Here is a 239085-nt window from a genome sequence, read left to right on the forward strand (position 1 = left end):
CATGTCTAAAGTACATACCGTAAGGGATAACATACAAGTAGCCAGTCGCAAACTCTGACATGATATTTTGATCCCTGAACACAAAGTGACTCCTTCCTCTTCTGTTTCCTGTGCTATATGGGGAACTGTTGAGCCTCTAGCCAGGTATCAAAAGGCTAATGCTTTCTGAATCCCCAATACTGATTTGCTGGAGTGTGCCCGTACGCAGAGACGCTACCAAAAGGTAAAGGATTAGCAACTGGTTTGGAACGCTTAATCATAAAAATGTGTTACTTTTAGTCAGCCCTGTTGTGGAGTTGTCCAGACCTTCCAATGTAGCCTACCTCCATTATAACCAGGCTTTTGATTGAGTGCAGCATGTGTATGTGTGAACATGCACGTCATAAATGAAATAGAATGATTATATGTCTGTTTGTGTGTTATCAGTGCTCCTTATTTGCCTTTGTCACTTCTCAGCATGTATTGATCAATGCTCCTCTAATTCAAGAGGCAGAGAAAGAGCAATAAGCGAAGGGGAACAAAGGAGGCAGATAAAGAGGAGCAGACGGAGAGAGTGAGTGATGTCTGTTAAGTGTGTATGCGTGTGAGGTTGTTCCTCCACCTGCACTCATCCACATGTTGTTTTCCATCATTATCCCAGACGCAGACAGTGAGAAATCCTGACATCTATTCAATAAACTGTCAGCACAATCAGCATCAATATGTTTGGACTTTGACGAGCAACACAACAAACACAGCGGAGACAGAGGCAGCTGTTTCTCCGACACGGCCGTCGCTGAAATGTTCACTTGTAGTTCAGCGAAAGTCTGAGTGCAGCATGTTGAACTGGCAGCAGCTTTCCTGTTAGTGTAAAGGAATTTGACTGATCTCCCTCACTTGGTTTCTCTTGCCAGTGACAGCCATGGCTAGAGGCAATATGTTTTTAGGTTATCCGTACATCCATCCCATTCTCTTGGACACGATATTTTAGTCAAGCCTGGAGGGAATTTCTTCAAATATGTCACAAACGTCCACATGGACTCAAGGATGAACTGACTGACTGAATTTGGTGATCAAAGGTCAAAGGTCACCATGACCTCAAAAAACACATTAGACATTTTTGTACAAATGTTTAAAGGACAAAATAATTACTGTGGTGACATTTTATATTGAAAAAGTCAAAGGTCAACTTCACTGGGCGAAAAAACACTTTTCTGCCATTTCTCAGGAACACATATAAACTATACACTATACTTAATACCTTTTGTTAAATTCCTTCAAAGTATTCACACACAGACATGGATGTAAACTGAAACTTGACTGGTTAGCCAAGGCTTAAAGTTGGCAGTTGTATGCCGCCAACAAGATTTTAGCTTTTACTTTTTGTTTTGTGGAAAATAATTCCCATCATATTTTATTAACATTCTTGCAAACACTGCTGTTTTATCTAACATTTCCAAGCTACACTGGAGTAGTTGACAGTTCTGTGCCTTGCTGAATGGCACCCACTGAAGGGATTTAAGCCAAGTCACTCACACTCAAGTCAAATCCTTTAGTTACCTCCGCCAAGAAGGTAATGTTTTCATCTGTGTCAATTTCTTGGATGGATGGATGGATGGATGGATGGATGGATGGATGGATGGATGGATGGATGGTTGGTTGGTTGGTTGGTTGGTTGGACTGATGGATGGACAGATGGTTGGTTGGTTGGTTGGATGGTTTGTCAGCAGGATTACACAAAAACTACTGAACGGATTTTCAGGAAACTGGTATGGAGGATGGGTCTAAGCCTAGAATAGACCCCATTAACTTTTGTTAATTTCTCAGAGGATCATGCATGGATCTTGGTGAAAAAAATCAGGCGTATTTAGGTGGATGGTATACATGATGCTGATCCTAGACCTGGTGAGCTCAAATTATGGTTAAGCAGTTATGGGCAGTTCATAAATTAGAGTTATATCGGGCTATCAAGTTTTATATTGGGTTAGGCTTGGTTGAATTAAAGGGGACTGTTGGGCCCTGGTGGAGGTGGTACTACTTTGTCTGGACAAATTTAGTCTTTAGTCATACAGCATTCTGGTTAAATTACTGGGCTTTGAGAAATATTAACATCAACTTAAATGTGACTAAATCCATGTTTTGCTAATGTGACTGGTCAAAGTAACTGATACAAGCTGAAGACTTGGAGCGTCATTATTCCCAAGTTCTGAAAGGCACCCAAACACAACTTAGCCAGTCTCATAAATTTCTAAATTCAAATGAACAGATTCTCTAAAAACTGCAGAACACAAGTGAAAGGAAGCCACATAAATATGAGCCAACATAGGACTAAATCCAACCTCCCAATGGACAATCTGTGTAATCTCATTATTTCAGCCGGGGTGAAAATGTTAAGAGTCCATTTTTAGAAATTGGCGTGTCCCTGTATGCCTCCAGAAAGTCTCCCGCTCAGTAGGACCAAAGACACCATTTGAATAAACTCAAAGGGCAGCTTAACCCGGTTACCCCATGACCACCGACACCCACAGCTCTGACAGATCATTGCTCCATCGTCCCACTATCTTATCCCCTTTCTGCACCAGATGCATTTCAGCCATGTTTTCAGTCCACTATCTCTGTTTCTATCAATACAACTGCTAACAGCAGTGGTATAATAGCTCACATTTCACTCAGGTGTAACTGCAACTCAGTCACTGTCAGTTTTTGTCTGTAACTGTGGTTCTGTGAGTTCTGGATGACCTCCTGGTATTTCCACTCTCTGGCAATCAAGACAAATGAAATAGAAAGCTCCACATGCCTAATAGCTCTGTTCTGTTTTCATATATTTTGACAGGAGGGCCTTGCCCAAAGTGAACACAATATTGCTTTGTACTTTAGGTGCACAGAGTACAAGAAAATGTCAAATATTTTTCATACATTTTGTTAGATTTAGAGGACAGATTCATCAGAACATTGCCTTTGCAATGAACTTTAAATACTTTACAATCTTTATTGTTCAATGCATTGGCAAGTAAATTCTTTATGACTAATATGCTAAGTTTTGGGGGGTGGGGGAAATTTTGCAATTTTCAAGTTGCAGCAAATGTCCAAGATAACAATATATTTATGTTTGAGTGACAAGACCCTCTCGTGTCCATTGTAAGAATGTATGATACTAGTTCATTAGTCCATCAGTTAAGAGAGACAAAGTCTGCTTCAGGAAGAGGTTCGGGGTGGATGGATGAGACAAAAAAAAATATCCTAGCAATAATATGTAATATGGAACATCCAGTTAGATTTCAAAATAAAGCTTGCTGACAAACAGTTCATATATTATGACATACTATGGCATCGGCCTATTAACGTTGTCAAATGGTTGTTCTCTCTTATAACTTATGCAACTCAAGTTCCGCAACTGAAGTAACTCGCATCACATAATGTTAGTGACGTATGGTACATCATTTACGTACGTTAACTTTCTTACGTAACTTAAAAACATATCACTGTTGACTCTTGGTCACAGACTTCAGAAGGAAAGTTCAGTGTATGACTCATCCAATCACCCCATCCACCCTCTAACTTGGACTTTTCTCCATGGTTGAGGGGTGGCTACAGCATCAAATCTAGAAGCCTAGGGCCACTGACCAGGCTGCTGTATTTGATGTGTTGGGGGTGATAATGTAAAACTCAAAGGATTTAAATTGATGGTAATCTAGAACTATCATTTAACAAAAGTATTTTGTCCTGAGACACCATTCGTCTACACAGGATATAATTATATTTCTAGTAGAGACATAAAGAAATAAAAGATAGTTGATTGTTGAATCACATTTCCAATGCATCAGAAACTGATGCTTTCAGTTTCTGAACTCATCAAATACGCTTTAGGTTGGAAGGTTGAATAGGCCACCAATCCAGAATAGCCAGTATATGATGAGTTGGGAATGAGACTCAACAATCAACAACCTTACAAATTGGACCTTTAAAGGTGTGCAGATAATAAGCTGATCATTAATTAGCAATAATGAACAGTTGGCTGCAAAAATAGCCCACTGACAGTATGACATGTCTACTTACCAAATGCCTTTGGTAACGCTTGTTGTGACTTTTTCAGTGCTTCATTAGTCAAACATGGAGGTATTTCAGTAGTTGTGTTCACTTTATGAACTGTGTTAGATCAACATTTTTCTGTTATGCAGAAATTAAAGTTTGGAATGCATCAACTGGCCAATCAGACTTTATCCACTGCTGCAGTGTACTTATTAATTTAAAATGAATGTGGTTCCATACTGACTGGTATTCTGTGTTGTCAGTAGAATACTGCAGTATATAAAAATCTGACTTTAATGAGACACTGCATCAGTTATTCTGCTTGATGTAGTGCTCCTACACAAACTGATGATAAAATGCGTTGCTTCTTATAGTTCAAGACAGACACTCACAGAACATATTACTGCCATGAAGCAGCCGCACATTCATTCAGCATACATCAATGATACCATGAGTGTGTAGAGAGGCATATATATACCATATGGCCACACATTTAATTGACAGAACATGGCGATTTATTGCTTAATTTTACCCACTGGACTCATTTACAAAACAAGCACATTAAAATATTGAATAGAGGATGTGAGAGAGTAATGTTGAATGCAAACGAACACATTGTGTGACATCTGACATTTCACAAACTGGCCTTTCAGACTGTGTATGAATATACAAAGTGTCATGTGTATTTAGGAGTGTGCTAAATTCAGAGTAGTAATATATTGCTTTAATAAGTGTCAGTGTAAAGAGCTAGCGGAGCCTCTGGCTTGGTTTTACTATTCATTTTGAATGAGAAAACCGTCTTCAAAGGTTACAGTCAGACAGAGGGAGTCATATTGGTTTTATTAAGCACTTCCAGCCACATTAGTTAGTTTTTCAATGCGTGTGGGTAGGCAGCCTCACATGTTTGCATCTTTTTATTTTAATATAAATATTTTTGTAACTTCTTTGACAACTCAAACACAAGCTCATTTTCTAACTTTAGCGCAAACAGGCACAAGCAGATCTCTCCACAAGAACTTTTAGATCACATCAAAATGCCTTTTTAATCTGATAATTTTAAGGTTGAGGCGTACAAATAGTTATCTACAAACTCTTGTCCAATGTGTGCTAGCTTTTTTGTAGCTTTTGTAGGAATCATGTTAAAATTGGACAAATTTGCAGGGCACAATTTATGTCAGGGTCAAGTGACATAAGTCGAGTCAGTTTTATTTATTTAGTCCAAAATCACAAATTTGCCTCACCAATCATTAGACCTTTCTTTTAGAGGAAAAACTAAGAAACAAAAACTTTAAATCAGGAAGTTAACAGAAAGCTACAGGGGAGTGATCGTGCCCATAGGGGTTTTTTTCTTCTTTCACAAGCCAACAATTGAATTTGGGATTTTATAGCTGTCCTAATCGGAATGTTTATACAAAACAATCAGATTAAATGGCGTGTTTATGTTAAAGGCCACATCTACATCCACATCACCCAACTTTGGAGGGCCTCTGATTGTAAATGAATGCTAATGTTGCTCTGGCGCAGAGTGGGATGCATTACAAAGTGCACCTTTGGGTAAAAAACTGACTGACAACACATGATAACAACTTTTTTAAAGTCCAGTGTGAAGGATTTAGTGACGTCTATCTCAGTAGCGTAGCGATATATTTTAATTCAGGTGGGCCTGTGGGTGTTTTTTCACTCTTTATCTTAGATCTCATCAAAACATTATTGTGTGACTCTTGGTGATGCAACATGGCGGGCTCTGTGGAAGAGGGCCTACTGCCTCTGTCGATATAAAAAAGCTCAAAGTAGCAAAAACACGGGAATTCTTAGTTTCACTATGAATATTACTGTATATTCCACTTCTGCCGGTAGATCCTCCTTAATCCTACCCTTGTTTCACTGTTTCCAAGTCACCAAACAAATCCATTAATGCAGCTGTAAATATCTGAACATGTTAATGGTTAAATATGCGATGCTTTGGAGCTCTCGATAAAGTATACTTTTAGTTGCCTAACATAAACCCTAATGTAGAAGCAAATAACAGGTATGGTTGTTGAATGTAATGTGGGAATTTCTGGGTGACGTATTTTGTTTGGTTGGTTAGCCTATACTGTAACAGGCGCTGTGGTGTATTACTGTGTTTTGATCCCACAAAGGCAGATCAGAAGTCGAGCCTCACTGCTTCTCCACATCAATGGAGGGACAGGTGCTGACCAACTGCACACAAGTCCTCACATAGGCTGCTTTCCAGAAGTGGCTAAACCAATTATAGAACGTATGAACCAAAAGGGTAAGCCTCTGAGGGTAATCGGCTAAAATAAAGTGTGACGACAAACAAAAACACAAACAGACACACTTAATCCAGGAAAACTCATCCTCATTTGGAGTGCAGCTGTCTTCCCTTCTCAGGCAGTGTACCAACAATCCCACAATCCTTCTGTCCAAATAAGCTGTGTGAAATAGAGTTAGTTGTTGGCTGATTTAGTGTTGTGACTGGGCCCGTGTCTGCACCACAGACATGAAAACCGGGCGCTAATTATTTCTGTACATCACATTAGTAGTTTTCATGGCTTCTCCCTTAATCCTTCAAGTTGAGTTAGAGTACACTCGCCCATTAAAACTATGGACATAATGAGAAAAATGAGGCAAAACTGAGATGAAAAACTATAAACGAGTTAGTCTCCTGGAACATATTCTGGGTAATTTGTCCAGGAATAACAATGAAAAGCTTCTGTCCAAACTAGCAGAGCAGGAAATTCATTATTTGAGTTTTAAAATAAGGTCTTTATCCGAACTGGCAGCAAGAAGCTGTTTCTTGACCAAAACATCAGCTGCCTCCATTGTCTCTCTCTCTCTGTGTCCTTATCTCATCTTTGTTTCTGTGAAACCGCACTCCTCTTGTTTCTCTTTGTCTCTTCCCTTCATCGTCCTCCCATCCTTCCTCCTGTATCCTTTATCCATCCCTCCTCATTGTTCTCTTCCTTCCACTCCTCACCTCTTCCTGCCCTCTCACCCTTTCCTGGCTATTCCTCCTCCTCGTTGCCTCCCCCTCTGCATCACCCTCCTCTCTCTTTCTCTCTCTCCTCCTGCATCTCATCCATCTCTCGCTGAGAGGCTGCGTCAGGGCAGATGAATGTTGGACAGATGCTATGCAGAAGTCTCGCCTTGGGTGGCATAACTAAATAAGAGTGTGTATATTTGCCTCTGTGTGTGTCGCCTTGGGTGGGAACAACTAAATAAGAGCAGGCAAAAATGCCTCGAGTTGTTTCCAGTACATGCCCCCTGCCAGCCTCAGCTCTGTGTGTGTGTGTCATTCAGAGGCTGTTTTCCACTTAGTTGCTGCTCTTTAGCAGTGTGAGCTGAGAGTGTATAGATATGATTTCATGATGCCGGTACTGTACATGTACCTTTGAATGTATTGACTCTATCGTCATTTTGTAGCCTTCTTTACGGCCCACTATCGGTAACTCTGCAGCCAAATAATGGGAATGACAGACACAATTTAACATTTGCAGCTCTTTATTTTGCTAACAATCTGACAGCGAACTGGCCAGAGGCATGCAGTATTAGGAACAGCTGTTTCAATGAAAACAATACAACACAGGCTCTTACAGGGCTCTCTGACAAGCACCTTTCCTCCAGGCACAACTTGCATTTCACTGTGACGTTGTTCTTGTTCTTTTCACCCCAAAAATTCAAAATAATGTGAATATTACCACAAAGTTAATGCTGTCCTCTCTGCCATCTCGCTACATTGAATTAGCTAGCTACGCATGCGCACTGACACAACTGAAGGCTTACCTTCCGCTGGCACGCAGTCACCTGCTGAGCAGCAGGAGAGACAGAGCAAATGCTTCAGGGATTAGGCATTACGTTACTGGTTACAACAAAAAAGTAATCTGAGTACTCTAAGGGATAACTTTGTAACAAGTTACCCCAGACACTGGTGGTACGTAACACAGTTGTCAAGTAAGAGACCACTGTTCGAGGCATTTTGCAGCCATGTTTTTGCTGCCAAAACTGGGATATTTAAGCCAAAACATAATCTTTTCTGAACCCTAACGAAATGGTTTTAGTGTCTTAATCTAATCAGACCTAAAGCACAGCTTTGTCCATCCCAGTCACCAGGATAAAATGTTAGCAGTTAACGTTTTTGCAAACCACAGATACGTTCACTTTTGTACATGTCGTAAACCACGTATCATATTGACATGGCTACAAAATGTCTCATATCATGTTCACATTACATGTTTATTAGAGGACTTTCATGTTAGGGGTGGAAGGGATGGTGGTGGAGTTAAAAGGTGACACGACCGCCAAGCTACTGACCATGGTTCAAGCCTGCCTTTCTGCATTTGTGAGTGTGAAACCTCTTGATATTTTGATGAGGGACCATGGAAGTAAAACAACTGTAAGTGTGGCACCCATGGATATTTTTAAGGCGACCTCGGGACAATTTACAGCCATCTTATTTTTATTTATTTATTATTTTTGACGAGAAGACAGGCTATCTGCAGCCGGGGTTGTGGCAGCAAAATTTTGTGCCTAAGCCTAACCAGAGCATAGCTCTGTGGCAAGAGAAAAATGAAAACTTAAAAGAAATATAAAGTTGCACAATCAGGAAACAAAGTTTTAACTTATCTGAGGTTTTGCAGAAATGCACTCTGCCAACATTTATTCTGGCAATTGGGCTGCGTTGTCATAACATTTTGAAAATTGAACTCTTGAGATACGTAAAGTTGAGACATTTGCAGATATACAAAGTCAACATTTATTCCGTAGATTTGGTTGGTCCGTGACACATGCACAGCAGAACAGGAAAAAAAAGGAGTAATGGACAAAAACAGAGACCTCTTTCTGCCTCTGTTTCCCTCCCGGCTCTGTCTGTGCTGGTGTGTATTTTCAGACTCTGGTCAGTTATTAGCATTTGGCAGTCTCCCTAACTGTTCTATATTCAGCACATTAACATGATTAACACTGCTGAGGAGAAAACATTCATGTAGAATAATGAAAATGGATGCACTAAGTGGACTGGCTGGCTGACTAAACCTCACGGTCAATGACTGACTATAGCTGAGAGAATGGGAGGCTGTTAAATGACTGAATTGCTAAATCACTCAATGACCAACTGTATGTTGACTCACTCATTAAGTGACTGAATAACTGATAAACTGACTGACTCAGTTGACTGGTCAGTTTACTGACTGTGAAAGTTGGTTTAGCTCTCTGCAATCATAATTTACACTGGTTTTCAGAGTTATGTTTATACAGTCAGAGTTGAATGGATAAGTCTTGTGATATTCGGTCATTTTTTTCATAGTCAACAAATCATGATATGTTCACACCATATATCACCATACCCAAAACAACATGACCATTGCAGTGTAATAGTAACACGCGTACTGGATTTGGTCATATGGTCGAAGTTTGGTAAGGTTAAGGAAAACATTGTGGTTTTGGTTAAAATCACTAGGACAAGTTAAAAGATTCATGTTTCCTTAAGTTAAATTTTCCATTACCAGTGGTGCTAAGCTTACAAAATGTTTATCCGTTGTGGTCCCTGGTCAGAAATATCCAGTGGCACTCAAAAATGCCAAAAAGCACTGGTCATCAGTTTAGCAGCCTTGTCGCCTCTAACTCAACCACCGTCCCCTTCGCCTCTCGAAATAAAAGTCACGTAATGACAATGTAATGTGAAGATGATATGACATGTTTTGTACAATTGTCCATATAGTAAATACCCAATGACACATACATATGAATGTATCTGTGCTTTGCAGAAACATTTTATCCTGGCAACTGAGCTGAGTAATTTCGATGAAATGCCACTGTTTAAGCTAAGATTTGGTCATTTTCACTGCACATGATTCGTTCAAGGACTGTCTCGCTGGGTGGTTGTGTTGTGAACATAAGACATCTGGATATCTTATCTGACAAAGGAAAATGCATGTTAATATCATGTGGAAATGAATACAGAACGCAAGGAGATGAGAATACAATTGGATCAGCCAGATCACATCTGGAGGGGGTCTGGCTCACAGTAATCCATACAGCATGACCACATTCTGTAATCTGTCCAAGCCTGGCAAAAGCTACAAGTAGTAGCAGCAAAGGAAAGAGGCCTGGAACAATCCATGTTTGTTGACAAGTCAGTCTGTCCCATAGCACATTATGATCACAATATGGGCACATATTGAGATAACAATAGGAGATAACAAGGACCATTATTAATCTGAAAACTTCAGATGGATAAAACCTTTAATACCTTTCCATCTGTTTTGATTCAAACTGATTAAAGGGGATATAAGATGTCCAAACTGAGCATGTGAGAGTTAATAGAACTGTAAAGTTGCCAGACTTCTTAAGACACGAGTGGTGTCTTATATTCTTCTGAAATTATTCACCACTCTGTCAATACCTTTTTGAAATTCATTCCAGGACTATATTTTCATATAGCCTTCAGACAGCCTTGAAACTCAGCCAGTAATGCAAAACAGCACTGTTTGATTGATGAACTCTGGACAGTGTGTGTAAGCCTGCCTCTTTTCCCTGTCTCCACGTCTGCCATCGCTGCGGTGCACAGAAAAATAAGCTGTTGTGTTTCGGGAAAGTGACTGACAGCAGGCAGCAAGCAGCCAGACGGCAGCTGAGATCTGATTCAATGAGATCAACAAACTCTGCCTCTGCTGCTGTAATGTGCTCTGTTCCACACTGTCAGAGAGTGACAGCTTTACTGACAGAGTGCCTGACTGAATGACCATTTAACTTTCTTTTCTCGTCTTTCTTGATCTTTCTTTCTTTCTTTCTTTCTTGAAGCTACATTTAGCCTTAGTGCCCCATGCATACCACTGTATCAAGCTGTCTGTTCTGCCAACATTAAGTAATAATGTAAAAGGCCTTTAGGGCAATCACACTTAATTTTGTAAGTCTAATTTCCCAATACGCCCAGACTAAGAGAAAAAAATCAATTAATTTATCCACACACACCAGGAAGGATACTCACGCACACCCGCGCACACACAGAGAGAGAGAGAGAGAGAGAGAGAGACTGAGATAATTGTACTCCTACGCAAACATACTGTACATGAGTGGCATCAACATGTACAAACACAACATGTTACGTTCTTTAACCACTTAGGAAGGCACAATAACTTGTGTGTACATACACACACACACACATCATGTTAATTGGCAGTGTGGTCGGGGCTATTATGAGTTAATTACTTTTTTTAACCTGATTCAGTCTCTGGTAAAAGCAGAATTAACCACAGAGTGGTGTGTGCGTTTGTGTGTGTGTGTGTGTGTGTGTGTGTGTGTGTGTGTGTGTGTGTGTGTGTGTGTGTGTGTGTGTGTGTGTGTGTGTGTGTGTGTGTGTGTGTACGCCACAAAGTTATTGGATCTGAGAGCAGAGACCGCGAGCGTTTGCACATCTATGTGTGTACTTTCCCTCGACACAGTAGCATTGACCCCTATTAAAGTGTATTAATAGGCAAGCTAAATGTTCAGCATGAAAATGTAAGAGCTTGCAGTCAAGATAATACTCTATTAACATTGCATGTATGTGTGCGTGTGTGTGTGTACACAGTTGCACAGGGAGGGTTATCAGGGCTAGCTTGAGGCTGAAAGGGAGATTTCCTTGTGTAGAATATGCTGATCGTTTTCATTCACATTACCTGCACTATAATGCTGTTAATAGAGTTGTCCTCTGTATTACCTCCAATGTGGTATGCTGGCTTTATTGTATCTTATGAATCAGCATGTATTGAATCATCTGGTAATGTTGAAGACAGTAAGCTAACCTGTATGATAGGTTCACCATTTTTCATTATGTTACTTGAAGCTTACAAATTATAAGCTGTGCGATGCAGGATCAAACAGAAAGTTCTGTTCAGTGTCTTGAAGACGATGGCAGACATATTCTGTGTAAATCATATAAAACGTCTGCAAAATCTGTCAAATATGAATAAAAGTTAGTGGATCTTTTTTTTTTTTTTTTTTGCTAGCAGCATGGCTCTCTGGATGGTAGGTCTGTCCGTCAGTCAGCCATTTGGTCCACCACCTTGGTCCAGACTGAAATCTCTCGATGGGTATGGGATGAATTGTTTGATATTCACGGTTCCTCTAACCCTTAAAACGCTGAAGTTGGCAAGTTGCCCCGACCCTAATCTGGTTGTTAATGGTATGAATTTGAACAAGCTAGCAGCTCTTACTTTTTCTTTTGCTGTGATTTAGCTATTTCACTGCAACTTTACTGTTCTGGTTCTCTAGCACCATAGGCACGCTCAGAGCAACACTAGTACTGTATTCTACCGCAATACGCAAAAACTTGGTTAGGTTTAGGCAACAAAAATACTTGGTTAGGTTTAGGCAACAATCATACCTGCTTAGGTTTAGGAAAAGATTGTTTGGGTTAAAATATGCTCTTTCACAATGTTAAACACGAGTTTGATAGGATAACTTCTCCCATGTGCATATTTTTTTGTCTTTTCTTCTGAGTCACAAAGCAATGACATTACAAAAACATGATTGGTCAGTTGCAACGATGGTCCTGAAGCAACATTAACTGTGATGTGCCAGGAACAACACCAACTAGGTGATATAGTGTGCGTTTATAGTATATACCTGCTTGTTGCTTGAATATTTATGCTCTACAGAGAAATTCTGCACATACCTCTATTCTAGTCGCATGCATTTTGAGTTTCTCCCCATTCTGTCACAGTGTAAATATGGTAAATATATTCTTCCTGTTTCATTAAAATACTTCCCACCTTTAATCAAATTACTATGTGTGTGCTCTCTGAAACATTTTGCCATAGGATATTTCTCAAAAATATGAAAAGCAACAAGCACTCACACATGGAGCATGACACGACTAGTTAGAGGATGTGGAACAGGATGTCGACATGGAGGAGTGGAGGAGGTGACTGTGGACAAACTCACCCACATGCTGTTTTTGTTTATGCTGTAACCACCTAATCTTCCAGATGAATGCATTTCCGTACCTCATCAGAAAGTCTGTTTTCACAGTTTGTGTTGCATGCATACATAGATTTTTCTATGAAAACAAGTCACACTTGATTACAACCAGAAAATCTTGGAACTCTTCATCTGAATGACATCTGAATGACAAACAGCTTTGAGTTACACTGTGTCAATATTATCAGTACCATGGTGAGCAGGTAGACATGTCTTGCACTTTGGTAGCCTGTAACTCACCAGCACAGGTAGGTATTTATAAATATTCTATGATATGCTTTTGGATTCATTGTTGTGTTGTCTTCAAGTATGAAAAATATGGTACATTTGAGAATACAATATATACATTGTTTTCTACCTCAGCATCCACACCTTCACCTCAGCTAAAAGTTAAGAGCAGCTGCTGAACATAACTATCTATAGCAAATTAATGGCACAGAATGTTTTTCCACATTTTAAAAATAACAAAACAACAACAACAAAAAAGGTGATATGCAAAACAGAAACACAGCATCCCCAGGTGGAATTTATGCAGAATTCACACTGTTTTTTTACACTGCCAGGTCGCTTTCTTGTGACTGTTTTTCTTGTTTTGTTACAACCGAAGCTCAATGCTGTCTGGTGCACAGACTGGAGCAACTAGCCCACTATGTGTGGAGGTGAGGAGGTTAAAACAAATGGCATGCAGTGAGAAAGAAAGCTAATTCTGAGGACGGACAAGATTGAAATGTACAGTATCTGAAACATGACATACCATTAATAACAATTCTGAAATAAACACCACAAAACAACTTACTTTTGATTTCTGCCAGCATCATCTGGGCCTGTTTAAGATGTAAATATCCTTATGTGGATCGTATACTTTTACCAGCTGTGATATTGTTTACATGCATGTTTCGCATTTAGTAATTACTGAAATTATGAAACAGCTTCCCACCTCCCCAGTTTCCTCTGCACATGCCATAACTTATGTTAACATACTTGTTGTTCCTTTCTATGCTCATGAGAGCTAAATATTACTGTAATTAATGCCCAGAGATATCATCATTCTGAAGCTGAGAAACCAGGTCACTTGTCTTCAGTGCTGTGCATGAGTGCACTCACATTTTTGGCGAACGGTGAACTGAACATAGTGTTCATACCTAGTAGTCTAAGCACAGAAGCTCAAGTTTATTGCAATTTATTACAAATCCAGTGATCTGCCTGATAAAGGGTCTCAGTCAGATGCATGGCCTCTGATTGTTCAACAGACACAGCCCAAGGCATCACGAGACTGGCAGTGGATGGCTAACAATCATGCCGGCCACAACAATAACTGCTTTCAGTACAGAAAAGAGATAAAGAATCACAGAAGACATTCAGCGTCGGACTTATCATTGTGGATTTATTTTACAAAGTCTCCAAAAATACACTGCAGATCAAGGCTGTGTTACAAAGCTGCTCAAAGGGATACGATCACACCCGTGGCCTCATTGGGTATGGACAAAAAAGAGCTCTCTAACATGGAGCTTTCCTGACATATGGAGCAGTCATATATGACTTACTTTGGAATGGTAATGCATTTCTTGACATAGTAACTCCTTTCAGTAATACAAAAATATTACTTTTTTAGTGCTAAAAGTGCTACATTGCTGTAATGCATTACTCCCAAGGGGGCTGGAGATGGATGGGTAAGGTTGTATTGAAAAAGAATAGCTCGGAGCGGCTCATTTAAAAGAAAACAAACTGAAGAAATCCACATGAACTAGTTCATTTTAATCTGCGTGAACTAAACTTCAAACCATTTCTTGTGAAGTATTGTATTTATTTTAGTGATCTAATCTGCAATAAAATCCATGCAATTACGAGGGGCATTTCTTCACTGTATTAAGAATGTGAAACACCTTCAGATTTATGTGTTTTTGTGGTGTGTCATTTTAGCTTCAGGGTCTTTTCTGCAAAGAGGAAAATTGAGATTGGCTTGAGATAAAGACAAGATAGAAGATAAGAGATACAATTTTTAGACCAGGTAAATATTACTATAAGGAAGCATAAGAAGATTTAAATAACTGAAAGTTGAAGCCGCTTCATTTGTAATCCTAGGTATAAAAATGTGGTATCAAAACAAAAGTCGACCAAGTATGTCAAACTCTAGGAAGACAGGAGTGGGGTTATGTGCATGTGTATGTGTGTTGAAGGTTTTTTTTGTTTCCTTCTGAGTTGAACATCTTTGTTATCTGTTCCCCTGTTGGTGATGGAGACACACTGTTGCCAAGTGATCGCACAGGCCCCCTCCACCTCCCTAATCTACAATATGTTCACTTTGGCATGTCTGCTAATATTTGATACCTCTGGGGCACCTCAAAGGAACACACACACACACACGGAGAGAGACAAAAATGTGCAATGTGCTCCATTTGGCAGATTGCCACATAATTGGTACCTTTTGTACTTGTGCACAAACACATGCAGGCACACATTAGCATTGTGATGCTAATGAGGACCCCCATGCAATCCATTCATAAAATATCCCCAAATCCAAAGTGTTAAGATATTTTAACTTCAAAAGCTTAATTTAATGCAACTCTTTTATGTGACAGAATATGAGACGGACAATATCACACATGCACGCACACACACACACACACACACACACACACCTGGCAGTCTGTTTGTTGAGTGTGTGAGAGCCAGACAGACAGACAGGTGTAGTATGCCATATGTTGACTTGGTTAAAAGGTCAGCCCTCTTGTGGTCTCATTATAGTATGCAGGTAGATTTTCAAGTCTCGCTGTTGCAGGTTGAAAAGCTGAGTCCGTCACAATGACGTTTCACTCACACATTATTTATATCAGAACATTTCTCGACGAGTTTTGCATCTGGAGATTTTCTGATGCAGCTCGCCACTCAAAAAGAAAGCTGAACTTTTTGTTTTTAAAAGAGACGCACTGGGGAAAAGAGAGAATGCATTATTACAAGCAGAGGAGGAACAGACTTTAAGGGTTGTGGGTGTGTTGTATTTTTCAATGGCAGGATCTATAAAGTGGTGTCTCACCGCTGAGTCAGCGCGTCTGAACACACACATCATCACGCACTGCATTATAGGTAAAACAGACACTTGTGCACAAAAAACAACACCATTTAAAGTAATATCTATCTATCTACTAAACAAGATTTCCTAAATCTTGTCAGGAGGCCATAAACTGGAAAATAAAATCATTAATGTGCTCAACAGGAACTGCCAGGCTCCCACTATCTGAGTTTAGTCTGGCAGAAGTTAGCTGTGTTGTGGTGCAGTTTGGTTTGGATCTTCATTGATTGGCCAAACCAAACCAGCCGACAGCAGGATTTGGAAAATAATGAGCACATGTTGAGCAGAAGCAGCCAGACCAGTTTATCATTTTTTTTACCAGTATTTAGTTTAACATTTTAATATCCCAGAAGGTATACGGTCTGCATGCAGATAGACATGATATAAACACAATCAAATACATAAAACACATAGAAGATATAGTGTTTGGTCAGTTTAATCAGCTTGAAAATGCTGTTATAATACCCACATGTCGTTTAAATGATTTAAACATCAGTTTATCTTCAAATAGGAGGAGGAAGAGAATGACTATTATCTGCAGGGTCGTGATTGGCTTTGGACAGGTTGTGGATGAGTTTGGCTCAGCCACACTCCTGCCAGGTTTGGCCCGTCTCTAAAGACAAGAGACCCACGGGTTGTGAGCCAGTAGCTCAAAAGACTGTGTCTCTGTGCCACTGATATATTAGGCCATGGCAAAGTTTTCCCTCCACTCCTAGCCAGTAAAGTCAAGTCAAACTTTGTGTGGCACATTTACAAGTAAAATCACTGTGTAAAAGGTAAGGAACACGACATGGGACACAACATGGAGCCTGAAACACCCCCAACACGTTGGTAGTATTTTTGGAAATAGGCAAGAACGTCAGATGTAGAAACACAGTGTATGTGATGAAAAAAACAATGTGTGTTTTTAAAGCCAAGTATTTTTGCACTGTCGGTGCAAATACTGTTTCCTTTATGTGACTATTTTTATGCCAAAAAATGTAGGAGATGAAGAAATACAGCCTGGCCAAGAAAACCCTCCAGTTAAAAAACTCTAAAACCCATCTGACCTTTTCAGCACTACTCATTATCCAATCTAAGCAAAGCACCCCCAATAGAAATGTACGAGTCTTGCAATACAGCATCAATCAGACTACATCAAATGTATCAGAGAATATAGTGATGGGAATGAATCACATTTCTAAAGAAAGCAGCAGTATCTGCCTCACATATCGGTTTAACACGAACACACATGTACAACCACCATGCACCAGGCTACAGTATAAGTCCATAGTTTTTAGCAGAACAGTGCATTTACTATATATGTCGTGTGATCTTTGATGTCAATAAGCTCAGCGTAAAGTGATAAGAGGAACATCCTGTAGCTTATAATATCCTGTAATTATAGCTCTCATACTCTGATCTGTCTTAAGAGACCAAATGTCTGGTTGAATTTAAAGATCCCCTCAGGCATACAAAGAATTCCTCTAATGTGCTGTATGTTTGATATTGGTTGTGTAAGTATAATTATCACATTAAATCCCTAAAATAACACCTATTCCTTTTTCTTCATAAAAAAATCCAGAATAAATGCAAATACATGTCTTTTCTTCACTGTTAAGTCCATTTTTAGTCAACTGTATGTTCACTGGAGGCTTCTACTTTCCGAATCACACTTGTATATGCTGCAACACATCCTCATATCTGAACGACTGAATTTGGTTGATTATTAGTGTATCCACAACATAAAATCAAAATCCGGAATGTCCTGTGCTTGTTTAACCCAACTATCCACCCCGACCTCCCTATACAGAATTTTCACTTTTCACTTCACTTTATACTACTTCTCCTCACTTCCTCCTTTGCAGCTGTAATACAGCTAGGCGTTAGGCGTTGCTGCCTAACAACAAACGTAAATACTGGTTGTAATTAGCTGCTTCATATTTTCCACCTGTATGGTTGTTTTTCTGATGAGGAGCAGCACACGGTGATTATTGGACCAGGATTATCTTCCAAACTACTTGTGATGTTACAATCATGCTCATAAGCCCTTCTCTTAAATTCAGATTTTTAATGAGCACAGAGGAATTTTACACTTTTGACAATAATGTGAAAACTGTTTTCTAGTGTCAAACTCTGCAAACTCTATACCCAGTGAAGCTCAGCTTTTGGAACAAGAAAAACACGTTTTGACTGGAGGGGGACTTTAATGTTCAGACATAATAATGACATAATCAAATGCAGGTGGGTGGAAAACGTTATCACAGGAGGGCTCACTACAGGGGATTTAGCTCACATTCATCTACAAACGGACAACAGGAAATAGTAGAATTATAGTGCAGGACGTTTTTGACAAAGTAGGACCTGGTGACCCAAAACCGGCAAAAAGCTCTACAAATACAAGTACTATAACTCCCAGCAAGGCCCAGACAAACAAATAGCAGATCCCGTCTTAACATAAGTTATTACTGTAATTTTTCTGGTTGTGTTAAAGGTTCATTCCATAAAACTACCAGAAACTTATGTTGTTATAAACTTCTAGTTGGGCTTTTAAACATCCAGAACTCTGACTTGATTAATGGTATCACACTAGATGTAAATGCACTTCTTGGAAGACTTTTAAAGAGTTTTAGGAAACGCAAGGAATGTACCCTTGGTAATAAAAGACTATTCCTTGTTCTTGTTCTTATTCGGCAACAAAATGCGTATGGGGTCAAGCTTGTCACAGAAAGACTTGTCTTGCTTGGGGCCTGCTGGCTGGTGAACAGTGCAGCAGTCTTGAGGGCAGGAGACACAAAGCCTGAACACACAGTCTTGCCCCTCTTGCTAAGTACCACCATCTCTCTCAGACGTCACGATTGTCTCCAGACGTCCCGTCCTGGAGCTTTGGAGCAGCAGTGGGACTGATCCCCAGAGGTGAGGCTGACTTTAGAGCTGAGCTGTTCACTGTGAAAAGATCCAGTGTGGAGGTCCAGTAGGATGTTGATGCTGCTGGGATGTTGGAATGATCAACGCACAGCTGTCACTTCATTTCCTCAACATCATCATCAGCACTGTTCACCAGAGCGTGGTGAAAATTGGTACCCTAAAGGCGGTACATGGAGCTTGATACACAGCCATCCTTTGTCCTCCTCTTGCTGGGTACCAGTGTCTTTCTCTCAAGTCATTTAAGAGCACTGAGTGCTGAGAACTGGTACCCTCGGGACAGTTGATGGTGCTTGGTATGAAGCCTAAACACACAGTCCTTTTTTTATCAGATGCCTGCTTGTGTCTCTTAGTGTAAAGACAGACTGAATGTGTTATGACGTGAGAAAAAGAAAGTGCTTCTTGGCAGAGTCACATAATTTGTAGAAAAAGTTGCCATCAATGTATTAAGACAACAGAATACAAGCGTTGAGTGAGTACTCTGCTGAAATGAGAATCCACAACAGATGCAATATGCCAAAATTCGTACTCATGATGAAGAAAATATCCTCATTGGGTAACTGACTGAAGTATATTCATTCAACTTAATTATTTCTCTCGTGATCAAACACATTGCTCTGAAGCTTAATTTCTTAGGCCATATATGGTTGTAAATAGTTTTGAGTAGAAAACAGGTCAGTCTTAGCTGCTCTATCCATGTTACTTTGCTTTTATTAAGGAAAAAAATGAAAATAAATCTATTTTATAAAATGGAGGGTTGATGATGAAAGGGAATCTCAAAGCCTGAGGAAAGCTGCTCCATATTCTGGTGGTATGGCAGTTGATACTTCTGTATCTTTTGTCAGATGGCAGCAGGGTGAACAGACTGTGGCTGGGATAGGTGTTGTCTTTTAGTGTCCTTTGGGCTCTGTGCAGACATCTCACTTCATCAATGTCACTGATGCTCTGTAGATTGTACAGTAGATTGTATCACCCATTGAAGAGCCTTCCTGTCCTGGGTCGTGCACTCTCCATGCCAGTTTATGATGTTTCCAGTCAGGATGCTTTCTATTGCTCCTCTGTAAAAGCTGACCAGAGTCTGGCTCTGGAATTTAGCCTTTCTAAGTTTTAGTGAGAAGTAGAGCCTTTTCTGTGCTTTTTAAACTAGGGTGGTGATGTTTGATGACCAAGATAGGTTCTCAGTAATGGTGAACTTGTTCCACCTCAGCTCCACTGATGTAGACAGGGGTGTGTGTCTTTGATGTGCTGGAGAACCAGTTTCTCAAAGCACTTCATCAGTATCGGGGTGAGAGCCACGGGTGGTAGTCATTAAGATTAGACACAGCAGAGGTACAGGAACGATGGTGGCTGTCTTGAGGCAGGTGCGGACAGTCTCCTGTGAGTGTGAGATATTAAAAATGTCAGTGATGGTGTAGTTGCTCATTCCCTACAGAATACCATGGTCCAAATTTGTGCCCCATTCATTCCAGTAGAAGTTGCTAACCCTGCAGACATGTTAAAATAGTTTTTTCTGGCATCCTTAGGGCTTCCTCATTTTTGGGGCTATAGTGATAATCAAATGTTATTGAGCCTTTTGGCTCAAATTTAGGTGATAAAAAGATTTATTTCTAAGGGTGTGTGACATCAGGGGCTTTTGGATGTGATCTGCAATCAACTGTGGGCAAAATGGCAATTTTTCACTGAGTCACATTGTGATGGATGACATGTTCCTTCACTGAGACAAACATTAGCACTGTAGCTCATTTTGACCAAATGCCACATAGGCCATCCTGCTGCCAGAAATAGTCACGAGTGCAGCGAATCCATGGCTGAAACAGTCCACGGAAAAATCACCGTTTACTTCTGTTTGAGCAATGTTTGTTAAAAAGTCTCCTGCTGTTTAAGGAAAGTGTGGAACCTTTTAAAAAGTGAAAGTATGCATTTCAGACCCATTTAAAGATGTACATCTTCAGTAGGAACAAATTGGTTTGGAGACAGGGAACTGAAGTCCCATTACAATAAATATACAGTACAATATAGCTACAAATACATCCTTATACTGTGAAGAACACAGACACACTGTCGTCATACCTCCCTCTCTTTTTACTGGCATCTCAAACCATAAAAGTAATCTAATGAATATGCAATGTGATTTAAACAGCACATAAATAAATGGGTATGGCTATGATAGGAGTGTTCAGACATCCAGGTCATTCATAAAAATGGATCAGCTGTTGTTGCTGAGAGCTGAAGAGCTCCAGTATGGTTGCCAGAGTGTTATCTTACATCACCTTAGAGCTTTCCATTAAAGCACTTTCTTAATATCTGTCTGCCACTAATGGATTATTTTACATTTCTTTGCCTGTGTGTTACCTCTGTCTTTTTCATATAACTACTCTCTTCCTGTAGCTTCTTCCTGTCCCCCTGTATCATGCACAGAGCATACAGATAAGCCAAAATGAACCAGACATCATTATGTTTGCCAGTCTTTTACAAACACAAACCCGACACCCCTCAGCTCAGCAATGGATATTTTCTCAGCATATTTTACACTTCCCTAATGCAAGGGAAGACACACATATGCGCTCACTCTCTCTGCGGGCACAAACGTTTACACTGCACACACACCGTTCAATTCCATTGTGAACAGTAATCTTAGCATAGTCATCAGTTTCTCACTATTGATATTCTTTTAGGACATTAGATTAGTTTTTTTCTTCCTTCCTACCTCCTAACCAACACTATCAGTTTTGTTGGAGTTTTACAGAACTGCATTTTGGATGAAAAGCTTATTGTTTCTATTTTTTTCCCAAATCTTTAAAGGTATCTTATGTTAAAGTAGTAGACTGCTGACAGATATAATGAGTTGTATGAGATCTTTTCACAAACTCTGGATTCGATCAATGCTTGATTTTAGCCATGTTAGCAGTGTGGCTCAATGGAGAAAGTGTGGCTGTAGATAATTATTTTAACTTAATGAACAAATTTAGACAATTTTTTCACATATGTACTCACAGTACAAACCTCTGATACCTGGTGCTGAACAATGTTGTGCATGAATTCGGTAAAAGAGACTTTCATTGAACATGCTCATATTTTTGCTGAATGGTTATCTGAACGTATCCATTGGCAACTAATGAACGTGACCATCGCTATTTGTCTGGTTTTCCACCCTCATCTAATTGCAATTATTGTGGTTGATAAAATCATTAGATCATGTGTCAAGGATGTGAGGTTTCTCTTTTATTTTAACACTTGAGGAACATATACTTTCTGAACTGAAACTGAAGCAAGGCTGACGTATCATTGAATGTGCTTTGAAAGGTTGACTGTCAACTAAAATGGACTCTTGCTCCAGATACATGATGATGAAAATAATCCACTAATATTACATTATTTTTTGCCCATTTTGGCCTGTCAAGACAAATATTCGTATGCATGTACATTCATAACAATGGGAGATAAAATATTCAGAGACAGTTTCATCTCCACAAACACGCACACAAACACACACACTCACCGTCACACATGCTTAGGTATGCAGATACACACACGTCCACACAGTACGGACCAGATCCCTTCATAGTTTATACCTGCACATATTACACGTCTGACAGGCTACCTCGTCTGAATCTCAAGCATTCTCTGCTCAGGCTCAAAGGTCTGTTTGTGCTCCTTGAAAATAATTCAAAAACTAATTAGCCTGCCACTTCTAGTTTACAACAGTGACACATGGATTCCTTTGAGCCTATGCTGCAAGGATTTGACACATAAAGTTGTGCATGAGACAGATGCCTCTTTTGAAAAAATGCCAGTTTAGCCATTTCCACTCATATGTCCTCTATTTATTGAAAATACAGGTAGCAGCCTAACCTAGTTAGCACAAAGCACATATCTACACAGCTACACCAATAAGTAACTTTTGCTCTGGGTATCGTTATCAGAGGTTTGTCCATGACAGTTAATTTGCTTGTGTCTTTATGAATGTGGCATTTAATAGAGTTGTTCATTTATGGATTTATAAAACGTAGTCTAAGAGGGCTGAACGTATTGACCCAGCTGCTAACACATCTCCCAGCTGGTCAGCGAGAGCTACAAGGCTCTCGGTGTCTGTATAGTCAGGCGGTGGATTTTTTTCAGTTGGATACTTTCAAAATTACAATCTACAAAATATACAATCACTTCAACCCCAGCTTTTTAAGGTATACATGAAGCACACATATAACACGCACATTTTAAATTATTAAAGAAAACAGAAAAAGACAACCAGGAGATAGTCTTTTTTATTAGACTGTTCACAGTTCAATGAGACAAAAAAATGTGTTATGTAAGCAGCAATAAAGCCTCCACATCAAAACCCAAGAAGAGACTTGGGGTCCACTCATTTTGGAGTCTGTGCACAACGCTGCTCTGAATATTTCATACAGCACTTTTTGTACCTGTGTAAGCACTCCTGGAGATGTCTCTGAGTATGTGTGACTCATCTGTTGTATGATATGATGGAAAGCAAGAGGGCCATTCTTCGCTTTTCAGAAGCATCTTTTATAGTCTTGTAGTGTAATATAACCATATAACCATAAATAAGTAGTTAGTGGTTATTGACAACTGGTAACAAGTACTAAGATATTAAAGAATCTAATCAAAATGTGAATGAATCATAAATGAATGGTTAAAACATGTGTTACTCTGCACTAGTTGATTGAACATGCATGAATGAAATACAGCAAACCGAGTACAGAAAGGTTCAAGGTGGCTTCAAAAACACAATGCAAAAATAAAAACTTTGCATCATTTCCAAACCCTACAGCACTCTTACAGTGAAGCTGACAGTGACATGATGAGTGATGAAAAACAACTTTTTTCAGAACTCCAACCTGCTGTCATTTTGAATTTTCACAACACATATTGTAAGATGAAACAGACGTGACTGTCTTCCTGTGGGGAGTTGATGCTACTTCATGTGACAAGTTGATTTGTTGTAAATATAAAGAAGTCTGTTTCTGTCTTTTTTGAGCATTCTTGCTCATTTTGGATGTCACCAAAACATTTAAACCATGACCTTTGACCTCTTTACTTGTCGGTGTGATGACTTTTTGGACATCCATTCATCCGTTTGCACAAATTCATTTAGGCACATTTGGTCCAAACCAGTTAAAGCCTGTTTGTTGATGCTGCCGTGCTCATTTAAATCTGTACCCACAGTAACACACACACACACACAAATACACACCTTTTAATGAAATGTATCCAGACATCAACAGCAGTAAACACAGCTAGAGCCACTTGGACACAGTTCAAACCCCCCCTGCATTTTCAGCAGATGGAGACAACAGCAGGGTGTGTGTGTGCGTGTGCGTGTGTGTGTGTGTGTGTGTGTGTGTGTGTGTGTGTGTGTGTGTGTCCCTCAGTGCTCCAAAATGACCTCAGGAGTTGTGGGTGCAAACATTCTGGCGCCTCGCCAGCCTAACTGTTCCCGGTCTATACATTAGGGTATCACTCGAAAACGCATTCTAAGCTTGTAATGTATCACAGGGGAAAACACTGTGAGAGTTCGTCCCCCTTGAGGGCCTTGAGTACTTTAGAAAACTTTTTAAAACACTAGCTAGTCCGCACTAAATAGATATAACCTGCAGCCAGGGGCATTAACGGAGAATAAAAAGTGAAATGCATTCATCATTCTGACTAAACATTGATCGACTGTTTTTGTAGTTTTCAAGTAGATCAATTTATCTATACAAAGATATCTATTATATGTTTTTGAGGTGTCTTGAGACTGAACAGACAAAGATTTGCTGTGGGGAGCTCAGAACTAAGGCAAAGATGCATCTACGTGACTTGAGTGTTGAGATTTTCTGAAGATTTATCACTTTATTCAGAAATGTTTAAAGACAAGAGAGACAGAAACATAGGGAAAAATAAAAAGAAGACCTGCATTTCCTGGAGACTTTTAAGATCAATCAGACGCTCAAGTCTTAACCAGAGGTGCCAAAACTGAAACTCAATGGTAGAAAACTCACAGCTCACTTTCAGCCTAATCTTTTCTTTTTTTTTTTACCTAAAACTTTACTGATTTGATTCCTCTCACAGTGCATATTGACCTTGCTTGCAACAGTAAACAGTAACACTTATCACAATGAATGCTAATGCTGCTAAATGTCTGCTAGATTTGTAAAAGAGATTATTATTTCTAGGTTTGCCTGTAAAAGGTGATATGTCAGAAGAAGAAGAATGTAAGAATTTTCCTTTCCTCAGCCTTCCTAATATTAATACATGGTAGTTTGCATAACAGTTGATACCAGGAATAATATCCTCAAATTGCCCCTAACATGTGTGTCAGGTTTATCAAAACAAAGCAGTGGACATGTATTTCTCTCTTGCTGTCGAAAGAGTGTTTTTAATTCGGAGTTTCAATACACCAAACCCATTCGTAGAATTTCTAACATACATTATTTTAAGCAAGACTGCATCCCTGAACTAGATTTTTATATCTAATGGTATTTATTGTCTTTTTATGACCAGATGGCTTCAGTATCAATTACCAAAATCCAGCTTTTACATCCAGATCAATAGAACTTCATCTCCATCATTGATTTTCATGATGAATATGTATGCGATCACATTGTGTCCTGCGTCACTTTTATTTACTGTGTGTGTGTGTGTGTGTGTGTGTGTGTGTGTGTGTGTGTGTGTGTGTGTGTGTGTTCTTTTTGGTGTATGCAACACATATTTTCTGATGACAGATGAACACAGCATTGACCCGCAACAGTATTTAATGAAAGGAGTGTTGGAGTCATGTTTCTCGTTAAAACACAAAGGTTTGAATAATTACCCACCATGCATCACAGCGAGGTTGATACGGGGGCGAGCGGACAGAATCCATCGATCAGGAAGTGTGTGTGTGTGTACCTCTACGTGCGTGTTTGTGTGTGTGATATGCTTACCTTGTTCTTTGGCAGCCGCTTCTATCCTCATTAGGTGTGTGTGTGTGTGTGTGTGTGTGTGTGTGTGTGTGTGTGTGTGTGTGTGTGTGTGTGTCACACTGAAGGAATATGGATTCTGGTGTTATCTCCCAATTTGCCATGGTTCTTGTTTCAGGAAGTCAGCGGAAACAATGAAAATTTGTGTGCCAAACTTCAGGAAGAGGTTATTGAAGTAATGTCACTTTCCTTAAAGCCACAAATTGCAGCAGATTGCAGCAACATGCTTCATGAGCCACCAGCGTGAACATTCACTCTGGTTTGTTTTCACTTGAGAGATAAAAATGAAATCAATTGAGAGGTGCGTGTGGGAGAGAGAAAGACGTTTCCTGTGATTCATCCAATGACATGCTCTCCTCTCAGGAAATGAAGTGATTCAGACATTCACAGGCTAATGATGGAAGATGAAGGTGTGTGTGCACATGATAAAGGTGGTATGTAAATGTAGGGTTTAATGACTGAGTATGACCTCGCTACTGACAGAAAGTGCATGTGTGTGTGTGAGAGAGAGACTTTGTCACTGTCTAGACCCCGCTCAATCACTCTCAATGTTCATTTACTCGCTCTCTTTCCTTCCCTGTTAATGTCTGTGTGCAAATGAAAAATGTATTAATGATTGAATACGGTCGAGACAGTGACAGTGCATTGACTGATGACGGAATGAACAAGCTCATTATTAAAGGTCTTATCACCTCTCGGCAGACGCAGTTACACTCACACACACACAGACCTCACTTCTTGCTCAATGTCATATATGCATTTGTCATCATAATCAACAGTTTGGCCCCAACTCACCTTTTATTAAAGTTGTACAAAGATCTTTGTTCGTCAAGGTTACCTGACATACCAAAAACTCACAGACTCCTTTGTAGATATGGACATGAACAAGCTCCACACTCACAAATAACTGGTATTTTCTATTTATTGTGGGCAAATTACAAATGTGTATCAGCTGAAAGCCATCCTCAGCGTAATCCAAAACAGCAAAGATAACATTTTATAACAACAGAATTAGTAATAGAATTAGTATCTGCTTAAAATTGTCCAAACTGCACTAAATACATAGGCTCAATGCTCTATGTGAATAAAAGGCCCAAACTACAGAGCCCCTAAGGGGACAATATTATTGAGTTTCTGGTGAGCACGGGATAATATCACAAGAGCACGATATTATCTCGTGCTGACAAGGAACTCAATTATTTTGATTGCACTCATGTCCCCTTGGGGGCTCTGTACAAACCAACAACTTATTGAAAACAATCTGAAACATGACTAATAACTGAATGGCACTCAGTAGAGTGGATACCTCTGCCAAGGCAAAACATTCCCCATTAATTCAATCAAGCCTAATTCAATATCAAACTCGATAGCCCTGTACCACCCATAACTGCTTCACCATTATCCAATCTCACAGATCTAGGATCCGCATCAAATTGTACTCACTCATAAACACCAACCGCTTACAAATGCCAGACTTTTTCATCAAGAGCCATGTTTTATTCCCTGAGAAACGAAAATGTAAAATAAATAAATAAAAACGCCCAATCTTGCAAAGTTAAAGAAAGTGAGGGAAAAAAAATCCTGGATCCAGATTCTCACCAAAAGTTAATAGGGTCTATTCTGGGCCCAGACCCATCCTCCATCCAAGTTTAGTGGAAATCCAATCAGAATTTTTTGTTTAATCCTGCTCACAAACCAACAAACCAACAAACAGACATGGGCAAAAACATAACCGAAGGTAATAAGTGGGGACACATAGCATGTACAAGGAAATATATTAATAGCTAAATGTACATATATATACGTGCAAATAGTCTGAATTTATGGAACAGCAGAGTCATGTTGAAAAAATTTGCGAAAAGTATAAATACATCCAAAAAATCCCTATAGAATCTACAAATAGCAAACACAAATAACATGTCAAATTGAATCATCGCTATATGATTCCATTACATAGCTCGAACCCTTTAAAGAGTATTTCCAAAAAAAACATCACAGAAATATGTCACGAAAAAACACAAAATGCGGTGAAATGAACATGATACAAAATATATTGGAGATATTGTTGATATGATAAGTATGAAATGTATAAATTTAATGTAACTGTGGTTTCCGGAACTTAACCTGGCGGTAATAGCAATAAAAAGAGGTTTTGGCTGGTACTGTATAAATTATGGCTTGAATCGAATACTTTAATAAAAAAGCAACATTGTGTAGGATTGGCATTTTGTGTGATTTGGCACCACCCACAGTTTCTGTGCGCAACACCACTGTGATAAATACAAATCCCAGCTCTGTAACAGTTTGTCAAACGTAATGTAGGTACTAACTACAAACAAAACTCATTACATCATAACAATGTTATGTGTTGAAGTAAACTTGTATGTAACGCTGTGATCCTACCCTCTCACTGAAGTTACACAGTGCAGAAACAAGTGATAGGAGGGCGGAGTGGCTGACACAGAGACACCATTCACCGTGTTACAAGACACTGAACCATCAACATGATTTTGAAGCTGTGCTGATGGGCCTCCTTCCCAAATAACTCATTCCAGCACTGACTTTACTGTGTGTGTCTGTTACACAGGAAAGTATTTAAAAGTTGATGCATTTCTTGCCTCTTCAGTGTCATGACAGTTATCCCACCTGCTCAATGTGAGCCTTTGTAAAAGAGAAGGGAAGAGAGCGCTCTACAGCCTACAGATAGCAGAAATATAATTAGCTAAATCTCCATGGGTGGTTGAGCTGCCCCCAGCCCCTACACTGGAAATAGTGTGTGTTCCCATCCATGCTGTCGGTGGGACTGGCGGCAGTTAGGTAAGAGTCCCTAAACTGATTTAAATCAACTAATTAGAATTACTAACTATACACTCACACACAGCGTATGCAGAGGTGGTGGTGGCAGTGCCAGCTGTGCTTCTCAAGGATGTAGTTGGACCAGACTGCAACTGCACTTTTTTTACTTTTTTTTTTTTAACAAATTCTTTTGTTTTATTCATCTCATTCCTTTTTCCAGCTCTCACAGCTTTCTGGTGTCATTTTATATCCGCCTGTGGGGGTATGTCAGCTGGTGACATGGAGAGAGATCTCCAGGGTCACAGCCAAATGGATTTTTCATTGTAATCGTCTGAAGAGCATTTTACCTTCCATTGAGGCTCATCAGCAGGCTCAGATTGCAATTTCTGCCTGATTAAATTAAATGTTAAATCAGGGGGTCCTGATTTGGTCGCATTAAACCTTTTCATCGTGGTGGTGTTACACTTATCACACTATATTTATCTCTTTATCCATTTAAAAATCTGCTGAGGAAAACTGGCAGGTTTAGTCATTTATATCAAAACAATAAGTCTTTGACCTTCAAGTTACACCAATGACAAGAAATTTACCAGAGACACAGAAATGAATCCACCACACTGCTTTGTAAGTAGTTTGAAAATGCAGAAATGCTACCAAAACTGTCTACAGCAGGGCTGCCCAAGGAGGGGCCTGTGGGCTAAAGTTGGCCCGTCATAAGGTTCAAATTGGCCAATATGGGTACAATATGTCAGACTTTTAGTTGGAAACTTTAATTTTAATTATCAGCAGATTGTGAGGCATCGTGTTGAAGATAATCTACTGAAGTTAGCATGCTAACCATAACTAATTATAATATAAATCTCTGTTTATGAAGTTTTATTTTTGTAACAAAAATGCCCTTAAATAGGTAGATTCTAATTAATTTTTCAATTTCACGATCCGAGAATGGCTGGCGGAGTGACACCTTGAAGTCGTTAAGTTTCAGTTTTGTCCCCCTAAAGGAGAAAGTTTGGGGACCCCTGGTCTAGAGGTATAACAAAATAAGTCTGAGCCTGATAACCCATTCCCTCATACTAGAAAGACTTTTTAAGAATAAAGGCAACAAGATCATCATCATCTGTATTTTCTGCTAAAACACCACAGCTTCAGCATTATATTGTGATGTTCCAACCTTTCAGAACATTTCAAAGTGCTTGTCTGTACGCTTTAGCCAGTTGAATTTGTTCACCTGCTTCCTGTCACAGCCAAGCTCATCAAGTGTCGTTCTCTTTCCTCTGCAACCTCCTCCCCTCCCTACAGAGTCCCTCATTTTTAATTTATGTCTTTAATCATTCAGCTCTATGTGCAGAGTTAAGGGAGAGCGCTTGTTTCCACCATCAGGGTGTCCCTCCAGTGTGGCACCGCTCCGTAGCAGATGGTGTCGGTGATAATGAACGACAATGCATACGCCTGTGTGTGTGTGTGTGTGTGTGTGTGTGTGTGAGAGAGAGAGAGAGAGAGTGAGTGTGAAAAGGTTTTGGGTTAATGTTTTTCCCACCTCAGCTCTTGCACAAGGCTCACATTAAAGCCCATCGATCTCACACACACACGCTTTACACAGCATGTTTCGCCTTCAGGATCTGGCTCTCTCCAAAGACTCGTCATTGCATCAGAAATCTGCCTATGTCTATTTCACACACACCAGATTATCATGATGACATTAGTATGAAGCTGGACTTGCATCATCTCTGCTATGAGTCAGCTTCTTGTCAACAGGAAGATTTTGTTTGTCGCCCAGAGTGATTCACCCTTCACATATTCTGAGTAGATGGATTTACATCCAAGAATGGATATGTCAAGTCTATTTTGAATAATAATAGCAGACACCAAAATTATCCATATTTCTGGTAGGGCTGTTGCTTACACGTGAGTATACGTCAGTTCCTGATTGCAGGCTAAATTAGATAGATATTGTTTTGTGAGTCTCTGGCAATGACTTATTCAGTCATTAGAGTTTGAGGATGTGTTGCATAAAACAAGATGAGATGCAGGATACAGAGAGGAATGACAGAAATACAAGTATAGTGATGGTAGTAATAAATTGATTGTAGGCTGGCTGATAAGATTAACTCCATGTCAGAGTTTCACTCAGTATGAAAAGTAAGAATAGAAAAAACAACTTGTTGTGTGCTTTGCATCAAATCAATGAAATTATTTTATTTTCAGGACATGAGTCTTCCATCAGTTTAAAAAGGAAACATCTCAAATGAGAGTGGATTCAGACAGAAACAAATTAGCCTTACTTTGAATAGGGCATGACATACAAGTCTAAATGTATCAACACTAAACATTAATGTCTCCAGCTTCTCTGCTCCGCCAGACATTTCATATTTCCCAGAAAGGTCAAATCAATTTGATACACAGAATATAGTATCTAATTATGCACACTGAACAGCACTAAACGCACATTTTTCACTGTAGTGTTTAGAGAACAGGGCAGCTAACAGGGAGGACCAAAAGGCCGAAATATTGCAAACATTAAGGTAGGGTTATGGTTATGTTAGGTTTTTTTCATAAAGTGTCTGCTTTGCAAATGTGTTATGAGGATGGAAGTTCATTCAAGACTTTTGATGATCTTTAAGGTACAATGTCAAGTTTTCCTCTTGTATGTCATTTCTCATGTTACAAAAGAGGTTTGTGTGCATCTTAAACCATTTAAGGAACTAAGAAAGGTTTCATTCTTTTGACCAGTTCTTGCATCGTCTCATCTAAGTGCATGTCGTTCTGTAGCAGCCTGTATGATTTTATACTTTTACAAAACTTCTCTCAAATTAGATTGGAAACCTCTACCTCTGTGACAAAACAAGTCCAATGTGTCAAAGGTCAGATGAGACAGATAGTGTTTGGTGCTTTCACCGAACAGAAAGCAGCAAAGGTCAAAACTAAGTGATCCAGAAAATGCCGAGGCCATTCCTTTGCAGCACAAAACATTATAGGCCACAGAGCAGGAAGAATTAACATCATGCTGAGAAAATGGCAATATAATCATGACTGTTGTTTTAAATGTTACCAAATGTCTTCTTGTGTTATAATGTAAGAGGAAAGTTTCCTATGCTGTGATTCATACTGTCATCAGATTTCTACATGGTATGGAAGAAAAGGTCAGCAAACTGCTCATTCCATCTGTTAAGATAAAAGACAGTGTTTGTGTAAATCTACTTGAATCTAGCAGATCAGGACCATTCAGACAACGCCAAAGTGTTCTTAAATTGCAGAAAAGTTACTCAAGTGACTTTGAAATGTTCTGAACTTTCTGGCACTCAAATCACAAGTTTATATCTGATGACACACATGCACACACACTCAGACACATCTCTAGGTTCAAGAAAATGCTATATATATATATATATCTGCTGTAATTTTAGCACTGAACAAACTTTGACTACTCCGTCTAAGGTCTGCACTGCACTACCTAACTGGAAAAGGTCAAATCTCATTTGAAACCCAAAGAGCATATGAAGCAGCACTGCACTGAGACACCTGTAGTTTGAGTCTTTGTAATGTGGTGTTGGTAATTAGTATGTCTGTTCAGTTTACACAATTAGGATGTCGATCACTTGAGGTTTGAGTTGTTTCATATTAACAAAAACAGTGTATTTTGGCACATAGGGTATGTGTTGTGGGCAGTGGCTACAACCGATTACCACAATGTAAAACAAAAAAAACTGAAATTACCAGCCCATTCTCACTCCCAGCACATATGTAAATTGCAAAATTCAAGTTAGTAAATTAACCCAAAGTATGGTCTTTTTCTAAACCTAATCGTTTTTGTGCTTAAACCTTACCAAACTGTGACCATTTCACAACTTTAATCACAGTCCAAAAGTCTTAATATCTCATAAAACGTGAATTGTTTGTCAGCAAGCTTTTTTATGAATGTCTGACTGGGCGATGCATAATACGTATTATTTTTAAATTGACTGCAGAGCTCTTCACATCCAAAACTGACACTAGAGGGGTAGGTAGAGTGTCATAGATTGAAGGTTGAGGCCACTGACTAAGCTGCTGTATTTGACAAGTTGGGAGTGAGAACGTGTGGCAGTCGTGTTCCACTTTTGGTAATTGGGCCACAGTTCTTGGCCTCCAAAGAGTCCCTTATTCCAAGGTGGCCCTATGTAACACTGTACCCACTTCATTTATATATTTTCATATTATCCAAGAGTTTCCTGGGAAGTCACTAGGGAGGTTACTGGGGAAACGATTATGGGTGATACATCCGTTGCTCGACCGAAGTAACATAAATAAAAACCATATCATAATAATTGACCCAAAGGTGGCACATTCAAGGCTTTAGAAGTGTTAGAAATAATAAAGAAATAATAATAATGTTACTAGCATATACTAGTCCTAAAATCTCAGACATGTCAACATAGATTTTCATGAAGAATAATACGCTGCACCTATTGCTCGAAGAACAAGGATAAGTGTTCCGTTACCGTGGAAAACACTGGTTCCATTTAAGTGAAAGGACACGCTGGAAGTCGCACCCAAAATTCGAGCATGGTTTTTGTGGGGCCTCTGAATACGGACATGCTAGAAAATAGTTGCCTGTTTCCAAATCCAGCACAGCAACATTAGCATTTCTTCACAATGCTCATGAGCCAGCAGCTAACGTTCTCTACCTGCTGTTTGATGCTTGGCAGGTAGTTTACAATGGGTTTATCAAACCTTTTACGCTATTGCTGGAAATCACACTGATGAGATCACCACCACGGTCAAACAGTTGCACCCTGTAAAACAAAAACAATGAGCTGAAAGACGCTAAAAAAGCTACACAGAGCTGAGGAAAACTGCATAGTTTGGTGATAACTCTCTGTGAGCTCATCGATGTGTCATTCTTAGTTTGTTATTGTTACAACATTGATTACAGCAGCTTAACATTGATTCTGTAATTGTCTCATTTTAGTTAGTCAGGAGTACACAAAGAAATCAGCCTATTTTCTGTACTTTATTGAAAGGTACCTTGCTTTTTGTGGAATTTTCAATCTCCTTTTCCATCTGTACATATCTTCTTCCCAGCATCCATTCAATCATCACACAATCACACATTCAGTTGTTTTCAAATCAAGAGTTGTTGTCTTGTCGCATGCAGATGTTTTTGTCTCAAATCAAGCTGGGGTTTGCAGTGTTCAGTTCCTTGGATTTGATAGAAAACATGAAGACATGTAAAAGGGACATGATTTCATTCTTGTGCTACTTCCTGTGAATCATTACTTCCTGGAATTGTTTGGTTGAAATCACCCAATTCATATAACGGACCGGCACTGTCTTCACACACATGTAGGAGTTGACATGCACACACATTTCCACTTCAACAGTACACTGTAATTTTCAGAACAGGCATGCATTATGAAACGTTCAAAGAACTCAAATGCTCGTGTGTGTGCGTGCATCTGTGTAAGTGTCTGTGAGGCTGTGCGCTACAAGTAAACAGCAACCCCATCATTATCATCTATCCACCACAAACCTTTTGATATTCAGATTTTTATTCAGGTTAACACAGACCCCAAACACTCACATTTTCCTTCTCCTCCTCCTGGCTTTTGTGAGTCAATGGCATGTTGTTGGTTGGTGCATCTGGCTTTGTGACAGATCTTTGGTAAATTTGAAGCCAGTAGTGCTGTGTTTAACTACAAGACGGTTGGACAAAGTGTCCAATAAGGGCCAAATGATACAATATGGCGCTGTATACAGAAGTAATGGTATCATTAGAATGTTGCTGTAGAGATATTCTGAAAATCAGAATGAACAATTCACCACATGGTCCTGCAGACTTGAGAGTAGGCTTAGTTAGGTGTGTCGCTTGATAAAGACACAGACGCAAATAGGAGAGACGCATTGCACCACTACTTAATCACTACTGACATAGCTCCTACTGTGTCTCCTTCTCACTTTGACACAGGCAAGTTCACAATGACTTCACAGAATAGCAGGAAGGTGCAGGCAAATGCACGTGTGTGCACCCAATCAAAATTACAATCAACTGAACCGTGTTTGTTCTGTTATGTTGTTATTAGACATATAATGCTCATGATCAGGCTCATATTTTATTTTTGGGTTAAACTGGAAGAGGTTTGCATGCTTAAATGCTTATAAAAACACATTAGTTTTGTTTTTCAGTCATACTGCCTGCAGCACTGTATTCCCCCTCTGTCTGAAACGTTCTGTTTTAGTTTCTGTCTCTTTAAGGCCCCCCTACCTAAATACCCAGTCTGCTCTGATTGGTCAGATCACACACACCTGAGCCAACATCACTCGCCATGTCTCCAGGGGGCTCTGTCTTGTTTTGAGCTGCCAGGTAGCTTCACTTCTACTGTGAATATAGGCATATATCATGCAAATGTGTGACACGGTGACATAGTTTGATGTCACAAAGTCAGGGAATTAAAGGCGAGACTACTGAGGAGGCGTTTCAGGCACTTCAGGACCAGTGTTTTCAGTGGGAGAGAGGAGCTGCCGTTGGTGCAAACTTTGGGCTTTTTAAGACCTTTTACATGAGCAAGAACCTATTTTATACACTGAAGGAAAGTAAAAAAACGCATAGCATAGTAGCTCCTCCAAAGCACAGAATATATATTTTTTAATAAAATAAGCTTGAACTGGTTGAAAGCGAAGGAAATGACACATTTCCACATCTGCAGTATGGTTATCTTCTTAGTAGTCAAATCACATATCTTCACTTTTACTTTGAAAGACAGCAATAACTAAAGTCCTACTATACATAGTGACAGGAATACTATGACAAAGCAGAGAGCAAAAGGGTGGGAATAGAGGACAGAACAGGAGAGGAGTAGGTCTAGGTGAAGGGTTGTCTCATTAATCTCACATGGGTGCAGTGATCCAGATTCAGAATGCAAATGAAACTATCTGTCTTATCTGAGAGACCGTGATGGGATGGAATGATAGAGGGATTGACGGGGTTATTGGGAAAAAAAGCTGAAATGAAAGCTGGAAAAGAAAAAAAACTGTTTATCCACGGAAGTTCTGTTGAAAGTCAGAGTAATGAAACAGTTTTAGGTGTGGAAGAACCTCCGTACACTGTATTCACTTACCTTTGCAATGAACACTGAGCTTTGGTTGATAGTGTCAGACAAATATAGGGAATGTCATAACAAGTAGACCTTAATATTTTAAAAGAGAACTGTGGGGGATTCATCAATATCAGGACATAGAGTACCTTCCATGCGACGTATGTGTGTATTTTCACAAGCATTGTGCCCTTTATCTTGTTGCTTGAGCATGTCTCCCCTCCACACAACTGAAATTAAATTCACTTTCAAATGGACCTTCTTCACATATTGCAACTCTACAACCAATGTGACTAATCTCTGATGATTATGAAAGGATCATTTAGGCAAGCGGATTAAAAAGACCAAAGCTAAGTCAGCAGCTGTGCTATGAGCTAAATGCTCAACATCAGCATGCTAACATGCTCACAGTGACAAAACAGACACAATGATGCTTATCAAGTAGAAATATATACACTGGTCATAATCTTAGTTTAGCACATTGGCATGTTATACATGCTAATTGCCACTAAAGACAAAATATAGCCAAACCTGATGGGAATGTCATTAGTTCTGCAGGTATTTGGTCGTAAAGCCCCCCCAAATTTTTACTGAATCATGATCCAATCATCCGTTTTCTTGCCCTTATCTGGGGTTGGGACACTGTTGCAGCAGGCCAAAGCAGGGTATCCCAGACATCACTCTCCCCAGCAACACTTTCAAGCTCCTTCAGGGGCATCCCAAGGTGTTTGCAGGCCACATGAGATATGTTATTCCTCCAGCAAGTTCTTGGTCCACCCTGGGGTCTCCTCCCAGTTTGACTTGCCCGGAAAATGTCCAAAGGGAGGCAACCAGGAGGCATCCTTATCAGATGCCCAAACCATGTTTGCTAGCTCCTTTGGACACTGAGGAGCAGCAGCTCTACTCACAGCTCCCTCCAGACCAATCTCCAAGGTAGACCCAAGCTACCAAACAGGGGAAACTCATTTCGGTCATTTGTGTCCATGATCTCATTCCTTTGGTCACTACCCAAAGCTCATGACCATAGGCAAGAGTTGGAATGTAGATCCACTGTTCGATCGAAACGCTTTGCCTTTGGCTCAATTCTCTCTTGACAACAATGGTCAGCTTACTGCTAATGCCGCGCCAAAACGCCTGTTCATTTTCCCATTTCATACCTGATGATGATGCTAGATGAAAATCAAGAGGTCACTAAAGCTGCATATAATTGGCTGTACTACATGTCATGGCAATCTATGCAATAGATATTTCAACCAGGAACCAACTTGTGGACGAACTGACCAACACACCAACATTGCGGAGAATTCTAGAGCCACACTACTAACTAGTATGACTAAAATAAACACAGTAAATGTCTTGCTGTTGAAGTCAAAGCCCATTTTGTATCCATCCAATCACATTAGTTCTTTGACAGTGTCAGCTCATTGGTTAAAAGACTATTTTGTGTTGTTGGAATAGCAGGAATACTCATCTTCACTACTTCTTCCTTATAATAATGATCATCGGTTGATCCATAGAATTTGGTTGACACCAGAAATCAGCTTCTCAATTCTTATAGCACATATTGTAACACAGCCTGTAAAGAAGAATGGTTATACTGAAACATGTCAGAGGATTGTTAGACACGTGGAGGTGGTGAGGGGGATGTACAGCTGAGAGCCTTTGTGTTCAGTTTGAGTCCAGTGAGGTGAAATTAAGAGGTGCTCCAGGTTGAAGCAGATATTGTCAGGTGGTCATCAGTGTTGTAAGTCAGTCAACCTTGTCTGCAAAGAGACATGAGGTGAGATAAGCCATGCATTGAGCTGGCTGAAGCAGCACCTCAGAGTTGTGATGTAATTGAGCTCCATTCTCTTTATATTTGGCTTTGTGATGCTGCAGAGCAGTGTTCAATTGGTAGACCAAAGGCCAGCACTCTCCCTTGACCTTTCCTTACAAAATAATGTACTGTGGAGCTCTACAGCTACATCGCAACTGTTATTAAGGCTAACCTAAATGTCAGATCTAACTTCCTGTGTGTTTTCTGTTCTTTACATGCTTTATGTGTCAGCCTCCAACTCTCTCACCCTTCTCATTTTTTCTCTACCACTGTCTGTCTTTGCACTGCCTCTTCATGTGCTTTTGTCCAATTGACAGAAGTGCTGGTACATTAAACCTCCTTTATTGACAAACCGAGTATTGCTGCAGTGAATGAATTAAATATCCAATGTTCTTACTTTTGCCTCTCTTTTTCTCAGCTCTGCAGACCACTCAGCCTCCCAAGGTCCTTTATCCCCCAGAGAGACAAGACACAGTGATAGAAATCACGCCTGGTAAGGACCAACAGCTCTTCTCTATATCTTTATTCTCAGGTTAAAGTGGTAATCCTTAAGGTCTTTATAAATCATTTTATCAAGGCTGTTGCAAAGTGCTCATTTCTGTGGCGTTTCTTCATGGTGTGACATGTCTGTGCCCTATTGGGGCACTACTGCTGCCACTTCGCTATCTGCTTTGTCACAACAGAGATGGTCAGCTCAAGTGCTACTCCAGCGTGACCTTCAGGCATAAATGAAAACTGCAGCTGGAATTTTACTTGATGCATGTGATTAACGGGAGCCATGCTATATATGCCTTCAGTTTTGATTTATACCTCACTTGGATTTCACCTGCTGATCACACCACCTAAATAGATGTATTGTTTATGATCAGGTTGTATCATGCTTTGTACATTATTGTTCATGATATTCTTCAAGATGGCACCCTTTCTTTGTCTGTCACTGTGTATGCCAACTATACATGTGTCCCCCTAGTGCACACTTTAAACGCAACACTGACATCAGTTTGTAAAGCTGTTTGCAAACGTGTCAATGAACAAGTTGCCTATGTTGTACATCTAGCAATCATTTGAGGTTGTTTCCACCCGCCAGAAAACAATTTCAAATTTAAAATATTGTGGTTTACAGATGCTGTAGCTATAATATAAAGCTACAATATAAAACACTGGATAGCGTGTTTCAAGGTGTTGCCACATTCATTCCAACTCATCTTGAACATGCTGAAAATGTTTTTTTCACTTCAGCATTGTCAGGCCTTTAGATCAGGTTCATCAGAGTCCTTCTCTGGCTGAGCCAGCTGACTTCATTTACCTCCGCCAAGGAAGTTATATTTACACCTGTCTCAGTTTGTTTGTTGGTTGGGTGGGTGGCTGGTCATCAGGATTACACAAGAACTACAGAACAGATTTCCATGAAACTAGGATGTCTCAGCCCAGCATAGACCCAATTAACTTTTAGTGGATCCGGATAAAGGGACGGATCCAGGAATTGGTCTCACTTTCTTTAACATTGCAAGTCAGGGTAAGCTTAAATGATGGTCAAGCAGGTATAGGTGGTATAAATTTAGAGTCGTACAGGGCTGTTGAGTTTGATATTGGATTGGATTTAAGGGGACTTTTGGGCCTTGGCAAAGTACCATCTTTCTGACTTTTGTAATGATTATTTATAGAAAATGCCAGAATCACCTCACCACCTGTTGTTTCTGGGGGTTTGATAGTAATATTGTACTTTGTAGCCTTGTAGGGAAACGGTATCCGTCAGATCAGAGGCCCTGGAGCTGGTGAAAATCTGACAACTTGGGTCAAACCATTGAAAGATGGTGCCTCTGTAAGCACTAGACCACTCTGCTTGCTATCAGCCTGTGCACTACTCATTCCTGTCCAGCTGCGTTTTTGTTCTTTTATCTCCTCTAGTCAGCGATTAACAGTGACTCATACACTCAATCCAATTTACTTTTTGCTAAAACATTTACAGAGCCCGCTACAGCGCTCTCTTATCTACTGATGAGAACTGGCAGGAAAAAAGCATGACATTTTCAAATGTAGTCTTTTCACTTTGATTTGTCTTCACTGGGTGATTTTCAGATTGAGAGTACAGGATGTGTAGATTGGCAACTTACATCACCCTCAAAAATGTTATTTTAGCTGTGTTAGCACAGGCATGAAAGCAGGAGGAAATCAGGAATGTGAAAAAATGCCTATAAGCTTTTTTGATGAAGAAATCTGAGAAAGAAATGAGGAGATGGGAAGTTAAAAATTGAAGGCATCTCGTTAGGATTTCCTTGTGTACCCAAAGCGTGTGTTGTGTTGTGCTGCGGGTTGGTGCTGCTTTCTTGCCAGCTGTGTGTGTGTTCAAGTGCATACATGCGTGCTTACATGTGTGTCTCATGCTGTGCAGCGCTCTCTCTGACAATGTTAGTACTGTAGGCAGAAGATGTGTTTGGATGTGTGTACGAGTGTGTGTTTGTGCGTTGTGTGTTTCCATTAACTCCAGATTGATGTAGCAACAAATAGGCCCTAAGGCCTCTGTACACTGATTGCAGCAGGGACACCTTTTAATGCCCCCCCCCCCCCCCCCCCCCCTTTTTTTTTTTTGATGGCTGCACAGTAAGACACACATGCACACTGTATACACACTCTCTCTCTCACACACACACACAGTCAGTGTGACCCTGCAGTACATTTTTAATTATCATCTTGTTTTAACCTGGGGCAGATTTACATCAGCAACCACAGTTATGTTGTTCATTTTCCTCCTACATCCTTTCCCCCTCTCTCCTCGCCTCTCTTCCTCTTCTCTACATTCACTTGTTCTTTTTTCTTCTCCTCTCCATCCCTTCATCCTTCCTTTCTTTGTTAACTGTTGGTTCCTTTGCCTTCTCTTCCTTTTCTCTTTTCCTTTGTTTAATTCACATTTGTTTTTCTTTTCCTCTCTGCCTCCTGTCTTGTCCTTCCTCCCTCTCCTCTGCTTTTCTCATTATTCTGTAATGCTGTGGGTTATAAACACAATTCATTATGCCCGTCGTTATTATTATACTGATGTGGGCTACTGGCAATAGACAAACAAAATGAGTTATAATTAAAGATTGATTGATGATGGAAGTATAAAAATGTAAAAAAAAAAAAAAAAAAAGTAGATTATAATAGAAAGAGTAATGAGGTTTGAGGAGTTATTTGCACATCTCCTGATAAATAAAAGCCCTACGTTGTGAGTGTAGGTGTGTATAATATCAGTACCACGCACAGCCTGCAAATGGCTCTGAATGAATATATGATGTAAATGTCAGAAGCATTTATTGGAAGGCTTACTGTGTTTTTAACTAGGCAATAACTTAGTATTGGTGTCACAGGTCCGCTCTTGGGGTAACAGGAGTATATTGCTCATTCTGCATAAAAAAACATGGTCGGAGTTCATATCTCTTCAGACATTTTCTGATATTATTGTATTTGATTAAACTTATCCTGAGCATTCATATCCTGTCTTCAGTCAGGGTTATATATGAAGCCAACCCAATCGCCAGAATAAATGTCGGCAAAGTAAGTTTCTGCAAAACCACAGTTAAGTTAAAACTTTGAGTTTCTTTAGGTTCAGTTTAAACATTTTCTCTTGTCATAATACTGTGCCCATGCTCTGGTTAGGTTTAGGCACAAAAAGCACTTGGTTAGGATTCGGAAAGCATCATGTTTTGGCTTAAAATACCTGTTTTTGTTGCCACAAACACGGCTGGAAATTGTCCCAAGGTCTCCTTAAAAATATCCAGTGGTGTCACATTTACAAATGCTGAAACGCAAACTGTGGTCACTGGCTTGGCAACCTAATCGCTTCTAATTCCAAAACCGTCCCCTCCACTGCCCGACATGAGAGTCAAGTAACAAACATGTAATGTGAACATGATATGACACGTTTCCAGACAGGTCAATATGATACATAGCCTATGACAAATTTCTGTAAAAAATTCTTTTTTAAGAGTTGTAATATGAGTTAAATTATGAAAATATGAGTGTGGATTGAAAATAAAAGTGACCAGTAACGTTACTTGATTGATCCAAAGAAGAAAACTTTTTTTTTTGTCTGCCATATTTAACTCATTTATTAGTCAAATCTTAAACAATGAATTGCTATTTTTTCTTAATGTCAGCCACAAGAATAAAACTGACGGAAGAGAGTGAAAATTAATGTGAATATAAAACCAGTATGATGAAAATGCACATCATAAACTGGGGCATGTAAATTGTGAAATGGCTTGATAAATTACACACAATTTGATTTAATAACTGGTAAAGTAAAATGTTCCTTTCATTCATCACAAGCTCAACAAATTGCTAAGTTTCATCATTTACCATCAGTGATTTGTCTTCCCAATGATCTCAGGCCTAAATGTCTGTCATATTTAAAGCCAGTGAGGCTGAGCTAATGCTCGACTGTCGCTTGTTTCTCTCATTTATCCCTCCAATCCAAAAACTATTCCAATGTTTAACTCCAGGCTGCATCTACTCCCCAATTTGGACTCTATGTAGAAAACTTGAAAGAAATGGTTTGAAACTTTGACTAATGAGTCAAAAAAAAAAAGACAAAGTTGTGACTTTAAGCAAAACTCACATGTGATTCATGACTGCTGACTGCACTGACTCATAGGTGGACTGCAATCATGCCCTCAGTCAAGATCTGCTGATAGATCTGTTTAAAATTAGAAAGACTTTTGTAATAAGTGAATCTGTGGTTATATTCATGCTGGATTTATCATGTCATGAACCTTCTGATGTTGTAGAGGTAGTGTGGGTATAAGGACAGACCATCTGTTGACTCATCAGCATAGATATTGTACAGCGGGTCACTCTCTATGCTCCAATATTTCTTGGCTGGACGCAGGGACTTTGAGTAGTCTTGTAATCACTGCAAGGTTGCTAGGCAACAGCAATTGAAGTAAAGAAGAAATACAGTAGCAGATGTATTATCATCCAAATATACTAAAAGTATCAGAAGTAAGAGTGTGTATTCTGCAGAATAGCACATTTGAGAATAATGTATATTACTGGATTATGATTATTGATGCATTATGTGTAAACACATATTGCAGCTGGTAAGTGTGGGGCTGATTTCAATTGATTTATTCATATTTTATTTACAGTATATTACTTTACATATCGCTGGATGGCTTGTAAAAAATAAAAAAGTATAATATTTTCCTCTGAACCCTTGTGGAGTAGAAAATGAAGTGGCAGAAAGTGGACCTACTCAAGCAAACTAAGTCAGTAGCCAGTATGATTCAAAAAATGAACTAACATTATCAACAAAGTGTGAAGAAACAACAGTTTTGAAGTTACATCAAAGACGTCTATGTATTGTGTGCAGCGATGTCGTCTGAAGTTAGCATGCTAACCAGCTAGCCCTGACCGGAAGAGGCCAAGGTCTGCTCGCCCCCATAGTTTCAGCAGGCAGATATACAGTATGTGCTACATAGTCTAATAAGTAAACAAGATAAAATTCATAAAATGTCAAGAAAGGAGATATTTTTAAATGTTTGAATTTTCCTTACTAAACAGAAAAATACATTTGCGACTTCCTCATGGTCAGAGGTTGCAGTCCAGGCAGAGTGTCAGCTATAGGGCCTCTTAGCTCCACTGCTAACTGAGCTACTTGTTAACAGCTGTATAGGTAAGTATAGTAAGCAGCAGGTAGCGGTTATGCTGCCCCCTATTGTTTTGGAGCTACCTTTGAATTCTGTCCATTTCTCACAAATTACACTCTGAAAGGAACAAATAATGAATAAGCACATATGTAGTGGCTTTATACACTACAGCCATGATCCCCATATACACTGTGCAGGTGACCTTGTCGTGGAATAACTTTTTAATAGTAATAAAATAAAAAATAGGGAGACAAGTCTTCTTGCCCTTGATTCTTTATTTATTTATCTTTTATATTTTTGCTAGTTTTTTGGCTTATCCTTCCTCCTTAATTATATTCCACCAGTGAGGTCTTCCCCTAGTTCCCTAGTTTCGCTATCTCTGACATGTGTATGTGGTTTTATCAGTAATGAACATAACAAAAATAAAAGGAATGTATGTATGTGCATGTAATATAATGTAATGTGACCTGTGATCAATAAAGCTATGATATAGATTATGCACTACATAATTCCCCCTTTCGAGACATAATATGTCTTGAACAAATTAGATACCCAAAATCCAGAATATATATTTCTAGATCAGGGTGTACCCATGACCATACAAGGAAAGTATATAGTGAGAATATAGACATAATCGTGGTAAGCAGTAACGCCCAGCACACCCAAACTGACTAAACTACACTGATTCTGAGGTAGTGTGCGTGTGCATACTGTGTGACTGCGTGAACTCTACCTGGCAGGCGAAGCTATTAGACCTCAGCTGTCCGTGTTCACTGGCTGGCGACACGTTAGTCATCTGGGAGATTAAATAAATAGCCTTCATGGAAATCACCTCAGCACACACAGGTGCACACACACAAAGAGGCACGAGCACGTTGCAGATGTGGGCATTACACAGATTACGTAGCCTCATGGAAATCAAGGGCGCACACACACAGCAAGAAAAAAACTATGCAGCTAGCCGTTGTATTAGCTGGCTCTGCCTGGACTGCCTGGAGTAGTTGGAGATGCAATTTGTCTTGTACATGTTCAACCATAGCATTAAGTCTGCTGGGGGGAGTGATGTGCTGATCGATTACAGGCTCCTCGGTGTCCAAACTAGTGGAGAGTGCAGAGTTGACGCTCTCTGCAATGTCTTTGCCAACCAAATTGTCTGACAATTATTTTGAGCTGACAGACCGGACTGGGTCCGAAACGCCCAGAGCGTCAGCGAAAGTCTGAGTTAGTCCGTCGGTAACATTGTACATATCTGGAGTGGGACTGTCCAAAGTCACATCTTCATGTCTCTTAAGAACAGTATCGATGCCACATGGCTCCTGTGTATGAGTTGTGTCCTGTGTTTTTGTTGCACACACACACACACACACACACACACACAGCAGTATTAGGTGCCACAGTGAGAGGTGTGCTGTGAAAGGCAGAGTGAGATAAGGAGGCAGGCTTTCTGTCTTTTCCTCTTTCTCCCCTCTTGTCTTTCTTTCTCCGTCTGTCTTCTTCCCCCTTCACGTTTATCTCTCTATGTCTGTCTCCCCCGGCCCCTGCGTGGTGTCTGCCTCTATCTCACTTTCCTTCCATCTGTCCGTCTCCCCTCCGCCACTCTCTATATCTCTGTCCTTTTGTCTTTCTTCCTCAACTCATTCAGTCCCTTCATTCATGTGCCTTAAAATGGTGATGCGTCATGTTATTATTCCCTTTCAGACTGTCACAGAGCGATAACGTGAGGTGGGAGGGGTGCACCGTGCAACAAAGGTCTTTATATTTCAGATTTTCATTTCATTCGTGAGAGAGAGAGAGAGAGTGAGAGAGAGAGAGAGAGAGAGGTTGTGCCTGCAGTTGTTAGTCATCCTCCGCCATGTAATTCAGAAGCTGAATAATGTAGCACAATGGCACAAAAGTGTCAAATTATCTACAATAATATTACACAATGTAATAATTTATTTTTGCTTGCCCTGTTAAGGGTGATAAAAAGCTTGTCTCTGTAATAAAAGCTGAAAAGTGGTACTTAGAAATAAATGAAAATAAGTGAGAAGGTCAAACATGGATTAAAAAGGATAGAGAAACAGTGCAAAATAAGTGGGGAAGAAAAAGAAATAATGAGGATGGATGAGAGGAATACAGTGGAGTGGGAAAGGAGGGAAAGAGGTTTTTTTTTCAATTATACAAAATATTTAAAATGAAGAAGGAAGGAAAATTCAAGAGTGATGGATGGAGAGAACTGAGAGCAAAGAAGGGAAGGACAGAACAGGGAGGGAACTGAGGGATAAAGGAAGGACAGATGGAAGAATGACAAGAAAAAAGGGTGATCAGAACAGGAAACGGAAGTCTCACGTTGTCTCAGGTAGTATTGCTGCTGAGTGTGAACTCCTAGAGCAGAACTGCTAACATTAGCCTTAACTCTTAATAGCCGTGGTTCTCAAAGTTGAGTCAGAGACCCTAAGGGATCTCGAGGGGGTTTATGAGGGTATAACTATTTTAGTCATGGGTTTCATACACTTTCTTTAATAAAATATCTAAAAGCAAAATTTTCATCAGCTGGGGGACCTTGTGTAAGTAAAGGGGTCCTTCATTCAGAAAGACCCAATAATGTTAGCAACATTAGATAGCGTTAGCAACGTTAACTAGTGCACAAACTGGCAACCACTTGATTCGAACAACAGCGGTGGTATGAGGTGAATCCAATGGAAGGGGGAAGATGGAACGCCACATGTTTTTTTTAAAATATATCTATGACCCGACAAACTTAAATGACCTAGTTCCTAAAATAAATGATTCTTGGTCAGTTGAACATGGTCAGGTAGTTAGCTAGACATGCTGACATTTGCAGATTATGATGATTGTTTTGTAAAGGCTTGGGGAAAAAAAGACAACACCCTCCAGACTCTTTGAATGATGAGGATCACTCTTCAGCATGTGGACAAATCCAAAGCTCGACAGGTCTGCAGTGCTTGTTACAGTTACTGAAGTGTGAGTAGACATTGGTCTACTCACACGCTCTGGTGAGGGTTTTAGCAAATGGTTAATTAACAAGAAATAGACAAGAGGGTACAATCGAAAAGAATGAAAGACAGGAAGGAGGGAAGTGACTTGGTATAAGAAAAGAAGAGACAAGGAAGAAGTAAAAAAGGGCTGAATTAGGAGGGGAGGTAGAAAGTAAGGAGGGAGAGCGTTGTGGGAGTGTTTGAGTTGCCTCTTTATCACTGTCAACACACATACACAGTGTTTCTGTCTTCATCACTCTCCATTCACAAAACATCACACCGCATAAAGCAGTACAGGGTGTTTAGCCTTTCTGTCAGTGGAGTAATGTGCAAACTCACACACACACGCACACACACATGGCGATGCCTCATTATAAACAGGCTGTTGACAGACATGTGAGGGAGAGAATAGAAGGGCAATGAAAGCTGAAAGGAGAAAGAGCAACGGAGGAATTGAGAAAATAATTGCAGGTGAAAGGATGATCGATATGCGATGACAGCACGATAAAGAGTGGGTTTTTGTTCTTTCTTTTGCTCTCGCTTTCATTTGTCATCCGGCGGCCTCATGAATATGGTAAACAGCTTTTGTTTGCGACCTTGATGGAGAAGGAGGGCCTGATGGAGAGACAGACTGTAGAGGAGGCAGAGTACGAGGAAAAGCGTGAGAGAAGTGTTTGATGGAGGTGAGACGGTCACCTAAACACCTGTTTCACTGTTATCATAGGCAAAGATAACAGCAGCAAGAAAGAGTGAAATGGAGAAGTGGGCTTGAGACTGCAAGGTCAATGGTTTAAGTCCCTGCACAGGCCAGGAAGGTATTTGCAGGGAAATTGAACCATTCGTATTGTTGCCCCAGGTCAACTAGCCTACAGTTAAAGTGTGTGTGTGTGTGTGTGTGTGTGTGTGTGTGTGTGTGTGTGTGTGTGTGTGTGTGTGTGTGTGTGCGCGCGCGTGCGTGCGTGCGTGCGTGCGTGCGTGCGTGCGTGTGTGTGTGTTGTGGTAACGTTGATAACAACTGAAGTTGATACAATAGTTATAGTTGTTGTATGACACTCTGCTTTTTTAACTTGAATGATTCTCAATCCTCCGAAACACAAAATGCACACAAGCTATTTATCCTGTATCATTCTAATGATATGTGCAATAGGGTTAGGGCTGAGCAATGTACAGTATATGGAGATATTACTTGTCATGACTAGTCGTATTACTGGTCATACCTTGATTGGTCAGAAACCCATAGAACAAGAAATGCAAGATGTTAACTCTCAATTTTAAAGCAGCAGTAGTAGATTTGTTTGGTCACTTGGGGGAAGTATAACAAACAAAACACAACAAAGACATGTTATTGTTATTGTTAAATAAAGTTGTTGTGGCCCTTTATATGTGGCTGCTGAATACTCCATTTTGTTCACCAGCTGGTGGCTAACTTTGTCTGTTTGCCATTAGCTGCTTAGCACTTTTGTGAACTTAGAACTTAGACACTATGAATTTGAATTTACTTTCAAATTCATAGTGTGGGAAGAGCTGCTGTTCAGCTGCTCAGAGCCGACCAGCTCGAGAGAAGAGAGTTGGATGCAGAGTCAAATCTTCTGGAGGAATCAACACCCAGAATCACCTCAGATTCTGCTCTGATACAGAGTCTGAGAGTTTACTGACGGGGGAGAGTACAGAGAATGCTTTTAACTTTTAAGATTATTAATATCATAAAAACAAGTATTCATCTGTAACTTATTAATTGACACAGTTTTGAAGAGTGTCAATCTGTTATTGGATGACACAGATTTCATTTTATAGCTTTTCAGAATTTTTTTTTTTTTCCAGAAATGATTAACGTAGCTGCTGTCCTGAAAAAAAGGATTTCTCACTGTTTGGTACACTGTCATCTCTGTGTCTCCATCACTGTCTAATTATTTCTCCTGCTGTCTTTCCCCTCTCCCTCTCCCTTCTTCACGCTCTCCCTGTCTCTGTGGGATAAGAATCCTGTGGAGCCAGAATTGGATTTTTATTAAGTAGAAATCCCCTTTGAAAGTCTACCTTACCGTGTGTGTGTGTGTGTGTGTGTGTGTGTGTGTGTGTGTGTGTGTGTGTGTGTGTGTGTGTGTGTGTGTTTGACTGAAAGGATTAATGACTTCAGTGTGTGAAGTTACATTTCCACCATGCAGTACCTACAGTGCACTCCAGGTACTGTAGTCATTCACTGGTCATTTCTTCAGTTGCTGCTTAGAACAAGCGATGCACAGTGTTGTGTTACCTCTCAGTTTTAATGCAGCAGTAGTAGATTTTTTTGGGTGGGGCGCACAATAAACTGAATACACAACAAAGACATATTATTGTTAAATTAAGTTGTTGTGGCTCTTTAGCTCTTAAACGCTGAATGTTCACCAGCTACTCGCTAACTTTGTCTGTTTGCTATTTGGTACTGAGCAGACAGCACACACTGTCGCAGCACTTTTTTACTACTTCCGGGATCAACCTAGCAATGATAAATATGCAATGTGTGGTCACACTTCAAAATAAAGCACCAAAAGAACTTGGTTGTATTTAGGAATATTTTCATGCTTTGCTTTGAAATTTCCTTAAAGGAGACACAGGAAAACCCAGTCGTCTTTGATTGGTGAGCTCACACACGCCTGAGCCAGCACCGTTGACAACGACTGAGCAGCTGTGCTAAATCAATTCTTACGAGTCAAACTGGTCACTAAGCATAAATTATGCAAGTTTTTGACTCTGTGACATAGTGTGACGTCAAGAAGTCACAGAATTAAAGGTGGAGCTACTCATGAGGCATTTCAGAAGCAGTGTTTTCTGTGGGAGAAAGGAGCTCCAGTAAGTGCAGACCTTGACCTTTTTAATGTTCAACATCATTTACATGCACAAGAACCTATATTAAACACTGAAGGAAAGGAAAAAACTGAAAAAGCATAGTAGGTCTCCTTTAAAACAATCACCATTCACGATTGACTTCACATAGGATTCACCCCGGTCACATAGGATTCACTCCTAGTCCTATGACTGAGCCCACCTATGCATCACAACCTCCTTCTGTGGACTTTCTGGCTCTTTATACTAGGTTTGTCCTTTGCTCCTTTCATCTTAGCCCCCCTGGTACTGTACTTTTCACATATAGGCAAGGCAAACGGTTACACTCACACACTGTCCTCTGAGGGATCGGTAGATGTTTGGTGTGAGATTGGGCTGCAGTGGCATATACCATAGGTGAATCTAACAATACTTAGTCACTCTAAACCGTTCAACTCTAAACAGTTCAATCAGATAGAAATTGTCCAACCAAAATCCCTTGGGGGTTAGGGGGTGTTCTTGGTCTAGGATTCTAGGATTCTCAGCAGAACATTGCATTGTAGCCAGATGGTCAATGTTACTCATATCACCTGTCAGTGGTTTTAATGCTTTGGCTGGTTGGTGTATATTTTATATATTGAACTATAAATACATAAATAAATGCTAAACAATTTAACTAATGAACTGCCACGACTTCAGAGAGGATAAAACTCAGTCTGCAGACTGTTTTGCTGAGGTAATGTGCTGCTGCTGCTGCTGCTGCTGCTGCTGCTGCTGCTGCTGCTGCTGCTGCTGCTGCTGCTTTGTAAAAGGTGAGAGGATTGTGAGGGCTGGTAGGGCATCTATTCTTCTTCTTTTGAAAGGTGGCCATTGTGGAAAAGGCTAAGTACTTTCATTCAGATGTTATTCTAGGAGAATATTACCACCATAACTAGGTTTGAGAGTGCTTTTAGAACCCGATAATGTGCTTCTTTTCTTTTACGACTGCATGTAAGTTGGTTTCTACTGTGGTTTGGCTGCTCTGGGGAAAAACAACTCCAAATTTAATGAATGTAAAATAAAACATATTGGGATTTGTTTCTCATTTTTACAATCCCTATTGGCTGTAAGTTAATGCAGACCTCTAGCTACTGATTGTCATTAGGCATTAACTGAGACACAATTATTTATTCATTTAGAAAAGTATTAATTCACAATATAAGTTTTAAGCCCTAAACAGAACCTCATCCTTGTCTAATTTACGTTACTTTAATAATTTGTTCTTGTTCTTGATTATGCATTCAGCTCAGGAAATGGATGCTTGTGTAATTTAGGGAAAAAAAAGACTGTTTGAGAATAAGATGAAAGCGTTTCCGTTAAACATGCATACTTTCTCTCCCATTGTTCAGTCTCTGTGCCTGTGCATTCATTCATTAGACGTGTCTGGCTGTACATTTGTTGGCGTGTGTGTTTGGTCTCTAGGGGCAGCACCTTTTTTGCCCCTCTTAACATTTTCACACCTTGAACAGCTGTGGGAGCAGGAGCAGGAGGAGAGAAGCCAAAGAGGGATCTTAAGTGGAATAGTTTGTTTCTATCACTTTTAGATGTGTAATGGAGGTTAAGAGGCCTTGTACACTCACTCTGCTGCCACAATAGACAACGCTGCTCATCTTAGTTGACCCAAAAGAGGGTTTCATGACCTCAAGACAGTGAGACACAAGTTTGAAGGGCAATAAAGCTGTTGGATGAAGGAATCATTTAAAGAACATTTCAAGTACCTTGAACTCATTCTAAACAATGAACTCAATTTTGATCAACACAGCAATGTTCAAGATTCGTGTTTCATTTAATAGTTATTTCAAAGTGCAAGCTGTAGTCGCTTTATGCTACACAAGAAAAAAAAATGCATTGGAATGTTGAGGATGAGTTCAGAAGTCTTGAAGCCTGAGGAAAGAAGCTGCTCAGTGGTCTGGTGGTATGGAAGCAGATACTTCTGTATCTTTTGCCAGATGGCAGCAGGGTTTCCTCTCATTATGAACTCTCATCGTTGTTTGTAATGTGTCTGATGTTCTCTTGATGTCTGGGAGAGCAGTCATGGGTGTACAGTGTGAACAGGAGGGGGCTGAGCACACAGTCCTGGGGGGCTCCGGTGTTGAGCACTAACTTAGAGGTTGTGCAACTGACAATCAAAACTGTTGGGGTTTGTTAATGACAAGTCCAAATTGTACCAGTTCAGTTGAGGTCAAGATAAATATTCATGACACAAGTGTAATGGTCTCAAGACAGCCAGTGTCATAACCAAACACACAAGTTTAATGTAATGTTAACAAATGAAGCTAAATAGTTTCTTTAAGTTTAAAGATCCAATTTGTAAGACTTCCCAAATCCTCAAATACTGATGCTTTTGGAAGGCGGCTGACCCGACCTACAATCCCAAAGCATCACTATTTGACAAGTTGAGAATAAGACTGAAATATTCACTTTCTTACAAATTAGACTGTTAATAATTTTCCCTGACGTGTTGATGAAACATTATGTTGTCATCATTAGTGTCAAGTTGCCATAACAAAGATATTGATATTGACTTGGCTAATGTCAAGTTGTAACAGTGAAGACATCTCAAACAATGTCAACTTTTTAGTAAAAATGACATAATTGGCAGACTCCTTCATGTTAATGACAAGTGTCATGTCGTGGTTAGAATGGTTTCGTTTAGTTTTTCATACCACTTCAAAGAAAGTGTTAACAAACTTTAAAACAACTTTAAGTATTACTTTAAAGTCTACCTGCAGCTACCCAGCTAATATAAAATGAACAGCCTGAAACCACATTCAGAATTTAAATTGTCGAGTCATTTGTAGGCCTACAGCTGTTCAAACCACAGATGACTCAAGCAATTCAGGAACAGAATTTAATTTTCCATTTAATCCTTCTTTTAGTCGACTTTGTTAACTGTTGGCCCTGAGCTGGGAAGTAGAACACTGTTAGATGTTTTGGGACCCTTGGGTAACAGCTGTCAGTCAGACATCACCTGCCACCCAGATCTGTCATGAAACCTCCCTAACACACTCGCACACTACCACCACTGAGACCAAAACTATTAACACTCCTAATCTCATGTGGGCTCACTTGCTTTTTCTTTCCTCTATCCTTTATAATTCTTCTCCTGATTCTTGTTTCTTTATTCAGCTCACAGCCAACCACCCTCAAGGCAACAAATCTGCTTGTTCCTATTATCAATTGTATTCATCTTTTTGTCCTTATATCCATTGATGGCTGTGATTATTTACCTGGGTTACAGGTACCAAGGGCCTGTTTGTAGACATGTAGATGTCATGATTGTAAGACACAATATTTAATTCAGGATATTGACACACCTTGTTGGATGTGTAGAAATATGGCCATCTTAAGTGGGATTCATGAGACCTAGTCCCAACCATTAAGTTAAAGCTATAGTATTGTATGCACAATCGACCAAGTGACCATGTTTATTGTAAAATCCAACTCATGTGCATATCTCAACGACTGAATAAGTCAATTGTCAGCGTCTCTGAAAACGTACATATATCACCGTTCCCAAAATGACATGACCACTGCAGTGATACAGCGACACACATACCAGAGCTTCAAAAGTATGGTTGTAGTTTGGTTAGGTTCAGGTACTAAAACTACTTGGTTAGGTTTAGGTAATAATACTACTTGGTGGGTTAGGGTTATGTTGCTTCACAGCTCGTGACAAAATTGTATTTGTTTTTCTGTTATGATTCTGTTTTGTGCTGTGGAAAGAAAAGTCAGGAACCAAAGATAGCTTTGATTACAGCCAGTACGCATTTTGAAGTTAAATAGATGCTCAATGTAAAAACAAAAAAAGCATTTTTTTTATGTCAAGTCTGATCAACTGGCAGATCACCTGATAGCCAGTCGAGGCTAATGACCTCTGAGAGATAGTCTCATATGTTTATGGAAATCAAGTTAACATGTTCGAATTAACATGTTAATGAATTAACTGTTAAAGAGTCAGTCAAAGCTGTTTTGGAAAACTGGGAGCTGACAGAAGCTCCGGTGTGATAAAATATATCAGCTCTGAATCTGTCAGTGACGTCGGATTTAAAAAAAGCCCCTCGTGACTGGTCATTTAATTAACCTTGTCAAGCATATCTGCAGTAATCTCCAATCTAATTTAATCTGTTAATTTAAAACTGTCTTTAACGAGGCCAGCCCCCCAGCCAATCAAATGTCAGGTATAGAAGCATAAAGGACTTGGTTAATTAGAGCTGTCAGGAAATGACCAAATATGGACAAAGATACGGGCTGGATTTCCTTTTATTACTTTCCTGAGAGAGTTATTAATTCTGTGGGAATCACCTCAGGTGGTGTGTGTGTGTGTGTGTGTGTGTGTGTGTGTGTGTGTGTGTGTGTGTGTGTGTGTGTGTGTGTGTGTGTGTGTGTGTGTGTGTGTATGGTTCTGGGGATGAATGGAGAAGTGGAGGGGAAGTGAAGTCAGACATGGAGAGAGAGATAAAAGGAAAAATATTTATTTTATTGAGAATAATCAAATATGTCTCTTTCCAACTTTGTGGCAGCTTCATTTCCTGTTAGACAGGAAATTGAGCCTTAGTATTTCCAGAAGTGATTCTCCATCTCATATTTATCAAATAATATTCAGTCCGTCTGGTGGGATTGTAATGTCAAATTATATTGAAAATCTGCTCAGGGCTCTCTCAGGCTTTCATATCACTGTAAACATGTTAAATATGGCTGTGCATCAATGAAACAGAAGAAAGATTTATTATGAAACAATAATATTTAAATCAATAGTTTCTTTAACTTTTGAACTTTTACATTGATTTCCTTTTTGGTTGCGGTTGCAATGATGAAACAAAACAGACTGTTTCTATTAGACGTGCATGATTAAGGTATTAAGAGGCTCAAATCTCATCAGACCTTACCTGTAAATAGGAACAATGAAAAGGTTGCTGATGTACGGTTGTTAATGGTTTCTGTTCTCATACAGTCTGATGATGGTTTTTCAAACAGTGTTGCAAAGAAAACTCATCACCTGAGGTTTCTAGCAGAGAACAAAAGGGATCACCAGAAGGTGTGTTTGGCACTTTTCCTTCCCATCCAAAATGTAATTGCAAAGTCGTCTAAGTGTTATAAGACACCCAATATAATAACAATATTTTATTAACTGTGTAACTGTGATTCCTTTTAAAGTGCGTATTGCGTGATGAGAGTTTTAAGAAATCATTCTACTCATACATGCTGTTAATACACACCATCAAAAACAGACTGTTGAGGATCAAGTGAATACAGCCGAATCATATTAAGTAGCATAATCTTACTATTGTTAGAGACAATAATCGTTGAAGACACAATTCTTCAACGATTAACATTAATCTTTTAACCCTTATTACAATAAGGAGGAGGTGGAGCAGGGAGTTGATTCACTTTGTAACAAACAAACATCATTTTTGAAATTTTTGTCTGCCTACAAATTTAAGAAATGTGATACAAAATGTTGAATGTTGAAAGGTTGAATTTTAAACTGCGGACAGAGCCAAAGAAGCTGTTTCCCCATATGTCCAATCTGTATGTTAAGTTTAACCAATTGACACTGGCTCCATAGTAATGCAATTACATATAATTATATTAATAACAATTTCTGTTCTCACTTTCTGCAGTATCCATACACCAGTACCAACGGCGCTCTCTCTTCTCTCCGACAGGCTTGACACACACACATCAGGGTTTCTGACAATATATTGCAAGACCAGCGGCCGGCTGGGTCTAGGCATCATGGACTTTTTTTATTTTTACAATGTTTTTGAAACTAAAATGTGTTATACAAGAGACAAATGCCTTTCAGGAATAACTCAGTGCAGAGGTTGTGTTAGCGATCAAGAGGAAGAGACAGAGAGAAACATAGAGCATGTGTGCAACGCCGAGTGTCAGTGAATAAATGCTACGACTCCTCAAGACACAAGCCTAACCATGTCTTGGTTGAAACCTACTGAATAAAGTGAAGGGGTTAGCCACAGAGTTAGTGACCTTTAAGGTGGACCAGCTATTCTCATTTCTCTTTGACACTCCAACCCAGCCAGCAGGGCCTAACAACTTTTCTGGCAGAAACCCTGCACATTACTTTAAAAGGTTCCTCAATATAAGCATGATATTTAATGTTTACTGCAGTCATTAAGCTGTGTCATTGTTTCTCTGTAGCTTTGAAAATTGTAATATTGATATTGTTCAAGTTATTGTATAGAAATTAGAAAGTGACCACACTATTAAATTACATACGCAGACATGAGAATGTCATGGGTCTTCTCGTTAAATTGTCGAACAATTCCTTGAAGACTAGGCTAAAACTGCGAACAGTTAATCTGTTAACGTTAAGTTAACAAAAGGCATTGATACCCAGTGTTTATGTTGATGTACAGGCAGTGATGTGTTTTGTATTTACTAATTAATAAAAATGATGTCACAGCAGCAGACACACAACCTTGATTTACAAGGATTTGCAGCATGACGTCAACAACAATGACCAATTGGCCACAAAGATAGAAAACAAATAATTCCAAATACTCGAGGATTAGCATTGAAATCCTGGAAACTGTAATTGGCACACGGGATGGGATTTTTGGTGGAGCGTCACAGGCAAATACACAGTTCCCTAAAAATAGCAAGCAATCGAAATGAAAAAGGAATAATTTGTCAGGGGCAGGATGTCTGTAAATACACCAAATGAACGAGTGAACAGCTCCCAGGTTACAGCTGAGCTGCCCACTTACGAACATGTGTGCGTGTGTGTGTGTGTGTGAGAGAGAGAGAGAGAGAGAGAGAGAGAGTGTGTAAACAGCACGTCTGTATCTGAGTGTGTTTGTGTGTGTGTGGAGTGTGAGAGGCACCATCTGTGTTGCCATGTGCAGCTGCGCTCCCTTGGAGCCCAAGACCCAAAACTCAGCTGTTACCTAGACAACCCCCATACACCCCATACCTGATCCACACACAGTGTTCAAACCACCTAAAGGTCTTACACTGTGTGTGCTTTTAAATGAGCAGATGGACAAACGTACTCGATATGAGGTGTGTGTGTGTGTGTGTGTGTGTGTGTGTGTGTGTGTGTGTGTGTGTGTGTGTGTGTGTGTGTGTGTGTGGAAAAAGGGAGAGAAAAGCAGATGGACAGTCTATTTTTCAGATTTAGATTACTTTCTCCTCTGCTTGAGTGTGTGTGTGTGTGTGTGTGTGTGTGAAAGAGTGTGTGTGTGTGTGTGTGAAAGAGTGTGTGTGTGATGTGAAGATGATCTCAGTCTCTACTGAAAGATTAATTTGGTATATCTACATCTGTACTTTTTTCAGTCATTTATTCACACTCAGGATAAGCACAGAAGCACTTCAGGCTTTATATCAACAAGGGCCTAGGGATAACACTGATACTAGTCTATGCATGATTTTAGAAAAAAATGGAAATGCTATCAATGTAGTATTAATACATAAGATGGGGAGTTGTTTCAGGCATCAGGGGTTCTTGAAGTAACATTCCCATTTTCTGTATAGTTTTAGTGATTGGCAGTTTTAACACTTCGGTCGGACATAAAATCTTTTAAGTTTAACCGTCAGTGCAAAAGCAGTGCAAGTGTGCTTGAAAATATCAGAATGAAAAATAAACTTTTGCACATCAAAAATGTAAAAAGAAAGGTTAACTAAGACTCTCAAAGTGCATTTAAGCACATTTAAGAGCATGGGTGTACAATGCTGTATGGTGAACTTTATTTACTGTCCACATGTCCAAAATCTGAATGTGCCTTTTAAAAATCCAATGGAACACAAAGTATTGCTGACAGCATGTACGCGACTTTCTTCTCACAATCCCACAATGCAATGCATCACATTTGATACAACCTCCATTCCAAAAACTTTGGAATGCTGCGTAAAACATACATAAAAACAGAATGCAATCATCACAAGGTGGTGAACCTCGCCCCTTTGTTGCTTATGAATGACTGTGCCTTTTGAGGATGCCCCTTTATAGGCTACATATGGAGAAAAAAGTTATATTTTTGAAGGGAAGTCGGGCCATCTGCAGCCATGTTTGTGGCAACAAAACTGGGTATTTTTAACAAGATGGGACATCTCCAGCTGTGTTTGAGGCAACCAAAACAAGGATTTAAAGCCACCCCATGATGTGTTCCAAGTGATTTTTGTGCCTAAACCTAACCAGAGCATAAGCACAGCATTGTGACGAGAGAAAAAAATGAACCTAAAGAAATATTACTTACATTTTAACTTATCTGGGGTTTTGCAAGAGTATGTGCTTTGCCAACATTTATTTTGGCGATTGATTTGTACTAATAAACCCGTGGAATGTTCCAAACAGGTGTTTGTGGAGCATTCTGAACTTCCCCAGTCTTTTGTTGGCCCTGTCCAAACTTGTTTGAAATCCAATTCAGAATAAGCAGATATTTACAAAAATCAAGGAAGTTGAAGGGGTGAAACAGTAAAAATATCTTCTTTGGTTTCAAATGAGTATATTGTATGTCAGAAAAGATTAGGAATGATTGTATTCTGTTTTATTTATGTTTTACACAATGTCACAGCTTTTTTTGGAGTCGGGGTTGGAGTTGTGAAATACAATACAAAATGTTGCAAACTTACGGTGATTCATTCGTGGTGGGAAATATTAATTCACGGCTCATTATAAACCACTGAGTTTTACATTTTTTAAAGTATTTCATTATTTAAGCAATTAGGTGAAATTGGACGCAGCCATTTAATAGCTTTAGAAGCTTAACATACTGTTACATGCAATGTACTACCAATGAGCAGAAAAATATAATTCAGACATTCTCATGCCTGTAGAACCAGCAGTTTCTCTGACTGACTGTCTAAGTATTGTAGTGTCCAAATTTCCTCAGAGCTGCATTCAGTGAGGAGGTGCTGCTCTCCTGATGATAGTGCCCCCCTTTGGCAGGATGAGGCCAGTGAAATCTTCCTATGTTGGATATTCACATGGTGATGGCTTGTAGGGTTTTCTGGTGGGGAGGTCTGTGAGAACACCACTGTAATCTCTAGACTACCAATACATTATTGATGTTAATGTATGTGTTCCTTTGGGAAGTGATGGTGTTTGATTCTGATATAATACTATTAACCCACTGTACACCGATCAGCCACAACATTAAAACCCCCGACAGGTGATGTGAGTAATATTGAACATTCTTGTTACAATGCAACATTCTGCTGGGTAATCTTGGGTCCTGGCATTCATGTGGACGCCACTTGACACGCACCACCAGTCCAAACACCATTGCGGACCAAGTCCACTCCACAGTGCCACCCCCAGCAGGACAAGGAGCCCTGCCACACCACAAAAAAATGCTCAGGAATGGCTCAAGGAACGCAACAAAGAGCTCAAGATGTTGACCTGACATCCAAATTCCCCAGATCCCAGTCAGATCGAGCAGCCGTGGGACATGCCAAAACAAATCAGATCCATGGAGGCCCCACCCCCAGACATATAGGGCCACAAGGATCCACTACAAGCATCCCAGTGCCAGACATCACAGGACACCCCCAGAGGTCTTACGATCATGCCTTGATGGGTAAGAGTTGTTTTGGTTGCACAGGAGGAACCCACATAAAGAAGCAGGTGGATTTAATGTCGTGGCTGATCGGTGTATATATGTAAAAGAGATTAGAAATAGAATTCAACTGTGCGTCACCAATGGCCCCCACGCTGCAAAATGAAAAAAGCTTTTAGCTGCCTGTGTTATGCATTGTCCCTGTCAAAAGAGTAAATAAGAAAAATGTTCAAACAATTATGTCCTTTCTCACCTCAGTCTTCTCATCCCCTCTCCAACCTATCTAGTGAGCCCCTGAGTCTGTACCTTAATCCTGAGAAGCACTGGACTGTGACCAGAGTTTTAAGCAAAATTTGATAATTGGTGCCCCTAAATTAAAGCCTGAGTACACTCTGGCTGTCGAGGAGTTGTCTGGATTTATTAGGACCACTAGTGTTTTCCAGCCTTGTGCAGTTGCCCCTGCATGTTTGTAACTCTGCAGCACAGAAGAAAAGATTTAAGTGGAAAGGATCAGTGCGTTGGTTAGTCCATGTCACTGGTTTGTGTAAAGAACTTTCCCTCCAGTTCTTCATGTTAGGGCATTGTGTCAGTCAGTGGGCCTCCCATTTCATCCAGAAAAGTTTGCATATGCATTCCCAGTCAAAAAAACACTACTGCTCTTACAAATATGTTGTGAATAATATCAAATATGTGAATTGGCTGTTTTCACACATGAACAAAAATTTTAACGGGAAAATAAAATAATGTCACATGTTAACTGAAGATTTTCACAAGTGATTGGCTTTTTTTGTTTTTACAAAAGGATGAAAAATGTTACATTTGCATTTTTACATGTAAATTACATAAATTCACCAACCCAGTCGCCAGAATAAATGTTGGCAATGTACTTTTCTGCAAAAATGCAAATAAATTGAAACGTTAAGTTTCGTTTATGTTGCTACTTTGTTTCTTTAGGTTCAAATTTCATTTTTTTCTCTTGCTGTGCTCACAGTGCTGTGTTTCTGCTCTGGTTAGGTTTAGGCCCAAAAATAACTTGGTTAGAGTTAGCAAAAATTGGCTGTTTTTTGGTTGCTATTATCCCAGCTAGAGATGTCCAGAGGTCTTGTTATAAACACCCAGTTTTGTTGCCTGAGTACACTGTAGTCGGTCCTAATAAATCCAGACAACTCCTCGACAGCCAGAGTGTACTAATTTTCAAAAAGTTTTGGTCGCTACAAACACAGATGGAAATTGTCCTGAGGCCTATGAAACTTAAAAATATCTTGTGGTGTCATGTTTACAAATGTTGAAACTCAGACTTGAACTGCGGTCACTGGCCTGCCTGTAACTCCACTATCGTTGCCCTGACCTCCCAACAGGAAAGTCAATTTGTAAACATGTATAGTGAACGTGATATGAGACATTTTGTAGAAATGTTAATATGATACGTAGCGTATGTACAAATTTGAACTCTCTTTATCTGTGGCTTGCAGAAACGTTTACCGCTAACATTTTATCCTGGTAAGTGGGCTGACGTTCACGTGTGTTTGGTTTTTGTCGCATGTAGATTGTAATTTTCACATGTGGAAACAAAACATGGCACATGCAATCACATGAAATTTGCTTTCTCACATTCCACTTTTTTACACGCAATTGATTATTTTGGCATATGAATTGATCGTTTTACTGAGTGGGTTTGAATTTCCACACATGGAAACAATTATGACTGTCTCTGGTATTTTAACCACTCTAAGTGGAATCGAATTTTTTCTTGGTTTGATCCAGCAAGCTAATTAAAACTTATCCATCTGTATACTGGAACACACTGGTTCCACCGCTCCCCTGACAGCTCTCTGGATTTCCAGGGGAAAAGGGACAATTCAATTCAATAAGCTTTATTTAACGTGAATCTTGGCGGTAAGTAGGCCAAGGTTTAATGAAGGGGCTGACTCACAGATGACAGAAATATGAAAATATATCACAAAGGCGATAATTTCAAGTCTATTAACTTAGGTCCTTTCTTGTCATACGTACTTGTCAAGTCAACTGATGTGGGATTTGTAGTGTGTGTGTGTGTGTGTAAAACCAGTTTTCAGTGATTCATTTCCCTCATTAAGGGGTGTCCTACTTCTCTTCTACAATCCTTCACCTGACTGTTATCTGCTGCTTTCTTCTTTCCTTTACACACACGCTGGATGGTGTTTGTTCCCATGAAGTGTATTTCTCCCTAGGTTTAAGTTATTTGATGATTTTATCTGGTACCCCCTTTATGACACCCCCTTTATAAGTTTAATATGTGCATGTATTTAAGGTGGACAAGACCTAGGTTAACTGGGCATCCAAACAAACACATACATCTCGGGAGAGAGAGAGAGAGACGTCTCTCCGTATTGCAACGCTCAGGGTAAAAGGTTGCCATACCAGACAGAGAGGTAAGAAAGAGGCGGGGGTGATAAAGAGAACCAAAAAAGAACAAAAAGAGATTTACAGGGGGAGGGAGGGAAACCATGAGGAGGCACAGAGGGGGAATTATGGGGAAGGAAAAAATGCTGACACAGAGGGAAGAAGAGGAGAAGGAGACACAGAGAGACGGAGAATCCTTGTCAGTGATGAGAAAAAGTGAAAAGCAAGGAGAGAACAGGGAAACACGGAGCGACAAGTGAAATGGACTAATGATGTGAAAAGTAGCTACAGAGGAAGACGGAGAGAAGACAGACTCTGTTTCGATGAATTCTCTACTATATAAAACATCACCACCATCACTGATCAGTTTCCACAGGAATTTGGGATCTTGCAATTGTGGATGGTGGATGGAGGCTGATTTTGCGCTGAAGCGATAAATGTGAAATTCATTTCAGAAAACTCAATATGTGATAGTGATTTGGCATATCAGATAATTGTGCTACATTTATGTCTTAATTTCTGAGTTTTGGCTGCTAACTGCATTTTGATTTAAGAAATAGAGAAATGTTCATTAAAGTTTGTTTTTCTTCAGCTTTTGTTGGGTATCTGTTAGAATATCTAAAGGAAACTCTCTGAAGAATTGTCATTCAAACATCAGCTTTACTGTCACTACCTTTAAACTTAAAGGTGCAATGTGTAAGAACTGGCCAACTGTTAGCCTAGTTAGCCTTGCAGCTAGCAGTCTGGACTGGGAGCTCAGAGCAACGGGGAAGTGTTGGTGTTGTTTACACCATTAGCACAGGAGCTTTTGACCACCGGGAGGAGAAGATTTTAGGCCTGGGATGGGGGGACCCAGTGGGGAATGCTTACAGGAAGTGGGGGCATAATGGGTACCAGAACCAGAGCTGGGCGAGTGGGCAATGGAACTGGGCTCAACAGCGTCCCAGTGAACACAGGCGGGTCGGGAATATCTGACTAATATATATCTGTCTAAAAGTCGTACATAATAAACATCTTTAAATGCAAATGTGTTTGTTCCTTTAATTAAGACTCTGAAGGAAATGACATGTAATCAATATTTGACAAAATTATTGCTGCAAACATCTGCAAAAAATACAGTTTGGGACCCTTACAACACTGTAAATTACATCTTGACAATATCCTACCATACAATGAAAGGTCAGCCGAACAATAGGGCGCATAGTTGTTCCAAAAAAAGACAGAAGGCAACACAAAACTAATATTCACTTTCCTTTGAGCACTGGACATCTGGACCTTTAGCTGCTAAATGCTTCATTGTTTACCTGCTTTCTGCTGAAAACACTTGCTTGAGGTGCCTGAAAATGAAGTTAAAGAGAGCAAAGGGGAAGCAGAGAGCAGTCTGTTAAACCAAAGCAATGAGCTGAAAGAGGGAAGGGAACTGCAGAGTACAGTGATAATTCTCTGTGAGCTTGTCATTCTCAGCGATACCTTTCACATTACTGGATTATAGTCACTGAATCCATTGTTGTTAATAAATAACATAAGATTTTAGTGCATCTTTACCTCCTTAGAGACCACTGTTGATGTTTCTTGTAACCTTTTGTGATAGCTTTGGTTCTGACGCTTGTATCTTGTACTGCTCATCTGGTTGTGAGGACGATGAACCTAATCCAACATATTTTAATAAAACTGAATCAAACTCTAGAGACATCACAGTAGAGGCAGTACTTCATAAAGAAGCGATGATGGTTTCCTTTGGCTGCTGAGAACAAATGAAATATAGAGAAAACACATAAAAGGATAAAGATTTTTTCAGTGAAAATGTCTGAAGCAATGACAGGAAACAACCTCAAAACACAATCTTTACAGGCAGAAGAGAACAGATGTTAAAGTCTGGTAACCAGCATTTCCTCTTGCTTGGATTGCGGCATTAAAAAATGAACCAAGGGCAAACACAGTCTGGACTGATGCTCACATTCAGCTGCTTCTTTATTTCTTTATGTGATTCTACGTGCCTTAAATGTCAGAGAAGACAAGTCTGTCAGGCTGAGTTAAAGTTACAAAGACTGGAATCTTCTGTCGTCTGACTTCTGTTTGCAAACTCACTCGTAATTGGGCAGTGAGTTCTTTCAGCATGATTCACACCAAAGCAAACATGGTCTTCGTGTGATCGCACTCAGCAGCGGTGTGAAATGATGATTGAAAAAAGCGCCCATCAATCACTTGTACAAAGTCTATCTTTGACACTAATGACGACAACATAGCACCAACCTCTTTTTCAGTGTTCTTTTACACCCCCCGCTGCTTTGGCCTCAAATAGAAATGATGACTTTACTCGGCTATGTGAGGCTGGCAGTTCTGATTGAGGGAGACTGACACACAAACACACACACACACTCACACCAAGCACAGCCTGCACACACCCTTGTGCCACACATCAGCAAACAAAGTTGATGATTTTAATCACCATAACATGCTGAGAACACAAACATACCCTCAGGGTGCTAATCAATTACTGTGGAGCGCACACACACACACACACACACACACACATAATCAAACTAAACTAATTTCACTCTAATCCATTTTTTTTCCTAACCACTTCTGCAGTGTGTGTGTTTGTGTGTGTCTTTGGTACATGATGCTGCCTGCCTCAGCACAAAAGCAAGCTAACAAACCATGAGAGCCCACCAACACACGCCTCATACACACACTGATGTATGAAGCTTTGCAGACCACCTCACCTCTCGGCTTGTTAGAAATTATTTTGAGAGACCGACAAACGTCAAAGCTTTCTGTCTTCCTCCCCTCTTTTTCCTCAATCAGAATAAGTGATGCAATGGAAGCAAACATAAAGCAATCATCTGACATTTCCATATGAAAACAGTTCATCAGTTCAGCATTTTTCCATGACCAATTGATAAAACCTCATGTTTATTCAACCGATAACCAGTTCGTGGAAGTTTTTACCTTTGCTGCTGCCTTCGAAAATAGCAATTTCAGAGATTAACTTGCACAAGGACAAGAACAAAACTTGCAGAGAGCCACCACTTGCATTTCCTACACACTCTGCATAAAAGTATCAGCTACAGCTCAATGTCTAAAATGTAAATATTGGTGTTAACATTCAGATCGAGTGCTTGTCTGACAACAAACGCACAGATATACACACAGCGTTAGCATTCAGTGTTGGTTCTTGACTGTGCTGATAGAGCTATCATTATGATAATACTGAGGTCTACCATAATTATCTGCTAATTGACTGCCTAATGAGGTAGCGCTCATTAGAATGCTCATTAATACTCCATCATCACCATTGATAGCTGTAATCACAGAGTGCTGGTTTCAAGGTCTTAGAGGAGGGTGTGTGAGAGCAAGACTGGATACTGTCTGCTCACATATGTGTGCCTAAATGTGTATGTGTGTGTGTGTGTGTGTGTGCGTGTGTGTGTGTGTTTCAAGTATTGTTGATTCTTTCTTCCAGCAGTACCTGTTGCATTCATAATCTATAAAATAGCCCATTTTTTGCCTCCCTGTGCTGTTTTATCTGCTACCGGTTTCTATCATGTATTATGTCGCCCAAATCAAAAATACTTTTTTTTTTTTTACCCCCCAATTTTGTAATTTAACAATTCATACAGTTTGGGTTTGATTTGCAGTGTAGTTGAAATCTAAAAATCTGATCAGACTCTGCTTGGCTTGATATCCCTATGGGTTACTATGGGTTTTATTTTGTGACTTGTGTGTACTGATAATTTTACGCAGGAGCTTATTTCTGCGTTGCTGTTACTGTTGACTAAATTAAATGAATCTTTCATGATAAACCACTACATTCTCACTCCCAACCCATCAAATACAGCAGCTTGTTCAGTGGCCTTGAGCTTCAAACTGTGCTCTACCTACCACTCTAGTGTCAGTTTTGCACGTGAAGGGCTCTGCTGTCAAGTTATCAATTATACATAATATGCAACATCTGGTTAGACTTTCAAATGAAGTTCACATATTATTAGATACTATGACTGGACTGGCTGTGCTGTTATTAATATTGTCAAACGGTCACGGTTTGGTTGGGTTTAGGCACAAAAACTACTACTTGGTTAGGTCTGGGCTACAAAACTACGTGTTTAGGTTCAGGAACAAACAGTTCATGAAATGATCATACTTTGGGTTAAAATAACTGCATTCAGTCTCACAAGTTATGTAAGTTGCATAAAATATGTAAGTTACATATAACTCTTGACACTGTCACAAACGGGATGTATGACCCATCCAACCTCCCCCTGACTTGGCCTATTCTCACACTTCGTCAAATTTAGAAGCGCAGGGCCACTGACCAGGCTGCTGTATTTGACATGTTGGGAGTCACAACAGACTGGACACACATAGATTGGACACAAATGGCGCTAAAGTTAGCCTCCCTCTAAGCAGGCATCACTGCCACCAGCATCATCTATTGAGCCTTTTCATTATTTCAGTTCCCCCAATTTAGGGGGCTCCAAGCAGGCACCCTGCTGCACACCTCTCTGCAGTGGTTCCCTGGGGAGCAGCAGACTTCCAATCATCACCTGCAAGCTTCTGAACAGCTTCAATCACATAATAATAACCATGTCTAGAATATTACAGCATGTATGACATTTTCTTTGTGTGTGTTCCCCTCAGCCTGGACTGCAGTGCCCGATTCAGTATACAGTGGGAAAAATGTACTTGTCTTTCAGTATTCTATTGTTTGTATGTATTGTTTGTACAGAGTTGTATTTTGTTTTGCAGGTATGCCTCTCAGTCTGGACTGCAAAGCGTTTTTTGGCTACAGTGGAGAGAACAGGAGGCCCATCATCTACTGGATGAAAGGAGAAAAGTTTGTGGAAGAACTTGCAGGACATATTAAAGAAAGTGAAGTCAGGTAAATACACCAGCAACCAAACTGAATAATAAATCCACTTCTATTCATAAGAAGAGGAGAAAAAATACAGAAATGTCTGCAGCTGTAGAAAATGAACCACAGTTGGGTAAATAACAACATATGTAATTGTACATGATATTGTTTTTGTCACTTTCTCACCACTCCTGCAAGACAGTGCGACAGTATCAAATATAGTCCGTCAGGTGCGCGGGTTTCCATTGTTAATTAATTTCTGAAAAGGCTCGACCGCAGCTGCACTCCTCGCACTGTCAGTATCTAATTTGCTCTCTTATGATTTATGACTCATTGTGGGGTCTCTGACAGGTTTCTTCTCAAGTTTCCTAAAAAATTATGAATACTAATAATAAAGTTAAATTGAATTCATTTTCTCCCCTATTGGGACCAATTACACTGGGCTCTATTGGGAAAAGCCTCATTGTCTGCAGGGTGTCAAATATCATTAGAACAAGCAGCCAGATCACCATGGAAACCGTCAGCGTACACACAGTGTGACACTCACACACAGATTTAACCTGCTTAAAACAGGTAACACTTTATCAATGAACAGTTAAGCTCCAAAAAACAGTAGGCAAAAGGGACAATTCATCTGCTATTACAATATATTTTGGGCATCATAGATTACCAAAGTGAAAATGTCATCTCAGTGACTGTATGTCTATAGAGCAACATCACAGGACGCACCAGTAGGCATTCCTGGCACATGCACAGCTAGGGATTTAGTTCAACAACAACCTTAAACAAAAATGCAGCAAACTCATTGGCATTAGTAGTTTCTGTATTAACTTAGCCTCTGTGGGCCTTTGTGAGTGCTCGATGAGGGGGATAGAGATGAGATGAGGTATGCAGGATTAGAGCACATGGATGATAGGCTGACTTTATAACTCCACCTGTTAATGCTGCTGTGCTGCAGTGCTGCGGAATCACTGAATTAAATATTTGATCTATGCACCAACTTAGCTGATCCTATTGCAAAATCAAACAGCAACACTGTTACTGGGGTGTACAGTACACCATCTGTACTGCACATGGTAGCATTACATGTTAAAAGAAAACAAGGGTTCTTTGCATCCTGGGCTTTATTTTTGTAGCTCTCTCTATTGATTGTATTGGTTATTTAAATGGATGAATTGCATGATAGTAGTGTGCTCTCCAAAGTCATTTGCTAAGATTTTGCAGTGTGACAATATCACTAAAAGTAGGTCCAATTCAAATCAATGGGTCATTTTCAGGCGACCAGTTCATTAAAATCAGATGTGTTGGTTCAGGGAAACATCTAAAACATGCAGGAGGCCCAGACTACCAGGGTTGAAGAGCACTGTGATATCATATTCCTTCCTCTAGCAATACATTACTGATACACTGGCACCAAATATTGATATTATTACTAAAAAATGAAGGTTCTCTAAAATGATTACTGTGCATATCTGACTAGAGTCACTACTTCATGACTCCTTGTGGCGGTGCTTAGGGTATAGTGGACAATGTGGAGTTACACAGATTGAAAATATTTTAGTGAGGCAAAATTGTATCCTTCATTTGAACATTTTGACTCCAGAGCTCTTCTGCTTTCTGGTACATCAGGTTTTTGCCAGATTATGGATATTTCACATTGGAATAATGTTGCACATAAGCATAAATAACTTTTTTTCGTTGTTTCGTCTCAGTTGTCCAATTTCTGTGAAACTGACATTACAATGCAGTGAACACTTGATTCCTGCTTCTTGCCATAATCATAATCTCTCACCATACAGAAAAGCTGTGAGTGTGCATAACTACGAAAAAAGCGCAGTAGGTCAAATTTAATCCAGGAAGTCAGGCTCATGGTCGCGTCAACAAGGGGTGCTGAGGTTGTACCCCCTAAAAGGAGCCATTATAAAAACCATCAAATGATGAAAAAATGCAGAGAGACATGAGAGAAGTCCACAAGATAAGTGTATAAGATATTAATACTTTCTTTCACCATGAAGCCTGAAGTTTCTCTACAATTCTCTGGTTTATCAATCAAGTGTATGGGCTGATCCACGTTACATATGCCCCTCTCCTCTATGAAACGTCTGTAACTTCACTGCCCTGCATTATTATAAACTATGAGGCTGTTTAACCCAGCATTAACAAGCGTCTTTGGTGTCCCGATCACAAGGGGACAGCTCATCAGTTCTGACTGCTTGGGATCAGATCAATAACCTATGCAACTAAACACCTACATCACTGGGACAAATGGACACAATATTTTTTTACATAAAGAAAGACCTTAATGTATAACATATGCTGAATTTACAAGGAGGCCCAAATAACATAAACAGTGTTCTCAACTCAACAACTCACAAAATTGAGCAATTTTATAAGGGAGTCTGGGGAATTTCTCTCCCTCTACAGTTCCTTGCCATTTTTGACTGTAGTTGATGTGGCTGTTGATGTTGTTGTTCAAGTTTGCTGTCAGCTGTAGTGAACAAAGTTCTCAAATTGTTGTTAATAACTATTAGACATAAGTTGTCCAGGCCATTCAAATAATGCAAAATACATAAATGTCGTGCATCATTTACGATGACGTCATTAAATAGACTGACCCCTCAGCACCCCCAACTGTGACTGACTTTCCACGTCCCTGGTCAGACTGAGCTTACAATTGTTTGCAACAACCACTTTGGGTTGTGGTTTAACTGCTGGCCTTGGTTTACTCTACTTCACATAAATCTAACCTGGGAGTTTGTTTTCACCCTGACCATTAGATGCAGTTGCTTTAGACCTATTTTAGCGATATGTTCAGTTTTAATTAAGTAGTTTCCCTTTGAATGCAGCCATGACAGCACAGTTTAACTGCACTACTTTCCTACCTTTCTAAGCAATTGAGTTTGAGTGCACAAGTTACTCATTTGTGGAAACAAGTAATTACAAGGTACAAGATACTAACCTCCTGGGCTCTGTAAATAAACATGGTTTTAATGAGGAAATCACAGTGTACCAGTAAATAAACTGTTTAATCAATGCTTAAATTATCATTATCAACATTAATTATCATAAACTGCCTCCTCAGCTACTCACCTGCAACCTGAGGTTTTATTTCTTTTAAAGGCACACAGTGACTACATGATCTGGCAGAGAATAGCCTGTTTGTTTTCACTGCTTTTTCCATGTTATTGTTCAACTTGCCCACTTTTGAGAGAATATTCCTATACAATCACTTCTGGTACATTGTCCTGTAAAGAAATACTGCTTTAACATGGACATAATTACAATCCTGTACTGGTTATTTTCGCTATCAGCACCAGCTTCCTCACCCTGACCTGGAAGTTGTCAAAGCCCTTATCATTAAAACATATTTTTAAAGTAGAATCTAGACAAAATGTTCTTTTCTAACCGAAAGCCGCCATATTTTATGTTATCAACTCAACACACCAATAATAATGTTAATGTTCCTCCCTAAAGGGAAATCCTTTTGCCTTCCACACTCCCTCCACAGGGAGGTCAGAGGTCAGTGTTAGCTACAGAACAGCAGATTCAGTGTCTTGCTCCAGGACACTTCAGCAGGAGGGCCACTTGCTGACCTGCTGGGGCTTGAACCCATGTTCTCCATTTAAATGATGATGGTCTCTGGAGCAGCTAAGCCACTCAGTGGCCTCTGAAAGTGTTCACTCCCTGGAAAACAGTGTTGTAGATAAAAAGAACAGAAATGTGAATGAGTTTGAGTGTTCAAACTTCAAATTAATCATGCCCCGTGGTATTAAATTAACCTTTGCCTGATGAATTCTCCATCTTTCAGTCCAGTCCTCTGGCCACCTCTGATCCAATCACACCGCTACTCCAAATCCAACAATCACACCACAGCAGACAGACTCCTGCTGTGATGCACATTAATCTGTTCACGTTTCGCAGCCACCACCCATCCTGCTGCAGCACCAGCCACTGGACTGTGTGTGACCCTGTCTGTTTGCATGGGATCTATAATAATGTGAATAGCTATAATTACAAATTCTTGTTACCCAGCAGTATATGAGAGAACTCGCTCACCTCATTATTACTACACCACCTAGAGAAAGCAGCTTTGATTTGTGTGACGCACAGGAAGTTTGACTTTTTATCCATACTAAGCCTTCAAGAGCTCCCCTTCTGAAAATCTTGCATCTGTCTTTGGAAGATACACCACCAACATAATAAATATGAGCAGTATAATTATTTTTTACTGCAGTTGTTGGCATATAGCGTCAGTCCTGTCTAGCCACTCCACATTTCCACAACTCAGCTATCATAGTTCATGGTTCGTTCATGTGCAATGAATTCCTAATTGCAATATTTCCACTTGGGGCGGTGCTCCCTTCATTTTCACTTGAAGGCAGCACTGGCCCATATGTGTAGTGGTGTGGAGAGGCTTCTTTACCTGCTTGAAATTCACATCAGCTGTCCATTCCAACTGCTGTCAGAGCCTCACTGTTTTTCTAACTACAGCTTGTATCTGCACCAGTGTAAATTATTAGTTGCCACTCTGCAAGTCTTCAGTATCTAAAATTACCAGTGTTTTCCATGGAGCATTTTGGTCAACTAAAGGTTGTTTTAGAGTCAAATGAGGAACTACTTTTTGTATATGTTTTTGCTCGAGAACATGAACAGCCCATTCTCCAGGATATAATGTTAGCAGTTAACACTTCTGCAAACCACAGATACATCCAAGGTCGACAACTGTACCAAACATGGCATGTCACGTTCATATTACATGCTTATTAGCCACCTTTCACATCAGGAGGTGGATGGGATGGTGGTGACCTTACTTACACTTTAAAAACACATCAAACCTTGATGAACGAATTAAATCTTTACTGATGTACATTGTATAATTTGTTGAGAACAAAATGACGTTACAAGGGTCAATGGAAACCAAAATCATCAACCCACTGAGGGCTGGATTCAAACTGAAAATCAAAGTAAAAGATTGAAATCACAGGCTGATCCAACTTGCATGATTTTTTTCATGGCAACTCATAATGTGACTCAGTAGAGTGTATGGCCCATGCGTGCCTGTATACACTCCCCACAACGTCTGGGCATGCTCCTGATGACTCTGCAGATGGTGTCCTGGGGGATCTCCTCCCGGACCTGGATCAGGGAATCAGTGAACTCCTGGACAGCCTGTGGTGGTATATGGCACCGTTGGATGCACCGATACATAACGTCCCATAGGTGCTCAGTTGGATTTATGTAAGGGGAAAGAGATGGCCAGTCAATGGCATCAATGTCTTCGTCATCCAGGAACTGCCTATACACTCTGGCCACATGAGGTCGGGCATTGTCTTGCACCAGGAGGAAGCCAGGGCCCACTGCACCAGTGTAAGGTCTGACAGTTGCTGTGAGGATTTCATCCATCCCAGTACCTAACAGCAGTCAGGGTACAGTTGGCTATGACATGGAAGTCTGTGCAATCCTCGAAGGATATGCCTCCCCAGACCATCACTGACCCACTGCCAAACCGGTCATGCTGGATGATGTTATAGGCAGCACAATGTCCACCACCACCAGACTTATTCAGGCCTGTCAGGTGTTATCAGTGTGAAGCTGCTCTCATTTGTGAAGAGAACAGGGGGCCAGTGATGGACCTGCCAATTCTGGTGTTCTCTCGCAAATGCCAATCGAGCTGCATGGTGCTTGGCTGTGTGCACAGGTCCCCCTAGAGGGGCTGTTGGGCCCTCATGCCACCCTAATGAAGTCTGTTTCTGACAGTTTGGTCAGAAACATGCATACCAGTAGCCTGCCAGAGGTCATTTCGTAGGGCTCTGGCAGTGCTCCTCAGGTTCCACAAAGGAGCAGATGCTGGTCCTGCTGCTGGGTTGATGCCCTTCTACAGCCCTGTCCAGCTCTCCTTGTGTAATGGCTGGTCTCCTGGTATCTCCTCCATGCTCTTGAGACTGTGCTGGGAGACACAGCAAACTGTCTTACGATCGCACAGATGGATGTGCCATCCTGGAGGAGCTGGACTACCTGTGCAACCTGCTTGGGCTGCAGGTACCGCCTCATGCTACCTGTAGTGACAAGGACACTAGCAGAACACAAAACTAGAGTAGAATCAGTCAGGAAGGAAAAGGAGAGAGCAATTGTCTGTGGCCACCAAATGCAAAACCATTCCCTTTTTGGGGGTTGTCTTGTTTTTGCCTCTCCGTTGCACCTGTTGTCACTTTCATTTGCACCAAAGCAGGTGAAACTGATTCACAATCACTTGTGCTTCCTAAATGGGCAGATTGATATCCCTGAAGTTTAACTGACTTGGTGTTATACTGTGACAATTAAGTGTTCCCTAAGTGTATTTAGCGTACAACATTTATTCTTGTGAGTGGATTGACATGAATATGGTCAATTTAAGCGCTTAATTTTTTCTGTATTTTTTTATTGTCAACAAATCCAATGAAAAGACCTAAACGAACAGAGAATTGATCCTACTAACAAGTATTACCTGTGTGTCGCCTGATCCATGATTTACTTATGTAGTTGGTCAGGGTGGCGTGAGTTGTAGTCAAAGGATTTAGTGGTTAAGTAGAGCTGGACATGATCTGCGTATCAGTGGAGATCTTTAAAGTGGCTGGCAGCGTGACGAGGATGAACAGCAGAGGACTGGGTACTGAACCCTTGGGTACATCTTGGGACAGAGGTGTAGTAGCAGAGGTGAAGTTGAACTGCTGTCTTTCAGCGACAAACAGAATGACTTCAGCAAGGAGGAGGCAGTACCAGTGACATTGAGGATCTCCAGGCAGCAGAAAAGAATGAAGTTTTTCACGTCAAAAGCAGCAGTGAGGCAAAAGAGGATATGAATACAGAGATTACCAGAGTGTGACGAGAGGAGATTTTTGGTCACTTTTTTTGAATGAATTAGAATTGCATGGACATGTCATTGGGTGATCACATGTAAAAAAAAAAATCAAAGATTAGCTGAAGAAATAATTCGTCACTACTTAATGGAAGGAGTATTTAATATCAGATGTCAGGAAATCGTAGAGATCAGAGAGAAATAGAGAGCAGTGAGAAGAGGAGGAAAAGAGGTCTGAAATGGGTGAGGAGTGGGTGTGGAGAGATATTGGAGGGGAGGTGAGAAAAAGGAAGAGAGGAAGTGATGTGTTTTTAATTGAGGATTTTAGCAAGTCGCTGTTTTTGACAGTGACCTCTAATGCTCTGCCCTGGTAAACATCAGAGTGATGCACACACTCTAAACCACTAACACCCAGAGGAAGAGAGTACGAGAACGTCATTTGGTGCATTTCTTCAGGAACCTTTGACAGGATAGTATTTCAGTTCCCACAGAGATGACCCATGCTAAAATTGTGTGTGTCTCAAAATTCTTTGAGCACTTGAATAAAAGCCTTAAGTGTCAGATATTATTTTTCATGATTAATTACCAAGAGAACAACATTGAACTACTACATATTGCCTTATTTCTGCCTGCCATGGTTGCATTTGCTAGCCCCTGTGTGTGTTTTAGAATCAGTCAGTCTGGACTACTGTAGGTCAAATCTGAGTCGAATCAGCATATTATGTAAAGAAGAAGAAAAACTAACTTCTGTGTCCTGTCTGATCTGTTTTCCAACACTTTTGCTGTCTGCTGGTTTGATTTGAACTCTCTCTCTTAATTCAAACCAAGTCACCCCACTACACAGCTAACCTAAACCAGGCTGAACTCAGCTTGTGGACAGTGGGAATACTGTACAACCACTGTATCTTTTTCTTCTTTTTCAGTCATCTAAAAGTAAAAAGTATTTGTGTGAGCAAGGCTATTTCAACTGTGAATGGTTTTTCATTCACTTTGAATTCAGCCACTTCAGAATGCAAAGGAGGTGTGTACCTTTTGCCAGGTTTTTTTCCCCTGCCTGTTTCCAAATATTCAGTAATGCAATAAATATAAATTCTCATATTTAGCCTGTACTACTTTACTGTAATTATTGCTTGTGTTTGTTTTGACCCATTTATTCCATGGGTCTTATACCATGTCCTGCTCAGTGTTGTAAAAATCAAACTTCCCTGCACTACGGTTATAGTTTCATCAAAAATGTTGGCAGCAGACACAAGACCCTCTGTATTCAAACATTGCATTGTGTGTCATCGGCCGCACAACACTCCAAAAGCCTGTCCAGATTTGTCTCAGTTCACACTCCTCACACTCATTTTCTCTGGTCTTGTCGCAGTCTATGAGACAATTTCCTCCCAGGTTCGAGCTAGGATTACTCGGGTATTAGAAGCTGACATTGAGTTCACTTCACAAAACACCAGCTTTTAATATAATCTTCCCCTCTGAACCATTGGATGGGCTGTTTTTAATTGCAGGAGGACTGGAGTAAATTAAGTGGTCAACTGTTTTCCCTTCTGAAAAGTTTTTAGGTGAGAAAGCAACTGTGTGTGTTCAGAATACTGGCAGTTTTATTAATCGAATTTGAGAAGCTCCACATTTGACCCTTCCTTAGTCCTGCCCATTTTCACTTTTTTGGTCAAATAACATTAAGCTAGCTTGGTACCTGAATGAACCTCGGTCAACTTCCCTGTTTCCTGTTAGCCTTATATGTATGTGCTATGTGCACTGTCCATCTATAGTGAAAAGGCAACAAGTTAACAAGATGGCTAAAAGGTGGAAGGTGTTTATGCCATTACCCACTCTAAGGATGCCTTTTTTACGCTATAAAGAGTGGATTAGGACTGCGGTCAAGCCAGTCGCCTCTTGTTTTTATGTGGTCAAACTAGCCGCCTGTGTGGTAGACCTCACCATCAGCTGAACATCAAAACCATCACCAAAGAAACCTACATTTGTTGAAAGGTAACACTATGATGTAAAGTCTCATTATATTGATGCTTGAGTGATGAGATCTTAAAAGGACACAGTGTATACAGTTACGTCTTCAGTTAGTTAGTAGTTAATGTTAGCAAACTAGCTAAAGTATAACGATCAGCACCATGGTCTGTGGTCAAGAATAATACAAAGAGTACTTTATTAATCCCATAACCTCATACCGGAATAACTTCTGAATTCGTATAATTTTGCCGTGTTCATAAAACTTAACATCATAAATATATCCTTCCATCACACATTGTAGTCCTTGCCGACAGCTTCTTGAAGCTATATTGCCTGACTCACAGCACCTGTCTATTAAACATGCAGCACCTGACTAAACAGGACCAACGTGGCCATGTTTCTTATTTTCAAACTTGTCCAACCTAGCAACAGTAACTGAAGGGAGCAGGACTTCGAGTGGGTCAACTGGAGACCCTACTGCACAAGCACCTATGAGGGCAGCTAGTCCAACTTTCCTGACAGTTACACAGACCCCTGCAGCCAAAGCAGCAGTCGACATCATCAAAAAGACATTAACATGAAACAACATGAAATAATTATATTAATGTCAATAACTTAATATGAGCATAAATTGATGCAAGTTACAGTTTATGAAATAAAATTGCAATAGTTATTCAATTCCAATTTAAATTATAAATGTAAAAATGTAATGAATTAGAATTCATTAAATGAGATTGACTTGTTTGGTGTTCACTATCACAGACCTGATAGATGACAGATTTGACGGAATGGGAAAAAAAATCCCAACCTGTGATGCTACTCATCCATCTGTGCTTACTGCTCTGAATCTGCACTGTCAGTACACTGAGTCTGAGCTTAGATATCGGTGGTTATGGCTGAATCTGACCTCAAATCAGGCTTAAAGGTGCATGTTGTGACCCAAACATCAGTTCAGTCCCCCCCCCCCCCCCCCTTCTCTACCTCCTCTCTTCCTCCACCGCGCAGCCTTTTAGAGGAGTATGACCTCACCATAAGGAGAGAGGCTTTCTCCAGCTGTCGCCAATGTTTTCTACACATGCGTCCTTGCTCCCTCTGTCCTCCTTTTTCATCTGCTCTATGCTCCACGCCTCATTTCTACTCTCTCCTGTTTTCTTCATTCTCCTTTTGAAGCTTTTTGCCAGGGACATAGACCTCCAACTGTCTCTAAGATCTACATGTTTCCCTCCTTGTTCTCTCACTCCCTCTTCTCTTCTTCCCTCTTTCATTTCCACTCATAAGCTATTTTTTGACGAGTAGCCCATGAGAAAACTCCAACTCATCCTTATTATTTTTCAAACATGTTTGTGTGTCCTTTGTCTTTCTTAAAATATTTTTAAAAAGTGTAAATAGATGTTGCTGATATCTCTTACTATTGTCTTCTGTTTGTGTGTTTTTCCAGGATTTTAAGGGAGCATTTAGGGGAGAAGGAGGTGCAGCTGTCCTTAATGTTCGATGCTGTGGAGGAAGCAGACCTGGCCAACTACACCTGTTACGTGGAGAACCATATAGGGAAGCGCAGCGGGAGCGCTATACTGCAGAAGAAAGGTATATTACTCTTTTCACTTCCCTTCCTCGCATTTCACAGAGACAGAATCAAATAAGTGCCTCAAATGTGCCATCTTTTTATCATGTCATAACTGTCACTTCTCCTGGAACAATAAATCTGGTTGAGTGACAGAGAAAATGTGATCATCACAGACAGCTTGCAAGTTAATTGCTCATTTAAAAAAAAAAACAGCAGTAAGGTTCAAATTTGTTATTTTGACTGTACTGACAGACACCAACATCATCAACATCATCATTACCTGAAACTATATTTATGCAGCACTTAGGTAAAACAGACAGGACAGGGAATATTAGATGGGGCCTAGAACAGAGCTCCCCATAGCTGCTTTCTGCTTCCACATTATACAGTCAAATAGCAAATTCTGGCTCTCTCCAAGGTACACAAATGTTCCTACCATGATCCTTAAAGTGTTATGTTTTGTGGTAAGAAAAAAGGTGAGGACCCAAATGCAAAACACCCAGGAGGCAGGCAGGATTAAGAAACAAAAGGCAAGTTTTATTAACATAAACTGAAATAATCCAAAAACAAAGACTCCAACAGAGTACCAACTTAGAAGAGCAAAGTACAACTCAGTAAAAACATGAGGGACAAAAACCCAGGAACATACCATGGGGAGACACTGGAGGACACTGGAAAATACTGGCTTGAATACAAACAAAACTAATAAGGGGATGAGGTGCAGGTGGAGTGAGGTGGGGAAACACAGGTGAGGGAAATGAATGGAAAAACACTGCAAGGAGGGAGAGGCTGAAGAGGGACATGCAGAACAGGTGGGGAGGGAAAGCAGACTGGTGTGGACCACAAGAAAGCAGGGGGGAAAACTTTTATGGCACCGATCGAACTGCCTCGATACTATCGAGTGTTGAAAAATATCTTGTCATCCAATAACAAATTTCAATACCTAAGGAGTTAATCTCCTAATTACCGTCATGAGCCAGTAAGCATGCAGCATGCTTGTTGTGCCAAGATCTCATAGATCTGGTGACTGGCTGTAATGGAAGTCAGCCCAGAGAAGGGCGAAAACATCTTTTCCATCAAGAAAAGCCTTCAGTGCTGTTCTCTGCTCTTCTTTCAATGAAATAAACTCTCCAGTTCTGATTCACTTCATGCTGCTCCGCCCATTTTCCCTCTTCCGGTCCGAACGCAATTGTGTTTGTCCGTCCGGTTTAGTGCTCGTAAGGGGATGTTCAGCAGCCACACTGCAGTGATTGGACCAAGTTAGCTGCACTTCTACTGTAATTTTCACCACAAGAACTGTTTATAAACCAATAACTTCACAATCACATGTGGCACTTGTGACATACCAAAAGCACATAAATACAGTATTTATAACTGTGCAAAAAGCACAATTTGTGCGCCTTTGTGTTGGTTTGAATACAATGCGAGACTACAGCATGTGAGCAGGAGATGTTACCTGTTGACCTGCGTCAGTATTCAGTGTTAGTATTACAGTAACGTTAAGTGTAACATTATCTGTGGAGTAGTTGTATTAGCCTTAGTCTCATGCTAGTGATTGTTAATCATAGTTAGACAACTTTGTCAAGTTAATAAATCTTGCAGTTTGACAGTTTTTTTCACACAAAGCTATATCGTTACTTCCCATGCCTGTCTATCAAGTAAAATTACACACAGCATCATCAAACACACACTTACCGGCAATTATGTGCGGTGGCGAGGCTTCTTATGGTGAACAGAAACTTTTCAGGAAAAAGGTGTTTGTTTGTTGGCTTCCAATGATCTTCAAAACGCTCCTGATTTAAAAACTAATTTCTCTTCATCCAGTTGTCATGACATCCTTTCACATAGCAAGCTGTGCTATATGTGGTTAACTATTATCTGCCAGTCGCCAGAAAATGTTAGCGTATTGCTCATGTCTACATTTTTGTTTGTGTATGCAATCATCTGGCTTCAGCTGTGTAGATGTGTATTTGAACTTTAGACAGAGCTAGGCTAGCTGTTTCCCCCTGCTGCCAGTTGTTATGCTAACCTAAGCTAAGCCAATCCCGTCTTGACTATCGCTCAGACGTATGAGTTGTATAGATCTGTTTATCCAACTCTTGGCAAAAAGGCAAATAACCGAATTTCCCAAAATGTCGAACTATTCTTCTAAGCAGGTTAAATATTGACTTAAAGTTCCTGTTGGTAAACTAGTAAAACTGAGTCGGAACTGAGACTCACAAATCAACTATCTTACCAACAAGAGCTTGAAGGAATATCTATTCACAGACAATTCAGTGCCATATAGACAGTAAACAAGTAGCCTAGTCAAGCTCTGGATTTAAAGCTTCATCTGTGTATTGTCCCAAAGGCAGTGCTTTACTTGTTTACCCTGACTTGCTAAATATAAAACGGTATCTGCTCTAGTTACCTGGGACATATTCCATTTCTCTTCATGTTTCTGTTAGCAAGAAAAACCCCTACAGCTCAGGAGCTGATGCTACTTTTATGGCTCAGTAAATATTTGTGGATGTAAACGGCTTCCAAGATAATTAAGGCTTTAAACTGTGTGCTGTCATCAAGAAATGTGCGAGATGTAAAACGCTCCTCCAAAGCTTAATTTCAAACATTTGGCTAGCTGCTCTTAAACAACTGACAGGAAGAAAATAGTAGCACAAATATAGACAGACCAACAGAGAATCCAAGAGGAACAATGTTACAGAAGCTCTGATTGACAGGTGATCTCCAGAAAGTGTGGTGAGAGAACACATCAGCAACGAGTGCTGAGCACCACAGATGGAGACAAAAAAGAAAAAAAAGAAAAAAGGATCTTTATAGTTACCGCTTTAAATATTCAGCTGAAAAATGCACAAGGGCACAGTTCCCTTTGTAAACATTTGCAGCAGTCCTGCAGTATCTTGCTTTCCATCTGATGAGCAGAGAGAACGGGCCTGTTTGAGTCAGAGGCCACAACCTGGAGAAAGAGAGAGAAACCTAGAGAGACGAAGAGAAACAAAGAATAGCCAAACAGCGCTGGAGGAGGAGATGAATTGTCTCTGTTACCTCAAATCTCACTGGAAAAGGGGGCAGCATGAACGCCCGCTGTATGAAATAAATGTATGTAATGCAGGGAGGCAGGGACAGGGAGAATTGGGGGGGGTGGGATGTGGCAAGAGATAAACAGGCGCAGAAACGGCGGGAGACAGAACGAGGCAAGAAAACGGAGAACAAGGGAGAAATAATAGATGCGGACCGAGAGATAAAGATGGGGAAGGTGAGGGGTGTACGAGAAAATTGGGAGAGACAAAGTGAGGAGGAAAAAGAGAAAAGAAGAGACACGGGGAGGGGGGGGGAGAGGAGGACTAAAAACAGGTCTTTCTCTCTCCCCGTCTGACTCGCGCTGAATGCCTTGGGTGTCAAATCTATCTTACTATACTTAACTAGCACCCCGGGGACTCTCGCACACAGGCGCAAACACACACACGGGATCACAGAGACACACACACCTCCAGAGGGGGTCTGGAAGGGAAGTGCAGGGTCGTCATTATTTCACACTGTAATTACTTGGATGAATACAGGAAATATGTGTGTGTGAGTGTGTGTGTGTGTGTTTGTGTACAAAGCTTTACGCGAAAACAATAGGCAGCACATTCTGTATGTGTGTGTGATCAGACCGGATGCACACACGCAGAGACATATACCTTCCCCTCATGGGAGGCATCAACTGTTAAGGGGCTGTTGGAAAGCATGGTGCTGTGCTACACACACACAGTATGAAGGAACACACATGAATACTGTTGAAAGTATCCCTTCATGTGCGTCTCCTGTTGATGCTAAATGAAGTGGTGTGAAAGTCTCAAACACAGTCAGGCTTCCCTCTCCCTCCGTCTCCCTTCCCTCCCATTTATCTCTTAATTTAGCAATAGTTGTCTCAAAGCTTTAAACTCCCTCTTGCCTGCTTCTCTTTATCTACATCTCCTTCACTGTGATCAGTATAAATTTAGAAAAAATGAGCAAGAGATAATAGCTTTAACCTGGAAAAGAATCCCCCATTCACTGTAATTCACCCCCTACAGGGCAATTATCATTCCGTCGATGCAGAAAGTATTTTAGCTCATCAGTAGGCACCTCAATTTGAGATTTTTTTTGCTAAAGAGCCAGCTGAGGAGGATTTATTACAACTAAAACTACATTGCCCTTACATTAATTTGATTGGAAGTGTAAATGGGATTTTTTCAGATATATTTAAAACTTAATGACATTGTCTGAGGGATTAGAGACGGCAACATCAGAGCAGAAACCTCAACAACAGACAGGACAGCTGGGACAGGTTCTGGGGTGATGAGGGACAGAGGGACACGTTAACCCTCATGCAACTGTTGATACATTTTATGTTTTTTAACTTTCATTTTTGCATCATTTTGGCTGTATTAATGAATATTTTGCATACAGGCCAAATACATGCTGTTTCCCTTGTGTCCTATAGGGCGCTTTGCCTCATAATAAAACTTAACTCTTGTGCAACTGAAAAAAGACCACATTCAGTACAAAAAAATGTTCCATGTCAAAAAAGTTTTAAGTCTATGGAATATAAAAAATGTTTGTGTTTTTTTCCATTTAAAAAAACAGTGGCATCGTGTAAACAAACTGGTATTTAAAGGGTTAAAACCCTGAAAATGAATGAATATCTGGTTGTTATTATCAGGACTGATGTTGGTTGAAAAATGTAACCCAGTGAAAGTTTAAAATATTATTAATATATAGTATTTTTATGGCAGTTTTTCATATGGAAGTAAAAAAAAACCTCAGTTGCATGAGGGTTAACATCAGCTCAGATAATGCATCATATGACAAAAAATGACATGCAGTTTTCAATCAGAAATTGAAAGCTGTCAGTGAATACTTGTTGGACTTTTCCACAGGAACTTTTGGCCACGCTGGACCTGGGCTTGTTTAACCTGATCCTCCATCCCCGACCTCCTTCCTATACAGACTTTTCACTCTTTATAATACTTCTCCTCACTTCCTCCTTTGCAGCTGTAGTAATTATTATAGCCCAAGAGGTCGCCGCCTAACAACAAACGTAAATATGGATGGTAATAAGCTGCTTTCATAGTCGACCGATATGGAAATTTTTTTGATGAGGACTGGCTGATGAAACTGTTGAACCAGCAACAGATTGAACTTAAAGAAACTGAACTAAAAACAGTGACAATGTATTTTACAGTGATGTGTAGAAAAGACTTCATTGTCAGTGACCAAGTAACCTTAGAATTGAACTCCAGTAAACTATAGTCGGCTACTTTAGTAAAAGTTCACTAACCGGGCTAACTAGCCAGCAGTCTATCCCAGCACTTCCTGGCCTGAATGCCTTGAAGATAACAGGGTCACATTTGGGCGCCTGAACACAACATGACAGCCTAAACAAAGCACAAGTTGTCCTAAGTTAGCACAAGTTATCAAAGCTTGATTTCATGCACTGTGTGTGTGATTGAATTAGGGTGTGCTCTCACCCCGCAGTGACCCAATGTAATGGGCTGATGCGTCTATGTTGAGCGCATGCACTCACACACGCATGCACACACCTACAGTAGACACACCATACACATCCACTTATTGTAACTGACAGAGCAGAAAGAGCTGCCTTCAGCCACCATGACGAGAGGCTTACTAGAAAGACAAACGGAGGGAGAGAGACGGACGGAAAGAGATGACAGGAGAGAGGAGGGATTGAGAGAAGATGACAAACAGAAGGACAGACGGACGACATGATTTCGACAATGTCACTCAAAGGTTTCTGTTTTGGTTCACAACAGGTTCCTATCTTATCTGCTTCATCCAGAGGCAAAAAGTAGAGATTGATACACCCAAACATTCCCTTTGACCCCATTTGCACTTTGTCACTTCAAGTGTCTTGGACCGATCAGATAGCTGTGGAATAACAGCGCAAAAGTGCAGCTGCATCCAGGAAGCTTTGATCAATCACACTGATCAAACCCCACCCCAAGAGGAGGTTAAAGATGCATTCGAGCCCGATGTTGAAAGGTGTGAATGCATCAGTCTCTCTAAGGTGCGAACATCTATACATCACCTGAGTGGGCGCTCTGTACAGATACCCAATCACAGGTATCTCCCCTATGATAACAACAGCTAAAGTCAATGGAATTATTGTGAAATTAGCCCCTGCTCTCCCTGTCTCCGTTTGCTATTTCTGTAAATAAACTGCTAGTGTGCAAAGTTATTCTTCCTCCACTTGCTTTTTTGGCATTTACCAAACACCCTCTATACTTGTAGCCCGGGAGAAACAAGACAGATGGACTCAGATTTGTGATCTGCCATCAGAGATTTGGATAAGTGTATACGAAAGTGGCTTAAACCGCTTTTGGATTTTATTCAGGCACGAGACACTCGAATTTTGAAAGTGTAGACAGGCCATTGAGTGTGAATATCTACTTAGCGTTGCATGCTTGGCACTTCTCCAGTAAGCCTAACTTTTTCCAAGAAGAGTCACTTTTTCTTGTCTCTAACTTCTTGTGAAAAGCGTTTATCTGAATACAATGTCCATTCACCAGCTGGTTTGGAGCATTTGATCAGATCGCAAGACCTTCTTCAGCAGATGGAGTTGGCCATTTGTCATGGAACTGTAGATATTTACATTTTTTTTAAGGCCCTGCACATCCACACAGGTGTTTTGCACATTCTGGCCCAACACATCCTCATACCCAATCAAATGAATAGGTCGATTGTCAGCAACTCCCAAAATGACATATGTCACTGTTCCGGAAAAAAAAAAAAACATGACTGTTGCAGCTTAACAGTGACACATGTGCTGGACTTTTGTCGTATGGTCGCTGTTTGGTTAGGTTTAGGAACAAAAACTACTTTGTTAGGTTTAGGCAAGTAAATTACTTGGTTAGGTTTAGGAACAAAAACTACTTTGTTAGGTTTAGGCAAGTAAATTACTTGGTTAGGTTTAGGAAAACGTTGGGGTTTCTCTTAAAATTACTATGTTACTTATGTAACCTCCTAAATTACAAACAACCTTCATTACCTAAATAACTTACATTGGGTTTTGTACATGACGTAACTTCACGACATCAGTAAGTTAGAAGAACTCACTGTTGACTTCTGGTTTCACAGTGGACATGAACAGCGGTCTTCTGCAAAAAAGTCCAGTGCTTGTTTAACCTGACCGTCCATCCCTGACCTCTTCCCTCTGGACTTTTCACTCTTTATACTATTTTTCCTCACTTCCTCCTTTGAAGCTTTACCAATAACTACAGCTGTGAGATACTGCTGCCTAAAAACAAACATAAATATAGGTAATAATAGGCTGCTTTCATTTTTGACCCATATAGTCGGTTTTCTGGGGAGGACACGCTCTCCTGGGTGATCGGACCTCTGCTGAGGTTCAGGTTGGATGGAGCTATGTTGGCATCATGTGAGGTCACAGTTCTTCATGAACTAACAATAAAAACAAAGGTGTGAGTTTTCCCACCATAATGGGAGCAACAAAACCAAAGGGAGAATGAGGGAGGTGTCATCCAAGTGCAGTCTTTCTGAAAATGGGTCTAATCAGACACAATAACCTGTTGGTAGCACAGACCTGAAGGAAGGACTTCCTCTGTTCATCTTCATTGTTTCTGAGGACATTATTTCGACTCTACTGTATGCTGACTTAAGTTTAGAGGGAAGTTGAGTTTTTTCTGGTCACTTTAATAGTGTAGAGACAGCTTTTCTTTGGCTTCGAGTAACCTTAAAAGAAACTGCTTCTTGATGCATTTCAGCATCTCATGGTGGTTCCAAATTGAAATATGGGGCAGATGGGACGTTTGGGACACAAGCTTTAAGGCTATTTTTATTTCATAATTATTAATGTTGATTTTTCGACAGATTGCTTTGGCAACAGATGCTAATTGCACTTCTCATACAGCCAGTGGAAGCAAATGAAAACTAATAGAGAAAGACAGCAAAGGTTGTCAAAATAAACAAGGTGGTGTCACAACCAGGAGAAAAGTTCTGTAAAATCTCAAATTTTCCTTATCACATGCCGCCTCACACAGGCAGACACTCACACCACCATTATCGGTGGCGCTGACTACTCCTTCTGTGCCTAATAAGTAAAAAGCGTACTTAAGATTCAACGTTCAAATCCTGCTCCCATTTTCCTGTGCATTGATATCAGGAGACGGCGGCAAGTGACTCATTACTAATGGAAAATATCTGAGAAAGATGGATGAAGGAGCGAGTGGTGATAGAGCGAGTGGAGAAGAACAGAGAGAGGAAGAGAGGAACACTGGGGGAAGGACAGAGGGATGGATGGAGGCAGGGGGAGACGGAGAGAGAGGCGGAGGCTTCTAAATGGGCCTCATTACTAATGGAAGCAATCTGAGCTCACTTTACTGTAGAGCAAATATTTGGTAATTAGTTAAATTTTACTATTTTTCTTTTCCCTCGGATAGCCATTCCATCTCTCCCTCCCTATCCCCCTCCCTATCCCCCTCCCTTTCCCCCTCTCTGTCGCTGTCCCACCTCCTTCTACTATATAGTGACTCTGTGTGTGAGTAAAGATGGTGGAGCAGCTCAGAGTAGAGTTGGAGAGACGTCTACTGGTGAAACGTGGTAACTTCAGACAGATTGTATACCACGGTGGTAAATAAAAACAGGTGCATTTGGGAGAAAAACAAAAAACATTATACCTATTCTAACTATTTTTAAGAAGGCCTCAGATCTTAAGTTTTGTCCTTAAAATTCTACATCTTACGTCATTTAATTCGATACTACAACCAGCAGAAGGACTATTCTCGGGTTAAGTAATAAAAAAAGGGAAGAATAATAATTAAACATGGAAAAGTCTGTCTTTCTGTCTGTCTGTCTCACTCTGACACTCTTCAATAGACTGTTTTGACATTAATCTGTAACTTCAATGTTGTCATTCATAAAAAAAATTAATAGTTGTGAGATCATACAAACCAAACAGAAACAGAGGATAGTAAAGAGATTATATTCTCTGTGGATAATTACATGTGACTGCTCACCAGACCAGTAGGTGGCGCTGTTCTCCCAGGTGGCAACAAAAACCAGCCCATGATGACACACTGATACTGTGGGGGTCGGACCTCAGGCTCAGTTAGAACGCAGTCAAAAAAGAAATCATCATTTACTTACTTTACTGATGCAAATAAAATGTGACAATTACAAATTACAATTCCTCATCACACAGCATAAGGCAATGTGTGGTTACAGTGGTTACACTTGCCATGACTAAGACAAGCAATAAACACTGGTTTTCAAATGAAATAGTTCAAGGAAAGTCATAGGAACGAGACAAGTTGGTGTGTGTGTGTGTGTGTGTGGGAGAGAGAGAGAGAGAGAGAGAGTAATAGATCATATTTCCCATGGTGTCATTCACCAGCCATGTTCCATTAATCTCCTATCCACTCATATTGCCTATGATAGCACTATCATTCATACACACACAAACACACACACACACACATACATGATCTCTTTGTGTGTGTATGTGTTTTTGTGTGTCTAACACGCTGACATGAGGTCATTTGCGGTATACTTCGTGTTGAGGCTGACTTTGTGCTTTTTGCCAATTTATAATCGACAGGTCTTTGAAACACAGAATAACACGGGCGGGTCCTTCTTTTTCTGTCAATTCCATTTTGATACAGTGACTTTAACTTATACCATTAGACCAGCACCAAACACTCTCATCAAAATCATCAACATAGACCAGAAACACATAAATGCAAGCCATTAAAATGTCAGTCCCATCTGCAGATAGCTCATTCACTGCATTAGAGACAGTCCCACAAGCTTCCCATTTAAAAGCTAACAGAAGAAGCTGTGTGCTGCTCTTTATTGGAGGTGGGGCAATATGCTCTATGCAGATCTGCCAAACCAGTCTTAGTCATCTTCTTTGAAGCCTTTCCCCCTCATAAGTGAAACTCATAAGTTGCAAACACTTCATTACACTACACTAAATAAAAAAATAAAAAAAAAAGCTTAAAGGATGACGTGTAACTGAGCCGTTAGGTCAATGGAAACTGGGTTAACTTCACCACAGGCAGACAGGAAGTGAGACACCGAAGCAACAACATAACATCCGGTTAATTTTCATAATAAAACACTCTGTTGACGCCAGCACAAAAATCAGCTGAATTGTTGCGCCATGCTCCGGCATCCAGCAGAAACAGAAGCCCTGCGTATCTGGTACGGAAGGGTACGGACTGCCGGAGCTGCAGCGGAGCAGATACGCAACACAGTGGAGCCCGTGGAAGTAAACACATAGACTGGAGTGAAACCTATCAGATTGGATCGGAGTCAAACCGAACGCGGATCTGGTGGAATTTAGGGGTGAAGCCTTGAAAGTAACGCCGGTGCATTATGAGTTATAACGATTATAACGTTATTACTCACTCTAGTTCTACTGAGCACTTGAAGCATCACCAATAATTGTGTCCCTAGCAAACTGTATTGTTAAGTTAAATAAACTATAGCATTTAAGTACAACTGAATTAATATCATGTTTATTTGTTGTGATCATTACAAAATTACCTCAACTTGTTTTCTCGAATCAGTCAACTTAACATTTCAAGGCAGCCCAAACACAAACTTTATTATTTTAAGACTACTAAGTTGTAGTTGTAAGTAGTTATGGTTATGATGTTAGCTACTGTAAACATTAAACAGTTAACAGCTGTAAAGAAAGAAATTACTGTTATAACTGAATCAGTTTGATGACTTTCTGACGCTACTTGTCGTATTGTCTCTAGTCGAAGGTACATAGTCTCGATTCAGCAGAACTGCACAAAACCAGGAACTACTATAAACTAACTAACCAAAATAAAAATAATAAGTTCTAATGGCTAACAAGTTGGCAAACAATTTGCCTACTTTACTCACATATGAAGCAGAAACAGAGCAACACACGTATCTCAGGCCTCTATTTGCCTCCTGGTGAATGTAAGTCTTATATGTTCGACTTTGACTTTGGCTCAACCAGACAAGCCGATAAACCTCGGCAATGAGTGAGCCGCAGAGTGTTTTGTAAATTCAGTTTGCTCTCCTAATAATCATTTCATGTTACAGTGAGTCATTTCTTTCATTGTTGACAGCAGCATTGTGCCTAATGGTGCTTTGATTTTAGCCTGACTGTGATATTCATTCAGCCTCTGACCTCCCTGTAGAAGTCCAAAGTGAATTTATGAATGAGCAAATGAAGCAAAGGAACATTAATAATTAGCGCCCTTTGAATTAGCTCTTGACAGCAATCTTGTTTTTGTGGTTTTACACAAGCCATGTTAACATGTCTGACAGGCCTGACTCAGTGTGTGTGTGTGTGTGTGTGTGTGTGTGTGTGTGTGTGTGTCTTTTTGTGCCTCATTCAGTCAATTCAGTGTGTTTTATTGGCAAGAACGCTGGCAACAACCAATCCTGTTTGTCTGAACGTTTTATTTGTGCGAGCTCTGTGATGATTCCCTCAGTCATCGATTTAGAAAATTTGCCAATCTGAGGGTCATTGAAGTCTTTATTTTTTATATTTCCTGAAGTCAAATCGCAGTTGCAGATTGACTTCACATAACTCGGGGGTGAGCAAACCAGATTGTAAAAAGCACAAATAAAAATCAGCTCAACTGAGCTGCAGGAATACCTTGTTTTAAACAGGAAAAATGTGTGATAATTTTGTTTTTACCTTGCTGTCAGTGGTCTGTTGCACATTAACTGATATAAATCTCATTGATTTCTTTTCCACTCCTGCCTCTGCTGTATCTCTCTCACTGTAGATATGTATCGTCTGGAGTTGGCTGGTGGTCTGGGCGTCATATTGTTGCTGCTGGGGGTTCTGACGGCACTTTATAAGTGTTACAACCTGGAGATCATGCTCTGCTACAGGAGACACTTTGGGAGTGATGAAACTGAAGATGGTAAGCCTATTTGTGTGCTCGTTTCCCTTCAGGACAATCATAAAACAGCTGTGCTTAGACAGAGAGATTATATCAACATACATACTACACAAGAAAGAGCAAAGAACGACAAGCATGGAAGACGGCAGCACTCGCTTTCAATAAGGAAGTAAGTGTTGGTGAGGCAATGAAAAGCACAAATGATACAAATTCACTCATTCAAGTCAAATATGGCAGTTAGGAAAGGCAAGCACCAACGTGAAAAATGTGTTTTTCTCTGTTGATTGAGCAGATTTTTTTGTTTTTGTCATCCATTGAGGGGATAATGATGGGCTTCATTTTGCACAGTACCTGTCAAATGTAAAATTGTCATAGAAGCAAATACATTTCACATTTCAAACTCAAATTAAAGTCCTAAATCACTCTGCCTTCCTCAGCAGGGTATTCCCAAGATCTCGTGCCCCAAACTATTTTCCTCATTCCCTTTAGAGGGAATCCAGACCTGTTATTAACGTCTGTCCTGAGTGATCCGATCACAAGCGAACAGCTCTAAGTCTGTCAGTTCACACCGGATATTAATGTGTGCCTTGAGCAGCCACTTGTGATCAGATCTCACTTCAGATCTCGTTTCTCCTCATGCAACAACCCTTAAAAGCACGCGATTCGTAAGGGAGTCTGGGGTTAATGCGGTTGACAGTTCAATGGTTAGTTGAAACAGGCAGTGTGTTCACAAACATCTGCTGCCAACATTGGCAGGTTATGAGAGCCCAAACGAAAATCAGACAGTGTGTGATCCACTCGGCCTGTTGTTGTGGCTTCTCTCAAGTGTCTCCTCAATGCGTCTTGGGGGTGTTCACATCTGTACTTGGAGCTGTCCACTTGTGATCTGATCACTCAGGAAGCATGTCGATACCAAGTGTAAACAGCCTCTCGGTCTCATCAATTCCACACGTAGGAGTGATTAGAAACTATCACTCACTTACAAATAATGTAGATACATTCTTAACAGCAACAAAAATAAAATGTCATTTGTGTTTTGATCAGATCAGCACAGTGAAATGTTAGCTGAGAAGTTGAGCAGTGTTATTTACTTAAATGTAAATATAACCAGTGATGTGATACAAGAATGATTACATGATATGGTAAAAATAATAATATTGTGATTATTATAACAGACATTACGATTGTTATATTGTTGACAATCCTTTTTTCACATTTTTTTCAGAAAAAAATGTAAAAATAAATCATAATGATGTGACATTTGACCAAACTTATTTTCTGACATCTGGAGAAAAAGACTTAAATGCAAGAACATCACAGTCGTTGACTTTCATGCTGTTTTGTTCTGACTATTGACTAATTCTTACTAATTGTGCAGCCCCAGATGCAGAAGTGTTCAGAATAAGTCAAACTGAGTGGTTTTCAAAAAGACGTCTACCTGCCTTCTACTGATGTTCCGTCTGCATGTCTCTCTCTTCACAGATAATAAGGAGTATGACGCCTATCTGTCCTATACTAAAGTGGACCTAGACTCTTTGGGCAGGTCAGTTACTTTGTACATATGTATGCTTTCTTCTCCTGCTAACAACACTGGTTGTTGCACTCACGTGAGTCACAACAGCACTCATGTATGTTGTGACATTACAGGCTCGTTATGATTTAAAACAACTTCCATTGCTCCAACTATTTGGGAAATACAGTGATTTACTTTCTTTCTGAGAGAGTGATGAGAAGATTAATACTATCTAATTTTGGTGCAGTAAGTGTGGAGCTTGAGGTATGACGTGGCTAGTCTGGCTTAGCATCAAAACTGGAAGTTGGTGGAAAAAGTTAGCCTGGCTCTCTCTAAAGTGATAAACTGTGCTGAGCAGCACGAAGTGAGGTTGCCAGGTTTGGTAACATGTTGTCACACAGACTACTGTACACTGAAGTATAGGGGGCGGATGGATAACTGGTGTTTGTCAAGAAACAGTTACAACAGTTACTTCCCCTTACATCACACATTGTCTTTATTACACTTCTGTTGTGTTGACACATTGTGATAGTCTAAAGTCTTATAGATTTTTATTTAGACTTTTAGTCTGTATGCTAAGCTAAGCTAACCTCCTCTTTGCTCCAGCTCCATACTAAACGATATCACATCGGTATCGATCTTTACATCTCACCCTTGAACATACAGTGAATAAGGGTATTTCACTGTCACATAAAAAATCATCTTAAATGCCCAGAAATTGTGTAATGTGACATCATCTAGCTTGATGCACTGTTTGAGTGTTAACCCTTTAACTTTAGCATTAGCAGCCACTACCAGCTGCTCCTTTAACTGATAGTGTATTTGATTTTGAATCTGGAGCCATGATCATTTTTCTTTTCACTAGCAGGTCGAGCAGTGATGAGGAAACATTTGCTCTGGAGATCCTGCCGGACGTTTTAGAGAAACATTACGGATACAAGCTGTTCATACCAGACAGAGATCTAATACCCAGCAGTAGTAAGTATCCATCCATCCATCTTTCTATCTATCTGCCTATCTACCTTACCTACTTTCTCCCTCCTCCACACAGAGATACAAACATTCTGTCTCTCTCAATGGACCATTATAGCCCCCAATACCCAGAATTCATCACTCTGTCAGAATAAATAAGAATGTATGGGTATCTTCATCATAACACACTTACAAGCAGACACACATATGTCGGTGTATGCATCCTATGTACACTCAAACCATTCACACAGACACACACACACACACACATGTATACACAATGCTACACAATGTCACTCTTCAGACATTCATGTTATCATTTTATGAATCTAACACAGATACAATCTGCATCTTCCTCATTTTAGCTCTTGTCTCAATCTCACTTTCACAACAACAAATGCTGACACGCTGAACAGGATGCACAGAGTTCCTACAGTACGCACGCACAGATATACACACACAGTTTGTCATCATTTCTGGGGTTATGTGTCACTCTCTGTCCAACTGGAGGAGGAAATATGACCGTTACTGCCGTTATCTTTCAATGCTCTGACAAACTGTTCCATCACTGCCACACGCAGAAAGGTGGAAAACACCCTCATGGCTATACATACGTCTGTAGTCACACACCATGTATACTGGACACTGTATGTGGATAGCAGTACTGCACCTGTTGTCCACAAGATCAGATGTAATACTCTCAAAATATACACTGAGCACTGTGAAAAATTATTGTAGGGCAATATGGCTACGCGTGCAGTGAGAAGACTGTAATCTGTACACAGATGTGTCAGTATTCTCAGTACACACATACAAACACAAACACCCATCCATCATCTTAAGCTCATTTTTGGCCTTGCTAGCTGCAGGGATAGTGAATGGAGCATTTAGATTGAAATGTCTGGAGATTCATCTGCTTCAAACAACTGTTTTTCACATAAACATACATTTCAATTCTCCTAAACATGCAGACGCGTTCTTACACATGCATTAATAATGCATCATTAAAGCTGCACTTACCAATATTAGAATCTTAATTCAAAACATTCAAAAATTAACATTATCAAAGACAGAGAGTGAAAGACAGAGACAGAGAGAGAGAGAGCCCGTCATTCACAGAACACACAGTTTTCATATATTTTCTACTGACTACAATTTTGAAAAATAATGGCCAATTTCAGTGACGCATGTTCCGAATAAAACATTCAGAATGTCACGGACAAATAAATAGAAATGGGACTGTCTGGGAAGAGGAAACGTTTCCACTGGGTTCGTTATGAAGCAACAGCACCATAGGGACAAAAAAAGGGAAACATTTAAGACTGTGCTTTGGCACAGTCTGACTCATATATTGAGACATACAATAGTTCTGCCTCATTTTGCGCACTTTTCACATCTTATCACCTCCTCGATTTCACGTTCTCCTACCTAAGTTGGAAGTAAAAGTTGATGTGTCAGCATTCACCAAACATGTTCACACACTTTACAGAATATCCTACATGCAAATGCTGTCTCCCTCAAACTCAAATTAGCTTGTGGGGCGATTCTGGTATTGTCATCTCGTCGGAGGGCCACTTCAACTACTACAAGAAAGTGCAATATTTCTGAAAATGTAGTTTTTATTTCCATTATAAACATAATATTACAAAAATGCAAGTGCAGGTTGGGGCAAATCTTTCTTCCTACTCTTACTTATTCAAACCTTGTCCGAACTAACAAAGTAAATACATTTTTACTGACAAGCAAAATGCAATCAGAATTATACATCTGTATGAACATTAGTTTTTGACAGTGCAAATCTTTTTCCTTATAAATAAAATATCTCATTTAACCTTTGCAACAGGCTTGCCATGGTAGTCAGTGTTCCTGGTGTTATCTGTCCACCACCCCCATCACTGTTTTACTTAAAATCAGCAGTACGTCGACGGATGCTATGATTACAAACTGCCGGGTGTGTCTACTCCCTGCAACAGTGGGGCAGCATGAGAGTCGCAGCACAGAGTAACAGGAGTCACATTTAACTTTTAGCGTGGAGAGAGTTATGAGAGCTGACTGACGAGACAGTAGCGGAGGATTTGTTATCGAAGCGAAAAGCAAAAGTGCCTAATTGGCAATATGTCGAATTTAAACTCAGTCATAATAGACAACCTGATAACGTTAATGAGGGAAAGGGAGTTGTTACCTCACTGTGAAGTTGGAGGTGTGCATCCTATCATCTAGCAGCTCCTTATTGTTCAATACTCCAACAGACTGAATAAACCTACTCCCTGACATATAAAATAATGAATCTGCTGTCTACAAATGTCGAAAAAAAAATTGCATTTGTGATGAACGACAGCGATGGTAACTGAACACAGTGCATTTCCTGTGACTAGTCTCCTTCAAAATAAAAGGCAACTCGTGTTTTTCTTTTTTTTCTTTTTTTAAAGAACTGAAGTTCTTATTTCAATTGCATAGGTGTAGTTTAAATGGGTGTGAAACAACTAGAAATAAAAAATAATTTTGCTGGCCGGATTATATTATATTTTATCAGTTCGAGATACTGTGACACAAACATGGACAACTGACCAAACACAGCCATGCCATAAATAAGCCATTCAGTGTAGTTTTGGATATACTGGAACAAAATTCCATCACACAAACAGACCGCAGGACAACCCTGCAGGAAATTGCCACAATGCCTGATTCTGTCTGAATAAGGCCAGAGAAAACATGACTCTGTGCTTCAGGAGACTGAATATGTAATAAACCTGCTCGATGCTTTAAAAACACTGTAAAACACCTTCAGTAGTCTCTGAGGTACCTGGTTAATTCAACTGAAGCGTCAAACTAATGCATGGAGTAAAGCATTGGACCATTATCCCCCTGTGTATTAGCATATTGTAATCCAAATCACATTTCAATGTTTCAATGAATGTAGTCACTAAAATAACTTTATAATGTGTCCAAAACATAGCAAACTAATGTGTGTTCTTTGCCTTATTTAACATTTTCTCCTAAAATACACATTTTTAATTTATTTAAAAATGGCTCATAATGAATTGCCATGCTCTACATAGTCTGCCCTCGGCCAAAATTATGCCTCCACCAACCAACACACAGTCAAGACAAACACACACAACACCGCCTCCTGAAAACAGATGAGAAAGTCATATTTCATCTAAAAATGAGGCTTCCTCTCTGTGGCCTGAAAACATCCTCAAAACAAATGTCCACTGTGCATAACTACACACATACTAAGCTGCATATGAACTAAAGGTTACGTAGTGTGAAAAAACACACTGAATGAGTGAATCACAGCAGAGAGAGGTGCCTTCTCAGTGCTTACCAAAGCCATTGACAGAGCAACACGGCGATGCGACCTAAAATACACCATTCAATTACCCACACCATTAGCCCTCCGAAATTAACAAGAGAGCGAGAAATAAACAGCCGGGACAGAAAGGGGTGGGGACGGGGTCATTGGTTTGTGTTATTTCATTAATTGATTTACGTAATCCTCAAAAATGTGGAGCGGGAAGAGGAAGTGAAGGGCAGGAGAGAAGACGGGGGGTTAGGTGTAGAGGAAAAGAGAGCAAGAGATGAAGAGAGATGGGAAATTAAACCAGAGAAAGAAAGAAAGAAAGAAAGAAAGAAAGAAAAGACTGAAATGTGGGATGTTCTGTACTATTTGTGCCCCTCAAATTGAGCGTGAAATTGCAATGTGTTGCTGGAGAGTCTCTGTCATTAATTTAGTTAGCAAGTGAAGAGATGGCGGAGGGAGAGAGAGAGAGAGAGAGAGTCTGTTCACAGAACAGTTTTCATACATTGTCAGTAACTACAAATTTGAGAAATAATGGCCAATTTCAGTGACACATTGGAAAAAGAAAAAAAAAAACATTAAGGGTGTCACAAACAAGTAATTGGAAATGAGACTGGGAAGGTAAGTTTCAACGGGCTCATTATGAAGCAACAGCACCACAGTGAGGATATAAAAGTAGTGATTAAAACTGCTTTGCCACTGCCACTGCTTTTGGCTCTATAGTGACACATACAGTAGCTCTAACTCACATTTGCTCACTTTTCGCATCTCATCATATCCTCGACTTCACATTTTCCTCCCTAAGTTAGAAGTAAAGCTGATGGTGGTGCATCAGCACAACTCTGATCTCCAATTTGGAGCTGACTGCACTGTGCCGTGTCACAGCCAAAACTCTTGCACAAGCATTTCTGTCACTCTACTCTATACTCCTGTCAGTCACTCCAGTCATTTGTAGAAAAATGAGTTGAAGGATGCCACCAGCAGAAAGGAGGCAGACACTATATAGACAGCTTTTCCTAGATTATGTTGTGGGAATTCAATTTTTTACTGCTCCTTCTTCTGGAGCTCTTGTTTCTTTTCCTGCAATCCACAATAAATAAAACACTTTTATATGTTTTTGTTATTTTTGGGAAACAACTGACTATAGGGATAGTGCAACATTTTGAAAGATATATCTAGTCGCTTTCCTTCCAAGTCAGACGAAGAAATTGATTCCACTCTCATGTATCATATCTGAGGCAATTAGCCTAGCTTAGCCCAGTGACTTAAAAAAACAGGGGGGAACAGCCTGTTTTTCACCTGGAGTTCAAATATATGGCAACAAGCACCTCTAATGCTTAATAATTAATATGATCTGCCATATTTCCCATCATGTTAAGCCCCCAACCAAAGCTGGTCAAATATGCTACCTAGGTCCAATATTGTAGAAAGTGAGATTTCCTGTCTGTTTTTCATAAAGCAAGTGCCAACGGTGCCTTCAAACGAGGAATTCAGTCATTGTGATGTCACAACTATACAGTCACCGACCACAGCACGGCCTTAGTTGCAAAAACAAACCAGAGCTGATGCTGAAACAGAAGAGAGCTGACCAATCAGAGCAGGCTGGGCTTTTTGGGAGGGGGGGCCTTAAAGAGGCAGGCATTAAAACAGAGCTTTCAGACGGAGGATAAATAGAGGTGCGACAGCAATGGACAGTATTAAAAACTGTTTTGTTTCAGTTTTTTTTTTTTAAAGAATAAAGCAGTTGAAACATTTTCTTTTAGACACCCAAAATACAAGTACGAACCTGACAATTTAGTGTATCACAGAAAGTTAGATACAAAGGGGTTTTTTTTGGACCAAACTAAGGTTCGAGAAAGAGTTACATTTTGAGACATCTTTTCTTTTTTACCAAAATGTGTTGAGAAGATTGATATCAACTTCATGTGTGTGCATTTAATAAAGAGTTCAAGGTAAGATGTGTAAGGCAAGCTTATCAAATCCACCTCGCAACAACCCTAAAGCTGTCGTACTTGCACAAAGTACCAAACGTGGTAACTTCACAGTCCACTGCACCCAGCTGTTGCTTGCCAGGAAGTAGTTATAACACGTAACTCTGTCCATAACCACAAATTGTTATTTTTAATGACTCTGTACATACAGATTAAACAAATGAGACATGAGGTGTTGCTTAGTCACCTTTAAAGTGGTCTGTTCTTGCAGTTTAGACAAAGCTCGGCTAGCATTTGCCACCTTAGCTTTTATGCTAAGCTAGGCATCCACATTCGGACTCCAGCTCCTTGATTGACACACAGACATGAGGTTGATATCAATCTCATATGTTTATGAAGGGCTCATAAAAAAACAAAAAACAAATATGATATAAATGCCATAGCATGGATAAGCAGTTTTTTTGTTTGTTTGCCTCACACCAGTGACTGACACGTCTGGGTCATGCCATCTTGTTTGACATGCACTGTCAAACACTGCCAACACACTGCCCTCGTATGATCCACCATTCCCTCCCTGAAACTATATATAGATATATATACACATTTCTAACACGTAAATTGCAAGACACCAACCACATTTTGATCTTGACTTGACCATGTGTCCTTGTCTGTCTTTCCCAGCCTACATCGAGGACTTGGCTCGTAGCGTGGAACAGAGCAGACGTCTGATCATCGTTTTGACTCCTGAGTTTGTCGCCAAGAGAGGGTGGAGCATCTTCCAGATAGAGACACGCCTCCACTCCATGCTGGTTACCGGGGAGATCAAGGTAGGACTTGGGAAGTAAAAAGGAAATACTTAAATCTGACTGATTACATTACTACATGCTCAAGGAAGTTGTGAAGTACCTCTACAAACACTTCTACCTTTGTGTGTCCAGGTGATCATGATAGAGTGTGCAGACCTCAAGAATGTCATCAACTACCAAGAGGTGGAAGCACTTAAACATACAATCAAGGTACACAGAGGGAGGGGAACAAGGGTGTGATTAGACAGCAGGAGGGTGAAGCAATGCAACAACTTAAAAATCTCTTCTCTGCAGGTTTTATCCATCATCAAGTGGAGGGGTCCTAAGAGCAATGAGCTGTCATCTAAATTTTGGAAACAGGTGGTCTACGACATGCCTGCTAAACGCAGAGAGACATTGTCCAGACGCCAGGTATGCTGCCTTTAACATAGATCAAAAAAATTGTTTTTACCTCCTCCAAGGAGGTTATGTTTTCGTTAGTTTGTTGGTTTGTTGGTCGGTTGGGTGGTTTGTCAGCAGGATTACACAAAAACTACTGAATAGATTTCCGCAAAACTTGGATGGAGGATGGATCTCAGCCCAGAATAGACCCCATTAACTTTTGGTGCAGATCCGGATAAAGTGACAGATCCGGGATTTTTTTTATCACTCTATAACGTTGTGATACAGGGCGTTTTTCCGAAATTCCTGAATAAATTCAGGCCTATCTATGAGTGAGTCCACATTTATACAATTATAAGATTATGATTCTATCACCAGTGTTTAGTTGTCCTAGTGGTTGACTGTTACAGATCTGGTGAGCTTTAATTATTGTAGAGTTTGATGTTGGATTAGTTTCTGATGTTGATTAAAGGGGACACTTACAATAGCTGCCAAAAGAAATACTATAGTAGGAAAGTGCAATTTTACTTTACTGGCATAAAATAAAAAATAAAAAATTGAAACCCTTTTCCTTCAACTCATGCATCATACATCTTGTGTATAGCCACAGGTATAAGGGCAGACAACATTATCTTCATGGCATGTCCAGGAGACAAGGAAAAAATAGCAGCAGAAATGTAGTCTGCATATTTCTGTATGCTCCCCTGGGGTGCATACATTCACAACAGCCAGATGGCCTTTGAAATGTCGGCTAAATACAGGTAATGTATGAAAATTGGAGTCACAATGGGGAAGAATGCGTACGTGTTTACCATGTGTTAACACCTCAGGTGGTGTGTGCCCTGATTAGCAAGGAGACGTTGTCACGCTGCTTGCTACTGGAAAATAATCACGGAGAAACACACAGTGAACTATATAACTGCAACAGATGGGACAGAATCATCTTAATGTCCTCCAGTGTCTTAACAATTCATGTCGTAGGATTTGGACAGTGATAATAAGTATTATATGAGTATAATCACATGAAAAGTGATCGTTTAAGCATGTTTATTGAACAGTTCAAATTCTAAAATGTTTACTGCTTTAGTTTCATTCATTAGTCCAGCTGAGAATAGTACCAATCAAAGCCAAAAAATCAAGCCTTTATGAATTAAGGTAGAGATACGTTGACATCTGATAGTCTGCAGTTAACACGCTTAGACAGCCGGATATAATGAAGCACAATGACGCAGAGAAATGGTGAAATGCATCTTCAGTTTATGGGCTAAGAAACACGCGTCCTAACTTCTGCAAAACTTCTGCTTCATTGCACAAGAACGCTGCAGAATTAAAACCATCCATCATGCTCAGCAATATACACTGAATGGAAATCAGGTGTGTTTTGACCCCTGCACCACCACCATCTCCTCCAACATAAGGATGACATTTTATGGACTGCCTGAATCCATGTGGCTTTTCGTAACCTAATTCACTTGGAATTGGGACAGTGTCATCCCAAATGAGCCAAATACATAAATGCAACAAAGTGAACTTCTGCAAAATGTTTCAGGGGCCATAAGACATGTGGCAACAGTTGCACTTCAAGTGAAATGTGTATCTAGAATACCTGTCAAGAAATGCACACTATTAAAATAAAATCCTGCACCGGGAATTTAGACCTAACCTACATTATAGTAATTTAATCCAGTTGAAAGATGAGGCTATAAGGTGTATATAAATGTCCAGTAAGACAGCACAAATGTGCAATGTGCTAGTTTGTCATTATTTTTTGACTTGCCATATCTTGTTTGAGGTACACAGCCACAAAGCCCTTACTCCTACTGAATATATAATTTTATAAAAATGCATAGCTCAATTTTAATGTTTTATTTAAAGTGGCAATCTCGAAGATTTTCAGGAGCTGCAATTGCAGGTGTATTTTTGGACCTCACTGCTTCCCAGAGATCCAGTGTCGCCTGTGTGGCGTCAGTCAGTTGGCAGTTTGTAGCTTTGCCACGCCTCTATAACATTTAATTCCATTCATCCTCCATTTCATCGTCCGCTGTTCTCGGTCTTTTCTTTGTTTGTTCGCCCATGACCGTTAACTGTAATGTTAACCGTATACTCCCAACGCTAGCAGAGTCCAGGAAAAACAAAACTGTCATGTCGCGTCCAAACCACCTACTCTCTCTGGCCGACCAACCACTGCTGGGTGAACGCGTCACTAACTGTGCGCCGCTTGAGATGTTTTCCGGGAAAGTCGCCACCAACACCCAGTGTACATCTTTGGTATTATAGCAAATGCAAGGGCTTTCATCAGTGGGCCATAGACTCAATCATCATTGTGTTACCTCATTTGGCGATAGATGGTGACTTAACAGATATTTATTTACATGAAAATCTTCGAGATAATTACTTTAAATTAATGATCTCCTAAAATTCCTCAGCACTGTACTTTTTATCAAATGTTACTCAAGCAAGAGAAAGTTGTGTGTGTTTTTTGTTTGGGACTATTTTTAGCCATGGTTGATACACAAGCTGTGCTCTAGTAAGTTTTTACAGGATGGCAACTGCAGGGTGGTGTATGAGATTTTGTCTGAAGACAGATGTCACCCAGGGCAACAGTGTCAATAATTTGTGTTTTTAACAGCTTTTGGAGAATACTGGAGCTCTGTCGCACAGAGGTTTAAAAATATACAGTAAGGCTTTGGTAACAATGACTAGTTGTTGGGATAAAAAAAAAGTAAAGTAATAGTAAAGTTATAAATAAAATACAATATTACTATTATTTTTCAACAAAACATGTGTATTCTAATACTTTTCCTTATCGCTGGGATATTTTTTCCATTACGATCGAATGTCCTTGACTGCTCGAACATTTCTATAAATCTGCGCAGTGAAAGCTTTATATCTGTGTTTCTATGGTAACAGGTGATGGATTCCGGTGAACAGGGCCTCTTTGGTGACCTACAGACCACCGTCTCCACCATTGCCATGACAACCACCTCTGCCTCCCTGGCGCCCCCTAATGACAGTCGGCATGGACATCATCAGGTCAGCCGTTACATGTGACTTATTTTTAGACAGAATCATTTCAGTTCCTGACTGATCCAGAAATATTATAGGCTAACAAACTCTCCATAGGGCTGGTGTTTCACGTTAACAATTCATTGCAGTCAAACGTAGACTTGAGTCACGCAAGAAATTAAAATATGTCGGCAGCCAATGTAAAAAAAAAAAGTCACCTCATCTGCTGTGTATCCGAAAATGAAAAGAAAATGTAATGGCAAATAGGCAGGCTAGTGTCATGTAACCCGAAATATAAAGGTAACAATGAAACACGAGCTGGCTTTTAGTCCAACTACATTTTAAAGAGACCAATTAAGTGCCTCTGAATAGAAAAGACTGTCTGCTTAATTACTGTGATGGGCCAAGGTATGGGTCTCATCAGACAGGGGATCCTAGTGCAGCTACACTAGCAGTACTGCCTACATGTCTGCCTCTGTCTGAAACTAAAGAGATCCAGATTCGACTGGGACCAAATTTGAGGCAGTTTTTTTTTCTCACTCTGGGTCCCAGCTTCATTTATTTTTACCTTGAGTTCATGTTTTTGCAGTTGCATGTATTCACAGTTCATCCAGTAATTAAAGTAAAGTGCAAAAGTCTCCTCAGAATGTCGGCATTAAGAACTTTAGAATAAACTAGAATAATACTTTAGGTGATAAAAGTTAACAGGAAGTCATGTTATTTCACCGCAGGTTGCACTGGCCACAGAGATCCCTGACTACAACCAGATGACCTTGCCACTGGGAGGCGGTCACGGTGCTACAGCAGCCCAAATGAGGCATTTCTGCCGCAGCTACGAGTTCCAGCTTCCCACACAGCCTTCCTCCATGTCGCCTCCTCTCCCACCACCCTCCACCGTGCAGTTCTCTACTCTGGGCCCCGGTGGACGCCATGTTTATTGCAACATCCCTATGACACTGCTGAATGGACAGGTGGGAGAAAAGACAGGACCACTTATTACTATTTTCTTCTTTTATTTTGCAGTTTCTTGTTAGTTCCTAGCATCCAACATCTACACAGTGTATCCTTTTCTTGAATTTCCATGCTGGTGTTGATGTGCATGTTCTCAGAGTCTAAACACATTAAAAATAAAACCCCTCTTTTCTCCCCAGGGGTTCAGAGCAGTTCACTGGGGAACAAGAGGTCTGTTTGGATAAAAGAAAATGTAGAAAGAAAATAGTATTTTAATATTATCCTACCTATAATATTAATTTATTTTAACAGACTGGGAAAAAGCTGTCATATAGAGTAAAGTTGTCATATAAGGCATGCAGTAGTACTGTATAATCTATTGAAAGCAGCCCCTGTTGTCTCTTTTTAATGGTAGATTTTTTGTAGTTGTGGGCGAGATTCCTGCTCATCACTGTTGTGCTGGGTTTTTTCCAGGTGCCCCAGAGCAGTACACTTGGGAAGAAGCCAGAACTCCACCTGAACAGCACCTTCGTACCACTCACCAGCAGAGAACTAAGCTCTGACATCTGGTAGAAGGACTGCTCAACTGGTACTGGATTACAGACCGGTTTACAGACTGCTTTTACAATGGCTTTGGACATGGGGTAGACTGGTTGGTCGACTGGTTTTTCATTGGGTTTTTGGACTGTGTACAGCCTTGGTTTCCAGGACGGACTGCCTGCAGACTCGTTTTGGGCCAGTTCATCCTGTGCTGTGAACATAGGATTACTTAAAGACTGTAAAAGCCTTGGATTCAAAACGATCGGCTGCAGACTGACGGATTCAGACTACAAAACTGATTGTACACTGGTTTGGAACTACCATCTGATTACAGACTGATACAGAGGATGTGTAACCATGACCACTGGGGATGAGCCCAATTATACAACATGACTAGTCATCTGCATTTGACTGGTGCAGAGAGTTTGTAGACAGGTCTGGACATGCTGATGTAATGAACCTGAAAAATCAGTGAATAGGTCCAGGATACTTTACCAGTGAGTAGGTATCCACAGACAGGAGTACTCCATTTGCCACCAAGTTGGACCTCGGAGCACAAAGAAAAGCAAGTATCTTCTGATCGCAGTCTGCTCTCACACCAGCTGTGTGCCCGGAAACCCAGTTGATTCGCCAGCTTCTTAACCGCTCGGAAATATCGGTCGCCTGTAAAACAAAAGTAGCGTGATCTTAGAATGCCATTTGATCGTTCGCAGTATGTAGGTCTACCTGTCATCTAGGTGACCTGTCAGTAAACGAGGCAGACTTCAAGCAATGATTTTGGAATACCAGTTGACCTTAAAACAACAAGTCAACCTCTTGAAATACAATTCTTGGTTGGCTAGCTAGCTCCTGGCCAGCTCTTAGACGCAAAAATGGTTGACCTAAAAGGAATGGATTCCAGCAAGGATATCAAGACAAGAAGTGATGCATAAAGTAATTGGTAACCTGTATTACAGAGAAAGCACAGTTAGCTGGTGTATATGGAAACGTAGCTAGTTGTTAAAACTGGCTAACTAAATGGCTAGTTACCTCTTGAGCTAGGAGGTTGCTAAAAGGCCGCGTGAGACTGAAAACCAACCAGCTCTTCACCTTGTAACCCCGTAATCAGCAACTAGTCAACTCATCAAGAGGTGAACTGGCCAAGAGGTAACCTACCAACTTTTACCATCAAGCTAAAAGCATAAAGGACTTGGCTTTTTCTATTTGCATGACCACCCATTTAGATAAAAAAAAATAATCAAATAAATATAGATAAAAGAGTAAATGACACAATCATTTCTCGCAGCCTCCTTTAACATGGAGGAGAGTAAACGTCTTACGTTGATACAGTATGTTTGTTTTCTGTCCAGCCATGAAGTAATGATAAAAACTGATAAAGGGAAAAAAGGAGGCGTCCCCTCCAAAAAACATCTTGATTATTTATTTTATTTTGTTTTATTTAATAGTTTTATCCTTCTAAGGTTGGTGAGATGTTTTGCCAGGCTTCATTTTTAATGTTTGTTTGTTCCAATAATCTCTGTACAGCTTCCATAACTTATGCATAGACCTATAATGACAGTGATTTGTTTCCTACAGTTTCTGTTAACACACACATCAAGTATGTGAGACCCAGAGCCCTTTTTTGCTTTCATTCTGTTCCTCTTTTCATCTGGACGTATGGACGTATGGACGTATGGACGTATGGATGGATGGATGGATGGATGGATGAATGGATGCTCATACAACCCTGCTGACGGACTGATGTTTTGAGCCTGTTACTCTGGAATTGAGTCGAAGGGGGCTTCACTACATACAAAGCCAGACTCCAAGCTGAACCAGACCACATTCTTCTTTGTGAGCTTTAAGAAACCAACATTATTACCATAATATTTAAGCAAAGTGAATAATGTTTTGAATTTACACAAAGCTACTGTCATTGTCTTATTAGAACCAATGAATTCTGGATATTTGAGATTGTTTGATACAATAATTAATTATTTGAGTTGTTATATTCAATGGCAATATACAGTATAGTGGTTGTCTTTTGATTTCTGCTGATTTCTTTGACTATTCTTTGGATATATTGGTTGAAATAATTTAATTGAGAGCAAATAAAAATCATATGAGTTGTTTTATACATTTTGGATGCCTGTCGCCTGATCCAATGGTTATTTCTTCATTCCTCTGCTGCTTCCCCACTTTCCTCTTGTCTGTTTTAATTTTTTGATTTTTGCTTAAAACAGACACTCTACAAGCTGTTTCCTCATCCTCTCTTTTAACCGTCATCTTACTCAGGTTTCCTGCTCCTCTCACACACAAAACAATTATTCCTGACTCCCAGCCCACTTCCTCTTCTCCCACAGTCATTTGGTTTCTTAATAACTCTGCTGGGCTAATCTCATCTGAACGGAGCTGAGGTATAGTGAGTTGAACTGGATTTGAGCTATGCTGAGCTGGGATTGCCAAAGGCTTCAGTGAACTGGAACAAATTAAATAGGACATTCAAAATTGAGGCATTAACACTTACTATGAGTCTCAGTAAACCAAATTATTGGTTGTTTATTAAGTACTACACAGTGTGTAGCCGATAAAAACATTAAATAAACGGTGTGCCAAAAATAAATCAGAAATAGTAAGGGGAATAGTAAAAATAGAAGCTGAAACAGTTATTTGATCTTTTAACAATTAGCTAGCTTTAGTATAAAGACTAAAAACAGGACACTAGGTTAACTGTTGTCTCTAAAGCTCAAAAAAGGCCAACTCTTTTTGTATCTCACCAGTTTAACTCTTGCACAAAAACATTTTCATTTTCATTTTAGAGAGTTATATGGTCTAGTCATTTTTGTTTCCCCCTTCCTTTCAGTCTTTTGCTAAGCTAGGCTCGCCCCCCAGCTGTAGCTCCCTACTTAACATTCATGCATTAAAGTGGTATCGATCTTTCTTAAATACTGGAATTTAATGGGCAGTGTTTGTGGTGAAAAAATGGACATCGTCCTTGGTAAAACCCAAATACACTCAAATGTAACTGTGCCTGCAGACAGGTTAATTTACCTCCCGGCATTGTGTGTAAAATAAAATAAGTTAAGACAAATGTTAGAAGCCTGAAGTACTAGCCCTCATCACAGTACAAAGTAGAGTTCATCAAGGATATGTCCCCACTCCTTCAATTTTTCTCCCACTTGGTTATTTATATCACCAACGTAATTCTGTCTTATTATGCTGATGATGAATTGCTCTATTGTCGGGTCAGGCGTGCTGACAAATATGGCCTTATATAGACATACTGCTAGTATTTGTTTGGTGGCTGCTATTGTTTTTTACTTTTTGCTTTTGCCTTGTTACAGTTACAGTCTGTGACTGCACTGATACCAATGTTTAGATAGACAAAGTCATTTTGACATCTTTACGGTAATGGAGTCACTTTTAGATACTCAATACGTTCTCACTCTCAACTCATCAAATACAGCAGCTTGGTCAGTGGCCTTGAGCTTTAAACTATGACACTCTCTCCACCCCTGATGTTGGTGACGTAAGGCTCGTCACGTTGTGCATATAATGGAAAAGTTACGTGTGGTAAAGTCCAGTATATGACCCATCCAACCCCCCGACTCAGACTTTTCATACCCTTTATACTACTACAGAGGGCCGCTTCAACAAGTGACGCTATAGTGGTACCTACAGTGTCAAACTTAGAAGCTGCCGTATTTGAGACACTGGGAGTGAGAACGGGTTGTCTAAATTAGTATTTCTATTATTTAATTCTATTATTACTATTGTTTAACCGAAAACATATTAATGTGGTTAATAATTCACTTCAGTGTTGGCACGCAAACAAACCTTAAAGTAGCAGATGTTGATGAAGGTTCTCAGTCATCCAGGTCATGGTAAATCTAGGTGCTGTATCGTAGGCAACTGGACTTGTGTCAGTTTCTTGAAGACATTTCACCTCTCATCCAAGAGGCTTCTTCAGTTCTAACTAACTGGAACACATATGAGCTAGCCTTAGAAAACCACATGAAGGCCGGTTTGACCAACGACCCACAAGTGGCCCTAATGACTCTGAAACTCAGAGCTCACACGTGTCCTTAACGACTCTGTAAGATCACTCCTACACAGTTTAAAAGCCTGGTTAGTAAATGTTCTTGCAGAATTTTGTAGTTTATCATTTTCCTATGTGGTTTGTCTGTACTACTGCACAAGCACAGGAGCAAATATTCAACAATACCGTATAACTACTGACTGAATATGTTTTAAGACAGAGAACCTCATTGCGCACCACTGAATGAGCATCGTGATTTTACAACAACTCTACAGGCAGTAGCAGTAAACGTTGTATTTGTGGCAATATTCGATGGTTGCAGTTGGAGCAGTGGACTGTTGTCAAGAGCATTCTTGTGTATTTAGCCATAGCAGCGGCATGGCTCTATGGATGAAAATGCCTGAGAGTCTGTCCCACTGTTAGTCCAGACTGAAATATCTCAAAACCTATTGGATGCATTGACATTGATGAATTGATTTTGTACAGGCATGTGTGCCGAGGATGAATCCCACTGACTTTTCCTCTAGTGCCAGCAGCAGGTTAAAAGTCCTGTGAAATATCTCAACATCTACCAGATGGATTGGCATTTACAACCACATGCTGTCCTGTATGGTTGTCTGCCATTTATCTTTTATGCACTTCTGTTTTATTTTTTGTTTTGTCATGTTTGTTTGCTTGCTTGCAATTTCTAATCATTTTCAGCACTTTTTCCATTTTTTTTGTATTCTGTCATATTGCTTCATATCTGTTATCGTTTTTATGTACCCATTCTGTTTACTCTCTCTGTAGTTATGTTCATTGTTTCTGTTTTGTTATCACATTTTTGTACCTATTCTGTTTTTTTTATTTCTGCTTTTGACATCATTGAACATTTTTCAAGATTTAAATAAAGGTTGAATGAATGAATGAATTTATTCACCTATAAAGCAGAGTTAAACATTAGTTCAGAAATACTAATTTGCCTGTTGCATTTCCTCAACTAAGTGCTGAAGCTGTAATGAACTAAACAAAATTCTCCATTGTTTCAGAGTGGTCAGACAACATTTCTAAAATGAGATCATTACAGTGCATGACTGAAGATTTATTTGTAACAACTCCTGGCTATCAGAATTAAAGGCTGTGTCAGCCTATTAATAACTAACATAGAAACATGGTGGTGACAAATTTTAAACTGAGCTAGAAACTGAGAATGATAAAAATAACCTTATGCAACAAAATTCCACCTGTGGGTGTTTTGTCTGGACAGCACACGGTGGAGTTTTTCTGCATTTCAGGAAGTAAAAACTGTCACCACAGTTTAAAAGTCCATGTCTGCAGGTCACACAGATATGACGAACAATAAGCATATGTAGATTCTCATACAGAATAGTAAAGGATGTGGTTGATCGGTTTCTATTCCGCTGAAGTTAAAATGCAAATTCTGTAATCGTAACCATTGGATGACATCAGACGTCATAAAGTGGAAAATCCGCTTAGCTGTCTGGCTCTTCTAAATACACAATGAATAAACACATACAGTATGCTACAGTGTATAAAGACAATAAATACACATTGCAATAATTAAGACTATGCTCACTTAGAGTACTGTGTACTGAGAAGTACATAACTTTGTGCAATACTCAGCTTGTGAAATGTTTTATACCCTGCCAAGGTAAATACTTCATAGTCAGAGAAAATGTGTCACTTGGACATTAAATGAAAAGTCACATGTAGGTTTGTAACTACAGACAGAAGGGAGAACAATGCATTAAAGGGCATGGACTGGTGGTTCTGGGGTCTATAAAAGGCCTTGGCCGGCCAAGGGTCTAGAGTCTGTTACACCTGGATTCATATCCTGAAAATGAATTTGCTCTTAAGGTGTGTCTGAGGTTGGTATGTATGGGTGGCCCATACCTGCCTCCAATGGTGACTGGATGCAGAAATACAGAAATACAGGCACTGTTATGCTTTTAGTAATCCTGTGGTATTTCCTGAAGAGCAGAGGTATGCTGAGAACCCAAAACAGTTGACAGGTGCCAACTTCGTGCTTTTAATTTGAATGTACTGCAGACAAACAGCCCTGTCTCCTATAGAAATTATGTATATACAGTACTCATTTGTTTTTACTATTCAATTTTGTCAGGAAAAGTGGTCAGTTTCTTTCCACTGACGGAAAAATTGGACCTTGATGATAGAGACAGGTCAACAGAGCTTTAATTAAGATGAGGAAAAGATTGTAGTTTCCAATACAGATTGAACATGTGCTTTGCCTCATACATCAACTCAACGTTTTCTGACTTTTACCAGTATTCAACCATTACCACCATCTTTCCCTCACCTACCACCGAGTGCTGAGAGTGCCTACTGTGGCCTACAAGGGCAAGTGCATGAAATTCGACAAAACATGCAAATTAAGAATGAAGATTTGAATGAGTTCTTAATTTGCACGTTTTGTCTATTTGCATGTGCTTTCTTAAGTTGCAATGTGTTTGCCCCGTCTGCCACTGTACTAAACAGCACTAAGAGACAACAGTGCTTTGCAATCAATACAAATGTTGGCATGCTGACATGCTTATGACAAGAAAATGACAATTCTAACTTGCCAATGTTCAGCAGGTATAATGTTTACCATGTTAGTTTAGCCTGTAGTTATGGTAACATTTGTTTACCAGCACAAAACACAAAGAACAGCTGAGGCTAATAGATATTATGAGTATAGCACCGGTGTCCCCAGTAGTGGCCAACCTCTACATGGAAGAAGTTGAGAGCAGAGCCTTGATTACCTTCACAGGAACTGCTCCAAGCCACTGGTTCAGGTATGTGGACGACACCTGGGTCAAAATCAGAGCAAGGGAAGTGGAAGCCTTCACAGAACACATAAATGCTGTGGACAATAACATCAAGTTCACACGGGAAGATGTCGGAGGAGACAGTCTCTGTTCGACTCTCATCACCCACTGGAGCACAAGCTGAATCATCAGAACCCTAAACCATCGGGCTGAGACTGTCCACAAAGACAGAGGGGAAGGAGAAGGAACAGAAGCACATCAGGGGAGCACCTAAAACCTGTGAATACCCAAACTGGACCTTTGTCAAAACCTCTAAAAGATCCAGAGCAGACAGAGAGGAGGAGACGGAAAAACCTAACAACATCGTCATTCCTCATGTCGCGGGAATATCTGAAAACTCTTCAATAAACATCATATCCCCGTTCACTTCAAACCTACCAACACGTTGAGGTAGAAACTTGTCCATTCTAAGGACAAAACACCCAGGCATAAGCAGAGTAATGTAGTATTTGCTGTTGAATGCAGCCAGGACTGCACAGATTTGTACATTGGGGAGACAAAACAACCTCTCCGTAAACAAATGGCACAACACAGAAGGGGCCAACCTCAGGTCAAGACTCTGCTGTCCTCTTACACCTGAAGGAGAAAAATCATTCCTTTGAGGCCAACAATGTAAACACCGTGGCCAGAGAAGACAGATGGTTTGAAAGAGGAGTAAAAGAATCCATCTATGTCAACTGGAACGACCGTCTTTGAACATCGGAGATGGCCTCAGACATTACTTATCACCCACCTACAATGCAGTACTGAGTTCCCTCCCCAGACAGCTTAACAACCTTCACACCTGGGCTCACCTAGCCTTAGCAACCCACATGAAGGCCGGTTGGGCTAACGACCCACAAGTGGCCCTAACAACTCTGAAACTCAGAGCTCACACGTGTCCTTAATGACTCTGTAAAGGCACTCCCACACAGAGTTTAAAAGCCTGCAACTTCCCTCCAGTTAGTTAGAACTAAAGAAGCCTCTTGGATGAGAGGTGAAACATCTTCAAGAAACTGAAACACGTCCAGTTGCCTATGATACAGCACCTAGATTTACCATGACCCGGATGACTGAGAACCTTCATCAACAGTAATGGGTATAGTTAGGATTTTATCAGTAATAATGATACTCCCTATTGGTTCAGCGCTTTAGTCATGAAGCCAGAGCACAGCAGCCACGCTGGAGCAGTGTTTGCTGTTTATTCAAAATTTATTATTATTGAACATTTTCAAATTCAACACTGCACTTCCTTGGGTTCTCAGTGACAAACCTGCCAAGTGTAGAGTAAACAGAGATTCTTTGCTTTATGGTTAGATTTTCAGATAATTTCTATTAGGCAGAACTGTGACCGTAGATTCTCTTCTTCCCAAAGTCCTAAGCTACTAAGACAAAATTGCAGTTTATTCTTTTAACGTCTGTTTCAAAATCAAAAGACATGTTACAAACAAACAAAATATGCCATAATTGGAATCAAACTATGTGGTATTATGACAGAAGCGACAACAACAAGGGTAAAATAACTCGCCTGACACTAGTATTTCAACAAACAATAAGCCCTCACCTAAAGCATGGACGCCTTCAATCATATATATTTTATGTCATGAAATGTATAGCAAGAGAGAACTAACTGGCTGAACAAGATGTTTAAGATGACATATTCACATAGAGGGTCCCTTGTACACTGGACATTGTATGGAAGTTGCTAGAGGCTTTAGAAATGTTCTGTGACCATTACTCTCAAGGAAGATTTCATGTAACTTAACATCCAGTGAGTCACTAAGCAAGCAAATCTTGCCGGTAAACATGTTCCTTACTCCCACTCTGTTTGTCATGCGTATTACAAGAAAAAAATGTTGCTGACCACATTTTGTCTTTTTAGCAATGACATAATACTTCCCTGAATATAGATGTCACACCGATGTAACGGATTCCTTTGCAAAAATAAGGAAATGTTCAAAACAAAGATTTTGATCTTTTGTTTAGTATACTAGACCACAAATTAATCAAGTTAAGAAAAAATTCTCATGCTGTAAAAAGTACACTTGTTCCAGCTATGTTCGTAACACACATTATGAACTATGATTGCTCTAACATCTTCAATCATATAATATGATGTATGAAAACTTCCCGCTTCTCTCTACTGTTGATTTGCTGTTGCTAAAGCTTGCTGTGAACACAAACCCAGCACTCCCTCTGTATGTTTCACAATAAAAGCTTTCCACCAGTTCAGGGAACTGCCTTGCTAGGTTGCTTTTATTGTGAAATATTTGCAAGAAGTGTTGAATTTCATTCAAGTATGAAGCATTGGTTCAATGACTGGGTTAAAGTTGTTAATACAATAACTATGAGGAATTTACCTTGTGACTCAATGACCAGGAGCAGGAACAAGTAGTGGGTCTTTACCTTATTTATTAAGGCCTCTTTGTATGAATATTAACAATTGGTACTTTTTGAAACCTGGGATCTCAATATTTAAAGCAATCAGTGATTGGGGCAATGAAGACTGTGTAAATATATACATCAAATCACATAAAGTGAAAATGAAAATGTTTTAAATTTAGCTCCAATAAATGCAACAGTAGAGAAATTCAAACCATATTTTAAACTTGAAATTGCATGTACTTTATCTATGAGAGAAAGAGTTTAAACAGGAAAAAAAGAGGGTGTGTTGTGGTCTTCTCCTGCTAAATGTAACCATGTTGCAACACTGAGGTATGAATGCATGTTGAGTCATGCTGAATATTGTGACGTTAAACACCTTCAGCAGGCTCTTCAAATGTTGTGTCTTCTATTGTAATGCCATATCCGACACCAACATCCGTATTTGAATGCTGTACAGCTGATAAGTCTTCACATGTGTTTTTTTCAGAGCAGTGCGCTGTCTGCGTCTAAGAAGGCCCGGATCTGTCTGACACACACCACCACAAACCACATGCAGTCGGACAGTTGACAGCAACATCCTCATTTTTACCTGCTGGCTGTCTGTATGTTAGCGTGCTGTAGCTGCCACAGCAATTGACTTGGATGTCATTATTTTGCCTTTCCTTCTCTGAAAATGCTGGAGAGCTATGTTTCCAAATGGTAAGTGTTGATTTTCAATTTTTTTTATTTGAAATGTACTGACTTAAAAGGATTATACAGTCCAGTTCAAGGCTCACTGTGGTTTTTAATGAAAGCTTTTGTGAGAAATATGTCTGGCTATCAGTGAAACGATTCAGACTGATAGAGACTGCACTCCTCACAAACATTAGAGCAATTGTCTTGATTAGCAGTGTACAAATGTATCTGCATATGTGGCTGTAATGTTTAATCGAGTGTTCAGCAAGAGAAGAAAATATGATTTTGTAGCTGGTAATGCTGTAATATCAATGCAATCTTTTTTTCTGGTTTCCACAGTAAAGAGAAAAGCACAAAACAGTCATGTCAGTAGTACTAAGGACTAGTTTTTCCATGCAGTATAATATCTAAATTTCCAGTGAAAGTGAAAACTGAGTAAAACAGAAGGATTTATGTGTTTTATTTACATTCAGGTTTGTCTGTTTATGTGATCGCATGTCTCACACGGTATGAGTGAAAAACTCAATACATTTCTAAACTATTTTGTCTCAGTTAATCTTACAATCTTATTATATTTTGCTTTTGCAAACATTATTGGCTCATAAGTACAAAGTAATTTCCCCTTATATATGCTGTTAGACTCATGTGAACTCTCTTCATGTCAAAACATGTAGAGGCACAGCTTCAAAAATATATGGGAAAGCCAGTAACAGGTTTGGGTGCAAACTAATTGAAATGTGTTGGCAGTGCATTTGAGCTAAATGCATATATTGTATATATATATTTCTATTTATTTAACATAGGCATTATTTATGCCTCAGAAACTGTGTGAGACTTCATATTGTAAGAACATGCAGCTGCTACCACCTGTGAGTTTTAACACTGAGATCATTGTTGGTATTGGTCTTAGTAGTCAATTATCGCACGTCGACATTGAGATCAGTGGTAAGACGCAAAAAGCAGGCGTTGAAAAGTGAATACGTGACTCTTTGGATACTACAGACTAAGCTGACTCCATTTCTGAGCAACTCTTATATCAACACTATCTTACATAATGTGAAGAGTGTTATGCTGTTGAAAGACTTACCACAAGCTCAGTAGACCTTAACCAACACTCTGATAAGAGTCATGTGACAGGAAAAAGAGCACCAAGGTGCTCAAATATTCATATTCAGTTTAACAAAACACAGAATACCTTCCGTCCTACTTGAAATGTTGTAGTGTTTCCTACACTACAGCATTGATGAGTCACTCAACGAAGATGGAAATGTACAGAATTTAAAACTACAGGCTTGGGGGATGATGGATCTGTTGCTGAGAGTTGTCTGGGTTTCACATTCAGCCTGTCAGCGCTGTGCTTTTGAGCTTTCTTGATCATGTTGATGGATTGTGTATATATACCATGAAAGCTACATAGTAAATAGTATAATAGGCCGCATATCAATATGCAGAATGTGTTAACACATGTCCCACTTTCCCCTACAAATGTTTTAGTGCTTGCAGTAAGTCCAGTGGAGTTTGTGGTTGTGGAGGTTTGTAATGGATGAAGCTCCTAATGGAAACTCCATTTGCTTTCAACAGTTATCTCTAAACCCCAGCTAATGAGGAAAGACTACATTACTGGGCAAGGAAGAGAGTCAATGCCCGACGTTAACCTCAGATTTGAAACTCTCGCTAGATTTCTACGCATTGTTTCTTTATTGTGCACATTGTACACACTGATTATGTTTTATAATGTAGCAATGCTATGCTTATGATGTAATTAGGTTTAGGCACAAAAACAATTGGTTAAGTATTAGGGGAAGACCATGGTTTGAGGAGTTGGAGTTATTAGCAAAGTGCTTACTGATTCATATCCAGTAATGGATGGTAAAGTGCTACTGATATGCAGAAGGGGCAGTAAATATTTCCATTTTCTCTTTTGTCTTTGCAGTGAAAAGACTCCATGGCTAAGGGCTCGACGATGGTTGGGTTTTTTGATGCTGATCTTCATGATAGGAACTTTAATATTAATATTCTACAATTCGAGCACTCAAGTGTCGTGGTCTTTGAACGTTTGGACAATAAGGTCTCAAAGCAATATCACCACTTCAGTCAATGTAAGTATGTTTACTGGCCCCATTTGAAAAGAAAGGAACCTATCAAACTGCCCAACTGAAAAATCAATAGTACATCTGTGTTACTTTGCTGCTGTTACCTTTTACATATGTCAAAGTGAAGCAGCACTTTTTGATGTTTAACATTCAGCTGTAGAGTTTCACCTGTTTAAATTTCAGCTACTGAAATGAGATTTAGCTAATTAAACATAAATGCTTTGTTCCTTTTTAGTGAACCAAAGTTGACAATTTAGTATTTATTTAGTATACCAACAGATAGATGGGATTTGCTCTAGGACGAGTAAATTAAAATAACTGCTCATCCGCGTGAGTTGAAAAAAAAAAAAAAAAAAATCTTATCAATTACTACATATTAGTTAATGAATAGCCAAGCAAAGGTAAGAAATTACATTACTCGTTACTTTATTATCGTTACTCAGTACATCTACATCAAAGATGCCTATTATTAAACAACTCCAAATTCTCCATAGCCTGAAGTACTCACATGCCAGATTGTCCTACTCCACATTTATCACATATAGAAATACAAAACAAGATATTGTGGTTTAACGAACAGCCAGTTTGTCAGTACCAACCATTAAACCAGTTTAAAATTAGCAAGTCTAGCATTTAGCTAGCTGTTGTTCTGAACTCTGAACTCTGTTTCCTAAGTGTAGACTTATCAGAGGGTAATGTTAGCAGGGCAGTTAAGAACACTGAACCTATTAATATGACTACTTTGGAGTTGCCTAAGGGTACGTTTCTGCCTTTTTGGTAAAAGTTTGCCGCCTCGAGTCCTTGCACGGATCTTGCATGTACTATAACAGTCTGTCAAGTGAGTACATAGAGAGCAAATTCACAACCATCCATTGCACACATGGTGAGACAGTGAAAAAGCCAATCTCCAAATTGTTAAAGTTGCTGGGATTAGTAACTGTAATGTATTCACTGAATTTCAAATTGATCTCATGTACATTTTTAATACTGTAACACCTTTTTATTAACAATTAACATGGTAAGTGACGGAGAGGAAAATGAGAGACTGAATGAGAGAAAGAACCTGAGTTTGTTGTGAATTCTGAGACACAAACACCTCACACTAGCTAGCTAAATCTGTATCAGTCTGTACAGTAAGTAGGACAACACAGACTGCATGAATAGTCTGATATTCAAGTATGCACAAAAAAAGCTAAAATGGTCTAAAATGCCTTTTGTCTGAACACATCTTAAGAATATCTATATTTTTTGTCTTTTGATTTAAAGGGGCTCTGTGGAACATCTGTGTCGTGCTGTAGGCCGTTTGTTAGTTTATGTTAGTGGACTCCATCTCTAAACTAACATTAGCTACTGTTGCTCTCTTTTGGCCAAGTGTAGAGGCACAGAGACAAGACACTGGTGAACGTCCACAGGCTTATATAGGCAGCTGATGAGGAAAAAACCTTGTACTCTTTATCAGTCTTAAATCGGATAAATAGAGTAAACTCAGCTGAGAGCCTCAGGTATCCTTACTAGAAGATTTTGCTACGCAATGTACACATTGGAACAGTCACCTGAAAACCTTAGAGTAACAATACATTTCTCTTATTTAGACAGTTGTCAGATGTCATACAGATTCTTGTATCATCATGGAGGGCACCAGATAATATGTGTCTAATTCTTGGTCAATGTCACCCATTAGTTCACTATTACGTTGGGAGTCTGGAATCTCTTCAAGGATCATCTTTATCTACCTAAAGACACCCAGAGTCTGCTGACATAATTATGCCAAGTGCGAAGGACAGGGGGTAACCATATCAATGCACAAAATAAACAGAACAAAATTATCAGAGCGGATCAAACATGATCACAAACTTCTTCCACAGCAACCGAGTCATGTTCCGTTACAACCATTTACATAAGGTCAATAAATTAGTGACTTATACATGGAAATTGTTACACAGAGCCCTTTTATACAGACAAGTTAACTATAAAAAAGCAAAGATAAATCCTATGCTACTGGAGTGCCCCGCTCAAAAAATCCCAATCTCCTCTGCTTGCACAGATCTCACCAGCTGACCCCCCTTCATCAAAATACTTTGTGGCATACCCGCACCACTACAATTTTATATTGGATGAACCCAACAGATGTTGGCAGGAAAGCCCATTCTTGGTTCTTATGATCCCAGTCGCACCCCACAACAGAGAGGCTCGTGATACAATCCGCAACACATGGGGCAAAGAAGTCTCAGTGCTGGGCCGAGTGGTCAGCCACTACTTCCTGTTGGGACTGTCCAAAGAGGAAGACGATACAGAGCTCCTTAAAGAGCAAGTGAGTTGTTTCATTTTGATCTCTTTCAACCATCATAAAAGATGATGTTATCTATATACTATGTATAGCTACTGTGTATAGGGTAAATTATTCTGTTGTCGAAAGAGGGAAAATCCAAATGCATTTCTGTTCTTGCAGTTTCAAAATAAATAGGCCAACGAGAATGAGCTGCAGCAGATACTTAAGAGAAACTAAAACGCTCATGGTCATCAATCAGAGCAGAGAAAGAAAGAAAGAAAGAAAATGAGAAAGAATGTTGAGATCCGGTTAGGATCAGGATGTGTCCGACTGCTTCTGTCCTGTCTCTTCATGCACTCAAACCTTAAAGCTGCACTAATCTTTTATGGGACCAAATGTTGATGTGTAATGTGAAGTGGTCAATTGTAGTAACAAACTCAAAGAATTATCACCTACTTTTGCAGATCCCCTCAACTCTAAAGAGATTTTTAGTGTTTTTCTGCATCTTTGGACTTTGTTTCAGTGTAACCCCTCTTATCAATCGTGTTTGCAGCAATGGCAAGCTTCTGTTTTCATCAAAAAGGCTCTGATAATTGGCAGACTTGGCACACTTCCTTTTCTAGCAGACAAAGTTAGCAACTTGATGGTGAACATAGAGTAGGATTCAGCGTTAATGAGCCAAATATTTCCCTCATGAGTTGGCAGAGACCAGATCAGAAAAACAACCATAAAGCTTGACTAAGAAAGCAGCTTATTACGGCCCATATTTATGTTCGTTGTTAGGCTGCAACCTCTAGTGGCTGCAGTAATTATTACGGCTGCAACGGAGGAAGCAAGGAGAAGTAGTATAAGAAGTGAAAAGTCTGTATATGGAGAAGGATGGATTTAACAAGCACTTTCATTTAGGAGACTGCTGTTCGTGTCCGATGGGAAACCAGAAGTCAACGTTGACTTCTTGTAACTTAGTAACATTGTTTAACTGCGTTGCGAACATAACATAATGTGAGTTTTAACTGAGGCTACAGAGTAGGTAGTTATTTTAACCTAAACCAGAGTGTTTACCTAAACTTAACCGAGTAGTTCTCTTGCCTAAACCGAACCAAACTGTGGGCACACGATGAAGGTCCAGTATGTCCGCCACTGGAATGCTACAATGGTCATGTTATGTTGTTTTGGGAGTTGCTGGCAATTGACCTATTCAGTCATTTTGGTATAAGAATGTGTTGAAAAAGATAGTAAAAGTTGTACTTGCTGTCATAAGGTGGCCACGACCCCAAAGTGGTGCTACTGCTTTCAACCCCGTCTCCTCTCTCCCCTTCTGTAGGTGTCACAGGAAAGCCAGAGACATCATGATATTCTCCAGAGTAACTTCTTGGACAGCTACAATAACCTCACCATTAAAACCATGGTCATGTTTGAATGGCTCGACTCCCATTGCCCCAACACCTCCTATGCCATGAAGATCGACTCGGACATGTTCCTTAATGTCCGCAACCTCGTTGACATGCTTTCGACAGCCCGTCAGAATCTCTACATGACAGGATTGGTGGCAAGGGGTGCTGCTGTTCTTCGAGACCATAATTCAAAGTGGTTTCTGCCTGTTTCTGCCTTCTCTGAGTCTACATACCCACCGTATGCAATGGGGCTGGGCTACGTGTTCTCACTGGATTTAGCCAAGAAGATACTGGAGGCATCTAAACATGTCAAAGCTATTTACATTGAGGATGTGTACGTGGGACTGTGTATGAGACATTTGGGAATCGCACCGACAGATCCTCCTCATGGTGGTTTGTTTAGGACAACAGTCCCTGGTTGGACAACACAATGTTACTGGACCTCTGTCATTACAACAATATTACATAACTCTAACCAGCTTTCAGAGGTTTGGAAAAAATATCAGACTCAAGTACAAAGTGGCTGTTAAAATGTCACTCTGCTGACATGACCACCTTGATGACACGTTTTTACCTTTGAAATATGGTTTTGGCGATTGTGACACAGATACGCATTTTGCAACTGAGTAAAATGTGTTAATATTTTAGGTGTTTGCAAAGATTTCACAGATGATTGTGAAGATGCCAATCATGTAAAGTTTTTCAGAGGGAGAGCAATTTTTAAAACTGCTCTTGTGGCCGTGCAGTTTGCATGTCTACTACATGTAGAATGCAACAAACATGATTAAACTGTGCGATAAGAGCAAGTAAGCAGGCCTAGTATTTACCACATTGTAAAATGATGGACTTTTCTGCACCTTGAGGCCCTACATGTGAAACATTTACTTCAGTATTCTATTTACAAAGTAACTTTAATGGCACAAAGAGAATGATGATTTGTCTACAGAGATATGAGCACAAAATGGGGATGACTGACTTTCACCACAGAAACTCACAAGAGGAAGAGGCCAACCATACACTACCGCCGCATAGAAGAGTGCAGCTCACTGAACTGACAGTTCACACAGTGCGCTTCAAAACAGCAGTTGAAGGGACAAGACCCTGGGTATTAATGATATAATACAAGCACAACATTTAAGAAATGGTTCACCATGAAAACAAAAATATGTATTTATCCTCTTACCAAGTGCTGAGTTTTGGAGATACTATACATTTTCTTTTTGTATCACCGCACAGAGGAAGGGGTGTATCTACCCATGGACAAGAGGCTGGCTAGCTATCTCAGCTAACTACGTTAGCTAATGTTACAGCTCTGCCGAGGAGGACCACATTAATGTGATACGATTGGTGAATGTTTTTCTGTAAAAATAAAATGGTTCCAACATGAAACTAACTATTCAACTCACACCAAAACAATCTAGATGGATATATATATGTATATATATATATAGTGTTTGTATAATACATATATATTACTATTATAATAATAATTATTATTATTATTATTATTATTACTATTATTATTATTACACAAACACTACTGAATGGATTTCTACAAAACTTGCATGGAGGATGAACCCCAGAAAAGGCCCCATTAACTTTCAATGATTTTTTTCACACTTTCTTCAACATTTTCCTTTATTTCTCAGGGACTAATGCACAGATCCTGAGGGGGGGAACAAAACAGGTGTATTTAGGTGGCTGGTATCTATGTGTGAGTACAAAAGTGGGCTGTTGGGCCTTGACGGAGGTATGCAGTCTACTGAGTGCCATTCTGGTTTTGTACCTATTTTGTAAGAGTTGTTGCAACCAGAATTAGCACCTGCTACTTTTGTCGTACATAAAGTGGCACCCTCAGTGCCACAAAAAACTAACTAAAACTAACCCTAGCATCACTGAATATGATGTGAGCATGCATTATGTCATTATTTGGAGCAAAATATAATTTCAACACAGTATGTGCAATAATTTTAAAAAACATTTATGTGTTGCTCAGAATCTCTTGCACCCTTCTCAACTGTGAGTGAACATAGATCTGATAATAAAGTTAGATTGTTTTTTACATGTAAAGGGAAGTTACTGAATCAGAGTGAAAAATCTGCCACTTCTCTGAATGTAGCATGAATGTAGCTGTTATCTTAGATAACATGTTCTCTGTTTAATCTACAGTATTTCGCTTACCAAGGAATATAAGTATACAGTGCAGTAGCTATAATGCAAGTCATTATTTTTGAAGTAATTAAGTACAGTAGAATTTTTTGACATATCTTTATACAGTTGTCCACTGTACGCAAATATATTGATGCAAGCGGGCTTTGACAAAACTAATTGTCAATATGAAAGTTTGAAAAATGTACTGAACAGCTTATTTTTTCACCTGAGAATCAAAACCCAGGAATACTTCTGGAAGCCATTCATTTACATTTAGTTTTTAGCTGCAGGGTGGTAGCTTAATCTGTCTACAAAAATTCAAATGGTACAGTATGTGGTTCACAGAAATCAGCCAAGCCTGCAGCCAATACAGGCCTTTAACAGTAAATCAATCAACAAGCTTTCAAACTGTGATAGATGAAAATATTTATTGTATTTTATGCAGCTCACTTAACTTCACAATGGTGAGAAAATTGGTAAATAAATTATTAAGAAACACTGATATTCTATGTATGATTTTAAATCTATGTTTACTTATATATTAATATAGATGTGAAAAATATTTGTCTGTTTTTAGTTTTTGGTTTGTAGGAGAAAATACAGCTGAAACATTTGGGCCCTCAATTGTAAAGTCGATGACTTGGTCAAAGTATATCATATACAATATTTGTGAGATATTTTTAAACATGAGTACTTGCCCTCTTATGGCTGACTTCCTACCAAATTCTTTTTCTTGTTGGAGGTTCAGTACATTCTGTCCTATTTATATAATTTATGCAAATTGTTGTTGTGCTGTTGCTGTGTAACAAACTTGTTGATTCTCAAGAATCTTGAGTCACAGTGAGACACAACAAAGATGTTCTTTTTCTTCCTCTTCCTCTTCCTGTCTGCTCTATCAATAATACGTGTATATCTGTTTTGAAACTGGTTGTGACAAAGATCTGCTCTTCTCGAGAACAGACAGACAGGGGTGACATAATTGATACAGTAAATGTTGCGTTGCCTAATCTGAGTACGAGAAGATAATCAAATCTGAGTTTAGAAGAACTTGAAGGGTCTAAATCGACTTGATTTTTAAAGCTACAGGACTCCTTGTAGTTTGGAAAACATCATTAAACGTCATTTATATAATTTGCATAAACAGGAAGAAAAGACCACTAAACGCCTACACATACGTCTTAATAAAAGCCACATCTTGATATGACTGGCATCAAAGAGATCTGAAAGCAGCCTTGCTCTTTTTTCCATGCTGTGTAATGTCAGCTATGGTTTGAGTGACATGCAAACGTGAGCAACAGCCCCCTCTTGTGGTAGGCAGGCAAACGATAAAACAAAAGGGGCTAGGGGAAGGAAATTAGAGATTATGAGTGAAGCATATTAAATATTACCTGGGTATGAGACCCTGTATTCACGTTCCTTGACAGTGATGCTAAATATGAGTTAATGATGCTAAATATAAGACACAAATCACCAGCATCATGCATGTTGATCCGTTTGTATGAGACCATTTTGCCTCTGTTATAGACAGATGAACCACTCTACACTACATCCTGACTAAAAGTCCTGTCATATGGGGTTTTTTTTCAGTGTCAATGCATTTGTGTGTCTATAAAAGTTTTAAAAGCCCAGTCTGAGGCTCTACATGAGAGAAAAGCAGATAAAGAGACACTGAGTTAGACGGATAAAGAGATGTGCTCAGCCGGTCTGTCAGAATCACTTCAGCATGCCTCTGCAGGAAGGCAAGCAAAACTGTGCGTGCGTCTGGTTGTGTGTTTTTGATGTTTTATACTTACAAGGACCAAATATTCTCAAACGGCTAAAAAAGCATCAAAGAAATGTCATCTAATATGAGGACATGTTGCTCTAACAGCTGACTACTCATGCAGGTCCAAGGTTAAACTGTTGGTTCTTTAGTGACCTCAACTAACACATTCTGTATATATATATCATATACTCCCAATGCCTACAACTAGCTAGACTTGGTCTTCTCTCACGCCTGTTCTGCTTCTCTACTCCAGCCACTCTGTCACCCTGTGTTTCTAACTGTTGTGCCTTTTACAGCCACTCTCTTCACAAATCCCCTGTAAGACAGATGGCCTGAGGGTTCGAGAGGCTACCAGATTTGACTAAGTTTTGGACGGTGAGCAGTTTTGGTCTGAGAATCAGCTCCAGTCAGCCGAGCGATGGCTAACTCTGGCTCAATGTCAGCATCTGGAATCGAACTTCCAGTATGCTGGATTTAGACTGTTGAGCCAACACATTTAGGGTACCTGGTGTCAGAGTCCCTACCACTGACTGCGTACAATATGGACAGAATTTCCAGGTCTGATAAACAAAGCCGATGCAGAAGTGCTTTAAACCTGTTTTTCTTTTCCCCTAAAGGCCAGCAGGGGGCGACTCTACCAGTTTGAAAGAAAAGTCTTAGTTTATGAGAAAATGCGCCTAGTAGTATTTGGCTACCGTGGAATTAACAGGTGTGTCCTCTGGATCTTAGTAAGATCCAATCAGGACATCCTCCCATATGGTCAATTCCAGGCTTCAAACAGTAGTCCACAAACCAGTGGGTGATGTTACTGTGGGTTTATGCTTCCATCTTTTCTTCACTTTTCAATGAAATCATGGTTAATTCCACTTTCCTTGAACCTGTATAACTTTCCACAATGCTCATTTTTCAAGTATGTTGTGGGGTGTAGACTTGCTGATATCAGTACAGGCATCTGTTTTGATGTGACAAATTAAAAGAAAATGTTGGTAAGACTTCCAGGAAGACAATGCCCCCAGCCACAAGAAGTCACTGAATGCATTGATGGTTTGAATCATATGCTCTGGCTTTACCAGTCACCAGATCCTAACTTAATAACTCTCCACCACAATCATCAAAACACCAATTGAGGGAATATGTTTTGGAAGATTTAGAGTTGGAGAATCTATCACAATGAGCACTGGAGCTGCTCTGGCTGCACACAATATAGTTAGCTGACTTTTTTTTTTTACGAGCTGAGAACAAACACTTCTTTTCAACAACACTTTGCTTCACACTGACGACACACATTCACACTTGGAAGCTGTCCATCCCACAGTTTTCTCTATAACTGGTCGGTCGAGGGCATGTCAGCACTTGGTGTTGTATCTCTAAAGGAAAGTAACTCTGCCTATTGATCAGCTGGTGATAAGTCAATTTTAAACTCCATAAAAATACACGGCTGCTTTCAATGAAAGTCTTTCTTAACATCTAAAAAACTATGCTACGATCCATCAAGCATACTGATGACATTGGCTTGAAAGGTTTGAGGGTTCAAAGGTTCAACCTTTGAACCCTTAGAATTTTTGATTATTTTAAGTTTGAAGAAAACTTGAATAAAGAATGAAGTTAAGTTTACTTTGCCTCACAAAATAAGGCCCATCTGTTTGGTTCTGAGGAACTGTCCCTGATATCTTTACCTTGCAAAACAGCTGGATTCAAACCATCTTACATCTGACGCTCTTATCATTGCTGTATACATGTTTATTCCTGCATTTATGTGTGTGTGCATGCATGAACACAAGTGTCCTCAGGAAACGTTTTTTTTATATAAGTGGAATGTCAACTTCCTCTTGACACAGAATACGTACAAGGAAAAAGTCAAGAAGGGATGGAGATTTGGAGAGAGACGGACAGACAAACGGCCTCTATCACTCTGGAATTTTCTTATTCAATTGTTACTCAGAATGTTGTCTTGTTTAGGTTGGATATGAGTCCAGAAATGTGTGTTTGAGTGTGTGTGTGTGTGTGTGTGTGTGTGTGTGTGTGTGTGTGTGTGTGTGTGTGTGTGTGTGTGTGTGTGTGTGTGTGTGTGTGTAGGCAGCTGACCCTGATGTGAACAGGGCCACTGTGTGATACCACAGAGAGACCATTCTTCACTGCGACACAAACACACTCGAACACACACACAAACACACACAGGCAGTACACACTCACAGCCATACTCTCTCTCCCTCGCTCACTCTTAATTTGTCACATTCACTTACACACAAACACACATACAGAGGGTGCAAGAGAGTCACTTTCCATCGTCCTCTCATTCCCCTACACTCACACTAACACACAAACCTCACGCTTTCTGTTCTTCTCCGCAACACACACACACACACACACACACACACACACACACACACACACACACACACACACACACACACACAGTGACTGTGTCCCACCACATAATGACCCTTATTTTACCATGCTGACTGTGACTCACTGGTTCAGTCAGGAGACTGGATTGCCAAGCTCCATCTCCTCAATATATTTTACACTTAAAATTATAAGTAGGTAAAGTGAAAAAAAAAAAGATTAAAGAAAAAGGGAGATGGTGTAAATACATGTTGAAAATAACCTTTTAATTTGTAGTCAGGTGTTTGTGTTGTGTGACATGAATAATATCTGTCTAATATATACTGTCTACACTTCCACCTATGTCCACTTGTGATATCTGCCAGGCTCTTTCCTGTAAACGTGTTTAAAAATGTATGGGGGGCTGGGGGTGAGAGCTAATGTGTGTGCAGAGATGCTGCCATGTGAACTGAAACATGACAAGGCACGGAGTAGCCTACAAGCAATATTTTTCAAGTAACATATTTTTGCTCTCAAATTTTTTTTCTACGTTTCATGAGGTACCTCCAGCAGTAAATAAATCTCTTACTGGACCACTGCAATGAGGTTTCATTCACAAACACCGGTGTATTGCTATTATTAACCATTGTTTTCTCACATTCCAGATCATCTTTATAGTCCATCAAAATTTTTATTGTCTTATGTTTAGTGTTACATGGTACCATCACCATTATATGTGATAGTCTTAAGTGACACAACACAAAAAAGCTGACGGTAGCTAGCTTAGTAACTTCAAACTTCCACTCTATGAGTACCTTGTTGTTTCAATTTGTTTTGAATAAAAAATGTGTAGCAGTCATGAAGATTGTAATAATTAATTAGTTTGTTTCACTTAAAGGCGCAATATGTAAGAATTGGCCACCTGTCACTTCAAAACTGCAAATAGGGGGCAGCATAGACTTCTTTGACATAATGTCAAACTTCCCATTCTTATGATATTTTTTGTTTTTTTTCTGATGTTTTGAACTAAAATTCTTACATATTGCATCATTAATTAGCTTATTCATGTAAAGGTACTTGTGCACTAGCAATAACAAGCATCAGGGTTGGGCCATCGTCCATCGCCGATGACTGACAGCCATCGACTACTAATCCCGGACCATCGTAACATCGTGATTTAAAAGGCTCCCCACCAGAGAGCACAATGAAGTGGCGTGTCCCCTTAGAGTTGCCGTAGGACAAGAGTTGTTGTTGTTTGTGATATGTGGGGAGAGAAAATGAAAAGAAGTATGTTGCTGCTCAGTGCACTAACATTACGTCTCCATGTCCCGTTTATCATTTTCTTATTAAACCAGCTCAGTTAGGCGAACCCAAGACACTCGGTTACGACAACACTGAGGGGACACGCTGCCTCAAATTCATAAACGATGTCATCGTCCATCACAATGTTTCACTGTAGACATCGTCATATGCCAATTCAGCAGACATCGCCCAACCCTAACAAGCATAACTAACCCTTTTTATGGGAGACATTTTGACTTGAAAAGCACAAGTGGAATTTATATCATTAATGATGGCTCCATTCCATTTAGGTGTCCCAGGGCTCTGGTATTGTGCGTGCTCACTCGCTGACATGACTTATTGGGACACTTTATAGAATGGAGCAGTTACTGACAATATAGCTTTCACTGTCCAAGTATCTGACACATACGGTTGTTCAAATATTACGCATAATGGTGTGGGCTACTTACTCAAGTTTCAGTATCAGTCAAACCCTGTTAGCTGGCCCCGTGTCCACCTGCATGAAGTCTAGAGATGTCTTGCCCACACTTAGCTAACATGCTGCACCAGGACATTAACCTTCAGAGAGATGGGACATCAAGAACAACATGTCTTCTTTTTTCATTTAACGGTACACTTTTTCTACATTGCAAGACAATTCACTTTCTGGTTCTCTGATTTCTGTGCATCCTGGCAAAAATATCAATTCCAGTCATTAATTTTGCTGTGAATACAACGAGCCTGGATTTTACACATGGTCCTTTTGTGTTTTTGTAAGCAGGAAAGGCATTTATAATATAGAAGAACCAGGATTGTCTCTACTGTGGCCATCACTTGATGACACATGCATTTAATCCAGCAGTTATTGATATTATGGATAGTGCTATGATATCACAATCAAAATGTAGGCCTATGCTGTGAAAATGGTCGACTACTGATTAAAACTACTCCCTTCACTGGGTGAGCCGTGGTGCTTTCGAAATTTTATGTTGAATACATTCAAGGATAAGGTAAAATGTTAGCAAGTAGTCCAGGCTAACCTTACCCCCTAATGGGATGAAAAGTGTTGATGAGCAGGCCTTAATATGTAGACCAGTAAAATGTAGTCTCACCTACTTTTACTCACTCACTCACTTTACATTTACCGAAACAAATCAAAATGGAGGCAAATAGTTGAAATTGGGTCAGTAGGCTAAAGCAAAACTTCCTCCTCGTCGTTTTCCCGGGGTTTACTGGATGTCAACTTATTGAGTCACTTTATGAAAGAAAGAAAAAAAACTTCTCTGGAGTAAAACTAGGGTCAAGTGAAACAGAGTTAGATGATGCTAATTTCACAATTAAATACAGATGTTATAAGTGTGACATCTGGGCCTGAGACGGAGCAGAAAGAAAAAATATGAGAGAGAAATAAATCAACGTAAAGTGAAAAAGGAAGTGAAACTTTCAAAAGTCAGGCGCATCTCTCAAACACGCAAGTGTGATGAATTTCGATTTAAACAGATTTACATTCAGTAAAGTGTTCTCATACTTAACTTTGTATTATTTCTGACAATTCTGCTCTAATTCTCTTAAACGAAATGAAATAAAATCTCTCAAAATGTTCAGGTCTGCCCGTAAAGTCACTTATTTTGAAAGGACTGTCCGGATGTGGGGTGTTTGACGTCGACTCGCTTGACGCAGCGAGCTAAAGTTCAGAATGGACCCGACCGGAGGGGAGCCCGTTAGTTTGTAGAGGAGGAACCGCTGACCGTCCATGTCTTGTCCACAGACAGCGACCCGCTGACAAACTTACTGACAGCAATGTCGAGAGAAAACACCACGCGAAGTTTGGACAGCATAGACCTCGCTGCTTTGAGAGTGAGTAGAGCAGAGTTGTCTTGCCTTTTTTAATGAAGTGTTTGAGTAAACACTGGAGGGACGTGGTGGGTGTTGTTTGAAACCTAACGGTAGTTTCAACTTTTACTCGAGCAGCCAGCTTTGATTTGACTCGTCTGACGGTCGCCTCTCGCTGTGCGTGCTGTCAGAGAGACGTCTCGTCGCGTCCTAACTTTGTGTGTAACGTGTTAAAGGCTTTACACCCTGCAACTTTATGCTGTGTGTCCGCGCTGTGTCCTGTTCGGTGTAAGTTTACAGGCTGCAGTGTTTACACACAGGACTTTCCTTTGGCCGAGCTGCTGAAAAGTTGACATGCAACAAGTGAAAGCCCACTGAGCTCAACTTGGTGTAATAATTGGCAGAAATACATTATATGTTGTTTTAACCTAATTCACATAATTCTAACATATACCTAGTGTATAGTGGTGTTATGCTACTTTATGGATATTTCTTTTATCTTCACTGATAAATAATACTTCAGAAATGGTAGCACTACAGTAAATGACTATGTCCCTATGTGACTCAAGAATGTTTACAGTCATGAAATGGCATTTTATTTCTCTATAGTTGATAATATTCATGTAGTCAGTGGAATAATGTCTCGAAAATAGATTTTTATTTATTTTTTTTTTTAAAAAAAGCACATTTTCAATGATTTTCAAGTTGTATTTTCATTCCTTGTAGGCCACAATGCAATCAACAATTGCAGCCCCACTTCCTCAGTCCCCATCCCAGCATAACACCTCATTGTTCTTCCCATTCGCCTATAGTACCGAGTATATTGCATGCTGACAAATCTTGCTCTCCAGATGTAAGAAAACATGTTTGTTTGGTACAGACCCCCTACATCATTGTGATTTCAATTGTTTTTTTGTTGTTTTTTTCAGTAAAAATGAAGATTAGGGCAATTATCATGAATCATATTGCAATCGTAGTGCTGTATCTGTAAGATTAATCTTAAAATATAATTTCTTGACCAAACTGTGCAGCCTCAGTTAGTGCACAGTTCACCTGTACTGCCCAGCTTTGTGCTCTTTATTTGACTCAGCTCTTCTACTTGTTGCCCAACATCACTCCTATCCTGTCATCTTTTCTTTTCTTTGACCATGTTTTCTTTTTTTCTAGGACCCAGCAGGTATCTTTGAGTTGGTGGAGGTAGTTGGCAATGGAACCTACGGTCAGGTGTACAAGGTCAGTGCTCCCATGATGCTTTTCTGTCCATCTTTACCTGCATATAAGTATGTATTTGTTGCGTGCATGGCAGAACAGAAACACTGCTGTAAACTGTGATACTGATGCAAACGCATGTACAGTATATTGTCATGTCTCCATTTAAACATTGTTTACATGGCAGTAAGTTTGATCATAAAAGTTGCCTGTTGTAGTTATATAATAAACTTTATTTATAAAGCACTGTTCTTAACAAGTGCTCTACAGAAAAAAAACAGGAGATAAAATGATCATAAAACACAAAACACCAGGGGATCAAACCGTTAAAAAACTCAGAAGCTCCAGCAGCCATGACACAAACACTCACAGTATATTGCAGTGTCTGACGTGTCACTTCTGGTAAACCTTACTATAGCTACTTCCAGTTAGTTCGAAAGAAAAAGAAGAAATTCTCAGTTAACTGAAATATCCTGTATAGCTCTTACAAATAGCATACTGAGTCACAAACACGCACACACACACACCAGAATCTTTAGCATGTGCAGCATCTTTTAAAGGGCCTGGGTGGGGCTCACTTCCTTATCACAATATCTGTTTGTGTATATGTGAACTGGTGGTTTGTGGTTACAAGAGGTGTTCAGTCTTATTTAGGTCTGTGCAGCTGGCTGTTCCCTCTGTGCAAGTCATGTTCTCATGCCCCTGCAATACCACAAACTGTGTTGTGTGGTCCTATACCTATGTGGAACAGTTTCAGTTTTGAGCATTAAAAGATGTCCTCCTGGGTGAATGTGCAACAGATGGTTCAGACCCTTTATGAGTGGTCAATAGATTACAATTGTTTGTTTGTATTATCACCACAATTTAAGACCTCATTGCTGTTGGGCTACCTTTTTTAAGATATAAAGTAGTGCCAATTACATGACCGCAACTCTGCCTGCCACATGGCGAAGAAAAGACAAATAGATGATCCAAAATGATTTGTGGAAGAGGACTATCTCAAGAGATGCACAGGATAATGAGGCTTGTGTTTGCCTTTGCACAGGGTGCTTTTACACAGGGTTAGAACGTCACAATTTTTACAAGGAAAACCTCCAAATATGGATGAATGGTGAGCAGTCTTATCGTGGGTGGATTAGAGGAGTGATTCTGATGTTTTTCTTGTCGACACAATTTGGAAAGGTGTTATATCTCATAGCATTTTCATTTTGTAAATCCATGAATGAAATTACAGACATGAAAATACACCTCCTTCTCTAATGCTCCCTGGCCCCACTTTAAGCATTTAAAGTGTCAGCCACATAAGAGTAAACTTACAGGCAGCTAATAATAAGTGCTGGTTATGTCGCCTTTGAAGACTTCAGTGGCATGCTGGTTGTAATACTCATGTTGCATTCAATTGGACTTTAATGTGGACTATGCGGACCTGCTTCCTCGTGTCAACACACAGAAACCTTCACAAAGTGCGTGTGTGCATGTGTGTGTGTGTGTGTGTGTGAATCCCATCATGGGAAACCAGAACAGGAATAGGGCCTATAGAACAATGACACACAAACACATGGGCCTTTAAGAAAACACTTGGTTGTGGATTGAGTGCAGGAGATGCTGACAAAGCATCCTGGCTTTCTTCTGTTTATTTATATGTGTGTTGCCCTTGCATTACATTGCATTTTGTAGCGTGTAGGAATGTAACATGAAGGGAAAATCCAACAACAGATGCTCAGATCTTAATTTTAAGCTTAAAACTTTGTGTTACTCTTATGTAAATTAAGGATTGCGAGTTAGAAAATAAGAGAGTAGAACAGAGGAAAGTTAGTTACAGTTCCCATGGTGTCACTATCACAACTTAAGACAGTCTAGAGCTGCAGTGATTAATCAAATAGTTATCAACTATTAGAAGCCAACCAATATTTTGGTATATGTTGTCCGACGTGTGCCGGTTGGAAGACTTTTTTTTAGAGAGGTAATAACCAAGTCAAGTCAAATTTATTTCTATGGCACATTTAAATCAACATAAATTGACCAAAGTGCTTTATAAACAAAGGCAAGAGAAAATGAGGTCAGCGGAACAGACAATAACATATCATGCTTATACTGAGAGTTCAAGGTAAAATCCCTGAGCAATGTAAAAACTAGGTAAACAACTATTTTGAGACCCCATTTAGTGGAAGCAATTTGAATTTAAGCAAAAGCCAAAGAAAAGAGAGTTGGCAGAGCAGATGTGGTGGGGCTGTTTGTTCCACAGGTAGGGGTCTGCAACAGAGAAAGCACAGATGCCCTCGAGCTTCCAACCAAACCAAAGGACGACCAGAAGTGACTGGTCAGAGGACCTGAGTGGTCTTGGTGGGGTGTAGGGAATTAAAAGGTCAGTTAAGTAAGACGAAGCCAATAATGCAGAAAAACGATGCCTGATGTAATTTATGATTATGACATTACCAGTGACTGTCTCACTGTACTGGTGTCATTTTGGATAATGACATTTATTGTCTGCCTCCCTTATCTTTGTCACAAGTGTTTGATTTGAGGGACCATAGCAAAAAATGTGTATTGTCCGGTATATTGATATCAGAATTTTTTACTCCCCAATATTGCCATCAGCCCCAAGGCTCTTTACTTAAATGAATGGGTTGAGTGATTTTTTTCACTCAACCCAACCTCTTATATAGGAGAACATTTTGGCTTCTTTACTCTTCTCTGACAGTAACAGTGTTTAACTTTGGGGTATGGGAAACACTAGCCCAAACAATTAATCAGTTAATCATGAAACTAATTGACAGATTACTCTAGACTTAACTTAATCATGATTGCAATGTGTTTGTATTTATTCATTTGTTTTTTATTCTTGTATAAATGCTGGTAGAAGGCAATAGAATACATGACCCAAATGCCAAAACAGAGAAATGGCTTGCTCTGTGAAAAAGTAAAAGTAAGGTCTAAAGTCGATATACAGTCTTGCTGTTAGCAACAGGATGGGTTAGGTAAGGTCCCTCAAGTCAGGCAAAAAAATGGGAAGCAGGCAGCAGGTCAAAACATTTATAAACCACCTAACTAGAAATTCATAGGCAGCAGGTTCAGGTAGAAAGGAATGGCATGATAGCAACACTGACCTTCTGGACAATTCGCAGCAGTAAGCTGCCCTCTATATTATATGTTAAGGAATTCATGAAAGCAGGCAGATGATTTCCAGAGGAGGGAAACTAACGAACGAGAGAGGGCATTTTAGGCAGACAGCATGTAGAAAATTCACTTGCAGACCTTTGGACTTTAAGAAAGAGTTTCAGGATGAAGAAGTTGAGGAGGCAGATGGAGCAGGAGTCACCACGGCAGTGTTTATATGTGCACAGTAATGTGCAGTTTGTTGTAGTCCCTGTTTTAAACCAGACTGCATACTGTCTGTTGTTTGTTGAAATGGTTTATAGTTCAACTTATGTTGCCAATTAGTTCTGCTCTAAATTGAAGCCTTGCAGCTAACCTGTGTCTAGCCTCAGGGGCTGATTGCTTTGATTGCTGAATTTTACCATGACTCATGTTGCTCAGCAATGTGGTCTGATTTATGACCCACTAATTGGCAGTTAGTTAGTAGTCTGATATCATGTCAATCAAACCCACTGGCACTGGAGGGGAGTGAACCCCATTAGCCTCATTTTCATTTTAACTCAGCGGAACAACCTCATGGTCAGCAGACAGCGTTTTCTGACTTACCATGAAAGACAGCAATTAGAAGAGATGGAGAGTCATATGGAGACAAGAGGGCGGTGGAGAACACAATCAGGCCTTTTCAACAAAAATTCCCTGCAAACCGAAAAGTCAGGAACTACTGAGAAACTCAAAGAATCTTCAGTGCACTTGTGTTTGCGTGTCCACCACATCTGAAGAACTGTGATAATTAAAGACATTAGAGAGATAACAGATTGAAAAGCCACCATGTAGATTGAGACATTATTTTTGCACGAAACAAGACAACACAAAGTCATCACTGTTGTATATGAGTGCTGTTTGAGTAGGTGTTGGAAAAGAGAAGCGCATATGTGGAAACATTTGAAACACCTGAAAACGAAAGCCATGTAGAGAGGATATAATAGCCTGAGATTTTTTTTCTGGTCATTTATGTGCTTCAGTATCAGTAATGAAACGTGTTTGACCGGAGCGTGACATTTAGCACTGCAAACTCCACCCATATCGGTTTCGGTAGACTGTCAAGCGGTTATATGACGGAATCGAGATTTTGTGGAGAGAACTAAAACTGCACTGAGTATAAACAAGTTAAAGCTTCTTAGTCCTTCAAAAAGTTCCTGCACCAACAAGGAAAGTTGTCCGGCTTCGACAGTGACCCTTTTCCCTGAACAATTCCACTATTGTCCACTTTATACAGATTTTACAATTCAAATTTTACAAATCATGATGATGTGACATTTTTTGGAGTCTGTACCAAACAAAAAGTGTTTTCTGGAGAAACAAGATTTGTAGGCCAGGGCATCGATGCAGCATTACAGTACTTCACGTTAATGCTGTTCTGTCACACATTTTACCTTGTTCATAAAACTGCAGCTTTTGAGATTTGGGTATTGCACTTTTGCACAATTTGAATAATGTTTTGATTAATTGTGCAGCCTCTACTTTAACATAATTCTTCCTCTCTTCTCATCTCTTAAATGTTTGTCTTTGGCTTTTCCTTCATCATCATTTACAGCATTAATTTCACTTGACATTAACTGCTTTCTTTTTGATGTCCCAAGCACGTGCACAACAAGAACAAAATCACTTGTGTCCAACTGATAAAGAGCACACACACTTGCACATTTGTATTAAAGGATGTATTATGTGCAGTAGTGGTCACATGGTGGTACCATGCCTGCAGTAGTGTTGTTGCCGCAGGACAAAGAAATCCCTCCCTGACAATCTGAGAGTCTTTTTTTTAGAAAAATGGAGCAAAGAACAGAAATGTCTTATTTTGATTATTTGTTTTGTCATGAATTATATTATTACTGGTTGCCCTGTCCATATTTATCGATATCAAAGAAGTCACATTCAGATGTTTGTTTCGAACTAATCAGCAACAAGTGGATTTAGGTTCTGAAACAGTACAAAAGGTAACACTAATAGTAATTTTGCCTGTTAAACTGTCAGGCATCAAATAAACATAAAGTATTAAGTTGCTTTGTTAGACATTCTTGGTACTGGATCACCAGTACACACTGTGCATGCTCCTCATCATCATTCACAGACACACAGACACACACACACACACATACACACAGGGCGTTTCCCTGTTTGCAAAAGGAACTTCCCTTCCCTGCAAGCCACTGCTGTAGAGTCATCTGTGTGTGTGTGTGTGTGTGTGTGTGTGTGTGTGTGTGTGTGTGTGTGTGTGTGTGTGTGTGTTACAACGTGAAAATGTCAAACTCCACTTAAGCTAAACGCTATGATCACTGCTGATGCAATACAGAGTAAAAGCCTAAATTAGTGACTAGTTTCAGGACAGTGACTGAATTAAATTAACTGTTTGTGTCAGATAATAGACTGTGTGTAACTTACATGCAAGTTAAATCAGTTTTAGAGCTTGCATCATAAAAAAACAACATAATACCTTTAACATTTAAACATTTTAGTCAAGTTTGTGAAAGATCAAAGCCAGTCAGATTTGCTGTCTAGCACTGCTTCCATAGTTGACATGTCTCCATAAACCTCGGTGACACCATGTTGAAATGATGCGCAGCCATTAAAAAGCTGGCTGTAATAATTCCCAAAGTGAATCATGTAGACTTCCTTAAATCTTTCTAGTTTCAGTAGCGTCACTTCCCTTTCTTGTGACCCATAAAACATTATTCTTATCTTACTCATCTTAGCTGATCTGCTGACAAGAGTGTTAAAAATGCCCAAGTTACACCAAACCCATTCCTTTGACTGAATATTGCACAAACCACTGTGCATCTGCTTCAGAGCACAGGCGACCGGTAAGGTTGTATTTTGAAAAACACTTGCCCAACTTTAGATAAACTAGAGGGTTTCTGTGTTAAAATATATTCATTTTCCTCACATCATCTCTCATTCATATTAAGAGCTGGACTGCTCAGTTGTGCAAAGTATTTCCCTATTTCACGATTATTTGGAAGATTAAATTGAATAATATCTTATTTTGAAATAAAAGTCTTTGTTCCAATGCTAGGCAATGATGTGTGGGAGTTTCAGCTGGGAGAAAAGAGAAGAGAGGCAAGAAACATCGTCCAACATAGTGTAGAGTCGCTGTGTTTGTGCTTGTTAGAGGTGAAAAGGAAAAGACGGTGGGAAAGAGACAAAGGAAAACAAGAACGGAGAGAGAGGAAAGTGAGAGAGGCTGAAAGGAAGGAAGGCAGAGGTGAAAGGCAGAGAGACGGAGAGGAGGGGAGGAAGGAAAAGGCAGAGAGACAGATGAAAACTAGAGAGAGAAGAGGAAAGTTGCCCCCCATGAGGCTTAGAGCTTTGTGCTGATTACCCATGTGTGTCACAGAGCAGTGAGCATATGGGGGAAGTCCACTAGTTAGAATATCCTCAGAGGTAATTGGCGTCCTTACTGTACTTTCTAAAAGTCAAAACTGTAATTAAAAGTACACCAGCGATAAAGTCTTTTTAACTACAAGAAAATTATGATTTGCCATGATAATTAGTGAATCATACTATCTAAAATCTTATTGTAGAGGAGCAATTTGTAAGATACAGACAGAATTTTAGTTTAAAACATTTTTAAAAAATTAACTAACATAATTAGCAGTGTGTGTAGAAACAGCAGTTGACGTTATGTCAAAGAAGTCTATATGTTGTGTTTCAGAGTTATGTACTTAAAAAAATATATACCAATCCATCGTGTCTTGTCTGCCCCGCAGTCGTAGTCTTGGTCAGAGCTGCTGTAAATCACCTCCGTCCTTACTGTAACCTCTGTTTTCAAACTGACCTCCAGCAGTCTAGGAGGATGAATTCAGCCATGTTCACTGTCAGGCTGCCAAACCTGGTTCAGCAGCACCCTGTTACCCGTGGTGATTCCCCCTAAGGTCCCAGTCCAGGCAAACTCTAGGGCCACTGGCTCCCCGGCTACCTGAGCTTATTAGCTACCACTAGCTAGCTACAGCCAAGTCTAGCTAGCAAAGAGCAGCAGTTGTCAGTTAGCCCCTATGTTTTTGAAGCGACCTTGGAATTCTGGCCATATTCTACAGATTACACCTTTAATACTTGTTAAAACTGTTTTTAAAATGTTCTGGTTTATATTTTGTTCTAAATTCAAATCACCTGAAGTAAGTGATTGAAATTGTTTATTGATTAAGAAAACAAAAGAAGGTGGTTGCTCCATGGGTCATACTGGTAATTAAGTCTTTGTTGGCTGACGGTGCACACACGCACACACACATACACAGTGGGGGCCACTTCATTTTCTCAGTTCTTTTTTATATGATAGTAGCACAGAATGAGTTTTCATTTAGCTTCTAGCAGTATTCTGCCCAGTATAATGTCAAACCAGTCCAGCCCTGTTGACCCGACCCTGTAGTGCCAGCCAGGGAAGGCCATGTGAATGGAATGGGACAAAATGGGTTGTTTCTCTAGCAAAACACACACTCACACACACACATACACACAAACAGATACAGACATGAGGCCTTTAAATAGCACTAATCCTATGAATTTTAGATAGGAGAGCTGATCAGTGATGCAGTCCATCCAAGCACAAAGTACACATATGTAAGTAACAGACTGTACGAAACATATAGAAAGACACAGGAGAGGGAGTTGGGAGAGAGACAGAGAGACATACAGGAAGGACATCACAGAGAGAGGGGGGTGAGACAGAAAGTTGGAGATCAGCCGAGCGATACAGTGAAAGTGTTCCTCTCATTTGTCCCTGTTGCTCTCTGCATTCTAAACGTCTCTCTTGTGTCTAATTAGCATATGTATGAATATATTATGGTAACCTTTTCACTGACAGTATTTGTAGTGTTCCCTTATTGTGCCACTGTGTGTGTATGTGTGTGTGTCTGTGGACAAGCAACGGACAGAAATGGAGACGGCATTTGTATCAGGATTTATTTGTTTGATTCCTAGCTCTTCACAGCATCATAATGTGCGCGTGTGTGTGTACGAACCTGTGTGTGTGTGTGTGTGTGTGTGTTTCATTGGACTTTAATGTCAAAAAGTGCACAAGCTTTCTCTAATTAATTTTCTGTTAGAGAGCAGAGAGCCCGTTGTGTGTGTGTGTGTGTGTGTGTTTGTCAGAGCAGAGCATATTGTTAATAAGTAGCCCAGCTGCGAGTAGAACATTTCACATTTGTAAGTTGTGTTGGCAGCACAGGCAGCATACAGCATCGAGTCTGAGGGGACAGGAAGGCCATTTCCTTATTTATCACATTCAAGCCACTGGCTGTTAGTATGCCGCAATTCTTTGCAATTATGGAGACAATGTCCTCTACCTCTACTACAGAATAAATAGGGGCCAGTGAGCCTGACAGAGGGCGTCTTATATCCAATATAGAAGCATAATATGTATGAGAAGAATGTCAGCTAGGTTGTTATCTGACAATGAGTCTGTTTCATTGTTGCTGGTTCAGCAACACTTTCACTAACCTTCATTCCACTTGTTTTTTATGAGATTTTTTACCCTTATATTGTCGGGCTTAAACATTTAAACGCATGCTAAATCGGGATGAAACAAAATACACCCAGCCTGTTTTCACTCCCAATGTGCAAATACAGCAACCTGGTCAGTGACCCAATGCTTCTACGATTTGACAGTGAATGCTAACTAGTTAGCATTTATATGCTATATTTTGACAGTCTAACCGGCTGGTGTAAATTTATTGTTATTGCTAACTTGACCGTAGAGCCCTTCGCGTGCAAAACCGATTTTGGAGGGGTAGGTAGAGCATTGAGGTTTGAGTGAGAATGTGTTGACACACCGTGTAGACCTATTTACACATAACTTGGTCACAAAGAAGCTTTATGTTGTGTCCATCAACACCTGAAGTCATTCTACACATTGTTGTACACTTTACTACATTATTCTGTGATGTCCAGCAATTTCCAATGAAATTCTTTTCCCAGATCTCTCTGCCATAACATACTCTGGTTACTGCTGACCTGATGGACTGACAATGCAAAAATAGGTTGGGGACACAGTTCCCACTGCAAGTGAATGGTATTGATTATAACTGATTTAATGTAGGTTAAGAAAAGTGTTGAAAGAAATTAAAGAAACTTGTCTCCAGTAGCTTATCCTCACACTGAGGATTGACTGATGTTTCTGAGTTTATTTCTTGGAAACTTCTAGACTTCTCTGATGTTGAAATGACTTTATTTAGACACACAGTTTACAACACCATGCTATCTTCCATGGCCTACTATATCATGGCGAAATTGGTCCTGAGAGTAAACATTTCTTCGAAAGGGATGGAGAGTGTTTCTAAGATTAAGCTGCAGGAAAATAGAACATAAACGGGCAAGTATTAAAGTCACCCACCCATCATCACCCACTGGAGCACAAGCTGGGGGTCATCAGAACCCTAAACCATCGGGCTGAGACCGTGTCCACAAAGACAGAGGGGAAGGAGAAGGAACAGAGGCACATCAGGGGAGCACCTAAAACCTGTGAATACCCAAACTGGACCTTTGTCAAAACCTCTAAAAGATCCAGAGCAGACAGAGAGGAGGAGACGGAAAAACCTAACAACATCGTCATTCCTCATGTCGCGGGAATATCTGAAAACTCTTCAATAAACATCATATCCCCGTTCACTTCAAACCTACCAACACGTTGAGGTAGAAACTTGTCCATTCTAAGGACAAAACGCCCAGGCATAAGCAGAGTAATGTAGTATTTGCTGTTGAATGCAGCCAGGACTGCAGAGATTTGTACATTGGGGAGACAAAACAACCTCTCCGTAAACGAATGGCACAACAAATGAGGGCCAACTCCTCAGGTAAAGACTCTGCTGTCCACTTACATCTGAAGGGGAAAAATCATTCCTTTGAGGACAACAATGTAAACATCTTGGCCAGAGAAGACAGATGGTTTGAAAGAGGAGTAAAGGAATCCATCTATGTCAACTGAAACAACCGTCTTTGAACATCGGAGATGGCCTCAGACATTACTTATCACCCACCTACAATGCAGTACTGAGTTCCCTCCCCAGACAGCTTAACAACCTTCACACCTAGGCTCACCTAGCCTGAGCAACCCACATGAAGGCCGGTTGGGCTAACGACCCACAAGTGGCCCTAACCACTCTGAAACTCAGAGCTTACACGTGTCCTTAACGACTCTGTAAAGGCACTCCCACACAGGGTTTAAAAGCCTGCAACTTCCCTCCAGTTAGTTAGAACTGAAGAAGCCTCTTGGATGAGAGGTGAAACATCTTCAAGAAACTGAACTGGACGTGCCTACAGCACTTAGAAGTATTAAAAATGTAGTGTTTATTTTCAAGCTCTCCACCCATCTTTGTCTCCCAGTTATTCTCTGATTCTCTTTGTCTGTCTGTCTGTACCTGAATATTAGCTGACTGATTGAGTATAGTGGGATTTGTCATGCCCTCTGGTCTATTTCATACACACACAGGCTCAGAGCCCTGTCATACATCACAGCTTAAAGGCTTATAGAGTCGCTACTCTAGTATCTTGTCAGCTTTCTGACTCATGACAAGGTTTTCAATTTTCCCCTTTTCACCTGACTGCACTTTACAGCTCGGCCTCTCTCTGCTGCCTCCCCCTCTCTCTCCCTCATATTGTCTCCTGTCTTGTTCTTTCTGACTGTGCCTCTCTAGAGAAAATGAAATTATGTAGCTGTGTCCAGTATTGAAGATGATATCACAATCCGAGTATTTGCTCAAAAGAGGTTTTGTAATATGTGTTTGTAAGTGACAGACACACATTACAGTGGTTGGGTTGATTATAGTTGTGGTTTTAACACTTATCAAAACAAGTTGTGCACAAAACAATCCTTCTCTGGTAAAAAGTTGAAACATTTAAACAATGATATTTTTGACAATATGACAAAACTATTTTTGGTTTAGAACTCACAATGTTTTGGCCTTTCGGTTCTCCTCGTACTCAACCGAGTGCTTCTGCTTGAGGTGGTGAAATACGTTTGTTGTATTTTCCCCCTTTGTTGTTCACAGTCTTGTTGCACCTCTTACATATTACCATAGTTTATTGTACGTCTGATCTTTTGTAAACAAACCACTTCCACACTACTGGAGTCGCTCCCCTTTTTTGACCTATCACTAACACCTCCGTTGTGCTGCCAATAGCAGTGTTTCTTTCACTTTCAGCCATTCTTGTTGTTGCTGTGTGTAATGATGTGACGTCATTATGCCAACAAGAAGGAATATTGGCATTATCACAATATGAATGTTTTAATTATTAGATCATTTAAACTACTAAATTACTTTAAAAATCAAACCAGTATTTTCATGAACAAGAATGAGAGAATATTTTTGTAATATTTTTAGATTTTTTGGGCGCCTGTATTGCTCAGCTGGTAGAGCATGTGACCCATGCATCAAGGCTGAGTCCTCAGCAGCGGCCCTTTGCTGCATGTCGTCCACTCTCTCTCATCCCCCTTTCCTGTCTGAATCTAATCGCTGTCCTGTTTCTATGAAAAATAATCATACAGAATATTTTATGGCTCTGCGCCTGCGATAGACGTAGCCAGAGGCATTATGTTTTTTTCGGGTTGTCTGTCCGTCAGTCCATATGTCGGTACGTATGTCCATCGCATTTTTGTGAATGCAATATCTCAGAAATGTATTGAGGACATTTTTTCAAATTTAGCATAAAGCATCTACTTGGAACAGCAACTTGACTGGTGCACAGAGGAATACAGTTGCAAGGCAGTAATTGTACTTGTGTAAGCCAGTTCATCCAAGCTTCACTGCAGAGCCACAGGTCAGCACCATCTGCAGAGTTTAGTTTTTTGTTTTTCTTTAACTTTTTAGTTTTGTTTTGTTTTTTTGTTCTGCATTTTACAGGCAAACTGCAGCATAAAGTCATAGGCCAAATGCTTCTGGTAGACTTTGATTTCTTTTTTGGTAAAGTCATATGTGAGAACTTGTGGGATTTGGAGTTGTTGTAATCACAACTGTAGTCACAGTCTTCAGTACACTGTTGAATCTTTTTAGTCTGTTGAGATCTCTTTTTTCTTCTTTTGTTTTTCCAGGGTCGTCATGTCAAGACAGGCCAACTGGCAGCTATCAAAGTCATGGAAGTTACAGAGGTAAAGTGCACTACATTTGTTTCTCTCCATCTCTTCCCTCTGTGTCTTCATTCGTCTTCCCTCGTTTATCAATTGTGAATGAATTTGAATATTTAATGTTAAACATCAAGTGTAATTTATCATGACATTGCCAGAACTATCAGATAAACACGATGTCAATGCAAATTATACATGAAACTTACTTACACACGATTTCATAAATGAGAATACAGTTAGCTGACCTGGTTTTATTCCATGTCAGAGGAAATTTACTCACATCCTGGGCACTTCCCACGGGCTTCTTTAACATTCATAAAGGGTTCTCCATGATTGCTCAAAATGTCTGACACGAGGCTAAAATAGTGTGAATGTCTATCGATTGGCATCACACTGATTTTACACAGAAAGTTCAGTTTACTCATCATGAGTATAACTCGGCCTGTGGAAATAATGGTTGTATAATGTCTTTGGTGGCTCTGGAGGGAGCGTTCCAAAGTCTGAAAAATATAACCCTGATGATGCCTGAAATATGAACTGGAGTTGTGGCGTTTGAAAGAAGCGGGCATTCAGGAGAGTGCCCGCTTCGTTCAAATGCCACAGGAGGGGGTCCAATCAAACACGCTATTGAGTTGCGTTATGGGAAATGTAATGTAATGTAATGTTTTTGGAGTTAGGGACTAAAGCCTCTGCTGCAACGATTCTGACCTTTTTGCCCAAACTTAATGGAAGTGCAACAATACATTGTTATAGTACTCATTTTTTTATTACTGGTATAAGGCTTCCCTCAGTCTTGACGGACTGTCATGTATCTTCCCTTTGTGGAAAATAAAAGCACTGAAAAAGAACACATTTGTTAATTTAGATTTTCATGGAGGCAATAATGATGTTTTTTGTTGGCTCTGCTGGCTCAATACTGCAGTATGATGAAGCATATAACATATCAATTTAAGTTAAGGCTGAAGACAGAGCAGGAGAAACTGTTGCCAGCATCCAGAGAAACGTAGAGATGGGAATCAACAGAGGCATAAAAATCAGATGAAAAGAGAGGCAAAAAACACAACTGTCATGATCCACACAGGAATGAGTTTAATGAGTTAGTTTGTCTGAAGGCACAATGCTTACAGACGTGTTTGAGACTTTCCTCTCTAGTTGTCTTGCTGTTGTATTGCAGTTTTTTTCTTTTAAGTGACATTATCCCTAAAAAGCACAGAACACGTGAAATTATTTCAGAGAAGTATTTCTTTCAAACAATTTGCCTTAGAGACAAAAGAAACAATATCACAGTTGTTTGTGAAAAGATTTTAAAATGCATAATTGGACTTAATGAGTCATTTTTGCTGTTTGCCTTCCTTTTGTCTTTCCCCACTTCAATTGTCTCTCCACTCACGCAGGTAATTGAAGTGATGGAACTTTCAGAGTACATTTGACAGCATCTCTTAACTCCCCCAAAACACAGACACACAACAAGGATCAAGCAAAAATCTACTTTAATATGCCTCCAGCCTGACAGAATTAAATTACATGAAATGGTCTCTTCTTTCCTACAGTTCTCTCAGTGTCACCACATTTCTGTATTGACCCAGTCATAGTTTTTTAGATTCCAGCTGAATCTCCCTGATATTAAAGTTCTGTTCATTTTCGAGGTTTAAAACCACACTCTTGGATGGTTTGGATGATATAAAATATTAATAAAACTCAAACTGTAAATCAATTTGAGGATGAAAAAGTCTCTTCTTTGTCTTTTCATCTTTCAAATTCAGTAGTGGTGTTAGCCTTACTGTACTGTATATATAGTCGGGCTACAATCGCAATATGACTGAGTGCAATATCCAAATAGCTAGAAGTGCAATTATTTTATAAAGGTAAAATGTGTCACAAAACAGTGTTGTAGTGCTGCAGAGATGCTCTGGCCTACAAAGCTTGTTCTCCAGATGTAATAAAACATGTTTGTTTGGAGAGACCAGGAGAAATGCCACATTATCATGATTTAACTAGTTTTTCAATGGCAATGAAAATTGTGATGTATAATTTAATCATCTATGATAACTCTTTTTGACCATATCGTGCAGCCCTAATATATAGGTTACAGATTACATCTTTAACTCTTAGTTTGGGTCTAAAGAGCGTGTTGCTTTGACGCTGTGTGCTCTGCCTTGTGGTCTCACAGCTGTACGAGGGGACAAACAAGAGAGAGGTGGAGGTTTTATTGAATATTGCTTGTGGTTTAAAGATGTAGAGCAGTAGTGCGAGTAGAATGGGGTTAAATGGGGTTGTCCTAAAGAAATATTCTAACAGATACTGTAAATTCCAGTCAGAATGTCATTGGCATCTATTTTGATAATCATTAAGGTCATTTTTAGGCACAATTTCGGCATTGTTCTAGGAAAGGCAATGTTGGTCAGACGGTTGTGTCAGTCAATCCAGCATTTGCAGGACATGCAGGATGAATTGTAGTAATATTGGTTACTCTGTTACCTTTCATCTAGCACCATTATTAGGTTAAAATTGTGAAATTGTCTCTGGTTTATGATCAAGTTCTTGCAAAATCAGTGATATTCCAACAACCTCAGCTGTAAAAACATTAGTATGCTAACACTGTAAACGTAAATGGTGTCCATGGTAAATGTTATACTCTAACATGAGCCTTTTTAGAATTGTCATTGTGAGTGTGTTAGCTTGCTGATGTTAGCATTTAGCTCAAAGCACAGTCTCACAGAGCTCTTAGTGTTGTTTAAAGTGCTGTTAATGACAGAGTGCTGAGGATGAATTCAGGCGCCTCACAGCCTGAGGAAAAAGGCTGCTCTGTAGTCTGGTGGTGCGGCACTAAAACACGGTTAACTTTGTTTCACCATCGTTATATTACAGTAATTAATCTTACATAGCCACAAATAGTTACATGACCTCATCGCCATGCATCCTACAAACAGCTTTGTTTGAAAAAGAAAATAGTATTATAATATGCTGTGTCTTCCCTTCATTCGTTTTCAGAACAAATGCACGCACTAACCAGATCAAGATCGTAAGACACGAGGTAGTGGTTCTCATCCCACTTTTGTCCACACGGGCTGCCAGAATCAACGAAAACTAAAAGTCTCATGTAGAAATTTAAGAAAATAATGCCAGGATTGGCCTGCCTCCAATTGGTAGAAATTCTGTTTTTTTATGAGATAGGAAACACATTATCTTTGGGATCTGGACTGTTGTCAGACACAGCAAGCAATGTGAAAATGTCACTTTGGCCTTTTGGAAATTGTGGTAATTTTTAACCATTTCCTTCCATTTTATAGACCAAATAATTAATTGATTAATTGAAAAAAAATGACACTGGTTTAAGTAGGTTCAGTGCAGTTTCTGTTGTGTCCGAAAAAGAATATTCCAAACTGGCCACACTGCTTGTTTTCACTTATACTTCACCACAAATCTGCCTATTGCAAGATTGTACACACTGGTTTCTTTCCTGTTGATGGGACTTGTGAGTCTTCTGTGTTGCAGACAAGCTCTCTAGCAGGAAATACTCGCCTATTATCTCCCTTCTCTCTCTCACACACACACACAAACAGAGAGAGAGAGAGCCTGCAGACGCAGGCAGGAGGCTTTGTGTTTCAGATGGAGGTGAAGGTTCAAACCCTGCCTTGTCATTTTCTCCCCTCCTGTCCTGTGGAGATTTAAAGGAGGTCAGTGACAGGGAGAAGCTCTCTGTTGTTTCCTCTTTTCTGATTAACAGCCACATCCAGCTTCTCCACCTCTCGTCCAGTCCAGGGTAAATTTAGGGGTTCAGTGAATTGGAGAAGTCACAAGTCATTTCCAGGATTTATAGTGAGAAAACAAAAACTGGTGCACTCTGTTTCCTCTGCTCTCGCTATCTGTCCTCGTGTCTCACAACACTGACCAACCTCAGTTGTTCTGCTGAGAAACAGGGGTAGTTGAATTAAAGTCCAATAGTCAGGTGAAAGGTCATCAAGAGGTTACATGACAGTCTGATTGGAGATGCCATCTGTCTGGACGTGAGCTGGTTTGTGTAGTATGAACTGTGATAGGAAGTGATAAGGAAACATTTTAACAAGTGGGTCTAGTGTATAAAATACTCTGTTGTGAACCACATTTAAAAGGTGCACTATGTAGTTTAGGGGAATAAAATTTAATTTTAACTTCATTGACTGATTGATTTATGCCTAAACAAACTAAATAAACAAACTCTCTTTGTTTTCATGACTGAATAAATTGAATAGACAAACTGACCTGAAATGACAACACAATTTCATACTGTTTTACTTTGTTTATCCGAGAACACCTTGTTTATTCAGTTGTGGAAAAGATAAATATTTCTGAGTTTGTATTATTACCTCATTCATTTTGTAAATATTACAATTCTGAGTTTGATTTTATTCTCCAAAAACTACATAGTGCCCTCTTCAGCTGTTTCTAGGAATGAGATGAAGACTTACCCCAACAAAGAAACATATCTTTTTTCTACCAAACACAACTACTTTTAATGCCCATCAACCAGATGTTTTCATCATCTAAATATTCTCTACATGGGGTCTGATTTCTGTTGTATTTTTGTTATGTTTAGGAGGAAGAAGAGGAGATCAAACTGGAGATCAACATGTTGAAGAGCTATTCCCACCATAGAAACATCGCTACTTATTATGGAGCTTTTATTAAGAAAGGTCCTGCTGGACAGGACCACCAACTCTGGGTTTGTGAACTACTCTATCTGCCTTTTTCTGCCTATGTTATTGCTATGAGTCAAAGAAAATAAAGGAATGACTCATTTTTTATTAAGTAGCCACTACACTACTGGGTTATTCTGAAATCATTTGTTGTGTGTTCCTTCAAAATCATTCACGTTATGATCACAGTTGTTTTGGCTGCTAACGTGTGCGTGAATGTGTCCATTTAGTTGGTGATGGAGTACTGTGGAGCTGGCTCTGTGACAGACTTGGTCAAGAAGACCAAGGGGAACTGTCTGAAGGAGGACTGGATAGCTTACATCTGCAGAGAGGTGCTCAGGGTAAGGTTGACATAAAAAAAACCCACAGACACTCCCTACAGCACACATAGATACTGTTAACTGTAGACAAGTAGACACGTAGACACAACAAAGTCACTTGTTGAGTCTGGTGTCAAATAGGCAAAGGTTAAAGCTGGCTGGTCCCTGAAGACTTTTTTAGTCTCCCGGATATTATTATGATAATAATAATTTTTGTGTTTTAAGCTTCGTTTATAAGAGTCATCTTCATCAGTTTTGGATAGTGGCCTCAGGCTATGGAGAAGAATCCAGTCAATAGCTCAAATTAGAGCAGTAGTAAATGCAAAGTGCTTTGTTTTTGTCATTGGAAACAAGCTACTCTACCATGGTTGCCACATTCATCTAAAACTGACCCACAATCCAACATTTAAATGATTTAAGCTGCTGAAAGATTTGTTGAGGTTCCACAAAGCCAAGTTTCATCCAGCTGTAGCGGCAATGTGAATTTAAGGGTAGCTCCACCATTTTGACACATTAAAGTGTGTCAACGGGAATACGACTAGACTAGATATATGAAAAAAGTAGTAACAAACCTTTAGTGGGTCCAGATGAAGCTGCATGTCATCTGATAAAGCGCCTCCAGTGATGTCTGTCAATGTCTCAGTTGCATTGTGGTTAATGGAGGTTCAGTAAAAGCTGTCCACTGGTCTAGCATGAACAGTTTAGAAACAAATTATCAAAATCGATACAACACAACCAGAGAAATCGACTCTTTTTCCCACGCAGTTTTATTCCTTTTCAAAATCTGCCACCTACGTTACCCACAATGCAACTTTACTACTTTTTCACATACTCCCTTTAACACTTTAATATGTAAAATTGGTGGAGTTATCCTTTAATGCTTTTTCCATCTACTGCAATTTTTTTTGTGTGATATTTTTAGGTGTTTCCATTGAGGTTTTCTTCTGTCTTAAGTGAAAATGTACTTAAAAATAGGTAGTAGAAATGCACTTTGAGAAATTCAGTTTACTTGTCTCCTTAGGTTTCATGTTCACAAGCTTGTACCTTTGACTTTTTATTAAAGAACCAAAAATAAACTACCAGACACCTAATATTGCCTGTGCAGAAAATGAACCCTTTGCACTCAAAATAATCCCATTCACCGTGTATAGATGTAAAGTTGTACCTCCTGAGCACACTGACACAAATCGCTGTGGCTGTGCTGCTGAACCCTCAATCTTCAAACACACAGAAAAACATACACAAAGAATCCTGGGTGAACTGTGTTTGTGAGGTGTTGTTATGGCGGAGGCCCTTTTTAGTGCTGGTAAGAACAGAGGTAGTAATTTGTGTGTGGATGCAAACTAAAGGCTGTATGAGTTGCTGCTGTTGTTTAAGAAACATGATGCTACTTTTAGTGTTGGATTCTCTGCCAAATCAACAAACAGAAGAAGCCAAACTGACACTGATAGTTCTTTATGTTCAGGGATTATGTTTTCCCCTTATGGCTCTAGGGGATAATTGATTTATTTTATTTATATACTTGGAAAGCCAGTGTAGAACAAATGTCTGTAAGATGTTATGGTTATCATTATAAGAGATCACAAGGTCCTGAGAAAGATTCCGGGATGTTTGCACTGCTCACTGCATTGGTGTTTGTGGCTCGAGTAACAAACCTACTGTACACAAACATATACACACACACAGTCACTTCCAACATATCTGTCCTTGATGCTGACGTTATCGAGGACAAAATGAAAGTGAGATGATTTTTCAGGAGTTATAAACTTAACAGACAAAGGACTCTGGACTGTCGCCAGTGTTTTCCCTGCTGCTGTCAGCCATGCTGTCTCCCCATTGTTTCAACACCACAGCATACACACACAAACACACACACATACACTGAGCATAGCATGGTGAAGTCATTGTCTGAAATAAGACTCACTTCCTCTGTTTATTTAACCTCCTTTGAAGAAGCGAGAGTACAAACACACACACACACGAAACTGTGCCACTGATCACTTGTGCCACTAGGCCACTCTGCTACCTAAAGCAAAGCTATTAGAATTTACTTGTAAGGGAAAAGCAGTGCAACAAGCTTGAAATAATATCTACTCAATATTCAGTATTCCTTCAAAATAAACACATAATGCTACGGCTCTTTTGAAGTGAGTGTTTGTGACTTCATGTCTATGGTGATATAGGTCATTTGACTGTGTATGTTTGTATTTATTTGTGTGTGTGTATGTCTTCCAGGGTCTTTCCCATCTTCACTCCCATCATGTGATTCACAGAGACATTAAAGGACAAAATGTTTTGCTCACAGAGAATGCTGAAGTCAAACTGGGTATGACACATCGACACATGCACTGCGGTTTCATCCACATACCTCCAGGCGAAACTGTTGAACAATCACACAGTCATACATACATACATAAATCACACGGCCACAGGAGCACCACATAAAGAGACAGCAATTGTGTTTGTATTCAGCTGTGAAATTGCCCTACATTTTTTTTTATGTCTCAGTTGACTTTGGAGTGTCAGCACAGCTGGATAAGACGATCGGTCGAAGGAACACCTTCATCGGTACTCCCTATTGGATGGCTCCGGAGGTCATCGCCTGTGATGAGAACCCTGAGGCCACATATGACTACAGGGTACTTATTGACAGAAATAGTTGTGTTTCTTGTCACATTTTTGAAGATTTGTAGCAATCTTTTTTGAGACATTGCCAACATAATTCAGAGAATAAGGATAGCTCCCACCAACAAGGCTGTGGAGGACTGAACCTGCCAAAATCAGAAAAAAGATAAAGAAATATATAAATATAAATAAAGTGACATTAAATGCACCAAAAATGAAATTGAAAATAAATCTAGGCATGAATTGTCTCTGTATTAATTTAACTATTTACTTCCTTTCCCATTTAATTTTCCATTGTATTTATTTGTAAATTTTTAAATGTATTTATTTATTTACATATTTATTTCTGTACTATTTTCCATTTTATTTATTGAGCCATGTATATATTTCTTTATTTATTTCTGATTTGGGCAGTTTTGATCCATACAAGGCCAACTTAATCCTTTTTCTGAAAGTGAGGCATCCAACAAGAAATCAAACATTCTGTTGTACTGTGAAAGTTCTTGTCCCTTTAGTATGAGCTAATGTACTGTAGGTGATATGTGATGTTGTATGAAACTTAAAACTACAAAATATAAACTGTAATATTTAATAGCATTTAATCAGCCACATACAACAACACATATGAAAAAGAAACAGCAGAGATTGGGATGGAATGTAATTACCTCAACTGGACTGAACTAACTAAGGTGTGTCAATTCAAGTGTCTCATACTGGGTTAAAAATCAAATGTGACTTAATACACTTTGTTTACTCTTACACAATGTCTGCAAAGCCTGTGAATGTAGCATGTTAGCATCAGGCACAGTATTTAGTGTAGGTCAGCACGGTACAGTAAGGCAGTTACAAGACTCTGGCACAAGCAAAACGCAAGCCATTAAACATCCTAATGCTACAAACTGGCTTAAGAAATTCGACAAGGAGGGAATCAGTTCAATTGGAATTTATTGAAAGTCAAGGTTAACACACAACATGTGTGTAGATCATCATTATCAACAATGCAAAGAATTAGATGTGTTTCATGTGTGCTGTGGAGGTGTTGAAGGCAGCCTGCAAATGCTGGACGGCCTTCAAGACAGTGAGAAGGGCACAACACTGTGTAGACAGCTGTATTGATTAAAATAGAGGTGTAGCTGTCCAGCTGACGTACATTAGATGGACGACTGAAAATCAGAGCTGAGACGTCTCCTGTGTAGGCAAGCTGTTAGCCACATGTATGCGTCTCCATTGGTCTGACCACAAATCTGACTGCAATCCCTTTTGGTTTTCCCAGGCTATGTGCTGGTAACTTGTTCGGCCAGAACAATAATATATGCACTTTATCAGTTTAGTCACAGAAATAAAAGTACCCCGCAGGCTAGCTAGAGTAACAACTATAAATGTCAATCAGTGGTTGTACTGATCATGGATACATAAACAGTTCAGCTGTTTTGTGCACATTCTGTATGATTTTATGTGTTAAAATCACTGGAGCCGTTTTCTTTCTGTTGCTTTAATTAAAACATAGAGACTGATGACTGATTTAAGTGTAACTTCAGCTGACGTTACTGTATAAGCCTACGGAAATTTACATAGGGTGGTGTAAAGATAACATCGACAGTATTTGAAGTTCAGTCCGTCTGAAATGCTTCTTGGATGCAATTACTTAGGTTGTTTTTAATATGTGATAGCTGTCTGGTTCACTCAAGATGTATGACTGCTCAGCCTACATCATCTTGTATTCAGCAGAAGAGTTTTCATTACTTTTCATAACAGAATTTCATTACTGACAGAAAATCTTTCAAGCAAGCCTAATAACTCTTATTTCCCCAAAAAGCTGCCTGTTCACTCTTCCTGATCAGATGTATGATAATTCACAGAAACATCCTCAAAATGAATCTCAGCTAATTGTATATTTTTCTGGAGGTAATCAGACATTGAAAAATCCAGTACATAATAGAAAGGAAGCCACTTTGGATCCTTCGATTCTTTTATAAAATGCCTGAAGATTAGCTTGACATCTTGGAAACAGTAACTCTTACTCTTGTAACTCCTGGATCTATTCTCTCACACTGATCTACTGTTTGAATATAAAGAGGATGTCCAAGGTTTTCAGGAAATGAGCAGAACTTGAGTTAAGCTTTGTGTGTTTGCACCCGTCTTAACCTTTTCCTGTCTTTCTCTCATGTTCTCAGAGTGACCTCTGGTCTTTGGGCATCACTGCTCTAGAGATGGCTGAAGGAGCGCCTCGTAAGTTAGAAATATGCATGCACACATTGTTGATTGATCATTGAACAGTCTGTTTTGTCAGCATGTATAATATGTACACTGTTATTACTGTTCGTGTCCCCATTTGTTCCTCTCTCCTTCTCTTCCCTGCTTCGACTCTCTATCTTCGTTTGTAGCTCTGTGTGACATGCATCCCATGAGAGCCCTGTTTTTGATTCCGCGAAACCCTCCACCCAAACTCAAATCAAAGAAATGGTAAGCCTGTGAACACACTCACACACACATATTTACACACACAACAGGATGTAGAGGACAGTGTTTAGGTTTTCTCTTCTGAAAACTGGGCTTGAAAGTGGGCTTTGTTGTGGGTTTCATGCACCAGAAAATCAGGCCAAAGAAATCCTGAAAGCATTGGTATGATCAGCAGTCAACAAGATAAACTTTATGAAAATGGACACAAACATTATGTAAATATGTTGCTGCTGGCATGTTTAATCTTTATTAAAAACGCCTCCTCTCCTCCCCTCCTGTCATCCTGTCTCCTCCTCCATCTATAATGGATAAGCTCTCAAGATTGAACTGGCGGTTGAACTCGTGCTGTCTTTCATTCACTATTAATGTCATCAGAAACACTAGTTCATAGGACAGCTTTTAATAGCTCCTACAGTCTGGGGTGTGCTGCGCTTTCCAGTCTTTTTACCTCAGGGCCTCCCGAAGGCGTCAAGCACAACAAAAACTCAAGAAGCAACACATATTCCTCCTCCTGTTCTCTGTGAGACAACAACTCAACAATTTTGGGAGGGTTCCTCTAGACACATATCGTCTGAGTTAAACTTCAACATTTTTGACAGGAATTTTCTTGGTAATACTTCAACAAGTGATTACTAGTTTACTTTCTCTAGGTGAGTTTTTAACGAATATTTAAGAATGTTGTGATACTATGGAGGCTTTCATTGATTTAAACATGTTTGTTTCATGTTGGTCTGTTGCATTTCAATGTTGAAAACTTAAAGTTGTAAATGAAAAATGTAAAAGTGCATTTTGATTTACACTTTTTTTTGTTTGCTCCACATTTTTGTTTTCTGCGCTGTTATTTGCTTTTGGGTTGTTTTTTTCTTATTGAAAGGGCACCAATCTTGTTAGTTAGATATTTGAGTGTTTAAGTTAAGAACAAAGAGATTTTTTAACAGTGCATGAAATGTACTCTGACTCTTGTAATGACAACTCAATAAAATGGCCTCAAATGGAGGCTCGTGATCAAACCTATACCTAAATAGGGGTGTGGGAAAAAAATGTATTCTTAGATGTATCGCTATTGTCTCTTTAAAGGTTATGTCATGAAGCAGAAAAGTCATTATTCAGACATTTAAAACCCGATTGTCAACATTATGATGGCCTGTAAGGTTTTGTAAGACAGAGCTGTACGTTCCTTGCAACTGAACCAATTGGATGTTGAAACATAACAGACATGAATGTCATATTTATGTTCTGAGCTCTGTTACTTTTTAAGTTTTGGTGAAGATGAGTGAGTCTGAGCAAATATAATGGAAGTAAAATCATATGTTTATTTTAATTATGGACTGTGTTGTCATGCAGTAATAAATAGTAAATCATGTATAGAAATTAAAAAATGTGATGCTTCAATAACCCTTTTTTTAAATGAATCGTAGCCCTCGGGATCAGAATTCCTACTCCTATACCTGAATTAATTAAAAACATTCAATATTCCATTTGAGTTACGGGACAATCAAAAGATAACATTGTAAACAGTACATGTTTTTATAACATTCTCTAAGCTGTTTTTTTTTTTCATGCTAACCGCTTCCCTCTGCTGTCTTCCTTTGTCCGTCTCTTTCTGTCTTTCAAAGGTCGAAGCGTTTCCTGTCGTTCGTCGATCGTTGTCTGGTCAAGAACCACCTGCATCGGCCAGCCACGGACGCCCTGCTGAGACACGCTTTCATCAAAGATCTGGCTAATGAGAGACAAGTTCGCATCATGCTTAAAGATCACCTGGATAGAACCAGGAAGAAGAGAGAGAAAGGTGGGGAGAAATGTATGCAGTAGATATATCAGGCAATGATGTATGGAGAGATAAAGATATGAGGGAGAGATAGATGGATTTACTAACAGATACAGTAGATGGATAAATGCGCTCTGCTGTTATAGCTGCTGTTTTAGTTTCATTAGGACCATTGAAACAAAATAATAGTTTGAGGATGTTGTTAAGTAGTGTGGGATCATGGGAGTTGTTGTATCATTGTTAAAACCATTACAGATGAAAATATATCTGACATGACTCAGGCAGAAATGTTCACAAAATATAAGGGTAATGTTTTAAAGTTTTATTCAGATTACATTTAGTTCAACGACTTTGTTTCTTTACTCTCTGAAAACAGGCGACAAATTGAAAAGCAGTTACCTTAAATAAAATTCCAATTGTTGGAAACATTGGGGATTATATTCTATAAGGACACAACTCAATAAAATATATAACACAGGTCTAGGGTTTACTTGACATTTAAATGTTACATATTGTATCTTTAAATATTTTGGTGGCAGGTGACTTGAATGTTTTACCTGCCACAGACAACATTTGCCCTGTATTTGGCAGGTGGCCTGTGCTAATTTAATTCCCCACATACACACATAAATTGTAAAACAAAAACCAACAGGGCTAACGGTTTGACCCGTCAAAAAATACAGAGAAAGCAAAAGTGCTGTTAACTTGACAGGATTTAACACATAGTTTATTTTCGATTGAGCTCTCTGTCTTCTCTGTCTTTCATTGCTCGAATTATTTAGGTTTTTCGGAGCTGATTCTCAGACAGGGACAGCTGAGGAATTTAATCAACTCTTTGGATAACTAATGGAATTTCAAAACGTTTTACAAATAGGCCACTTTGTAGAATAGATTTTCCATTATGTTTCAAAAATTCATTGCATTAGGTGGGTTTCAGGCCACTTGTAGTGGAAAAAATATGAGCACACTTTAAGAGTAAGAGTGCACCAGCTGCACTGATGGCACAGCAGCTGGTTTGCTCAGGCTGTGAAATAACACTGTATTCCTGCTCATTAATAGCATGCTGTTTATGGAAATGTTTCATTAGGTTGTTGGTGTTATTCACAATTTACACGCATTTTCACAAATTTCTTTTGCATTTATCACACTTTGCTGTATTTTCACTTTTAGGGAAGGATGCACAGTTGGTGTATGATTATACCACTTAAAATGTAGTTCGTACACGACAGCAGGCTTCCCTAGCCGATAAAGCTTTTGAAATTGAATTTGAACTGTACCAGCTATGCCAGATATTTTAATTGAGTTGACTACGGAGAGCAGTGAGGAAGGGCGACAGTGAGACGGCCAGACAAAATGAAGGAGAGAGCCAAAGAGGAAGAGTGTTGGGTCGGGCCAAAAGGCTGTACACGGCTGACCTTTCCTTCTTGACGGTGTTCAGTTGGGACGATGTTTCACACAACAGACAGACACAGAAATTGAGAAGGAGGAAGCAGAGAGAAAGAGGAGGAGGGCTGGAGAGACAAATAAGCAAGAGGCAAATTTGGAATATGGAGGGCAGGGGGGTGGGAGAGTTTTATCCTCTGTTCTAAAAATGAATTATACTCTGGATGAGTTGCATGTGCAGTGAAACTGTGAGAGAAAGAGTAAGGGGAGGGGAAGAGAAGAGAAGACAGATATTTATGACTCTCTCTTCTTTTGTTTTTCCCACATTGGTATTCAAGCAGTCTTTAGTCCTTGTATTGTCCATTAGGTTTATTCATTTTCATTTGGAAAACTGACAGACAGGCAGGGTGGAGGGATGAGAGACAGAAAGAGACAGTGATAAAAACAGAGAGAAAGAGAGAGAGAGACACAGGAACAGACCAGAGAGAGAGAGAGAAGCTGAGAGGGGAAGGAAGGAGGAAACAGAATGGCCATCTGGTTCTAATCTTCTGTTAGCTTATAAAAACACACTAATGACTGGTGGACTTGGTGCATGCTGCATGTGTTTCGTGAGTGTGTGCATGTTAAGTGTTTCAGATCAGATTTGTATGTGTGTATTTGTATGTATGCGTGCCCCCATGCCCCTCCAGAGTAATGAAATGCCAGTAGTCTAAGTGTGCGTGTGGGAAAAAGGCTCTGCTGAATGAAAAAAAGAAAAGAAATGCTCCGGATATGATGCAAAAAGGATGTGTCATTTTCGGCATACCCAAGAGTGTCGTTTGGACAAAGACGGTCTATGTTTTGGAAGATGAATCACTCCCCCCCAAAAAAACATGGCCCACTTCTCGCTGAGCTAAAGTAGGCATTAACCCTCAGATTGCTCCTCTCTCCTGCAGCTTTGGCTCAGAACGACGAGACAGGAGCCAAAACGTTCAAGCATGACATCACAGCAGCAGAGCAGAGATTTCCTCCGTCCGTTGCAAAAGTAGAATTTGTCCGTCTTCTTCCTTCTTTCCACACCTGTATTGTGTTACCTCTCAGCGTGTTAACGGCAACATATGGCCCGTCAAGTAAATGTTCAAGTTAGCCTGAGCTACTTTCACACCATATGTCGGCCAAATGTTGTTATGCTAAGCTGGCTGGCCCATCTTTCTGGCCTGTGGACAGTAAGCGCCCTGGAACAGTGTTGGGCTGTGCAGTGCATTTTGTGTAGTGGTCATGTGACGGCCAGAGACTCAGAAAGTCCTACAATTTAAACCATTATGGCTGCAACTAACATTTACTTTCATTGTTGATTAATCTGTTTGTTTTATCAATCGACCAAATATTTGTTTGGTTTATAAAATGGCTGAAAAATAGGGAAAATGTTGATGAGTTTTTCCAAATGCCATAGAGGAGTAAACAAGCTAGAATATTAACATTTAAGAAGCTGGAATCAAAGAAAGTTGGACTTTATCTCTTTAGAATTAGAATGATAAATAGTTTGCAGTTATTTTAATGGTTAACAGCTGATCGATCAATTACCTTTGCCATGTCCGTTGGCTGGCTGACTGTTTGGTTGGTTGGTTGGTTGGTTGGTTGGTTGGTTGGTTGGTTGCTCGACAGAATTTTAAAAAACTATAGAACAGATTTCCATGAAACTTGGATGGATGATCCAGAACAGACATCATTAACTTTTGGTATAGGTTCTACTGAGAGCCATTCTAGTTGACTAATCGTTTTAGGTCCATGGCCTAATATACATTCCAAAACAGTAAAACCAAGATGGTATGTCCATAACATTGGTGTGTGTAAGCAGAGAAAAACACTAATTCACATGTGGTATGGGCCCCAGAGTAGGAGGTGCTTATCAAAGAGAAAGAAATGGTGATTCAGCATTACAGTTCTTAAGCTTCGGTACAGTATAACAACTCTGTCCCAGATGTCTTCCACTAAACAAGACACTCATTTATTTTCTTGTTGCCCAAGTTTGCCCACACTATACTTTTGTGTGGCTTTGATAATGACAAAATTGCTAGTCACAGTAGACGATGAAGGAAGGAGACGGCAGTCACGGAGGAATTTTTAATGAAACAGTGGCTGGTTCAAAAAGCCAGAGACACAGTGGTGTGTGCCAGAGAAGAATACCCACACCAGTGCAAATACATCAGAAAGCTTAACTCAAAGAACCACCCAGAAACATATCTCATGTCTGACTCACACTGACACATAATTTTACAGTAGAGAATGTGGTAGGTTCACATTCAGACTGATGTTAACATGAACACCAGAGTGAAGTGGGACAGATTCCACCAGTGCTCTGCAGCTGGTGTATGTCTACTGTTACATGGTCGCATACATAGATCCTCTCTGATACAGCGATTAGGGCTGCAACTTGGGTTGAGCAATATATCAATATTATATTATTATATGTATGAGACAATATATTGTCTTAGATTTTTGATATTGTCATATCCTGATATGACATAAGTGTCTTTTCCTGGTTTTAAAGGCTGCATTACAGGAAAGTGATGTCATTTTCTGAACTTACCACACTGTTGTACTTGTTCTATTTTTTGTCTGTACCCACTTAGTTATTATATTCACATTACTAATGATCATTTATCAAAAGTCTAATTGTGTTAAAGCAACATTATGTAGAAATTGCCAGTTTGTGTGATTTGGCGCCCCCTACAGTTTCTGAGTGCAACACCACTGTGGTAAATACAAATCCCAGGTCTGTAACAGTTTGTCAGATGTAATGTAGGTGCTAACTACAAACGAGACTCATTATATTATAACAATGTTATGTGTTGAAAACTTGTATGTTGAAGTAAACATGTATGTAACACTGTGATCCTGCCCTCTCACTGAAGTTACATAGTGCAGAAACAAATGATAGGGTGGTGGAGTGGCTGTGACAGAAACACCATTCACCCTGTTCACACTGTACCATCGACATGATTTGAAGCTGTTATTTAAAGATAAAAAAGTTACATAATGTTGCATTAATATTTTGTGAAAGTACCAGTAGTCATCTCTACAATATTGTGCCATTTGATTTTGTCACCCAGTTAACATTTATGCTAACTGAGTGCTTTTGAGGAGATTTGAAGATATTGAGATATATATTGTGTATCGCCATACAGCCTAAAAATAGGATTTATTTTAAGGCCATGATTCCCAGCCCTAGCCACAACAGGTATTATTTTCATCATCTCAATTTGTCTATAAAACATTAGAGAATAGTGGAAAACATGTAACAACTTCCCAAAATCCAAAGTGATGTCTTCAGATATCTTGTTCTGTCTCACCAGTCCAAAGATATTTAGTTTAAAACAATTTAAGATGAAGAAAAGTAGAAAATCCTTACACTGGAAAAGCTGGGCCAGAGAATTTATGGTGTTTTTGTTCAAATAAATGAATGTTATGATGAATCGATTATCAAAATATTTTCCGATTAATTTTCTTCCTTTCTTCTTGGCTGATAAACAGACATTTTTTGAATGACACCTTGAATGTAGTTACTCACTTGCGACAAAGATATGTAACAGCATATTTTACAGGCTAATTATATCGGCCAACCGATATGTCAGTCGGGCTCCACTTTTTATCACCTAATATGAAGCAAATGCGTGACTACTTTTGCCTCTTTGTCTCTCAGAGGGTCCAGAGTATGAATACAGTGGCAGTGAAGAAGAGGAGGATGAGGTGACAGAGGAGGAAGGAGAACCAAGGTAAAAGCCTTTTCATACGATGCATGAATATTGTTGGAGGAATTGATCACAGGGTGTGTAGTGAAACATTGCACACTTCTGCAGCAGAGAAATAATGTAGACTCACAGCAGCACACACAGTGAATGAATCAAGGTAAACATGCAAACAATGGCTCAAAAATTTGTATCACAACTGTCATCATTAGTGTTCATTATCTGTAGATTAACACTCGTGTCATTATGAACTCCCCCTGTGCTCACATACAGCACGTAGCTAATGAATCACCACAGGGCATGCATGTGTTTGCATGTCTATTAACAGATGCACAAGCCTCACTGTTGCCATCCCTGGACGTCAAAACAGCAGATGGCACTAAGAACTGAGCACTCTCTCCGCAGATGAGCTTTAAGTGTGTGAATGTGTGGAACTGTGCCCATAACCATCTCATTGGATGTCAAGTACATTACATACAGATAACAGTTATTATCACTTACGCTGCTGTCCTCCTCTCTGTCTCTCAGCTCCATCGTGAATGTTCCTGGCGAGTGGACATTAAGACGGGAGTTTCTACGTTTACAGACTGAAGATCGCGAAGGAGGCAGAGAGGGAGGCCACGCAGGAAGTGGGGCTCAACAACGACAACAAGTAGGTTTCAACTTCATGTGAAACCTACCTGCAGTAATCAAATAATTTGCAGTAAAATCAAAATCAGTAATGATAATGATAATAATAGTTGTTAGTTGCAGCCCTGATTATAAGTGGTAGTAATAGTAGAAATAATGGGAAAAATCCTCATGTTAGTTGGAAAAGTAAAGTCATTACCAAAATGTCCTCTCTGAACTCTAATCCTATTTCGCGCTCAGCAATTAGCCTTTAGTCTCTTTAAAGTTTTAGTTGTAACTGCTTCATATCACAGTTTGAACAGCAGGCCATTTGACCCTGGATCAAAGTCAAACATAACTAAGTTTGGGTTTTGCTAATGCAGAGTCTAGAGAAAAGTAATTTTATTTGAACAATGATCATATGATTATTCACGTGTAGGCATTACAGCAGCACAGGCAGCAGTTGGCGGAGCAGGAGCGATACAAGCAGCAGCTACTGGCTGACAGACAGAAGAGGATCCAACAGCAACATGAGCAACGGCAGAAGTTAGAGGATGTAAGTGCTGCATAAACACATTTTACCTCTGTGTTCACTCAGCAGAGGTCAGGTTTATAGGTCAGTACGTAGGGGTGCTGCTGGGAATAAAACATTTCGGAAGAGGAGAAGATTAGTTGAAATCCTCCATGTTTTATTAAGTCCATCTTAACAAGAAAGCACTTGAGTGTCACCTTTTACCTGCTGAGTCACAACCTCACTCTGCCCACCTTAACTGCTCTTACGGCATCTTCTACCATGGTAACTTTGAGTTGTATGTGTCGTGTTGATGATCTAAAACTTTCCAAAGAATTGTAGTTCATGTAGTAAAAAGTGTATTTGCTGTAGTGTGTACGATGTGGGCAGAATTTCAGTTTAAAAACTTTCAAAAAAGGAACCAGCATTTTCAACAGTGAGAAGATGTTATGTCAAAGACTTCTATGTATTTACTGAATTTAGCATGCTAACCAGCTAGCCCAGCCCATCCTGTCTCATAACACCACTTTGTACCACAAAAGGCGATAGTCTGACAGTAGTTTCAGTCTGGTTATGCTGCCCTCTATAGTTTTGGAGCTGCCTTCTAATTGTTTGTGTATGCTGTTGTGATTAGCTTTACTTTGTATGTGCTGTTTCCAGCAGCAGAGACGGCAGCTGTCAGACTGCGCCTTTCAGTGGGCGGAGCTTCAAGAGATCTTGCTTGGGGAGGAGTCTGATCTCCATGACAACAGAGTTTTTGTGGATGAGAGAAACAGGAGGAGTGACAGGAGACAGGTAAAATGAACTTTCGGTTTTGTACTCAACTCTAGAAATGAATCTGTGGTGCTCTCATTGACTTTTATTGAGCCCTGACATTTTTCAGTTAACCATCACAAGTCAAAATCTCCAGCTGTTCTACAATTCAGTTCATGAAGATACTTAATCGTTATCAAATGATAGCATGCCTAACATAATGTCAATGTCAAACAAATTGCCAAGCATAGCTAATTGCACAGTGTCTGATGGACATTTTCATGTCTAAAATCACTGCTTGTTCAGGGAAAGATGTTTTTTCGTCCACTTGGATGCAAGTTAACGATTTATACATCGAGGAGAAATGGAGCCACATTAACATTTATTTGGAGTCATGTGTCTGGCCAACTGACAAATTTAGTCTCCCTTCTTTTAGCTCTGTCCTATATTCAACAGCCTTTTAGAGGCTCTAAAGTGGCTCTTCAGGCTGCTTAATGTTCCACTATGATTACCAGCTAGTCTCTAACTGTGTCTGTCTGCTGATTGGTGCTGATCAGATGGTTGGTTTGTCAGAACTTTTTCACCAAAACACCAAAGTTTCAGGTTGTAAAACCAAAACAGTCATTTCAGCTTTAAGGTATTAAGTTCCATTGTCAGCAGTAGCTTGTTTGTGTTGCGTGTCCTTTACTGTTGCTTCTTAAAGGGTAACTCCCCCAATTCTACACATTCATTTTTGTGATTTTGTGAAGTATGTTAACAGGTCTTGAGGAGTACTACTGCATATGTGGAAAAAAGTAGTATTAAGCCTTTTGTGGCTCCAGACGAAGCTGCATGTAGTCTGGTTAATTGACCGGTGGACTGTCTTGAAGAACCTACATTACCCACAATGCAACATAGCCACTGAGTGACTTCACTGGAGGCACTTTATTAGATTTATCAGCAGTTTCCTCTGGAGCCACACAGGACTTTATACTTTAATTGGTGGACTTACCCTTTAAACACTTTATAAAAGCTGACTTAAGAAAGTATGATTGATGGGAAGCCTGTATAATCTTTTATAATGTGACTTTTTTGCCACTACTATCTCGGCCAGACAGCTTGGATACTAATGAATAAAATACTCTCAAGTCTAGATTTCTTGGAATGTATAGTTAATGTAAGACTAGAGTTACATCATGTGTATGTTCACCAACAACCCAAGTTAACTGTCAGAAGGAATACCTCATGTCAGGTGGGTGTGTGAAACACTCGGGTGTGTGTGTGTTGGGCTCCCTGAATATTTGGTGCCGCAGCGAGTTAACACATGAACTTGTTTTCCTCAGAAGCCCTGTAAGCTTGAGGTGTGTTTGATGCACGCTGCGCTGATGTAGTGGTTGCACCTGTCAGCCTTTGTCACCCAGGTGATAAAAACATCCGCTCCTCGAAGCGACGGACTAGAAGAGAGGTTTTTAAGGGCAGAGCTGTAAATTTTATAATTATCAAGTGTGGAAGACAAAACTTTATGAGATGGAGAGTGACCTATTGTACACATTTACATCAACTTTAATTCCATGATAATACTAGAAACGGCAGCCCTCTTCTCATTTTTAATCCATTTTACATCAAACGACTTGCAGTATTCAGGTGCAACTTGAATCAAAGCTTGAGGAATTACATTTATATAAAAGAAGAGGTTCATATACTGTATAGAAGAAATTGCCGTGCCATGGCACTTTAAAACGATTTTGTAAATTAGGTGGAGATTGAATACGTTTCGGAAATCCTTTGTTTTGCTTGTTATGCAAATTGCTGTGTGAAGGTCTTTAAAAAAGATCTTTTACCTTGTTAAAACTTCATTTATGACATCACACAAATCACCTTTGCTGTGAGGAATCGTACAAAGCACCAATTGTGTGCCCACGGTGTGTGTGTGTGTGTGTGTGTGTGTGTGTGTGTGTGTGTGTGTGTGTGTGTGCGTGTGCGTGCGTGTGTGTGAGTGTGTGCACTGTGTCTCAAGTGTCTCTGCCAATTCCAGTCATTTTTAAACAAAGACACATAGCTCTTTCTACTATTTCAGACTCATTTTTTAGTCATTAATTTCAACACATTCTTAATGAATCCATCCCACACACCAGTGAGTTTCAGTAGGCGATTATTAACACGGAGGAGCAGGTTAGCCACTGCGAATTCTTCATGTAGAAGACACTGTATTTCAATGCTATTAATATCTGTCTAGTTATATTATATGTCTGTTTGGTGTGCTTATGTGTGTGTGGCAGAGAGCTATCTGTATGTATTAGATTCTGATTACACAGATTGCCTCTAAGTCATTAAGTTCAGCATGCTTAATGGATCTATCTGATGCTTCATTAAGTTTTAATGCATCTGCATTTGATTATGTGACAGGTTCAGTGAGTGTGTGATGTGATGTCTTGTATTTTGTCAGATGAAGAACTCGTGCGGGTGCAGCGGTTTCAATCATTTCACACATTGATTGATTTGGCAGGCTTCACGTCACATATATCCAAGTGTAGGGTTTGAGTCGCCACACTGTGCAGGGAAAGTGAATGATCAAGGGTGCAATTACGCAGCTGTGTGTGGTCTTCCTTGGCTCAATGCATGCTGGGATACGGTCCTGACCCTGCGACCCTGATCAAGATAGGTATAGAAAATAGATGTGACCTGCAGTGTCACCTGAGCTGCTATTAGTCACAGTACTTGAACTAGAGTTTTAAAGGTGCCACTACTGTGAACAGGCAGCAAAGTTTCATCGTCAGGCTTTTTTTTTGCCTGGTTTGCATTGCTGTGGTGGTAAAACTATCCACCATTGACTGGCTTTAGCCAATGCAAAAATGCTGCTACTTCTTTACTATAAAACTGCATGCATTATTCCTTGAGAAATTAACAAAAATGTCTAAATCTAAAATTACAAATGTTCATGCCCCCATGATCCCATGACTGTCAAAATCAGCTAATTTTAGCATGCTAATGTGCAAAGCTAACATGGTGAATATGGTAACATTAAACCTTCTGCACATTAGCATTTTAACATGGTCATTGTGAGCATGTTAATATTTGGTTGTCTGCAAAGCACAGCTGTACCTAAGCACTACGTCACAGAGCCACTAGCATGGCTGTAGAGTCTTAACTCTCTTTGGGTGCTCTGAACCCCCAGTTACACCAGTGGCAAAGGGTAGCACAGTGCTTTTAGTGGGCAGCCCCAGATGGGAGTTTGTGTAAATGCTTGATTGTAGGAATTGCAGTGCTTTAAAATGTGCACACTTACAACTGTTTCCAGTAAAAAAATCATCAAAAGCAAAATGGCTCAAAAAAAAAGTATCTTCTCTGGCAAAAAGGTTCAAAAGCAAGTATTTCAGTGTGAAAAGCAATCTAAATAAAGGCTTTTTGACCTTTTTGCCAGACGAGTGCCTTGGATTTTTGTCTTCCTTCGTTTTTTTTTTTGAGCTTCAGTGTTTCGACCAAAGAGCACCTTGGCCACAATTTCTTTGAACATCCTGAGCACCCTCGACTCTTCTGTCTGAAGTAAAAAGGCTAACGTGTGTCTCTCTTTACCAAAGTTACTTATTTTATCACAAGGATGTCACACACATACACATTTCCCAAAAATACTTAGTACTTTCCTGCTGCAAAGGGGGTTTCGGTGCATGTTTGATCATTAGTGCTTGTTTGTTTCTTACCTACTAGCTGACATGCAGTCAGTGGCTTGTAGAACAACTACTGTATGGTCTCTGTACTCAGCCTGCACTGACAGGTAGCTGATGTCTGTACTGTCGTTCTTAAGACTAGATTGAACTTCTTTGTGGATGCTCACCTTGGATTTTATCTCGAAGGGCACTTTAGGTCCCCTTTGTCGATAACAAAGGGGACTTTGTTATCGACTGTACAAACTTCATCACAGAAGCTTTGTCATTCAGTTAAGTTGCCGTTTGAGCTTCAGCTATACTGAATGTGACCCTTCAGATCCAAGCCGAGTAAAAACGATCTAAAGGCAGCGGTGCCACCACTGCAAATATTTAAATCTAGTTGATTTAATTAAACATTGTTGATGTAAAAGTATCCAGTTTGGACTATCTGGACATGCAAGGATTTTTCCAGGAGAAATTCAAAAAAGAGGTCATAATGAAATATTTAGATTTGGGGGCGTTGGCTAAAAGCTCCGTGCCATCTTGCACACTCTGAATATTTCAGTTCCCACCTCTCAGAATTCTGCTCAGGACTGAAGTATACCCTAATTAAAGTTAGCCTCCATGTGTGCGTGCATGTGTGTGTGTGTGTGTGTGTGATGCCAGTGTATTGCTACTCTAATGAGGACCGTTATACAAATACAGTAATGTGTAACAAGATGATTTTGGAGTTTGAGTTGAGGTAAAATGTCATTGTTAGAGTTAGACAAAACATAATCGTGGAATCATGGAACATACTGACAGATATCTGAATTCAACCATGTGGGTATCTGTGTGTGTGTGTGTGTGTGTGTGTGTGTGTGTGTGTGTGTGTGTGTGTGTGTGTGTGTGTGTGTGTGTGTGTGTGTGTGTGTGTGTCTTCGTCTTCAACAGGAGCATGCAGGCAGACAGCGGAGTGCCGATGTGTCAGTAAGGCCTCTGGACTCCTCTGCAGAGCAGGTAACGAACCTTCACTTTATATTTTTTTCATTTACTTGTCATTCAGTCCTCCATTTTTCATCTGAGTGCAGGCAGGTGGAATTACAATATTCAGGATGTGGGCTCATTCTTAATGCCGCTAATGGTTTTGGTCGGTAACGACACATTGCAGGGGAGTTTACGATGTGTTAGGTGGGTTGTCTTAAGTGCTAACCTTTCAAGATGTCTTTCTTTCTTTCTTTCTTTCTTTCTTTTTTCTTTCTTTCTTTCTTTCTTTCTTTCTTTCTTTCTTTCTTTCTTTCTTTCTGTCTGTCTCTTTTTCTTTCTTGCTTTCCATTTTTCTTTCTCTCTTTCATTTCAATGTTTCTCTCTTTAATTACTTTGAGTGTTTCTCTAATTTCAGTGTTTTCTTCTGTCTTTCTTTCATTGATTTCTACGTTATTTGAAGGTTTCTATCTCTTATGTGATTATCTACTTGTTTTTGTTTTTCATTTATCTTTTTCATGTCTTAAACTATTTGTGTTTAATGAATGAAAGCTATATTATTTATGGTTAAATCTTCATGAGTGTGATGTTAGTTGTTAGGGTAAATGATTAGTTGATTGTCAGGAAATGAGTATGCAACCAGACTCTCTGTCTCTCATTATCGTAAAGGCAATATCTCTGGGTTTTGGATGATTTGGCAGACAAAATAAGACATTTAAAGTCATCACCTGGGGGCTTTAGCACAATTTCCTGTATTTTTTAAAACATTTTATAGACCAAATGGTTAATCAGAAATAACTGTCAGCTTTATCGATATTGAAAATAATGGCTGGTTGCAGAGCAACACAGATTTGGTGACTTCTGAAGTAGAGATTCTCTCACTTTGATGATATGAGGAGATTATCTTGTAAAGCTGAAGAGAGAAAATGCTTTGATTCAAAGACTGAATCCAAGAGCAGGTGTAAGGGTGAGAGAGACGAGTTTAATGGTGTTGTCTGTGTCACTGACTCAGAGTAAGATGACAGGAATTGAAAGAGTAAGGGGAGGTGAAGAGAAAAGGATTATCAGACACTGCACTGGAGTAGGGAGGAGGAGGGAAGGGGAAAGCAGAATAAATCATCTCTGAGTGTCTGTATGTTGTGCATGTATTAAAATACTGGAAGACTGAGTGTTTCAGTCATGCTTCGGATGCCTCACACCACTACTGAGGCTGGAGAAGTTTGTCATGTTTCACTCAAGGACACATTCAAAGATCGGGGTTTTAATTCTGTTTATGTGTGGGGCTGAACAGTGGCACACACTCAGCTGTACCAGTAGTGTCAGATCTTGACAAGCTTTTAAACCAGTGCTTATCACAGCATGCCATCACTTTTGTTTTAAAGCCTTCCCTCTCCATCTTTGCCTCTCTATCCTTCTGTCTCTGCTGAGCCCAGCATGCCTTCTCTCTCTTCTTTCCTCGCCTGTTTCCTCTATTCATCCCTCCCTTCGTCAGTCACAGCGTGTAACCTCTTCCATTTCTAGCATCTCTCGTTCCACTTGTCTGTCGTTTTTGTTTTTTTTTTCCTCTTCTAAAATGTTACTATCTCATCTCAGTGGGGGTTTCAGACATACAAATTCACCAAAGATTTCGTTTTCGCTGTCACTTCTCGATTTCTCAAACGCTTTCTCTTCTTCTCATGAGTGCCTCCCCAAGTCCCTCACCTCTCTGTTCCTCTCCTCTGTGCTACCTGTCTTCTGTCATGTTGTGATGAGTCTCTGGTCAAACGAGAGTTGCCTTTGATTTTTACTTTATAGTCTGTAGATTCAGGAAATTGAAGGAAAGGACTATCATTAACTCATGGAGGAAGATTTATTTTTGGACTTTATCTCTTCAGCCCCCTGCAACACTACACAGATGGGTAATGGATATATTTTGCATTACTGTTCACAAACAGTCAAGAATTTAATTTAAGGTTACTCTTTATTTGACTGACAGCTAATGTGCATCCATAGTATTATCACACATCCGACTTAACTTTAGATTTTGTAGCAGATACAATAGACTCTTTATAACAGATATTTTGACTTGTCACAGCAGGAGAAGCACAGGTGTGACCAATAACGTTAACAATGGCTCCATTCTCATTCTTAAAGTCTTCAGACTTTTATCATGACATATCAATACATTTATCATGTATCGTGATACAGCTTAAAAATACTGTGATGATAATTTAAGGCCATATCGCCCTATCCTACATAAGCTCATATTTTTGTTTGTCACCATTCTTATTCACTGTGGAAAAGAGCAGCTAGGCATTCTTATTCCAGTTACCATTCTTTCATTGGAATTTGGATGCCATGTTGCAGATGGCTGCCATGGAGTGATTTGTAATATTGTTGTGAAAATAGGCCTTGTTCTCAGGGACCAAGAAAGCTGATGTGTTACCATGGCTTAGTGTTATTAGCTGAACGTGGTTAGTACGGTATGTTGAGAATTCTTACTTTGTGCCCTCTCATTCTCAAGAAGCAGCATTATTTCTCATCTCATCTGGTTGGCATGTGGCCATGTTCATGTCTTGGGTTCAACACATTTTCTTTCTCTCTGTTCTCCTGAAGAGGAGGGAACTGTGTGTCTTGTTGTTGTGACCCTGAAACTACCTTTCACGGTCACTGGAGCAGAAGTGATGAATTGGAGTGTGTGTGCTTCCTGGATAACTGACAGTGTATAAGCCTGCAGTGTCATACATTTATATAGTCTTTTTTTATATATGGTTAACCTCAGTGCAAATCAAACCAAAAGCACTGCTGTGTGACTTCATATTCATCTTCTCTGGGCTGTTTAGGCAAAACTGGAGCTCAGTCTCAGTGCCGATCTGCAAAAATGTAAAACAACTTTACGACTAATGTACATAAATGCAATGTCTATGAAAAATCTGTCATCCTCTTTTGAAATTCATCCTTCTGGCATTATAAGATGGCGTTTGGTTCCATTTCAGAAAGCGATTTTAAGACAGCTGTAACCCTAAGAAAATCAGAGTTGTGGGACATAGTTGACTGGCGGGCTGCTTTATTTGTGCTTTTATTGCATTTCCTCTGGAGAAAGTTGTGCTTGCAAATCCATTTCACAAGCCAGAGAAGCAGCTGCCGTCGTATGTCCGAGCTTCACTGCCAGCATGAGGCTGAATCCCTTTTTTATGGATGTTTTCACATGTTGCTCTATGTTTTACACAAAAGAAGTGCATTAAACCAGCTGCTCTGAACGTGCTTGATGATCCAGTACATGCTTCATGAACAGTGGCTTGTCTTGTCAAACCTGGAAGTGTCTATTTTGTTTGGAGCTATCATGTATATGAAAACTTGTGAAAAGTTTTGTGTACATTTAATATGAATATATGTGAAGGGAAAGTCATACATAAACTCCAGCTCCAGCCTGCATATTCACCACAGAACAACCTTAAAGAGGAGATATGTAGGAGTTTTAGTTGAAAACATTCAAAAATTTACATATCAACAGAATGTGAAGAAATAATAGTATTGATGTTATTATGTCATGTCTGTGTTACCAACATATCTACTGAAGTTAGCAGTGTAGTTGCGGTTTAAACACTAACACTCCCCTGGTCCCCAAACTCCCAGTCTGGACTGCTAGCTGCATGGCTTATTGAGCTAACTAGTTAACTACAGCTTCAGTTAACAGCAGTTAGGAGTTACTCTAAGAATATGTTAATTAGTATGAATTTGAATAATTGGCAAATCCTATGTATCACACCTTTAAAGTGTCATCTTATATTATATTATATCAATTCTTTCCTAATCAGAAGCTGAAATTACATGATAACTTATGGCATTACAGTAAATTTGATTAGCAAATATTAAGCCGTTTTACCATATCAAAATAACAAAATGACAAAGTCATTTAACAAAACAATAGAAAATCTAATTAAATCTAATTAAGCGGATTGCGCTAATCTTGGCAAAAGGGGTTGAAATCAGTTGAAATGAAATTCTAGTTTTATAATAGGGCATGTCTTGATGATCTGTTTATATAAAACTAGCTAACAGAGGGTTCAAATGCAGTAAAGGGAAAATTCTGAGAAAGTCTAAAATGATCTAAATTTAACGACAAAAATTCCCACTTTGTATTAATATGGTAATTAGATGAATTATTTTCTTCACTTTGCAAACAGGTCTCAAGGTTCCCTCTGAAGAAGTCCTAAATCTTGATCTCTGAAATGTGCATGTATGTTATTTCATACAGTCGCTCCCAGGCTCCGTCAGTTTCTATGTGTGCTTTTCATGTTTGCTACATAGAGAGCTGTGGCTCCAAACCAGCTGCTTCAGCACAAGGCCCTGCTCTCCCAGCCTCAGCTACAGCTACAAGCCAAGCCCCAGCCTCTGGCTCAGCATCAGCAGCCCTCAGCGGGCAGGAGATCCCACCGCACCCTGCCCAAGGACCAAACCCAGCTCCTGTCGCTGCAGCACGACCACAGACACAGGGAGAGAGAGAGGCAGAGGCAGAGAGAGAAGTCTGTGGCAGCCGTCCAGAAGCTAACAGCTAATAGTGGGAACACAGCTGCTGCTGCTGCTGCCGCTGCTGCTGCTGCAGCTTCCTCGCCCAGCCGCCCTGCAAACAGCCAGCGCTCAGCGGTAAAATCCTGCCTCCCTCAGTTGTCTAGCACCTTTTATCACCTCGACAACCCACATCTTTCAGTCTGTCTCGCTCTGTCTCTTGCATTAAACTCAGTGGAAGTGAGGACACTTTCATTGAGTTTAATGATTCATTTCTGCTATTTTTTCTTGCCTCTGAATCCTTTTTTCTCTACTTTTGGTTTGTCGCTTCATCCTTATCTTGGTTGACAGACCTCTTTCACCTGAAGGTTAAAAAGGTCTGGAGAAAAGAAGCCAAATGTTAGGTAGAAAACCAAGAAATGCAACCAACTGACATGTGGTTGATTCGCTCTATTCTTAGCGTAGTAGCTGAACCACACGAGGAACTTGAACAGGAAACAGGACAGAGGTGCATATTTATAATAAGACAGTATTTTCAAACAGCTGAGAGTTGAAAGGCTGGTCATGAGTTTGAAAAAGTTTATTATCATATCCCCGGTAGCCTCTCTTCTAGCTTTCAGTTGATCAGTATCAAAATTGCACTAAACCATTATTTATTATGCTGAGAATTTGACAAATCTACGGTACATCTGGAACCAAAAGTTCTCAGAAATGATCTGAACAACACTCCTAAACTTTGGTTTAGTAGTAAAAAGTCAGACTGAAAAGCTTTGTATGAAGTAACTTTAGACATAGTTTTGAAGTGTGATTCTGAAGTGCTGACTACAATGAGTCCAGAGAAGTGTTCATGGACTGCAATCATGTCTACCCACCATGCCCTCCCTCAAGCTCTGAATCAGCCAATAGTAGGCCTCCAAAGTTGATTTGTCATGGCTGCATCACATCAGACATTGCAATTGCATGCACACCTCGTCATGATTCGGACATCATTCATTGCATGTCAACATTATATATGCATGGATATATAATGTAGCAAACCAGAGGAAAGCTTATATAAGATATGTCCTGTAAAGTTAGCTTGTGTTATCAGTATCTGCTATTTGGGATGTAAAAGGGGTTCTATGTAACAATTTGTAGCAATTTACGTGTATAAATCACTTTTTTATTGGCCATATGTGAGCAGATTGTAATGTGACATGTAAAATGAGACCTTCCCCATCTCTCTGTTGTTGATACAAGCCTCTGGAGGATTTGTTTAAGTTGTTTAATGCTGCTGGACTGTGATTTTCTATGTGAAGGACAGTCCAAAGGATTTGGCTACATGCACGATCGTGAGTGCCTCATCTCAGTGCCTCTGCCAGCAGAGAGCAACAGTAGCTAACGTTAGTTTAGAAATGGAGTCCTCTAACTAATGACCGGCTTTCAACACAACACAGAACTTCCGCAGAAAAAATGTAATAGGTTAAATGGAAAATGAAACATTTTTAAAAGGGTACTTTTTTTGTGAAAGTCAGTGTATTTAGAATCAGTCTAATTTTTTGATCAGTTTGTTTGTTATTCATCATCTTTCAAAATCACCAGAATTGATTTTATTTTATTTCACATATCAGCTAAAATAACAATTACTTCTTTTTTTAACAATAATATAAATGTTAACATGAAGAAAAATCTCATAAACATGTGAACATTGTATGAATCTTCTCATAATCCTTTTGGACTTGAAGTCACTTGAAGTCATTGTGAAGCTGATGCCTCTAATGGGCACTGCAAACTGACTGAAGAGACTTTTGGAGCCTTCCTAAATAATTTGAGAGCTGAGATCAAGTCATAACATCTACTATGCATGAATGCAAACTTATTACTCAGCTTTTTGCAGTACATACTAACCATCGTCACAGCATGGCTGTCCTCCTCAAAGAAGATTTCTTGGTCTCCTCTCTGTTTGCTCTGTTGTACTGTATGTGTGGAGAAAGAAACTTCAATCTCAGTGAAACGGCCTGGTTAAACGGAGGACTGAGTCAATCTTGTCATTCCAGATACACACACAAACACACAAACACACACACACACACACACACACACAACACACAGTCTTACATGTGTCTCATGTTTTAGATGGACTTCCAAGAATCAAACCTGGCCAGGCTGCTTCTGGCTGCTGGTCTGCCCAGCCAGGTGCACTCTAGGCTGGGCTCTGGGAGTAGCTCCAGTCCTTGTACTCCAGCCATGCAGAGAGCTCACCTCAGCCAGGTATACACAATGATATCACATCACACATATTTACTGTTTCGAAGAATGTATTGTATTTTTCTTGTACTTTCATATTCGTAATTTTTTGTATTTTTACCTAGTCTGCTCTATTTTTTTATTTTTTATTTCCCATGTTTTGTTTTGGTTTTGTTTTGTTTTGCTTTGTTTTTACATAATCCTTTTTTTGGGCACACTTAGATTTCTACAATTACACCTCAAAAATATAATAGTTTAATCTTTCCTGTGGTAAATCTTGCAGTAATCCTTTCTTGCAGTAATTTTGGTCATGTAGATAAAAGTGTTTATGAATTAATCAAATTCATAGTCACAAATCACAATGTGTGATCCCTTTTTTTTTCCAGAATGCCAATCTGCGCTCCAGTCGAGACGCCCCTCACAGCAGCTCTATGTCAGATATGGCCATCTCCCCCTTGTCTCCGTTTAGCCCCCTGACCCCGACTGATGATGTCTTCTGGGACTGCCTCGAGGCACCACCAAAAGTAAGCAAGAGCAAGGTTAAGTTGCATGCCAGCAGCTTAGACTACTTACCAAAATGGGAGAAAAATTTAACTTGTTTTTTGTTTGTTTTCCTGTCTGCCACCGAAAGAGGAAGTTGTTGTTACTGTCGTGCCGTGCACAGGATGCAGCCTATATCACATGAGATTGCATGGTGTGTTTGTGTGTGCTGTATTCTGGTCATACCATGCTAAGGAAGTGATGCAAACAGCATGAGGTTGGCACACTGCGGGTGTTCGTTTGTGATTTGGTGCAGGAGAGGGATAGTGCTTTACCTCGAGGCTTGTCGTGAAGTTCCCCAAACTAAAGCCATCTTTGTGATAAACACACTCAAAAACACACCCTTCACTCTCTCTTTCAACTTTCACTGCTCCCCCACAAGGTGTTTTACTAACAGAATATGCTGTTTGTTGTATTTACTAACAGAACACCATATGGAGTTAATAGAACAACTAATAACTACTACAGAGAGAGGAGGGGAGCCCAATAAAGCTGTCTGTTTGCGATGTTATGTTGTTGAGCTAACAGGAGGCCATATGGAGTCAGTAGAGCAGTTAATAACTCACTACTCTCTCCTGTGACTGCAGCGCAGTGACGGGAGCTGCTTTATAAAACACTGGAGTGACTTTAAAATGTTCTTTTTTGGTGTTAACACCGTGTGTGACAGTAATGTGCTGTAGCAAAGCCAGTCATTTGATTACTTGCTCAAGTTGAGGTTTTTCTCCAGAAGCTCTAATGTTCATTTCATGTTTGCGCCGCAGCAGTAGACAGGAAACAACAGACACCAAGTGCTGCATGTGTGGGTGTCTGTGAGCAGCCAGATGCGGGATGTGGGCAACTTGTCAGAAGGATGATAGGTATTCCCACAGCTCACTTCCTGCTCTTCTGGGTGTGTCTTCCTCTCTGTAACTGGGCCATGTGACCCAGGAGATGAGAGGTCGAAAAGTCACCAGCTGGGTGGTGAGACTGAGAGTTTGAGAAGAATGAAGTGTTGACAAATCCAGTTTGAAAGACACTGCTTTTCAACACAGATTGTTCTAGTAGTGATTTCCCAATGCTGTTCCTGTCATCGTTCAAAGGGGTTAAGAAATATCCCTGACTCAGATAATGTTTCCACATCATATGTACAATTTGGACACAGCTATGGGGAGTTTAAAGGAGCAATACTGAAATGTTAAGAAACAGCAAAGCCAAACGGTCTCATTAGATTCTCAGTAATAAATATCTCCCGGTGGGTTATTAAAGATTTTATTGCACTCTGCTCTACACCCTTACAGGCGCTGCAGAAGTTGTTGTACACAAAGGTTTCATAACCGCAGAAACCTTCCTATAATTAGCTGAAACCCTGCTTGGCTAGACTTCAGATCCTTATAAAGAGCCCTCTCAAGCTTATGAAAAGTGAATCAAGCAATCAGGACCACCAGGAGACTGCCATTTTTGCGTATTCACCAACCTTTGGTTTCTATCAAGTCTGTTAAATTGACTCACCTGCTTCCTTCTTTATTGTGTAAATTCCAGGTCCCAGAACGCACCACCTCAAAATTCTACTGTCGAGAGCTGGTGATGGGACACAAGAGGGCCGCTTCAAGGTAGAACACTGCACTGTGCATACTTAACATGCAAACAACACATAGATACATGTCGTTTATAAAGGTTGTCACTGTATGTCATGAATTTGAGGAGTTGCATATTTTTTCCTTAAAGGGGCACTTTTCGTTTTGGAGAAGAAATTTAATCTCAGAATTTTAATATTTACAATACTAATGAGGTAATAATAAAAACATTTTTTGCCATAACTGAATAAACAAGCTGTTCTCAGAGGAACATAAGGTCCACAGAACAATGTTTGAAGCTAGAAAGGTGGCAGGGTCCGCCAAATATAAACAAAAGCAAACAGTATGAAATTGTGTTGTCCTTTAAGGTCAGTTTGTTTATTCAGTTTATTCAGTCATGAAAACAAAGAGTTTTTTTATTTAGTTTGTTTCAAATAAAAAATCAGTCAATGAGGATCTTTCTCTTCTGACTAAAATGTCTTCCCTACACTACATGGTGCACCTTTAAAGCTGCACAAAATCTTGTGTGTGATGCAAATTCTAGGCAATTTCTTTAATTGATAATTGGCTGCCTTAACAATTGATTAATGGTTAATCATTAATAATATATGAAACATGCTGGATAGGTATTATGTAGGTTTTAGATTATTTAGAATTTAGATTAGAAAACTGTTTTAACCACCTTGATAAATGTAGACCACGTTAGGAGTTAAAAGAACCAACAATGTAAACACCAAGTTTCTTGAATGATAAACTAAATAACACAAAATCATGACTTAATTTTAATTGTGGAGCTCCCACCTGTCGCTATTCAACACCTGAACCAACAAATCCATCCAACCCACATTGAGGTTACAAACTGGCTAAAATCAGTTTGTATAGAATGTCTTTTTTCGTATTTTTCAAATTGAGAATATCTTGTATTTTGATGAAATACATTCTGTCCTATCTTTATTTTATTTGTATATATTTGATAAGCAAGTATTTGTAATTTGTAACAAGATATTTTGAGATGTATTTCTACCCATCTCTGGTTATTGGTACATTTTTAATCTGTTGAATTCTTAACAGCAGTTAATCAATACATCATTATTTATTAACATCGCTACAGCGGATGAAATAACTCAGTATGTGTAATGTGAAAGCTAACCCGCTCCCTAGAGATTAATAACCACCAGACTCTGTAGTCAAATTCAGCTCTACAGACCATTTTAGAATCTTTCAGGGTATTGTTTTGGTGTATCTCTATGTATCTCCATGTGTTAAGATGGTGATTAAATGTCAGTATTGTTTTTAGAGGTTGTTAAAATGACCCCAAGTGGAACAAAAAATAATTAATACTTCTTTGAACACTATAGTTTTGTTTCTCGCTTGCTATTCATTTCTTTTCTGCCAATGTTTATTGACTTTATGAGTACCCACAAGCTTGTTTTGTATCAACTGAGATGGTTGCATTAAGCAGCAAATATGTGGACATTGCTTAGCAGCAGAGATACAATGCATCTGTCTGTCTTTAAATAAGAATCAAGAGAAGCCTGAATAACATTAGTCTTAAATAGAATGTGTGTGTTGTATCCATGCTATGGGAAGAGATATCCATCCAGCTAGAATGAACCTTATTTACTGTGAGGGTTGAAATCACACCAGAATTCAGCTCACTGGCGTACACTATTAGAGAACAATCGGTCACGGGTAGATCAGATTAGTTTAGCTCGGATGATTATTTTCGATTAGATAAACTAATGGTGAGGAAATTGGGTCGTTGCAGCGGCAGCGTGAAGGATATACTCTAGATTAGAACTTATAGAAGTGCATAATGTTGATCAAAAATCCCCTCTCCATCTGTGTCGCTCTGTTTGTGTGTCTCTTTCTCCATCTAGTGGCAGTCCAGTGTCTGTAGCAGATAAGGGTGGACGGTCTGTGTCTCATGGAGTCCCCCCAACCAGCAGCAACCACCCAGGTATGTGATACCTTAACACAGCCCCTCACCAGGCTTAGTCACATGCTGTTTCAGACATAGAAGTTACCCCTGAAAAGCACATAGAGATGAACTGGTTAGGAGTAGACACTCATTTGTAAGTATGTACTCTGTATGTAAATGTTGTTTTTGTGATGATCAGTTCTGTGTATGGTTGTTTCGTTTTTGACCCAAATGACCACTGTGGTCATCTGCTACAGTTTTGTTTCAGTTCAGCTTTTGTTTTCACACAGTGTAGCCCTGGTGAGAACTGATGCTGTGTATTTGTGTGTGTGTGTGAGGTCTTGTGTGTGAACTTTTCCACACAACCGTTAAGTCACTGGTTTCTCAACTCAGATTCACATGATTATCCACCCCACACCCTAAACAACACCCTCCACCACAGCCCACCATGGAGGCAACATACAGATACTAAAAAGCAGCGACAGTGCACAACACAGAGTAATGCGTTCAAAGCTTGTCCTCTCCACTCGCGTGGCTAGAGAGAAAGAAATCCGTTTCAAAGCCGTGCTCTGTGTGTCGTCTGTGCGCGGCAGCAATCACACAACAGAGAGATGGAAAGAAGAGAGGAAGACGAGGGGAGATTCTGTTTAGTATTTCAAAGTTTCCCTTGGTGTCTAGTTGAGAGGAAACAACTTTTGATGCCTCCCACTCAGTTTGGCTGCTGGCCTCGACCTTTTTTGTTTTGAGCCACAGATCAGAGATTCTCCGAGAGGCTCATACAGCTTTACTGTGGTGAATAGCTTTTATCTGCTCACGATGAAACTGAGAAAGAGCTGTTTTCCTCTTTGAACTATACTATATATATTTGTAACAGTGATAAATGTAATGTACAGATAGATCGACAGCTTGTTTTAATAGCATAAAAAACAATGACAAATTAGGGATTCACAATGTGTATTTTTTTTCAGCCGATACCGATTATTACATGCTTTTCATAACCGATTAAATTCACATTTTTCTATTTTAAAAAGATATTCCTAACCTGTAGTTTATGCACACCTGGGAGTAAGAAAGACTAAGATGGATGATTTAATATTCCGTAGTTGTGATAAGATTTGTTTTCTTAAAACTCAAAGACTTCATCCCTCCTCTCAAAACCCTTTTGGAATATATAATATCTCATGCTGCACTTCTTCTTCTTCTTCTCCTCCTCCTTCTCCGTCTATTGGCAGATACCAAATCAACTGTAAAGTTGCATTCTGTCACCTACTGTATTACAGTGCGTAGATGCCGTGCTTGTTAAGTCCATGAAAGCCATTTGGCTTTGTTTTATTGTCGATATTTATGGGCTATCATTTTTCCGATAATATAAATTCCCCAATATCGGGCCGACATTGTGCATCTCTAGGACAAATAGCATTGGTGGAGCTATTGTATTCTAAATTAAGATGTGTTTCCTTTGTTGTGTGTAACTAGAGAAGGTGTCACTTCCTTTAAATGATTTTTTCAGCTTCTCACAGTCTGCCATTGTCATAAGATTTTGGTATGTGTTGGAAAAGCAGCGGCAATTTCCTGTTTTGTGCCATTAAACCAAATTTTTTTGCTCAAATGAAGCAGTAGCAAGATCTTGAAGCCAGTATTGTACACTGTAAATTTCAAAAGTTAACTTTACTCTAAAAAGTCAGGAAATTGATTACCTCAGAATTACCAAGTAGACTATTGATTTTAAGTTATACGTGCTAAAAAGATTTAGAACAACTTAAAAATTATTATTTTTTCAACTATTATTTACTATTTTTTTAAAATGTTATATATTTATTGTTAAAATCACTGCCAGATTTTACAGTGTAGCAGCTTAAGAGTAAATAATTCTGGTATCATGTTGTGGCCAGCCCCCAACAATTTGATACCCAACACAGATCCATCAATCTGACCACCATTTGTCAACACATTAAAACTGCTTTAACCAATATCCAACAAAGGATCCGGGGTTTTATAGAGACTTGCTGGTGAACTTTGTGGAGCATTTAGCAGCTAAAGAACCAGATATTTTTCTCAGGACTTCGTGGAAGAGCAAAGAACAGCCAAAAGAGTGTAAAGTGTACACACACACACATGCCAGATTGACTGTACAAGGTGATAAAATATCAATATTGCAGTTAGAGCTTGTTGCACTGCCAAAAGTTGTCAAAAAAATTTGCAGCAATTTGACTTTTTGAGTTCAGGCTTCTGTTAAATTCATACTAAAAATAAATAAAGGTCAGCATATGTCACCAGAGTAAAGGTAACTGCTGCTAACTATTGCTGTCGTTAGCCGATACACCAGAACATTTGGGCTGGGATGGGACAAGGCTAGCTGGTTAGCCTGCTGACTTTAGTAGATGTCTCTGCAACACAATACCTCAACATCAAACCTGTTACTTCACATTCTGTTGATAATTTCAGTCAACTTTTGTTTTTGATTTAAATTCTTACATACTGCACTTTTAATGAATAGCGAGTTCAAGTTTTACTTTTGACAGAGTGTTTTTTACGCTCCAAAATTACAGTTTATGGCTGTAAATCTGTCTAGTCCAGTGATGCACAACATTAGATCCCATCTAAAGGCCAACAACAACTGCCATTTTTTGACTATAGCCTCATTTGTCAGCAGTAATTAGACCTCTCATCACTAATATTAATCTGTGAGGGGTTCAGTGGTTTGCTCATCACCACCCTGCTACTGTTTCACACCGCATAACTGCTGCTAATGTAAGTAAACGTGTGTGTGTGTGTGTGTGTGTGTGTGTGTGTGTGTGTGTGTGTGTGTGTGTGTGTATTGTAGGTTTCTTCAAGCTGGAGAGTCCTCTTCTACAGCAGCGTCTGCAGCAGCACAGGAGGACACAAGAAAACTTAACCAGTGGACACACACAGGTAAATAAAGAGTCCTTTTTCTTGACATTTTCACAGCAGTGACCAAAGTCTGCTGTCCTGCCACATAACAATATACATATATAGGCCTGACATTTGTGAGCAGAAATGACACAAACATTATCTTTAAGATTCAGTTGAGTTTTATTGATCATGATAACAGTGATGGGCAGTATTATCAAAATGTCACCAAAATTCCCCATCTACATTTCATGTGAAATCAGCTCAGATTATCTCCAGGAAGTCCCTCTTCTTTAGATGTGCTGCAGATGTATTTTTGTATAATCTTCTTCATCTGTGCCACATTAAACAAAAGTCTATTTTTTCTTTCTTCTCCCTCCACTCTTCCTTTGATTTTATGACTCATCTCATCACATTGACTCAAATCACTCCTGACTTCCATGATGAAGGGCGTAAGATCGGGTCGGCTCAACAAGGCCACAGAATACTCCTCTTCCAGCGACGAGGTCGGCAGCAGTGATGATGAAGAGAGAAACAGGTGAAATCTTCATCATCAGTACACGGTGCATTTCACCCAGTTGTTCCTTTTAATAAAAAGAAACTGAATCTCAGAATGGCAGGCACAAAGAATTGCCTCATACTATCAGTGTTTCCAAACAACATGAACTGTTGCAAGATGTGACGCACAAGTTGTGAAACCAATGTTAAGAATCAGAGAAGAATTCTAGTTAAAAAGCGCTTTGCTTTCTGAGAATTCTGCTGCACCTACTGAGAGAAAGTCTGGATGTGGAAACGTCTCTGCTGACCACCAAGGCAAGAAAAGTTCAACTCAAAAAACTTTGACGGACACACTGCACATGTTAATAAGAAGGATTAAAATCTCATGGCTTCATTTAAGATTTATTAGACCATCTAAACCTTGAAAATCAAGCTGGAACCAGTTAGATTTGTAATTGTAATTTTACATTCCCACCTATGAGGCATGGAAGTGAATTGTGTTATTACTGTGATACAATGCTAATGGTGAGGGTAAATAGATTACATTGGTCATTATTTTTTACATAGATTATTTCTCCTCTGATCCCTCTTTTGATCCCAGGAACATGATCAGCCTGGTTGTCGTCACCATTGATCTTGAGGATGTATTGATCTTGTTTCTAGCTAATAAATGCAGAACCTGCAGTCGGACTCTGGTCTGAAATCTTGAACTGTCTCTGTGCTTCAAGGTCTGGCCTGTCTAATGGAAAGGGGAAATACTACAGAGGAATACCTGATGGCATCATACTGCAGCCTCACCACAATCTTAACCAGGTACCTTGCACACATACACACAAAATACACACACACACCTCTAAACTCCCCTCTGCATTTTCATGTTTAACAGCTAGAGGGTGCAATATCTGTACCCATGCATCGTAGATGGTGGGATAATAAACTTTACATATACTCCGTTCTACTCATACTTGGTGCTCGGTCTCTTTGCGTGTTCTGCAGATTTCTCGGATAGGTTCAGATGATACCTACCTGCTTCCAGACCTTCTCCAGAAAACCTCCTCCTCCAGTCCTACCCACAATGCACTTGGTCAGCAGCAGCGATCACATGAACTCAGCTACTCGCAGTCGCCCACAAGCCCTCGATCCCCCACACACCAGGAACTACATGTGAGTTTATTTGGAGGAATGTGCTGCCAGAAAGACAGACCGACTCGCAGGAACACTCGCACACATGAACCATGATGATTCCTATTTATGATTTATTTAATTTTCGTTTTCTTCCCAATTATCATTCACTTCATACAGACAATATGGTCTGAAAAAATTGATCTAATCAACACAATTAAAAAAGTTCCATGGTTGGATATCATCGAGATCCTGAGATTGCAGATAATTGATTGGCAGCTCATATGACTTGATCAGATCTTCTGTGCCCATCCCTTTGGCCTACAACAGCCAATAAGCGATCATGTAGACAATAGATCTACTCTTACTTACTCTCACTTAAAGCTTTCAGTTGATTGATGCATCATGTAGCCAATGAGATTTCAAATCTAGCAAGATATAGTTTTGCTCTTTGAATAGGCTGTTTATCCACTAAATGACTTGTTTTTGAATATGTTATACATATAAAGTTAATGTAAATAAGGAAATAAAAAAACATAATGAAAAAATGGCATTTTTGTGGCAGGCGGCTGCGTATTTCATCTGATCTAATTTGATCTTGAACCATGTGAGACTATATGATGTGGACCCATTGTGTTTTCCAGCTAATAGGGGCAGTTACAGGTCATCTTCAGGCTTATTTTTTCATTCAAAAATTTAGGAATAAATAACAAGGTCCAGGTCTGCATTCTAAATGGTTCAACAACAGCTTTGGGCTGGACTTGGATAGGTGTTTTAGTATCATTTTACAGACATTTTCAAGAATGTTATCAGGTAAAGAATTTTGTCTTGACGTTATCAAGACTTGTGATAATAGCGAGCTGAATGATATAAATAGAATAGAGAATATTCTTGAAGTAATAAGTATTGTTTATGAGCATTAGAGAGCATTGTCCATATCCAAGTGTGTTCTTCTAGCTGCATTAGTTGCATTTGTCCACCAGAGGGTGATGGTGGCACAGTTTAGGTGCAAAGGTATCAGTGGTGACGTGAACTGTCGAATGGAACTGTAGTAGTATCCATCCTCATTTAACATAAATGGATTATAGAGTTGTTGGTGATGTTGAGAGATTGCAGAGTTGATGTCACTGATCTATAAAGCTGTGATTAGAATGTATGCACCCAAAACCCACCAGAGCCAAAACCAACCAATAAAAAAGGTGTGGAATAATGTTTTTTTGTTGTTGCTCATCATCAGGCTGTCAGCAGTCCTATTGGCAAAAACACCTCCACATCTTCCTCTTCCTCCTTCCTGTCCTTCATCGATCCAAGATTGATCCCCATATCATCACCACCACAGAGCCCCAGTGAGTACATTTGCACACAAACATTTATATACACATATAGTACATTATCATTCAGTTCTGCATGTGTACTTAAGCATCACATAGTAAATTCAATTAATAAAGCAGTTGAGATGAGAGAACACAGTTTACTGTCAGTCATTGAACCACCCTGTGTCTTGTTAACATTGTCTTATTTTTTTCCCTGTAGCGGGCAGTAAGTGTGATCAGATCAAGAGAGAGAACCACAGGAAGGGCTCGGTGGTGAATGTGAACCCAACCAACATTCGACCACAGAGCGACACTCCAGAAATCCGCAAGTACAAGAAGAAATTCAACACCGAGGTTCTCTGTGCTGGATTGTGGGGTTAGTAGTTTTTTTACTTAAAATATACAACTGGATGAGTGTTTGCTTTTGCTAAGCAAACAAACTTTATTTACTCCTACAACCAGGCCAGAAGCTAGCATTGCATCAGTGGACAATGTCCTTTTTATGACAGTGTGCACACGCCATATATTGTTTATTCTGAAATTAACACAAATATACAGCTTTACTGATGTTTTACAGACGGATGGATGGGATGGCTCGAATACAGATCTTGTTGGTTGTGAGGTTTAAGCTTTGTGTCTGTTTTGTTCTGTAGGTGTGAATCTGTTGGTGGGGACAGAGAACGGCCTGTGGCTGCTGGATCGAAGTGGTCAAGGAAAGGTCTACTCTCTCATCAGCAGGCGAAGGTTTCAGCAGATGGATGTGTTGGAGGGACTCAATGTCCTGATCACTATATCAGGTACCTGTACTGAAGCTTCAAGTACAGAACAAAACACAGACACACGGATGAGTGTAGCTGTGGAAACACAAAGAACATTCAGCTGGCTGATTCACACAGTTACTATATTTGACTTGACCCGTACAGTGAAGCAGACAGAAACAGACTAAACAGAGTGTAATGTGGCCTCCAGCCATGCTCACATCTCCAAATATCTTACACTTGTATGTAACTGGGTGAACTGTGTCTGTAGGTAAAAAGAACAAGCTCCGACTCTACTACCTGTCCTGGTTAAGGAATAAAATCCTACACAACGACCCAGAGGTGGAGAAGAGACAGGGTTGGACTTCAGTAGGTGACCTGGAGGGTTGTGTGCACTATAAAGTTGGTAAGTACAGCAAAACCCATTGAATAATACAATTATGCAGTGTACAAACTATACAAAATTTAAAACCACAAGCATTGTTTTAATAGGGGTCTCTGAGAGCTACATGTCCAGAGTCAGAGCGATCAGGTTCTTATTGTCTCTCTGTCCACCTTGTTTCCTCAGTGCGTTACGAGAAGATCAAGTTCTTAGTGATTGCTTTGAAGAATGCAGTGGAGGTTTACGCCTGGGCCCCAAAACCATACCACAAATTCATGGCCTTCAAGGTTGGTAACATTTAAATAAGAAACTTCCGTGTCAACCATGTGGATAAATAGAGCTAGGAGCTCATTGGCAGCGTATACTGTAAATACTCCCGTATAAGTTATGCTATGATCTTTTTTTAGCCACATTAGCTGCATGGCTCAAGGGATGGCAACATTGATCGGCCTGTGGATTCGTCGGTCTGTCCACTCAACATGGTGGTCACTAGTGAATATCTGAAATACTCAATGGATTGCCAAGCTAACATGCTGTATTAAGCTTGCCAATTTACAGCAATGACAGAAAGAAAGAAAGAAAGAAAGAAAGAAAGAAAGAAAGAAAGACCTAACAGAGTCTGAGATGTCTAACAACACCATACAGAAGATAATAATGAATCTCAAGCTTGTGAAGTTAGGTGCAAAATTCAACCTGTGCAGCTCCTATTCTAATTTACTCAACATCATCCTTAATTGGGATCTCTGAAGCACTTAAACCACAGGTTATCAATACTGCCCTCCATTGTCTTTTCTTTCCTTATCATGTTTGCATCTAAAAAAAAAAATCTAATAGGGTCACTTTCACAGCCAGACACACAGACATGACACATCCAGGCTGTGAGAGTCAACACACAGATCCTCAAAAGAGCTGTGTCCCATTTCTTTCTGTCCTTTGTGGCCTGAGCTACTTTTCTTCCACACTACGTAGTTTAACCCTTTCTCCTCGGAAAAGGCCAATAATATACTACCTCATGGAAATAATAGCATGACTATATTAGGATGCCAATTTTTTATGCTCTTCAACTTGTCAAAGTCATTTGCTGATTAATTATTAATGGAACAGTTCCAGTTAAATGACTGGTGTCATGGTTTATTTTTAAAATGTGTCATTAAAGGTGATGATTGAGATTTATATGTTTGTCTTTGTTTCTCTTCAGTCATTCAGGTCTCTGCCTCAAAAGCCGATGTCTGTTGACCTGACGGTGGAAGAAGGTCAGAGGTTAAAGGTCATCTACGGCTCCTTGTCTGGGTTCCATGCCATTGATGTCGACTCTGGAACACCTTACGACCTCTACCTGCCTACACATGTAAGAGTCTACTTCGTATTCTTCATACTCGATGCGTTTGCTTGTTTCTCTGCTTGCCTGTCTGAAAAGTCCCTTTCAAGACAGAAAAGGAAGGACTAACGATATCTTGGGGAAACTTCACCAATAGGATTAGTCTGGTAAAATGTTTCTCATGTTAAAAATGTATTTTTTTCTGGAAACAGGTGTCAGAAAAGAAGTCATCTTACAGTAAAATATATTGTATAGTCATCAGTATAGATCAATATATCCACTAATGTAAGGGCTTCTTTGCTCTGCCAGTATGCCTCTGGAAGCAATTGGATAGACATACAATCAATCAGAGTAGTGAAACGTGATGTAACGCTGACAGACACATTCAGCCTAAAGACACCAGTCAACATGGTCACTCATTAAATCAAAACATCGGCAGTGATGTAGTGCCCTTGCCTTCATAAGTCGGAACTTACCTTTAAACTCCCCTTCAGTGTGTTTTGGTATTTTGATAATATTTCATATTTTTCTCAGTCCTTTTCTTACGCTTATTGCTTATCTCAAATTTGTTCAGAAACAGATTTTGGTGGACTGCTAAGGTGAAATAAGTGAAAGTATTGACCGCAAGTGTCCTTCATACAACAGAATCCACCTACTTGTGCTCAAACCCCACTGGCTCACAGAACATCTTAACAAACCACAAACCATATAAAAAGTCAAACCCACCCATATTAGATAAACAGTTTTGATTGGCCCAAAACCATTAGACCAAAATCTGATCTGTCTGAACTGGTGTCATCTGCATACTTCACTATAGAGTTCTCATAATGTCTGGGAGTGCAGTCATGGGTGTACAGTGTGAACGGGAGGGGGCTGAGCACACAGCCCTGGGGGGCTCCGGGGTTGAGCACTAACATGGAAGAGGTGTGACTGTCAAACCATACTGTCCGGGGTCTGCTTGAGAGGAAGTTTATATCCAATTGCTGAGTGTTGTACTACTAAGTTTTTAGTCAGCTTCATGGGTGAGATTGTATGAAATGCTAAACTGAAGTCAACAAACAGCATTCTGTTGTGGCTGTTGTTCTTATTCCCAAGATGTATGAAGACCGAGTGGAGGGCAGTGGATATGGCATCCTCTTTATACTTTAAAATAATTGCATTTGATATCATTTTGAACTCCTTGATATATGTAAAGATAAAAAGGATGAGATTTTTATTGTAAGTATATAAAAAGCCTATATAGATAGTGTCTTTTTACTGAAAATACTTTGGATAGCATTAAATATTTAAAGATCTTTGAGTAAAGAGATCTCTGATATAGATATTATTCTCACTGTAGTTGAAGCTCTCTATTATACCTGACTTTTACTTTGTCATTTTATCCATCTGCTGTTATCTCTCTATTCAACCACATCACCTCAGTCCTCTCAATCTCTCAGGATGCACTTCTCCTCCTCCTCCTTCTCCCACTCACAGTCTGCAGGTGTCAGTCATTGCTCTCTTGTATTTCTACCGTTTTCCTCTCCCCACCTCCCTCCACTCTCCTCCCACTCAGTCTATAGCTGTCAAACACTGTTCTCTTCCTCTTTCATCCTCTTTTCCTCCTCCCACTCTGTCATCCAGTGTGGCATTGTTCATTTGCTCATTTTCTCCTCATTTTTATCTTTTATCAAACTATCAGTGCTCTTTCACTCTCTCTCTCTGTTCAGTCCGTGGGCAGGTAGAGCTCCCAGGAGATTGTGACTCATGCTCACATTTCTATTCAGACATTCTCTCTTTTATGGGTTAAAATTATAGAAATTGATCAAGTGAAGCCTGGGTCAAAAGACGCTTTTGTGTGCCTTCCAATCTACAGTAGATATTATTGGATGTGTGATTTTGGAAAATACTTGATCCAGAGAGTGACATGTTCTCAACTCCCTAATGGTTTTAAATAGGCAACCATGTAAAACATAACAAACTAAACAATAACATATAGACATGACCTAGTTTGTTTGTTAGTTGATATTCTTAACCACAATACCGACATGGCTGGGATGGCAATGTCAGTCAGTCCACTACTCAGGTTCAGACTGAAATAATTCAACAGTTGTTTGGATTGCCATAAAATTTGCCAATCAGTTTAAATTTGTAGTTTCTCTAATTGGCTTCTGACTAAATATCTTCAAAAATAATGACATTGCGCGTTACTACAGCAAGCTGTTGCACCACGCTAATCTCCATTTTGTTTAAGTCTCCTTCCCCATGAGATCATGATAGAGGGATCACCTGTGAGCCCAGCTTTAGTCTGCAGAGCCATGAAGCCAGAGCGCTGAAGCCACGCCTCCACTGCTGCACAGAGCAGTGCAGAGCGATTGAATAATTTTTAATGTATCTGCGTGTCTAAATTGCACCAAATTCAACACTACACTTCCTTGGTGTGAAGTGTGAAGTAGATCGGATGAGCGGCTCTAGAGATATGCAAATAACTGACAGACTGATAGAGATTCCTTACTTTATAGTTCGATGAATATGTTAGTAAGCTAACGTATGAATTCTAAAAGCACTCCTGTCCCTAAGTCTTGTTAATTTTCAGGCTGTAAGGGTGCTGTATTTGAGAATCTTTCTCTGTGAATAGATGTTGTAGACATCAATCAGTATCTATGACAGACATACACAGTAATTTACCAATAGGCTTAATACCAGAGCTGCTTATACAGTAGAATGATGTACTACTGCTCACTTTGGTACATTTCGTCCATTGCTAGTTAAGTCTCAGAAATAATTAGGAAGTTCTTGAGTATGAGGGTGGCTGAAAGAAATTCCACAGCTAAGCAATGTTTTGGTAAAATTTGTGAAAATTATTTATAAGATGCAAACCTCCTTGAGTTATAATGACTCCAAAAGCTCTGTGCAAATGAACTTATGTGCTTAAATGTGAACAAATCGCCCACTGCTGGTACAATTAGAGACAGAGCAGGTCATTTTCTGCATTTGTATGTGGGCATGTAAATCTCAGCCTCCGGTGAATCATATTCACATTCAGATTTTGACACATCGTATTAAATATTTTTTGAACAAGAAATACGGAGTAAGTACAACTAAGTATTTCAACTTAAGATCTGAGACATTTAGCTTTAGCCTGTTTTCTTATCCAGTAGAAAGTGTAAGCAGCATCTCTGAAGTCCTAAGTTTGTTTGTTCATATACAGTAGGCCTGATTCGTTCACCTACTGTGCATATACTGTATATGGTGTTGAGTGGGTGGCTGGAGCAGGAAGCAAGGTTCCTCTGCTTTCTATGGTTTAATTATTTATAAAAGGGTTTCCTCATCTTTCAATCATTTTGTGATACTGTGGCAATGAGTCCAGTGTCTCATTTTAGCTGTAGGTCAAGACACAGAGGTCAACCTGTTGACTTTTGTGACTAGATAGTTGATATATTGCAAGATTGAAGTTTGGAGGTAATGTAGAATACTATGATCACATCAGTGTTTAAGGACTAATTGTGATATGTCAATATCTCTCTTTTTGAAATAACTTTCTTTTTGGTTTATTCCATAAAATTAATTGGATGAAGGAAATTTCTTTCTAGATTTATTCCTCTCTCTGTCTCTCATTCATGTTCTCATACCTCTCTCTCGCTCATTTACATACACACACACACAAACACACTGCCACAACCACCCTAACTGTGTGCTTCTTTCTATATGCACGGGGGAGTTGGAGCTGGAGAGGTAGACCAACGAAGATACGAAAAGAGAAATAAGCTCTAAAAATACATCTTTCCTGTCCTCCTTCTCTCGCGATCATTAACTCTGTGTGTCCTGACCTGTTCTTGCTCCTGTTGGGAGTGGGTTTTTTTAGTCAGTCCTCCTCCGGTATATTAAGCGAGTTTGCACATAGCTGCCTAATACACCGGTGCCTTATACTGCTACTGCTACTGCTGCTACTGCTGCTGCTGCGATATCATTTCAGCTCTCCAGCCTCGTTTCCTTTTTTCCTTTTCTCTCTTACATTTACAGTCAGGTTTTCACCACTCTTTCATACACACACACATACACACACACACACAGCTTCAGAGCACTTCTAAACCCCACTCACTTACACTTAGACATCATCATAGTTCACTGTCTTTGAGTGCTCTTGAGGACACTTCACACTCGGTAGGTTTTCTTTGTAGCTGTATATCCATACTCAGACCCACCTTCAATTAGGCACACACACGCACACACACACCTGAATCTACAGTAAACACATTCACTTAAACCACTGATTTCTATTTCATCATCACTGTTAAAAGCAATTCATTTATTCAAAATCACAAGCCTACACACGCTCACCCACTTAGAGAAACACACACACACACACACACTCTTTTTTCATTGTTGCCTGCGTAGTATGTAACAATGCTGATTCCAAGGCAGAGGATTAAGATTGCGTTGCGTCTGTGGATGCCTGTTCTGATGCTCAGGATTGTGGTGGCTCAACCTCTGGTAATGTATGAAACATAAACTACAAATAACCATTTTATGTAACATAGAAAAAAAAACTGCCTCACTTTTATGTCTTTTCTCCAGGAGGAGCTTTGTTTCTGAAGGGATTCCCTGTTTAGATCTGAGCTGTTGTCAGATGAATGTGTCTGATGTGTTCTGGTTAGATAAACGTGTTTAAACTGGGTAGATAAACGTGTTTGAACTGGGTAGATAAATGTCTTTGAACTGGTTAGATAAATGTCTTTGAACTGGTTAGATAAATGTCTTGAACTGGTTAGATAAATGTCTTTGAACTGGTTAGATAAATGTCTTTGAACTGGTTAGATAAATGTCTTTGAACTGGTTAGATAAATGTCTTTGAACTGGTTAGATAAATGTTTTTGAACTGGTTAGATAAATGTCTTTGAACTGGTTAGATAAATGTCTTGAACTGGTTAGATAAATGTCTTTGAACTGGTTAGATAAATGTCTTTGAACTGGTTAGATAAATGTCTTGAACTGGTTAGATAAATGTCTTTGAACTGGTTAGATAAATGTCTTGAACTGGTTAGATAAATGTCTTTGAACTGGTTAGATAAATGTCTTTGAACTGGTTAGATAAATGTCTTGAACTGGTTAGATAAATGTCTTGAACTGGTTAGATAAATGTCTTTGAACTGGTTAGATAAATGTCTTTGAACTGGCTAGATAAACATCTTTGAACTGGTCAGATAAACATCTTTGAACTGGTCTGATACATGTTTCTGACGTGGTAAAGTAAATGTGTCTGAACTCACTAAGGTTGGGCGATATGTTAAAAATTTCCAACCCACCACCGTCAGCCCATCAACCGGCAGTTAACGATATATTCGGCAGTTGTGTGTGTGGCGGAGAAAAAAAAAAAACGACTTTCAGAATGGGATAATTCACATGAATGCCACCTCATCTCAGAAAAACAACTCTTCCGACACCACATGAATGCAGCAAAAAAGTTTAGGTGAGGCTGCAGAAGGACGCATTAGCTCACAGCCTCTAAATGAGCAAACAGGTGGGAGATCAGGATAACATACCTGTCCTATTATAACGATCAGGGTGCACAACTGCACATCTTTTTTTGATGTAGTTCTCAAATATGGTTTATGAATTAACGTTACTTTCAGCTCCGCCATTTTGTGAAAGACTCGTCGGAAATCATGTGTGAAAACGGAAGCAGTTCCAATACGCGCACACTTTGAATTGTGCTCTACATAGTAATTATGAACTATATGTACCATGTTGAATTCTGTGGAGGCAGACCATTAATTAAGCAAAATAAAATGACAAAAATTGGCCAAAAAATCGCCGAAAATGAAACCAACCAACTGTGATGGACTCAGCCGATGGGCGATTGCCGATATATTCGTCCAATCGCCCAAGCCTAGAACTCACAAAAAGATACAATTCACAATACATTTCCCACCATAACAGTAGTCCCACAATACAGCAATTCTGTGATACCCAATATAAGACAATACAATTATCTAATGATACATCACATTATCTGTCCAACTGAAGACTACAAAATACCCCTAAAAAGTCAAAGTGTAGGGATGATGTATTTATTCACTGCATTGTGGTGTCAGTTGCACAGAATTTCACGAGACTGAGATCAAACAATGTAAGAAAAATTGCATAGAGTCTTAGTTTAGTGCTTTTTATCACAAACACTTGTCCAAGTCCATGCATGTCATCATTTCAACGTAAATAGTCATGAACTGGGAAAGGCTGAGCTGCCAGAAAGCAAGGAGTTATGAAGTTTAGAAGTTAGGAATGTTTCAACAGAAATATCATTTGGTGCCAGTGTATTGATAATCATATCGCCAGAGAAAGTGATACGATATATCGATATTGATTTTTTGTCCCTCCCCTAGTGAGACAAATATTTATCAAATGGTTAGCAAAATGTTCCTGAGTGCTTTGCTAAATGTCTCCAAACTTATTAGAGGACTTTCAATTCAGATAGAGGTTGCTGAATGAAATATCTGTTCGATGAGTGTTGCAGAAGTGCTTTCAAGCAAAATACTTGTTGCTTAGTATTTGCTGCACAATGCCACCGATATTCACATTGAAATCAAGTCAGTTAGTTACTGATTTTACGCATATCACTCTCTTTACTTACTCAGAAATTCTCACCTGTACCTCTCTGAAGTATTTTCTCCTGATATTTGCCTTTTGTAACATTCCCTCTTTCCACTTTCTTAACTTTGATTGCTTGTAATGTTGGTGATCAAATAAATTAATGCTGTTCTTTGTATCTGGGACTAAAAGACATTGTTAGATAACATCTGAATATCATAAAGTCAACTGACAGTTGGCAGGAAGCTGTTGCATCTCAAAGTTTGTTTCATTTATAGTCCAAACAAAGTGTGGTTTGTGTTTGTTTCGCAGATCCAGGGTTCCATTCATCCCCATGCGATCATCATTCTGCCAAACAGCGCTGGAACAGAGGTGCTGGTTTGTTATGAAGACGAGGGCGTCTACATCGACACCTACGGCCGCATCACCAAGGATACGGTGCTGCAGTGGGGGGAGATGCCGGCATCGGTCGGTAAGTTTCACTCATGCACACACGAGGGCCACACATGTTGCTAAATGCACATGAAATGACAACACACACACCAAAGCATTAAAATGTGTTTTATACATTAACACCAGCTACACAGTGGATGTGGAGTTGCCTATTCAACGATGATACATTTCAAATCATTTCAACAGTTGGATCAAACATGTAACTTACTGCTGAGAGTCATTCTGGTGGCTTGGTCTGTGACTTACTGATTGTAGATCAGCAGCTGTCCTGAGCACCGAGAACTTACCCTGAACCAGGTTCTGTGAAGACAGATTTGGGACAGGGTGGGCTAAAAATAAGAAGTGTGTGTTTGTGTGTGTGTGTGTGTGTGTGTGTGTGTGTGTGTGTGTTTGCATGCATGCGTGCGTGTTGGGTCCAGTAGTCATTATTGTAGCACAAGTACGGCCCGTATGGAATATATTAAACTCAGATAAACACACTCTGTTCGTCCCTTTCCTGCAGTAGATAACCATCTTTACTTTTCTGTCTCCTCGTGTCCATGCGCCTGCATCTCTCTCTCTTTCTCTCCAGCCTACCTTCAGTCTAACCAGGTGATGGGTTGGGGAGAAAAGGCCATAGAGCTGAGGTCGGCCAACACAGGGAACCTGGAGGGAGTTTTCATGCACAAAAAAGCGCAGAAACTCAAGTTCCTGTGTGAAAGGAATGACAAGGTAGTAGATCAACTTTTAACATTTGTGTTGTTTGGATTCATCCCGCATGTGGCTACTATCAGTTTTTGATAGTGAATCTGAATCAGCTGAAAGGAATAATAGTTTATTATATTACTTAAAGAAAACTGCCAAAAACTGCATTACTGCTTTGTGTCCAACAGTCTAACCTTGAACAAGTCAGCTGAATTGATGAATATTTTATAAACTAAACCTGCGTCCCTCTTGTTGCAGGTCTTCTTTGCCTCAGTGCAGTCAGGAGGCAGCAGTCAGATTTACTTCATGACTCTCGGACAGAACTCGCTGTTCAACTGGTAACGACTGGACCTGTTCCTCCTGGATCAACTGGTGGTGTTTGCCTGGTGATTTTTTATTTCTGTGCTGACTGACGTTCATCTCCATGGATACTGGACACCATACAAAGATAGACTAGTTGTTCCTGGATTCATCACTCTGTTTCGTCCTGTTTCTGTGTAAATGCACATGGATTCACAGTTGATTGGTCATAACTGCGGCTGCAGCCAAAACACTTGAATCCATCGCCTGCTTCCTTAGAGTACTGATGCCTGAATCATCCCTCCTTCAGCTGCCACGACACAAAAATATCGAGCTTTAGTTCGCTGCCACCTCACCGTCCGTGGAAGTGTTGACAAGGCACAACTAGCAGCGTCAGCATCTGTATTGTGACAAGCACACAGAGCTTTTTCTTTAAGTTAACTGGAGTGGTTCCCAGTAGGATTCAGCCTGAAAATCACCGCACCAGTGTGACAGATATCAAGACTCTTTTTGTGTCCTGTTCTATCCAAATCTACCTGGAAGGAAAACTGATAGATGGGGATTCCTAATGAACGTCAGATAATCCATCAACATCCGGCCTCAGCATCCTGTTCCTCCTCTAATCCGTGATCACTGGAGACCACAGTGGTCTATTCAGTTTGTTCCTGGACCACTTCTCCCTTCTTTTCTCTCTTTAAAGGACCCTGTTCCATCAGTTACTCAGCTAATTATCTGCATATGAGTTATACATTTATATTTACTTAAGCAATGCTTGGAGTGTGGATCAACTGCTTCATTTCCACCTTGATAAGTATCCTCAGAGTACAGACCAGGGGAGTAATGCTTTCTTCTACAAGAAGCTCCTCCGCTCCGTGGACATCATCTGGGCATTTCAAAGACTGGGTTGGGTAGGATAAATACTTTGTCATTCCACATTTTGCCGCTATTCTGTACAATTTTTTCCTTATGATTTTCTTTAATCACCTTCCAGATCCACAAACCATCTGTGTTGTCTGTCTCCAATACCTCAGCAGTGTTATTTATGAAGGAATAGTGCCGTTTAGTTTTCTTCTTCACTGCTACTGACGGATATCAGGGCCCAAGCAGATTAGTCAGTTACTGTAGTTTTATTTTGTTGGATTTCCATATAGCATTATTAGACAGCATTATATCAGATGTTATATTAATGAAGAAGACGTTTTTCCTCGACAGTTTTGTAGGGTGACAGCAAGTCAGTGTAACACCCTCCACATCGTAGGTTCAGTCAGTTATCAGTATCAAAATACTGCCTTGAAGACATTAACTTTAGTATTTTAGGTTAACTTTTGCAGTCAACTCTGTCTCCGTGTAAACTGATTTCAGTCGCCAATTAAGCAGAACTGAGCTCTCAGGATAGTTGCTGCGCTCCACATGTTGCATTAAGTAAGTTGAGTAGGTTTGAGAACCCTACCAGTCCTCTGAGGTCCCAGTTTGAGCAATCACTGCACCACAGATCTGGACCATGTAATTTAAGTCGTATTATTCCATAATAAGGAACGTAACACCATCGAACTTGCAGTTGTAATTTACAGAAAAAGTAGTACAGTATTGATACAAAACATCTCCATAGCAACAGGCTAGGAATGCTTTCCTGCATCTATTTTGTACAGCTTAGGATGTATATAGTCTTTTAAGATGCACTGTTTTCTAAATATTTTATAATTGACAAGCCATCTTTATGTTTGTGTACAGAATGAATGTGAAATGCCAGAACAGAACAGAGTTCCTACATGTTGCTTCCAGTGTTTGTGAACATGAGCACGAGCTACTGACAGTGAACTTGAAGGCTCCTGTTCAGGTTTACTGACCTGGTTGAAGTGTGAGATCAAATCACGTCTCATGTGAACTCTGTTTTGTGGTTGACTTTCTACTAACATGTATAAGTCGGGCGCTTTGCACAACGGCCACCTTGTACATGTTCTCTGTAACTTGTCCAACTTTGAAATGACTTTTTGCTTCGAAGTGGAAACATTTAAAGCCATCCTGTAGTCAGTGTTGAAGTTAGAACTGATCAGTATTTCTTACACTACCCAACATGGGATGCACATCTGTTTTAATGGGTCACATTGAGATTTTTTTTATTATTATTGAGCCTGGACCTGTCGAGATGCAGTGAGCTGGGCTGAAAGAAGTGAAGATGCCCTGTTGTACAGTATTTGTTCTGTTTCCTTGATATTGTTGTCATTTACACAATTAGCTTCAAAGCAAGAAACCAAAGATAAAGGCTTTGATATGTTGGCTTCTTTGAATCTGACTGTGTAAAATAATTCACAAATCACAACTTTTTCTTTTGAGAAGATGATAAAAATCATCCATATTTTTAAAATTCAAGGTATATTATTATATTCTATATAAACGAGGCCACATTAGACACACATTAGACACATGGAGGCCTGAAAAGTCTCCCAGTTATGATCTGTCTTGATAAATCGCAAAACAAACAAAATATATGCAATTTAATGTTGCTAGTGTTCATATATTTAATAGCTTACATGTATGTATGCTTTAGACAGTGTTAGTTTTGGTAAAAGTGAAGAAATAATTGGTTTTTACCTTCAAATGTGAATTTGCAATTTGTCTTATTTCTGATCCATTTTCATTACACCGGTTGCTTTTTATTTCATCAGCTCAAACTGCTAACTTGGTTATGTTTTGTGTTATCCTCTATATTATATTTACTCTTGAATGTTCAGGCTATCGAAATTTGCGCCAAATGTTTTATACTCAGTGATTCTTTGACTTTTAGATTTTTTTTATGGACGTATAATATGGAAATAATGCAGCTGGTTCTGTGAGAATATTTTAAACTGGAAAATTGTCTTATTGCTAAGTTGTTACCAAATTTCTTATAGTATTTGTTTCAGTGGGATGATTTTCCCTGAGACACCGGACCAGATAGCTAGTTGATGTGGCTACAGTGCATGGAAATACAGGATTGTAAACTAACAGGATAACTGACGTAGACTTGCTAGCAAACACGGGAAAATATTTCAGAACCAAGTGAGCTAGCTTTGTGATATAGTTTGTAGTTAACATTGCTAGCTAACTTATGGCTAAGGTAGTAGAGAGGCTTGGCTAGCTGCACCAAAATGTGTCACTTTTTCTCTTTACAGTTTCAACAACAGATAAAAAATATGACCCGACTATGTTTCGTGTATACATACATTTTGTATTTTAAGATGTAAATTGGCAAAAAGAAACATTGCTAGCTAGCTTACAGCTAAGGTAGTAGAGAGGCTTGGCTAGCTGCACCAAAATGTACTTTTTCGCTTTGTGCACTGTTTTTTAGCTGTGTACAGTTTCAAAATAAGATAAAAGTATGGCACAACTCTATTTCACATACATACTGTGCACACCGTATTTTAACATGTAAATTTGGCAAAACGAAGAAAAAAAACACATTGCTAGCTAGCTTACGCTTTGGATAGCAGGGAGGCTTAGTTAGCAGCACCAAAATGTGTCACTTTTTTTCTTTGTACACCGTTGTTTAGCTGTGTACAGTTTCCAAATAAGATAAAAGTATGACCCAAATACATTTTACATACTGTTTTAAAATGTAACATATTTTCTGCACTGGAAATACATTTATTCCAATGTACAGCTGACCTAAACTGCAATAAAGTTTGATTGAGAAGGATTTGTAGCAGTCAAAAAATACATACTTTTTTTTCAAAATCTTGACATAAATGCGGTCAGATGTAGGCCTACTGTATACATGTGAATTTCATTTCTTGGAGCAGGATTTGTCATATTTAGAATCAGGCACTGTGCTAGCTTGCAGACAGCTTTGATCTGGTCTGGTCAGCTGTTAAATCGAGGCCCGGCACATCAGCCGGCAGGTTTGGCCAGGCTCCTGAACAAGACCCTGGCCATCGGAGTCCAGACAGGACAGGAAACCAGATCAAAACTAGTCCTCAATTACCACAGCGGTCCAGTAGTTAGCCTGTGTTTGCTGCGCTCCTTAACCAATCAGTCCTTTCATTAATCAGCCTTTGGACTGGTCCGTTTGATTGATTTTATTCTTTTAATGCTCTCAAAATAAAATCAGAAATTGTAAGAATGTCATTACAGTTTGATTTCATGGAAGAAACAAGTTGTCGTCCTTTTTAGCGCATTTTCCATGTCATATGTTTGACAGTTAACATGTTTTTCTGCATCGATCTTCATCCTACTTGAAGCCGTATATTTGGGTTAGTGCCATCCGCAGTCCGTAGACACTGAGAACATTTCTGTGGGTTATTAGGAACAAACTTTTCTGTCTTCTCCTGCACTTTGTCTTCCTCTGTTCAACATTTGACTGTAGCTGTACCACTAATCAGAGAGAGATCAGTGCATTTCCACCCACACCTTCCACTGGTTAAGAAGATGATAGATTCTGTTTCAGGCCCGCGGTGACTCACATCTCCAACTCACCCACCAACTCTTCTCCTGACTCTCACTTTGTCAACACTTCTCTCACCGCTGCCTTTCATTCCCTCTGCTTCCTTTGCTCGACTCTCTACTCATCTACATCCGACCGGCTGTGTGTTCTGATGTCTTACTTCCTCTATAGCTCTCTCTTTTCTCCCATGTCGTCTCCATCCACCCCCAGCCCAGCTAAAGGTCTCTTCAGCCAATTTAGGCAAAGTTTTTTTTAAATGTAGTTTGAAGTTTTCATTAGATTGTCTTGGAGTGAGAAAATCTTCACTATTACATAAATGTATTTAGTTTATTTTGCCTACTTAGACGAACCTGGAGTCTTGAAAACAGACCATGGAATTTGCCAATCCCCATTTTCTGCCGACTGGTCGGATGAAGCACGATGCAGAGTAATGCTAACACAAAGCAGCTCAGGAAAAAAGAGATATAGAGTCAGTTACCGAGCAATATCTATCTAAAGTTTGCTAACGTTAGCTAACATTCCCCACTTTAGGGTCCAGTCATACCAGAGCAAGTAAGGCGGAATTGATCAAGGGTGTGTTATGTTGCTTTTTAGTTCAACTTTTAATTTACAAGAGGAATAATGAGTTATTTCTTTTTCAAAGTGACATAGTTTTGCTATAAGCACCAGCCTGTATGAGAAATGTCTGCGGTCTGTTGATGAGCTATAAAGGAAGTATGTGTCTGTGTGGGAGGGTGTGATGTAGATTTGGAGCAGGTGTCCAGAAAGCAGGAATTCAGTCTGTGAGGGAAAGAAGGGGAGAGTTGGAGGAGGTAGCTGGTGGCTCGAGTCAAGTGTCAGGCAATCGAAGGGACGTGGATGTTGCTTTAAAACAAATGCGCATTGAGTTTAAAGACATTAAAGGATAAGTTAAGGCAAAAATTAAAATTCAGTCAATTATCTGCTTACCCACAGGCTGATGGAAAGTCCGAGAAGTTTTGTAGTCCAAGAACATTTCTGGAGCTTCACAGCAAACCAGAGTTGCAGCATTCTCCTGAACAACTGAAGTAGATGGGACGTCCAAGGTAACCGAGTCTCCAGAAGTCCTGAGATCCCAAATTGATTTGAAAAAACGTTAGCTTTACAGAGCCATTTTATTTTTTGTTGCAACACTGTTTTGCTGTGGTGCTCCAGAAATGTTTTGTGGACTACAAAACTTGCCCTGACTTTCCATCAGCCTGAGGGTAAGCAGATAATGACTGATTTTTTTGAACTGTTCCTTTTTGCTGTAGCCTACAATAATAGTTGATGTCAAAATCTTAAGTTTGCCTTGTTGAGAGTTAAACGAGTTATTTAACATGCTAACAGAGTCAACAAATGGTGCCAAACTGCACATGTAGACTGATCATTTTGAAACATTGATGGTTATGATGAGGAGGAAAGGCAGAGGATGAGAGAGAATGACAGAGAGCGACAATAACTGCAGTGAAAAGCCTGTTTAGGCAGAGATTTCTACTCTTGTTCCCTCATCCATTGACCGTAATAATTTCTCCTTGTAAAGCACCAGTAGACCGATAGAGATCTACTTGAAGCCTAATGTTCCCCAAAGGTTAAGATTTATGCAATTACTGTCAGTATATAGAGTTTCTGATATTATCACACGCGGGACAGATGTTTTATAAGTTGTAAATTCTACAGAGAAGTTCTAATAATAAAAGACCAAAATATTATATAGATATATATTTTGAACAATACATATTCCCTTTATTCATTTCATGTCTGTACCATATAAAGTTGATCCTTTGTTGTATTTTTTGCACTGGACCTATGTTGGATGCATCATACTGTACCCCTCCTGCTTTGAGACGAACACAAGCTAACTTGTGTTTCCATGTAATGAGGCAAAAATGAGACAGCGAGACAACAATAAACATGATGAATTGAGCCGTGTGTTCTTGTTTGCTTTAAATAGTCGTACTGACTTCTTGTATCTGCCCACAGCTTTATTTCAACGCACTCATGACCAAGTTTTGATCCAGTCGACTTGACACGCACACTGTTTTGTCTGTTGAACACACTGCATCTGTCACTGTGACAAAACATGTTTCACTCGTCATTGTTGGTTCGACAAAAACATTGTTTATTTTGATTTCATAACGAAGTTGAGACCTCCTGAAGCCTTCGTGTTTTTAGTCACATAATCTGTTCAGATCTGCCCTTCATTGTGCAGCAGTACAAACAACAGACACTCACTCAGAGCAGGAAGGCACAGGTGTGACCGATAACATTAACGATGGCTCCATCCTATTAAGCGTCCCAGTGTCAGTGAGCACCTGCACAACACCAGACCGCCGGAAGTGGCTCACCTAAATGGAATGCAGCCATCATTAATGTTAGAAAGTCCACCTGTGCTTCTCCTGCTTTGACAAGTCAAAAGTCATTTTCAAAATAAAAGCACCAGATGGCCAGGACAGAGGTTACATGAGGGTCCTGGGGTATGATGGGTTTTCAAAATAAGAGTCACAAACAGTTACAGGCACTTGCTGGCTTCTTGAGTACTTTCAAAATAAAAAAAACTCAGTGAGTATCTTTCTTTCTTTCTTTCTTTCTTTCTTTCTTTCTTTCTTTCTTCTAAGGTCGGTGAAATAAAACAGTCCTCTGATAATTTCAGATACTGAATTTGCCATTAACACTACGACCTTCCCTCCACCCTCATTGCTGTGTTCTCTCAGTCTCTCTGCCTGCTTCTCTCTCTCTCTCTATCTGTCTCTCTATCTGTCTCTGTCTCACTCTCTCACTTCCAGGGGTCTCATCTCATGTGTCCACTGAAGCCTCACTGGCACCAGTCGCAGGTTTCCTGGCCGCTGTCTCACACGCTTGGATGAAGTTGGGTCATCGAGCCTCCAGCCCCGACACATCAGCCAACTTTTCCTCTTTTGAAATCGTCTGAACATGATCTTTGTTTTTGTTTTTTTGTGATCCCTGAAAGAATACAAAGTACAACAAATGATCTCTCTCTCTCTCAGCGCTGCTTTGGATTGTTGTTAGCTGCTCACGCTAGCTAATGAAGACGCTTGTTTGCTCCTGTTTCCTCTGCTCTGCACTGGGTTTGTCACTGTTGACGAACACTTTCCTCCGCTCTAAATTTGCACCTTTATTACCCCTCCAACTGAGCCCATGCTTCCCCTTCCCTCACCCCCCACCTCACCAGCCTCAGATTCCCTCCTAACCCCATTCCACCAACGTAACCCCCCCCACACACACACACACACACATGCCCCTGTCTGTGTGTTTGTGTGTAAATGTGTGTGTCAGCTCGCCCAGAGTTGGGAGCGTCCAGTGACCAAGCCATGACTGGCAGCCACACAGTCACAGAGCAGTTTTGGATTTAGCCTTTGGATCATTCACACTTCCTGTTGGATCAATACGTTTGTTGTTGTTGTGTTTTAGCCTGCTGGGGGAAAGACCAGACAGGTAAGGAAGAAGACAGATTGGTTCAGGTTTTCTACAGGTGGGATAAAGCACAGTGTTGAAGGCCCAGCTGGGCCTGTTTTGCATGCAGATGACTGGATCAGCACAAGACGCAGATCATTTCACTGCAGGATGAAGGAACCTGTCTGATCAAGCTCACACAACAGATACTTCAGTGAAGGGATGTTCTGTGTGACGGTTTTCACGTAGCTCTTTGTCGTGATCTTGCTTCTTGTTTTGATTGAGTAAGTAAAGATAATCAGTTCATCAGATGTTGTAATTCACTTGGTCAAGGGCCACCAGGTTCCTGCATGTTATTGATACTGCAGCCAGTGTTGGACTGAATGTGGTGAATGACTGAGCAGTCAGAAAGAAGAGGACAGCTGGGATCTGTCTCAGGCTAAATTTATGCTGTGTCATATGCCTATCTATCTATTTCGCTATCTATCTATCTATCTATCTATCTATCTATCTATCTATCTATCTATCTATCTATCTATCTATCTATCTAGGACCATCAGTATATTCCTGCCTCTGTCTCTATATGTTTGTCAGTGTGATGATGTAACTGTATATAAGTGGGTGTATGAACATGTAAATGTCTCCCTGGATGCAAACTGTTGCAGTGGATGAGAAATCTGTTACATCCGTTTGGGAGTTTAGACGGTAGAAGTGAAAAAAAGTGTGTCAGTTATATAGTGTGCGGGGTGAGGCAACACAAGACACAGCAGCCAAAGCTGAGTGGGTGGCAGAAAGAAGGGGGGGTTCACAGTGTGAGCCTGGCATGCCTGCATGACGCTGTGTTCAGCCGCTGAGCTGTGGTTGGCGCACGGAGAGATCAGGTGACCCAGTCGGGCTAAATCGGTCCCGCGAGCAGACAAGTTGAGGAGTTAGGAGAATTGGAGAGTGGAAGGTGGAGGTGGAGGGTTAAGAGGTTTTTCAGAATGATGCAACTGAGAAAAATCAAAATGGGTTCAAAGCAAGTAGAGGAAATCCACCAACAGTCCCTTTACAACCCCGGTGTGCCTCTGAAATCACCTTTAGAACCAAGAATTACAGCTGCGCCTCATCAGATTCCCATGTAATAATACAGAAATCTGAATCCTTCCATCAACATTGTTTGTGTGGCTGAGAATCGTTTGTTATGGACAGAAAATTGAGAACTGATGTTTTAGTATCCTCATCTATCAGCCATGCTAGTGGCTTGACTCCAGGTACGGTAATGTTGGTGCGTCCATCTGTCTTTAGTCCAGACTTAAGTCCTGTATGTCTCACCTGTGGTGTAATTCAACATTTTTGAATGAATCTACGGCTAATATAGAGTAATTGGCTTGAGTTAATTTGAAGTGTATCAATTGAAAAGTCTATTTACATGTGCAGAAGAAATGACCAATGAGTGAAAGTCCCATAGTAAGTATAGCACTGGGCAGGTTCCTCTAAGTAGTGGTGGGAAAGTTGCTTAATTTAAGAACTCCATTACCCAGTAATGATATAAATAGCAAACTCTACACCCCTCTAACAACAACACTAAGAGTGTACAGTCATGCTAGCAGTGCTTTGAGCAAAAGTTTAAAGTCATCATGCTAACGTGCTAATGTTTAGTGTGTGTTAGCGTGCTAACCTTTGCTAAGTAGCTCTAAAGCAGGAGTGCCCAAACTTTATTGCTTGGAGGGCCAAAACTAAGCCTTCGTGGTGACACATGAGCCAAAAGCAAACATGTTTCTTGTATTTTTAAAATGCTAAACGGTACTGTCACTCTGCCAGCCATGCCATAATTCATAATTTGGGATCCATCATATTTAAAGAGCATTTATAGCTCACAAAAATTAAACAGCATACACCAACTGATAATGTTTTATTTTTATTATATATATTTTCTCCTATTGAAAAATCTGGTCGGCCAAATCAAACCTTACAGCAGGCCAAATTCAACCTGTGGGCCTCACTTTGGGCTCTGAACACATAGTACAGCTGAGGATGACACAAATATTGCATGACTCTCTTGAAAGATTTTTGTCACGAAGCAGAGAAGTAAATCATAATTTTTAAAATCCAATTCTCAACGTTATGATCACGGGTAACAATTTTTGAAGAGCAGACTTGGCTGTGTGTACCCTGCAGCTGAACCAAGTGGATGGTGAAACGTAACAAACGTTAACAGGTGTGTTGTGTTTATGTTCTGAGCTGGGCTACGTCTTTAGTTTTGTTGAGGATGGCTAAATGTCTTAGCAAAGATAATGGAAGCAAAATCATCAGTTTATTTTAATTATGGATTTGCATTTTTAATTGACTTATAATCGCATCGTTGCCCTCTGACTTATAATAGAATCGTAGGTGCCTTGACATTCCCACGCCTATTGTTGTTGTTCTGCTACAGTTGTGTACGTGTTTGGATTACAGTGATGTATATGCACACATGTAGGGCACGCTGACTATACATAAGTCTAAAATCGTTGTTCCCGTGCTTTTAATGGTTGTTCGACCCATTGTTCGGAGATTTGATGTCTGTTGTCAATCACAACAGAGCCCACAGACTTATGTAAGGATTGCTAACTGATAAGTCTCAACACGGTCCTCTCATCCAGCTCTGCTGCTAGAATCTGCCTCTGCTGGGCTAAATCAGTCCACAGCTGAGAGCTGCTGGTGGTTGGAGGCTTCATGGTGTTGTGTGCAGGGCTGGAATTACACAGTGGGTGGTTTGTTTAAATTTAACAAGGTTTGTGGGAAGGTGTTGGCGTCTCCTCCTCTGTGCTACTGAAAGCTTAACTTCATCAAACTGGATCTTTGTTTAAAAACTGTCATTAGAAGTTGATTTTGCTTTAATGCACTTAACAATACTGAATATAGTGAGCTATATTAAGAAATTCATATTTTGTGTTGCAGTGTGTCGATTTAGAATACAGGGAATGATTAACATGCTAAGCTGATGCAGGAAAGAGGACATTTCTATGGCAACAGCTAAGAAATGAATCACCTCGCAGTGTTTCCCTCTATCTTCAGACATAACCACACATCTCTATCGCCAGATTCTGTGCCATGTCGCATAAGAAACTGTATGAGAAAGTCCGCACCATGACTCGTCTGAATGTCCTGTCCTCTCCTGTTAGGTGAGAATGTGTAGCTCGGTCTGAAGTCACGGTAATATACAGTAACTCTGCCATCTTCACTCTGTCCTGCTCGGAGCAGAACAGGTGGGATGATGAACATCGTCCCAGGAGGATACACAGTGTTAAAAATATCAGCGATTATTCTTCATTGACATATAAACCCCAGAGTTGTGTGCCAGAGGTCAAAATACTCCACTGTTATAGCAGAACATCTGTTTGTCATGTTATGTTGTGTATTTGCACAGGAATTTTTTACAGTCTACGTCTCTACAAGTAAGAAATATTGATTAAAAAACATGCGGCCCACAGACTAACGCACAGACAACAGCACAGACTTCCTGCTCATTAGGTCTAAAATTAGTCTATTCATATATAGAATGTATTTTAACAATTTACTGTAGCTGCTGTAACCACACAGACAAATATAAACCCAGCAGGCGGGTGTGCATGTGTGGTGTAAATCTGTAAGTACAGTGGGTTTTTAAATTATGGATGGGCGTCCAAAAGCAGCCTGCTGCTTCACACATGACTCGAGATCTCTCGTGCAGTTTATTGGGTCAGTCAGGGACGACAGTACTCTGATCCTCACGGGAGCAGAGTGGGCTCAGACTGATGCATTAACATGTGAAGGTAACAATACTAGTAAAACTGCCCTTTTCATTTTTGAAATGTCAGATCTGGTTCAGCTAATATCATCAACTTCCTCAGAATTGATCAACGTATTTGTTGTATTTTAAACTAAGATGGCACTCAATAGAGCACGTACCTCCGCCAAAGCCCAACAGTCTCCTTTTGTACTCACTCACAGGTACCAGCCAGCTAAATACGCCTGATTGTATTCATCAAGATCTCATGCATTATTCCTTGAGAAAGTAACAGAAAAAAACCCTATCTTACAGTTTTAAAGAAAGTGAGATAGAGTTACTGGATCCATTCTTTAATCTGGATCCGCTCCAGAAGTTAATGGGGTCTATTCTGGGCCGAGACCCATCCTCTATTCATGTTTCGTGGAAATCCGTTCTGTAGTTTTTGTGTAATCCGGCTCACAAACCAACAAACAAATGGGCACATGTGAAAACACAACCTCCTTGGTGGAGAGAATAAATTAAATCTAAATTGATATTATTTCTATGGTAAGTTGGCATTGGATTCCACACGTTCATGACACCACACAACAGATGTAGTGTTGCTTTTTGTATCACAAGGAATGTGATTCACCCTCCTGTGAAACATCATCAGTGAGCACACTGCCGTGTATGAGAAGCCCACAATTGATTTTTACTAATGACAGACTTGTGCATTTATTGTAGAGCCAGAATGAAATAATACGCGCTGGTACAATCAAGTGTTATGTGATGGGGTCAGACCTTGAGTTGCTACAAATCATTTTACACATGCAGTTCAGTTAACTCAGCATAAGGAGTCATACTTAGCTATTAAATACAGAAGTGTGTTTATAACCCTGATGATGTCATAGTGATGTCCACTGGGTGGTCTCAATTTGGGCTTGAGAATTAAAATTTTTAACAGAAAGCCTACATTACAAACTGAAGGTATGGTGTTCAAAAGACAAAAGTATTTATCAGGACACTGTCAAATTGTATCATGGGAAATGTAAGATCCAGTGTTTTTGACACATATTACAGACTGACAGACTGTCAGGATATCTGGTCCGCTGATGTTTCAATTTCGATGATTCTTTTTCAAATCTGTCGCTTGAGACCCCCGCAGTTTCATAGAAATGCAAAACCTAATTGCTTTGCATGTTGTATAAAGTGATCTTTCCATGTCATTTTTGATTATTCAGCAGTTCTCTCAAGCTGTACAAATGCTGTGAAAGTATATAAAATGCTCAATCCATGGAGGAATGCACAAGGTCTGTATTCAGAAACTGTGAAGTCACTTGACTTTCTTCAAGTAATTTGCTTTTCTATTTATGTTTTAGTTTTCAATTGCATAAAGCAGATAAAGTGTCAGATTAGACTCAGATTTACAAAGCCATTATGTGAAATGATTATTGTGAAAGTAGATTATGGTAAAACATATATGTATTACCTAGAAATGTGTTGTTTTGTTTGTCTTCAAACATATACCATATTTTTAACATCTTATTTCTGTAGAAATTAAGGTTTGATTGTGCTGAATGGTGAAAGGTTTTACACTGTAAATTTGAATGTACACATCAGCAAAATCTATAAATAAAAAATCAGTGTTTTTTGAACATTAAAGGACCTTTTTGTAAGAAAAAAAAATATTTTTGAGTCTCACTCCCACTCAAAAATCAACTTTTCTTACAAAAGGGCCTTTAAAGCATGTACACATTTTTTAGTAGACACCAAAATTAAACATCTGAACATGAAAATGAGCAAAACATCAGACCTTTAGCTGGAACATTTTCTCCTCCATAATTACGAAACTGTTTGTGCTTGTCTGGGTCATCAACTTGTCCATCACTTCCTGAATGCCTCTATCTATCTATGCTTGCCAGGCAACACATTAGTAGTGTTGTGTGAACGCAGCTTGTTGGCACTGCTATAAATCTTGATTATGTAACAGAGAGACAAGTGATACGAAGGGTTCAGCAGCAGCTGTTGTTTTATCGACAGGCACAAAAACATACCTGCTGGGGGTGATTATCTGAGGGGAAAACTGGATGTGCACATGGATGTTATACATGCTGCAGATATTTTCTCTTAAGCTGTGAGTTTAGACGGTGTTAAGTCTGTGTTGATCTGTGGTGCCGTGGTCCCTCCATTGAACTTCCACAGACACACAGACAGAAGTGATAAAACTGAAATAAAAGGTTATAGACGGTGCAGCGGAGAATATCTTGGTGTGAAGGAAAGCTTTTACCCTCCACTGTTTGTCTGTGTGAGTTTTGTCAGGGAAGACCCAGATTTTTCTCAGGTCAGAGAGTCTCTGCTGTGCTCAGGAGGCGGCAGAGTTTAATTTAGCCTGGAAACCTGAACCTCGGCCTCCTCTGTCAGCTCCTTCTCTGGGCGCAGGATACAGCCACAGAGGGCAGCAGGCTGGGATTTGTGGGTGTTCAACTAGAAAGGCTCCATAAACCTTCAATTAGCTGAATGAAATGAAATACCCCATGCTATTGATAAACAAAGGGAGTCTATGATGGGCACACTTGGTGATCCGGTACGTAGGAGGTGATGCATGTATTGGTCTGGTAATGACAGTGCATCGTTCAAGTGCACTCAACAGGCGCTATAGCTCCTGTCATAGGCACGAGGTTGGGTTGTCCGGAAATGCTGCAAATTCCAAATTTAGATTTGAATGGTTCACTTCAGTACTAAATAATAAATAATAATAAATAATGAAATCAAAGTTAAATTATCAACATTTGCAGTAAACAAACTCATTAGGAGAAGAATGGGTATAGGTAGCTTCACTTCAGTATATGGAAGTCCTCTCTTTCATAGGTAGACATCGCTTAAGAATGCAGGTCCCCTCTTGGCAATTTGTTTAAAAAACAAACACATTTGCAGTTATATCATAGGACAAGACATTTAAAGTAAATTCTCTATTCAATTTATGTTTTCTTCCTTTTGTTTTCCAAAATGTTCAGAAACAGAGGTCCACACATGGTCACTGTGGTCAGTCAAGGAGATGGGCAAATAGTAAATGTCTGTTCCATGTTAAAGCATCAGGCATGACAAAGGTGACCGACCAGCCTGTCTCAAAATAATAAGTAGATACATGCACCCTTCAGTGTATACATACGCTGTAGTGTTGCAGCACTACAAAGAGAAACCTCCGTGTTCATTATATTCTTGTAATCTTCACTCCAGTTGACACTTGAGCACAGACTTCTGGTGAAAAGTGAGGTCAATTTTAAGCAAAGTATATTCTTTATGTTACATGCTATTTATAGTTTGTTTTACTTTGTCTATAGTTTGCTCATCTTCGTTGGAGTGAATCTGTGATTTTTGTGTATGTGGTTTATGACAGGATCAAATTAAATCAACCATCTGGTGTTCCCTCTGTTGTTAGAATGTTTTTGCTCTCACTGGGATCTCCCACGGTATAAAACACTCAAGCATTTTTTTCTATTTTGCCTGTTCAGCCAAGCTTTGCAACGTTTAAGAAGGAATAAACTGTGGTGACAGCAGGATTTCTGGGTTTATCACAGCTGTTCTTGTATTTGGTGAATATTTTTAGTGCGGCACCCATTTTAATGATGGACAAATACAGAAAAAGTCTGCTGTAATTTGGCTTCAAATTTAAGATTTCTGGCAGTACAGCCATGCTGTAGTCTCTCCTAGTGCTTTTAGTTTGCAGTTAACCATAAAATCGTCAGGCAACATGCTTCACTAGCATTTTGCTAACAATGCAAATATCGCCAGACATTGCATCTCAGCTATAGTACAGGCCATGGCAAGCATATGGAGTGTGTGATGGGATAGAAAAAAATATTTTGTGCATGCACATCATTTTTTTTGTAAAGAAGTTATCGTCACACAAAGAAACTTACATTTTCAAACAAAAAAAATGTGCTATTTCTCAATTAAGTCTCTATTATTCACTTAAAAACACAATAATTACAACTCACTCCATTTTATTCTCGAGTTTTCTGCTCTGTAAGCTCTCAAGCCATTGGACACATAGTTTATAAAACTGCATAAAGTACCTACTTGTGGCCGTGGTACGCCATCCAAACAGCATTCTCCCAGTGCTCCTAATAACTGATACCCCTAACACTCGAAATGGAGACAAAACAACCAACAGGAATTGACCAACTCTGATCTTCCGATTGGATGAAATTATGACACACTATACATTTTTGTTTGCTCTAATCAAATTATTCTTTTTAATTTCTCTACTTCGTTTTAAAAAGTACAGTACGTGTGGGCAAAATAATTGGATCAGACCTTTATGAAAGTTAATATTCTTACTTTTTGTTTACACACTTTCAGAAAGGTGATGACTCAACCTGATGGCTGTGATGTTGTGGTGGTGGTTTACCAGACTGCTTTAAACTTAAAGCAACATTATGTAGAACATTTTTTTGTGATTTGGCGCCCCCCGCAGTTTCTGAGTGCAACACCACTGTTGTAAATACAAATCCTAGGTCTGTAACAATTTGTCAGAATTGAAAATTGAAAATTGAATGTAGGTGCTAACTACAAACAAAACTCATTATATCATAACAATGTTATATGTTGAAAACGTGTATGTTGAAGTGAACATGTGTGTAACGCTGTGATCCTACCCTCTCACTGAAGTTACATAGTGCATGTTGATGGTTGATGTACCACCCACATTATTTTGAAGCTGTTATTTTAAGGTAAAAAAAGTTGCTTTAAAGCCACACTGTAGATGTATTCACACAAAGTAGCTTTGTTTTGTTTACAGTAATCCTTTTCTTTTCTTTTCTTTTCTTCACTTCCACATTCACCCATCGAAATACAAGCCGTGCCATGTAATATTTTGAATGTTCCACAGGCAGGAAACTGAGATCTGAATCTCTTGCTCAAGAGCGCCTCAGCAGTATCGGAGAGAGCATTTTACTTCACCAATATATTACTCACAATAAATGCATGTAACTAAGCAAATGTCCTCCCTCACTGTGCAGTAAACACCTGGATTATTTCTACACTTCTGCAGTTACAAATACTTTTAGTATCCAAGGAGCAGTTTTCCTGACCATGCATGCCCGCAAAATCCTGCCTATTATTAATTTAGTGAAACACAAAACACACAAGTTTCTATAACTGTGAGAAAAGCTGATGTGTTATGAGAGAGTGTAACGTGTCTGCTTTTGTCTCTGTAGGGAGTTAAACAACGTATTGTCACTGCCTCCTGGAACGCCTGAAACATGGCAAAGTAAGTCAGACACACACACACAGAAAACAATAAAGAACAGACACATAATCACTGCTGATATATTTGCTGATATGTGACTGTGCAGCGTCCAGAGGGTGCAGAAGAAGACCAGCACCATGTCCCTGACCATCTCCTCTTCCTCCTCTGCATCCTCCTCTCGAGAGCTCTCCTCCAGCTCCTCCAGCACCACCTCCTCCTCCACCGCCGCCTCCACCTTCCTGGCACAGAGACACTCCAGCCTGGTGCAGCCGCTGTGTGTCAGCCCCCAGAGGGTAATCACATCCAAATCAAATGAGCCATCTTATTTGATAGACTTTTATGTTTCAGATTGAGCTCATATTTGTAAACGTAATTTCTGGAGAGGCGAGCATGAACGTGCAATTCACATTATGAAGTGGGTGAATAGACAGTATAAGTGATTGTGCATATGATTTACTGATTCAAATAGTGGATTTCGTAATTTACACTTTAAAAAACTCAACAAATAATTAAAACAATTATGAAACAAGTTCAGTTAAACACATGATTTTCCATCTCCAGACTCAGAGTCCCATCTACAATCAGCAGTACTCAGGGAATGGAGTGGCTCCTACTTTTGTAAAGGTAAAACACACTAATTATACTTCCACATATGTGTATATTCTGTAAATTAGTATAGATAGATTTGTGCATATATATTAGATTGGTAAAAACAATAAGTTCTTTCCATTTCTCCGACTCCTTATCCATCCTCACCTCCACCAGTGCCTCCACGACGTGTCCACAGTGAAGGGTCAGCTGGTGGTCCTGGAGTGCAGGCTGAGGGGGACTCCTCCCCTGCAGGTCATTTGGTACAGAGAGGACGAACAAGTGCTGGACTCTGATGATTTTAGGATACTGCGCAAGAGTGAGTGTATTGTTTGTCAGCGGGCTGCAGGTGTGTGACTGGTATGTGAGTCATCTGACTTCAGATTCCAGCCAAATTAAAAGCTTTGACTTTTATGCTAATGAACTATATGAAACACTGTCCTGTAGCCCACGACTGAAGAATCTAGTAGCAGAAAATATTATTCTGTAGATGACGATCCTCAGCCTGTAGCTACAATAAAATGCTAAATGTTTATGGCTGACACAGGGTCAGATTAGAGATGTTGTACAGATGCTGTTGTAAAAGTCCACCTTTTCTCGCCTGATAGACTGTTAAATATTAACTCAGGACTTTGAATATAGTGTTTATCCAGATTTATGAAGCTGCATGAACATATAACTTCATCATTAAATCACAGCTGACACTTGATCAGACTGTATTATTACATAAGAGTGAACTGAGCTGCTCAGTGATTTATTTCAGCTGTGATTTATATATGGCAAAAAAATGAATATCTTTTTGTTTTTCCCAGAGGCCAGCTCTGCATCAGTGCCAGGTATGTACAGAACACTGGTTATATAATAATGATTTTAAATAAGTGGGGGTGGGGAGTCCTGAAATAAATGTCAGGGTCATTAAAATGATAAGAAAGAAAAAGAAATCTGATACAGAAAGTTGTCTTTCTTTTCCTTTACTCTAGGATTTAGTTTGGTTTTAGTGAAATACTGGATACTGACACCTCTTCTGTCCTCCAGTAATCTTTATAATGACCCTGCCCCCTGTAGAGAAATGTAACATAACATAGATCCAAGACCAAACTGACAGAAAGCAGGGATTCAGAAAAAAAACGAGTTAGGGAAAAGGTCTGGAGTATTATTATGTCAAACTTGTTTTATAATTCAGTACCATATAAAGTATTGTTTTCTCTGCCCCCAGTTTATTAGTCATAGGTCCGGGTCTGTATAGGACAGCATCCTGGTCTGGACCTGGACTGCGGTCTGCCTATTTGTGACATGGGGGGGTGGAGAGAGATGGCAGGTTAAAAAAGGGGGTTTCATTTTGGTCATTTTGCTAACAAGGGGGAAGGTGTCCCCTCTCTCAAATCGCATACTGCCTGCATCAAAAACACTAAGGCCATGTCTGTGATGAAGCTTTAGATACTGCTTTATTGAAGGAGTCACGAGTCAAAGACGCTGGAGACCACATGTATAAAGCTATCGGTCTGCCATATGGTTTCATAATTCACATTTCACAATTCATATTTTAAGTTTAGTTCTCAGGACTGCTGTCCCAAATTGTTGAACATACTTATACATACATATGCTTACTTGACTGGTTGTTTCCTGCTACATTAGCTTAGTTTTACAGTGCATGTGTCGATATTGAGAACACTGCAAGTTGAGACCATCCACAAAGTGGGAGGGAACAGCTGTAAAATAGTTTGAACTTCAATTATCATGTAAGATTTTGTAACAGCCTTTTGGTGAGGTGTATCAAGGAATACTGGTCAAATTAAACCTTGGTAAATGTAACAGGCCCTTGTTCATTCTGTGCTTTCTGACTGATTTCAAGAGAGAATGAATATTTCAAGTACTTCACTTGGTTAAAAAATATGAGTGTATGTCCGTAAGCATGAGATGATCTTGTGTGGAAGATTTTTATTGAGTGGAAAACCGCATCTATGTCATTGTGTTACCTCTGCAGAGGAGCTGTGTACACTGGTGATCACAGAGGCCTTTCCTGAAGACTCTGGCCTGTTTAAATGTGTGGCCATCAACTCCTTCGGCACAGTGTCCTGCTCTGCAATCCTGGAAGTTTACGAAGGTTAGACGTTTATTCATATATTACTATATTATTTATAAACTACAAGTTCATCTGTTGGACTGTATTATACAATGAATATGATCAGTCTTGCTTGTTTTGCACCCCTCCGCGCAGACCTGGAGGAGCAGCTGGAGATCGAGGCCGCTCATCAGCAGGAAGCAGTTTCTTTCAGACAGGAAGAGGAGGCTCTGTTCCAACAGGAGACGGCCTCCTCCTTCAAGAGCAGCGAGGACTTTCCCTTTGAGCTGTCTGACTCCATGACCCTCCCCCCTCCTGAGTGGCCTGACAGCCCTCCAGAGGATAATGTCCCTCTGGCAGAGTGAGTAGATGGTGCACACACACAAGACACACATGTTAATCTCAGTCAGTGTCTGTTAACATTAAATAATGCTGATCTCTGTGTTGTTTAAACAATAAACAGTGATGCACTTCTTCATTATAGCTAACTAGAAAATAGTCACAATCCTTATATTTTCGGAGCACATCTCTCACATGCAGGAATGACCTCTGACCTTATTATTTTTATCTTGCAACACAATTGATGTAGAAGTTGAAGCTTCTACAAATTGCAGTGTTGTTCTTCAGGAAGTCTCTGTCTATCACTAAAATGTTGCATAAAAATTATGATTGTGATTTCTGAATATGGATTTTTTCTCAGCAAACAGTAAATACTATTTCCTTTAGTTTATGGAAGCTGCAAACAAGTATTTATTTATCTATTAAGATAAAAACTAAGCTTGATTAAAAATTAATCCCCAGGGTAAGTCATGATTCTGAGATAAAAAGTAAATAATGAGATTTTTAAAAAGTCACAATTTATTTCACAATTTTGACTTTTTAACTCTTAATTATGACTTTGTCTCATAATTTATTTATTTTTTAATCTCAGAAGTATGATTTACAATGGGGATAGAGGCTTTAACTGGCAGAAATGTGCCTCCATACATTTCATTGTTACTATGTGGTGGTTATTTCCTTTTATGTACTGTATTTCTTCAGGCGCACACGTCTCAAAGCTTACACTGGTGTAGTTCCACTAAATATCCACCCGAGGTCGCTGTTGTATTATTCTACACCTGTAGAACAAGGCAACTTTCCAGTTCACTTTTCTTTCTTTCTTTCTTTCTTTCTTTCTTTCTTTCTTTCTTTCTTTCTTTCTTGATACTGACCTAATGAGACCAAGTGAGGAATAAATATAGGAAATATGATGAGGGCCAGTTAATGAGGGAAATAAATGCAGCTGCTGAGAAGGGCTGCTTAAAGTAAAACCACAGTGAATAAATAATAGTTTCACCGGTGCTGTCAGGGAGCAGCTGTGACTCTGGAGATGCAGCTGTGATGACGATGCTGAGCTTTTGAAAATTAAACCAATCAGCTGGACGCGCGCGCGCTTCCGTCTGTCCACATAGCCCTCGTGAGCGCGCGGTGTCACCTGTCTCAGTCCAGCGTCCCGCTTCGTGTCGGAGCGTGGAGCCGGTACTTGGGTCCACACGGAGGAAACGCTCCCAGTTTAATTCTCACAGTGACGTTTGTGGACAGTTGTGTTGAAACGAGGTAAGAAAATATCTTCTTCCGTCGACGCTCAGGTGGCGGCTGCCTTTAACCTGTCGGGAACTTTCGATAACTTTTCTACACTTTTCTGACCTTTCTAACGGGTTTCTTTCCTACCTTGACGTTAGCTGACGTTTAAACAAGCTGGTTTCCCTCCTTGTGTACATCATGGAAACACAATATTCTATGTCGTCTTTAAAAGGTCAAACTATGCTTGACTTATGTCTATTTTGGGTGTGTGTGTCATCAGGCTTGGTGCTCTTTCACACAGGCTACGAGGAGGAATTAAGTGAGCCTCGGATGATTTTAATTAACATTAAGCTAACTTCACGTTAGCCAGCGATGCTGTTCTTCGTTTATTGTTTTTAAACTGTCAGTGAACATTGGACCACCTGTTAATGCTCATCGTCGCAAATGTATTTCATAATTTTCAAAACACACTCTTATAAGTTTGACGAAATTGTAGCCAAAGTCCTCACAAGTAGGCTACAGTTTTGGTTTTAAGAAGCAAGGTTTTATTTTGAAATGATGTGGCAGTGAAGTCGACGCCTGGCTGTACTGAAGGTGGGGATTTATTAGTGTTTGGCACATCTTCACTCATATACTGTATAATTCACCTGAACTGACCTGAAATATGATATTAACCTACCCCACACTTTTCTGGGGATCCTCTGCAGCTTCTTCAGAGACCTGCTATAAATATGTGTCTTTATTGTGCAGCTAAGTTGTGTTTGCTGCCTGCCAGACAGCCATACTGAAGCCAAGTGGTACCTTAGAATGGGCTATGAGCTCATCCTTAAAGTGGCAGTATGGACTGTGTGTCCTTCAGGCGCCGCCGTTTACCAGCAGGCCTACAAAAGAGCTGATATTATTGAGCATGTGATACTGTAGTTTATTTTGTCAAATGTTAGGCAGCTACGAGCAGTGTTGCCCATCTGTAGATATTATATGGTGGTCTACTGTAGATTTGCACTCATCTCAATCAGTTTTTGTGTTTTTCATGTGTGAGGAAAAACAACAAAAAACACTGTGTGAGGAGTTTGAAGTAACTGATTAACAAGACTGCCAGAATGGTGCATTCATGTGCAGTCATGTAGAATAAAAAAAAACGACACCCCCACTCAGACACCACCTTGTTTTACAGTTTTCTATACAAAAACATTGATAACCTGTGAGAAGAACTGGGAAATATTCTAAAATCTCCCACCAAAAGTGTAGAAATATCACAGCGGATGAAAAATAACAGTTGAGCAGTATACCGCAGATGCCCCTCAGTGAGTATTAGGTAATATTTTCCCCTTAAGCTTTCGTATTTGATACTTCGGTAAGTGTCCTTAACTTTGACTTGATGCCGTGACTCAAATCCATGGTGTGAAGTATGTTTGGCTGAGTGTAACGGTCCACTCTGTATCAGTGTCGGGTGCTATGATCTCATCCGTAATGTGAAGTTGCAGACATGGCGTCTGTGTCCTTCAGAAAGCCCCCCTTCCTCACTGCTGCAAACAGTTGTTCAGAAACTGTTGGCAGCGGTCTGGCTGTTAAGGTCATGTTGAGGTTCTCCGGCCGACTGGAAGTTCATCTGATGATTTTATTGATTTGGGAAAGAGGAACTGGATTAGCCGTAGCATACTGTGCTTCCGTTGGTTTGGAATTTTTCCGGCAATAAAAATAATGACCTCAGATTAGTGATGAGAAGGTTTAGTTATTATTGTGGGTTGAATATTATTTTCAAGTTTGAAAACCAGTCATGCTTTTTCTTAAAGACATTTTGCTTTACATGTTTGGCTCATCTAAGACCGAGTTAAAGAAGTGTTTTCCCTCTCAGTGCCTTTCTGTTTAGCTCTGACCGGCTGTCAACACAGTTATGTTAAACTGAACCCAGCTCAGCCTTTGGTCCTCAGGCAGACAGATAAACAGACAAATGAATGAAGAATGATACTCATCCATAATCCCTCCTACAGAGAATGATGCATTTTATGTCACCTCCTGGTATGAGCAGTTGATTTCACTACAGACTGCGGGTTGATCCAGCAGATACTTTTATATTCAAAAGCTTGATTAAATTCTGTGAAATATTCATATTGTCCCGGTCATACAGAGGACTTATGATAGCTTAGCAGGCTTATACCCACAATGCCATGCAGAGCTTGGCTGTGTGTGTGTGTGTGTGTGTGTGTGTGTGTGTGTGTGTGTGTGTGTGTGTGTGTGTGTGTGTGTGTGTTAAATGGGTTGGGTCACCAGCAGAGTATCTGCACCTGCCAGCTGATGTCCGAATTCCAAGACCAATATAGCTTTGCCCACTTAATGACACAAACACAAATACACATACAAATGCCCATGCACGTGTACTGTAGGCCCATAGACACATGCACACACAGACACACACACACACACACACATTATTTTTCACATAGTAGCATTTCAAACACATAGGAAAACGTACTGATCAACACTTTTAACATACAGGCTAATATCCACTCACACCTAATGCATTCTACGTGCTCTCTATACGATCGTGTAAGATCATTTAACCATTTGCAGAGGATGAAAACATATGATGTTCATGGATGAGCCTTAGTGGCAACACCAGTTTTGCTGTTTAAAATGATAAGGGTCACAGTGCCAATTAAAAAGAATAAACAAGTACAGTACACTGCTGCTGACATGTCTGAGAGCTGTAGGTTCACCACGTTGGTTTCTGTGTATGTTAGATATATCCATATTGACTTGTCACTCACAGGTGTGTTTGATGATCATTGCTGCATTACTTTCAGCTGTGACACTTCCAGTCATTTGGTATTGTGCACGCTGGCTCACTGTCATGACTTACATCGCTGGGACAGTTAAATGTTGTTAATGTTAGTAGTAACACCTGTGCTCTCTCTGCTGTGACGTCAAGATGTCTGCTTTAGAGCCTGACTGTATAGGTATAAGTCAAGAAGGTTTTAGCTTGAGTTTTTTTTTTGTCCTTTCTTGTGAGGATGTTTCAAAAATACTTACCTGGCAAAGACAAGTTTTCTGCTTCAATGTATTATTATGAAGTTAATGTTGTTTGCACAATGTAATTGATGTAGAATAAAGAAACCATCAAGCGTTTACATTGGTTCCCTTTAAACTTCCCTGTCACTATGCGATTTTCTCCGCAACCAGGCGTGTGGTCACCCGGGAAAAGGAGGTTAACTAGCAATCCATTAATATTAAAGACTAAATCAATAAATAATTGAACTAACTCAAACTTTGACCTCTGTTGTTGATATTTGCGGATTTGAGGAAAACGGTAATGATCCAGTTGTCTTTGCGACAGCAGGGCCAACAATAATACTTGGAAACGCTAGGGGGGAATATTTGTCAGACAAAACGAATAGCTTCCAAGAACAAATATCCAAACAGAACTATTCATTCTTGGAAGCTATTTGTTTTTTTTCTTTTGGGCTTATGATTTTCCTTTTTTGTACATTTTTTTGTTTGTTTGTTTTAGCTAAATGGGCTAATGGCCTTTGTTAGACTATGAACAAACGCAAACTGCAAAATCGCTGTTATTATGTCACAAAAAGCACATACTGACGGCAACAGGGTTTCCCATACATTCATTAGAAATCCTTTTTACCGTTTTTCACACCTCATTCTTAGGATTTAGGTTCACATCGGGTCAAAAATGTGACAGTCCATTAGTGTGTTTTAATCGAGATTGAAGATTAGAGTCTCTGACTCAAGGTCAGCTGATGCTGGCTGGCCAAAAACTGTCTTGTGCCCTCAGGAGACGAGGGGAAATACAGAAAAACAGTGAGCAAGTGTGTATAAATGAATGAGTGTGTGAGAGAGAGCGAAGATAGAGACTGCTATTGTCATTATGCTCCTGCATAGCCCAGACTACGTGGTAGTCATGGGAACAACATTCTTTCCTAGTAGAAAAGTAGAGGACCAGCCTGGCTCAGTATTACAGGAAGAAAACTACTGAGTGGGCTGAAATGGGAGCAGACCCTCTGATATCTGTTACTCTCATTAGACAGTCCCAGTAGTACGATGGCAGCCGCACTGGAACATAAATTCTGCTGTCATAGATACTTGATAATTTATCTCACCAGTTGACATATTGATGATGAAGGTAAAAATCTCAGCCATGATCGTACCTATAGGCTGGGTCACAAAATTGAGCACAACAATGTGTCTGTTTGCATGTTAGCTTGTGCAGCCTCTGTCCAATCTATTGAGCAGAAGTACGCCGTATGTTCTAGTTCTCCTCCATGCAAACACTCAACTTTTACCCAATTGGATGATTGTACGCCTATAATTAGGCACAACAACTGTGTGGTGCCTTTGGATCTTGGTATTATACCATGTTAGAGCGGACACCACTGCCTGGAGATGGGGAGATTATCACAAATAAAATCCCTTTAGCTTCAGATGGTTTTCATCATAACTATTTCTGTATATTATCCATCAGTTTCTCTGACTCTCTGCTTTCGGGTATATCCAAATCTTTGCTCACATGTCTGTTTTCATCTGTCAGTTTCCCAGAGCCGCAGCTGGCCAACCACTCCTCTAACGAACCCTTTGGCCGCAGCGAAGAGGAGAGTGTCCTGAGCTCAGAAGGACAAAGGTCACCAGAGATCACTGTCCTATCCTATACGCCCAGCCCTCCCCCTCCACCCTCACCGCCACCACCAACCGAAGTCAAGGATACAAACCAAACACCAAAGCTGTTCACCCCAAGCAAGCTCAGTTTCACTGTAAGAACAAAGTTTTGTGCTGCCTGAGAAACTTTTTTTACTTCTACAATGTGTGAGTTTACATGTCCGATTTTAAGGGTTAATTTGGGAGGCAAATTACAACACAGGCTTTAGAGAGAAAACACCAGCCGTAAGTAAATGCACTGTATGCAGCCATGGCTACAATGTAATGTGTCTATCTCCTTTATCCTCTCTTGTCTGTACTGAGGTGTTGAAGGGGTATAATCTTTAGAATATTTCAGCGTTTTTTTTTTTTGTTGTTGTTTTTTTACATTTTGAGCAGCAAGAAATACAGCAGATATTAATTGATCATCTTAACTCCACCTTGAATATTCTTTTGAATGTTTTTTCTTTATCAACACCCTATTTAAACAATCTATACTGCAAGATCTAAATTGCATGGCGCAAGTGCATTTGGGGAGTGTCCAACTCAATTTTGCTAGTTAAACGGCGCATAACCTAGGCGCAGAGTAAGGTGCAAATAGGTTGTGTTCTTGATTTATTGTACTTCTGGTGTGTTTGGGTGCAACATGAATTAAACTATCAGAGATTCATCTCCTATTACCTTTAAGGAGGGAAGGTCCTGGAGAGTTATCTTGCTCCTGTCAAGTTTATAACTACAGCTTTTAGTTTTGCTGCTTAAATTTGCCACAATATTTGCTTCAGTGGAATTACTGCACACATGGAAACATTTAAAATGACCAAATGCAGCCTCTCTAATCATTAAAACAGTGTTTGTGCATTTTGAACTTGCCTTTCTCAATAATGCGCCCTTTAAATAGCAGGAAAAATACTACACCATTGACTTTGGACCAGCTTTACGCTCGTCTATATGGACCAGCTTTGTCTATAGTGCATTTGCTTTCTGCTGTGTAAAGACAGCAATGCACCAACATTGACTTCACCTCATCTCAGCATCAACAAGCCTATAGGCGACCAGATGGCTGCAAGTACATTTGCTAATTAGACAACGTAGGTGCTGGGCATGAAAATGACAACTGTGTCAGTCAGAAACTTGAAATCACACCTGCTCTGTCTGCCACTTTGTGTCAGGCTTAAGACAGGGCCCATGGTATTTAAGAAACATGTTAGTTAGCTTTAACTGAGTGAATGGCAATGTGTAAGAGTTTCTCAGTTTCTTTTCTTTATTGCAGTCAGGAATGGTACAAATCCATCTGATTCACTTTTTGTAAATGTGTGTGTCAACTCTCTTCCAGTCCTCCCAGCCAGGAGGCAACAACATGAACCTGTCAGACCTGCCCACCTTCACTCCCAGCACCTTCCCTCCCAGTGCCTTTAACTATGAGCGACCGAGGCACTTTATTCAGTCACAGCCTTCCTTTCAGGCACCCAGTTATGAAAGTGTCCTGAGGGAGGCCCAGGAGAACCAAAATAACACCCAACAGAACCTCAACAGTCCCCAGAATAGTCAAAATGTTACAGAAATACAGAATCAAACTAAAAAGGTGTCCACACAAAGTCAGTCTTTTTCTCAAACTCAGTCAGTGTCCAAGTCCTTGTCCCAGACCCAGACCCAGTTTCAGTCACTAAGCCTCAGTCAGAACCAAGCCCAGTCTGTTGCTCAGACCCAGACCCAGACCCAGATCCAGACCCAGGCCAACGGCACGGGCAGGTCCTCTCCCTCCTCATCCAGTCTCAGCTCTCCTATTTCCACCCCGGCCTCCTCTGCTGCACCTCCTTTTTCCTCCACTGCCCCCTTACTCAGTCCCTCTGACTCCACCACCTCTCCCCCCTCCCCTTTCTCGCCATCCTCCGCCACTCTCCCCCACACCACCTCTCCCCCCTCCCCTTTCTCGCCACCCTCCGCCACTCTCCCCCACACCAACTCTCCCCCCTCCCCTTTATCCCCATCCTCCACCACTCTCCCCCACACCACCTCTCTCTCCTCCCCGTTCTCCCCATCCTCCGCCACTCTCCCCCACACCACCTCTCCCCCCTCCCCTTTCTCGCCATCCTCCTCCACTCTCCCCCGCACCACCATGCGTTCCACCATTACCCTCACCCCCAGTGTCCCCAGTGCCACTGGCCTCGGCAGCGCCACCCTGCCAGCAAACCAGGACACCATGTCAGCACCTGCTGCTTACCTCTGCTCCGTGCTGCCGTCTGCCTTCTCCCCTTTCTCCTCCTCCAAGTTGTCTCCCAACTCTAACCTGCCCCGCCCCTCCACCTCCCCCAGCCGTTCCCCACTCTCCCCCTCCAGCCCTCTCCTTCCCTTGAGGGCCTCCTCCTCTCCTTCCTCCCTGCCTCAGCAGCCTTTCCAAGTGTCCCCTTCCTTCCCTCACTCCCCTCTCTCTCCATCATCCTCCTCTCTCTCACAATCCAACACTCCTAACAGTCAGAACAGAGTACCGCCTGCTGTGGTCTCCCTGCCCGCCAGCTACAAGGGGACGCCAAACACGTGAGTCAAACTATACATCAATTTCCATCAATTTTCATCTGATTGAACAGATTTGTTTAAGTTTTAACAAGGAGAAAGTTTCCCAGAACAGAGAAGGCACCACTTCTTAACTGTTTACAATGATTTAAAAGATTAGGTATATGAATCTGTATTTGAGTGCAACTTTCTGCAGACTTCATACCACCTTGATGATTGAGTAGAACCTCCACAGATTGTTCACTACAACTACAATTAGTGTCCAGACTGTTTACCAATAAAAGTTAAAGTTATATAGAATTAAAAAATAATATTAACAAACCTGAAATTATAAAACCATGAAAGTGTTTTTGAGTAGTTATGCAAGTCTAGAGATTGTCCATAGTATTTTACATCAAATACATGGAGGGATCTCATTGCAGTCCCTGCTTTAAAAGTGTGTATAAGCATCTATTAGTAAAGATTTCCACACGTGTTTGTGCTTTCTTTGATAAATGAAACTCAACATATATTATTTATATTGGTCAAAGCTCTTTTTCACTTGGCTACTAAGGTGAAAAGTGTTGGATAATGGTTTGTTGTATGATTTAAATCGAGTCAGTTGTAGTTATCGAGCCCAAAATCACAATCACATTGCATTAATGGGCTTTAAAATCTGTTCAGTGAACGACACTTCAAAGCCTACATTCAGGTGCTTGTAGAAGAGAGAAAAAATGGAGAGGAGGGATCCTTCTCCCAGGATTGACAGACATGCAATGGATGCCATGTGTACAGAACGGACCAACAAAATCACTAGTATACAGATAACAATGACAAAAAATGATTAAAGTTCTCAATCCTCAGACCTACTCTTCTCTTCTTCATCTTTGCTGTCTTCTTGTGCTATTTAACTTATCTTATCGCTCTCTTTCTGTCACCCAGCCTTCCCAAGCCCATCCTGAAGAAGTCTGTAGCTCCTCGGCCTTCCTCCTCTCGCTCAACAGATGATGACATCCAGGGCTCTAAAGACGCCCTCATCCAGGACCTGGAAAAGAAGCTGCGCTCAAAGGACGCCAGGAGGAGAACCAGTCAGGTGTGTATATGTGTGTCTCTTTGTGTGTGTGTGCGTGCGTGTGTGTGTGTGTGTGTGTGTGTGTGTGTGTGTGTGTGTGTGTCTCTGTGTGTGTCCTGCAAACTGTGTTGGAAATGCAAGAATCCTTCATTTCATTCATCAACAGAGGAGAAAAAAACAAATCATCCCATCCACTAACACACTTACACATTCCAGCCCATTCACACTGACACAGTGTGTGCCTGTTTTAACCTAACAGAATAAATAATGCAAAAGTTTACCAAAACAGATCACAGCACACTTCCTATGTGTGTCTAAGAAATGACAGTTACCAGTATAAAGCTTCAATTTTGACAGAAACTGTCCTATGAGGAGCGTATGGCTCGTAGGCTGCTGGGTCCAGACAACGCCACCTACATGTTTGACCAAGACAATCTTTCAGACTCACAACTTGACCAGGTACGACGGCAAACTTTCCTTTAGTCAGTAGACATCAGAATAATTCCAAAAATCCTTCAGTAAGCGTGTTTCAGGTTGTACTGGTGTGTGTTGCTGTGCTGCATTTATGTTGGCTCTGGTCCACAAGCCATTAGCTTTCATTTTGCTATCAAGTAAAGACCACACGTTATTACAGTCATTTGGGTTTGAATGGCTGCACAGGGAGCCCGTTCCCCTCTCAGGGCCTCCTGATGGACTCCCGAGCCCAAAGTTGAAAAAGCCTGGCAGTATAATCAGCAGCCCCGATGAACTGTCATTTTCAACAGTTGCACTGTGTGTGTGTGTGTGTGTGTGTGTGTGTGTGTGTGTGTGTGTGTGTGTGTGTGTGTGTGTGTGTGTGTGTGTGTGTAGGATTGTTCTATCAAAAAGCCTCTGTCGCTCAAAGGGCTTTGCACCTTCTATTCTCTCTCTCTTTCACACATAGCACCAACACAACACACACATGTACACACACAGACACACATGTCCTCTGAAGCCAGCAAGGTTTGTCAGTGGCTATTTCAAGCCTGTTTTCTGAGAACGAGCCCCTTTCACTGGTGACAACAGGACCATTGTGTCAGAATACACACACACACACATCACATACACAGAGTTACCCTCCTGGCATATTATCAACCTGTTGGCGAGTACAGTAAGTTTTCAAAGTTGAAACCTGTCATTACTTCTGCTTACGTTGATCTGTTTTCTGTTCCAGCCAGAGTCACCAGAAGGAAGACACACAGGTGGACTGTGGTAAATGCAATCTATGTATCAATATTGCTCAGTTATTAACCCACGGTTCCAGTCAACATCAGAACCTCAAGATTCCCGTCCAGCATGGCAGTATTTACTGAAGCTATGCAGTTGTAAAACAAAATCAATCTTTTAAAAAAGGTGGATTACAAATGATTATGCTCATGTTCTTTTCAGTCATTTAAAATCTTAAAGTGCCCATAAAATGGCTTGTGTAGCGCTTGGGCAAAGTTACAAGTTAAATCTACTAAATGTCTCCAACTGTGTGTCAGGAGAGATGTTAAACTCTAGTAGCCATGCTGTCAGAGGACAGCAACTGAACAGGAATCAGTATTATTAGGGTTGCTTGTTTGTGTGCCGTCACTAGTGGAGTGTAAAATTCAGTCATTGAAAGTGAATAATGAATAAATGATCTCTGTCATTGTGTGTTCAGGGGGAGGCACCACTCAGGGACAGATGAGAGAGCAAATGAGGGCCCAGCTATCCAGGAGAAATGTTATGCTCCTCGCTTCCTGCAGATCCCTCCAGACCTCACTGTAGAGGAGGGACGCTTCTGTAGGATCGACTTCAAGGTGAACGACCAAATCACTCACACATTCATGCATGCACTAAATCCAAGGGATCATGTAACCATAGTGGTGTTTTAATGCAAGGCTAAATTGAGAGGGAATAAAATGTAGGGCTGCACCTAACGATTATTTTTTTATCGATTAATCTATTGATTATTTTTTTGATTAATCTAGCAATTATATTTTATTACTCGATTCATATAACAACAGATTTACCCAAAATAACATTTCAAAACTTGTCATTGTTATTTAGATATTTTATTCAATCATCTTCAATCATCAACAAATGAATATGACAAAGTTTGCACTGCAGGGCATTATTCCCCAACAAAATATAGCCCAGTCTTAACTGGTAATCTGTGTAATCCTAATTTATATTGCGTTTGGGTGAGGACAAAAAGTAAACGGGACTTTTTACACATTGCGGTGGCCATAAGCTGGCGATCAGCCGGGCATGTTATTTAGCATGGATAAATACTACAGAGGGAACACAACAGACATTTCTGTGTAGCATTAAGTTTCACTTTCACTTTGGTTCAATCTTGTCCCCCAGTTTAAAACACAGTAATGATCTGCCTCGTCCTGGTTGTTTACTGTTCTTTTTAACCCGTTGATGAGGACAAACAATCACTAGTCGGACCAGCATGGCAGTAGCAGAACAACATAGCAGCTTCGTCTTTCGGCAAACTAATCAGCGAGGGTCCCCAGCACATCACACGGACCATGGAGTGACACTCCTGCACCTAACAGTGCCGTCTTGCTACTGCTGCCATCTTGAGAAACCGTGCTGCACATTATGTAAATCGACGTATTTATGTAATCGAATACGTCGCTTACTTCGACACGTCGCACCAGCCCTAATAAAATTGCAACTTTTCTCCATCCAGGTCGGAGGCCTCCCTACACCAGACGTCTGCTGGTATCTGGACGGTAAAGCCATTCGTCCAGACGACTACCATAAGATGCTGGTGTGTGAAAAAGGGATGCACTCGTTCATCATAGAGATTGTCACAGTGCACCATGCCGGAGTGTATGAGTGTGTGGCCAGGAACCGAGCAGGAGAGAGCAGATTTAGCATGAAGCTCGATGTATTAGGTACAAAAGTCATTACATCCTGTTTTAGCCTGAAAATGCTGTTTTTCTAAGCAGAAGAGTGCAGCTCAATGATGATAGATGAGATAATAAGAGAGATTTGAATCTCATGTGCTGTGCAACGTCTTGTTCCTCTCTGCAGCCCAGGAGGTTCTGCGTCCTCCCACCTTCGTCCAGAAGATGTTGAACTCCAGAGCTCTAGAGGGCGACACTGTCAGGCTAGAGTGTAAAGTGGAAGCTTCTCCTCCTCCACAGCTCTTCTGGAAGAAAGATAAAGATATGCTGCGCATTGACCCACAAAGAATGAGGTGGGCAAACTACAGAACTTTACATTACACCCAGACTCTTCCTTAGCTCTCCAGTATTGCACATTAAACTCAACACATGATGCTGAAGATACACTCTTCGATAAACTAATCTATCAAGTATTTTACAAAGCACATTTTGTTTTCTACCTCAGTCCTGTTGTTGAGTCATATGCTGTACTGTACACGTTTACTTGAGAGAAGTATGACTCTGATACTTCCTTCAACAGGATCAAGGCAACTTCTTACAGTTTTATCGGTAGAAGACCCAACTAGCTTCAGCAATGGTTACCAAAGTGGGTGCCTTAAAGCACCTATAATCAATATTTTTTATTTCTATTAGATCAGATGACTACTTGTTCGTGAAAAAAGAAAAAAGTCAACTTTAGTCATGAGCCACATGGCCATTTCAGGTCATCTGGTTGGTTTTATAGACTGCTGCTTTACTGTTTGATTCAGTCTCACCACTAACATTGCCATCTTTTGTCAATTCTCTTGTTTGTTTTTTTCAGTTATGAAAGCGTCAGTATTTGACGAGTTGGGAGTGAGTCTCAACAATTAACTTTCTTACAGATTAGGCCTTTTAAAATTTGAATTGTGAGTGTTGTGTTCACAATTTGTTTCTGCTGCCCCCAAGCTGATAGGCAAAGTAATGTGCAGGCTGAGCTTTAATATTATTAAAACTTGTTTGAGAATCACAAAGTTGATTTCATCGTGTGGGTCAGATTTCTGATGGCAGATAACAGCTTTATATTTAATAGAAAACTGTACATGTACACAACTTCTCCTGCTTCTGATTCCTACTGGACAGTATGCACAATACAAAAATGGACTTGCATGAGAAAGTGTGTTTAATTTCTTCGTCTATGTGCACCACTATCTTTTTATTCAAATGTTATGTATTGACTCTTCAGCCTGCATCAAGATGATACAGTTGTGTTTACCCAGTGATGAACTAAACATGTGAATGTGTCTTTGTGTCTCCACAGTCTGTATCAGGACGGCTCAGGCCGACAGTGCTTGTTGATAGAGAGGGTGATGAAGTCTGATGCTGGTTGGTACACTCTCTCTGCCATCAATGAAGCTGGCATGTCCACATGTAACTCGAGGCTGGATGTAGGCAGTAAGTCCACTGTGTGTTCAGCTTTCTACGCAAATTTGCTTTAAAGGGCCCGTCTCCATTATCTGCTGTATGAGATAGGCCGGTAGTTACCATAGTAGCAAGGCTGTAAAATCAAACAGCAGATGGAGAATGATGTGCGCTCACCGCTACACTGAATCCAACTCTGCAGCCTGAAACGTCAAACAAATGCTGTGTCACGTGATCGAGCAGAAACTTGATGAACGTATGACAATACTGCATAATCAGCGAGTCACAGAGATAAGTATGGAGTCCATCCACTGATGAGGGAGGAACATACAACACACATATTAGGTTTCTGCTCGATCACATAACACGCCATCTGCTGTGTGGAGACAGAGAGCCGAGTGAGAGGACCAACAAAGGAAAGTACCTGAGCCTCTGTTCCACCTGAGCTGGACGGTATACCTTACTAAAGCTGAAAGTGAGTTTAGACCACCTTTTTCAAAACCTGAAAAGTCTTTCAGTTTTTGAATATCTTCACCCTGGAAGGAGTTTTGAAAAAGCTCAGTTTTCAGTGCTCAGAAATGGCAGTTTGTGTGTGTATGTACATGAGGACAGTGACTCACCCCAGAGGACATGTACATATCAGATGTCAAATGCATGAAAATATTTAGTTGATAGTTTTGTGAGTTTGAAAAAGAGCAGATGAAACATGGAGAGCCGTGGACTTATTGTCTGTTCCTTATCTGTCACTGAGCCTTGCTGTCCTGTTCTGTGCTATGACGTGCAGAGCAGAAGAGTTATTTTCAGACACCTGGCATGAAAGGAATGTTTAACTCGAGTCATCTACAGTAAAATCTGTTGCTGCTGCTGGTAACACCACTGCTGTCACTCGTATTATTAATATAAATAAAGAAGGCATCTGCTGGTAAAACAAGAGGCTGTTTCACTCTGTGGTGAGAGATTACTGAGCACCAACGGATATATAACATGTACAGTTTTATTTACATGTGATATGAGACCAGTAACCAGTTGTAAATGATTTTTGTGGTTTCCTTCAAAAAAGCTAGAAAATTTAAGACTAGCTTTGCAACTAAGGATTATTGTCATTATAGGTTAATCTGCAGATTACTTGTCCAATCAACAGTCCAAAAACCAAAGACTGTTCATTACTATTATAAATGACAAAGAAAATGAGCAAATCCTGGCATTTAAGAAGCTGGAACCAGCAAATGTTTGACATTTTTCCTTGAAAAATGACTGAAACAATCAATTGATTATCAAAATAGCTGGCGATCAGTTAATCGACTTATCGTTGCAGCTCCATTTAAGACGTTTTTAATCAGTTAAAAATGCAAAATAATAAAGAAAATAAAGTAATGGGCTACAACATTAAGCCTGGCTTTTGAATAGGATATTCTGGTATCAGACATCTAAATGTAAATTACCAAGTTTATTAAATGCCACATTTCTAAAATTAAAGGCAGGCAGGATCATACTGTGTTAAGATAATAATGTTGATAGTAATAACAGTTATAAGCCTTCTAATAAAACAGTTGCAGTCCAAATGAGGTTGAATACAAGCAAACTGATGTTTGTCAAACAACAAAACACACTTCATGTGTAACTGACCAGTTAAGGTGAATTGAACTCATCCCTCCCCTCTCTGTCTGCCCCTTGCAGCTCGCACAGCGGCACCCATGAAGACGGCGCCCCCTGGCTCCAAGACGCTGAAGCTGCTGTCGTCTCTGAGCCACGTGCCTTCTCTGACTGTGGAGAGCCCTGCTCAGCACACTGCCCCGCTGTATGAGAGTGAGGAGCTGTAGAGACACACTAAACCCAATCACTATCACACATCTCAAAAATGGACCGGAGCCTGTATTCACTGTCACGTCGAGGCAGATCTAGTGCTAATAATCAAGCTTTGGTTCAGAATACAGAGTAACAGCAGTGCAGCGGAGAGTACTGAGGCCGAGCCAGGTCAGGTTCATTAAGGAAGCTACTTTTGGGTTGTGATGTGGTATTGTAGAATTTTCTCATTTGGAAAAACTTTTAATTGTCTTGCTAAGATGTTCATCACTACCCTTCCTCCACTCATGACATGTTATGTGTTTTAAATACTTGGAGGAGCCTACAGCTCTAACCATAAGGAGAGTAATCTTTCCTATTCGAGTGCCTTCTGAGGTCAAATAATCTCACCTTATGTTGTTTCACCTGCTGCTGTTTGTCACCACTGTGCCTTTCCTTTGTCTGTCTGTACAGCTCATGTTTGATACATGTCTGTGAGCCTCTCTCCGTCTGTCTCTTCATCCTCCTGTCTGCTCTGCACCCAGCAACATGGTGTGTAGGTCATGGATGTATTAATAGACCTGGACACAGTGTGGCAGAGTCAGCCCTGCTGCCAGTTTTATCTCAGTGGCCAACCTCAGTGCTGTGGTCCAGAAACCATTCTCCCATACTAATGATGAGATTTAATTTATAACTACTTGTATTGAACTCTCTTAACTACACTACCAACATCTATCACTGCACTTTAATCCTGACAACTGTCTGCCTGTCACTTTCTGTCTCCTCCAGCTTGTAGCTGAATCAGGGTGGTTTAGTGCCTGAGCCTCTGGATTTAAATGTGTTCTCTGAGTCACAGCTGCTGTTGCTTCTGATAATGTGTGTCTGTAAAGTTAGATAAACTGGAAAAGAAAGTCAGAGTTTTAACTAACCCTCTCACCTCTTGTTTAAAGATACCACCATTGGTTACTGCTCAGATTCTCTGCTGTCATATAAATTCTGCCTGATTTGTGTTTTTAAAGATGTCTAATATACAGTGTATGTGAATGAAGCTATTTATTTGAACTGAAGTTATTAGTTTCAGTGTTGGGACTTGCCCCCCCTCTGCAACCAGAGGTGTATACTGTGAGTTGGACAGATAGCACAGGCTGCCATCCTGATACCCAGCTGATCTGAACCTGATCTGCTCTCAACACTTACACCTGTTTACATTTCATCACATCTGCAGTGCAGATAAGACGTTTTACACTTTCTTCTCCATCTTTAAGTCTGTATGTTCAGTCAGAAAACAGGTATCAGTGTGTCGGCCTCTGCCGAGATTTGCCAAACTCTTCATTTCTGACCAGAGCCTCAACATATGCTGTATCACAAAGAGGCTTGATTTGTCTGCTTACCTTGGAACTGCTTGTTACTGCCAGACATAAACTAACTTCACAAATACCTGGTATTTTTGGCTGGATCTGCATGCAAACTGAATATCTGGTATTTAACCCTGTGTGGCCGTAGCTCAGTCAGCCCAAAAAGTCAATGAAAGCTGATTTCCTGGTTCAAATGCATTTAAAGGACGTATAAACTGAGAACTGATGGTTCTAGATGTTGTACTACAGTTTATTACAGCATGATGTTTGGATCAAACAGGGTTAAACATTGGATTTGCTTGAAGCACCAGAGTAGTGTTGGTAAGTTAGGGCCTTTCTGTTGGGATTTGAAACTGCAGGTATTAGTGTGTATTCTCCTCAAGTACTGTTTGTTGTGTAAGAACTTCTACATATCACTGGATGAATGAGAAATAAAGTTAAGGTGACCTTGACTTTGTCTCCTGGTGTGTGTAAATATATTTAAACAGTTGGCAGTGTGGTCATTAAGGCTCCAGACCTGCTCAGCAAGCAGCCTCCATTCTGAACAAAACCACTCATTTCCAAAATAACTCAGTATTATTGCCATCATGCTTCCCTCTGGTGGTGGTGCTCAGACCTGGCTGATGAAACTACTTTCATACTACACGCACACAAGTGATTCAATTGGTTCTTTTTATTAAAAACAAAAGTAGACAACGATATCAAAAATCACATAAAACCTGTTTCTGAATAAAAGAGGACTGGAGGTGACAGATGGTAGAATGAATCTCTACTGTGGCTTCAGAGTCCCATATCCACTGATAAACATCTGTAATGAGCTTTTACAGTGAAGGACCAGCACTCTGACATCTGATTACTGACACTGCTTTTCCATTAAATTAGATCTGGTTCTTGAAACGGTTTCTTTATTTGTGGAAAGGCCCTCTATTGCCCTCTTTCCACCAATATCGAATGGCCGTGCACCTAATTTTGAATCGTTCAGAGCATTTCGACCAAAAATAAATTGGTTTGGAACCTGAAGAGTTGGTTAGCAGCACAAAACAAAAACCAAAGATGTGAATTGCAAACTGAGGTGGGCATATTGTGCGTTGATGACACATCCTGGACTAAAATAACTAAAAATGGTGGAAATGCAGCCCGCATAGATAGCACCAAGGTTCCATGAAGCTTGAACGAAACCGATTCAGGAACCACCGCCAATTTAGTGGAAAAATACCTTGCGTCAACTACCAACCTCGTCACCACCACAGTCCTCTACATTATGATCACACTCACAGTCGATACATTTATACGTGTATGTACAATAAAGAGCAGATGAAAAGAGGGGAAAGGACGGGAGGAGAACTCCTGTTTGTATCAGCCTCGTTTACAGATGTTCACTGTATAGAAATCCAAAATATGTCAAGTTCAATTGAAAGTTGATGTGAAGGTGCCTTTTCAGAGCTGTAAGGCACATGAATAATGCTAAGATTAAGAAAACCAAACCACTAACTAGAAAATAAGCAGAGTGTTGAACTAAAATGATGTGTACCTTTGAGATGTATGTTGGTTTAGGCGTGTTTTAAAACATCTGGCTCATGTGTGACTAATGGATCCAGGCAGGCACTTGAACAGCTTCTCACATACGCACGTGTCTTAGATAAAATAAATCAACAACACCTCACGCCTTCTCCATGACACCTGCTGGGAACTGGGTTTTTTTTTTCATTGAGTAACGTGTCACATATGTTACTGCTCTTAAATCTCATGGGTTGACAGAATGTACATTTGTGCTGCTCAAAATTCTTCGTGATCCTTCATTTTCGGATGAAAACATCGCCTAGGCTGCATCCTAAATCCAGACAAACATGGAACTCACAGGTTAAATTCAGCTGATTATAATACTTGGCAAATTGGTTGCCGATGACACTTTCCTCTTTAAAAAAATCACGTATATTTCATTACTAAGATGACATGAATAAGGTAACAAGTGGAAAAACAATGTAACAAAAAAAATGCTATTATCAAAATCTAGATATTCAACTGCTCATGTGTACATACAGAATAGTTTGTTTTGACACTACTTGTAATTTCAAAACAAGAAGGAACAACACAGCTGGAGGTGGCGTGCACGTGAATCTGGTGCCAACGTCACGTCAGCTCTGATGACTTGTGTTGATGGAGCAACAGTGGTGTCAGTGTGAAGGACGGCTGATTGAGGACTTTTAAAAACAGAAACCACAGACTTTTCAGTCCTTCCAGAAGTTTCTGTTAAATCTGTGAACACGTGAAGTTCGGAGACTGAAGCCGATGCAAACAGGACGCTCCACTCCTCATTTCATGGGTCAAATTTCTACATCACTCTCTTTGTCGTTGTCGTGGTCGCCATCGTAGAACTCGTTAGCCGCCTCCGGCCTGAGGAAGTGACATCATTGACAGACAGTTAGCTACAGGAACACCTCACACGTTTGTTGTCTTAAGTCCTGTCTGGTATCAAAGTGCACTGACCTGGTGTAGTTCTCCTCGCCCCCCCTCTCGTCTGGGTCGGGCTCGTCGTTGCGTTCGTAGCTCAGCATGTCGGAGGGAACGTCGTGGATCTGGACGCTGGGCGCGTGGTTCAACATCTTCAAGTTCTCAAAGACCGTCTGACGGATCTGCTCCAGGTACTACAACAACATGGACACAGTTACAAAAGACTGCACAGTGGATTCATGGGATTTATTATCTTGATATTTTTTAAATAAACTTGTTTAAAAAAAAACCAACTTGTTTAACTGTTCTGTATTTATTTTGTTTGGCCTGTCCTACCAGTCAGCATCACGTGTCATACATGAATTGATTCAAGAGCCTGAAGTTTCATTGAAAGACTTTTGGGGTTTATTTTTTACTGTGAATTCAGACAGAACCTCAGGAAATTTTGTTTTTATAACATGAACTTGGTTGTTTTAGACATCCATATGAATTACTGTCTACATCTGACCTTTACGAGGTACAGCCATTTATTATAATATTAATCTCAATGTCAAAAAGGTTTAATCCTATATTTCATTTACTGACTGTGTAGATCTGACCAATATAGGTTATTAAATCATAACAGACGGCACTGAAGCAAAGGTGACTTGATAAACGCATATGGATAGAATTAGTGGTTCTAAAGTTATTAAATATTTTAGAAACAATAGTTATTTTTTAGCTACCAGTGGCTGTCTACGTCTTTGAGGGTTCAAGAACTTCGACTATAAGTCCTGTAGACACTCTATGGTATTATAACACTGTCACTATTCAGTGTGGGACGGTGTTTCACCTGTCTGGAGTTCTGGTTTTCTATCCTGGTGCTGACGTCAGGATGCAGCGTGAAGTCTGGAGCAAAGTACTCAAAATACTCTGCAGGTAAGACAGAAGGAGGGAGAATCCAGAGAGGTTAAAGAAGGGAGGGATATAGTGTGTCTGTTGTAACTGTTTGTGAGAAATGATTTACAAAAAAATTGAAAGTGTAAAATCACTGCTCCTCCAACAGATGGTGCTGAAGATTGAAAATGATCTACTCGTTTACAGCATCGTCTCAGACCCACAGAAACGGAACAGGACTCTGATGCTGGAGCAAGTCTGGGCAGCAAGAAACCCTTAGTAAAAGACACAGAGGTGCATTACACAGTACAATGAGCACTCCAACTCACCGCTATACGGCAGCTCATCACTGATGGATTCGTCCAATAACAGAGACGTCTCAAAGGTCCTACAGCACAACAAAGCAGCCGTTAGTGGAAACACCAAAGCTCACACAATGACTCAGAACATGGAACCTCCATCAACTCTTGACCATTAACTCCATGTTGTGTGTACTAAAGCTGACCTCTGTGTGTGTGTGTGTGTGTGTGTGTGTGTGTGTGTGTGTGTGTGTGTGTGTGTGTGTGTGTGTGCGTGTGTGTGTGTGTGTGTGCGCGTGCGCGTGCGTGTGTGACTTACCAGCAGCGAGCCACGTTCCTCACTGTGTATCCTCCTCCTCCAAGGACCAACAGAGGGATCTTAAAACTCTTGACAAACTCCACACACTCACTGGAAGACATAAAAATGCCACCATCATCATCATCATCATCATCATCATCATCATCAGCAGCAGCAGCAGCAGCAGCAGCAGCATCATATATTGTTAAACGTGCCCTCTATTATCAGGTATTTAACATGTTGGCACCATGCCAATTCCAGCTTGCAACTAATGATTATTTTCATTTTCTGTTCATCTGCTGATCAGTTTCATGATACTTAATCGCTTCTTTTGTCCAAAACCCAAAGACAGCAAATGTTTCATAGTTTTGCTTGTAAAATGACTGAAAAGACTAAACGATTATCAAAACAGTTGCCGATTAATTTTCTTTTGAATTACTTATCGTTTGACTAATTATTGCTGCTCTAGCCGATAAAATGGGCGCGTGTGTGTGTCAAAATGAGTCATTACTTGTTTGTTTTTACAGCGTTTACAAAGACAACACATAACAGAAGAATGGCTGTTAATCAGAGAGAGAAAAACAATGAAATAATGCCTGTAACATGAAGCCAGTTAGTGAGTAATCAGCTATCTTTGGGCTTCACCATCATCACCAAGAAGGAGCACTTTTAACTGGGGTGGATTGCCATGGTAACCTATGCTGTGTGGCTAACCTGCTCCGGAGCAGATTGACTTTTAAACCTGCCAACAGCTAATCCACTAACCAGTGACATCACTGAACAACTGAGTCATTACTCCTACAGGACCCCCACATGGACAAAAGAGTTAATAATGATACATTTTTGATGATCGTTTTTCTGTTCCAGACCTCCCATGGTCCAACGGAGGGAGAATTAACGACACTAAATACATCCTGACGAATAAAGCTACATTTTAATTCTACAGTTTCTTTCCCGACAGCATCAACGCTTTACTTTACTCTTATAATCCATCTCTGCATGAGGAAACTCTGTGATAATAATAATTGGAAATAACAAGTGTAGTTCTGTCGTCTTTTATTAGAAAAATAATCCACACACTGTTAATTAGCTCTGCATCAGACAGTCTCCTCTTCTGTGCAACTGACATTAATCTGCCTTTTTTATGTAGGTTTATCTTCATCAGACAAATTAACAATTAATTAAGCATCTTTAACATTAACTTACTCGTAGCTGGACTGAATGACCCGCAGCTAATGGAACCACTTGATAACAATCTTCGTGACGGGGGTGTGAATCTTTGAAAATCTCACAATTTCATTCCGATTCTTGAGTAAAAGAAGCGGGGCACTATTTCCAGTCTCTTGCTCGACAATGTAACAGAAGTCAGTCTCACCCGTGTCCTCGTATGCTGAGGTTGAAGCAGCCCAGTCGGTCACAGCCCAGAGAATCTGCTCCACACTGGAAGCAGAACAACACACACACTCACAATGTGTCAACAATCATCATACGAGTACATGCAGCCTGATAATCTGATAATGGGACAAGTTTACTTTATCTGACACTGAAACAGATGCATCACACACACAGACTGGCTCTGAGGTTAAGAGTTAATCAAACAGATGAGTTCTGCATTAGAAGTTCAGAATCAGTCACTGACCTGTAGAACGATGCAGGTCGGCTGGTAGAAATCCACCACCTGTTTAATAACCGGCTGGAACAGCTGCCTGTAGCCTGAAACACACACAAACACACAGATGGCAGCATGTGAATCTCCACAGCCTCTGACACAGTCAACACAACAGTAATAATACAGCTCTATGTGTTACTCTGTACATTTAAATAATGAACTTTGCAGGAGGTGAACTCACTCTGGTCATCAATGCCGTCTCTCAGAGGGACATTGAGGCAGTAGTACCGACCGCTCTCTGCTCCGACTTCATACATGTCACCTGCAGCAAACACACACTGTAAATACTCGCCTATAGACAACACAATCGTAACGTACTGTACACACACAGATTAGGCAGTTGCCTTTGCAGCAGTTTAAAAGTGTTCTTAAAGCAGCTCGTACCTGTTCCTGGGAAAAAGTAGTTCCCGTATTTGTGGAAGGACACGGTCATGACGCGGTCAGTCAGGTAAAAGGCTTCCTGTACGCCGTCACCGTGGTGAATGTCTATGTCGATGTAGAGAACCCTAGGGTGGTATCTGTAACACACACACATACACACACAGTTGTAAAGAGAGTAACAGATGCAGTAAACGCTTGATGACGGTTATTCAGATGAGTGTCTTACTTGAGCAGCTCCAGTATACTGATGACGATGTCGTTGACGTAACAAAACCCGGACGCCTGCAAACACAGAAAACTCATTTTAGGCTTTTAACCAGTCACAAGTAAGTTGAATGTGATTAGCAGAGAGGACTGACACCAGTAAACAGGACTCTGTTCTGACCTCAAACTTCTTGGCATGATGCAAACCTCCGGCCCAGTTGATGGCAATGTCACAGATCTGGAAAACAACATAGAATCACCATAAGGCTGATCGCGTACATCAATGAAACAAACAGGCGCAAAGTTTTTTACACAAATAAAGAAATATCTTCATGAATAACATTTGCCGAATCAAAAAGTAAGTCCAAATAGTTAAGCATTTGTTTTATTTCATAAAGCGTTTCCCAAAGTTTATAAAGTTTCTCTAAACTCCACAACTCATAAAATTAATCATTTTTTAAGGGAGTCTGGAGACTTTCTCCACAGCTATCAAAGAAGCATCCTGTATTGGTTACTGTTTACTGTATTTGTAAAATTTGACATGTTCATTGTCAATAAAATGTTGTCGCCTTTCATAAATGTTGTGTAAATGGTGAAATCAGTTTAAACAGTGTGTTCAAACAGCTGGTAAACATTGTGAGGTGAGACACTCTTCAGACAGGGAAGGAGACAGGCTGGTACAGTGATGCCGCGACAAACTGACAGTTTGCACAACTAAAGAAACAATGTAATGTATTGCATGCAATGCTGAATTTATATGAATGATGAATAATTGTTTCTCTTCACTCAGCAACTCTTAAAATCACATGATTTGTAAGGGAGTCCGGGGATATTGTGGTTACTAGTTCAATGCTTAGTTGAAACATACAGTGTGTTCACAAATATCTGCTGCCAGCATTGGCAGGTTAAGAGAGCCCAAACATGTAGTTTGCATTACAGTGAACACTACGTGTATATCAGTGTGTAATCCATTCTGCCTGTTGTTGTGGCCTCTTCTTGTTGCCGTTTTGCATGGGACGTCAGTTGTGTAGGTGGTCCTTCAATGTGGCCAAGGACACATGTGTAAACACTCTGATAACAGAATGTGATCACATGTGGCCCAGACCACGTCTGAATGTGGTCTGGGTCAAATGCATCCTCAATGCGTTTTATTGGCATTCACACCTGTACTTAAGCGGTCCGCTTGTGATCGGACCACTCAGGATGCATGTTGTTACAAAATGTGAACAGCCTCCACGACTCTGTGGTCCTGAGCAGCCGACAAGTAGAGCTGCAGCTGCATACTGCTGCTGTTTCAGTTTAACAAAGAAGTGTCAACACTGAGGGTGGGATGTCCGGTGATCTAAGTATCATCTGCTAAACACATGTTCATCTTTAATCAGCAGCTGCTTAGCAAAAACCTCAGAGCAGGACAGGAAGTTTACATGGCTGCTACTGAAAGAATAAATCAGTGGCTATGATGCTTGTGACAGGGCAGCTACCTAGAAGACAAAGGCCACTGATTTTCACTGTGGCGAAACTGACTTCATTTAGGTTGGTTAGTGTATGTTTGTATAAATTGTGTGTGTGTGTGTGTTACCTTGTGGTTGAGCTGTGTGGCTCCCTGTAAAGAGGCTCCTGTGTATCTCGAGCAAAACTCAAACAGACCAGGAAACACAGGACTGAAAGAAAATAATATCCAAATAATATGGACCATGAAACCACAAGGGCATTGTATGCTATGACTGTGCAGTACATGTCATGAATACGAAAAGGTGCAATATGTAAGAACTGGCTATCTGTCAAAATCAAACTCCAAACAAATCATGTGCAGCCTATAACCCGAGTAACAACTACCTGCTGCTAACTGTAGCTGCCGTTAGCTAGTGTGCTCATTTAACCATGCAGCTAACTCAGTGTTGCATGAGTTGACGCTGTCTGGGCTGGATGCTTGGAGCACCGGGGGATTTTTGGTGTTGTTTACGCTCAGATTACCACCTCTTCAGGTACAACTTGGCTAGGGGCTAGCTGGTAAGCATGCTAAATTTTGTAGATGAATATTTGAATATTTTAAACTTAAATTCTTACATAATGCGCCTTTAACAAATGTAGCCATAATTCATTTCTAAAACAATCCACTTTTATAAAAAACAATAATAATACTCACCAGTCGTCTCCGACATTGAACGTGTTGAGGCTCTTTGTGAAGCCCTGCATGTTATTGGGGCTGACCTTCTGCAGGAAGTCAATGTAGTCTTCAGAGTGGAACCGACACATGTCGTGCTGCGATGCTTTGTATGGTTTGAACACCTAATCAGTAAAAAGAATAATTTAATAAAGTACAGTACATTATGAAATGTTACATTAGTTTATTTTAAATCAAAAGAGTGAGCAAATGTTATTCCAGAGAGAAAAGAGTATTTCTGCATGAGCAGGGTGTGAATCTGTCAAACCATCTCTGTATACTGCTCACCATCATTTTCTTGTAGAGTCCATAGTGCAGCACCAGACTGTGAGTCAGAGACAAACGGTGAGGCTTCATGGGGTGGCCAGCACCTGGAGGACACACACACTTCAGAATTTACAAATCATAATACAGATATTTCACTGAGGCATTCATAGACTTCCTTAAGAACCACTATTGAAAACAAATCTTCAGAGTTACATAGCAGCAGACTAATAAGTGATAAATAAAGCTGTATATCACGACTGTCAAATCAAATCAAATCTGATTACAAAACACTGAAATGCACTTGATATCTACAGCAGGATAGTGTTTATTGATATTGTGCAGTTCTTCTTTAAAACGTGCATTTTTACCAGCCACTTAACAGATTACTATTGATTTTTGGCTGGTGAGTGCAGCCACCTGCATGTTTAACCAGCAGCTGGCTGGTGGATGGTGCTGACTTTCAGCCCTGTGTGTGTGTGTGTGTGTGTGTGTGTGTGTGTGTGTGTGTGTGTGTGTGTGTGTGTACATGTTGTTTCAATACTTTAAATGATCTTTAGTTCTGATGTTTTTAATATTTATGTTTAGTTAGCATTTCAGTTCCAAAGCAGGTATCGTCGCTGTTACAGTGGGTGGTTTTACAGTCAGAAAATTACAAATTGTGCGAAAATATTTCACTTCCACTGTCTAAATACGAAGATCCTTACAGTAAACCAATCTGCAATTACTACAAAGGGATTACTAACTGTATGAACCATCTGCACATCATAAATGTAAAAAGCAGGCAGATAGCGAGCACAGAGGGATATATGGGACAGTTTTAATACATACGGATAGCTGATAAAATACCGTTAGCTAGCTAAACATGCTAGATACTCTGTGATTTGCACCACCAGTAGCGATAAAAATTAAATTGTTTTATGGTAAAAACCAGCACAGCAGATCTCCAAATGGACTTAGGAAATGCGAAATGCAAAACATTAAATGTAAGAATAAAACACACCCCTGAAGTTATTAGCATAAAGCTAGCTTACGTTAGCACCGCTTCCCTTTGTAGGCCGGTTCACTACGATAACCAAACTCACCGTAATGAAAGTTGCCCACGTCCGGGTCATAAAAATAAGATGTTCTGTTGGTCATGCTGAACGAATTATATTCCGACTTTTCCCGTAAAACTATGAATGTTCCCGCGGCGATATAATCCACATTTTTCTATCAATTAGCAGTTAGCCGCCATGGTAAACACCGACTCGAGACGTCATCAGACAGGGACGGTAGTAACGGAGAGGGGAGGGGGAGAAAAGGAAGCGGCCCGAAAAAATAAAAGCCTTTTGTCGATCTAATTAAACGTCTTTTCCTTTTCTGAACTCATCAAAATAAAACATAAACTGTAATAAATGAGACGACTGTCGTTTTTATTGTCATTTATTATGTTATTTGAATTTATCTAAGACAAGGACGGTTAGTCTGTAGTAAAATACCCCTGACAAATTGACTAATCAACATTAATCTGGAGTTTAGTGCAAAACAAATAAAAATGATTTATTGCACGACAGACAATTTATGTGCCCCTTTAATCCTCCTATAAAATGCTCCAAGAATAACAGGTCATGAAACGGTCCCATTTTAATAAGCCCATTGATGAATCAGGAAGAGGTTTGGCTATTTCTGTAGGCTATAATTATTTAGCTATAATAATTATTGTTAATACCTGTCACCGAATCAGGTTCAGACTTATCCAGACCGGATAAGTCTGAACCTGAAAAAAAAAAGAAAAAGAAAATTCATGGAAAACAGCTGAGGATGAATTGAGGGGTGTCACAGCCTGAGGAAAGAAGCTGAAATAGTTGGGGTCAACCGTTGTGGGTTTGAATGACAGTGTCACGATTATGATTGTATTATTTATTTAAACTGGCAAATAGACAACTTTTTTGCTTTAGATTAACGTAAATAGGCCTACTGGCTGCACAGTGTAATGACTGTAAAAATAATTACACTAGCCACGTAAAGATTGGTTCCCTATAAACCTCGCTTTCACTATGATATTTGGTTTGCCACTGGGCTTGACTTTTCCCAGAAAAATAAAGGTTGAATTACGACACAAAGAAAGCACAGTGGCCACTTTGCATCCAAAACAGGAAGAGCCATTCTTTTCCCTGGTCCCTATCCAAAGGTGACGGTGGAATAACTCAAATAACTGTGGAAACTTGCAAACAAGGTGAATAGGGAGTATGATAGAAACCGAGGCAAAACAAGAGTGAACGGACGGGCATTCACTCAATGGAGAGCACGGGTGTTGTATCAAAGTCTGTTCCCTTGCTGATATGTTTCCTCTTACCTCCGAGACTTGAACCGGTTCATAACCAGCATTTTTTCTACTAAATCAGTAAGTAACAAAACTTGCCCGCGTATTAATACAACCAGGTGTTTCACTCTGTGTTTCATCACACTGAGCTCAGGGTTTTTAGCTCAAATTGGGATAATTACGCTTGTTTTTTGCTTTGGACAGTATCCAGGCCATTAGCCATGTTGATTGAAAACATGTCTGTTTCCACTTTAAGTTTTTTTTTTTCCTCCAAAGTTTCTTAATTTGCTGAACACATGGACTGATCCTGGCACACTCATTCACAAAAGAAAAACAAAATGGCCTCAGCTTGGCTTTCAAAACATGTCAGAGTTGAACCAAATCTGCTGAGCTGTCACAACCCTACACAGAATAAACAAAGATGGGCTTAATTCTAAATGGCTTTTTCCCCACACCTCCACTAAATCTTTTCATTGGTGTCCAAATGTTGGATTGTGATTGACAGTGGCACAAACACAGCACAGGTGAAGAATGTGTTTGACGCTGGCAGAGTCCAGCCATGGCTTTAAATGTGGATCATGGCTACCTGTGAGCTATTATACAAGGATTACTGTGTTATTAGTTGATTTGACAACATTTAGTGATGTGAAGTAGAATATCATGTCTCTGCAGGTTAGTTAATAATATCTTGGGCATGAGCTCAATACAGCAAGAGTTACAGGTGTGGAACCGTGTTTATTTAGAAGCTCATTAAAATAACCTGTGAAAAAGGGTTTGGTGGAGATTTTCCAGATTATAAAATGTGAAAAAATAGACCTTAAGCACCAATGCAACACAAAGCAGACATTGTGCAGACATCTTTCACCAAGAGGGTTTATTGTTTGACAAAGCTGCTTCAACTGAAACGTCTTCTTCATTTTCTCCATCTCTTCACTTCAGTCTGTCTCCCTCCCGTCTTTCATGTTTCCTGCATCCTTCCCCTCCCTCTTTCTTTCCACAGTAAAGAATAAAATCTGTGTGTGTTTGCGTGCGTGTGTGTGCGATGGCAAGAGCAGATGTGCCCGAGATGTCTAACAGCACAACCTTACACAGACGGGGTCATGTCCGCCTGCAGCGTCTGAGTGTGTGTAGGCTGTGTCAAGGTGTGTGTGTGTGACAGCTAAACCTCTGACAGAATTTAAGTGTGATTTATTGGTACACCCTCCTAAACACTGCTATCTGCAATTTCTGTGCACACACACACACACACACACACACACACACACACACACACA

General features: G+C 40.0%; 5 protein-coding genes across 6 annotated transcripts in view; 4 read left to right on the forward strand and 1 right to left on the reverse strand.

Moving 5' to 3' along the window:
- Positions 1-101487, forward strand: part of il1rapl2 (interleukin 1 receptor accessory protein-like 2) — a 429626-nt gene extending 328139 nt beyond the window's left edge. Inside the window, exons 7-19 of the mRNA XM_073487133.1 lie at positions 37997-38071; positions 65671-65803; positions 76018-76163; positions 87921-88061; positions 89523-89583; positions 90422-90531; positions 96439-96584; positions 96696-96773; positions 96858-96974; positions 99855-99977; positions 100682-100921; positions 101102-101132; positions 101376-101487. Of these exons, the coding sequence (XP_073343234.1) occupies positions 37997-38071; positions 65671-65803; positions 76018-76163; positions 87921-88061; positions 89523-89583; positions 90422-90531; positions 96439-96584; positions 96696-96773; positions 96858-96974; positions 99855-99977; positions 100682-100921; positions 101102-101132; positions 101376-101464 (1490 nt within the window). The 3' untranslated portion in view covers positions 101465-101487. The remainder of the gene's footprint in view (positions 1-37996; positions 38072-65670; positions 65804-76017; positions 76164-87920; positions 88062-89522; positions 89584-90421; positions 90532-96438; positions 96585-96695; positions 96774-96857; positions 96975-99854; positions 99978-100681; positions 100922-101101; positions 101133-101375) is intronic.
- A 13774-nt stretch (positions 101488-115261) lies between these two features.
- LOC141012913 (beta-1,3-galactosyltransferase 1-like) lies at positions 115262-121320 on the forward strand. The gene is made up of 4 exons (XM_073486458.1): positions 115262-115321; positions 115464-115730; positions 117022-117475; positions 121295-121320. Exons 1-4 carry the CDS (start codon positions 115262-115264, stop codon positions 121318-121320), a joined length of 807 nt encoding a protein of 268 aa, XP_073342559.1.
- A 5029-nt stretch (positions 121321-126349) lies between these two features.
- LOC141012741 (mitogen-activated protein kinase kinase kinase kinase 4) lies at positions 126350-196607 on the forward strand. The gene is made up of 33 exons (XM_073486250.1): positions 126350-126461; positions 127605-127670; positions 139819-139875; positions 144428-144553; positions 144758-144868; positions 147083-147173; positions 147356-147486; positions 149647-149701; positions 149857-149935; positions 151549-151721; positions 156766-156838; positions 157340-157463; positions 157860-157976; positions 158592-158726; positions 163241-163306; positions 167561-167896; positions 169874-170008; positions 170371-170508; positions 172043-172113; positions 173958-174037; positions 176823-176911; positions 177319-177407; positions 178096-178180; positions 178364-178531; positions 179727-179835; positions 180023-180178; positions 180456-180599; positions 180832-180966; positions 181129-181229; positions 182141-182290; positions 189140-189299; positions 189852-189991; positions 190223-196607. The coding sequence occupies exons 1-33, from the start codon at positions 126405-126407 to the stop codon at positions 190304-190306; spliced, it is 3831 nt and encodes a 1276-aa protein (XP_073342351.1). The 5' UTR covers positions 126350-126404; the 3' UTR covers positions 190307-196607.
- Positions 196608-198048: 1441 nt separating this feature from the next.
- Positions 198049-227352, forward strand: myot (myotilin). Of its 2 annotated transcripts, XM_073487007.1 has the most exons (18): positions 198049-198137; positions 207027-207079; positions 207165-207351; positions 207620-207682; positions 207824-207965; positions 208459-208482; positions 209631-209750; positions 209865-210069; positions 215812-216031; positions 217249-218450; positions 219348-219498; positions 219835-219936; positions 220670-220707; positions 221141-221279; positions 222164-222371; positions 222511-222676; positions 223663-223796; positions 225441-227352. In XM_073487007.1, the coding sequence occupies exons 2-18, from the start codon at positions 207072-207074 to the stop codon at positions 225581-225583; spliced, it is 3252 nt and encodes a 1083-aa protein (XP_073343108.1). In that variant the 5' UTR covers positions 198049-198137; positions 207027-207071; the 3' UTR covers positions 225584-227352. The 2 variants fall into 2 exon arrangements, with proteins under 2 accessions (XP_073343108.1, XP_073343109.1); XM_073487008.1 differs by lacking the exon at positions 219835-219936 and having other exon boundaries at positions 198050-198137.
- A 206-nt stretch (positions 227353-227558) lies between these two features.
- Positions 227559-236785, reverse strand: hdac3 (histone deacetylase 3). Its single transcript, XM_073487476.1, has 15 exons — positions 236592-236785; positions 235531-235613; positions 235225-235367; positions 234658-234739; positions 233260-233316; positions 233101-233156; positions 232878-233011; positions 232675-232755; positions 232464-232537; positions 232200-232264; positions 230846-230935; positions 230557-230615; positions 230184-230263; positions 229388-229545; positions 227559-229294 (listed from the first exon to the last, which is right to left on the reverse strand). The coding sequence occupies exons 1-15, from the start codon at positions 236644-236646 to the stop codon at positions 229225-229227; spliced, it is 1287 nt and encodes a 428-aa protein (XP_073343577.1). The 5' UTR covers positions 236647-236785; the 3' UTR covers positions 227559-229224.
- Positions 236786-239085: the final 2300 nt, after the last annotated feature.

This window comes from Pagrus major, chromosome 18, assembly GCF_040436345.1.
Source record: "Pagrus major chromosome 18, Pma_NU_1.0".
Taxonomy (NCBI): domain Eukaryota; kingdom Metazoa; phylum Chordata; class Actinopteri; order Spariformes; family Sparidae; genus Pagrus; species Pagrus major.

Excerpts from the sequence above, each read along its gene's own strand:
- LOC141012913 (XM_073486458.1), top strand. The coding sequence starts at position 115,262 with ATGATCACAAACTTCTTCCACAGCAACCGAGTCATGTTCCGTTACAAC. Across the intron at positions 115,322-115,463 it reads GTTACAACCATTTACATAAG|ATCTCACCAGCTGACCCCCC; the intron begins GTCAATAAATTA and ends CTGCTTGCACAG. Across the intron at positions 115,731-117,021 it reads CAGAGCTCCTTAAAGAGCAA|GAAAGCCAGAGACATCATGA; the intron begins GTGAGTTGTTTC and ends TAGGTGTCACAG.
- LOC141012741 (XM_073486250.1), top strand. The coding sequence starts at position 126,405 with ATGTCGAGAGAAAACACCACGCGAAGTTTGGACAGCATAGACCTCGCT. Across the intron at positions 163,307-167,560 it reads TGGACTCCTCTGCAGAGCAG|AGAGCTGTGGCTCCAAACCA; the intron begins GTAACGAACCTT and ends TTTGCTACATAG. Across the intron at positions 179,836-180,022 it reads ATCACCACCACAGAGCCCCA|CGGGCAGTAAGTGTGATCAG; the intron begins GTGAGTACATTT and ends TTTTCCCTGTAG.
- myot (XM_073487007.1), top strand. Across the intron at positions 207,683-207,823 it reads TGGCTCCTACTTTTGTAAAG|TGCCTCCACGACGTGTCCAC; the intron begins GTAAAACACACT and ends CACCTCCACCAG. Across the intron at positions 223,797-225,440 it reads CTCGAGGCTGGATGTAGGCA|CTCGCACAGCGGCACCCATG; the intron begins GTAAGTCCACTG and ends TGCCCCTTGCAG.
- hdac3 (XM_073487476.1), bottom strand. The coding sequence starts at position 236,646 with ATGACCAACAGAACATCTTATTTTTATGACCCGGACGTGGGCAACTTT. Across the intron at positions 233,317-234,657 it reads CCACACAGCTCAACCACAAG|ATCTGTGACATTGCCATCAA; the intron begins GTAACACACACA and ends GTTGTTTTCCAG. Across the intron at positions 230,936-232,199 it reads CTCAGCATACGAGGACACGG|TGAGTGTGTGGAGTTTGTCA; the intron begins GTGAGACTGACT and ends TATGTCTTCCAG.